The following is a 239,540-nucleotide window of genomic DNA, read 5'->3' as shown; positions in this document are numbered from 1 at the left end:
GTGCTAGCTAATTTGGATGGCATGCGATAATTTTTTATATTAAGAGTAAGTTTTTAAGCTACTCTTCAATGTGTAGAAATTTTTAGTTCTATTTAATTTTGTAATCTCTGTTTGCTGAATGTGCTTGTATCTCTGGGGTTGCATGGTACATCCTGTAGACTCAAACTGTAGAGAGTTGCAATGTTCATAGAGATTTTTATCTTGTGATGCAGAATGTGCCTCTCCTTGTTGAGTATTCCTCTTGCCAAATGGTACTGCACATATTGCCAGAACAAATTCCAAAAGGAAAGGCTTGTTGAGCACAATTCTAATGCTGTTGCGGCGGGAAGAGTTCTAGGTACTGATCCCATTGAGCAGATAACAAATTGGTGCATTCACAATGTCAAAAACCCAGAAGAAGCTGCGTTGCTAGCATGCCTTATCTGCAGGTTACACACGACTCATATATAGAGCAGTTTCATTGATGCTCATAATTTTTCATTGTGGATTTCCCTGACGTTAGATAGTAATTGTAGTTAATATTGTTTTTATTGTTATACGAAGTTACTATATATGTTTGCAGAGGCTACAATTTCAGTAAATCTGGTTTTCGTCTTTGATGTTGCTGAAATCCGGGAGGGTAGTTGCGAGGTCGGATCTTCACTTGGAGAGCTCGGATCGAACCTTCAAAATCTGGGAGCACAAACAAAAACGTTAGAAGGGGGTGGGAAATTTGTTCCGACGTATCCCGTTCGATGTTCAAGTTAGAGAATAAAAAACAGAAAGAATATTGTATGTGTAAAGTGAGAAAGTATATAAATGAATAAACAAGATTGTTGATTAGTGTCTTTCTTCTAGTTCTTAGTGAAAAATGAATCACAAATTGCATAAAAAAAGAAGAAGAAGAATTTCAATAATCGTCCCACTGAATTCTTGTTACGTTCTTATTTATGTTTGTTTCAAGTTTCATTATTAGTTTGAGATATTCACTCTAAATTTTTATACATTTTAGGATGATTTAATAGTATTCAAAATAAACTTTCGTGTAGTTTTAAAAAATTAAATGATATTCTACTTTAACCTTTAAAAATTCTATAAAAGCGTAAATGTGTTCAAATTTTAAATTGATTTTTAATTATTTCATCAAAATTGAATAAGTCCAAACATGAAAGCATAATATTTAATAATAAAATATCAAAAATTATCTTTGATAAAGATTTAAATAGATTTCTAATTAATCATAAATTATTAGGTTTAATTATTTACCCATTGGGATTCAGTGGACATATATCATATTTTATATGAGAAAAACTTGTGTGAGACGATCTCACAGGTTGTATTTTGTGATACGGATATCTTATTTGGGTCTTCCATGAAAAAATATTTTCCATGAAAAAATATTATTTTTTATGCTAAGAGTATTAGTTTTTATTATAAATATCGGTAGGATTGATCCGTCTCACATAAAAAAAATTCGCAAAACTATTTCACAATAAAATTTTACTACAACAAGGAACCATTTTTTGAAAATTGAATCAGCAATCACACACATCCATTTGATGGAAATAGAAAGGTGGAAAAGACTTGTTGTTTCAGGAATAGGTTGTGTACACTTGTAATATTCCCCTTTCCCTAACATCATCTTCGTATATACTTTTTTTCTTCTATTTATCTCCTAATTAAAGCATAGAGTGACACCTCTTCTTTCTTTATCCCAGAACCCAATTCTAACACAAACTTCGTGTAATTTCGGTGCACGGCAGAGAAATTTCCCAGCTTCACAATTCCGAGGATAAAATCTTACGATTGATTGACGACAAATGGTCTTACATTGTCCTAATGTTAACCTCGTTTTAGACGTAGACTTGTTTGTTTTCCAATTTACATTTATTATTATTGGGAAAAACAAAGTTCACAAAAAAATATTTGAAACAACTAAAATATGATTTTTCATGTGAGATAATACACTGTATCGCGGGATGGAATAAATGAAGACAACTCAATTTAATTCCTTCACGGTTTGTAACAAAGAATGGGTCAACGTGCATCACAGGAAAGCCACCTTTAAATGTAGATATATGACAGGAAAAGAAAACAAGAAGAAATCGTTGTAAATGGTTTCTTACGGGTTGTATTTGTGAGACATATCTCTTATTTGGGTCATCCATAAAAAAAGTATTACTTTTTAAGCTCAGAGTAGTACTTTTTATATTGAATATGGGTAGAGTTGATCCGTCTCACAGATTAAGATCCGTGAGACGGTCTCACATGAGACTCACTCTAAAAAAAATAGATCAGTTGTTCCATATCTATCATTATTTTCCACGCTATTAGGGCATCTGCATCCCTAGTAAATTAATGTATGTTATTAACTTTCTACCTCTTCAAAAAGTGTGATGTCCATGAGCCACATAATCATTATATTAACACTTTCTCATTATTAATACACACTCACATTCATTTAATATCACATTTCATTATTTATGGGTCTCATTGTCCACTTATTCATCTTTTTATATTTTATATTAATTAAATATATTTCTAATTTTGTTTAAAAATTTACAATAAATATTATTGAAAATATATATATATATATATATATATATATATATATATATATTAGTTTTGATGGATGAGTGATACTTCATCGGTGCTCACATAGATGTATATGATATCAAAACTAATATATATATATATATATATATATATATATATATATATATATTAGTTTTGATGGATGAGTGATACTTCATCGGTGCTCACATAGATGTATATGATATCTATATTAGTTTTGATATCATATACATCTATGTGAGCACCGATGAAGTATCACTCATTCATCAAAACTAATATATATATTTTGATATCATATACATCTATGTGAGCACCGATGAAGTATCACTCATCCATCAAAACTAATATATATATATATATATATATATATATATATATATATATATATATATATATATATATATATATATATATATATTAGTTTTGATGGATGAGTGATACTTCATCGGTGCTCACATAGATGTATGTGATATCTATATTAGTTTTGATATCATATACATCTATGTGAGCACCGATGAAGTATCACTCATCCATCAAAACTAATATATATATATATACATATATATATATATATATATATAATATAATATAATATATATATATATTCAAAAAATATGTTTGGCTTTTTTGTTTTATGTGAATTAATGAGACTAATTCTGATGCTGATATGACAGCCAAGATTTTTAATGTATATCTCCACATTGGTGCATTTGATGTTAATAATTACCTATTAATGCGTCAATATGGATGTTCTTAGTTAACTATATATGATCCGCAAAATTCTCTACTTTTTAGTTTTTCTGCAAAATATCCTAGTATTTTTAGGCGGAAATTTTAAAAATAAAGGAAACTCACACATTTTTTTCCAAGTGTTATGTTACCATATTTGTTTAGATTATGAAGTACAGAAAATCACACTTTAATAATTTTTTACCTCCCCTCAAAAAAAAAATTTTTTTACCAAAAAATTCAAAAATACGTCATCTCTCTAATTAATGCATTATTCATAATATCTAAATCAAAACTAATAAAATATATTATATAACGTACATATGCGTAATGCATGAAACACACGAACCATAGACTTAACTAGTGGTATACATTTGTCATTTTTAAATTAAAAAGAAAAGTAAAAAAACTACGGTAAAAATCTCCCTTTCATTCCAATGGCCCGATATCTTTCCATTTTGCCATTTTGGATAAACCTAAATTTGCGATATTGGTTTTTTTTTTTTTTATCAGAGACGACACCTCATATTAAATTTAAAATTTGATGTCAAATAAACTAAAATATCTCTCGTGTAAAACGATCTCACGAATTTTTATTTGTGAGATAATTCAACCATAGTAATATTTACAATAAAAAATAATACTATTAACATAAAAAATAATACTTTTCATGGATGACTCAAATAAGAAATTTATCTTACAAAATACGACTCATAAAACCGTCTCACACAAATTTTTACTATTAAACTATATTTGACTATAAGATATGGACAATGATATTGATTAATTTAATTTAAAATGCTATCAATTTTCATTATATTTAAAAATATATTTTTAAAAATATTTGAGAATAATGAAAATATTTATGTTATCTATATATATATATATATATATATATAAATCGATACATGTACTAAAAATTGACTTCATATTTATGTTAAGGCTTATCAACTCAAATCATTACTTTTTGTTTTGAAAAATATTGTTTTATGATTTCAAAATATTTCATGAATGCTGACCAGATAACATTTAATAACCCTTAATACAATATGCAAAAAATATATATATATTTTTATCGATAGTGTCAACCCTATATATAATTTTAAACAAGAAAATGCAGAGTTTTAAATTTTTAATATATATTTGCTAAAGATTAAAATTTAATGTAATTATATTGTTATATTATGAAAATCCAAAATAAATATAATTAAAAAAAACACTAATATATCAGCTGAAAATCAAATTAAGAAGATGATGGAGGAGGATATGGCTGTGTGGTCCACGGCGGCGCGGGAAAATTCTGGTCGCTCCTTTGATATTGTTGATCGCTCCCTGGTGGACGGAAACTTATAGTTTGGCCACTAGAGAACTGCAGGGGATACGAAGAAGAAGAGGAAGAGGTGGAAACCGATTGAGATATGAATGAAGGCTGCGAAGAAGATGAAGAATCCGATGCATCTGAGTATAAACCAGCTAATGATGGATTATACAGCATTTGCTCAAAAATATTCGTGGATTGCTGCGGCTGGAAATCGGCGGTGTTTTGAAGTAACTGCGAGTATTCCCAGTAGTCTCTGGCGGAGGATTGGAAGAACGCCGGAGGTAGAGTGGGAGCCGCGGCAGCGGATGGCTGAGTAGGAGTTAACATGGTGGGTTGTGTAGATGGAGGAGGTGGCATTAGTCTCACGTTTTCTGGAAAGTTGAGTTTGGCTCTGTTGCCTCTGAAACGCAGGGCGGCCTCGTCGTATGCTCTGGCCGCGGCTTCCGCCGTGTCGAAGGTGCCAAGCCAAACTCTGGCCGCTTTGTGTGGGTCACGTATTTCTGCCGCCCATTTCCCCCAGGGTCTCTGCCGTACTCCTCTGTATCTTTTTCTTTCTCCCGTCTCTTCTTGTGAAGTCGTGGTTGAGGATTCGGATTGTGTAGTTTGTTCTGCTGCGGTGGCGGTTGAAGCCGAGGAGGGAATGGGTGGCGGTGGTGCCGTGGCGGTAGTAGCTGGTGTCACACCTGAGCTTCTCTCTGCATCTGAAAGGAAAAACAATTAACAAATGGACAAATTTGGTAAAATGGTTGACAATGAATTGGATAAGCACAAAAATTCATTAAGAAAAATATGAAAAACAAATACACTAGAAACTCAGAATTTGTAGGATAACTCAAATACTTATTATAAAGGATAAGAATTCAGGTCAAAACACTAGAATAATAAAATCTTCGGACTGATTGTTTATTTTTTAACAAAAAAGGAAAGAAAGAAAAGAACTTTGAAGCAATCAAACCAAACATGGCGTGATAATAGAGATGCCACAATCCAAAGAATATCGAAAATTTTAAAAACATAATATAATATCAATAAAAACCCACCTGGAGGTTTAACCGAGGAAGACGACTCTTCAAACCCAGAATAAATCATCCGAACTTGCTCCGATACCTGAGCGGCGCTTCCTTCTTGATCACGTCTTCTCTTCTGGCCCGCCGCCCACGAGCCAGAGCTCGAAGACGAATAAACAGGGGAAAGAGTTTCAATAGCAGTGGTAGTAATGATGCTGCTAGTCTGTTCGGACTTTAACCCCATCTCGTCACCTTGCCTCTGTCCTGACACGATTCTGTATCCGGAAAGAGTAGACGGTGCCACCACTGCAGACAATAGGTAATCTGGCTGCTCCTGTTGTTGCATGGGGAAGTACGGCACCGCGGCGGAGCTGGTGGTTGTGCTCTCAACATCTTCTGTTGCCTGAAATCTGGCGAACTCGCTGATGTCTCGTCTGTTCGCCACCTTTACTACCCAACTCAACTCCAAGCAGCAAGAATCGACACAAACCAAACAATTTTCTGATAAAAATCAAGCAGACCCTTCTGACAATATGTCCAAAATCTCGCCCCAATAAAACAGAAAAACCAAACCACAAAATCAACTTTCGGTGATGCCTTTAATTACGCGCCGTCCCCGAAACTTCCGCAGCCGCCTTTTGAAGAACAAGCGCATGCAAATTTAAATATATATTGAGAACCTTGATCAACGAAGACGACCCTTTCTCTTAGAACTAAAATCAATTAATATAAGAATAAGCGAAAAGGGATATTGTTTCAAGCACTCTCAATGGAACAGTAAAAGTGCACCTCTCCTTCTTAAATGTTTTTCAACATATCACAATAGAAATAATGTCTCGAATTCGCTTTTTCGTAGGTTCTTTTAATGTGTTTTTAGCCGACTATAAATTATATGCGTTCCCATCATCAATTTGACCGGTTTATTAAGCTGCCTGTTCGAAGACCCGAGATTCTTGACGGTGCTGGACTTTTTGGTGTGCAAGTAAGCTTAATTGTGTGTAGTCATTCGCGGCACCACTTACCCATATTAAACCAAGTTGGAGACGGAAACAAGATTAAGAGGTTATAACCTCATTATAAGTGGTTTATATAATTAGTTTTTTTCCAAATAAGATTCTCAATTCCAATTTTCTGAATTAAAATTGGTGTACAAGAGAATATAATGTGGTTCCGAGATTCAGTCGTTCGGGTTCGGGTTCGGGTTCGGGTTCGGGTTCGGTACTCCAATGTTACTGAGAGGGCTAATTTGATGACAAAGTTCTAACCCAAATTTTTGATTGTGAATGACACAAGCCTCTCAAGAATATTAATTTTTTTGTAAGATGATATTACGGAGAAAAATTGACATAAAATATTGAAATCTTTGTTTTTTTCTTTAAACAACTTGGATTTGACATATTTTAATTTGAATTTAAAATTTGTAGTTGCAAGATTGACATCTAAAATAACCTATTTAAATAATTCAACTCATTGTTATTATCATAAAGAAAAAGATGTGGTTTGAGTAATCGGGTTTGAATGGTTTTTAAATATATATATATACGTACAAAAACTTGTGTGAGACGGTCTCACATATCGTTTTTTGTGAGACAGATATCTTATTTGGATAATCCATGAAAAATTATTACATTTTTATGCTGAGAGTATTATTTTTTATTGTGAATATCGGTAAGGTTGACATGTCTCACAGATAAAGATTCGTGAGACCGTCTAACAAGAGACCTAATATATATATATATATATATATATATATATATATATATATATATATATATATATATATTGACCAAATCAAAGGTTTTATAATTTGATTTTTCTATACTTTATTGATAAATAAATAATAATAGAGGACGCATAAATATAAATGGCTTTTCGCCTCTCCACTCTTTTGCACGAAAGATTTATATAAATTATACAAGGATGTCCTTAAATATAGTATATATTAATTTTTCAAAATTCAAATATTTTTTTAAAAATAATATGCGATTTGGTCAAAGCACGTTTCCTATTTGAATTTTGGACGATACCAATAATTTATAATCAAATAATTACACAAGGAAAATTAAAGGGCATTGAATGGGAGGCTTGAAGAATTCACAAGTCATATAAATACAAAATATATATGATTAAATTCTATATTTTAATAAATAATGCTTTATTATACAAAAATTGAGTATTTATGGTTTTGGTGTGCACATATCACATATTAATTTATTAAATATTTTTGTTTCATTCTCGAATTATATAAAAAATTATAGTTATAAATCATATGTTATTTTTATATATTGATTCTTATATTTATAATATACATCTCACGTAATCGCAAAAATAATAGTTCGGTGGATTTGGTCTGGATGAATAAACGATATGGACGAGATTGGTAGGGATTAAATCATTAAATCACACGTGGATTCATTCGGTGAAAGCTAGTGGGTTTCATTAAAGAACCATAGGTTTCAGACAGGTCTATATAGGCACAAAAGAATGACCTAATTCTTCATTTACTTTAAATTAATGCAACTTTATTATTTTAAAAAATAACATTAATGATGATTTTTTTTAAAAATTTTTTTTTTAAGATGTATAAATAATTTTATAAAATTTAATGATTTAATCATGTATATATGTAATATAAAATAAACAATTTCACATTCGTTTCCTTAGAATAATGATTAAATGCATATGGCCATCATCATGCCACTGAAGAAAGAGTTGCCCATCTACCAAATTAGAAGATATCAGGCATGGGTACGAAGGAATCAAATTTGCTTTCGAAATTATTAAATTTTAGTAATTCTCGAATTTATTAGAACTTTTTTGGAATAAAACACGAATCAAATTTATTTTGTTCGATAATTCATAAAAAGTTCGCGAGTTTTAATATTTTATCAATATAATATAATTTGAAAATTTCGGACATTTCAATATAATATAATTTATAAATATTAGAAATATAGTTCGAATAATTTGAATATATATATATATATATATATATATATATATATATATATATATATATATATATATATATATATATATTTAAAATCTTTCGGACATTTCGAGCTTTCGACCAAAGTTCTTGAACCCTAATATCCAAACAATAATTCGATTCATGAATATATTCTAATATTTCAAGCTGAGCTCGACCAAAATATTTGCAAATTTCAAATTTCTAACAAACTCGAATATGTTTAATTCGATCTGAACTCGAGCCTTAATTTTTACCTATTATTAACCTTAATTCGACTCGTTTGTATCTCTAATGTCGAGGTGTCGACTCCATAAAAAGAAATATGTTAAATTAATTAATAAAAACAAATCTCAAATACAATTTATTAAACGTGCCATTGTCAATTTGCCACTACTTACTATATTAAAACTAATAAAAATTAGCTTATAAACTCAAAGATGACAATAGTTCATATCTAAACTCGACCTCACATAAAACCGTACTCTGTCCGGATGAGTCTAGATCAACGGGTTTGGACAGTTTTGGTGTGGGTCTCGAGTTTGCAAAGACCCGACCCGACCCGACCCGACCCGACCCATATATAATATATATGTATAATTATTTAGGTGATCTTTTTATGTTTGGCGAGCTTCGAGTTTTAGGTCGGTTTGAAGAGACCGGATCGCAGATCTAGTTTTTTTGGCGGGGCGGGTTCCAGGTTTAACGAAGAAACAATTACCATGGAAAAAAATTTACAGTATACGCTTCATTCAATTTAACACTCGTATGAAGTTTCATACCTAATTAAAGTGTAATTTTACTTAAAAGTTAAAATGGTAAAGCAAATTCTTGAATCTAATTAAAAATAAAATAATAATTGATAATAAAATAACTTATATATTTGTGATAGACTTTAATAATGTGGACAAAACAAAGTATAATGTACGGTCTCAAAAGTTAGAACCAGGTTTATCGAACAATAATCTATTAATTAACCACGCGTGATTAAAGATTAATTTAGCTTAAGATCATAATTGTTAACTCAAACAATGCGATGGGACCCATAAATAAATAAATGGTAACATTCCATTTGCAGTGTACTTTAGAAATAATAATAAAAAAATGTAATACTAAGTTGTCTGGTCATGGTTTTTGGGATCTGATAGCAACGTTAATTAATGGGAATAAATCTTTTTTGTCCGCTGTATTTATTTTTTTTATATTATTTTAATAATTTAGTTATCATATTTCAATTTTACTATTTTGTTTTTGTATTATTATATTTTTTCAATTTATTTTTTTTAAAATGCTGTTAATATAATATCGAAGTGATATTCACATGCGCGATATCGTATCATCGTCACTCTCTATGGGAAAAAGAACTAAAGTTGAAGGGATACAAACTTTAAAAAATAAGAATTACAAAGACACATAAACACATGGCGAAAATTTTAATGTTTCCTTCACCAATTCCGACACTCCTCAAATTTCGACACATTATTGTTTTTATCTTTTCATGATATCGATCGAGTGAGAGCGGGGGATGGGATTCGTATCGAGTGAGAGCGGGGGATGGGATTCGTAATGGAAAGATGCACCGCCGAAAGCTTAATTTGACAAAAGGGAAGGTCTGCCGACTTGGTCAGGACAAACAAAAAAACGTGTACAAATACAAGGCATTAAAGTAACAAGAATATGTCTATTCATTTAATTTAAATAAAAAAATGTTGTAATAATATATTTTATAGATTGGGAAAGTACGAGACAAGTGCCTTGTGTGGAGTGGGTTATAGCTAGATGACTCAAATCATATTTTTTAAATTTCATTTGTTAGTTTTGATCGAGTATTGGTCACGAGATGTTAGCATAAAGATAATACTCTGGTACTACACTCAGTTGTCCAAATTTAATTTGACTACGTGAGATCTATATATTCGTATGGATTCACATATTCAAATCAATTTTGGACCTTTGGATTTTATATTAGCGTATTACTCTTATGCTAGTATAAATTCAACCCGAATATTGATAATCTGATTTCAACATCAGGACAACATCTACAAATGGTTCAGATTCAAACCTCATTTTGATCTCAAATAAAAAATAATAAAATATCTTATATGCTAGTGTCCTGAAATATGGGCTGGGCAGAAACGTAATAAAATTTTAATTTCAGAAGCACAAGTGGATTAGCCCACACGGACATAGTTCGAGTCCAGAAATAGGACTGTCGTGCAAGGCCTGCAATCCAAGGACCTAGACCAATGAGGCCTCGTCCGTCCAATTCAGTTTTGAAGTAAATTGAACGAGTTGGACTCGGGAACTCCAAATCAAAATGTAATCCAACCCAAAAATTGAAGTAAACTTTTGTTAATCCAACTGGACTGAAGGAAAAAAAATTGGCCCGATTCGGATTGTCGGGCCTTTTCGAGTTACCGAGAACGAATAAAACATGCAAGGGGATTAATCGGGTTATATACTCGTTCGAATGAATATTTTACTTGATAATACTTGATTTTTGCAGTTGTCTGTTATTTTTATATTTAGTTGGTCTACTGACATGGTCTCATATATCTGTATAGACGAGCTAATTCGATTCATATATATCATCAAAAAAAAAAAAAATACTTGTGCTATAAAAATAATAATGTTTAATGAGTTGAGCTGACTCAGCGATCCGTCTCACAAAATTGATTAGTCAGCCTCACCAATAGTTTTTGTATTTTATATAATGGAAGTAGTAAACAACTCATATAAATGAGATTCGAATTATTGGACTTATTTCTAAGGGATAATTACATCAACAAGTTGGGTAAAAAAATGCAAAGTTAATAATTACACAGAATTAGCATGACGACTGACGTTCAAAAATTCAACTTATAGAATGCAAAGGTTGTTACATGAGCTGAAACAATTTATAGAATTAAACAATTCAACTTATCCTTCGAGCTGTCGGGGGTAGTTTTTGCGAGGGGCCGCATGGAAGCTTTTGCCCTGATTCTCGCTCAATTTTACTCTTCAGTTGTCTAAGTATTTTTATTTGACCAAGCTTTTCTGGAGATAATTTGTCCCAGTAAATTCCTGTGAATTATTAGCTTTTGATGAGTGCCATGATAAGAACAAGGACACCGTAAAGTTGACAACCAGAGCAAGTTCCAAAAACTGACCTTGAGGCTTGGGAATTGATGTGTTAGTAAAAATCACTTGGCTTGGGGTGCATATAATGTCGACAGGGACGTCGTGAACCAACAGTTTCTCAATTGGTATGTCATCAACTAGTTGTTCGTCGTGCACTGTAAACGCATACATCATGTAATAATACGTACTTTAAACATTTTTTCAGAGATTCAGTAAAAAAAAAAAACCTATCAGATTCAAGAAAATCTTACCAGATGTGATCACCGGTGTCGAGTCATCTATCGCATCCATGTATCGTAGCATGCCATATTCAAGCTCTGCAAATCCCTGCATCGATATTTTTTTTACCATTAACATTCTACTGTAGTGGTTCCAACTTGAAGAACTAAAAGACTGATGGTTGACTTTATCAATAGAAGAAAGGAATATGCTACAACCTCACCCTTCCCAAGTCTTGCACCGGTCTTCGGATCAACAGCAACAGAACCAATGACAATCAAGTCTACTTTTATCTTCTCCTCCAGACCGATTGGTTTTCCATATTTAGCTACTCCCACCGATGTACATGCTTCCTTGATGGTGCTTGGGCTTAACATGGAGTATTCAAGAATGGAGAAAAACCCAGTCCGCAGACGTGGCTGTGGTGTTAACAGCTTCTTCCCACCTGGTTGAACATTGCAAGCATCAGAACTTCAGCACAATGGCCAGTAGCCAACCAAGACAGGGTTCAATTGCTTCATAATATCTCTTTGAAAATGTACATTCTTGTGTGTAGTAATGCCTTTACTGATATATCATTCGTGTGCAACAGGGGACGATCTAGTGGATCCAAGGAGAAGAATAGCTTGAAATCCATCTGTAATTTTTCCTTAAAATGTATGTTTTCCCTAGTAAATACACTAAATTGCTGATACAACTCCAGTTCGCTGCCCTTGATCTCACTCAAGCACGCGCATGGAATGAACATGATCTATATGTTCACACAAAATATTACCACGAAACCAAGTGGAACAGCACCGGAACTAAGATGTCAAAAGAGCCCGAGGAGGGGGCAAGACTGAAAAAGGACTCCTCAATTGACTTATAAATGCGAAACTTGAAATTAAACAAAAGGTCTGCATAAAAATAAATTTTTTTTCTGCTGGACTCCCTCCACCGCTATTGGATCAGCCATTGCCGGATACATATGGTACAACAAATGAATTAGTTGCAATTTTAACTCAACTCCAGCTAAACTATAAATGAAAAAAAATTACCAGTGACAAGGACTAACCATTAAGTGTAAGGAATCTCACTTGCTTTTGTGGTGTATCTGGATTAACTTTTACGCATGTAGCCTCCTTAAACACCTCCAGTTCACTTAACTGCAACACCTCTTTGAACAAAAATCACAAAATCGTACAAAATTTTCAAACTCAATAATTTGAACTTCAGTAAATAATAAGTTACTTTTCCAGCGGCAATGTGGGATCCAATGAAATTGGGAATCCGATGATGAACTGGCCTGGGGAACTGGGCAATGTTCCGTGCCTCCATCAAGTCCCATATCCGTTTCCTAATGATCCATTTCCACGCCTTCGGATCTTCCGGATCTTGTGCCTCCTTATCGGAACTTTCCGCCATCAACTTCCGTGCGGCGGCGTCCAGGCTCAGCCTCTCCGCCTCGTACGCCTCCTCGTTGAAAGTGGGTTCGTTTCGGCGGACGGCGTTGGAGTAATTACGTGATTTCTCCAGGTTGAACAGCAGAGGAAAACGGAGGGCTTTGGTTCGGGGAATCGAAGAGAATTTAAAGGCGTGTTTGGATGCGATAGGGAATGAAGAACAATGTTTCGGCAATAGGGCGTCCATTTAAGGCGGCGGTGCAGTGATTGGCTTGTGGTAGAAAGATTTGCGGTGGTTAAGACAGTTATCTTCTACTGTTTACTATTCCATGTCTAGGCAAGTTGCGTATCAGAAAAACCACGGAAAGTCGCATTTGTCGTAAAGATCCAATTTCTAGTTTCAATTTCAATAATATAAATAAATTTATAAATTCTTTTTCGATATTTATCCTTTAAAAAATAATTACTACTTTAGATTTTCAACAAAAGGACAATAGCATTTTAAAAATAAGCAAAAACTTGTGAGACGGTTTCACATGTCGTATTTTGTAAGACGGATCTCTTATTTGAATCATCCATTAAAAAATATTACTTTTTATTATAAAAGTATTACTTTTTATTGTAAATATCTGTAGGGTTGACTCGTCTCACATATAAAGATTTGTGAGACCGTCTTACAAGAGACCTACTCTTAAAAATATTAAACTTTTTTTTAAAAATAGTTAAATAAATTTTCAATGAAAAATGTTATTTTACTTATAAAAAAATGCCGGATTTAAGTATTTTCTGTAACGACAATCCAAAAGGTCTAATAAACAACATATCTCCGTTGAAATGGATTCAAGTTAAATGGGCCAGAAATTTAAGTAATGAATTGTCAAAGGATTAGTACAAGAAGATCCGGCCCAAGTACAAATGGAATTAGAGGCTTTAGAGCCCACATTAGACATATTCTTTTGTTTCTATCACGGTCCTTGTTTCTTAAATTTCCATGGTTTAAATAAATTTATATTAGGAATAAATAAACAAAATTCTCGGCCAACACCATGACTCTCATAAGTTGTCTGTCACTTTTTAGTACTTTGATTTTGTAGTCTTTTTGATAAATTTCAAACATAACACAATTTCTCTCACCGATTTCCTCGATCTATTTTTAGAGTAGTTCTCTTGTTAGACTGGTTTCACGAATTTTTATTTGTGAAAGAAGTCAACCTACTGATATTCAAAATAAAAAGTAATACTCTTAACATAAAAAATAATATTTTTTCATAGATGACCCAAATAACATATCCGTCTCACAAAATACGACCTGTCAGACATTCTCACACAAGTTTTTGTCTTTTTTTTTAATTCAACTGTGTTATGATATCATTTGAATTGTCATAGTTAATCAATATTCACATTGTTTTTGTTTTATAATTACTTATAATAAATTTTATTTAAATTGATTCGGTGTTTTTTTTTCTGTATTTTTTTAATTAACCCCAATATTTAAAGTATAAAATTGTGTGATATGCAACACGTGTCCTTTCAGTGCTAATATAAATTAAAAATGATAATGGATCCTGTATATCCAAACCCGACCTAAACGGTTTTCTGAAGAGAACATTCATTAACTTGGACACCCTCTGGTCCAAACTTTATCCCATTCCATATCCGCCCTTTCTTTCTCTTTCTCTTTTAGATTTTCAATTAGGCTCCTTTGGAAACCTACGCGCCGGTGCTGTTCACTCTCCATGTCTTACAGCCACGTCACTAGAAAAAGAGCGGCGAGTACAGATCACGCATCACTGAAATCTAAACACCCGTAAAAGGCGGGAAAACCGTTGTTTCAAAAATTCAAAACCATTCAGCATTATATAATCAAGAAGATACCAGCGGGTAAAAGGAACAGCAAACAAATTCAAGTCTGAAATCATGCAGTTTGTCCTTCACGGTTTTTTATTTTGCGTAGTTTTTAGATTATGTTAATTTTTTTCCTAACGTAGCAAATCTTAACTTGATTTGTGCTCCATCGGATTTTTTGAGATGGATTTTCGAAGTATGACACGCAGAGAACTGCAGGTTCTCTGCAAGAAGAATAAGATTCCAGCCAATTTGTCAAATCTGGAGATGGCAAGCAAGCTTACTGAACTTTTCCAGGTAATTTAATCGAATTTCTCTTGCGTGGTTGTTTTTCTAGGTGGTGAAAGGAAATTTTATTATCCAAACTGAGTGTGTGAATCATTTGTTTCGCTTTCATTCTTTATTTTTTTTGGTTGTCTGGAATGTGATAATCCCTGTACTTGGATTTAGGAAACGGAAAAACCTTCTTCTCGAGGTGGGATAAAGTGGCAAAATGACAATAAGAGTGGAACTGAATCTAACGTGGTATTGCCTAGGGAGGCTAAGAAAGTGAGATTTAGTCCGGAAGATGAAATGATAGAGTTCACTAGATCTAGAGAAACGAAGAGAAGAAGCAAAAGGGCTTCTGCTTTAGGTGACAACAGTTTATCTGCCGAAAATGCGGATAAAGCCGCTTGGAAGAATGGGAAGGCAGACTGCTCTGTCAGGGTAACTAGGCTAAGAGAAAAATTATCAGCAAATGATCTTTTAAATGGAAACAAGAGAGGTAGAAACAAGGTCAACGGCAACAATGATAGAGATGAAGAAGTTGTTGACAGCGTGGGCATTGAGAGGATGTCCGAAGAAATTTTAGATGGCCCTGGGAGGTTTACCAGGTCTAGAGGGAAGAAGTTGGTGGAAAGTTTGGTGAGGGAGAAGAGTAGAGGTGAAGATAACGTAATTGCAGTGCGAACAAGAAAGTCTCTTAGGAACAGAGGGGTTGCTGACGAAGGGAAATTGTATAGGGATTTCAGTGTAATGGTGAAGAATAATGTGAAAAGGCAGGAAAAGGTAACAGCAAAAGAAAATCTGATATCAAGGAGACCTAATAAGAATTCTAAGATTGTTGATTATTCTGAAGTCTGTAAACATGATATAGAGAAACACGAGAATGCTTCAAGTATGTGTTTGAGAAACATAAAGAAGTCATTGGCGGTTGAAGGTTTGGAGGCTGAAGCGAAAAATAATGGAGCAAAAGTTGACTTCCATGGAAAAATTGAAGCAGATTTTCCCGTTGACGAACCTACTTCCAAAGCGAAAAATAATGGAGCAAAAGTTAACGTCCATGGAAAAATTGAAGCAGATTTTCCCGTTGACGAACCTATGAAAATGGAATTGAGAAGAAGTAGCAGGAGAAAGGTGGAGATATCGTTGAATGATGAGTCGGGAAAGCATAATTTTACAGTTGCAAATGATAAGTATCCATCGAAGACTTCAGTATTGCACTTGGAAACTAGTGGAGTTTCTGAGAATATTGAGAAGGTTATCCAACCTACTGGGGTAAGGACAAGGTCAAGAGAAGCCAATTTGAGTCAGAAAGCAGTTTCTACCAATGGAAAATTTCTTGCTGAGGCAACACGTGAGAATACTTTTAAGAATAAATCTCTAGAAGTAATCAATGTTTTGGGCGAAGATGTTGTAATACAACAAAATAATCAAGCAAGAAAGCGAATAAGGGGTCACATTACAGGGGAAAGTTTTGTGAAGCCCAACAATGACACAAGACCTCTAACACGGTCAAAAAGGAAGACTGTTGGAAATGAGAAAACTGTGTCTGCAGGTGTATTAGACAACTTCGCTGACCAAACTAAGCTATCAAATAACTTGAAGGAACCAAATTCATTGGAAGATTCATCAGATAAGGGTTGGATAACAATTGGAGAATCATTATGTATGGAAGCCCAGCTGTCCATTTTAGATGCTGCCGAAGGCTCCAATGATAGAAATACCAAAAAATTGATTTGTAACAAGAGACTGGCATCTATCAGAAAGCATCACAGAAAGGACAAAGAAACTTCTGCTCCAGTTGGGGCCAGTATGAAATCAATGGATGTTAGTGAATCAATCTACATGGCAGAAGATCCAGTATCTGAAATTTCAGATTCGCAGACAGATTTTTCACAAAGTCAAATTGGAATTTCTGCCAGCAAGTTGATGGATGCAGTAGCAGTTCCCTTATCGCTGAGAGTTTCTGAACATGAAATTGTTCGAGAAACCATGTCAGATGATTTTAACAGCAAGCCTGTGCTTCAGGTTTTTGACGAACCAGAGACTTTTGACAATGTAATCATCGCAGGTAATCTACAAATCCTAGAAGCCTCTAATATTCCTGGAAATTTGGTTCTGGACACCAGCTTTTCTGATTGCCTGGTACTTGGTAATCAATTGATTTTCAGGAGTGTTTTCCTAGCTTTGATATATTATTAAACTTGTCCAACTTTATTATTTTAATGACCAATTTTCAGCTGATCTGGAAGTGACCGAGGAGGCTAAAGCAGACGATAAAGTTCAACAGAATTCCCCTGTTCTTGATCATTGTCAAATGAAAGATATTTCTTCTGAAGAGAATCTGGAAAATTTTGAAATCATCAACGAGACAAATTTGCTGACTGGTTGCCTTGAAGCATGCAATAATGCGGATATGGACCAAAAAATGGGAGAAGCTGGTGGTTTTGAACCTTGTGGTGGTAAGTACTCTTTGAGTAAGAGAATCGTTTAGATTACTTTCCATTTAATACCTGTTCACATATTTTACTTTGGCAGAGGGACTGATTAATTTTACAGACTCAACGAGTGCATTGGAAATGAAGGTGTCTTCATCAGGAGATCTAAGAATCAGTCACGAGTCTGTTAATATGACTGATGAAACCAACTTTCTTGTTACTAATGATACACATTCTGAATCAGATGAATCTGGTGAATCTAGGAAAATAAAGGACCTCAAGCTCACAAGTGATGAAAATATGGAATTTGGAGTATCTATTCCATGTGATGGTGAAAGAAATGCCAGGACCAATTCACAGGATAGTGAAATGTGTTACGAATATTTCATTAATTTTAATTTTACAGACTCAACGAGTGCATTGGAAATGAAGAAGCCTTCATCAGGCAAGCTAAGAATCAGTCACGAGTCTGATAATATGACTGAAGGAGTCAATTTTATTGTTACTAAAGATACACATTGTGAAACAGATGAAGCTGGTGAATCTTGGAAGATAGAGGATCTCAAGCTCACAAGTGATGAGAATATGGAATTTGGAGTATCTATTCCATTTGATGGTGAAAGGAGTTCTAGGACCAATTCGCAGGATAGTGGAATGTGTTCTGAATATTTCATTAATGATTCTGCTAAGGATGGAATATTTCACGATCCCCCGGTTGAGGTCTCTGCCAGCATGTCAGCAAACCCTATTGGAAATGAGAGAGGTAGAAGCACTGAGGTTTGTCAAGTTGGTGAGGGATACAGAACTAGTGTTCGTAATCATTGCGCATTTGGGATTAGCTGAAAATAAAGAGGGCAGATGCTCAAAGGATTACGTGAGGGTTACAAGCGAAGATAGATTGAGCGCATCTGTACAGTTTGATTGTCAAAGAGGTGCTTGTATCACGCCACAAGATCGTGTAAGCTGTTCTGGTGAATGCTCTATCAAGGAATTTGGTGGGCAAGGAACATTTCACGACTCCAGAGATGCAGCCTCTCCGGTCATGCCATCAAATTGTACGGAGTGTAAATTTACCACAGGAAGTTCAGGTTTACAGGAAGTAAATTGGTCTAGATCAGAAACTTCTAAATCTGAAGGTGAAACCTAATTTTTAGGCTAATTATTTCTCATATTACTGCAGCATTTTACTTAGGTGTTCTGGTTGATTTTGCTCAGTTTGTACTCAATGAATTATCTACACTCTGTAGCTACATATAATTAGGGAGTGATATCTTATCAGAAAGTAATTTTCAGGTTCACACGCTACAGTTTTTGCCAAATGTGAAATTATTGAAGCAGACGCTGGTGTTTCTAACACTATTGAAGGGAAAGAGGCTAATAGATCTGGAAATGAAATAAACGGAGATCAAAACTCCTTGATTGATCAAATTAACGAGGGAGAACATAAAATGTTTGATCAAGCCTTTGAAAGTTTCAGTGAAGCCAAATATGATCCAGGTACTTTTAGAACCCTCTATAGCTTCTTAAGAAGAACCATCAACAGCTTCTCAAGACTGATGTTTGCTAGAATAATATTGATTTGTTCACCATTATTTTGCTTCAGAGCAACTAAATAGTCCTCTGGCAGAACCTATTGCGACCCCAAACACCCAGGAAGCTGCTTTGAGCAGTGTAAGTGAAACAGTAGAACACACAATGCCCTTATTCAAGATTGATAGTCAGGCTGGAGTTTCAAATCAGCTAGTTGATGAGAATGGTAATTCAGTTGGAACTTTTGCATTTTTCACTGTGTTGGCTGTTTTTATATATTTCCTCCTGAAAAGCTCAAAACTTTGTTTTTATTGCAGCCAATGGTGCTGAGAGCAAAAAAGAAAAAGTTGATTTTGCTGATGCACAAACTTTGGATGTACCAATGTCTATTGGTGGAGCTACCAACCAAGTGAATTTTGAAAACCAGGGTGAGGGGAAATTCCAATATATAGATGGAATTGAAAATCTAAGTTCAAACCTATTAGCACATGAATTGTCAAACCTAGATGAGTTTACTGATGTGGCATAATATTGTCTATTTTCTTATGCAGATTTTGTAATTTGATCTCAAGATAGTAATTATGATTTTTTTTGTAGAAATGGATTTCAACTGTCTCTCGGGGTCACCAGTGGATAGGGTTACTCCTAGCGGACCGAAGGAAGCTTTGACTCATGGAACTGACAAAACAAATATGACGTTTTTGAGTAAATCCAAGAACCAAGAGATGGAGAAGGTAAGTGAATGGGAAGATCATATACCCACAGATAAAAGTTTGTCTTGTCCAACTACCAGTAAACAGGAATATGATACTGGCTCTTGTGCAGGCAAAGAAGGTAAATTGATTGGTTTTATAATTTCATTTTGATGTCTTATCATTCTTGTGGAATTTTTATCACTCGAACATATATACAGGATATCAACTCCAGTTTCTCTTTGCAACACCAATCAAGTTTGCGGCTTCTTGCAAGGTTGATGAAATCTCGGTTTGTGAAAAAAATGCTGAAAGAGCTGATTTTTCGTTTGGGGAATGCTTTGGCACAACAAAGGAAAATGAGGTGACTAAAGCCAACTCTGATGAAAAGGTGGAAGTTTCTGGAAATGAACTTGATAACTACTCAGGCCTTGGAAATTTAATGCTAGCACATGAAAAAGATATAAAGATTCCAGAGATAAATGTTGTTGAAGTGGAAAATACCTGCTCATATGAAGTTGTTTCCAAGACTCTATATGATGCCAATGAAGAGTCTTGGACTAACAATACAGGTGAGAAAATGAGAGAATCTAACTCTCTAACAAAAGAAAATGTAGTAGATATCGAGAATGAAGAAGTAAATGAGGATATGGGCTCTAAGGTTGCAAAAACATACTCCGGTATTATCTTTTCTGAGGCTAAATATGATGGGAATGAAGACCAGGGGACTGAAAATACGAGTGAGTGCATAAAAGAATCTAACTCTATAGCTGAAAAAAATGAAGAAGATATCGGGGTTGAGAGAGTAAATGAGGCTGAGATGGAAAATAATCTCTCCAGTACAGTTCTTTCTGAAGCTACATTGGATTACAAAGAAAAGCACTGTATTGATAACGAAGGTGAGCACACGAAAAAATCTAACTCTGTAACTGAAGACATCGAGGAAGATATCAGGAATGAAGAGGTAAATGAGATTGAGAGTTTTGACGTGGAAAATATCTTCTCCAGCGCTGTTTTTTCTGAGGCTAAATTTGATGCCTGCGAAGATCAATGTACAGAAAACACATGTGAGAGCATAAAAGAATCTAATTCTGCAACTGAAAAACATAGGGAAGAAAATATGATTTCTTTGGGACAATCCCTTTTTGATGAGGAAGCAACAGAGAATGACAGTAAATCAAGTGAGGAAAATATTATTAGCCCGAGCTTGAAGAATTTACGTGCAGGCAAAGGAAGTGCTGAAATGTTATTAGATTTCAATCTGGTAGAGAACCACCGTTATGGGGATACAGATTATGTTAAATATGAAGGGGAAATAACACCAAGCAGTGGAGATTTACCTGGCATAACTGACAACGATTTTAAACAGGGTAATGATATGGAGGGTAGTTTTGAGAAAAATCTGAATCCCAAAGTAGCAAATATGGGCAGCTTCAACGGTGAGACAGATCTGGAGATACATAAAGGTAATTTGAGTTGTTCATTATTGCTGAATTAATTTTGAAGTTATCCATACGAGGGGTGGTATTTTTCCACCTTACCGTTTTGACATTTCTTCTTCCTTTCCTTTTTCTTTTGTATTTATATAAATGTATAATGTGATACGTTCACCAATAAAATACAAAATCATGATGATATTCACTTAACATGGGCTATGCTCCAAGAAAAAATCAAAGCAGATATCATATTTTAGTGACTTATTAATCAAACAGGGATGACAAGAAATCCGACCAAGTATAGGAAGCAGTTAGAATTTTTTTTCTTGGAGACTCACAAGTCTATAAAATGAGTATATGAGGTTTTGTGGTTGATTGTAAACGTTCAATTAATTTATGGTTAGCCGTTAGTATGGTAATCATCACAATTGCCTAACTTGTTTCCTTTCTTTAGACAATCATGGATTTTTTTCCTTTTTTTAGATTCTCCTCCCTGTATTTTGTCGAAGGCCTCCCATGAAAATGACAAAGTTACAGAAAAAGAAGATATGGAAATGGCCTCATCGAAAAACCATTATATTGGTTACACTCTTGATAATAACATGCTTTCAACCATTGATGGGATTCAGAAGACGTGCGAGGAGAGAGTCTTACAGCATTATAGTGTACATAACATGGTTACCACTGCAGGTTAAACAAGTTTCCTTGTGTATTGTTTCCGCCAACGATTTTTAAGGCTTTTTATTCTGTTGTCATTTATCATAACCTGCATTTAATAGCAACTCAGATATGACTTAACGACTTTAGTTTTCTTTGTCATAGAACGTGTATCCACTTTCTGGGGTGACAAACCTGATATGCTTCAGAGTTTAGCAACACATCTATTTGTTGAAGAGAGTGAATGCAGCAATACTGAAATAACCAATGTGGAAACCTCAAATTTCAATATGAAAGACAATCAGGAGGTTGATGGTGGAGGGGTTCCGCAACAATTTTCCACGTCTGAATTTCATCCGATAGAAGACCTCAAAACTGATATCCGAACTTTCTCAGATTCATCTGCCTATGAGTGTAGTCATCTGGCCAATACCATAAAAGAGTGCCTTGAATCTGAATATTCTGTAGCAGTTCTCAATGACTCTGGTGCCAACCTTCACAATAATTTAGATGAGTCTCAAAGGGTTACTGATGCAAGAGTTGCTTGCTTTGATGATAAAAATGATAAACCATCAATCGGTGAAGAAAGTGAAGAACCAGATGAATCAATACTATTTCTGGAACCTGACGAAGGTATTAAATTAAAACATCTTTTTGTTAGTATTACAGTCTAAATCTGTTTTGATTGCACGCGATGATTTACAGAACCTTCAATGTTTGTCTATTACACAGCTACGAATGAGACTTTGGGAGGACGGAAGGAGCTCGATATCAAGGATGACCGTTCTGCTGCGAAGAAGAACGCTAGAACCATTTTGATACATGGAACGCCTAATAAGCTTTTCCTGGCAGACAACATGAAGGAGAATGCACCTAATACTAAAAGATCACAGATTGGTGATAATACAACAGTTAGACCAACGAAAAGACGGGCCTTGCAGGATGTTATATGGAAATAGTTGTTTTCTCTTTGGCACTAGTCTTTCGATTCTTGATTTGGGTAATTTTGCTGTGTTAGTTCTGTGTTTTTCTGCTGTAAGATGAGGATAACTGAGTGGATATTATACTGTCTGTGTTTGCTTACCTCATGCCAATATTTAAGAACATATCACTTCTAAACTCTCCGCGAACTTTTAGAGTCTGTTTGAAATTATTGACTAGGGCTTGGATGATTGTTCATTGTTATTTTTGGTTATCTAATGTTTGGGTTGCATTTTTTTCTGACCAATTAGAGATCAAACTTGGATGATTGAGCATCTGTTGCGCTAGTTGTCTCATGTTTATTTCTAAATCAATTTACATTTATATCCATTTTTATTCATTTTTTATTGTTGCCTAAATGAAAATCAACTATCTTTTTCTTTAAAGTTCACAGGAGATACAATATGCACATATATATAACGTTATCGTATTTTCTTGTTTTTAATTCAGATAAATATTTTATTTGATCACATGACAATTAAATTGTTATTTTACCTAAAGATCTTAAAGACAATATAACAGTGAGAAGTGATATTTTTTTAACTTTGATATAACTATTTTTAAAAAAATTTATTACAATTCAACCCACAATCATCTAGTAGGGACCACATTAACGTTAAAATAGAAGCCAGAAGTATCGACCATACAAGAATAATGGTGGGAAGCTTTTCTTTTTCCCCATGCAACCTTTGAGAAATGGATATAAATGAACAATCAATCACCCATAATGCAAATAAAAGTCTGCCAAAAAAAGGTCCCCACGATTCGACCAACATAATTCCAATGGGCAAAAAACTTTGTTTGGAGACGGTCTCACGGGTCATATTTTGTGAGACGGATCTTTATTGGTTAATCAATGAAAAAGTATTGCTTTTCTGGCTAAGGTATACTTGTATGGTGAATATGGGAGGGGTGACCCGTCTCACTGTGATTGAGATAAGTGAGACTGTTCACTGGAGACTACTCATTCCAATGTGTTGATGATCAACAAAATCATAGGAAGAATCAACAAATATGTCCATTTGAAGACTGTAATGTCGAAAAATCTCCAAACATCAGCACTTGCAGATGAAATATGCTACTTATAGTATGTAAGAAAACTCAATTCCAATCTCATCAGCATTGATGATTACACTTTAGTCTTGATGTGTGGACCATCCACAATTTTAGGATGAGCATCTATTCCCTCGCAACCCCCTACTCTTCTCACGCTCACCAAATGGAATGTTAATCTTTTCATAGACCCTACTCTTCTTTCACGCTCACAAAAATAGAATCGTAATCTTTTCATAGAATTTTTGTGAAAAAATCACATTTAAAGAACTTATATATGCTACAAAATTATGGTTTTGTACAAATATTTGTAAGCAACATAAATGGAGGAAATGAATACGTCACAAGCTGAGTCCCAAAAAACTCTGGACGAATGTTCGTGTTTTGAATTTGTGATGTGGGCGAAATATTTTGAATAAATGCTCAGAGAAATGGTTTTAGTATGTTGGACTTCTTTTCCAATAAGATATCTTTTATTATTTAGCTTAAACTATATTGGATTTTGTTTAATAAATTTTATAGTGTTTGCGGTGATAATTAAAGTTAGACATTCTAAAATATAACGTATTAGATTAAAATATAGAATACTTTTAGAATAACGAAAATTCGAATTAAATATAATGATTTTGCTATGAAGTATAGAAATTGATGTAAATGTATTTCAGGAAAACATCATGACTAAAATTATTGAGGTAAATGATATTTGATTTTGTATTAGGAAAAAAATATCGATTTCAGGAACAAAGAACACACATTGCTTTAATATTTAATTTCACTTTGTAATCGATCACTGCATTTCCTAAAAAAGTGTAAAATTTATTTATCTTGACATTTTTCATGAGCTTAAACTTTTGAAATAAGAGCAAGTTACATCACAACCCCGTGAAATATAAAAAAAAAACCCTCAAATCAATGGATATTTAAAGACAATGTTTTAAAATTAGGTATAAAAATCCTTACGAGTAAGATATGTTAGTTTTTAAAAAAACTTATGATGCATTGTAAAAAACTATTAATTTTTAACTTAGGGCGATTGCAATCTCCGTCTTAAAAAATAACCAAAAACAAAGGGAACTAAAACGTAGGCAACATTTCATGTTACATTAACAATTGATGTCAAATATATCAAATTGCAACTTTTTTTTTTTTTTTCAATTTCATTGTATTTATAAATTTGCCACACCAATAAAAAGATTAAATCGTGTTTTCCAAATTTAGTCATGTTATGAGTCCATATGCAGTCGTATTGTACGTTCCGAGTTTAATAAATTATATAAAATCTGTAGCTGAAATCACATCAATACAATTTTCCGGATTTCTGATAAGTCAAGTGTAAGGAATGAAGAAAATAACTTGGAATATCTGATGGTTTTCTTATGGATATAAAAAAGTTTCTGTGTACAAATACACACATCCCATTGCATAACCAGGGAGGAAGAAAGAAACCAACTAAAAATTTGACACAGCAATGAATTTGTAATGCTGTTGCAACAAATTTTGGTGGTCGTCCATCAGCCGATCCAACAATAAGGAGAATGCTTCTGTAATTGAGTTGCAAAATAAAAACATATCCATAGCAGTAGAGGTAACTCACTTGAAGCCATACCATTTTCTTGTGCGCGTGTGTGTGTGTTTGTTTGACTACTATTTATATGCACTAGATCTCACCTTTGCCACTACTGCTTGACTTGGAGTGAAGTCTCGATGCGTTCAATGAGCTTCTGCGCAGCCATCGCACCCTCCTGAAATTTGACATATATAAATATATTTTATAATAATGGATTTAATTGAAAACAGTTCCTAAAAAAGGTATCAGATATTAAATCATTAATGTGAACAGCATACGTTTCTTGTTTCTAGCCATCTCACACTATTTCGCAACTCAGGTTTTCTCAAGCGCGGTAGTTAATATTTAAAGATAGCACCAACTTTGTAGATGCTAAGCAAGCATTCAAGAAGTTCAATGAAATGAAAATAACACTTACAAATCGATCACATGGTTTCCCATCCATAAACAAAATGAAAGTTGGTAAAGCCTCAATTTTGTACTCGTTTGCAATTGTGGGATACTTTTCGGTATCGATTTTCACCACTTGGATCTTATCTTTCATTAAAGAGCTCACTTCTTCCAGAACGGGAACCATGAACTGGCAAGGACCACACCTAGAAAGATCAAAAACTGAATCAAGCTCGATATAAATTTAAGTAAGAAGTTGACAGCAGTCAGCATCCGTACTAACTACACGAGTTGAGCACAGTATTCCTAGTATTCTAGCATGGTGATTTGTGGTTGAAACTTGATCGTTTTGCTATCATAATGAATAACCGTAAAAACCAAAACAGGTAATCGGGGCAATGGCTGTCTGATAGAGAAACTACAAGAGATGAAAGAAGCGAAAGAGACATACCAAGTTGCATAGAAATCGACGAACACTGGTTTATCAGATTTTTCCAACAACTCGTCAAAAGAAGAAAATATCTCCTTCTTTGATGCAACCTGATGCAATAACACTCAAAACTGTTAAATATCCAAGATTTTTAAATCCAACCTTTTCTACATCAAAGTATGGAGACAAATGAAGCTAGGATAGCTCAAAGAAATGACAAAGATAAACAACCTAGTTACCGTCAACTATTCGTGTACAGAACTTTATTTTTCCTGGATTATCTTCAGGTTTCCTTTCTTTTGGATGAAAAATAAAGACTGCTTTAAAATGCTTCATGCCCACAATTTCCTATAAATAGAAGTACAAGCCTCATCCTTGTAAACTACAACAAAGTGCAATGTTCCTCTTTATTGTTTTTCACGACCTTTATGGCTTGTGAATCAATCAGCTACTTTACTTTCACGAGTCACTTGACTCGAAAGAATATGAAGTCTTAGCATTATAATTCAACATTATCTACATCGATGTTGAGAGAAAAATCAACCTAATTTAATCCAACTGCATCATAAGAAATCCATTTTTTTTTAAAAAAGAACACAACATTTTGCATTTTCAGAATCTCTCTTTAACTGAAATATCAAGAAATAAAAATGGCTCTCATCTCCAGGAAAATCACAGCGTTCTCAATTTCAGGGAAATCAAGGAACAACACGAACAACATAAGAAAGAATTCCACCTAACATCACGCACAGCGCAATCCATTCGTACAACATAAAGTTTTTTTCGAACTAAGAATCCATCACATAAAAGCAAAGAAAGAAAATGAAAGGTGCCATCAGCCCATAATAAAAATAAATTCCAAAAGACCTTCAAATGAATTTCTAACCAAAACCCAAAGCAAATTAAATAAAAAAAAGGTCCAAAATTTGTTCTTTAACATATACCAGCGTGAGGCTTCGGGTTCTAGATTCATATTTCAGGGGCTTGCTCCGATCATTCAACATACGGAGCTCCTTTGGAAATTGAAGAGAAGAGAATAGCGGAAGCTTCACATTCGCCGATGTAGCATACTGCGGCGATTTAACCGCGGTTCTGGTTACTGCGGGCGAGACTGAAACGGCCATTTCCGGCGCTCTCTATGGAAATATATATGAAGAGTCGAGTCGGGAGAGCTAAACTGCTATTTCAGTATCACCGAGAAAGAGGACTTAATATGAAAAGCGTGTGAATTGGAAATATATAGAGGGGAATACGACTTTGGCGTGTGGGAAATGGGATACCGGGATGGAACAAACTTGGTGCTTTAATAATTACGAAAAATAACTATACTAAAAACTTGAATAAATTTCAAAAAAAATTGTATTAGATATTTATAATTTTTTAAAGATATATTGTATTAAGCTAATGTAAGATATAATTACTAAATATTTCTGGGAAGCTTAGAATTTGAATAAAAGTGGTGATTCCGCGAGAAGGAGTAAATTTTTTTCAGGAAAAATGGAGTATTAATTCGAAAAGTAGAGAGAATATATATATATATTTTAAATGTAGACAAACAAAAAGCTTAACTTCAAAACGATAAAGCAATCAGCCTTGTGAAGCAACCAAACCTGGAGTGCTCGTTAAGGCAAGGCACCGTCAGTTTACACCTGTATCCTAGATTAAAGTAATAAATATGTGTTGATAAAAAAACAGGAAAAGAAATAGATTCGCAAATGGATAAAACTTGAAATTTGCTGGTAAGGATGAAATTTTTATCCGAAAAATGAAAACATAAATTTGTGTTTTAGTTACAAAAAAAACTTGGGATTTCAAGGAAGCGGAAAGCTAATGCTTTTATAGTAAAGAGGTCAGTACAATACTTGCATCGGTTTATAGAAAAGTTCGAAAATAGTAGAAAATGACATACAAACCGGAAACCTCTCATCTCTTGGTAAAATCGAATGGACAAACCAAATCAGCCATCACTTGTCAATGTGAAGCCAAGAAATACTATTACAAGCGTGAAGAAAATGGTTGCACCCGAAAACAGCCACATAGCCTTGCTTTTCGGTTTCCGGCTAACTTGGCTGCTCAACTCTACCTCTTTAAGAAGTTCCCTCACTTCATCCATATCCGAGTCTTTGGCCGCTTGTGGCAATCTGTTCTGTATTTCCGCGAGTTTGTTTAGCCTCCTATCTCTAGCAGTGTTCTTCGTCGGCCAGAAAAAACTGGTTATTTTCCACAAAAATATGCCCATGTAGATGGCTACGATACAATCCACACTGTAATGGTGGCGCTCCCGGATTTCTCGTTGGGCACTATGTAACACGAGGATCCAGATAAGTGTTGAGCTGAACCCTCCAAAGCTTCCTGCGATAATTTTTCAAGAAACGAGGCGAAGGGGATTGATCAATAATGAAAATTCACACAAATTCTGGGGCTTTTCAGTGAAAGCTATCGGTTTGTATACGTACTGTCCAGGCCATAGCTGTCAAGACTGCAACAAGCATATGGCCACTGTATAGTAGGTCGTTGCATCCACCTCCAGCTTTTTTGCCAAAGATTGAGCCATGACGAAGATGCCTCAGAAGCTGTAGGGCGAAGAAAATCAGCAAGAAAGTTCATCGACCCCCACTGAGGTTGGAAATCCTGGCCATGCTCTCCTGCAACAGCTGGGAAGTAGGATGGACAGAATTATCCAGATTTCCACGAAGTGTTGAAATTTTCGAATTACGTACACCATTAGCTATCATTTTTGCTATAATGGCAGACTCTCATTCCTATACTACTGACCTATTTTTCTAGTAGATGCTCCATCCTTAAAACCAAATCATGTAATGCAAAACACTTAAAAAATTTCTTATTAAAGAACCAGAAAAATGTCATACAAACTACGAAACTGTTACTAAACATTCCAATTAAGAACAAATTATTATAAACCTCACTCTCATGAGGGTGAACTTGGTTCATTCAATATACTTGGGACTGAAATTATCAATATGCAAACAAAACCATATTTGCTGTCACTCCAAACTACACAAAAGAACGTGAAGAAGACCAAATTGTAGGGCACCTATGATGGTGGACCGTAGACTGGATGAACTAAAGATTCAGGACGTATAAACAAGTTTCCGAAACAGTAGAGTACATATGATCCTGAAGAGAATAATAAAGATGAGATACCATAAGCGAAATCATATTGAATGATGTGTCGTATAGCATTAGAATCTGTAGCATATGGAGTATAATACTTCTCAGCCCACCGATGAGGTTGTGGAGCGACTTTAAACCTAGCAGAGGCACACCACGGGCGCGGTGAAGGCAATATTGTAGACACAAAAGCTATCGCCCGAAGAAGCCGCCCAATACCCATGGTGAACATGTATCTTGCACCTAGGCCTAGACCAGGCGCTTCGATGGAGTTAAATAATACCGAGAATGCAAGCATTATAAACAACATCAAGAAATGGTGCAATCCAATGATACGAGCTCTCAAAATATCAACCAACATTGGCGGCAGTTTGTCATTCAATGCAAGAAACAACCACTGGCCGACATCAGGAAGAGGTGCCTAAGCACTATCAAAAATTAGGAAGCCCGTTATACAATCAATTTTCATAATCATTTCGTGCTATATTTGAACAAAGTTTAAGGAGACATAGTTTACCCATTTTATGTGTGATCTAAAATGTAGAGTCTTGATTAGGGGATATATTGCTTCCTACGGTCACACAATATTCTCCAGAACTTAATATAAACTAATGAAACCACAAATCCAAGATAAAAAGCCATAGAAAAGAAGGTTTTTTGAAGCAACATTAAAAACTCCGAGCTGAAAAATGGAAGTTTTACATTTAATGCACTCTCAAAATCTAACTGTGGGATCTCAGTGCAGACATAAACCACTAACCATATATAACAAACCCCTTTTGAAAACACCAACTACACCCACATCTAGAATAAAAAGGTAATATGACGAAACACAATTAAAATTGTTCCATTCACGTCACTTACATTTTAAGATCCCAAAACTCAATCAAAAGCTTAAAGGTAAAATTTTGAACTTTTAAAAAAAAAAATCACACGGATCACAGTCATGGTGAGAAAGTCGCAACAGTATGCAGCAACCAAATAAACCATAAAATTCAAAGAGCCTTTTCCCAAAACATAGAAAATGGCAAGAAAAATAGCTGAAGTCCTAGGGCTTTCCACAGACAAACTCAAATTTATAATCTTCTTTTGGTAGACATACTTATGCCATTCGAGCCCAAGAACAGCTGTAACAGATCGAACAGAAATAGCTTCAAAGAGAAGAGCTGAGAGCATAAGAATCATCGAGAGGATAAAGGGAATGGCGGCGCGTAGCTCCAAAGACCAGTGCTTGTAAACCACGACGCGCATAACGGCGGCAATAGCAAACGCGGCCCAAAGAACGGGCTGCAGCCGCTCGTGCCAGGGCGGCGATAGGTGGCGTAGGTAATCTATGCCCACATATGAAATTGCAGTGAGGCCCAGGCCGCCGATACTAAGCTGACGGAGTAGTGCCGGACGCATTATACATTCGGCGATTCGATGGAAGAATATCGGTGCTTTGCAACAATTCTCTGTACCAGCCCTATTATATTATATATATTTTTTAGTATATATATTTCACACACGCAAATTTCATACCTTTACACACTATTTTTCATTATTCATTTAAATTACACTTTAATTTTGTGTCAAAGTACCCTATGAAAACGTAGTAGTAACTCAAAAATGTGCCGTAACAGAAGATAACTTCGAAATACAGAGGCCTTAGGGTGCGCCGGTGGAGGAGAGGTGTGGGTTTCTGCAGACGACAAGCCCCATGATCCCAATAGGCGCTGCGACGCACCGAAATTCGAATAAGAGTAACCACAGCTCTCTCATCATTCACTATATATATTGTTATTAATTTCCTGCCTTGTCCTTTTTCTTTCGGTCATAACAAAAAGAAAGATTTTACAGACACAACATGCATCGATCATGCATGCTAAAAACTTGCAATTTATATTCTTCATTTGATTATTCATAAATCTCACAATATTTGTCTAAATGAGACAAAGCTCTCCATCCCCAAACTAAAAAGAGAGAAGTAAGCCATATACAATGAATTCTCTTGATTGCCGTCTCCTCCCTTTACTTATTTCTTCTTCTTCTTTTCTTGTGTTATTTAGGAGTACTGACTTGAACTAGCCATCCTATCACATATCCACGTGGATATATTACAATAAATATGGAAATGTGGATGTATATATTGTGCGATATCGGTAATTACGGTAAAAAAAAAATTTATATTGATAATCTATCAAAAATCTCGTTACATATAAATAAAAGGTAAAAATTTGTGTGAGACGGTCTCACGGGTCGTATTTGTGAGACGGATCTCTTATTTGGGTCATATATGAAAAAGTATTACTATTTATGCTAAGAGTATTATTTTTTATTGTGAATGTGAGTAAGGTTGACCCGTCTCACAGATTAAGATCCTGAGACGGTCTAATATGAGACCTACTTTAAATAATATACCGATAATGTATCTAAAATTTTGGTACATATAAATAACATATTTATAAATATATAATAAAATACTTTTATTTATTTATCAATATTATAACATAATAGTTATATATTAATAAAATTATAAGCCAATAATACATCATGTATACAAATGAAATATAACAAAATTAATATATTTTTGGAGAATGGAGATATTGCGATCTAAACAACTCTAGTCATCATTTTAGTTTTTTAAAATTTGATATTGATCCGTTGAAAAATCGAAAAAGTATTCAACGTGAATTTGTGATACGGATTTCTTATTTGGATCATTCATGAAAAAACATTATTTTTTATGCTAAGAATATTACTTTTTATTGTGAATATGAGTAGGGTTGACCCGTCTCACAGATTAGAATCCATGAGACGGTCTCACATGAGATTCACTCAAAAAAAAAAAAAAATGTTCAACGTGAAAGTTGTAAACCATACCAAAAAAAAAAATCTCCTGAAAAAAGAACGAATTGATGTGATGAATGAATTTGGAACACCGACAGTATAACAGATGAATCTCACTTGTTATCCCAATATTTGTGTGATTTCAACTATTCAAAAGGGTCAATATTTGATTTAAGAATTTTGTGTAAGTTTCTTAGTTATTCGACTTGTACTTTAATTCAAATATAAAAAATATACTTATTTATTATAATTAATTTTATCAATATATTAAAATGTTTTTAGTTGTATATATGATTTATTTATCGAGTTTTACTTTTATTGATATGTAATCATAATATTATAATATAGATTGAGAAAAAAATATCATTTTATTATATACTTATAAATATTTTGAAAAAAAAAATATAATTGAATAGTTAATAATTATAACATTTTGTATACAGAGTATGATCCTTATTTAACATAATATAATTTAAATTTTTTTATAATCTTAATCAATAAAATAATAGTGAAAAATAAAATGTATATCTAATTGAATTTAATAGAATTAATTGTACTTAAAAGTAATTTAAAATTAAATGCAAAATTGATTTTTTAGTTGAATCATGTATCAATTAAATTATTTACAATAGTTTATGTATCAATTTGTCAATTTTTTAATAATCTGTGTATCAAAAATATTATTTACTGAATTATAATTATTATACACGTTCAAAGTCAACGTAACAAACAATAAATTTCCTAGCAAGGTAGAAAATAAATCACATTTTTTCACATCTGTAAATATTAAAGAATAACCCTAAAAAAATAAATAAAAAATAAACTATATATATTTACATATATGAAAAAAAAATCAAAGAATTGATTTTGGAAGGCTTTTCAATATACATGCCTATGGCATCAACTTTCTGAATGATCTTGAGAAATTTCCTTGATCACCAATGCTCTAGCCCGATTGATCGTAACAAGGCAGAGGTACACGTGCTCTTCAAGCTCCTCCACCTGTTTCTTGAATCCCAATTCATTTTTTTTAAGCTCCTTCAACACTTCTAAAGAAAGCCTGTCTCCCCTCTTCTCCAAACAGAACTGAATCATTCTCTTTTTGTGTTCGATCTCATCTTGAAGTCGACCGACGAGTCGACTCATCGTGTCGAAATCCCGGTTCAGGATGTATGCACCCTTTGCTGCTACGTCAAGCAGCCCCAAAGTTCTTCTCAAAGATCCATACTTCAAGAACCGGAAATTTACGATCTTTTTCTTTAGCGGTTTTATAGGCAAGCTCAAGAGAGCAGGCCCCATTAGTAAAGCTGTGAGAGTGTGTATTACTAAAAACATGGCTGCTGCAGCGACTAAGCCACAGGCTACTGTTGTACAAGCCCCCGAAGCCTTGTTAAAAAATTTAATCAGTTTGATTTTTCTTGCTACCCTTTTCCTCTTAAACTTCAAATGTTGTGCAACAGATGAATGTTTCTCATGAATGAGGTTAAAATCTTGTTTGCTCATATAGGAGAAGGGGTTTTTTAGAATAGTACAAGAATGCAGCTCGGATACTATGAAGCTCAACTGCTCGGAGGAGTAGTGAATAATTGAATCCATAACTTGATTGATGAATATTCTATAATCAGCTCGAATTTCGCTCAAGATTTCGAGAAGTTGGCTGCAGAATTTTGAGGCTTGGGCACTTGTATCAAAGTAATTTAACAGAATGGATTTAAGATCACTTGATGATTTGGTCGAAACAAGCTGGTCTGATTCAAGAACTTGAGTAATAGTTTCTTGGCCAGGTTGAAGGATTTCCGTGAGCCCTCCATGGAGGATACTATCCGGTGATGAAGATGGATTGTTTACGATCAACTGAACTTTTAAAAAGAAATCAGCGTAGGATTTGGTTCTTACCGCACAAAGATATTCATCGTTGACATTGAGTGTTCTACCAGATTCTTTCATTTTCTTCTTTTCTTCAAAAAATGATAATAAATTGTCAATCAGATGTATATTTAAGAGATATTAAACATCATAGCCTACAAAATCTCCCTTTTATATTTGAAGTTTGTTAATAAGGAAAGATACTTGAGCAGACAAAAATGAAGGGTGCACACAAAAAGATACAGGTATCCGGACGATTAAAACAACTATTGCCATCAAGAAATTGAACTCCATTAACTTGTAGCATCGAAGAAAAATAAACTTTATGTAACTCCGAAAAGCTGACCTTTCATCCCGATCACTGAATTTTGGAATTTTTGCCACATCCTGTGTGATTAATCTTGGTTGCAGAATATGAAGAAGCAGCTTCAATTCCAACGAAGAAAAGAGTAAAATAGGTACCAAGAACCGTAATCATGCAACAATAATCATCTGGAAACAAAATTTATATATATCCTAAGTTGCCTGTAAAATCAGCCAACATTTAAAGCCAGATAAAAGGGCAGTTTAAAGTTTGTATTTCACGTCATCTATTTTGGATATATCAAGCTGCATCTCATCTATTTATGTATAGTTCTGAAAGAGAGAGAGAGAGAGAGAATCTTGTGGAAGATGTTTGGCAAGGATAATGGCTGCTGCTTATGTCTATCCTTGTCTCTTCATGCACAATATATGCATGACTTTAGTTAAGTGGTTGTCCTATTTTAGAGTTTATTGTAGAGAGTCACCATTCACAAAAGAGCTCAAAAACAATGGCAAAAAATCTACATAATCTAGTGACGCCTCGGACGATAAGCCAAATATGCGATTAGCGGATCGCCTACAATGTGGCACAACAAAAGAAAAGGCCTAGCACGATAACAAAGGATGATATCAACAATAGGAGTAAGTCTCTTGTGAGACGGCCGGTCTTACGAATCTTAATCGGTAAGACGTGTCAACCTTACCGATATTCACAATAAAAATAATATTCTTAGCATAAAAAATAATATTTTTTCATAATGACTCAAATAAAAGATCTGTCTCACAAAATACGACCTATAAAACTATCTCACACAAATTTTTGCACAACGATAGAAACTTCAGTTGCAAACTGAGATTTTGGATTGGGTAAGGATCTTGATCATGACTAAGAAAATAATGAAAAGTCTTCCAACAAATCCCGTGACAACCCACGTAAATAATTGCCATGCATTTTGATTATTATACGTTTATTTTCCACGTGGAGTCTTAATATCCAGACATGTATATAATATTACTTCATTCAAGAAACCCTCGACCTCTTATTACAAGCTACCGAAAGCGTTGTCCTAACGTAGAGGCTTCTTTTTTGGGGTTGATGATATTAACAATTACAAAATCCATGCATATCTCATCTTTAATTCATTCACAAATTATGCATGCTTAGTTTAAACCTTTAAGCCACTTTTATAACTAATTACTTATACTCATTTTTTTTCAAGGTAATTAGGAGAAAATAAATTAGAAATGGGGTGACTCAAATATCGAGATTTAACACTTTTTATAAAAAAAAATTATGATGGATTTTGATTCTTCACTTTAATTTCTGTATCAAACCACGGGCACATACTGACATACATATAGATGAGAGGTGTTCATCGATTTTTACATCAAGTTACCAAATCTAATGTGACAAAATACAAATAATATGACTTTCCCAACAAATGACAACTATTATTAGTATTTTTTTTTTAAAAAAAATTAAGCACTTCATTAAGCAAGATTTTGTATGTGATTTTTAAAATATACATTCTATTTGTTTCATTTTTTTAATTATGATGGAACTCACAGCCACTATTTTCAGTGTATATTGGATAAATCATCGAGACTAACGTAGTAACCTATAAATCATGCTATCTAGGAAAACCACATTAGACAAAATTTGTGTGACAGTTTCGTCCGAAAAAGTATTAGGACGAGGAATTGGACTCTTAAAAATAGTCAAAAACTCATATATTTTATTAACTCGCATACTCTCTTAAGAGACATTGGTTCCTATTTTTTAATTACATGTTCGGATGTTCCCAATATTTATACCTTTTAAACTTCTATTGGATTTGTGAGCCCAAAGCTAAAGCCCACTTCACCAATAAGATGGGCTGAGCTGAGCTGGGCTGGGCTCGAGAAAAAACAGCTCAGCTTCTTCTCTAATTTAGAGGAACAGAATCTTGTTCGTACTGTCAGTTCAAAGAAACCGAATGTCCTTCACTGCATATAATCCCCAAATATTCGCAAAGCCCTAGGTCGTCTGCAAAATTACACAATCATTAGAAATTTTATCCGCTACTGTGCCATGCATTTTAAGCTGACGAGGATTTTGGGAAACAAATTGGGATCAAGCTCAAATATGTAATTTTCCGTTTGTTCGATTATTGAAATGGCGTCGTCGAAGCTTATGGCTTCTCGGAAATCTGATCTTAAGCGGAAGCTGTCCGCGTGCTCCTCTACTTCTGTTGCTATAGATCTACTTAGAAGTGACAGCACCAGCAATGCTCACGATAATTTAATTTCATTGGATGGGTTTTTGAGAAATGCATATGGTGAAAGGAATTCGAGCCCTGATCAAGACCGTCGCCGTTCTGTTGGTGAGGCGGAGAGTTTTACTGGTACTTTGTTGAATGCAAAGATCACTCTTTTGGATGCTGCTGGATCTGTGTCTCGAAGTAGCTATGGAGAAGAGGAACCGCGGAAGTTGGTGAGGAAAACAGCTGAGGAAGTTTGGAGAGAGATCGTGGATGGGAAAAAGAGTGGGCAGCAGCCGAAGAAGGAGATGATGACTTTGGAGGATTTTTTGGTGAAAGCTGCGGCAAAGGAGGAGGAGGAAGCGGTGGATACGGTGGCCGTTAAGGAGGAGAAGCTGAGCGGGGGAATTTATTCTTACAAGAATTCTGGAGTTGTGGGAATAGGTATTGGGGTAGGATTGGATGTTGGGGGGTTGGGAAGCGGAAGAGGGAGACGGAGCCTGAGTTTGTTGGAGCCCTTGGAAAAGTCGGCACAGCAAAGGCAAAGAAGGATGATTAAGAATAGGGAAAGTGCCGCCAGATCAAGAGAGCGGAAGCAGGTGGGATTTCCTTCTTTTAGATTGCTGCTCGTTTTGATTGATTTGGGTTCTGTGTTGTTTTTATTTTTTAATTATTTTGAAGTGTTGGGTTTTGCGTATATTCAGGCTTATCAAGTTGAATTGGAGTTAATGGAAATGAAGCTAGAGGAAGAAAATGAGCGGCTACTTATAGAAAAGGTAACTCAACGAGCTTTTCTTGCATAAATTTCCAGCCTCTGGAGGAGTATAATGATGGTTTTTTTGTGTCTGTAACTCTTCTTTTTTTTTTTTGGCTAACAAATTAATTTTCTTCGCATTTATGATTGCCTACTGTATTTACTGTCCAGCGTGGTTTGCTTAGTTTTTATTTGGTCGCTGAAAAACTAAAGCTGCAAAGTTCATTAGTCTGCACATCCCCATATTTTAGGACCAACCTTCGACACTAAGGATCTCGAGTATCTGCCAGAATTTCTTATTTAGTATCACGTGAAAAGGCATAACTCGCCATCAATCTCGAACAATGTCGTACTACGATATTATTCTGAAGAAAACTGTCAACCATATTAGGCTCTAACTTGGTGGAGTGATTCATCTTGTCTTTTTTATTTAAAATTTTAGAACAATCCACGTTTATTTGGTATCCACGTACTGTGAAAAGATCATCCTTGCCCTTTAAAGTACCCGGTTAACTTGTTTTAAAAGAGCTAGTAAGTTTCCTGATCAAATGTATTTCCTGATATGCGTAAATATGCTTCGAGGACTTGATTCTAATCAAAACATTCCTGGGATTATGAATGTTCATTACCCAACCTATATTTGAAGATAATCGACTTTTTTTAGTTTTCTTTTATATTTAATGCTCTTTCAGGGAATCATGGTGTATCATTTCACTATTTTTTAGTTCACTGTTACTTGGATTTAAGATAGGTTGGTTAGAAAAGGCTTATTAAACATACTATTTTCTGCATCTCCTTGATCTTTTGCACACTGCTGAATATTTTCATGTTAGTGATTGTCCTTTTATATCTCTCTCTGTTATTTAAAAGTAGCAAGGCTCTGTCATTGGAGCACCATGTGTCTTGGGATGTTTAGCGTCAATGGCATTTATTTTTCATTTCTTTGTGTAAAATTTAGAAATTTTTGTTTATGAATTTCCCTATACCAGGAGAAGCTGACAATGAAGCGGCTCAAGCAGGTACCGACTTTCTTCTGTAAATATTTCATAAGATACAAGTACCTTGGTGCATGCGTTGCATGCTTCTACAATCTGTTTTTGTAACAAAGTTATCTTTCAATTGAAATTGCCAAGGGTCAAATGATAAGTATAAAAATATGAATAGGGGATTAGGGGTGATTATGCAGTTAAAAAAAGAAGCTCAAATCAAATCTACCATATTTGTCTTTATTCTCCCCATTTAAGATAGTATAGAGAAATATAGCATATGGATAGAGATATATATGCTTTCTTATAATTTCTTTTACTGAGGTCCACGAGATTTATTCTAGACGACAAACAGATATATACTCTCTTGTATTTACATGTAATTTCAGAGTGGCTGTCAGATATGTTTTAAATGTGATATAATACTACATTAAATAGTTTCTCTTGCTTTACCGCCATCTCAGGAAAATCCAAGTTAAGGTGTAGGGTAAGCTTTTTGCATATGGATATTTTGTTTTCTCACTTGGGATTCATATGCAACAGGCACTCATTTTTTAAGCTTATAATAATTGTCTTTCTTTCAGCTTATGGAGAATGTGATCCCTACAGTAGAGAAGCAAAAACCACCACGTGTTTTGCGGAGATTTCGGTCCATGCTGTGGTAATGATCCATTTCCAGCGCTGGACATAAATTGGAGCTTGGATACTGCCTTCCTGAGGTCACTATCATATTAGCAATTTTTAGTACCATTTGATAGTTCTGGATATTGTTAAACTGCAAAAGCAGTATAGTTCTTGCTGTAAAGTGAAATAGCTATAAAATTATATATCTGATATGTGTGAAAAATAAGTAGAGACGAAGAACTCTCTTAAATATATGTGTATACATACAACGTAAATTCCTTAATCACTGTGCTAATATGTTGGAGGGGAAGGATTTCAGAGACTGACCATCTGATGTATTATTCTTGTACTGTTTTATAAAATGTTTTTTTGTGTCTATATCAAGGTTCTAAAAAACGTGAAACGTCCCGAAGCGCGGATGTCGAGCTCCAAGCTTTTCAAGCTTAAGCGAGATTAGCACAGGTTTTAGGGTGAAAAAGCGTTTTTTATCTTTAATGTAATTGTAATTATCTCAAACCAATAAATATATAAAATAATACATAAATATGATAAATTTAAGTCTGATACATTAATTCTCATATTTATAAAAACATAAAAATCTCAAAATTACAATATTTATTTTTTTTTGTAATTAGACAACATTGAAAAATGCTAAATATTTTTAAAATCATTATCAGACATGGTTAATTATAAATTAAAAAATAAATATTTAAATTGTAAACTTAATTTATTATTTGAAAATAAAAAGACATACATTCAAAATAAAAAAAATTAATAATAAATAGATGCGATTAATTGTGCTTAAGCACACTTAATTAAATGTCTTAATTATATTTAATTCGGTCAAACTATAGTTTAACTGCTTTTTTCCGCGTTTCTCCGAAGCGAGGCGTTTTTGTAGAGCCTCGAGCTTAAGCGGGCTTTTTAGAACACTTGTCTATATTCACTAATTATCATTAACATATCATGTTTTGCTTTGAAATGAAACCACACAATTTTTAAGGTGGCAAGGGATACACAAACATCAGCCCCTCCAGCATGGATATGAAATCTGATCATCTATATCTATATAAATATATGGATTGAATTGTGAATTTCCTCTATTGTCCCCATTAAAATTGTATTCTAATGACACTTTGTCTTCCTTTTATGTAATTAGTTAATTATTATTATTAATCCATTAACTAATTATTATTTATTACTCTTTTACTTACTTTTTCAAGAAAATCACTATTATAAATAAATACATGTTTATTTATTTTTTCATCTACTCATTTAACAATAATCATTAATATATTTTTATTGTTAATTTTAAAATTATTTACTTTAATATTTACATTGACATCAAATTAACAAAAAATCACTATCATAATGTTAAAAATTTAAATAAATTGTTAATCTATACTAATTCACAAAAAATCACTATCATAATATTATAATCTATATCTATCTATATCTATATCTATATCTATATAAATATACGGATTGAATTGTGAATTTCCTCTATTATCCTTATTAAAATTGTACTCTAATAATATTTTTTCTTCCTTTTATGTAATTAGTTAATTATCATTAGTCCGTTGACTAATTATTATTTATTACTCTTTCACTCACTTTCATGGCATGACTACAAATAATATCAAAGTATTTATTCAACAACTAATGATTCGAATCAATATGTAATAATATTATTTATAAAATTAATTGATTTTGTGAAAATACCTTACAAATAATAGTAATAGTGTTAATTTCCTCTATTATCCTTATTAAAATTGTACTCTAATGATATTTTTTCTTCCTTTTATGTAATTAGTTAATTATTATTAATCCATTGACTAATTATTATTTATTACTCTTTCACTCACTTTCATGGCATGACTACAAATAATATCAAAGTATTTATTCAACAACTAATGATTCGAATCAATATGTAATAATATTATTTATAAAATTAATTGATTTTGTGAAAATACCTTACAAATAATAGTAATAGTGTTATACATTCTTTTATTAAAATAAATAATACAAAAAATTATGCTAACAGAGGTTTCGAACTTATTTTTAATTATGTATTGATTATATTTTTTATAATCTTAGTTTTTTTTACAAATAATACAAAAAAAAATTATATTTAACAAAACAGAAAATAAGAAATTATAAATTTATATGTCGATGTTTAATCTATATTTATATCTATATGCTAATACTAATCTAAATATAAGAATATGAATTGTGAATTTACATAAATATCCGTACCTTCATTTAATAATAATAATTTACATAAATATCCTTACTTTCATTTAATAATAATCATTAATACACGTTTTCTTTTTCATATATTATTTTAATAATAATCATTTCATTAATACATTTTTATTTTTAAATTTAAAATTAAATACTTTAATATTTACATTGACATCAAATTCACAGAAAATCACTATCATAAATACATGTTTATTTTTTTGTTTGTTTATCATCTATTCATTTTATAATAATCATTAATATATTTTTATTTTTAAATTTAAAATTAATTACTACATATTTTCTTTTTCATATATTTTTTTAATAATAATCATTAATAATTTTTATTTTTAAATTTAAAATTAATTACTTTAATATTTACATTGACATCAAATTCACATAAAATCACTATCATAATTATATATATATTTTTTGTTTTTTTTAATCTATTCATTTAATAATAATCATTAATATGTTTTTATTTTTAAATTTAATTATTTACTTTAATATTTACATTGATATCAAATTCACAGAAAATCACTATCATAATGTTATAAATTTAAATAAATTGTTAATGTTACGAACATTAATGTAATAATGGGAAAACAAATAGAGATGAGTGTGATTGAATAAAATTAAATTATTAATAAATATTAAGTTCATATAAAACATTTTTTTTTCATTTAGAAGGTAGATATATATAGATTACTTATGTATCAACAAAATACGTGATTGAGAGAAATGTTTGTATGTAAGTGATTTCAAACACTGTTTTTAAGTTATTTAGTCAATTTTTTTATAAATGCTGCTAAATAAATATTACTAAATAATATGCTCCATTTGATCATTTTGTGTTCTTGCAATGAAGAGTTTTTTTTACCATAGCGTTAACATGTTTGATTGTTATATGTCATTTGTATTGATCATGTAATTGTTTTTGAATTGTTTATGTGATTTGTTTGTTTGCACGAAGAAAAGAGAAACAAAATCAAATATCCAACAAAAATGGTTATTTTTCAATTTTTTATTGTTGAGATATTTTGTTAATTTTTAAACACATAATGCATGTTTTCTGTTTGCTTAGATTACTTAGTTTGAAGTGACTTATAAAATATTAAAAAAATTGAAATATTTTTTCGTTTTTACGTTATGTCTCAGAATATCAAGAGATAATATTTTTTATTTATTGGGACAATTGTATTTCCAAACTTCTGTCCATAAATCAATATTTAATTTTTTTACGACATTATTATATTCTCTAATCAATTTTTTTACTTAGATTGATAGAAGACATTTTAATTTGAGTTTTTATGTTCTTGCATATATTATTTTTGTAATATTATTTATTATGAAAATAATAGGTGAACTACAAAATTTGGTAGGTCTAAGAGTCCTCTGATGAACGACAAATATGAATAAATTATTAAAATATATAATATCCAGTAGATTTTTGGCATGCGATTTTGTTCTAATTCAATGATTATGCATGATTCTAAGTTTTAATTATATCACAAGTTAACACATGCTTTGTTGTTGCTAGATATATTTTGTCAATAGTATAATATTTTTCTATGGTTTAAGAAAAATTGTGTGACTTTGTATTATATTTTTACGGCTGCTTTTCTAAATGGTTTTCTTATGATTTCAAGGCACTATTTTTCATTTGTGTTTTTTTTAAAGAAGTGGAATGAATATCTATAAAATGATGACATTAATAAGGCGTCTTCTCTTTATTTGAAAAAAATATTGGAAAATTTATACAAATTATGAATAATACGAGTTAATATTTAATTTGAGAGTGATTTATGCTTTTTATTGCTCGTAAATACTTCAATTTCTTTGTTATTGTACTAAATAAATTATTCTTAAACTTTGAGTTATCATTTTTTTCTTATCGAGGTTGTTTGTGTTATGATTTTTTTATTCGTTTTGGTTAGTATTGTTGGCGGTAATTGATTTTTCTGATATTATATGATGTGTCTTGTTGTTTATAAAAATAAGTATGAGAGTATACCAATCAAAGCCACGTATTTTGGGTCTTCTGTTCTACGAAGAGAATAATAAATGGTTTCTGTGAATTATATAAATTTTTGGTTTTTCATACATATAGTCTACGAAATACGTCAAATTTTGAATAAAAAAGTTAAGACAAACATAGTGAATGAAAAAAAAATAGACATGTTAAATAAAAAAAATAATGTTGTGTATTACTATGTTGGGTGCAATATTTGTCCCTGCTTGGTAAAGCGGTCGAACCGTGGTGCTTGAGCTACTGTGCGGTTTAAAAGATTTGAGTTGCACCATTACTACTAGCTATAGCTTTTGGTAAAGCGGCAAGCGCTCGGCCCTACAATTGGTATCAGAGCCAAAGTCACGGATTCGATTCCCATTGATTGCGAATAATGCAATTATTGAGAGGGAGATTGTTGGGTGCAATAATTATTCCTGCTTGGTAGAGCGGTCGAACCGTGGTGCTTGAGCTGCTGTGCAGTTTAAAAGATTTGAGTTGCACTATTACTACTGACTATAGATTTTGGTAAAACGGCAAACGCTCGGTCCTACATACATGTCCTAATTTCTGTATGATATAATTCAAGCACATTTTTTATAGATATTTGAAATTAGGTTCAACTAAGTAACATAAAACATATACATATATATTAAATCATATTTAAAGCAAAATATTAAGATCAAGAATGATTCAGATTTAAATTAAACGAAGCACAATGAAGAAGAAATTGAAGAATTGTATTTGTACATTAAGTGTTATATAATGATTATGTTGTTACTTCATGGTTGTCCGACATATGAATGTCATATAAAATGTCAATATTTCTCAATAAAATAGTTTTTCATAAAGAAAAAAATTCTTCATTCAGAAAAAAAAATACATAAAAAACAAATTGTGCATAATTCTCATTCTATTTATAATGGTATGAGAACAATTCTAAAACTTTGTTGACACAATATAATAGATCAATTTTGTGCATTTTATTGAGACATTAAGCCAGTTTCACTTTATTTCCTCCAATATTATCTCGCTATATTTCGATGTGACTACGAGATTGTTTTTGTCTTTTTTTTTTAGTCAAAGTGTCTAACCACTAATTCATAACATATATGATGGTAGCATAGAAAACTCCTCGTCCATGAAATCTAAATGGTTATATTATTAGATGAGATATTGAATAAGACAAATACTTTGACATATATTTGAATGATATCTCATATGCATATCTTAATTGCATTATTCGTATCTCTTCTCAAGATTTTTAAAATACAATAATTAAGTTTGTATATCGTTCCACGAGATATAAAATATTATAAAACAAAATATAAACTCGATAGAAGAAAATTTATTTTGTTTCAATGAATAATATAATATTACGTTCTAAACGCAACAACTGAGATTGAAACTATATCATCCTCATGACATGATGCACGCAATCATTATTTCAAAGATTCCAAAAAATGACGATGAAGATGACTTTCTTGAATTGCGTCAAATTAAATGAGGACACAATTCAAAGATTTAACCATTTGAAGAGATTTCAAGTATTTTTCTCACAGTGATTGAGAAATAGTTGTTAAAAATTTATTAACCTTATAGCTATATATTTATAATATTGATACTAAATATATAAAAATGATATCACAAATATCACAATATTTGAAGAAGGTGCAACACCATTCATTGGTTATGTTGTTGAAGAATATATAAGTTATACATACTTTTAGTCACAGTGAAAACTTATCGCGAATAAAAGCATTTTTTCTTAGGAGTTATAGTTGATGATTGTCAAAAGCTGAAAAATCATTTAACAACAAAAAAATAGCCAGAAAAATAAGATTATCAGATAAAAACAATGTAGAAAACCAAAAAAATGTCGTGATAAAGAAGCAAACTACGAGGATGTCAGATCCCGGATAAGAATTGTAAATAACATAATAGATGTTAAAGACGATCAGAAACTTGTTGAGCATACCAAAATAATTATATGTATATTATAACAAACTACGACAAAGAGTTGTTGAGTTGTCAAAATCAACCAAGAAGCATATTGGAAAAAGTGTCAAGTAGATAAGATAATTTCTCTGATTCATATACCGTCTATGGTCATATTTTTTATTTTTTATAGCTTAGTTTGTTTCGGTTGATAAATGTTATTAACCATGTTTTAATTCATTAAAATATTATCAAAATTTCGAACATATATTTTCAGCAGTTTAGGTTTTTACGTGCAACGCACGTACATTTTTCTAGTTCTTAAAAATTTAGGACATATGTTTCACTGGGAAAATATGGTGTGATCAGTCTTATTTCTTCATGAGCATGAAACAACAGCGGCACTAATCCAACATCAAGAGTTGTAGTTATTCTAATTACCAAAAGCAAGCACAGCAAGAAAATTCGAGCATTGATAAATGAAAACTTGCCACGTCAAGAGATGTAGGTAGTCTGGGTAAGTTAGCTCGCGGCGGCAATGTTGTTTCTGTATTCGAAGGAAACCAAGAATCGTAGAAAGTCTACAAATTCAACAAACCGCAGGGATGGTTACACTGACTTGTATATCAGTTACGATTATTGTATGAGAAAATTACAATTCTTTGTTCAGAAAAGTCTAATCACGGAGTTGAGATTTATGTCCTTTAACGTAGGATTTGGAAACAAAGGTTGTAATAATTAATCAGTTACGAAAAGAAGGGGAAGAATTTCTCTCGTCATATCCTATGGATTAAATGAAGCCACAACATTCATGAAGTTCCTCCCAGAATTAAATGATTCAAAATATTCAGGTTCAAGTGAGTGACACGGAAACAAAAATCTAAAATGCTTTTAAACATGCGAACTTTAGTCATAGGTAAATGACATGGTAAGAAAAATGGTTGGCCAATGTAAAACTTGCCTTGTGGTATGTCAAACTCTTCCTTTAGCACGACTCTTCATGTCACAAAATCACACTTCAGTTCCGACATGCTATCACCCCTCAGACCTTCAGGATCACGACAGCATGTTATGGCATCATCGATAAGTTCCCATAAAGCTAGTCCCAAATCATCTACCACCGGAATATTAAATGTTTACGATCAATGGCCGCAACACCAAGAACAACAATAAAGATACCGGAGGAGGAGGAGGAGGAGGAGGAGGAGGAGGTATTCAACAAAGCCCTCAGTTCATATACTTGTGATCAAACAAGTTTTAAGGCCACCAACATTTGCCAAAACACCTTCAGCACCACCATGAATAGATAATATACAGATAAATAGATAGATAGATAGATAGAAGGCGATTAGATATTGCCAGAGCAATTCTTAGAATAGACCATTTCCGGACAATTTCTTACTGCCTGAACGCAACAGTGGTACCGTAGATCCGAAAGGGAAAATTGCATTTCGATCCCATGGTCGATGGGGTACAAAGGGCAATAACAAATGGCAGCCAATTAAACTGCTCAATTCACAAATTTTCATTTACATCCTTGGGCTATCAAAACCTCCGATATATAGAAAAAAAAGTGAGATCAAGCAAAGCATCTCCAGAAATGGAATGCCACTCCATGTCCGTTGACAAAATTCCAACAGCATATATTCTGATGTGGATTTAGTTTTCAGCTTAAATCCAACTAAACATATGTACATAAACTATGTGTGAAAATTTGTGAGTTGTCCCAGCGGAACCTACAAGGAAAGAAGACTTCACCTCGTCGAGAGATGCCTAATCCTGAAACACGCGTACACAGCAGCAGTAGAAAATTTCACTTGTCCGAGTGGCTTCTAGCAACCCAGGTCAGCATATCCACGTTAATTCGCAGCACCACTCGGGACAGCCGGTTGAGCGGGAGATCCTCAGCTCTGGTTGGTTGTATGACACCGCGCAAGGACGGAGACACCCCCAAAAAAGTTTCAAAAAGTTTTATTATTAATTTTAGACCGATTTGTAAATAGTTCGGTGGTCTGATTTTGAAAAGAACAGGATTCTAGCTCAAGCCATAAGAAAATTGGACTTGAAAAACAGAGGGCTCGACCCCTAAATTTAGAAAAGTAACATATAAAAATCAGTTTTTTTTTGTTTTCTAAGCTTACAAGTTCCATAGAAAAAATCATTTAGTTCTTTAATTGCAGATGATTTTGGAATAAATTTTCTTATTGTGGAGTTGGAAATTTTAAATTTTCGCACTCAATCACCTATAAAATTTGTAAAATTACCGGTGAAAAATTCTCCATAAAAGCTTCGATTTTTCTTTTGCGGTGTGATTTAGGCGAATCCATAAAATCTCAGCTAACCTTGAAGAAAAATTCCAATTTATCCGGTTTTTTGTTTTTTTTTTTTTCACTTAATCTGTTTTAAATAATTTCTAAAATCAAGCTGCCTGCACTTTGAGAGCTTTATCTGATTATAATTCGTAATAATGCAACACTAATGAAGCTATTCCGGAGTTTAAGGTAAAAATGTGAGCACGTTATTCCTCGATTCGATTCACTGCCATTCATTGTTCCCCATGAGAGTTGCTCCAAACGACGATGATGACGTATGTAATATGATAAATCTTCGTATGTGTTTGAAGCTAAACATGATTCATTTGTGGACGACAAATGAATTTGAACAAAGTCTGGGTAGAAAAAATGTTGAGAGGTAAAATTATTCTATGATAGGATCGGTGGAGGACAAACATTGAGCTATTATAGTTCATTTCTAGAAATATTGAATATCGATAAATTAAATTGAGTTTGATTTTCAAATTAAACGGAATCACTCAAAATAATGTCTTTAAAACTTATGAAAAAATTTGTAATTATATAAAGCCTTCAATGAACAGGTAGCTCTAAAACTGATGAATTTTTTTTTAAAACATTTAAAACATGTGCTAGTTGAATGTATAAAGAGTTTGGTGGAGATATTTTTTTAAACATTTTGTTTGCATCATTTTAATAGTTGAGATTTCCCATAAAATTCTTCAACAAAACATATCACCATATCAAAACAACAAAAATAAGAAAATGTGACAGAGTAAAGACACCACGACTTGTTTATGTATGTTAGGATATTACAACTCCTACCTCACCTGTTCTTCCGTCGTCAAAATCCGGAATAATCCACTAGAAGACTTTGACATTGAATAAGTACAATGCTCCAAACCCAATCCCGTTAGCACCCTCAAGGAAAACTCCTAACACATGGTTAAACTCTAATGTGTTTTATATTAGAATCAATAAGAACCCTAGCCACATGTTGTCTTGTTGGACACCGTTAGCACCCTCAAGGAAAACTCCTAACACATGGTTAAACTCTAATGTGTTTTATATTAGAATCAATAAGAACCCTAGCCACATGTTGTCTTGTTGGACACCTACTCTAACAAAAATATCTTCATCAATATGTAAAAGAGAGTTATCGAAGAGATTTAATTTTAATTAAAAGTACATACTTATTGTGCAGATCTCTTATTAGGTATATCTTTGTGAGACAGGTTGATTTGATCAACATTTGCCGTAAAAAATAATATTTTTGACAAAAAAATATCATGAATTGAGTCAAATCGAAACTTCGTTTCACAAAATTGATGCTTACAGGAGTTTTTGTGATATTGAAATATTTGGAAAGATCGAATTTATATGGTTCTTGGCTTGAAACTTATTTGATTAAACAATATCACCAATTGACATGTAAACACTATACAACATCGTTTGAAAACAGTATAAAATGGAATAAAAAAAAAAACTAATTAAAAATAACGACGATGTAAAATAAAAACCCCAAAAACTAAAATAAAACTGGGAATGACGCTAAGTTAAAGTGGACAACTTTCTCAGTATACAACTACACATGCTTTCACTAAAACTGGGAAGAAGGTGAATAAGAACCTTCTTTTCTCTGGCCAGCCTGGCCGGAAACTGATGACTTATCGGACGACACGCGAATGTTATATCGCTCGTAAACTTTTTCTCGGTTCTCCGACCACCACAGTTCCGCTTGGTGTTCACCAAATCTCCTCCGGCTGACGAGCAAAAGTTGAAAGGAAATTATTTTAAGACAAGTTCATCAACATGGTTCCTTAAAAACAAGAAAGGACGACTCCACGCACCTGAATCGCACACGTTTGAGATCTCTAGTTCCATCTCGAAGGGTTACAAGTGTCGTATAAACACCAGGTTCATATTGTTCGATCCATTCAGCTTCAACTTGATGACTAACATTACCAGGAGTCTCTGAGTTCGTAGGTTTCAAGCCATTTTCACCATACTTGTAATGCCCGGATTCTTCTGAGCGGTCAGTTGTCTCCTTGGAGGTGGTGAGTCCTAGTCCAGGAGTGGCCGAGCAATGATTTTCATTCGTTTCAACAGTGTTCCCCGAAAATTCCGGATATCCCAGAATGCTGTTTGGTAAATTCGATTCATTCCCGGGGTAAGAGACTGAGTGAGAACCGTTGATTGAATCCGATCGAGAAATTCTCTCCCCATTTGCACCCCGATAGTGTAGACCATTCGGTAGGTAAACCAGCTTGAGACTTTCGGGGTCGTATGTGCCAGGTGGCAATCTCTCTGCCATATCTTTTAGCTGGAAAACGAAACATCACGAGTCCACAATCACGTCTCTTTCCGATTATAAAACAAGCAAGAACGATTTTGAGGGTGAGCTGAATACAGAAATAACCATATCGAACACTTTCTTGAGCCAATGGACATCAAATGCACACATTAATATGCGAAATTAAACCTGACCTGTGCAGCAAGTGACTTGATAACTTCTTTGGCAGCGTTGCATTTGGCAGACTCCTCGGCAGCTAATATCATTGCTTCCTGAGCTTTCCTAGCTGAATTCTGAATCTCCAATTCTTGCTTCTCACATCGGTTTCTAAGGTTCTCCACCTAGTCAAAAAGCTCAAGATCAAGAAATGATCAAAACAATAACAAAATAAGAGCATTTTTTTAAAAATGTAAAGCCAAGAAATGTACCTGCGCCCGCAATCTATGCACTTCTTGATTCAGAAGTTCATTGGTCTTCTTTAAGCTCTCAGTGATACTTTTTGAAAAAGAAAGACCTGATGTTGTAGGAACTGGTGTTGCAGATCGTGGGGGGCTTGCCTTTCTCGAGAAAGGGGACACAGACCTAGAACTAACATTGGAAGGTGAAAGAACTGATTTTTGAACTGATCGATGCACAGCAAAGTTCGTGGACATGACAGCATCTCTCAACTGCGATAAAGATACTTGAGAAGAGCCACCTAAAGAGAATGTGTCGGATTTCTTCCCTTGTTTGGCTGCTTTTGTATCCAACTGTTTAATCAAATCAAAGTTCAACGATGGCATCGACGACTTTGTCAACCACAGATCAGTCTTGTCCAATCGGTCCTTGTTCTCACCAGAAACTCGGGAAATGCCATTTTTCAAGCTGTTCGGTCCCGATTCTTCCAACTTACTTAGTTTTGTAAAACAAGAATCACATACACGGTGAGGTTTGCTTGGATTAGGCGCCAATACAGCTCGTATAGCTTTTCTTGAACTGCAAGAATGGCAGTGTACTAATCCACAATTGTAGCAATTATGCCTTTTTCTTGTAAACCCAAAAGCCTGCCTACAAGCCGAACATTGGGACTGCTCGGCACCTGAAACCCACTTGTGAAGACATATAGCAGCACTGTAATTCAAACCACAGGCAATAAATTTAACATGCCGATCTTTTAGAGCTTCGAGTACAGTTGGTGTCTTTCTGTCTTCCACATCGCCATGGCCCAACCTCCCATTAGCTCCTTTACCCCACGTGAAGACCTCATTTTTAGATGTCAATACAGCCACATGATAAGCGCCACAAGAGATTTCTTCAACACATTCACCATTAATATTGTCTTCTACCAAGCAAGGAATTTTTCCATCAGATTGAGGATTTCCAAGCTGGCCGTAGACTGTACTTCCCATTGTGAAAACAAGACCAGTTGTGGTCAATGCGACAGTCAGACTATGCCCACAGCCTATCTTGTTAAGATTGTAGTCTATTAGCCCGGACACACAAGTGGGGCTCAGTCTGGGTTCCTTGTCGCCATGTCCAAGTCGATTCTTATCACCATCACCCCACGTGAACAATTTCCCAGATGTAACACTTGCACTAGACTGGGTTACGATAACCTCAACAACAGCAGCAGTATGCCAAACTCCACATGCAACAGCGATTGTCCTTAACCCTGACAGAGACTCGACCTCCCTTGGATACAAGATGTTTTCTCTATTTCCATGGCCTAGAGCTCCAAAAGTTCCATCCCCAAATGTAAACAGCTGTCCGGTAGATGTGATCAACGCTGTATGCCATGTACCACAAGTAACCTTCGCAACTCGAAGTCCCTCCAGCGGGCCTGAAATTCTTTTCGGTATCCAGTGACAGATATCTGTGCCAAGACCCAAGAGCCCGGCATTGTGTGTACCATCACCCCATGTGTAAAGTTCACCGGACATTGTAACAGCACACGAGTGAAACTCTCCACATGCAACTAAGTCAACATTGCAGAAGGATAAGGATTCAATCAGACGAGGTTGAGATACGTTTTTCCCAACTCCATGACCGAGCCGTCCTCCAGATTCTTCACCCCAACTGAAGACTTCACCTTGCCTCGTGACCAGAGCTGCGTGCCTGACCCCACAAGCTATATGATGAACATCAAGAACAATGCAACATTCCAATGGTTTCGGGAGAAGAACATCGGCCCTTGTGCTAATGGCGGTAGCATTCTTCTGTGGCCCAACCTTGACGACATTATCACATAAAACCTCACCCCATATATACATCACCTGAAGCATCACAATCATCAGGTGCCGAACCATGACTGGAAGTGCTGGGGATACTAGATATGCTAACCCGCAAAACATCTGAACCAGATCCTTTCACTTGCATATTTGTTTCATCCAATGCTACGTATGACCTATCTGAACGAAACGAATTATCTGGATGATAGCTTGTCAGAGAATTAGTAGTTGGACAATTTAATGTCAAGTCTCTGTTTTCCTGTAATATAGATGATAGGTCAAAACATTAAAATACCTTTCTATGACAAATGAACTAGAAGAATGATGTCTGAGCTCACAATTAAGAGCATTCTGAATATTTGTAGTGTTCGGGAACTTAATGAAGTACACATCAGCATGTTATTTTACTAGAACAGTGGTAGTTCTGGAACAAAAACAACAATAAAAAAATAATTATTAATATTATAAAACTCACATCAAAATAGAGACCTTCATCACCCCATCCGTCAATTTTTGAACGCCCAGCTTGTTGAGATGAAATCAATGTCTCAAGACCTTCTGTCCAGATTTCTGCATCAACTTTGTCCTTGCAGATCTGGTACCAAAACAAGAAAAAGGTACGTATAAATAATAAACAAGCAAAAAGTATAAAGAAAAATTGTTAAAAGGAAACTTTTGGTCCCATTAACCAGGTCAAGGGACTGTTTTCCGTCGTTATATATGATGGAGAAGGCCAAATTTTCCTTGTCGATGTGCAAATTTCGATTGGAACACAGCCTGGCACAAGTTCAAAAGAATCATTAGAAAGAACTCGGGATATTAGATGCGCTGCAGATGATGAAACTGAAGGTAACATATATTTTGAGCCAATTCATGAAAAATCATATTATTAACATAACATAGCAATTCAAAAATTTCACAGTTCTTTGTCCAGAAATAATTCTTGAAACTGAAGCTAACTTCAAACGTCTTTCACCACTACTAGAATTTACTTTCCCACGATAGCAACCGTGATGGAATTCAAAATGTATGTTTTTTTTTCCGATTCAGTACACGAGACAAGTTCCTCAGAGCACTCGAAATTGGAAAGTTGCAACAGGTTATTTTCTATGGATACAGGGATGACCTACTGGCAACTAGTTCTTATCTTCTACTACGCATGACGCTTGTTGTCAGCGTAAGCAGATGGAATGTTTGTCATATCTTTCATACATTCAATGCTTGAATTGGTCACTGCTGGAAATATACTACGCCAAGTGAAGCATTCTTTTATGGAATTTTCTTAATCTCAGCTACAAAATGTACGCAATTGTTCAATTTACACAGGTTAACGAGTAACTACGCGTCTAAATAATTTTTTTTATCAAATTAATTGTTTGAACATACGAGTCTGACAAAATAGCTGGTTAATTAAAGGTAACAAAGCTAAAAAATAAAATGAAAAAAAAAAGAAAAAAAAGAAACTAAATTAACAAGGCAATTGATTCCTCAAATTACCATCCGAATCAAAACACTCGCACATCATAGAATAATCAAATCAACATAATGAAGAGAATTATGCAAGGAAAAAATGGCATTAGGTAGTCATCACCCAGGGGGTCAAGAAACTAAAACCTCTGAAAAATCTCATACTATGAGCTTGCAAAAGGCATGAAAAATATGTAAATTTTAGCCACATGAACAATGGATTGTTTTCCTAAAAGAAAACAAATTAGCCACAAAAATCACACTTCGAAGAAACATAATATACCCGCTCGATGTCACGGTCGGCAAGATCTTCCATTCCATGTGAAACGCTCACCTCCGCCCCACCTCCGCCGCCACCCTCTCACACTCATTATCACGGCGGCTCACTGCCACCATCCACAGCAACACCCAGCTCCGCTCCCTCCCCTCTCAATCACCAAAACCTCCACATACAACAACAAAATCACGCCTTTAACCCCCCACAGATCTGTAACACTCAACCCAAAAACACAAGTCTGGAAGCTCTCTCCTTTTTCCCAGAAGTAAGAATGTTTAAACAAAACTCCCCCGTCTTGCAAAAGACCGAGATCGACAGTGTCCCATTTCGAAAAAAGGCTGCTTCCAGCGCCGGAAGAACCAGTTTCCGCACCAAACAGACTCCGGCTATGGTATAAAAAATAGCTATAAAAATATGGGAAAATGGAGAACAAAACAAGGCGGTGTTCACGTGTTCGAAAAAGACGGACTACATAATCAAATTTGAAGACAAATAATAGAGAAACATGATCAGCAGAAGCGGCAGAAATTCCGAAATCTTGCCTGAGAACCCCACAAGTATCAAGCAGTGAAGTGATGTAGGAGAGTCATACCTTTGCTTCCACTCAACACATTGCTCGGTTTTCAATTATCTCTCTGTCTGTCTCTCTCTCTCTTTTTTTTTTCTTTTTCTTTTGATTTGATTGAATTATTACTCGTGAAATAGTAAACAGTCACTGCTCCATTAATCTTGAACGAAGTATGAGAGATTTATCACATGCTTGTTTTTAATGTGAATAATGATAGCCTAATCTTATTTGTTGAAATTCTTGAATCAAACTTTCGAAGAAGATGATTGGATTAGTACACTATAATATGTATATATATATATATATATACACATATATATAAACATTTTTTGAAGATAAATAAATAAACAATCCTAGTCTAGAAGCCTAACAGTCTAGGACTACCTTTTTTCCTGGTTCAGTTTCAGACAATTGTTTGTGGATTAATCATAAGTTTGATTGGCTATCGGATGAGTCTTCCAAGGTTATTATTTGTTATATTTTCTTATGGTATATTTGATTGATGTGATTAAATAAAGATAGATGAATAATCACGTATTTATCTAATGTTTGATTGAAATTTTAAGATATATTAATAATCATTTTGATTTGATTTAAGACATAATTTTATAATTAGTTATTTGATTATCAATCTAACAAATTAAGTGGGATAAGTTATCAACACACCACAAATTACATTTTTATCCTCTTATTTCTTATAAAAATAAATATTTATTAAATTGTAATTTATTGTGTTTAATGATTACCATCATATTTTCAAATATTTTTTAATAAATATCTATTTAATTATTTTAAGAATATTTATAATTATTTAAAAAAACAATAATATTATAATATAACTAAACTCTATTTTACATTAAAATTAATATTCAAAATATTACTACTATTTTATTATTAATTATAAATATTTAATTATCTATCAAATTATTTTAAGAATTTATAATTATATTAAGAAAAAACAATAATATTATAATTAGTACTAAAATTTTATTTAACATTAACATTCAAAATATTATTACTATTTTAATTATTAAAGTAAATATATATTTACAAATTTATTTAATTATCTATCTAATTATTTTAAGAATATATATTTAATTAACGTTTAGGGCATTTTGGTCATTACAATAAAATTTACAAAATTAATCCATCATTTTAAAATCATACCAAACACCATGTTATTTATCCAACTATACTATTAATCCATATATCTCATTTTTTAATCACTCTAATTATTAATCATTTACTTATCATATCACACGTGCCAAACGGAGCTTTATAATATTGAATAAAAATCACTATTTGTTAAGTTTGTGTATTAAAACATAATAATATTTTTTTAAATAATTTTCTCAATAATATTATTAATCTTATGCCGTTGTTAAAAAATAAAGGTTTTTAGTACTATTATCATCAATCAATTGTCCATTTGTAAGGATAATTTTTTAAAAAATATTATTTTTGCTTTATTTTTTTCTCGTCTGTTTTTGGATAAATATTTGTTTTCAATTGTTGAAACGACTGAAAAAATGTCAGTAATTAATTTTTTTGGTATTTATGTTATTGTTTAAAATTAAATAAATGTGTCCAAATTTATCATTAAATTTCCATATATAACAACATAGAAATATACACGGGTCGTATTTTGTGAGACGGATCTCTTATTTGGGTCATCCATAAAAAAAATTATTTTTTATTGTGAATATCGGTAGAGTTGACCGGTCTCACTACAAATAAAGATTCGTTAGATTGTCTCATAAGAGACAACCACTAATATTATAAAATAACATAGTCTTTGTTTCAATAAAATTGATAAATATGATATATGGAGGATAAATTAGGAGCTGAAGCAATAAGTATAAACAAAATAGAAGCAGAAATAGGTAACATTTTTTTGCTTATTGTTTCTCTAAAATAGATAGCTTGAAGTCTAAAGATATGACTTTTCACCTATTTATTTATTGTCTCTGATTAATAAACAAAAATAGGTTGAAAAAACAGTTTCTGAAATGGGATCACAATTTATTTATTTATAATTATTATTTTTGAATATAGATCACAATTCCTATAATTTTTTGGGTGTATGCTTCTATATTTTGTAAAATATCCTCCTTGTGATAGTTATATAAAGTAGTAATTTCATAACACGTTACATCTACTAATAATGCTTATTGAAATCTTTATATAATTTCTATATAAATTAATTTTTCAAAAAAATATACATATATACCACTTGCTCTAATAATGATTGAATAGGTCTCATGTGAGATCATCTCACGGATCATAATCTGTGAGATTGGTCAACCATACCCATATTCACAATAAAAAATAATACTCTCAGCATAAAAAGTAATACTTTTTCATGGATGACCCAAATAAGATATCCGTCTCACAAATACGACCCGTGAGACCGTCTCACACAAGTTTTGCCATAATGATTTATTACATTATATTTGGTTTCAAATATTTCTATTATACATACAATAAGTTATTTGTAACATAAGTAGATTGAAATGGTATGTGCACTCATTAATCTCTTCTCTTTTTCTTTTTTTTTTCTTCCTATTTTCAATATAAAATAAATTTGGATTTGAACACAATTTCACCTAAAAAAACTAGCTTATGAAAAGAAGATGGTCAAATCCAAATATATAATTCTCAATAACATTATTTAGCCTATGTAAATCTAACAAAACTCTCTCGTACCAAAGCGTGAAGTTTATAAGATATTTGTAGGTAATGAACAACACTCAGAAATTCACAAGTAATGGTAAGATTGAGTTCTGATACTATGTTAAGATTATAAATTTTGATTTAACTCAATTTTAAAAGTTAACTCAAAGAAAAATAATTATCTAAATTTATATATACATCTTTCGAAAAAAATAATTTAACTGATGTAAGATATCTGACAATATTGACAATAAAAAAGTGATTAATCTTGCCGTGAGTTTGAGTTGGAAACATAAATGAGATTCATTACGATAAATAACAAAATTCTTGCTGTCAGTATGAGTTGGTGGTAATTAGCCTTCGTGGAGTACAATGATAGCAAATATCTGGCAAGACGGAGAGCACGTAGATTCAACAAATGCCACGCATATACCTCCAACCCATTTACCAGCATCGCTCATGTCAAAGTATCCTATGAAAATTTATATATGTGGATTGATTTGACTTTAAGTTTTCTTCCAATAATGATACTCACGAGAAATTTAGGATCTGATTCTAACAAATGTCATTAGTCCAGACGCATGTTTTGAAATTACTCTGAGCTTGAAATCACAAATAAGATCATTAGGAGTAGGTCAGGAGGGTGTCCTGGCGTAGTCCTTCCGACGCTCAAGTCAGAGACTGAGGATATATGAGGGGAGCAGCTAAAGGTGCTGCTGAAAACGATATAGTGACCGAATGAATTAACGCTCAAACCTGATATTTATAAGAGAATACATGGGTCCTTGATGGACTTGTTTTCCATTTGAGCTAGGGATGTGCCAAAGGTAATGAGCTCATACATGAGGTATCAAAAAATATATATGAAATATACATATCAACGGTGATAACATATTTACGTATCATTCAGACGACATCTATTGAATATATAATTTCAATATGCATCATCATATTCAATATATAGACGTCAAGAACTGAAATTTTGATGAGTTCAAAAAAGGCTAAAAGATATTCATGCACCTTTAACCAATCAATTGGAACAACAGAGCTGCATGCAATGATAGGAGAACATTTTCCACAAATTTAACATTACTCCATATTATTTGTGACACGTGAACAGACACATACACACACGAAAAAAATAAAATAAAAATATGATTAGAAATACTTAGACCACAAATTGAAAAATTCAGGCCAAGCTCATCATTCTGCTTCATAAATAAATATCACTTTCTGGGCAACTCCATGAAAGGACTCCTCGACAAAATAGCTTCACAGAAAAACTGAATGTTAATATTAACCACTCTTTCTTGAAACACAATTTTATGTCAGACGGTTTTACATATCAGTTTTATGAAAATGATATCCAGCTCGATCTGATTCATGAAAAAAAATTATTTTTTATATTAATTTTTTTTTTATTATATGGATAAAACACGTTGACTCGTCTCATATAAAATAATCAGTAAGATCGTCTCCAAAAAACTTATATAAAACAATACATTTTTAAAAATAAATAATAATATTTCTATATATTTATATATATATATATATATATATATATATATATATATATATATATATATATATATATATATATAAGGATAAAATTAGATTAATTCTGTAAAAGTTTTTATTTTAAAATAACAGATTTAGACTTTTCAGCATATATACAACGATAACAAAGGACTTCAATCGTCTATAATATTTAATTTTGAAAGCAGAATTCCTATCTTTGTCATAATTATTAAAGGGGCCGGATGGAACATTTAGCATTTCCCCTAGTTAAAATTATATTAGGTTTATTAGAAAACATTATTAGTTATTGTTTAGATTTATTGATACATATGTACTTATATCAATTTTTTTGATTGTCTTCTATATACGAGGGTTATTGCATTCATATGGTTTAAATAGTGCTAAAATTTTATAAATGGAAAACATAGTATTAACTATTTAATCATCAACGAATAAATTAAAACGAGATCAGATTTATAATTATAAAATATAATTTCATTATGTATGTGAGTAGATGTTTCGATTGTACATACAATCGACCTGACCAAACCGGTGAAAAGCATTACTTTTTATGTCGAAATATTATTTTTCGTTGTACGGATCAGATCAATGCCTCTTACAAATATATGCAGAGCAAAATTGTCTCACGGTGAACCTATTAGCATAATATTAAATATATAGCGCAGTTAAATTTTTTTTAAAAAAATAAATAAGTTATGTTTGACAATTTTTTTTATAAATTTAATATGATGTTATTTTGTTTTTATTTAAATTAATTTTCTCCACAGATTTGCCATTCATGCTTGGGTCATTGCTGGGCGTCAGTGGGGATATTTTATTTTTTAACATCGGTCAACTATTTTTTTAAGAAAATGACATCCTCAAGTATAATTCAAATACACTTGAGGATGTCATTTTCTTAAATAAGAGTTGACTGAATTTATTTAACCAATTACCCCGGCGTCGTCAGTGTTACCACTTACCACCTTCCATGTCTTTAATAAATTGCAAAAGAGCCCTCTTGTATATGACGTGATTAGTGTTGTTAACATAAGATGATGATTATTTCTGTTTCGGTCGTCCAAGAAAAATATTTTCGAGCTATTGTAATTGAGCTTTAAAGTAATTTTAAGTTATAGTAGCGTTTTTTACTTTATGTATCAATTAAGTCATTTACAATAGTTAATGTATAAATTTGACAATTTATAAATAGTTCATGTATCAATTAAGTCATTTGCAATAGCTCATGCACAAATTTACTGATTTATCAATAATTCGTGTGTGGCAAAATGAATTTTACTCATTTATTTTATGTAATTTAATTAGGGTAACTTGGTCTTTTTCCTTTTAACCCTAAATATATGTAACTTATTTTTCTCTTTTTTGGCTAGTAATGTTGAATGATTATTGGTGGAGATTGTCACTACTTCAAACCGTTGTCGTTCTTTTCTTCATCTTGTTTTCCTGATTGGCGATTGCTATGGCTTTGTACGGTACTGTTGGTCATATCAAGCGTCGGATCCTCAAACTTATGTGAACATCGATGAGATGTCATTCATCTATTGGATGTACAATTTGTTTTTATGTTTCATCACATATTATATGTAAGTGACATCTCATCAGTGCTCACATAAGTGTGCACGATATGTGTACATAATATAAATACATACATATTAATTTTTTCCTAAATACTGAATATAACAAGTTGACATTGTGTTGAGAAAAAGTCATAAACAGCTCTAAATAAAGAAATATTGTAGTTGATTTGATCAGTCAAATAAAAAGCAAGCCAAAAGGAAAGTTATTGAAAAGAAAGCAGAAACGAAAGCAAAACAACAGACTAATACAAAGAGGATTTTCCAATACAAAAACTAAATTTGGAGAGAAGAAAGCTAAATTTGAAAGAGTCGAGGGGTTTTGATATGACATTACCGACAAGTTTGGTTGGTGCTAAAATATTGAAATATATATATATATATATAAGTTTGGTTGGTGCTAAAATATTGAAATATATATTTATGCACGAGCCACGCATTTCCCACATTTTAGGTTTATTATAACAATATAACGTGTCTTTAAAAAAACTATGGAGTAAATATTAATTCAATTATTTATTATACTAACTACATATACATGGAGTCCGTGTGTAATTTTGAATTTGCCTAAAATATTGTTCATCATATCAAACTTTACTATATTATAATAAATTTTGTTTATATTTAATTTTATCTTATATCATGTCAATTTAAAAAATTATTAACTTTTATTTAAAATTTAAAAACTGATTTTTTCGAGTATATCTCTTGTGAGACGGTCTCACAAATCTTTATATGTGAGAAGATTTGTGAGACGGGTCAACCCTACTGATATTCACAATAAAAATAATACTCGTAGCATAAAAAATAATATTTTTTCATGAATGACCTAAATAAGATATTTGTCTCACAATATACGACCTGTGAGATCGTGTAACACAAGTTTTTACCATTTTTTTTCCCTAGAATCCACTAGTTTATATAACTTAAGTGTCTCCTTTTGCAACAATTTTTATTTGATTTTATCGAGGGGAATATATAATTGCTAATATTCCCAAACAATATCATGTGAACATCTATATTAATCATAATTGGTAGGTAAAATATCTCGTGAGGCCATATGGTGAGAAAATTATGTTGTAAAATGGCAATAATTTAAAGATTTTTTTTTTGTATTTTTAAAATCTAAATTATCTTAAAGATTATAATGATATCCATTATTTTTGTTACTTTATATCGTCAAATTGCGGCTAATTTAATATAAAGATAAATAATTATTTATATATGTGGGGACCCGGACGCTAATCATCTTCTTAATCATCTTTGGGGTTTAATTATCAGTTAAGATAAACAGGGTCTAAAAATTTTTCTTTTAAAATGCGGAAGGTAATGGTATCTACATAATATACATATCTGTATAAAAGTACAATAATATACAACAGTCTTTCAATTAATCTAAGGTTCAACTACTAAAGTTCTAGTAATGAAACATATCTACATCCAAGTCCGGAATCACCACTCTAATCTTGATCTCTCATCTTCTTCTGGACCCCGATCTTTGCCCCACCTGTTGTCATGCACACATACAAAACAAGACAACAGCCGGATAACTCCGGTGAGATATAAATATCCCAGTATAAACAATGTATACATGCAGTTAACTGAATTAACATAAGAGCATGAATTATATCTTGTCACATGTAACATACTCAGTAACATGTATCAATACAAGTCTGTACATAAACATGAATCGTAATCTACGAAACATAAATTAATGGATCTGTAAATCAATTCTAGTCTCAATATCTAAGACTTGACTCATCTCTCATTCTAATCTAGGGATCCCGATCTAATTTAGACTTCTGTATGCTGTATCGAATGTGTCTGAGATAGACGTCGATCTACATCTGAAGCTCTTCGATACACCGTAAGTCTAGAGTCTTATCGGTTCTGAGAAAGACTCGGCGGTTCTGCCCTAGCTAGGCTGTCTGCCCTAGACTCGGACTCTGACTCTGTTCTAAGTTAATACATTAACATATCAATCTGATAATCTGCAAATATCAATGCAATAAAATAAAGTATGTGATTTAGGGAAACTCAAGTCAAACATAACTCGAGTTGTGCAATCCCGAATCAACATTTATTTATACCTTTGTCTTCCCGCTCTGACGAAGACAAAGTCTTGTATTCTGATCTGTCCATACCCGATCTGGCAATGACAATCACATAAATACGATATCAGTCTATATCTTGATTCAAAACCTGTTCTGATCAATACTCAACTCAGTATATAATCTGATCCATATCTGAACAAGATACAATTCAATTCATGTCATCGATATCACAATACGATCTGAATCAATACTGAATCTGATCAATCTAAATCAACTGATGTTTCGACGGCATAATAATACAATCTGAATAACCCCGTCAATCTGAACATCACAATTATAATACTGGAACTCATAATCTGTGTCAACATAATTCATACTCTGAATATTAACACAATTCTGATATAGAATCTCAGTCAATCTCTTTCAAAAATCATAACAATTACAGAAACAGTCTGTTCTTTAATCTGACTTCAATTCTATAATGTCTACGGTAGCAGAAACACCATATCTGAATCATATTCAATTATGACAATATCATAATTTCAAATCTTGTCTAAACGTAATAAAACTTACGTCCACGCGTAGCCTACAACGATAGGAACACGGTACCGAAGTTGGATTTCAAATCTGACAGACAGATTAAAAGATGCAGGCGTAAGGATTTCAAAAGCTCTCTCGTAGCTTTTTCTTTTGTTTCCTTCTCATTCTGAGAAAGGAATTCGTTTATATATATCACCTTATTGCATGCTTAAGAAACGTGGCTCACTCTTGCCAAATCTCGCTGGCGCTCGGGCGGTCGAATCTTACCGCCCGGGCGCGAGCTCGGCGCTCGGGCGGTTAAGTTCTACCGCCCGGGCGCGGAAGGTTCTGCCCGCGATGTTTGGTTCTGGCGCTCGGGCGGTCATAAATGACCGCCCGAGCGCCACACATTCTGCCCGAACATAATTCCATTGAACATTGGCGCTCGGGCGGTCACTTCTTACCGCTCGGGTGCCACTAGTTCTGCCCGAAACTTGAGTAATTTAAATGCTTTGCCCAATTCAGTCTCGGTATGGTTCGGCTATAATCACAGCAATTAAAATTCCATAATTCCGGATTAACAGAGTCGAAATCTTGGCATTTCATAGTGCTTCTAATGACATAACATGCATTCTCATATCTTCGAATATCGTGTTAATGAAGATTAGGAATTCTCAGGATTTACATTTCTCGGGCCTTACAATATATATTAAATAATAAATAAATTAGATAAATTAAAAATCTTTCAATCGATTTCGCAATAAATTTGGCTTGAGACAGATGGTATGCATCGTGCCTGCTAATTTGGACATAAATCACTTTCTCGAACATTTATAATTTGATGATATTGATGCCCAAATCCGAATCCTCCAAGATTTTCATTCTTTAATTTTTGAAAAATAATAGAAAAACTAGTTAGCTAGGCTGGCAAGAAATGATCTCACTGTCTCTCTACTTTATGTCATTATCTTCAATAATTATTTATCACTTTGCATGTTCGAATCCTGAAGACTAATCACAAGATGATAATCTGCATAGGTTTTCTAGATAAATATTTGGTACAGAAATTAATAGATAAATAATTGGTACAGAAATTAATAGATAAATTATCTCACTGGAAGAAAATTTAAAATATTAAATTTTCGATAATTTCTGTACCAATTAATTATATAGAAAACCTATGCAGATTATATACGCGCATAATCCCCTCGAAGGCCTAGTTCGGAGATTGGTTTTTAATTCTTTTTTTTTTTTCTTCAAAAATTAAAAAATAAATAAAGGCCGATTAGTCATTTAGCTGAGACTTATAATTTAAAAAATTTAATTCGTGGATCTGTTTAAAATTCGATTTGCTACTTGGTGTGAATCGAATTCAAATAACAAATAAGATTGCAAATAGTAAATATTATAAATAAAGTATTAAAAAAAACTCTTGCTTGATTGATTGAGATTCAAAAAAATCTGAGTCCATCAAGCTAATTTAAGTTGTGTTTATTATATTTTATTATCATTTTATCGATCAATTCATGGTATTAAATATTAATCCACTCACTTGTAATTTTTTTTCAATTTTACTCTATTTTCATCGAAGTGTTGGCGTGACATCAGACACGTTAGCAATTTTCGTCGTTAATTTCGGCGACACATTTCATCATTTTTCGGCTCCACGTCACTAATTTGATAGAAAATTGAACAAAGGGTAAATTAATGGAGACTGTAAATTATGTGATAACATGACAAAAAACGAAAAACATGCATGTTACTTACTGAAATTTACTACTTTCCCTCACATTTTTCTTCCCAGCATCAACTACAATTTTGTAATATATTTTTCCTTTTTCTTGTTCGATTAACAAAACGTGAATATATTCCTTATATTGTAGATACTAAGTACGTATATTTGGCCAACATATGAGATTACATAACAATTAAATATTATAACATATAGTTTAATGACAAAAATACTTAATAAATTTAATTAATATGTGACTGATCGGAATCTAACACTGGTCACGAATATACTCGTTGTGTCTATATGTCAAATATATGCTATAAGTCTTCGTATGAATAAAATTTTATAGTGCATATATAATATTGATATTTATTTAATACGCATACAAAGAAGTATATACCCCGCCATGCACCTCCAATCTATCACTACAATCTCCACCACCACCTCCAATCTATAGACACAAATCCCCGCCGCCGCGGCTCCGCCACGGGTTTATAACTTCTACTTGAAAATCAGTGAAGTTGGTAAAATAGCCCATTGACGTGAAACCGTTGGTTGCATGCATGCATGCAAATGTGTTGTTTAATTTACAGATTCACATATAAGATCGAGTTTGAGTGCTGGTTGACTTTTCCACCATGTTACGTGAATGATATCGCTTGAATCATGAACAATCGATAGTTGTTAGTAAAATAATCTTGGTTAATATTTTTTTTAAATGATAACTCAAATATATTTAGAGAGTTATTTTTCAAAAATAAAGTTCGATCAAGATTATTTCTCGAAATTTTCCTAAATAACCTTTGTTCTTGGTGTATTTTCAGCATATTTTTATATTAATTATATTTTGATTATTGTTAATAGTGTAAAGTGTGATTGACTGAAGTGAAAGCAATTAGTAGGTATTATTTTAAGAGTAGATCTTTTATGAGACAGTCTCGCGAATCTTTTTCTGTGAGACAGATGAATCCTACCGATATTCACAATAAAAAGTAATACTCTTATTATAAAAAATATTATTTTTTCACGAGTGACCCAAATAAGAGATTTGTCTCACAAAATACGACTCGTGAAAAGTTATATTTAGAAAGAGTAGGGGTCTGAGGGATGGACCACTATCAGACTGATATCGAGAGCAAAGAGACCGGAGCTGCGGTTATAGGACTTGATCTTTTAGAACCTAACCACTGTCTCAAGGGTAGATCTTTCGCCCCCTTCCCATTCATCTTTCCCTTGGGATGATAAAATTTTGCTTTCTATGGAGGGGGAAATGTGATGTTTTTTTAATGACCGAGAGAGCAAAAAGATTTTCCATATTCTTTATCATAGGCTACGAAATCCTATTTGCAGAAAAGTAAATTTAACCATCAATCAATTTTTTTTAAAAATTATGATTTTGCTCAAGCTAAAAATATATGCATAATGAGGTATTTTAAAAAATATATATTTTTTGAGCAAGTCAATTTTCAGATTCTTCGTATTCCCTATTGCGGGCTCCAGTTTATAGAACTTTTTTATATCGTAGATTTCTAAATGTTCATCTATACAAGACTTGCATATTTGTTAATAGATAAAAATTACTTTTTTAACAATAACAAATTAAATATTGATTATATTTGGTCTCTTCGAACAAGAAATCCAAACAAAAAGAGCCCAAATAAAAGAATACTCTCCATTAAATAAAAATAAGAATCTCAAATATCTTGTTTAATTTTATAAAAATCTAAAATTTACCAATTGACACTTTTATTCTGAAAAGAGGAAACATGAAACAAAATATATTACGACCCACCAATTACCATTTTGACGCATTAGTTGTTTTTACGATCAGACTCATGGTTTTTATGCATATCCATGTACAAGCATGGACCCTCGGCTAACGAAGGCAGAGGCGGAGCCAGAAATATGGCTCCGCCCGGGCTAGAATTTTAACTTTAGAATTTTTAATATTTAAATTAATATATCCGGACTAATATCATATTATTCTAAAATTATAAAAAATTTACCTATAATTTTTTCAAAAAAATTTGGACCACCAGGGCTAAAGCCCGGGTACAAGCTTACATAGCTCCGCCCCTGCTCGGAAGGTCATCAACATCGAGTCTGGTTTAGAGTGGTTTAATTGTGTGTTGTATATCGTGACTTTTTACAGGGGTCTTAATGGATGGTTTTTATCTCGAACGAAAAAAAAGTATACACCCTCGTGTCAATAGTGTCCCAATACATACACCAACAAAACGATTCCTATGACTGAGTTATATAGGTTCATATCAATCAGGAGTCGAGCCAAGTAAGACCAAATAAGTTGGAAAGACTCTCAGTGCCCATCACCACTTACTATAGAAACATGCCGAGATTGTGTGATCTATACTCTTAACAGCCATTAGGTACATCTCGAGCATCCTGGAAATATGTGTATTTTAATGTGTGGCTTCAATAAATAACGACGGTGAAAGTTGTTTGCAAGAAAAGGTGAAGTTCTCTACCTCCACTTCTTGTAGGAGTTGCTCAAGTTCAACTCGAATACTGCTGAATGAGGGTCGATCAGTAGGAAGAGCTTGCCAGCATCTCTGCATTAGGTCTAACAGCTTGGGATGAGCATCTTTGGGGAGTTCAGGTCGAAGTCCCTAGAATTTGGACAAAAGTAGTTAACATCTCAGCCTAGGCATTCATGTGCATAATTGATATTCCAACTTTGTTCCCTTCAAACTTAGACAAGCAGATGTGTACAGGTCAATCCAATCAAGCATCACGTTACGTTTATTACTACAGTTTTTTATTTCAAAATACTGTTCTTGTCTTTGAGCACTGGGGCTATACCTTGTTAATTCAAAACGTCATTATATCAAACATCAATATTAGAAGGCATGGAACGTAGAGCAATTGCCAGCGCAATAAGTATGTAATCGTGTTACATATCAGCTCATCATACAAGCGAGAAAAACTGAAGGAGCATTTTCAAAACAAGAGTTCTATAAAATAAAGGATCTCTTTAAGTGCAAGTCTGGATGTTGAACCACTAATAAAAAAAAACTAGTGCGTATTATGCTTAAGAGATTACTGAGTTTTAGATATTATTACAATGACATTGCATTGGTAATACTAATACTCTAACCTGGCAAATGATATTTTTGTTCTATTTTGAATTAGACTTTTAAATTTCGAGTTATATCATCTGGGCACTCATGTCTGTTCACAGTGGACATATGCAACTCCACATCTGCTTGCAGGAAATTAATCAGCTCAATCTCTTTATCTTCTCCATAAACCGTAGAAAATTACTTGATGCAGAAACTGATTTATAAAGTATATGATTCATCGACTGCTGTGTGTGTCTAGTCGTTTGGTTCTCTTAGTGCAAGATGCAATCTAAGATAGGGATTAACTGTATCCCAGAAGGCCCACTCGCTCCCAATAGCATAACAGATTTGGTAGCGGCGAAATAAGCCTTCAGAAATTGGCAAAACCAACATGTCTTGTAGCCATTTCTGCAATTTCGGCCATCTTTCATCTATAAACTAACAAACTTAACATGTCACGAAAAGTGCGCAAACCTGTCTCACTCCCAGGGCAGCTTGTACAGGGGTCATGGTATCATAAGGAACCTGAAAGGTAAAAAACGTAGAAATCATCATGTCTACATGGTTCTGACATTACTTTGTTGCAAGCACTAACTAATATTTATAAAGATTAGGAACTTCAGAACAACCTTGGCTGTCATTATCTCCCATAGAACAATACCAAAACTGAACACATCTGCCTTTTGGTCATAAGGTAGATGATTTATCACCTGTAAATTAGACGATGAGTAAAAACCACGAATTAGATAGCCCATGGGATGGGATATTCAGAATCAAGAATTTTTGGCTATAGATACATTTTACAACCTAAGTCACCCCAAACTAACAGAACAAAGATTTAAATGCTGGACTAAGAAATTTGGATCCCTCTTTTTCTATGAAAAATTTACTTGTCACAATATAAGAAAATCTAAAAACATCACCTCAGGTGCCATCCATCTATATGTTCCAGTCTCTGCCGTCATCACCCCACCATTGTTCTGGAACCGAGCAATTCCAAAATCTGCTACCTTAACAACCTTGAAACAAATTATCGAACTGATCAATACACGTACGCACCAATAAGTTATAAAAGACGCAAAACAAGCTCAAGCAACTGATAAAGAATCTCGTGAATAAGAAATCCGACACCATAGCCAACAATATGGAGGCAAGAGGCAGCATCATAGAATATTAAGAATAAGTATGCAATCCAGCTAGAAATTCAAGCAAGAAAATATTATTTCTTAAGAACTTACATTGTGAGTATCCATAAGCAAATTTGCTGTCTTCAAGTCCCTGTGTATGACGTTCTTTTGGTGAAGGTACTCCATCCCTTTGCAGATGTCAATTGCAAACTTCAGCAGTTGTGGGAGTTTCAAGACAAGAAGATTCTTATGCAAATATTCATACAGGCTCCCACCAGGCATGTACTCTAAACACAAAAATCAGTAGCGACATGAATAAATTAGTAAACTTTAGACATAGTTACAATCAAAACACTGAAGAAGAAACAACTATGGGACTTTCAGATAATTTAAAGTTTTCTCCTATTACATAAATATTTTACTTTAGGTTGAGAATGGAAGAACACAGAATTAGTTTGACAGTTCAAAACAACAACAGCCATACACCTATAGCTAAGTTGCATGCATGGTACTTATAATATGTTGCAATCAAAAGTAGCTAAGTCACACCAAGCATTGCACATTACAAAAGTTGAAAGACAATTACTCTCATAGTAAGCACGATACCTGTTACTATGCATACATGTGGCAGCTTTGTGCAAGCGCCTATGAAATGTACGACATTTTCATGTTGTACCTGTCTGCATTGAACAAAGGAAATATTAGAAAATTCAATGAACCGAGTTGGAATTGGTGGTGACAAGATCAAACTTTTTTCAATGCCAAATTTCAAAAATTTCGAGACAAATAAAAAAAACATGAGGTGAATCGGGAAAAAACGCATGACCATCTATTCTAGAAAGCTGTAATGATAGTTACCTTAAAATAGCAATTTCCTGTTTAAACTCTACTTCCAGAGAATTATTCAAATGCTCAGATCTAAGGACCTTGACAGCAACATTCTGGCCAGAATATATTCCGCGATACCTGGTAAAAAACACTCAAAATGTTAGCAATGGTAACACAGGACAGAGTATTTCATAAAACTAATCATCAAGCTATAAACTAACAAATCTCCACAAGATCCAGCAGCAATTTTATCCCCTATCTTCAATAATCTCCAATCTATTTCCCAATCTTCATATTTTGCTTGCATGGCATTAGCTTTCTCCAGTAACATTGGCCGTGACGGCAAAGAACCAGACCACGATCCCTAAACAAATTTTAAGCCGTTCAAGATGTGAGATGTTGAATATGATGGCCTCTAACACAGTCCCCACATTCATGAGGTATTATTTTCAAAAGCTTAGCACATGGAATTCTTTTTCATTAATGGATTACAGTATTTCAACCAATTACCTTCCCTAGGCCTGGTTCAGCTATCATGTCAAGTAATGACCTCACCAAAAATATAAAGTTGTTTGAGATGCAAAACCTTTGATACCTTTAGTAACCTTATGGAATATAACTCAACTCAAAAGCCCTCGAGATGACTGAAACAACACCAAGCTACTTGCAATTCACCAGTATTGAGCTACATTAAAGCTCATTTAATATTTTATTTATCTGCTGAGAATCAAACACACATGACATAGTTTTAACCTTCACTAGTCATTCAAGGCTCAAGCAAAACTTAAATGAATAGTTTTGCTTGATCGAACTGGACTGCGCTTCTGATTTATTGTTCTATGGTAAATTGTCCACTTTGATTATCTATGAAGAAGCATGGCTTCTTTACTTGTCTTTGAACAATATATGCTCTTTCAATCAAATAAGAGTTTTTTTATCGGATATGAGCCAGATTTAACCAAACAGAATAAAGTGTTATAAACAAACTCCTTTACATTAGAATGTATCCTTAGTACAACAAATACATAATAACGAATTAGCCGAATTCTCGAATTACGAAAACAAAATGAAGGAATTTAAGAAGGTGAAAGATAAACACAAAACAATATGAAGTATATCAATGTCAATTACCTCACTTCTAGCAATTGCTTGTGTCATCGCTTCATATAAACCCTCTGTATCCTAGCCACAACATATAAAAGTCAACAACATTTCGACATAGCAACATCCTCGATCATAGACTTAAAAATTATTTCAATGCTCTACAGATAAAATTTCACACACTACTGCACAGACATCTTGAAATACAGGAACCACCAATAGTCCAATGAGAGTCTCAGTCAATGTACATGAAAAGAAAATGCAGTCCTTGTCAGAGGCATGTCAAAATAAAAAGGTTCCACTGGTGAACTAAAATGATGTTATTTTTCGCAATTAAGATACTGTGGATGAAATAATGGTTATCTGAAAGTTTGTGGACAACATGATAAGAAACAAGTCAGCAAATTACAATTGGATGTGATGAAAGTTGCCTCAAATTTGGAATGCAGGAATTTCATGTTCTACCTAACTTAAAACAACAACCTCTGATTGCCCCCCACCCCCACTAGATACTGAGATTGAGAATGATACTGAACTTGGTAAACTACACCACAGTTACCTCAACAAGCCATCCATCAACAACAAATACATCTAAAGAGTAGCCATCCATCGTTGAAAATACATGAGCTTCCCGTATGTTAAGTCCTATGTCTGAGAGCAAAGCAGAAAGCTGCATAAGAGAAATAAGAGTCAAAGACTTCAATAATACAAAACTCAGTAATGCACAATTGTCAAATCTAAATACCACTAACATGAAACCTCAAATGATGGAAGAGGAGAGGAAGAATAATTTAAAAGGAAAACAGAGAAAAGAAAGGAAGAATCAAAACCAAAAGACTAGTAGATACTTAAGAAACTATGCAATTGAGCATATCCGACAGGTAATATTGAAGCTTCTCATTTTTCTCGGAGAAGAATGAGGCACCATCATTTTGAAACGTGACATGACTTACATAACATATTCTGATTGGTGCTGAATGAGAACGTATACAAATCATCAGCCTAACTCCATAAAAATGACCAAGTCACAGAAGTTCACAAAAAAAATTGCATGGTAAAGACCAGATATCTATTTAAAAATGCAGAAAATACACTTTGTAATTTACCTGACTAAGAAGCTTAGGTTTGTCAATGGTACAAAATACTACTTCATGAATTGGTGTGTGCAAAGCTTCCTGCCTGCACTATTCATGCTTATAGTAAATTTATTTTTATACAAGAAGCACTAATGAAGAAAAAATTGAAAGAGTTCGCAGGTCACGTGCATTCAAGTGAGAGACAGAGTCTTGGGCCAAGTGAGCTTCAAGCTTGGATGATCTATAGACATGGTGCAACAAAGAGAACAGAGTATCTACAGTAGTTTCTAGATGGGAAAGAGAGTTACTAAGTTACGCTATAAGTTACACAAAATCCCTCCATATGATAGTCAGAAAGTGCTGGGTTGAGGAAGTAAAATGGCTCGAGAGAAGCATAAAAGGCACTGAAGTCCACTGAAGAGGACTTGATCAGAGAATTTATCAGGCATGACATTTGTAGCTGACTATCTTAACACCTAACAGGCCGGAAATTTTAATGAATACTCGGGAGCAAAGAATAGGTGGATTTTTCTTATCCCTCAAATATTAAATAACACACTGTTATCCTTAATAAGATAAATAATAACACAAAGCATATAAAGCGGCCCAAAAATTACCTTCTGGGAGAATATTCTGCTGGAGTTTCCTTGTCTTTATCATTAGAATTCTTCTTGATATCTAAATTTAGACCCTCTAGCTTAGAACAAGTCTCCAAGCCACCCACAAAGTTCCTGTTTCAAGTCACAGTCAGACTAGAATATTGTAAGAACTAGATAAAAACATAATACGACAGCAACAAGCACCCGGCAGGCGTAAGAATGTTATATGGCGTGGTGAAAAATAAATTAGACAACTAAACATTTAAAATCATAAGCACCTACGACTTGATGATTTGGCTTCTTTGTCATCAACAGTACCACGTCGATTCGAGGCGAGAGGAAAACTTGAAACTTGTTCATCATCAATGCCATTGGTTCTAGTGCAAATATCCTGTGGCAGATGAAAAATTATAGAGCAGGAGAGTAAACATGAGTCACATATAGAAAGAAAAATGAGATGTACAATACAGTAAGCAGCAAAAATAATACGCAAAAAAAAAAGGGTGCAGAACGACCATCTGCTCTCATATGGAACAAACAGCCGATACAATAAAAGCAATAGCCAGCGGTAAAGCAAAATAATCTTCTGATTCCAGTATTTCACATGGAAGGTACATGGGGGACCAACGAGATCTTTCTGCTACACGGGAATCATTTAAACCGTTCCAGGAAAGGTTTTACAAATACTTGGGACATCAAAAAAATATTTAGTTGTCTTTGAATGATCACATGTACACGGCACTAGCAAGAGCGGTACAATCGCTAAATTCAGTCTGCTTTATTAACCTTTTACCTCAGGAGTCGACTGAAATGGGGATTGTAAGATGGATTTCTCATACTTTTCATGCTTCGCTTGCGAAAAATTATTATGATGATTAAAAAACAAGTTTAGTGAGTCACATTAATAGCATCACCTAAAGGAGAGAGAACTTCGAAATGGTATCAAGATTACTCAACGACTATAAAATTAACAACAGAGTTTATTCTTTTGACATTGCCATTAATAACATAATCAAATCCATATAATTTTTGGCAGCAAATCTCTGCCTTTTGTATTTTGTCTACTTTCACACACAATCTTCAGATCCTGTAAAGTTACTAAAATGTAGATAAACGAATCAAAAGATTCAAGAGTTTTGAGTAATGGTAAATTCCTAGAAAATATGGGAAATTTTCAATTGAGCTAGTCAGCAAAGGGTCTAAAATGCCAATGAATATATATCCATACCTCTAGACAACGAATATGGAAAACGGGTCGATTAGCAGGGTCCTTAGCCCTAGAAAGAAGCTTTTGATGCAACAACACATCTTCCACTCTATCCATATTTACATCCAACATATAACTGAAAAACACACCACGATGGATTAAATGGCAGCACCGAAGGTCCATACTAAGTTCAAATAGACAAAAATTCAAAACAAGAATATTGTAAAATAAGTCGAAAAGAAATCATAGATTTCCTGGAAAGATTCCGGTTATCCTCTGGTTTAAGAGATCAAATTCTAATAAATGTGAATCTTTGAATCTCAAGCCCAATGAATGTGACTCGAAACAAATAACATGCATGCTAACTGTATTCCAGCATCGTACACAAAGAGCGATACGTTTTCAAACACAAGCAATTCAGGAAAACAATCACAAGCAATTCAACGGCAAAAGCGCACTCCAAATCTAAAGCAAAACAAAAAACACACAAACCCAAATGATTCAACGCATACACGCACAAAGAATTCCTATTTCATCGCACTTCGCGCACAAAAAAATTAAAAAAAAATTGCACCTTTGAGGAAGGCGGTTGAAATGAGCTTCCAACTGTTCACGAAAATGAGGATTTCCAACCACCTCTCCATTTCCATTCTCTATCAAACGGGTAAAAACATCATTCCTGATCACATCGTGTCCTCCTCCGCAACTTCCGCCGACGATGCTGTAGGTCCGCGGCGGGGATGAACTCTCCCCCACCTCCTCCACGAAATCCATATAGATTATTATAAATAAATGCGTATATTTTCTCAATGAGTAAGTTATATTACAAAATTTGAAAATAAAACGTATATGGATCGAGTTAGTTGACTTTCACTGGAACTGTAACTCTTCTCAATGGATTTTTCCCCTATGCAACGACCGAGGGGTTAATTGGTCCGCCAGTACTGTGCCAATCACAGCTTCTCGAGCACAAAAACCGTACAGGGAGGAAATTTTTGCTTCAAAATTGTCAGTCTTTTGTCTTGCAGGAGACCCCTGCACGACCGTGTACTTTAGTTACACGTTTGTTTTCCTGCGACTGTGTGTGAGAGAGGATAAGGAAAAAGTTGACTGGTGGAAATGGATAGGGGTTCCGGGGACATGTAATAATTACGAAAGGTCGGGTCGTCTTTGGTAGATAACCTCAATAAAGGTTGTGTGAGCCGATATCATATTAAAATTTAAATTTGGATTAGCAATCTCACGAATCTTTATCTTTGAGATATGTCAACTCTATTGATATTCACAATAAAAAATAATATTTTTTTATGGATGACCCAAATAAGAAATCTGTCTCACAAAATAAGATCTGTGAGACCGTTCACACAAGTTTTTGCTTTAAATTTGATATTAAATTTCAAGTTCGTTTCGAGACTCGATCATAACTAAATAGTTTATAAATCTAATTTGAAAAAAGATTAAATTGGTTTTAGATTTGTGATGATGAAATCGAAGTAATCATGTATAATATCGAATCAAAAGTATAACCGAAAATGAATTAAGATGTATTGAAATAGAATTGAAACCAAATTGAAATTAATTTTTGTAAAAATAATATGTATCTGATAAAGTTAGAAAACATAATGATGTATGATTCTAAAAATTCGCAAAATTTGAACAAAATATTGAATAAAATAAGGATATTTAATAATTTAATTTATTATCGTTCACATCATATAGTAGCTCAATAAAAGACCATTTTTTTAATAAAAAAATAGTTTATAAAATTTTAAGAATAAGCGTAAGGTTTTTTTTGTTCGGAAGCACATAATTTCCAATTAATGTTTGAGGAAAGATTTGATTGAAACGAAAGGTAAAGTGAATAGTGCAGATAAGCAACGTCACCATCCACCATTTTGGGCTAGAAAAGCCCACTTGAGATAACATGGCCCATATCTATGGGTACGTAGATCGAATAATGGGCTGGTCCAGCCGAAACGGAAACGTGTGTCAGCACGGGGGGGCCCACTTGATTCTGTTTGGGAAAGGACAACACCACGTAGTGGGGTGGGTTCGATTGTAATAATGGGCCTGACGTAGTATGTTTTTTTAAACTTATCTTCTATTTTTCTCCTGTTTATTTTATTTTGGCAAAATATAATAAAAAATAAAATACTGGAAATTGGCTGGTATGATTTATTATCCGACAAGTAATCCCATAAAATTGGCTCAATGATTAATTATACAAACACGAAGTTTTATATCATTATTTTATGTAGGTTGATGAACTGAGTCATCCTTGCTCTAATCTTTGTCAAGAAATACATGTTTTATTTTTATTATAATGACACATTAGTCATCCACGTTTATCCAAATATCAGTTCAAGTTTGTCATACACTTGATGATTTGTGATTCATTGAATTATTTATCAGACTCTGGGAGGTGACAATAATGATTAATGAGATAATAAATCGAGATATCGGACTGATTTTAATTCTAAATATCGTATAATTCGAGCTAAATATAGTAAAATTTCTATGAATTAAGAGTGTTGAGATTGTTGAAAATAAGAGATTGAATCTTGAAAATAAGAGTAGTAAATATTGAAACTTTGTGTGTGATGATGTATGTAATTCTGTATTTATTTTTGGATTATTTCTAATCAAATTCTATAAATAAGTCTCTCAATTTGTGAAGAAAACCACAATTGAGTGAAATTATTTTTATAAAGTAGATAGTTTAATATATTTTATGAGTTTGAGATTTTTATTTTTTATCGTAAATGTATATTTTTAACAGAGATAATGATGTTTTATTCATTTAAAGAGTATTTTCTGACTCAACGAACATAGATTTTATTGCATGACAAAATAATGTGTTTCATTAATATCTCTGTCATCTTTGTCGAATTAATATAAAAAATAAAATTTATTATAATATTTTATTGATTGATTATCAAATAAATAATAATATGCTTACGTGATAATGTTAATTTTAAAATAATTAATAGAAAATTATTAATTACTATTTTTGTTATATTAACAATAATAACAGTAAAAATAATAATAAAAAATTGGCAAAAACTTATGTGAGACATTCTCACGGGTATTATTTGTGAGACGGATCTCTAATTTGGGTCACCCATAAAAGAGTATTACTTTTTATGCTAAGAGTACTATCTTTTATTGTGAATATGGGTATTGTTGACCCGTCTCACAGATTATGATCCGTGAGATGGTCTCACATGAGACCCACTCTAAAAAATTTGGGCAAATTATTTTTATTTTTATTTTTTGGAAACCATCAAAATTAATTTTATTCGTGATTGTCTTAGAAATATATATTTATATTTGGATAGATTTTTATAAACATATAAATTAAAATAATACATTTCCTCCTATTCACCAGCTTCAGTTTCGCCCGATTCTTCAGTTTCTCCTGTAATTAATTATCCACAACTGTCTTTACCAGGCAACACATTTTTATAGCCATTTGTGTATTTATTTATTCTTGTTTTATAGGGGAAGAATTGCTGGATTGATGTATTCCCCCATTTTTTACTGATCTAGAGCAGCATGGTTGGGACTGGCGTAGAGATTGAAGCACCAATGGCGTCTAACGGAGCTTTGAGGCACGAAAAATCTGCGGATCTCTTGACGGAGTTGTCGGGCGTGGAATCGTTTGATCCGTCGGCGGTGGTGGCAGAGCAAGTGCCGCCAGTGGTGGATTCGAGTACCGAAGATGATTGGGAGAAGAGAGAGATGGTTTTGGGGAAGAACGTGCACACCACGAGCTTGGAGGTGACGGAGCCAGACGCTGACGATGAATCGACGGGGGATAAGGAGGCCTATATGGCCAGCATATTGGCTAGATACCGCAGAACGCTCGTCGAAAGGACCAAGCACCATTTAGGTATTTGAGAAGCCTGCATTTCTTTGGAAATTTTCGCAACTATCTCGCGGGTCTTTACATGAGTTACGTACGGAGAGATTTTGATTGAAACTGCAGAAGCCGAAGCAATTACCTCTGCAACTAGTGGTTGACAGAGAGTTTTGACGCTTATATTAAACCGAATGAATATAGCATGGACTGTTGTCTCATTTGGGATGACTGTACCGAAACACCAGAGAGATTTATTGCACATTGGTTCTTGGTTTTTCTTGGAGTTATGGAAAAGTTTTCACATTTTTTGTTTTATGTTTTTTGCTGCTGCTTAATTTGTCTTTACTGCTGGTAATATGTTAGACATTATCATAATCCATGGTTCTCATCGTTTCGTAATTTTTTTTTTTCTTGTTTCGCACAGGGTATCCTTATAATTTGGACTTCGATTATGGTGCACTTAGTCAGTTGCAGCACTTCTCTATTAACAACCTTGGAGATCCATTCATTGAAAGCAACTATGGTGTGCACTCAAGACAGTTCGAAATTGGTGTTTTGGATTGGTTCGCCCGTCTATGGGAGATTGAAAAGGATGATTATTGGGGATATATCACAAATTGTGGAACTGAGGGCAATCTTCATGGCATCCTTCTAGGGTAGGTATCTTTTGGTCTATGTCTATGAGGTTCTAACTACAAATACAGAGGTTCCTCTATGGATTTGGTTCAATTATCATTCTGGTTATTCACTTGGTTCAAGACATCAAGAAACTAGTTTTACCATAGTTCTCACTATGAGCGATGATATTATTAAATTTAAATCGACATGTTAATGCTTGCGTTAATTAAAAGTTTCATCTACTATTCTGAAAAAGTTTTTGAGAGAAAAATTGCTCAAAAAGCTAAACTAATATATGCCTATGAAAAATGTTTGTTTTTCCCTGCTATTAGTTTCACATCCGAGGTAAATAATTTTCCATTTCTTTCAGTTGGTTCAATCTTAATTGTAAATATTAATTTTTTTTTTGTAATTACAAAAAAAATATTGTTAAAATAGAAGTTTGTTTGATTCAGATTATAATTCTACACCATTATTCTCAAGAATCTGGTCTCATTTTGAGTTTTGAACAAAACATTATCAACAGTGTTTGTTTTAGTGTAAATTTGCGTGACTTTCTACGTTGGCAATAACTTGAACATGGTGGTCTTTCCCAATTGTGTCCAAGTGGTGTTTGCGAGGAAAACTTTAAAGTTCATACTTCATAATAAGTAAATGATTCTTTATTCCACTGTACAGGAGGGAAGTGTTTCCTGATGGAATTCTCTATGCATCAAAAGAGTCCCACTATTCTGTGTTCAAAGCAGCAAGAATGTACAGAATGGAATCTGTGAAAGTCGGGACTCTGTTAACGGGGGAGATAGACTGTAATGATTTTAAAACTAAGCTACTTCCAAACAAGGACAAACCAGCAATCATTAATGTCAACATAGGTGATTTCTTCTCTCTCTTTTCTGCCTCCAAGTCTGATACTAGCTACTGTTTGTCCGCTGTGTGGAGTGAGATTGAGTTTCCTTAAACTGCAAATATGGCTATACATTGTTGAGTTTATCCCTATATTGGTAACAATATCTGCATTGCAGGAACTACTGTTAAGGGAGCTGTTGACGACCTTGATCTGGTTATACAGACTCTTGAAGACTGTGGGTTTTCACATGATAGATTCTATATCCATTGTGATGGTGCTCTTTTTGGGCTCATGATGCCATTTGTCAAAAAGGTTTTCTAACTGTGCTTGCTGAGCTTCATTGTTATCTGTTTATGTTACTCATCATTTCCTACATTGATCCTCCAAAAGCATGCAGCTGTAGGATCAAATATCTACTCTGATGAGTGTTTTGGGACCAATTTTTGCTATTGAATCTAGCCCTGTAATATAGTTATTGGAGAATTAAAACATAGTGTTTAGTTTAAGAAACTGTAGGAGTTGGAGCTGAAAATATCACATCACCGACTGTGAAAATTTCGAATTTTAGTAAAAGAAGAGTGGAGATAACCTAAGTGCCGACTTCTTGTCACATCTGAGTTCCACGGGGGTGCAATTTTTTAGGGTTCTCCAGCATTTTACTTTATTTTGTTCATTTCATTCAAGTTTGTTTAGGAATTCGGTTTGCCACTCTTCTTTCTCTCAGTTCTTCGGGTCCTATTGCAGGCACCCAAGGTTACATTCAAGAAGCCCATTGGCAGTGTCAGTGTATCTGGCCACAAGTTTGTGGGATGCCCCATGCCTTGTGGTGTGCAGCTCACGAGGCTTCGGCACATAAACGCCCTTTCAAGGAATGTAGAGTATCTCGCCTCAAGAGATGCAACAATCATGGGAAGCCGAAACGGCCATGCGCCAATCTTTCTCTGGTACACCCTGAATAGAAAAGGCTACAAAGGGTTCCAAAAAGAAGTACAAAAATGCCTGAGAAACGCTCATTATTTGAAAGACCGTCTCATTGGAGCTGGCATTAGTGCAATGCTCAATGAACTGAGCAGCACTGTCGTGTTTGAACGACCTCGAGACGAGGAGTTTGTCCGTCGTTGGCAACTTGCCTGCGAGGGAAATATGGCCCACGCTATTGTGATGCCCAATGTCACTCTTGAGAAGCTGGATTACTTTTTGGATGAATTAATTCAAGGTCGATCGCTTTGGTACAGTGACGAGAAAGTTCAGCCCCCGTGTCTTGCGGCGGATATAGGAAGTGAGAACTGTTGCTGCGTTCTTCACAAATAATATGTTTTCTAGGTCTTCTAGATTATTTTCTATTTTTCTTCTGGGAGAACTCTTTTTGTTTTGTATGACACTATTGTTCGCTACAACTAAATTCCGAAATCATTCGATGAAGTGCCTAACTTTCCGATATACTTATATATTTATTATATGTATTTTGGGTGTTTTTGGTGGAGGGATCAAAAAAATTCTAATTTTTTACCAAATTAAATTCTTTTATCAATATAAAATCTATCAATCCAAATCTAACTTAGTTTTTGTGGTTTAAGTAGTTTCTATCAAGGTTTTAAAAAGCGTGAAGCGTTCCGAAGCGCAGATATCGAGCTCCAAGCTTTTCAAGCTTAAGAGAGATTAGCACATACTGAAGCGGGAAAAATTGTTTTTTTTTTATCATTAGTATAATTATAATTATCTCAAACCAATAAATATATCAAATAATACATAAATATGATAAATTTAAGTCTGATGTAATAATTCTCATATTTATAAAAACATAAAAATTACAATCTTTATTTATTTGTTGTTGCAACTAAACCATATTAAAAAATGCTAAATATTTGTCAAATCATTATCAGACATACTTAATCATAATTAAAATTTAAAAACAAACATCTAAATTATAAACCTAATTTATTATTTTAAAATAAAAAGACATACCTCCACAATGAAAAAAATTAAAAATAAATAGATTTGATTAATTGTTCTTAAACACGCTTAATTAAACGCTTTAATTACGCTTAATTCGTCAAACTATCATTTAAACATTTTTTTCCGATTTTCTCCGAAGTGGAGCGTTTTTGTCGAGTTTCAAACTTAAAATAAGTCTTTATTAATATCTATCACTAGAAAGTAAATTTATCATTTATTGGAGGGCTTGTCAACATTTACCAACATGTATGGAGTTGTTCTAACTTAATCTCCCTTGAACAAAAGAAAAACGAGGCCACAAACCTCTTATAAGCCAAGGTTTATAAAAAATTTGAACTCATTTTAGACCGCCCTCTGATTGCTAGGACAAAACTATCCTATCTTTAGTCTTTACTCAGTCTAATACTCGAGCTCGATTAAGTAGGGGTATCCGAACTCGAGTTTGGGGTTTATTATTAAAAGTTTATTTATAAAAACGTTTTTTTAAAGTTGCATATTAAAATATATTATTTATGTACAAATTTAATAATAAGACTGTAATTCATTAATGTTTTTACAAATTCAAAAAATAATTTTTGGACATCGAGTACTTGATCAGAACATGTAGGTTTGATATATGAAAATACGGAGTTCTGCTGTGAATAATCTTTGATATAATATAAGATCCAGTTACACGATCTTCATATTTTCAATATGTGCTGCATTAGTTTCTGGAGTAAAGATTCGTCTTTTTTCATTCTATTTTAAGCTCGGTCACCTCACTCCTCTTGGCTCTATACAGCATAACACAGTGTGGCTGATGGAGAGTATATTCAACCCCTTGTTGTTGATAATGGTACTGGAATGGTCAAGGTAAGCTGTTGATTATTGAGAATCTGGTTTTCTATGTGGGATGAGCAATGGTATTGATGTTCATGTTGTGCGATGTATCTCCTGGTATTTTTTTCTTTATAGGCTGGATTTGCTGGTGTGATGCTCCAAGGGCTGTTTTCCATAGCATAGTGGGTCGTCCCCGACACACTGGTGTCATGGTTGTATGGGGCAAAAGACGTTTATGTTGGGGATGAAGCTCAATCTAAAGGTATTCTCACCATGAAGTATCCCATGGAGCATGGTGAAGAATCCTGTTGAGCATGGTATAGTCAGCAATTGGACATGGAAAAGATTTGTCACCATACGTTCTACCGTGTTGCTCCTGAAGAGCACCATGTTCTGTTCACAGAGGCACCCCGCAATCCAGGCTGTTCTTTCACTGTATGCTAGTGGCGGTACAACAATGTGACTACGTGAAGGGTGCCAAATTTGATCATATAATCAAAGTTACTTTCTCATGAACAGGCATAATACTTGATTCTTGTGATGGGGTGAGCCACTGTTCCCATTTATGAGGGGTATGCACTCTCAAATGCTATTCTGCAGTTGGATCTTGCTGGTCGTGATCTCACCGACTATCTCATGAAGATTCTAACTGAAAAAGGGTATATGTTCACCACAACTGCCGAACGGGTAAATTGTTGGTGATGTTAAAGAGAAGCTTGCATACGTTGGCACTTGATTTCGAACAAGAACTGGAGACTTCAAAAAACTGCTCATCTATTGAGAAGAATTATGAGCTGCCCGATGGACAAGTTATCACCATTGCCGCTGAGAGGTTCCGTTGCCCAGAGGCCAGAAGTCTTGTTCCAGCCATCATTGATAGGAATGGAAGCTGCAGGAATTCATGAAACAAGATACAATTCCATGATGAAATGTGATGTGGATATCAAGAAGGATCTCTATGGCAACATCGTTCTCAGTGGTGGGTCGACATGTTCCCTGGTATTGCAGATCGTATGAGCAAGGAAATAACGGCACTTGCCCCAAGAGGCGTGAAGATTAAGGTGGTTGCACCACCTGAGAGGAAGTACAGTGTCTGAATTGGAGGATCAATCCTGGCATCCCCGGTACATTCCAACAGCTGACTCTTTATTATTTTCTTAAAGCGCATCATATTCACGTACTCCATCAGCATTTCAACTTGCGTTGCCTTCAATCAGCCTAAGATATCCAAAAATGTGAAAACACGGATGGTGGCAAGTTTGTATAGATGCATGTGTGTGCATTGTTGGTGATATGATATTAGTTATAGTGCAAGCTAATATTTTTTATTTTGTGCATGAGTGGATCTCAAAGGGGGAGTATGATGAATCTGGTCCTGCAGTTGTTCACAAGAAGTGTTTTTAAGCTGGTGAGTCATTTCGTTAGCATATTATCTATCACTTCATGTCTTTGGCGGCAGAAAATTAAAACGATGGCATTCTTTAAACTTATTCGCAGTGTTCGTTTTATTTTCATTGCAGGGACTGCAGTTCTCAGTAGATACATATGGTATTGGATCAAAGTTTGTTCATAGTGTGGGTTGGCTTGCAGTTTTGAGAATGACCGTGGAAGTTATTTGCGAGGTCTTTGTGCTGGCTTTGAGAATGACCATGAAAGTTATATGCGAGGTCTTTGTGCTGGTTCCGTGTGGCAGTCGTGCTATTTATTTTTTTTATGTTTCTATTAATTCTTTCTTTTAAAAAAATAAAATAAAAATTGGTGTAACCCAGAGCCCATGTTATATTTGTCGGGCACGGAACTCTTAATGTAGAGATTTAGTTATCTATGCTATACTAATATTGGAATGGAATGGACTAGTGGCAGTTGCTCTGTTATTCACCACGCATTGCATCATGAGTTAACATCTATTCTTAGTTATTCGTATAATTTTGATAGGGGCTTTCTGGAATAAGAAATTAAGTACACATACATTTAGATAAAAGAGAACCAAAATTGTCCTGCAACTACAGAACATTTAAGTGAACTTTTCCAAAAGTAAACAAAAATTGAATAGGAAAAAAACAGTTTAATATCAAAAGCAGAGGTAGGAAACTATAAGTCCTGACCTTTAAAATATGTATCAACGTCCTCACCAGTTCTTGAAATAACTTCCTAATCAATGGCCATCGATAACCAAAGATCTGTATGTTACACTCATTTTGGAAGTTTAAATAATAAATTCAACACAATCTGTTTTCTCAAATCCTAAATGCTACAACACCACAGAACAAACAATCTATAGTTTGCATCTCACATGTAAAGCCGCCAGTGGACCAATAAACAATGACTCATGAGATCATAATATAAAAACTAATGGACATAGCTCAGACAATACTAGGCGCATCCCCGTCCCAGTTGCAAACAGCACGTCTCCAACGTGTTCTGATGCAATCCACCAAGGGAGCATGTTGAGGCTTGGATACTTCAATTGAGATTTCGACCCCACCTGGTTCATTTTTCAATGATTCAGAGGACACTGGCACATCCGCCAAGAATTCCTCTGGTGTCCACCTTGGAGGAACTGAGACGCTCAATTTCGTTAGTCTTGGTCTTTGAATAGGATTCTCACTTCCAAGTGATGCTAGGGAACCATTACCAATTGATTTTGCAATCCCATTAAAATGGTAGAGATCAAAGACTTTCTTACCCATCAAACCAGTTGAATCCTTGACCCCTCCTAAACTCTTGTCTAAGTCTAGAAGTGCCTGCCAGAATTCACTCCATACGATAAAACCAGTGCTACAGAGATGCTCAACCTTATCAGGCGGAAGGTTAATGCTGGTTTCTTCAATGACACGATGAAAGCCTTCAACACTAATGAATCCACCACCTCCACTTTGATCTTGGGCATCAAAAGCCCTCCGGATCTGTGTTTCTCTATGCTCGAATTCATTCTCGTCCTGGACTTTCGTGTCGAGAGCAAACAAGACTGTGTAGTGAGATTCACTTCCAACGACCCATATCGGCCACTTGGGGCATTTCAGATACTGGCCAACCTTGCAAAAATTAAGGGACTCTAGCAGGGTGAGGAACCCGACTTCCACAGTTGTTGAGATACCTTTCACAAACATGCCACCGCCCAAGTCCATCTTCCCATCAAACACATTAGCAGCGGCACTTCCAGAAAGTAAAAGGTTGACGATTTCCTATTTGAGAAATAACATGTTAAATGCAAACTATTCCGGTAACCATGCCAAACCATCACGATTATCCAACAGAAATGAAATTATCAATCTGTGGTCACCTGAGATGCATGCCCAAATGGGGCAGTGACTAATGGTTGACTGGGGTCATCCCTGTCTTCTTGAACATTGTCCTGATGAAAAAACAGGTACTGAATACATTAACTTGCACCATCAACAAATTAGAAGGCAAACAACGCATACATGCAGTGATTTGGATAGGAATATTAAGGCACATGAAGTGTTAATTTTGAAATCTAGTTCAGATTAGTATACAAGATATCAGAAGCCCTCATTTCTTCCACGATCAATGGATGGAGATGATTTTGAGCCGCCAAATAGAGTTCAACATAAAGACAAAGTACACAGTGTCTTGGTAAAAACTAAACCTGCCTGCTTCACGTTGAGAAGCACATGTCCTTTTATTAATAGTTGTTACCGAGTAATGTGGTGTCCCACTTTCTGAGAAATATCGAAAATTAAAAAGTACAATTGCATGGAAGGATTTCAAATCAAAATATACCAATATGTTGTTAATATTTAGCAAAGTTACCTCTAACTGGAAAAGCTATTGAAAAGAAAGGGGCAATGTCCCCAAAAAGAAAGAAGAAAAAGAAAGAAAGGGGCAAAATAATAGTTACTTCCTTAAGTTGTGGTTTCAGCTAGCATCCAATTATTGTTCGTCAGTTTAGAACAGTTTCAGCACATTATTTATCTATAATGTGAAATATTTACCACTTGTCAATGAGATACCACTATTCCTCTGTCAGACTTTGTGAAAAAGCATGATTTAAAATGAGAGAATAGCATACCAGTCCTCTGGAGAGCAAGGCAGCTATTAAAAAGAGCAATGCTCCCATACGACTTCGAAAAATAGGAAGCATTGCTTCAAGTTTTTGAAATGCACTCAACTGAGAAGTGCAGTGGTATATTCTCAAAACTTTCTGCAAATCAGAACCAGATTCAAAAGAAAGACCTTCAAGTGCTTTTGCCAATACCTGTGCAGCAAGTTACAAATAAATTTGAGAGAAAGAAACCACGTTCAATGGTAAATACCCTACAACATTCTCACCAAGTGCACCACTTAATTAACTTAAATGGCAACTTCGTAATCAATAAAAAATTTCACATAAAGGAGCAGTAACAAGGTAATAATGCCATAAAATGGCATAAAAAGTGCGACAAAAATTAATTAAGTCTGGACTTACCTCATCCTTAGACACATCGATGGAATCAATAGAATCACCATCAAGAACATCCAGAGATGCTACCACCACTCTTTCATTACTTCCACACAGAAAGAGTATCTCACTCATACTCCTCACCAGAGCTCTGTCCAAATATAGAAAAACTTATTTTACTAACAAGTAACAACGATGATTTATAAACAGTTAAAGGAATCAAAATCCAAAATTTAATTAGCATTGATTTCTACAAAAAAAATAAAAGAGCAAAAAAATAATAATAGATGTCCCACTTCTTCTCAATCAGAGTATGGTGATTTAATTTTACAACTAGCGGTTAGTATCATATGTAAAGATTGAATTCAGGGTTCCATGACCAAACACTGTATAATAATCTAATTTTCAGGAAAAAAAAAACAATACTTAATTCTCTACTTGTAACCTTCTCGAAGCCAGTGGTTTATTTGGTTATTTTATGCATAGACATGAATTCATGAACTCTTCATCTTTTCTTTCCTCCTACCTAATAGTTTCAGTAATTGAGAATAAAGCAGCACCAAGCAACACCGTTAAGAAATAATTTAGAGGATTTCATTACCTCGATCTGTTTTCCTCTGTGAGATGATGGGAAATATCTGCGGCAACAGAGTCATTATGTGTAACTCTTCTCACAGACATATCCGCATGGATGTTTGGAAAATTATCTGATTCCTCGAGAGAAAATAGAAGATATTTGAGTACAAAAGCCTGCAGAGAAAATAGATTATATTGTGAGGAGAGCATCACACTGTGAGATGCAGACATGCACTGAATCAGGTAAAAACTGGCATTTTTCTTCCAGGTGTGGCACAAATGTAATGACCATTGATATACAACAACAATAACAAACCGAATTTGAATTTCACTACTTTTCTATCCCAAACTCAGAAGATTTGGAGGCACTCTAAAACCCAAACCAGTAACTAGTCAGTCAATTAATGATAAAGACTAATAAAGAGTTGATAGTAGAAACCAATGTTGGTGATTCAGTCATCCATCTCTCTAATGATTTTGCTGTCTTTACGCTTGGATTATATTTGATCTGATTTCCCAATTTCCACCCATACATACTGCACTTTGTCAAAGATGGACACTTTTTCTATGTTTATGACCAATTTACTGTGAGAAACTTTTAGCACCACTCCGAGGCCTAGACACACATAAACACACAGAAAAGGAAAACTATCCTATAACCTCAACTTTTGACACCATATAGAGTTAGTTAGTCAATTTTTCTACAGCATTTGCTCCATATAAACAACCCATGTAATGAAGTTCCATTGATATTCAATACTTAAACTACTAGTAGCATTGCTACTCATTTCTAAGGAATTTAGCTCACACATAACTCAACTTTTTTACTAACAGCTTAAAAAAGAAGAAATAATGTAAAAAAAAGAACTAGCACCCATTATGAACCGCGAGAACCCAGGCAAGAGAAGACCATAATGTTTAATGAAACATCTTGTGATAAATTACATAAGAAAATGGAATTAACATTTTAATTTCAAGAGGACTTCATGCTAAAGCTAAGATAATGACTATGGGTAAAGAACAAGAAAATCATGTATATGTTATTCCGGATAATAATATCTTTTCCTTGTGAATCCATTCGGTAAAATGAAAAATAGAGGAAAAAGAAAATTTTATTAAACTATGAATTTCTTGGAAAACTAGTCGTAAATACTAAATGACGTTTTCAGGTTTTCACATGTGTTTAACCGACTAGTAGGCTGAGTCTTAATTCCTTCCATGAGTCCATTACGCCAAAAGAGATGGCATTACAAAGACTTAAAAAAAGAAGGTTATGCGAACAACCTAAAGTAAAGGTGCTATATAATTTTTTAAGTTACTGCTTGAGGACATATGAAATGGTGGTGCGGAACATCAGTACAGAAAAAGAGAGCAAACTACGTTTCCACATCAAGTTAGACAGATCAAACTGACCGATTTACTTAAAGCTGGCAAGATATATGAAAGGAGCTAATAATTTCACTCTAAGAAGCTCATAAGATGAATAGTCTCATTAAGAAAAATGATAACATATTTTAGCCGGTCAAGTTATCAAGCCCGACCAATGTAAGGTGTTGAGAATTAACAAAACATAGTTAAAGTAGAAAGTTGCTTCATTTTTCTCTAAAGGAAAATTTAAGTTACTTTCTATGCTATATGTTTAGCACAACGTAAATTCTAAATATTAACATCAACCAGCAGAAAGTTAAACTCAAGCTAACCATAAGATAAAAGGAATTTTTTAAGGTAGAACAACCGCCACACACTTTTGTTCCTGCTTTTCCAAGACTGGTAATTATCTATGCGTATACAAATTCAATCAGGAAATACTGTAAGGGATAACATCAAGAGGAGCTATGAATAATAAAATTTGGTTAAGAGCTTGCCAATGAAAAGAGAATTATGAGCTTTTACCCAAAAGAATAATTTCTAAGTAAAGTCGATGATCCTAAAATGCCATATCGGCATCTGAAATACATAGATCTTAACATAAAACAAAAATCTGCTATCTTTCTTTAGTTGTAACATAATTAAATAAAAAAAAGGAGCTAGCAAAGTAAATAAATATAACATCGAGCTACAATAAATCCCCCAAAGTTTAGTTACTAGAGTTTTTTTTTCTCTTCATATATTTTTTATCTACAAATAAATCAAGAAAAACAAGGCAGGACAGAATTGCTGACAAAAAATTCTAAAACTTAATTACATAAAGAACCTTCTAGGTTCAAGTCCTACTAGCAATATCAAAATTCAAAGTAGAAATAGCATTGTTACTTGTATAGCTGCTAACACGCCACACGGCCCACCCTCATGCTGCACTAACCCCATAGATGTTTCTGGATCAGGACTAAACCTGCAGAAGAAGTTTTTGCTCCAAAGTATAAGAAACATTATATGGACAAGCTCATTTTTTTGCCAATGAGCAATCAAATTACTAAGGTCAATTCCACAGGAGAACTCTCTGCTTTAAAAATTAGTAAAATTCATCAAAAATGCATTCCAATGTAGGTATGCACATGAAATTGAATTAGCAAAATATTTGATACCAAAAGACAATGATGCTAACATGGCCATCAAAGATATGCTATATGTGCAGTACTAACGTTTACATTTTCCAAGTTCCTGATATTTATATATTTAGATTAGATTCTGAAAATTTCTTTGAGCTTTAAGTATGGTGTATCATGTATGGCTCCAAAGATAATGTTGATTCAAGACTGAACATCAATAAAAAATCTGAATGGCCTTGAGGAAAATCAGGAATTTTGCAACATTATTTTATTTTCAAGTGAAAGATGTGAATTGTTGGATAAGGTGTTCAAAATTCCAATTCTTCAGCTGTAAACAAACCTCTATATTATTTTAATCTATCATCACACGAAAGATATCTAAGGAAGTACAAATTTCATGTCAATAAATGGCTTTATTAGATTGCTAGTCTATAAAATTTTGATTTATACCATGTCTCCCACATCAATATAAGAAAAAAACTTTTCACAAAATTTTCCAGATCAAAATAATAAAACTACCATACCATCTTTCAGACTAGGGTGTAAAAACAAGCTTGAAATTGACTACAAAAAAGTGACCTTGAACTCGTCGAGCTCGAGCTAGAGGTTTTTAGAGCTTAGCTCACAAGTTGGCTCATGAATACAAATTGTATTTACAAATTTTTTTTAGAGCATTTTCGCAAATTAATATCATTCAAGCTTGAGCTCATAATGGCTAATGAGGCTTAAAAATTCTTGGCTCGATGAATTTGAATCAAGCCAACTACGCTCATCTTATACCCCGTTTCAAACATAATAAAAAATTTTATGAGAAGAACTTCCCACAAAAGTTCTATTTTGAACATATTCTACTGTGTAACATAGCAAAAACCAAAAACACTAGTGGAAGATTAAAAAAAAGGATGTCATCAACACTAATTTTTTATGTCATCATTTATCGAAAAAAAATCAAAAAGCTTCCAACTACGTTTTTATTTATGACTCACAGGCTAAATGCTCTTACCCCTTTAGATTCAAGACAAATCGTAGGATTCCAGCATTACCATCTTAAATACAGTTGTGAGATACAAAATGCTAACAGTAAACTACGGCACCAATTGTTGAAAACCCAAAAAAACATATAATACCCATCATAATCAACTGAGTGACCAAGATACACACTAAATGTCACTGAGAGACAACTGAGTGACCAAGATACACAATAAAGGACACTGAGAGACAACTTCCTCATATTTTCATAGCGATGTTTCCAATAATTCAAACGAGCAAGGGAATAATAGCATTATAAATGCTTTCCATCAACCTCTAAAACCTCATTCAAAATCAATATACGGTTTCTACAATATCTAATAACATAAAGTTTAAATCTTTTATTCAAACTGTTTTACCTAATACCCTGATTGCTCCACTGCGCAAGCACATCTTTACTAACGCTGTTACCAAAAATCATCGAGAAGAGCTTATTAGCCTGATCTCCTGATAATGAAACCCCAAGACTTCCCCTTTTTACCTCAGCATTCTCCAAGTTCACACCCTTTCCTTTTTTCTCAACTTCTAAACCCGTAATTTCCGCATCCGTCACCTTCTCCTTCTCCACATTCTTCACAGCATTCTTAGCTGCCACCATCTGCTTCTCCGCAGCATTCTTAGCTGCTCCCATCCGCTTCTCCGCAGCAGCAGCCATCAATTCCCGCTGCAACCTCCGATTCTTTACCTCCGGTGATTTATCCTCAGGAGTCGCCTCTCCACCAACAGGTGTATTCTCCATCGGCTTGCTCCTCTTTGGCTCCGGCGACTCATTCTGTTGCATGCTCAGTCTCAATGCCATCTTCAGATCCTCCTCTTCTTGATCCGCCATTTACATATATACAGATCGAATTACAAAAATCAATCTCCAAATAGAAAATCAGATTTCTATTCGAGATCAAATTTAAAAAATGGAGCCCATAGCGAGCAACTAGGGTTTCAAATTCAAGATAAGGAACTTAAGTCCAATAGCATACTACAACTGTATATGAAAGAACATCTGCACTAAAATTGATCCAATCACCAGAAAATTATTCTGGAAAATTAATCAAATGGCAAAGTAATTAAGATATTAAGATATATATAAAAATCTGACACACAGAATCGGAAATAGGGATAGGGCTTTAAAACCGAAACGAGTAACGGAAAATTTTCCAGGTAGACGATGAAATACTAAACGATGACGTTTGGTCCAATCTTGACGCTTTATGGATTCGCTTTTAGTGATGACAAATAAATCTTCCGGAACATCGGAGAGTCGAATTGTATATTAACTTTTTTTTTTAAATAACTAATATCAAATTAGTATTTATATATTTGTATATTTTTATTATTAATATTAATATTTAGTTTTTATATTGAAGACTGAATTTTTGGTAAATGTCTTTAAATAACACAAAAAAAATTTCGTGAACCGGTTATCCAAATCGACATAACGCATGAAAATTATTATTTTTTTTGCTAAGAGTATTATTTTTCATGATAAATATAAAACGCGTCGACACATTTCACATGTACATATTTGAGAGACCGTCTCACAGAAAACGGATTAACTCAGAAAAAAATTTCTAAAATAACCCATGAGAAAGTGATCAAAGGATAATCGAACATACAACATATACTATCTATATTATTAATTAAACTTCAACATGATAAAAATTGTTTTGAAATTTATATAAAAATAATCTTCCGATAAAAACGTAATGATGCATCACACATTTATACACTAAAGTGCACCAGACACCATACCTCAAGGGGCCCTGAATTTTTTTAAAAAAATTCATAGTAGTGTGATATTTCATTCTTTTAGCTTTAAACAGATGTCAAACACAATTTTATTCTACAATATAATCCCAATTTATTTATATAAAAAAAGTTTTACTTTTAAAAAATTTAATCTTATATTGACATCTGGCTAAGTTCGTTTCTTTTTTCTTTTTCTCGTTATATTTGATCTTGTAATAACATATGATTTAAGTAATTGAATTTATAAATTATATTTTATTTTAAATTATTAAATTTTGGTATTTAGAATTTCTAAAGAAACTTTTTGTATATAAATTTCAGCATGTCTATGTTATTCTGATTTATGTAACAAAAATTATTTTTTTTTCTCGCTTTTTGCTTGTTTTGATAAGACAATTAGTAGCTGTGTTTGGAATTTTCTTTTTTTTTTTCTGTTGTACAAAATACGAATTACGAATTCATTACTTCTAATTCCATTTTATATGTTTTTTTTATTAAATGAATATCAAAACCATACAAATAAAATATATATAAATTACGAATTGATTACTTCTAATTCCATTTTATATGTTTTTTTTATTAAATGAATATCAAAATCATACAATATATATATATATACATACATACAAACATATTAATTTCCAAATGATTTCCAAATTCCAAGTTATATAACTTATAATTATAATAGATTTTTTAAAAAATCGTGGATATGATATATTTGGTATGACACACCGCGTTTGTGTAGATATTGGGGAAAAAAAACAATTAACTAAAATTTAGATCGAAGATGTGGAGTAATATTTTAGGAACAAGTCTTTTGTGAGACAGTTTCACAAATCTTTATTTGTGAGACGAGTCAAACATACCGATATTCATAATAAAAAGTAACACTCTTAGCATAAAAAGTAATATTTTTTCATGGATGACCCAAATAAAATATATTTTTCACAAAATACGACCTGTGAGACCGTTTCACACAAGTTTTTGCCATACTTTAGTGATAATAATAAAATAACTTAAAAAGAAACAATTTTTAATTTGAAGGATATGTAAAAAAAAAAAAAAAAAAAAAACCAAAATAACAGTAATTTTGGAAAAACTGATTAATTTATGGACGATAATAATAATAATAATAAAAAAAAGATTACTCAAGCTTCTGATGTGAAGAGACTGGATAAATTATGATGTTAAAATTGTTGAAAATGATTACATGTAAATATGAATAAAGGAATTTTGTTTTCTCCGAAATTGATAATCCAGATAATTGAGATAAAATTCATAAAAATATTGAGGACTTATTAGTGGAAAATTATATAGATAAAAATTATTCTCATATATTTTGACAAACTTTTATTAGAAAAAAACAATGACTTATTATTTAAGGGGTCCAACTTTTGTTTTCGACTCAGACTCTCGAAATATCAAGTACCACACCATAATAGAAAGTGATGATAAATTTACTTTGAGTTGTATATCTAAGATACGAAAATACAAAGATACATGGACCGAAAGAAAAATGAATTTGTATGCGAAATAATGCACAAACTTTTTCATGCAAAATACGTAGATGGTTTTCATAAATATTGTCTAATTGCTTATTTACATGTAATATTTTATAGTATTGATTAAATATTAATAAAACAAATACATATACCATTTTGTAATCAATAAAAGGTGGATGGTGCCCAATAATTTAGCTAAAGGGTGCCATCAATCTTTCAATCTCATTTATATCGGACATATAACAATAAGTATCAATTCGACAATTTATATTAATATAAGTGAGAGTAAATGATTTATTTAAAAATTAATTTCGAAATAATAATTTTTACATCCCATATTAGGATTAAGTTGTAGTTTTAATTTTCATGGATATCAATATATATTTGGGATCAAGATCCTCTACTGTGGGTTCCCCACAGTAGAGAATGCTGTACATTATTAAAAAAAACTTATTTTTTAAAAAATTAATATTTTTATATTTTAATTCTTTCAATATCAAAATTATATTTTTTATATTAAAATATGTGGTTAATAATCTAATTTAAAGTTATAATTTTATTTTTGATTATAAATATATATTGTGGGGGTAAAATCATATCTCTCTTATTATTTTTTCTTTTATAAAATTTGCAACTTTTTTTTTAATAAAAAATGTCAATAAAAATTTAATTTTGTTGTTACAAATATATGAATACGAACTTTTCAATTTTTTTTTTCAACATTATTGTTCTTAAAAAAAAAACTCTTTTTTCCTTTTTTTATGTTGTTATTTTTTTATTTAGAAGTTAAAATTTTATTAATTACATATCTATAAAATTAACATCTAAATATATATATATATATATATATATATATATATATATATATATATTTATTTAGGGATATAAGAAATAATCCAATTAAAAAATTGTACAAAAAATTTAAAAAGATTGAACTTATCGAACAATTAAAAATAATATCAAAAAACTGACACGATATAAAAAAAAAATAACTTGTATAATTTTGTTGTTCAAACGCTTAAGTCTTTTATAAATTTTTTAATTTTTTATTTTTTAAATTGGATTATTTCTTAAATATCTAAGAAAGCGAAAAAATATTTTTTATATTTAAAACTTAAAAAAGAATGAGAAAAATTAACAATGCAAAATAAAGATAAAATAGTATTTTCAAAGAATTAGAATATAAAAAGCCAATAAGATTATTATTTTTGTTACAAATATCTGATTGATAAAATTTTAACTTCTAAATAAAAAATTAACAAAATAAAAAAAAAAGATAAAATAAATTTTGTAAAAAGAACTATAATATTAAAAAAATTGAATGTACCGTCGTTTTTTTTTGTTCGTTCAAAATTACATATTTGTAACAAAAATTTAATTTTTTATTAATATTTTTTAAAAAAAGAGTTGAAAAAATTATAAAAAAAAAGTAATAAAAAATACATCATTTTACTCCCACAATAATCAAAAATAAAATTGCAACTTTAAATTATATTATTAATCACATATTTTAATTAAAAAATATAATTTTGGTTTTGAAATAATTAAATTATAAAAATATCAATTTTTTAAAAAATATTTTTTTTTAAATAGTGGACAGCACCCTCTACTGTGGGGTTCCCCACAGTAGAGGATCTTGATCCATATATTTGAGTAGGTCTCTTGTGAGATGATCTCACGAATCTTTATCTATGAGACAGATCAATCATACCGATATTCACAATAAAAAGTAATACTCTTAGCATAAAAAATAAAAAAAATTATGGATAAACCAAATAAGATATCTGTATCACAAAATACGACCCGTGAGACTGTTTCACACCAGTTTTTGCCTACATTTATTTTTAGTTACTTCATTCATGTAAAGCAAAGTTATATCTTTTTTTTATAAATATTTTTCTACACAGAAAATGAAAATATTCACGATATTTTCAGATTACACACAAGAGACCTAAATTTAAATACTTAAATAATTTCACAGTATTATTAGTGTCATCATTATTTTTTTATTATCCATTAAAATGTGAATGAATCAACACCAATTAATATCAGGTCGATTCATGATTAATCCTAAAAGCCACTTTTATTTTTGAATGCATTCCATCGTTTTCAGGATTAAAATAATCTAATCAATTACATGGGTGACCCCCCTCGATTGTAACCAAAAAAAAATATCCATTTTTTTTCTTAAAAAAAAAAACAACTTGCTGAAAAAAAACCATGAATTCAAATGCTAGTTTCTTCCCTAGGATCATCGAGAAACTCAGAAATTTGACAAACTTACATGAATCTGAACTTATTAGAAACACATCCTCTATTTGGTCTAACAATCCGCTCAGATTAGCTTGCGCACCTAGTTCGATTCATTTTTTCCATGTATGAAATAATAAGAAGCCGGAGGTGGAAACAATGGCAAAAACTTGTGTGGAACGGTATCACATGTCGTATTTTGTGATACAGACGAATCTCTTAGTTGGGTCATCCATGAAAAAGTATTATTTTTTTATGTTAAGAGTATTACTTTTTATTGTGGATATGAGTAGCATTAACCCGTCTCACATAAGACTCACTCGAAAACAATAATCAAGAAGATTAAAATCTTAAGTTTTTGCTGTATTTCTAGCGCCATAACTATTATAGATGCATTGTAACAGAATATCTCGGTTGTGGACTTTGTTACGATAGTGTAGTTGCTCGTATTATCTTTTCATATTTATTAATGAAAATAAAAAAAATAAAATAAAATAAAAACAACTCCACAAACAAAAAAAGATATTGTTTTTTTTAATGAAGGTGCCAATCATATTCCTTCCAAGTTGCAAAAACTCTGTACAAATTACAATGGTTGCGCAAAACTAGAACTTTGTACAAGACTTTCGATGCTGAAGATTTAAGCTTTTTAGCCTCTTCTGCAGGAGGTGCGTGTGTCTTTAGTGTGTGTAACATGAAAAAATATGCGTTGTGGACCCTCAGTATCTTCCCATACATTGCACCTCCAACAACCCTTGATAGCTCACTCATTGGCTCTACCAATTTTTCTGTTCGTTTTTACATATAAAAATATATACTCCGCTTGGGAAGAAAAAAAGAGAGGTTTTATTTATTTTATTCTCTCGAATCTTGAGGTTTGAGATGTACTGTTACCCAATTTGAATCGACTCTTTCAGTTTTAATTGGTGCGAGGTCCAATCTTGATTTGGGGTTCATATGTCTCATGTAAGTTCTTGACTAAAAGCATTTTTTCCCGGTTTGTTTTGGATTAAAGATTGTTACTTTATATGGGTTTTGGTGAAAATGGATCTCTTTGACTTATTGGTTTGTTTATTTTTGAATTATTGGTGTCTGGTGTTGATGGGTTCTTTCCATGAGTAGAAATTCGCAGAATAAAGGAGTGTAGTAATAATATATTTTAAATATTTTTATGCTGTTTGCAGCAAGATTGTTCAAAGTAATTTGAGATTTTAGCTTAGCCCTACAAAAATTTGGATTCTGCTTTAGGGATAAGGATAGACAAGTGTACGAGATTCTTAAGAGGTGTAGATGTTGAAACCTTGTTGACGGGAAAGACATCTGTGATTCAAGGTTTTTCAACAAGGTTTTGAGGATGTCGCAGATTAACATCTTCAAAGCTGGGAGATTTTAGGGACTTTGTGGTGAATTTGATTGGTGGGTGGATGTGATTTCTAGTTTATTTAAAGGGATCATGGAGGGGAATTCTTCATCAGGAAATACGATGCAAGGTGGTTCTGGTTCCTATGGAGGTTTCGATTTGCACGGACCCATGAGAGTTAATCCTCAGCAGCAACATTTATTTGCACTTCATCATCAACAAAGCTCGAATCCGAGACAAGGATCATCAATCGTTCAACCAACTATTCATGAAAATTTCCCTCTCACAATTCGAAGCACCCAAGATTGTGACCAGACCATATCCTTGGCTGATTTTAATAAACTGGATCGGGGAAAATCTGCGAGTGATGAAGATGAGCCAAGCTTTACGGAAGATGCTGCTGATTCGAGCAAAGGAAAGAAGTGTTCCGCTTGGCAACGAGTGAAATGGACTGATGCTATGGTAAGGCTGTTAATTACTGCTGTTTCTTACATTAGTGAAGAGGCATCTACTGAGTTTGGGGGCGGTTCCAGAAGAAAATGTGCTAACTTACAAAAAAAGGGGAAGTGGAAATCGGTTTCAAAAGTCATGGCAGAAAGGGGCCATTTTGTTTCACCTCAGCAGTGTGAGGATAAATTCAATGACCTCAACAAACGATACAAGAGGCTTAATGAGATTCTAGGGAAAGGAACTTCTTGCGAGGTTGTTGAGAATCCAGCACTTTTAGATGTGATGGATCATATTTCTGAGAAGGCAAAAGAGGAAGTTCGAAAAATTTTGAGTTCAAAGCATTTGCACTATGAAGAGATGTGTTCTTACCGTAATGGGAATCGATTGCATCTTCCCCCTGATCCTGAATTGCAGCATTCTTTGTGGTTAGCACTCAGGAGTAGAGATGATCATGATGAGAATGACATGAAACGGCATCCACATCATGATAATGATGATTTGGATCGTGAAATGGAATTTGATGATCGGGATGGATGCGAGGATGTTCAATGGAACATTGCTAAGCGGGCTAAGCAATGTCAGAGTCATGGAGATTTTAAACTCAAGAATTCTTTAGATTGTAATAAAAGTTTCAATTTTCAGGCAGAAAATACCGACACTGATGTGAATCAAGTGCCATCTGAAGGCACAAAAACAAATATGTCGCAGAAAGAGTGGATAAATAATCGGAACCTTCAACTTGAAGAACAAAGGCTACACATACAAACGCAAATGTTGGAACTGGAAAAAGAGAGGTTCAAGTGGCAGAGGTTTTGCAGGAAAAAGGACCGAGAATTAGAGATGATGAAGATTGAAATTGAGAGGATGAAACTTGAGAATGAGCATATGGCATTGGAACTAAAACGAAAAGAAATGAGCATTGAATCAACCTATGCAAGCAAAGGGCTGCTAGAATCCGAGCATTAGAAACACCTGTTTCTTTTATTTATCTGTTTTGAATCTGGCTTAGGCGTCTCCTGGTACAAGCTTCGGTTTTCACTGGTTTGGTTTAGATGTCAGAATCTACATTTTATTTCAACATGTATCGTATGAATATCTTTATGCTTTTTTCGCCCCTGTTAATGGATTTGTGTCCATTTATGGCTGTAACTTTTATATATAATTTAATAGATATAGGGCTTTAGTTTTTTATACTATTCATTACCTTTTTTCCATCTAATCTTTCCTGAAGCCGTTCATCTGCATTTTATCGAGTCCTAAGTTAAAACCAGTCACCATGGGTTCAAATAGCTGCAGGGAAGAAATGACTCCTGAACTAGAGTTTGTGCTCAGTCTTTGTAGGAGTTGTATGTAAATGCCGACCTTTTCTTGATAACGCTCACTGTATATTGTAGTGCATTTACCCGAACCATTACTAAACAGATTAATAAACATGCAACATCAAACTTAATAATAACAATTATACAGATGAAACCAAATAACTTAATAATCTTACGGCTCAAACGAAAACAGAACAATAACAGCGATCTTAAACATTAATGCAATCATATCGAAAATATATTCTGAACGAGAAAATGAAAAACCACAAAAATCACCACTGGATCACCACCGAAAACCCAACTGCTCTAGCCACTGCCATGGTCGTACGAACCGTCTAACCTAAGACTTGTCCTGTATAAATGGGTTGAACAAGATGAAAACAAGGACGTGAGCGACATGCGCCCAAAATGAGAATGTACGGGTATACACACTGATATGATGCATGCAAAATGCAACATGATCGGATATTAAAGATCAAGTCAAAAATCTCATGCTCATTCTAGAGGCGCCTGAGTGTGTGTCTCTGATCTGTCCTAGGCATGTTGTGGCTCCCACACTCATTATCAAGAGGTGGACCTACAATGTCCAGGTCATCAGAGCCCGCGGGTCCCGTCGGACACTGTAGCTCTCGATGCTCCATCGTCTACAATACAAAATAGGGCTGAGCGTCCCCAATAAACGAGGTATATCTCAAAAGATATCTGGCTCAATATGATATGTCATTCATAATATGCCAAAAGCAGTAAAACATGTATCATGCAACAGATAAATATGCAGCATATAAGTGTGTATACTACGCTTGGATATCTCAATCAGTAAATCATGAACCTCACTGAACCAATTTGACAGAAAGCTCTGAACCTGACAATACCAACAATATGAAATCACTATCAAATCAGATCATGAATTATCAAACATGCTTCAAAGTTCTTCCTCAAAGCTTTAGGATTATACCTGCGTCCGTCGTCAGCCCGTTAATGATATCTCGATCGACACTAGCTCTGAAACTTTCCGATACCAAAGTGCCCTAGAAACTAACTAGAAAACCTAAAGTATATGGCTAGAACTCTCGAAAGAAGCGGTGGAGGAAACAAAAGAATTCAGCTTCTATTTATAGGCTGCATCCGGACTATTTCAGAAAATCCGAATCAATCTTATCAGCCACGTGTCAGAATCTCATTCGTCTAGTTGGACTTCTCGGGATAATGAAATCTGAAGTAAGTTGGGTTGTCCATTTTAAATTCGGTGGAACCCAATAGATTGATCTCGAATTATCAATTTCTTAATAATGTTTAATTGGCAAACTTTTAATCATCTCTTAATTAATACTTCATTCAAAATAAGGATTCAGGTCATTACATATATTCTGTTGTATCTCATTTTACTATCCTTCAGAATTATTGCTGAGCCATCAACATCCGTGGTTCGCAGTAGTCAAAACGTATATGTGCATGCTTATGATCTGGTAGGAAACGTCTAAGGGGTGAGTTTTCAAGTGTTCGAGTTCCTAAAACTCAACTTGACTCGTAATTTTACCTCACATTCGTCGTGAAAACTTGAGAATCGTAATGGAATTCTTTCATTAATAACCCAAATTTCTACCACTGGATCAGATGCTCACCATTACTCGGTCTTCCATATATAGTCCTGTTTTTCACACAATATCCATGACTTGGGCTTGCGCAATAAACCTGTTTTTTGGCGAATGTTTGGTTGTGCCCTTAATTTTTAGTTTATTTATTTATGTTCTCTGATGGGGGCAGATTAGCTACTTTTATAGTTCTTGCTCCGAGTTCTAATTTGCGGGAGTCAATTTTTAAGCCAAAATCCAAATTCCGATTTATAAAGATACCATGGTTTAAATTCATATAAATTTTATTATAACATAAGTTTTATCTTCGAATTGAATCTTGTTATATGGGCATATGAGTATATTATATTTAGAGAAAATTACATTTTTGGTTTTTCATATTTGTCACTTTACGATTTTAGTCTTCTAGATTATCGACCAAATGAGTGTCTGGTCTTTTACCAACCGGACAACTCATTTGGTATACAGGTCACAGTACTATAAAATTAAGTCTTTCAATTCGTCTACATTCGTTGTTTTTTTTTTTTACAATTTTAATCTTTATCTGCATGACACCAAAGTATATGTTATTGATATGCGCAGTATCACATGAATATTCTCACGATAAAAAAATTAAAATTGCAAAACAAAGAAATTTCACGATATAGACGACCAAAATCACAAATACATAGGCAAGTGGGAAGCACCTCTGACCATAAAAATAATAAAAATAAAAATAATAGCCCCACATCCTGCAAAGCATATAAAAAATTAAATAACAAGTAATTAAAATATGTTTTTTATATATAACATATAAAAATTGGTTAGATCAGCAGCCACGAATAAATCTATATTAATATACACATCAATATACTAGCAACTATTATAAATATTGTAGGTCTCGCTTTAAGTAAAGTGCGATCAATTTTTTATATATAATGAACAGCTTAAACGTTATGTTTTGATTGATTTTTCAATAAATATAATTATTGTTCTCGACAACACTCAAACAATTCATGATAAATGAACATGTGACATTAAATATGATTCCAAAGTATAATATCAAATACTTGTTGATTTACCAAAAATTATATATAATAATTAGTGATATCTATGTAATTTCAATATTTTATACTGAATAGTAATATATACGTCATGTTTCGATTATTCACATTATTCTTTTGACAGAGACATCATCTATTAAGTTAAGATCTGTCCTATTTTTTGGATTTCTAGTACCACTAGGCCAAGAAGCTCGAGAAAACAAGAGCGGGTGAAGGAGTACTTAGAAATTTGTGCCTAAAACTTGAAGTCATTTTCGGAATTATCTTGCTTTGGGTTGAGAAATGCTTCTATTTTTAGTAAAATTTTAAAGTATTGAAAAGACAAGCACTCCAAGCTAAAGAAGTCAAGCTTGAGGCCAAGAAAAGTGAGCTCAAGATCAGGAGCCAAAGTAGACCAAATCCACTCTTTCACATCAAATCCAACCAATAGTCTGAATTGAAACTTTCTTTGAATTTTTACTTTCACAAATTTTATGAAGAAACTCTTATTCTTATATTTATCATTTTTTATCTTAATTCTGAACCTGCTTTTTGATAGAAATAAATTTCTTTAATTTTTTCATCATGAATCTCGTTGAATAAAAACCACCTAATCTTTCGAATCCTTGTTTCGGAGTCGATAAATTATAGTAGAATTTTCAACTTCAATCTTTATATATATTGTAATTTATTTTAATGATACAAATTATCTCAATCAATAAAATATCATCGGATCATGTTAACAAGTAAATTTAGATGTTAGTCAAGACACAACTTTATTTTCTTATATTTGTGGCAGTGTATAGTACACCTACTTGAGTGCTAAAGAGTCTAGCTGTTAGGCTCGTGAGTTCAATGAGTTTTGTGTTTATCTGACGGCGATGTCTTAACCTTATCATTCCTCAAATGTCGGTCATATCCCAAGTAGAAACAATATTATTAGTTAAGATCTGACGTCATTTTTTTTCGGTCCATCTAACCAACCAGATTAAGCGACGCAATGTCAGCAGCTTGACACACGAAAACTTATAAAGAATTACCCATATCAGTATTACTATCATTCGTGCAATTTTAACCCAACATTAGTACCATCAGAAGTTAACTAAATTGGCATGAAGCTCCAATTCCATCAATGTATCGGTCATCATATTTTTTTTTTTTTGAGAAGGATAATATGATTGATTGTTTTGTAATTCACCACAAGTGTGAGCTAGCTAGGATAAGGCCACTGGTTCCAAAACGCCAAAAAGATCAAGGTGACCCCACACGGGCCTGCTTTTGACTATTTTTAGCTGTCGAGACAATAACAATTTTGTAGCATAACATCAATCCCCACTAAGATAAAAATAGTATATCTTTATCTGTGAGACTGGTTAACCTTATCGATAGTCACAATAAAAATTAACACTCTTAGCATAAAAAGAAATACTTTTTCATTGATGACTCAAATAAGAGATCCGTCTAACAAAATATGACTCGTGAGACAGTCTCACACAAATTTTTGTTCTAAGATAATATCTTATAACCAATCCCGCTACATTAATTATATATATATATATATATATATCAATTTTTTATCATAATACACACACACACACACACACACACACATATATATATATATATTATCTCATACAACGTATCAAGCAATATATAAATATCTCAAGACAATATTGTTAGGATCATGCACTCATCACTATGTCAAAAACTATATTTGTTAGCCAAATCGCAACTTTATTTCCTTATACTTGTGACAGCACAGAGTACACCTACTTAGGTGCTAATAGGTCGGGCTGTTATGCCCATGAGTCCGGGGAGGTACATGTCTATCTGTTGGGATAATAGATCAATTTTACCATTTTCCTACCGTTGGTACTGTCTCTAGCAGAGACTGTATTACCCGTTAAGATTTAGTGTCACTTTTTTACAGTCCAATTAGCCAACTAGATCAAGCGACGTAACGTCAACAGCTTGACGTATGAGAACTTCTCAGAAGATCACTCATATCAGTGCTACTCTCACTCATACGCGTTTAATTCAACACATTTGATGCACATATTTACATTAATATTGTTTTATGTAGCAAATATTTAATATTCATTAGGTTTTTTGTGTGTTTTTAATTTGTTTTTTTAAGATAATTGATTTTTATGATTTGATATGAATATTTTTGTAAAAGCAAACTGATCGATGAATTCATAGTTTCTATTTATTTTTATTTTTTCAGAGATAGTGTGTTCAGTAGATTATGGGGCCTATTTGTAAAATATGCTTCTTTTTTGTTAAGAAATCACGTGGTTTTTGTAATCCGAGAAGGGTATATTATTTATTATAATAGTAATATATGTATATATCTGCATATTTGTTTTTGTATGTATACATATATATATATATATATATATATATATATATATATACACACACACATAAATATGAAGTGCAGAGGATCAAACTCATAAATTCCTATATTATATTAAAATATTATGAGAAAACAGTTTTTTTCGGTCGTGGTCTATTCAGTTTTAAAAGTTTGATTTTGATAAATCAACTTTTAATTTTAAACTATGTTGGTCTAATTGCTTACGTGACATTAGAAAATGATTACGTGATATCGAAAAATTTCAACAGGACATTGAAAATTATTGACTTGTCAGTATATCACATCAACAATTGAATCAAAATATTTGAAAATTAAAAATTAATATATCAAAATCAAATTTTAAAAATTCAATGGACAAAAACTCAAAATTACAAAAATTAATGAATTAAAAAGATCTTTTTCCCAAAAATTATAACAAGAGTTATGTTATTTACATACCAATTTTTCAAATCATATTCCAATGCATGTATACAATTTATTTATACAATGAAATGTTACTAATAAAAATTGGAGTATAAATAATATTTGGTTTAATGATAAAGAAAGATATAAAATGTACATAAATACACACCTGTACATACCGGATGAGTGTCTGCATGGGGACATCGTTGCCAAGGGCAACTTGCGGAGTCGCTCTCTATCTAGGTTTCATCATCTCTCTGTAGAAACAACTTTTTACACTAGAGAAGATCAGATTGCAAGAAAAAGAAATGCTGACTTCATAAGTTCAAAAAATACATTTTTTTTAATTGACGATCCAACCGAAATAAATTAATAAATTCACCGCATCTCATTTTCATAAACGCACAAAGTTCAGCAACTTTTTGTGCTTTATTTTATTATTTTTGTCAGCTGGTAATCACCAGAGGGGCTGCCTGGCTAGCTGGAAAAAGGCTCCTCCGCATGATGCTTAATACTGTTTCTGGGCTCATGATGAGTAGCGAAAGTGGCGGCGCTAGCGGTGGCAGCAGTGAGGTTGGCGCATCAAGCGCTGTTCGCGGCGGAGGTGTGGAAGAAAGCGAGAGAATTGGCGGCGGTGGAAACCGGTGGCTGAAGCATGAGACTTTGGCTTTGCTCAAAATTCGATTTGATATGGATGTTGCTTTTAGGGGCTCGAATTTCAAAGGTCCGTTGTGGGAAGAAGTTTCCAGGTAAATTAATCGAAAAGATTTCGTTTAATGCCATCTGATACTCGCTTACAATGAATTGAATCAGTAATTTTTCTTGATTTTTCGGTGAAAGGTTATGTGAACACTCGATCGTCAGTCGTTTCATTGAATTATCGCTTTTTGATGAAAGGGTCCGGTCTTTGTTTTCACACGAATTCAGCAGCTTTCATGCATATATTCCGGTTTGTTTTTGGCAGTTTTGTTGATTATACGTTCACTTGCATTTGACTACAAAAATTTAGAATTAAAGATGAAATGTAACTCCAAGAATTGGAATTTCTTAGGAAAATTGCTCAGTTGGTCATATGTTTTTGAATTGGATCCGCGGAGTGTTGTGGCTTAGTTATTGTTGTATTGAATCGGTGTAGCTAATTCTCTCATCCTTATATTGTATATTGAATTAATTTGTTTCTAATAAAAACTTTGGTTTTACTTAATAGTTAATACAATTCAAGATTGGATAGTAATAATTATAAGAGAGAACTAACGGAAGATTCACAAACTTCTTTTTTTTACAGGAAAATGACGGAGCTTGGTTTTCAACGAAGTGGCAAGAAATGCAGAGAGAAATTCGAAAACGTAAACAAGTACCACAAGAGAACAAAAGATGGCCGCGAATCAAACACCGTCGGCAAGACGTATCGATTTTTCGATCAATTACATGCGTGGGAAAGCACTAGGGTGCAGTGCTTTCCTTCAGCAGTACTCATCAGCCACGGCCTCCACCAGCCGTCACGACAATGCCGGCGGCGCCAATGCAGACTAATGCGGTTACTTTCCCAATTCAATCACATGTTGGCACTGTTTCATCAATTAGCCCAGATCCTTTGAATATAGTACACCCAAACAATTCGATGAATGCTATGATATTACCTCCTCCATTACATGCAATGAATACCTCAAATCATCCTCAGATTCAACTTTTTAAACCCTTGAATTGTCTTGGCAATTCCGCGAGTTTGTTATCAAATCCAACATCTTCATCCACCTATTCTGATGAGGGCATAAAAAGGCAACGGGGGAAGAAGAGAAAATGGAAGGATTTTTTCGGAAGTTTGATAAAAAACGTGTTCGGGAAGCAGGAAGAATTGCATAAAAAGTTCTTAGATACGCTGGATAAACGGGAGCGGGATCAAATGGCGAGAGAGGAAGAGTGGAGGAATCAAGAAATGGAGAGAACGAATCGAGAACATGAACTCTTAGTACAGGAGAGATCGATCTCGGCAGCCAAAGACGCTGCGGTGGTAGCATTTTTGCAGAAGCTAACAGAGCAATTAAACTTGGGAATCACAAAGAGCAGTAAAGCACCATCGCTCCAAGACGAGGTACCAGCACCGGAAATTACACAGCCTCAGCAGCAAACTGCCAGCATCTCCGCCTCAACAATCCACTCTCCAACCACCAACAGTGGTGACCGCGACACCTGAAAATTTCTTGAATACTCGAAAAACAGACGTCTTCGGTGATAGCCGCATCAACCTCACAAGCTCCTTGCGATGGCCAAAAGCAGAAGTCTAAGCCCTGATCAATCTGCGAACTAGTCTTGATCTCAAGTACCAAGAAAGCGTGCCAAAGGGACCCCTTTGGGAGGATATCTCCGCCGCCATGGGCAAGCTAGGATACAACCGAAGCTCTAAGCGATGCAAAGAGAAATGGGAGAACATCAACAAGTACTTTAAGAAAGCGAATGAAAGCAACAAGAAGAGAACCGAAGACTCGAAGACGTGTCCATATTTTCACCGGCTCGACACCTTACACAAAAAGAGCGCGAAGAGAACAGATATTCCCCCATCCAATCACGAGCACTTAGTGAAAACCAATAACCCAATGGTGCCGATAGTGGCTCGACATGAGCAGCCAAGGGCATGGCCGGTACTTGAGCAACAGCAGCAGGACTCCACGTTGCATGGCAGAGATCAAGATGAGGAAATTGAGAACATGGATCAAGAAGAGGAAGAAAACGGAGGAGGCGATGAAATAATCGAAAACAAGCAGCAATCTTCAATGGAAGACGCCGCAGAATGAAGAGAAAAGGAGATCTAAATGAAGGCTAGTTGTCTGAGGAAAACGGAGGTGGCGGCGAAGGACTGTGACATTTCAGACGCATCACATGGGATGATTCGTGGTTGGTTTATTAGAAGGGTTATAGTCACTTGAGTTGATTTTAATATATATTTATAATTTTATTTATTATTTTGAAAATAAATAAATTAAAACTGGAAAAGGGAGAAAAAAATGATTTGTTCATTCGAAAAAAAATATATCGAGGGGACAGTTGTAGGATATTGTCTTTCTTTATTAATTTTTTTACATTTTTTGGTTCATGGAATGTATATGACGTGGCTATTTTAAATATTGTTATCTACTCTATCATTAAGAGTGTATCTAGAGGAGATAATTTGAAATGTACAGCTTTCGATTAATTTTATTGATTACAATGAAAAAATAAATCGAATCTTAAATTTATATCTTATTATTTACACATTAATAATATAAAATAAAATGAATTTCAAACAATACTATTAATGAGTGAAATCAAAATTCATCACTATTAACATGAAATATTATTTAAACACGTATAAGATGAATTTAAAGTTTATGATCTTATTTTTTTAAACAACAAAAATATATTTGAATTTCATGTATTTGAAAGTTATCAATCCAAGTGCAACCTAAGAGTTTGCATATTATTCGTCCGAAAATTCTATTAGCTCGTGCATAAATAAATGATGAGTAGATTTGAATTAAAGATTTTGATTCGAAAAATGATTTAAAAATAAATGAATTTCTAGTGATTTGAATGTAATTGAAATTTATCATAATTATTGTTAAAAAATGTTCAAGCTGATATTGATTGAATGTGATTAATCAAAACAAATTAAGAAAATTTGAAATTACAGATTTGAAATATTTCCATCGATCCAAATACACATTCATTGGATCATATTTTAGAACATGATTTGCTAGTGGAGATTGTCGAATAATGTAAAGAAAACCATATATCTAACATAATGAGAATGATATTTACACTTCATTATTTTATAAATACACTATATCTTTACTTTTGTTGTATAAATTGATAATGTTAACTTTTGTTGTTTCTGCTCAGAATAGTTCATGTAGGACCTAATGTTTGTCGCTTTACCAAAATCTATAGCTAGTGGTAATGGTGCAACTCAAATATTTTAAACAACACAACAACTCAAGCGCCACTGTTCGATCGCTCTTCCAAACAGGGATAATTATTGCACCTAACAATCTCCCTCTCAATAATTGCACTCCTTGCCATCAATAGAAATCGAACCCGTGATCTTGGCTCTGATACCAATTGTAAGACCGAGCGTTTTCCGCTTTACCAAAAGCTATAGCTAGTGGTAATGGTGCAACTCAAATCTTTTAAACAACACAACAGTTCAAGCACCATGGTTCGATCGCTCTACCAAACAAGGACAATTATTGCGCCCAACAATCTCTCTTCCAATAATTGCACTTCTCGCGATCAATGAGAATCGAATTATTGTTCGGTCCTACATATTTAATTTTTAATTATTGTTGTTAGTTGCATATTTGTAAGATACATGTTTAATAATATTCGATATTATGGTTTTACAATATAATATCACTATAAATATAAATATATAATATTATATGATAAAATGATGATCGAAAATAATTTGTTATGTGTGTTAAGTTATTTTACATTGATGTGATTCAACTATTCGATAAATATTTTAATGTGTGTCTGATTTATGGACTGTTTCACGCTTTAAATTTGTATCTCAATGTGAAATTAAAATTTAATGTAAAGAGAACATTATGAACAATTTGCTAGGTGCACAAACACGTCTATTAAGGAATGTATGTTACTGTGAAGCAGATCATGACTTCTCTCCATGAGTATGATGTAAAGATGATTGGGCTCAATGAAAGTTAGTGGATCTGGACTTTGTCATTCAACTCAACTCATTGAGGGTAACATAAGTATTGCATTATGTAATATTGTTGAGATAGTTATGAGTTAAATTTGACAACTGTAGTTTGATGTAGATAAAAAAAGATTGTTAATAAATGAATGTATAAGTTGATTCTATGTAATTAGTCGTGGAAGTTAACTTAACTACTAATTAAGTGAAGAGAGTAAAACTGTATGTTTTATTGAAAGAGTTCACAAAACTAGTAACTGTAAAAAATGGATCGATGAAAATTCTTTCGAAATTTTTATTTTTCATATATGAGCGAAATTTCTACCCTTGATACATCAGCGCTATCTGATTATCGATCGATGTTATAATGAGTTCACAATTATTTATTTAATAAATTTAAAATATATTAATTAAATAGTAAATTAGTAGTGACTATTAAGTGCAAAATTCTTATGAAACATTCTAAAAGAGTATATAATAAATTAATTAATTGAGTAATTAAATAAAAGTTATTTAATTTAAACATATATAAAAATATATATATATATATATATATATATGCGTGTCTATATATGTGTGTGTATATATATATATTATTAAAAGTTGATAATTATTTAATTATGCATGATATTTTCAAGAGTGAGAAATACACACACGAGAGTTTTTTAACGAGGGAAAAAAAAACTAAATCAAGAAGAGTTTTGATTCGATCAAAAATTAAAATTTATAAATATTTCATTAAAAATATATGAAAGAATATAACTTTTACATGCTAATTTTTTTCTCTCTTTTCCCTCACACAAAAATCGGCCACCTCCTTGTAGGGACTCGATCGGCCGACCACCTTCCACCGCATCATTGCGGTCATCCTGTTAGGTTTCTAAAATTGCGGCGATCAACTCTCAACGCAAATTTCGTGTAGTTCTCTAGTGCGATCTATGCGAGAGACACAATTTCTGATCGTTGAATTGATATGACAGGGGAAAATCCAATAGATCAGTTCGTAGAGAATTATAAAAAATACTTAAAATTCGGAACTAGTTGGAGTCGACATTAAATATGCAAAAATAAATTATTCTACACATCCTATTGACGATTTAAATTATACGATACCCAAGGAAGTTTCGAAATTTTAAAGCTCCGCTGTGCACGATGGGAGCAACGAGAAGAAACCAAGCATTGTACACTGGGACGGAACCAACAACGAGCAAGATGCAAACCGAAAAATTCAGCCACGATTGCGAACATTCTTTAATTACAGAACCTTGAATTTGGCTTTTACTTTCTCCCAAAATCCCAGTGTTTAGGGTTATAATAATATCATAAATTTTTTTCACAAAGCTCGAAATCTGGTGCTCTGAAACCGAGAGACACCTTTTGGACATTGCTCTGGCAGCTCAAATCACAAGCTTTCTGAAGGCAGTACAGTGGTCCTGCGATTTAGAGGATCGAAACCCATGATTGAACAGCATTTCGAAGATGAAAGAGAAGAGCCAAAAACTCTGTTCGCGGCTGACGTACGCGGTACGCGGGAGCGTGAGCAGTGACATGGCGACAGTTAAGGCACCCGCCTTGGCTATGGGGAAATTGTGACGAGACGCTGCAAAAGTCGGTGCTTGTTGGAAACTAATATTGGGCCATTATCATCTAAGTAGCCCGGCCCATCTAACTTAACATCTGAATTTGGGCCAGAACCAATATTCAAAGACAACGATACGGGTCTATGATGAGTTTCGAAAAACAAGGACCCGTCCGAATACCCGACATGTCCTATTTGATTCGACCCACCAAATATTATATAATTCTCATTTTAGTTACTATACAATAAAAAAATTAAAAATTAATAGATCGTCATAGTTTTTTTCAGTTTTATCTTAATAACATTTGAATAAAAATTATTTTGGTACACAAAATATCGATATATTAAAAAATTGGTACATCAACTATTGTAAACGACTGAATTATTACATAATCCAACTAAAAAGTAAATTTTACTATAATCTATTTTGTCTTTAAGTTATATCATCGTCGTCGTCGTCATCATCATCATCTTTAAATTCAATTATATACACATTTTTACTGATTAAGCTATTTACAATAATATTAAACCCACCCAGATCCATTTAACAAGGTCTAGACAGATAATCGTGATTTTTAATTATATTAATTGTACAATTTCTAAAGTTTAAACTATTGAATTAAATATGTTTAATAATAAATTTCTTTGTATTAAGAATATTTGTATGAAATAAACTTAGTCAATATATATTATAATTTGAGTTAAATATTTCCTTTCAACTTTGGAATAATATGCATTCCCTATCTTTTCAACCTCGTCATGTATTAAAATATTTTATAAACTTAGGCGACGCTAAAAATATTTCTTGTTATTTAGTATAATTGATACTTGTCACAATTATTGCCACAGAGAAATATTTATGGTTCAATCAAGCTTATTCAAAGATCCTCCCAAATCAAATAAACAAATATATTTGTACAGTATTAATACATTTGATTATTATAAGCAATATATATACCTTAATAAATTACATTTGTTACAACAATTCCTTTTTTCCCCTTATTGTGACTATTTGAAGATAAATAATACTAGTTTTTAATTGGCTGATATTCAGTGATGTTGATTTTTTTTTTAGTTGAGAAAGAATTATTATAATCGAGTCTCGAATTTAATTCCAAAGTTATTATCTTGATGTCATATAGATTACAAACAATTGATTTAATGTAAGATTTAAGTAAATGAAGTAGTGTTTTAATCCATCAATTCAAACGCTGCCTTACCTCATAATTCCGCTTTTAACATAGTAGAGTTGTAAATTGACCTTTTCCTTACAAAATCGTTACCGTGGTTATTGGAACCATAAAATCTCTTTAATTTGGCAAATATTTCATTTAGTTAAACCGCATCTCATCAAATTCCATCGAACATCAATTTTGTCTTGCAATCCCATATTTTTTGTCACGCCCCAAAATATAGATGTGCCATCGTCGTTGTTCAACAATTAAAATCGTATAACAACAAGCCACATAGTTAATGAAATAGCCAAAAGCCAGTTTTTTTACATACTTTTTACAATGCATATGACAATTGCGGAAGCCATAACATAAAGAAAATAAAACTAAAACTGATGCTTAAAAATTCATGTTTCTAACTTGATCACCAACCCCAAAACATGTGTTGTTCATCTTCTTCCAATTGATCTCCGCCCTTATCTGGGCAGTGAAGTAAGGGGATGGGTGTTTGGAGGAAACACTCAGCATATATGAGCCAATTGCACACAAGAATATCGAAATATACATATAATATGAGTTCAAAGATGAAACATAGCATAACATATAGCAACATGAATCAAGCAGACATAAGACACAGAATTCGAAACAAGACATCAAAATATATCAAAACAAAACACTTTTATTCATCTCTGTATCCATGGTATATTCATGACAAGTCCCTAATTGTTACTCCTTTAAGGGGACGATGCATATATCAGTTATTATAACTCACCGTATCATGTGTTTATCTTATCTTGTCATGTTTCGGAACTTTCCTTATCATTTTTAATTCGAATGATAACATTGTATTTTCAAGTTTTCATGGAATAATAGAAGAATCATGCGGAACGAATATATATGGAATCAAAAAATATGAAATGAGTAGTGTATGATCAAGTTTTCAAAAACAAAAACATCATTATTTTAACACATATATAAGCCCAATTACCTGATTATCATCTTCAAAAAATGAGGGAAGAACAACTAAAAAGTCGAATACGAAAGCTACTCGATTGCTTCGAACTTGGCTGTTTGCAAAGTTTCGAGATGGCAGAAACTTGGCTTCAAGATGCCACTGAAATACCGTAATTCTCGCAACACTTCTCGTTTGAAATATAACACACTTTGATGCTCGGAAATTGCAGGGATTTGGTGTTGCTTTTTTTTTTTTTTGTTTTCCCCTCAACCTTTGGCCACTTTTTACAAGTGAAAATGATCAGCTTTATATATAGGCAGTTGTTACCACTCAATAATGACTGTTAATAGACCTTAAAATCAGCTGTTACAACTCCTCCAAACCAGCTGTATGTGTCCCATTTAAATTTTCGAATTTGAAGGTGCATGCTTTATTTTTTTTTCTTCTGTTTAAGGCTGCTAACAATGGGTCAAATGACCTTTAATTCTCTTTTATTGTACTTTACAATTTGACCAATTCAATTTAAAATAATGGTGACTAATTGGAGAGAGCACATTTTGCATGGAATATCGAAAGTTTGAATTGATTTGAGTTTTCACATTTCCAAACGATTCAAATGAAATTTCTAATTCCAAGAAATCCTTTCAAAACACTCTCCTTTAATTAACATGAATATATTATTCATATAATTTTTCTCCTAACAAAACAAATCAGAATATTCGATAATGTTAAAAAAAAACTAAGAGCTTTGATTTTATATTTAAAATATCCATCAATTTCTTTTTAAAGGGAATATTATATCCATTCACTTAGATAAAACCTTAACATAATGTTGGCACTTTTTCCTTTTTTGGAAAAAAAATATCTATCATTGATCTCAACTACCCATTGCTGGGAATTAATTTCCTGATTTTAATGCAACGTACGACCAATATTTGAATTAAGTTGGAAGAACAAGACGAGACGAATCTCCTGAGTTCACACAGTAAAGTTACGTCATACAATTTTAATTTCTTAACCGGCTCTTACCATGCATGCGACATACAAGAGATTAATTCGATACATATTTTGCTGATAATTACAATACAATTAAGGTTAGAAATTTGAACAGTAGGAAACGGTGTGCGAGAATTTAGGTGGCAAGATTAAATATTACGGTTAAAGATTATAAGCTGTCGGCATGAGTTGTGACATTACGGTAATCATCTCCAACGGTGTGCCATATTATGATTATTATTATTATATTATATAAATAAATTATCGATGAAGTATGCCGAATCTTATTAAAAAAAGTAAGAAAAAATTGTCATACGTTCGAGTTGACGGGATAGATAAGCGTTTGAATCATCGGGAGTTTGATTCTTCTTACCAATATTCATTCGGATGAGTATGTCGCATATGTTTGTCCAGTGCAGTTTACCTGACTAATGTAGTTTGCAGTTTACTATATTAGTCCGTGAGTTTATTCAGTGTGAAATATGATAACTGTATATTCCATCGTCGTAGAAAGAAAAACACGACAAAATGCTATCATCGTCCAACACAATTGAATACATGCCATGTAGTATTTCCCAAAATTTTAGAGAAATATGAAATTGAACATGTTGTCCATTTTGAACGAGAATGTTAAAATTTTCGGACACGTTTTGGGTATGGTGAGATTTTCGTTTGTTTGTTTTTTTAATATTTCTCAAACTTTTTGGGTTAAAAGTTTATGAAATAGTTATTTTTAACTAAACCCCATAGATTTATCGTACGTATAAGATAAGTTTAATTAAAAACCGAATTTCTGTATAATTTCTAATTCAATGTATGTTTCACCTACGATACTAAAAAAGATAAATTATTAATATATACCATTTTAACCACAAAAGTTGAGACTCCTATAACTACTCCCTAATTTGTTTCTAATATCATATAAAATTTTCTTCCACAAAACTTCACTTTCCTATATTATATATACCATTGTATTTAAACAAATTAAACATTATAGCATGACAAAATAGAAACTCAAATATCAAATTTGAATAAAAGATTACTCTAAAATCCTTATATTTCACACTAAAATTTACTACAGATAAAATTTATATTTTATATTTAAGTTTAATCTAGGTGTCAAATTTTACTAATTATTAACCGTGATTCATCAAATATCTTATGATTTGAACAAATAATTAAAATAAAATAAGTGTTTGGAGATAGTTCATAATTATTTAGCCAGTAAAGATTTTCTTCTTCTTCTTCTTCTTCTTTTTTTAATTTTAAAAAAAAGGTCGCATAATCTTAAGGTCAGATTTAAGTGTCGCAATCTAAATAATGTCTGCTAATAACTTCAAATAATACTGTTAAACAAAGCTAAATCCGTAAACAAATATTTTATGGTGAAGCATCTTGAGAATTCAGACATGAGATGTATATTAGTTTAAGCTTAATAAACTAAATATTATACTCTACGGAGTTCATTGCATTCATCCGGTTGATGTAAACATATTCTATATTAAAGAATTCTGCGTAGTATAAATTTGTGGGGGAGGCCACGGAATCTTGGAAGAGATATAGAAATTAAATGAAGCGCAGGAGAGAGGCGGAGATGGTGGCATCAGAGATGAGGTCCGCCATTGAGCAGCTGTCCCAGATGGAGGCTCACCGCAGAACCACCCTGGACACATCTGGATCCGCCGGAGGAGCCGACTGCGATCAACTCACCGCCACTGCTCAAGTTCCCATCAAGCCTTTTCTTTCCCTTTGCAATCTGCTCATTCAAGTTCTTGGTTGCCCTCTCTTTCTATATCTCTCTTTGTTCATATTTATGTCACATCTGCAGTACTAATTATCTGTTTTATTAATTATTCTCTGTAATCGCAGACATTTTTAACATATGCTTTATATTTATTACATAAATTCCTTGTCTGTTATAATATCTTCCCTAGTATTTGTTTTGCAGATAAGATAGGGCCAACAATGGCTGTTTTGAGACTAGACATTCATCAGAATATACAGGTATTATTAAACTCATAACATCGTACTATTACTGCACACATACACATACATATATACTATAAAGTTTTGATATATCGTTAATCTATATATTATATCTATTAATAAAGTGACATTCATATATTGGATGTATAATTTGATGAGATTCATCACATCCAATAAATGAATGTCATCTGATGGATGAACACATAGATAGAGATGACAAACATATATACAAAATTATATATATACCTCAATTAATTATATACATGATCGATCATATGATTATAAACATTTTTTTTTGTAAAAAATAGTCAGTAAATTTAATATATTTGTATTTAAAATGAATTACTGTTCAATTTAAAGACATGCATATGAATTTGTATTGTTTAAAATTATAATAATTGATTTCTATATTACTTTTGTCTCGACCTGATGCATAAAATTGTGCAAATATGCCACTCCACTGCTAAGAAACAGACAAACCATTATTTTGACTTTAGCACATTACTATCGTTAACTTCACCGAATGCGCTTTTACATTTTTGCCCATTGTCTTAATATTTATTCTTCGAGTCAACGAGCCAGCTAGAGTGCTCACGCATACATACACTCCCCTAGTTAAACTCCGCTTAAGATAAGTTTAAAAATAGATTTTTAAACGGTATAATTGATTTATTTATATGAGACAGATCAATCTGGTCTATATTTAATTAAGACGATAAGTAATATTTTTAGCATAAAAATAATATATTTTTAGATCGGATTGGATAAGATATCTGTGAGTTTTTGTATTAGTTTGAATATATTTACAGGAGTCAGTCAAGATGGAGGCCAATTAATCAAAAATGTCATGGGTGTTTCTGTCATGTTATCGTGAAATTGTCAGATTAATAGAATATTGAATAGGTTTTATTTACTTATTATTCGTGCCAGTTCTGTGTATTTATCCAATGCGGATAATTAATTAATGTTTGTTCTAATTAATTAATAATTTGATTTATACAGAGATTAGAGAAGTTCCATGACTCCGATCCTTCGACATATCGGGATGTGGTGGAGATTTTAAAGAAAGAGGTCGCAGACAAAGCAAAACAGGGTCCCACTTGTAGTAAATCCTTTGTCTGGCTTACTAGGTAATTAATTCTTTTTTTATTTCTACTAGGTTAACATTTTTAATTGCTCGAGTCATAATTTAAAAAAGAGTCTCACATATCTTAATCTTTGAGACGGATCAACTCTACTCATATTCACAATAAAAAATAATACTCTTAGTATAAAAAGTAATATTTTTTCATGGATGACCCAAATAAGATATCCGCCTCAAAAATACGACCCGTGAGACCGTCTCACACAAGTTTTTGCCTTTAAAAAAATGTCCGTTTGAAAAAATTATATTTTTGATTATCGCTTTGTGATTTTGATTTTCTATCGTTAAATTTCAGTCGTAATATGATTTTTGTTTTGTCTTTTTTTTTTGTAATTTAATTGTTTTTCGACGTGATTCTGATATGATATTAATACAGAGTTGGCGTGTCTAGTATCATATAACACTCTCAATAGAAAAAAGACCAAAAATTTAGAAATCGAAAAATATAGGACTAAACAACAATATTCATTCCATTTCCAGAATTAGGTTAGATTTTTAAATGTTTTGTGTAGAAAACAATTAATAGATAACAATAGTTTGCTCCTAATATGGCCTCCTGTATTGCGACTTTTTGCTTGCAGGTCTCTTGATTTCACCTTAGCTTTGTTAGAATTTATAGTGAAGGACAGTGGCAGGCCGATGCAGCAAGCAGTGGAAGAGTCATATAACAAGACTTTGAAGCCTTGGCATGGATGGATTTCTTCTGCAGCATATAAAGTACTAATTTTTTTAAAAAAAATTCTTTTTATATATAAAAAAAATGTCGATGATAAATTAAATAATATTAATAAGATAACTGACATTTTATTCATTTTGATTTTAAAACTTTTATGTATGTGTTTGTTTATGTTTTGTAGGTAGCTCTAAAATTGTTGCCTGATATCCAAACATTTACTTCTGTTCTCAAGGCCAATGACCAAGACTGTGACATGCTCAAGGAAGAAATGCAAACGATGATTTCCTTGCTCATCCCTGTGATCCAGCAAAACCAAGATATTATGGTATATAATAATATTTCTATTATTCAGTGATCTATGTCGGGAGGTCAAAACACACAATTCTTTGAAAAGTTGTGCGACAAATTCAGATTTTACATCTGTCTGGATCAAGTTCAGTTGCTGATTTACCTTCTTTTTTTTTTTTTGGCCTCTCCTATGTAAATGCAGAGAACATATGGGTTGGATACGTTGAAGGCTACATAGAGGAGACATCTGAGGAAAAAATAAATAAATGAAGTTCAATTTTGCTGGTTCAATACCATGTCTTATGACCATTATTTAGGTGCTACACTTACATAGAACTATATGTTGTACAGTAGAATGTTTGTCGTTTTCGTCGAATAATCTGACTTTCATGAGCTTATTTGATCAACATCACGATTTTTTACACCCTCGGCATGTAATATTCTTCGAAACTGCTGCACGAATATCTCAGTTATTTTATTAAGATGGCTTTTTGTTAGTTTGTTCAATGAAAGATATTTTGTATCTTAAGATTTTTGATGTTGAGCGATCTATTTCATCCATGAGTTTCCAGTACTTGGTTTGGAGTTTAATGAACATTTTGAAAGATTCCCATTTTGTCTGTGCCTAAATTATGGCCATCGGAATAAGCAGAAATATTATTGCTTGTTAGGCTAGGCTCTGTACACCACGGCTTGGCTCTATAATTCAAGAAACCATCCTTTCTATCAGGCCCTTCCACCATTGCTCCAAAAAGAATATCGGGATTTGTCTTTCGAATTCAAGAATCCGTTTCCTTCTGCGGATGAGTGCTATTTTCCATCCCGCGGAATTGATGCAGCTCTACATGCATCGAGTAACGCTCCCCGTATCCTATCATGTAGCTCATTTCATTTTTTTTTATTGGGATTCTTGTCGGACCATCAATTTATAATCCCAAAAATTGCAGCTTCTTTTTTGGGCCCAAAATTGCAATTTTAGTCCTAAACTGTCTATATAGAACAATATCAAATGTAAAAGGACAAATATGTAGGACTTATATTACAATTTCACATAGTAAATTTTACACGATAATTTTTACAAAAATTCCTATAGATATTTTTCAACCGTTGGTTTTTCTTTTGGTCAATCTTGAGGCCGATTTAGTGTTTTTAGAATAAATATTTGAGCTGAATATTATTTTTTGGCTTTTCCGAAAATAAATCTTGAAACCGAATTTCATTGCATACCAATTGAGATTGTTTATTTAAATATCCATTATTATGCCAAATACGTTAGATAGCATGTCTAAAAAAATTAGACATAATTCCAAATACAAATACAAATTCATTATTGGCAAAAAATTGTGTAAAAACTAAAAACGGTCTTATTTGAATCATCAATAGAAAAATATTACTTTAAATGATAATGGTATTACTTTTTATTGTGAATATTGGTAGGGTTGACTGTCTCACAGATAACGATTCGTAAGACCATCTCACAAGAGACCTGATCTCCATTATTATGACAAAGAAAAAGAAGACAGCAGGAAATTACGGTAAAATTTTGGCCAATTCTATCCTAATCCGGGAGATTTACTCCCTGTCACTAAATAATATATATGTCTAGCATTTAAAAATAGCTACAATAATTTTATTAGCGTTTATAAATGGGTAGAACATAGAATTTCTTATAATAATTAAATTTTAAAATATTGATTTTTTACAATTTATATGATTCTAACACAAAAATAAAAATAATAGAAATAAAAATCTCAAACCTCAAACATAAAAATTTTACTATCAAATAAAAATTTCACGTAATTTTTAAATATAAATATTAAGTTTTAAAATTTGAGAATAATAATAATAATAATATTATAACACATGTTATATACATGAAACGAAATTAGTTTGGTTGATTTTTGGTTAAAATAGTGTGAAATTTAATAATAATAATTAAAAAAAAGACATGTGTAAGAAAAAAAAAAGTAAAGGGAGTAAATCTCCCGGAGGAGGATAGAATTGGCCTAAAATTTTCAACTCATCCTTTATAAAGATCCACTGTGAAATATTAATCAAGCTGTAATATGATCAGTTTGTTTTAAACACAACTAGAAGTTGAAGCACTATTGGCTCGCTCACATTTTTCATATTTCAGTCAAATATCCGGAGTGTCTATACTAAATATAGAAGATTCACACGTCTAGAGTAATCCCAAAAATCACGTACTATTTTCTCAACAGAATTCAAGATTTATAGCGACGCAAAGACTTCTTTTCTTTTGCTTGGATATTCTCATGTAAGTATATTAGTCAAGGGAATTCCTCAAAACTTTAATCTTCACTTGCTTTTCTGAGATGGGATTGTCATGGAATTGCACCACAATGGTGGCAATGGGGATTGTGGTGATGGGATTTCTATTTCATGGCTGTTTCGCCTTTCCGCCGGAGGATCTGGTGGTGATATTGCCTGGTCAGCCAGTGGTAAAGTTCAAGCAATATGCAGGGTATGTGGATTTGGATTTGAAGAAAGGTAGAAGTTTGTTTTACTACTTTGTGGAAGCTCAGGGATGATCCTGATCACAAGCCTCTCACTCTTTGGCTCAATGGAGGTGATATTTAAAACATTTTCTTGGTGAATATTTAATGTTTTTATTTCGGTCCATGTATATATTTATATTTGATAATCAACCGCGTAAGTTAGAAAAGAAGAAGGTTTCATTTTTGTGTTGCTTGAATGGAGTGATCTGCTCATATTGCAACATTTTCCCTTGTCCCTTGTTTAAATAATTGCTCTTGTTTTTAATTAGTTTCATCTTAATCTTTGAAAGCGTAAGGCATCTGTGTTCTGCTCGTGTTTTCAGGCCCTGGTTGTTCATCCATCGGAGGAGGTGCCTTCACAGAATTAGGCCCTTTCTTTCCTACAGGGGATGGCCGAGGCCTTCGAATAAATTCAAAATCTTGGAATAAAGGTTAATACCACACTTTTTTCTCATCCTAACATGTGGAAATCAGGCAAGTTTCATTTTCTTACAAGTTTTCTTTCTTCCTATGTAGCATCAAATCTTCTGTTCGTGGAGTCTCCAGCCGGCGTGGGATGGTCTTATTCAAATACAAGCTCGGACTATATCTGTGGAGATGCATCCACAGGTAAATTTCTGATACAAAAGAGAGCATACAAACACGATACATGCCTGCACGTTGTAGAATTTCGTGTTTACTATTGATGAGTTTGTTTGTTTGGGGGAATGAAAATCCCATTTTCTTGATTTATGACAGCTTCGGATATGCGTACTTTCATGCTGGGATGGTACGAGAAGTTTCCGACGTTTAAAACCCGAGATTTGTTCCTCACCGGAGAAAGTTATGCTGGTACAAAAATTGCATTCTGTATATTATAAGGCATATTTTGAGAATGATACAGATAATCTGTTTTTTCTGCATAGGGCATTACATTCCTCAATTAGCCGTCGCCCTTCTCGACTACAATGAACATTCTACCGAGTACAAGTTCCCCATTAAAGGGGTTGCAGTAATGAAATCATATCTCGATCTTAATACCATTTTAGTACAAATTGTTTTTAGCTTGAGGATTATTGAACTTTTTCCAGATTGGCAATCCACTTCTTAAAATTGATCGTGATATATCATCAACGTACGAATTCCTCTGGTCACACGGATTGATCTCTGATGAAACCAGTCTTACCATCACAAATGCCTGTGATTTTGAAGACTACACACTCGATGATCCGCACAATGTATCCAAATCCTGCAACATTGCCATATCTAAAGCCTTCGAGTCTGTTAGTGAATACACAGACAACTACGATGTCATTCTTGATGTGTGCTATCCATCTATTGTAGAGCAAGAACTACGGCTACGAAAAATGGTAACTTAATCTTATTATTTTGGTTAAAATTTTATTATAGGGGTTGACAAATACATGGACGAATGATTGTTTGTGCTATTTGTAGGCTACAAAGATTAGTGTTGGAGTAGATGTGTGCATGAGTTATGAAAGGTTTTTCTACTTTAACCTTCCTGAAGTTCAGAAGGCTCTACATGCAAATCGAACCAATTTACCATATGGATGGTCTATGTGCAGTGAGTAAGTTCACAAAACCTCAATGATCAATGTTAAATTATGGAGGAATCTATATGCACAGTTCAAGCTATTTCTTCGCCTCTGCAGTTTTTTGATACTGTTTTAGCATTACATAGACTTAAAGCTAGAACAATTAACAGGACTACTGAAATTTTTTATTCAAAACAGAAACTATGTATGAACTTAATCATTCTTTTCCCTGGAAAGGATTCTGAACTACAATTACGAAGATGGAAGCATCAACATGCTACCTTTGCTCAAGAGGATAATTCAGAATCAGATTCCAGTTTGGGTTTACAGGTAAAAAAAAGCATTCATTCGCGTGAAACCGTTATGACATTATTTTCCTTAACTTTGTCATAACTTTCAAAATTTTCAGTGGAGATCAAGATTCGGTTATATCTTTAATTGGCTCCCGGACACTTGTACGTGAACTCGCCGACGAACTGCAGTTCAACATTACAGTCCCATACGGCGCTTGGTTCCATAAAAAACAGGTAAACATCTCATACCTTCTCATATGTTTAGTGCTAAAGGATAAAAAGGGATGTGAGAGGAGAGCTGAACAGCTCGATCAAAACATAAGTTATCGTGCAACTTGCCAAACATATGTATGAACGAAGCTCGGGATTGTTCACAGTAGCCATTAATTCTTGAATGACTATCTACTTAAAAATCACAATGTCAACAAAATTACCACATATCACTCTCTTTCTCAATCAATCTTAAAAAGATTCGGACGAAAGAGTCGTTTCCAACCTTTTGATCTCAAAAAAGTCCTATTCTGTTCACAGGTGGGAGGTTGGGCAACTGAGTATGGAAATTTGTTAACATTTGCCACTGTAAGAGGAGCAGCACATATGGTACCCTACGCGCAGCCTTCAAGGGCTCTGCATCTCTTCAGTTCGTTCGTGCATGGCCGGAGATTGCCTAACAACACACGTCCTTCCATTGACGATTGAATGATCTCACGTACTGGATTCATTATCTTCTTTCATGTTAATTTTTTTTCTTGTAGTTTTGATTCAAGTAGAAAACTAGCCGTGAAATTTGATTCATATGTGCCAAATATTGACTTGAGATATAATTTCAAATTCGATCAAAAAAGAAGCGCGTTTAAGAGTTCAAACGCTTTACATATCAAGTGCTGTTTAATTGGGCCCGATAAGTGGGAGTTTCATAGGCCCAATAATATGTAATATAGTAGGGTCATTGGCAAAGAAATCAACATGCCGAATATAACCCTGCAAAAATCAGTCGAACAAAAGTTTAAAAAATATATAAAACAAATAACAATTTTACTCTTCGAAGTTTAGGCGACTTACCCGGTGCTTAATATGTCCGGATGCAACCCATATTCTCTAGCAAACACAAATGGTACAATCCCTTGGGGAAGAGCTGCCTACAGTACACACAAATGACCCAAATAAGATATATGTCTCACAAAATACGAGTCGTACGTGAGACTGTCTCACACAAGTTTTTGCATGTATATATAGATATCATAAACTTATAAAAAAAATTTTGATACCTGAACTATGGCGGCATGAAGGTGAATTCCTTTAAGCCCGACGGCTACAGAGGAGGCGGACATAAGGAGTGGGCCGCCGATAAATCGGACCACCATGGATATAGCTCCCATCTTTAAGCCACAAGCGATTATTCGAGGCTGGAGTGCCATGAACAACCCTGATATAGTAAAATTTAAATTTTTATCTGTTTTTTTTTAAAAAAAAAATTATTATAAAATATATGGATAGACAACATACCCAAACTAAACATGGCCATCCCAAGCCCTGCATCCGATATGATTTTGATCGAGTATTTCACCACACTCGGCATTCCCACATTCCATCTGTTTGTGTCAACTCCAACAAGATTAGCCATTTCATTAAGAACTTCTCAAATTTCTTTTTTTGATTCGCAAAATAAGTAACCTAAAAATTTTGGTGAAAAAAGCCATAAAATTCCGAATCAAATGTGAGAGTTTTTGGTATAAGAGCATTATCATACTATACAGCTAATCAATGATGCTGTGTGTGTATTCGATTTCATGATATTAAATAAGAAGAGTTTTGATACGGTGAGTATTCGTCATGAACACTTATGTGAGTGAGGTGACGTCCATTTATTTGATGTACAAAACGCCACTTGGTGTGTGCATGGATTGGGATTTTCGGGTACTCACCTTAAAAAAACAAAAAACTTGAGTTTTCTTATTTTGTGGCTAAAAAAACTATCAACAAAAAATGGGTTTATCAAAATAATCATGTTTAATTTCCACAACAAATTAAACAAAAAAGTTTCATATTTGAAAATATTTAAAATAACTAGTAATAATTAACAAATATTTTTTTCAGAAAAAACTATAAATCGAGACATCGAGCAGACTAATTAGAAACATATATATTTCTCCGACCCCGCTTCATTCGAATCTCTATTTAAATTGAATCTGACTTTGTGGGTTTTGTCTATTTGATCAGTGCTTCAATTCGATTATAGTTAATGAAAGAAGACATAATGCATTGTCATCTATCTTTAATGAGCTTACAAAATCACTTATGATTTAAAACAATTAAACAAGCTATCTTTCTATGTTATCCAAGAACAAGTTTATAGATTTTTTTTTGAAAAAAAAAATCTATAAACTTGTTCTTGGATATCCGATAGGGTCGTTCTATCCAAACCCGACGAATAACTCGATTTACCCAAAATAATGCACCCGGTTTGGTAACCCGATTCGGTTGTCCACTCTTAAACATCGATATTCTCATAGATGTTCATGATGAATGCTCACCGTATCAAGAACTCGGAATACAGAGGGCCAACCAAACTTGATTTCGTTGTTTTTGGGATGGATTGAATGGATGCAAATGCATGGTATTTATAGGGAAAAATTTTTGGGGTTGGTGAAGTGTGAATGGAGGATGTGTGTTCAAAGTTTGGTAGCCAACTTTGAACCAACCTTTAAAAAAAATGGTTTGAATAAAAAAAAATGTGCTTGAAATGTCAACAATTCTCCCCCTCAAGCTTCATTTTGTAGATTCAAACAGACCTGCAATATTTCTACAGTTTTCCAGCTTTTCTTTGGACAATGACTTCGTAAACATATCGGAACCATTATCATCGGTATGTATCTTCTCAAGATGTAACAATTTCTCGTTCAACGCATCCCGGATCCAATGATACCTTACATCGATATGCTTTGACCTTGAGTGTAAACTAGAGTTCTTACTCAAATGAATTGCACTCTGACTATCACAGTAGAGCGTAAATTTGTCTTGTCTCAAACCTAACTCTTGTAGAAACTTCTTCAACCATAGTAGTTCTTTACATGCTTCAGTTGTGGCTATATACTCGGCTTCTGTTGTAGACAATGCCACGCACTTTTGAAGTTTTGATTGCCATGATACTGCTCCCCCTGCAAATGTCATCAAGTATCCGGATGTGGACTTTCTAGAATCAACATCACCAGCCATATCTGCATCAGTATAACCTTCTAACACAGTTTGACTAGTTCCGAATCTCAAACAAAGCTTAGAAGTACCTCTCAGATATCGGAATATCCATTTCACTGCTGACCAGTGATCTTTGCCAGGATTCGAGAGAAATCGACTTACCATGCCAACTGCGTGAGCAATGTCAGGTCTCGTACATACCATTGCATACATCAAACTGCCGACTGCTGAAGCATAAGGAACCCTCTCCATTTCTTTCTTTTCTTCTTCACTTGTGGGACATTGAATGGAACTTAATTTGAAATGACCTGCAAGTGGAGTACCAACAGCCTTTGCTTTATCCATTTTGAATCTTTCAAGAACTTTCTCAATGTATTGTTCTTGAGATAACCATAGTTTCTTATTGGCCATATCCCTAGAGATCTTCATTCCAAGAATCTGTTTTGCTGATCCTAAGTCTTTCATTGCAAAAGACTTGTTAAGCTCCTCCTTAAGCTTTTCTATCTTGCTTGGATCATGACCAATGATCAACATATCATCAACATATAACAATAATATGATGATATCATTCTGATCATATCTCTTAACAAATACACAATGATCAGAATTGGTTCTGCTGTACCCATGATTCATCATGAATGTATCAAACTTCTTGTACCACTGTCTTGGAGCTTGTTTCAACCCATACAAACTTTTGTTTAGTCGACACACCATATCCTCTTTGCCTTTAACTATGAATCCTTCAGGTTGGTCCATATATATTTCTTCATCTAGATCACCATGAAGAAATGCAGTCTTAACATCGAGTTGTTCTATTTCCAGATCCATACTAGCTGCAAGTCCCAGAACAACTCTGATAGAGGACATCTTCACCACTGGTGAGAAAATTTCATCAAAATCAACACCTTTCTTCTGGCTGAAACCTTTCACAACTAACCTCGCTTTGTACCTTAGCCGTGATTTATTTTCTTCAGTCTTCAACCTGTAAACCCATTTATTTTTGAGTGATTTCTTACCTTTTGGTAGCTTTACTAAGTTGTAGGTGTGATTTTCATGAAGCGATTGCATCTCTTCTTTCATTGCTTCGATCCACTTATCTTTTTGTGTACTTGATACAGCTTCTTTGAAACTCTCTGGTTCTCCGTCATCAGTGATCATCACATACTCATGTGGGTTGTATCTCATAGAAGGTACTCTTTGTCTGGTGGACCTTCTGATCTCTGTTTCTGAAGGTGGAGTTGAAGAGTTGTCTTGAGCATCTATTGGCTCAATTATCTCATCATGCTCAGTTTGTGTTTCTCCCCCGTGATCCTGAATTGTGGGGAAATAAACTGGATCTAAATTTACAGGAAATTCTGAATTGGATGATTGTGATTGTTTGTTGTGTTCCGCATCAGAACCAACTTCATCTTCGAGGAATACAACATCTCGGCTTCTAACAATCTTTTGATTCAATGGATCCCATAATCTGTATCCGAACTCTTCATGGCCATAACCCAAAAATATGCACTTTTTGGATTTGTCATCAAGCTTGGATCTTTCATCTTTTGGTATATGAACAAAAGTTTTGCAACCAAACACTCTCAAGTGTTTGTATGAGACATCTTTCCCTGTCCAAACTTTGTTAGGAACATCACCATCTAACGCGGCTGATGGAGAAAGGTTGATCAAATCAATTGCAGTTCTCATAGCTTCGCCCCAAAAGGAATTGGGCAATTTGGAGTGTGATAACATACACTTTATCCTTTCACAAATTGTCCTGTTCATTCTTTCAGCTAGACCATTGTGCTGAGGGGTTTTTTGGAACACTTTTCTCAAGCCTGATACCATGAGTTATACAGTATTGCTCAAACGGACCCCTGTATTCACCACCATTGTCAGAACGAATACACTTCAGTTTCTTTCCTGTTTCTCTTTCAACTTTTGCGTGAAAATGCTTAAAGACCTCAAGGACATGATCTTTAGATTTCAACGCAAAGCACCAGACCTTTCGTGAGAAATCATCAATAAAGGTCACAAAATACAGTGCACCACCGAGAGTTCTGTCTTTCATGTAACACAAATCTGTGTGTACTAACTCCAAGCGTTGAGTTTTTCTTGATGAAGAAAAACTTTGAAATGCAACTCTGTGTTGTTTTCCGGCCAAACAATCAACACAAGTTTCCAAATGCATACCAGATACTTCAGGAAGGAGTTTTCTCTTAGCCAAAGTTTCCATTCCCTTCTGGCTAATATGTCCAAGTCTCTTGTGCCACAACTCAATGGATGAGGTTTTTGTAGATGCATGAACCTCTCCATTTGATATTTTTGCTTGCATGAGGTAAAGAGAATTTTGCTTCATACCTCTAGCAATAATAAGAGATCCTTTGGTGAGTTTCCATTTTCCTCCACCAAAGTGACTGGAACAACCATCATCATCAAGCTTGCCTGTAGAGATGATGTTAAATCGAATATCTGGAACATGTCGAACATCTCTGAGAACGAGATGACACCCTGTATCTGTCTCCAAGACAATGCTCCCCATACCAACGACCTCAGTCAAACCTTGATTGGCCATTCTAACTTTGCCAAAGTTTCCACTTGAGTAGGACGCAAACATATCTCTGTGTGGAGTAATATGATATGAAGCTCCCGAGTCAATCATCCAATCAGTTTGCTGGTATGATATACTGACACATGCATCATCACCAAGGATGATAATATCTCCATCGGATGTAACTGCAGTCGTGTCTTTCTCTTCCGACTTTGTCCCATTCCTTTGATCTCTCTTCTTTTTTCTGCATTCTCTTTCATAGTGATTTGGACCTCCACAATAATGACACTTGAATTCTTTTCTGGTTTTGGACTTTCCTCTGGATTTGTCTCTTCCTTTATGAGGTCCTCTGGTGTAATTTCTTCCTCGATTATCAGCTATTTCTGTAACTAATGCCTTAGTTTCAGAGTTGGCTACTTGCTCCTTTCTTCTGGACTCTTCATTTAGAAGACAATCTTTGACTGTTTGTAATGTCAGTTTTCCATCAGGAGCAGAATTACTGAGCGACACCACAAGAGTATCCCAACTATCTGGCAAGGAGCTCAGTAATAATAGTGCCGTAACTTCGTCATCCAGGGTAATCTTCATGGTGATAGATTGGTTGATTAGACCCTGGTAAGCATTCAGATGCTCTGTCATATTTGCATTTTCTTTGTATCTCAGTCGTGCAAGATTTCTGATAATCGAAGCTTTGTTCAAGGCATTCTTTCTCTCAAACATAGCTTCAATTTTGGTCCACAGAGCATCAGCTTTATTCTCGTTCGCGAAGTGATGAAATATACTGTGTTCGATAAAACGTCGTATGAAACCGACAGCTTTTCGATGCAGTATAGTCCATTCTTCGTTTGATATGTTTTCTGGCTTGGCACTATCTCCACTCAATGGCAAATACAGATCTTTGCAATATAGTAGGTCCAACATGCTTGCCTTCCATATGGAATAATTTGATCCGTTGAGTTTAAACATTCCTCCAATGGATTCTTCCATGTATCCTAACACGGCTCTGATACCACTTGTTGGGAAAGATAGCCAAATTAAATAACTTTTCGTACAGCGGAAGTGTTGAATCTTTTCCCTTTAGCGATAATATTAGATCAAAGTATTTCCACGATATCAACAATGATAATAATTATGAAGAAAACGACACAAGGATTTTTACGTGGAAAACCCAAATTAGGGAAAAACCACGAGACCGAAGTCCAACAAAAGAAATCTCCACTATATCAATAATGGGTACAAATCGTTCCTACAAAAATAGGAGATAACAACAACTCTCCCTAGAACAACTTAGGGGACACCAAGAACTTCAAGAATAATTATTCTTGGATGAAACACACACAATCTCACTTTCAAAGTGGAACTAACACAACTCTAATCACATAGAAAATTCTTTCTGATGTGGAAGATCGGACATTGCCGCAACCACAGAGCATACTAAAATTTATCTAAATGACTAGGCTACACAACACTCAAATGCTTGTGCTTTTGGGATGTTTTTGGGATGGATTGAATGGATGCAAATGCATGGTATTTATAGGAAAAATTTTTGGGGTTGGTGAAGTGTGAATGGAGGATGTGTGTTCAAAGTTTGGTAGCCAACTTTGAACCAACCTTTAAAAAAAATGGTTTGAATAAAAAAAAATGTGCTTGAAATGTCAACACTTTCATTAGATATCATACCAACGTTATTCCTTTTGTATGAAATCATACAAGAATAATAGAAATTAAATAGACTTACTTAAATGAGATGAGAGACCACAGAAGGCCTAAAACACTGGAATAGGTATTTGGGTTACGCGACAGCTTCCTTCCCACCACGATCAATATAAGTCTTAGCATAACCACAGCACGTGGCAGCTCCTGATTGGCCGGCTCACCTTTCATATCAGATCCCTCTTCCACTGGAATCTTTATGCAGTCTCTAAAGCTAAGATCTTTATCTGAAAATAAACAATAATAATAATTATTATAATAATTATTATTATTATTCCAATTTTTTTTTATTTTGATATAATTAAAAATTTGTAAATAATCATATGTGGGCCAAACCATAAAGATGGAGTGGGAATATTATTACTATTACGACCATTAAAACATAAATTCAAATGATTAATGATAAATTAACATATAAAGTATCAAATCTTAATTCGAACTCACGTGCTTCCTTGTAATAATAATGTCATCCATTACCAAATGTACAATGTTCATCCCCAACAACAACATAAAACACTAGGAAAGCCGATAAATATAAATATAGACATTCCCACGAATTTTTATTGACGGTATTTTCGATGTTTATTTATACTTTTTTTCCTAAAAGCGAGAAAATTCCAACTTTGGGTCGGTTTTATTCAGACGGACTATTTCATTTTTTTATGAATTTATGGGTTTATTATTTTCCAGATATAAGTGAAAAGGTAACACAAGTGAAAGTGAAACATAAGTTGGATGTTGAAAGATGAGAAAAGATCAATGATTGCTACCAAAATTCAAAAAGCATTTTTATTATTATTTTCTAAAATAATTGTTTTTTTAAAAAATGTGTCCCTTAATTAAGTAATAATTACTAATCTTCCTTATTCCCTTCCTATATTAGTCTTTATACACTTAAGGAGACTCAACACATATCAAATTAGCATATGTCGTTGTGATTTTCACTTTTTTGCATCATACCGGTTTTTTTTTTTTTTTGAAACTTCGACCTCGTAAATTTGAATTTTTTGCGGTTTTCGCATTTTTGTGCTAAAATAACTTACTTTCTCATCTTATAATTAAAATTATAGCTGCGTAATTATAAAAGAAATTAGGTCATGATGGTTGGATTTTTTTTAGAATATGTTGATTGGAATTTAAGATATTAATTTGGTCATCAACATTGTCAGGTCAATTTTCTGTATGTATGTGAAATCTACATGCAAGACCCTACAGAAGCCTGCCATGCATCTGCATGCATTGTCTCACGCCTATGTTTTCCGATTCTTTTTCGTAATTTTCGGTAAAAACAGAATCCAATTCAAGATATCGGTAAATCCAAACGAAATCTTGCAAGAAATATACACTGACAGGCGCAATAATTGACATAAACATTCAGACGTACCTCCGATGTTAACATCACCTCTGGACCCCTCTGATGGTGACTCCAACAGGATTTTCACCACCGGTGATGGCTGCCGGGAAACCTTCCCCGATGCGGGGCTCGTGGCGGTGGAATCCATTTCGTTGAAGCTCGAGGCTCTGGGGGTGGGATGGAGGGAATATGCATCAGAAGAAGCGTAACCCGAGACCCTCGGGCTGAAGGGTCGGAACCCGAGACCGAACTCGTGGGGTGTGTTGATGGAGAATATCTCGGCGTTGGAGAGATTGGAGGCACGTGGGGTGGCCCCCATAGAGGATGATGGTGGTGCGGAGGATGTGGACCGTCTGATGCGGACACGGATAATGCGTCCGGCGTCGTCGATCTCGGAGTCGGTGAGGAGTGGGTTCCGGCCGTCGAGGGAGATGACGTCATTGTCGACGTCGAATTTGGTTACGGCGGCGGCGATTCCGCCGGGGTACTGGGTGTGTATTAGTATAATTGCGGCTCGGTACTCAAAGAGGAAGAGTAGTAGTGTGTACCTGCAAATTTCATTTTTTAATTTGCAAACATTTGGAAGAAATTAAAATATGTCATCAATTAAGATACCCAAATTGATTTAGTTTCAGGTTTTAAGAAATAATCCAAACTTAAATTTAAAAGTGAAATGCATTTAATTTTCACAATTAAATTTTGGGTAGCTCTATTGTGAGACGGTCTCACGAATTTTTAAATGTGAAACGAATTAACCATATCGATATTAACAATAAAAAGTAATATCTTTAACACAAAAAATAATATTTTTTGCATTGATGACCATAGTAAAAGATCTGTCTCACAAAATATCATCCATGAGGTAGTCTCACACAAGTTTTTGTCTTTAACTTTTAGCAAAATATTTAAATTCACTTTCAACCTTTCCAGGGTTGCGCAAATGCTTCCAAACAAAAGGGAATTGGCTCTTTATCTATATTCTCGAAGACACAAAAACACATTTCGAATTTTCGATATATATAAATTCATGGATTTTATCAAGACTAAGGTTTCTTTTTATTCAGATAATAAATACTTCATCAAGAGTGTTGAATAATTTAGCACTGTATTGATGTCACATCAACATCACATCAAAAAAAACTAAAATTGCAAACAAGTAAAGAAAATAGTGGATTTAAACTGAAATTTCACCAATACAGAAAATCAAAATCGCTAAAAACAAAAATACTAAACCAAAAAATAAAAATACAATTTTGCCCCTACTATATATATATATATATATATATATATATATATATATATATATATATATATATATATATTTCTTGTAAATCTCGAGTCATACAATTCCAAGAATAAAATATGATATGAAAATATAAATCGACATTTAAAACAATATACGTACCAAATAATACATTGAAGCACAACCAATTGAACCATGATGCTCTGTGTGAACTCCCCGTACATGGCTCTAAGCAAAGGTATCCCCATAACCAATGTATTTGGCAAAGTTGAAACCGAGAAAATAGTAATCAGCCAATCCAGTTTCCCTCTAAAAATGCACCAAACTGACAGCAAAACAAGCACAGAAAACTTAGAAATGGTGTCCGCCAATATGAACTTGGTGTCCATTTCATAAGGGTTGTTCTGTGATATGAAATGAAACGATAGAACAGGAACCGCGAAAATCGCGACGAATCGGTTGATGCCGGAGCATTGCTCCGGTGAGAATATGTTGCAAAATTTTACTGATATATAGGCCACAAGCATTGCGAAGTAGAGAGGCACCATGGCACATATCACCTTGTAGAAATCATCTGTTCTAATCATTTTACATGTATATATATATATATATATATATATATATATATTTGCCTGGTGTAGTGAATGTGTGTGTGTTCTTAGGCTTCTTATATAGAAAGTTGTGTGGTGAAGGAAGAGTAAAATTGTGAATTTGGGAGTATTAGGAAATAGGAACCCTTTTCCAATATGATGTTTTTTTAATAATTAAATAAATAATGGGATTATTTCTCCCAAAAAAGTGTATAGGTGGATAAAACAAGGTTTGATAATCAATTTTATACCTGATTATATCCTTGACAACAACTTCGTACACTGGTAAATGAAGGGCAGAAGTATTTTTCTCGGATGATTGAAAATTAGTTTTGCTGGTTATGTTGTCCGTTGCTTAGTGCTTAGTGGTATCATTTTTAATACTAGTAATTGGTAACTAGCTAGTGGTTTAAAAAGTGATTGATTGCAATCCATTGAAAGATTAAAAATTATGATTGAAAATTTCGTTGTTGGGTCAGTGTCTCTATGAAGCACAGTGTTCTGTTTCACGAGAATTGTATAACAGATGGGTAATGTGCTTACACATTAATAATGGAGCAAAAATGTACGTCACACATTGGTGTAACGCCTTAATTTGCTCGTGCACATGTGTTGGAAAAGTCCATTTCTCCGCCTCTTATCATGTGTGGGAGCCGACCAGCTGGGGTCGCTCTAAATCAATTGATTCGCACAAACTCGTCTCGCATATGCATGTACTGAAACGAAAGACATATCGACCATTAGAAAAAACATGGAAATGGTAATTGAAAATACAATTTGAAAGAAAATATTTATAGATTTGGAACCATGATGGGTTTTTTACATTCACTTCCTCTGTATTTAGTGTGTCAACATTTACCTCTCTTATATGTACCACTTTTGCACTTAATACGAGAACTAAAAGTCAAATACATAAATATTAAGGGCCGTAAATGCAAAAATCTCAATAACCCGGTGGAAATAACTTTCAGGAAAAGGATGTTTTTTTTTTTTAAACAAAAAAAAGGTAAAAATTGTGGAGATGAATGAATTAGGTCGAGTGTTGGGAAATAAGGGGCAAGAAATGTCCATACATGGTAAATAGACAATATGAAAGTGAAAGGACAATCAATGTAGGCGTGCAATGGGCCCATCTCCACGCATGCGCCGGCCCATCACTTTTCTGTTTTGTCCCATTCTCCTGCGCCTTTTGTCTTCCTACTTGCATTTCTTCACTTCAAACACCTAATTAATGTTAGGTTTTGATACAAGGATTGGATTTGTGGAGGATAAAAAATAATATTGAACCAAAACCAGATCGAACCAATTTTCGAGAAACTCTTCCAATGACCATTTTGCAGACCACACAGAGGAAAAAAATGAGCGAGCTACCTTTATTGTTGTTGGCTTGTGAAATTGAAGCATGTCAAAACGGAACAAATTAAATAGTAGTTTGCAGGCCAACTTTATAGTTACTGAAAAGCAAGACTGTAAATGCCATCAAACGTTTAGGGTGTCACGTGTAAAATACACAAAATACTATAAAGTATAACCACCAGAAAAATAATAAAACGAGAATGTAATGAAATGATTTGATTTGATAATGAAGTGCACAAAGGATTGGGGTTTGTGTTACAGGAAAAGGACGCAAAACACCAAAATTAATGCTACAAACGTATGAATTATCAAATAAAATACAAATGAAGTATAAGGGCCACCCTATGGAATACCAATCCGAACTGCTGCAAGCTTAACTGGTTATTCTTGTTCAGCTACATTCCTACGACATAAGTGTACCAAGTAAGAGAAAAATAATCACTGAAACCTGGCCAAGTCATCTTACATAAAGGCATTTCTCTTGGTTGCTTATACATTCCAATCCAATGCTCTTCACAATAGCTTCGACAATCGGATAGTAACTGTGAAAGTACCAGTGTTACTGCCCAAATTCATGCTTCGAGATTATTATACTTACTGTCACGTCTGAACAAGCTTTGCCAAAATGGCCATATCTAGAATTTTGACATCAAGCGTGTCGTCAATTTTTACGATTCCATCCGTGCCATCAATACCGATGAGCTTCCCAGTGGCTCCACGATGTGCGCCACCCATGATCCTTATCTTCTCAGCCTTCCTTGGTGCCACAATCTCTATTTCATTAGGAAAAGCATTGATAGATTCCCCATTGCTGTTTGATCCGAGAGCCACTCTACATGAGCCATCCTGAAAGACAATAAGATGGACAATTACAAAATGGATTCAATTTTCGTTCTTGAAAGATATCCATTAACATACCCTTCACATAAAAGATATATATATACATGTATATGTTCTAGCAAGTACCACACGCTGATGATCTATCACATGATTTAAAAAATGGTACTACTTGATACCTGACTTGAATTTTTTTTTTTGGTCAAGTCAATAAAATATATTACTCAATCAAAGTCTATATAAATACAGTCGGCATACCCAGAAAAATAACATGGAAGCCGATACAGAATAATCTGCTAACATCTACAAGGTTTTGGACAAAAGACAAATCTTGAATGAAATAGAGACAGTATTAGTGGTTTCAAAATCTAAGCGCAAATTGTCGTTCAAGTATGTCAAGCAATAGGTTTTATCACACAGATCTTGGGGGAATATAATAAGATAGTCACATCCAATTCATCATCTAACCCTTTTCGATCGATTACACATGATATTTGATCATTTAAGGAAGCGACTTGTCGGCAAATAACAGAATGGCCTGAAAAATACATTATTAATGAAAAGAGTCCAGGTAGCCTACTTAAAATTGGTGGGTAATATGTATTTTTGGGTAGTTGGTGGGTAGTAAGTATTTTTGGGTATATAAGTGGTCAGGGCCTCATGCTCACATCCAGTTAGCCCATGCTGCAGAAACAGCCCATGGCTACTTTGGATAATAACAAAATCGCCATTCTCATGTACCTTAGATTTCTTTTCTCAAACCAACAATTTCCAATGTAGATTGTCAGTCATGAACATGTAGAGAAAAGAAACTACAAATTTACGATTAAGAACGAAAGAAATATACCGGAAGCACATCTCTTATAACTCCCACGACAGCATCATCACCAGGTCTGCGGATGTTGACCAGAATATCTGGCAAGAACCAAGGACCTTCATTGTCAGCACCTGCAACAAGAAAATATTGCAAAATAAAACATCATGTCATAACGAACTAGTAGAGAATCTTAACCAGAGTTCTAATAAGGAATACCATATGGATGTGTGCAGATGATCTAAGAAGATGGGGAGACAAACCTACTACTGGCGACATCATATCCAACCCACCACTGCCAGGTGTCATTGGTTGTCCACCCGGTGTACCCGGTAAATATGCCGAACTCGGTGTCATCGGTGGCTGTCCACCAGGGGTAGACGGCAAGTATGGACTTGGAGCATTTGCTGAAAATTTTGTGCATTTTTTCGTAATTAAAATCTGACGCATGTAAAACCCAAAGGAATGTAAAAGAATTATAGATACCGTAGGCAGAACTGTTCTCCCTAGGAGTGCCAGCATCATTATAACTGCCACTTTGATTCGTCCACCCTGATCCAGGTGTTGGAGCTTCATAAGCTCGTGATGGAGGGCTACCCGGCTGAATAATAGCAAGTTCATTGATACCATATAACACGATGAAACTATTTAGAAATAATAATTATAACTTGAGAAAGTTACCTGATATTGTGGACTAGTTCCCCAAGATCCAGGATTTCCATCTTCCCAGTTGTCCCTAAATTTTGTCATTAAAATTCTATGAACTTCACATCAATAGCATCAAAGCTTCTAATTATCACTGAGAGGTGCAAGGCATTGGTGCAATGACCGGGGAGATTGTATTGGTTCCAGACTTTTAATGACTTTTATGGAGTTTAAAAATTTAAAAATATTCAATCTATATTTTCATATACTCTATAAAAGTTTATTGATATTCCATGAAATTTTTTGTAGATTTTGAAAAGGTATTGTATTATTCAAACTTGACTTTTAAAAACTCTAAAAAAGTCCATACTCCATAGATAATCAATATGTCAATAGGCTTTTAACGACTTCATGATATTTTATTAAGTACAAGAATTAAAATGTAAGTCACAACAATAAAATATCAAATAATGTCTTTGATTCAAGCTAAAGAGTTAGATGTACATTTAATTGGGAAATATCCTAAGCTCAAATACTCATTTTCATTTCTATTAAAAATAATATCAACACAAACATTAAATTTTCATTTTTTTCGCCACCATATATTTTTCCTTTTATTAAAGAACTAAATGTACATTTAATTAGGAAATCTCCTAAGCTCAAATAATTATTTTATTTCTATTAAAAATAATATAAACACAAACATTAAATTTTTATTTTTTCCTCCATATATTTTTCCTTTTATTTGGACTTTTTAAAAACAAATTTTTTATTCCTAACAAGCGATAAAATCAAAATTATTAACATCTTTCATTTTTTTTGAGTTTCAGTCAAAAAATCTCGTAAAAATTAAAATTATATTTATTAAAAAATATAATAAAAATTTATTGCAATGCAAAACAAAAAAAATTATAATTTTTTTGGGCTATAAATTTAAAATATTATTATTTTTAATAGGTTAAATTTAAATTTTTATTAATTATCATATAACATTTGATGTTCAGTCTATATCTTAAATTTGATTATAAGTAAAAAATGTTGCAAATGATGGTGAATAAAAATTTTTATTATACTTGAATGAATATATATACACACACACACACAGATGTACGTGTGATTTATAAATAATTTAAAGTTTATCAACACATATATAGAAGAATAACTATAATAAAATTTTATAAAATTACACTAATTGCAAATATTTAACATACTTATTATTTATTTTCAGCTACAAATAATTGTCTTGTTAATTTTTTTTGTTAGACATATTGTCAAAAACAAAATTGATATATTTTTTATACAAAACTTTATTTAAAATGAATGAATTATTTTAATTTTGTTTATTTACTAATATTGAAAATTATTGTTATGTATTTTAAAAATATTAATTAATTACATAAACATGTTGAATTGACTTGAATAATTGAAATTTAATTGTAATAAATTTAGTACCGACTTATTTATTGTTTTTCGTAAATTAAATCAATAAATAAAAAAATATTGATATTGAGAGATAAAAATGTTTTAAATAAATAAAATTTATTCATGACCAACTGTTAAATCAAAAAAATTAAAAAAAATGTCACAATTATAAATTACCAATCCATGAGATTCTATGAAAAAGTTTACAAATAGCAATAAAAATTATGCAAAATAAAGCTATAAGATTAAATGAAAATCTTTAGAAATCTGTGAGATGCAAAAGTAAGTAGAAATCTATAACCCTACAAAAATCTGTTATTTTAAAAAAAAAAATCAGTTAATCTATCAACTCTACAAAAATCTGTTATTTAAAAAAAGTCGACAAATCTCTGCAGCGAATACACACACCTAAATATCATTAAATCAGAAGGAGCGCACATGTTGATTTCAATTTAAAATAGGACCAATCCAAGCATCGTAGCAGATAAATGATATCATTCAACAATCAGATTCGGACGTAGACCACAACACAATCGTAGGAGTTGCCTTATTCGATCGATTCAGAACATATTTTCTTTAAGAAAAAACAAATCTATGGCCAGACATTTCTATTGTATGTTAAGTGATTCAATAAACTCGCAGAAAATTCCAAGTACATAGCTAATTATACAAATATAATTGGATCTTGAATCAGATACATACCTTGGTGGACTCATAGGTGTATAAGGATTCCATGCTCTGTCACGCATAGGTGTCCTCATACCGTCATGGATGGGAGTTGCTGCATAAAGTTAAAAAGACCAAAAGGTATCAGGTAATCTCTTCCATACACCAAAATAGTAAGAGTCCTGAGATAAACAAAACAGCAAATCTTACCTCCAGAATCTCTCATTGGAGTCATATAAGGATGAAGTGGAGTTCGAGAAGGATGCATTGGGGTTTCACTACCCATTCCATACCTAGATGTTTCCCTGCTAAATGACAACAGAAGAAATGACACAATAATGAAGATCAACAACATTACCAACAATAGAAATAATCATAATGCAAGTAAATGAGACCTATAAGGTGTTGAAACATTCACGTTGTCAGAAATATAACTTCGATCAACTGCATAAGAATTTGATATCAGTAATAATCAAACATAATCAGATTTACAGAAATATTCTTTCAGATAATGGGAAACTTGCCTGTGACAACCTTCATTTGTGATTCTAATTCAACCCGAACCATGGAACCTTTAACTTCTACGACACGGCCTTTGCATCCCTTATAATGGCCCAAACGAATTTTAATTACAGCTCCTGCCAAGGAATCATGACCCCTTCCACCTCCATGGCGTCCTCCAACTGTATAATTCAAATTATTGAAAATGAAACACATAATTTAAAAGATTAACGCAATACCCTCACCCAACTAAATAAACAAAAACCCGAAGCCTATTTTTGGTAAGTAGGATAAGAGGTCAATCGCATAGTAATCCCACCCCATCCTCCTATGTTTGGGGGAGAGTGGCTGTCTGGCTGCTCCTGGAGCTTTACTTCCCCAACCTTTTCCACAATTAGATCGGGATGGGGCCCACATGTTTTGAGAATTAACCAATCCAAATGTGGCGGCATAGGCACTCCCTACGTTTGGTTAGCACAATTCGGCCTTCTCCATATCAATAGGCCCAGTTCAAAGTATTGTTTCATTGTGACATCGAACCTACTGACATGGTGAGTTGACTTGTCATCCCCTGTAAATTCACAGTTAAAGACCTAAAAAGCCCTCTTGTCCCCATTATGTATCTTCAATTTCCTCTCCCCTCTTACTCTAAAATCCATCAACAACTCTGCCGCACGACTCGTCTGCAAGACATTGCCCATCAGGGAACCTCCATTGGCATTTCTATCATTAGTGATTATATAAGTGATTCTTATTTAATGGAGATAAAAAAAGAGATAAATCCCATGATTTTCTCAAAATTACTACCATATATTTCTCTACTTTTGAATGAAACATCGCTTCATGGAGCCTGCCTGAAAAGTGCCGAAAGTACGATGGTTGGGTGGCAGCTACAAGATCTGAGCAGCGGGTTTGCAAATCTTGGTTGCAAAAATTGCTTGAAAAACTCACCATTGTGTAGATGTTGTTACATCAAACCAACAATTTAAACAAAGAAAGCTGCTTTGGGACTTAACTAATGAAACCCTAGTTTTCAATATTGAAGAAGAGTCGGATGCAGAAAAATCAAAACAAATTTTGATTAGAAAGAATAATAAAAATAGAAAATAAGCTAACAAGGGTAAAACTGTACAATCCTATAAAAATAAAATTATTTGTTCATTCATCCGATCAACCAAACAATTTAACAATAATCCCATGTCGTTTCTTAACTTATGAAAACTGTATATACTCACTTCATTATCCTATCAACCAACTAAATGTAGCCAAAGAGGTCCACAGCAGTTGAAAAGTTAGCTGTGAGAACTATATCAGTAGAAAACTAATTGGTCTAAAATGGGGAATCGCATAGAATAGGTAAAAAAAGTTCTTCGATCACACCACTTACAATTCATGGGACCACCTCTAGGTGTTCTCATCGGAGATTGGGGAGCACGAGGTGGAGTTCTGAGATGGGAAAATCTCGACGTCAATGCATTACCCTACACCAAGAGCAATTTAGAATGCAGATAACCACAAAGAAAACACCTCAAATGAAACAAGAACTTGAGGTCAGATTGAGATCCTTACACTCCTATCTCCATTTGCCCGTGATCCACCAACCATCATGCAAGATTCAGATTTAACACAAATAAAACCAGCATGCTCCAGGTGATGCCGATCATAAACAAACAGGATTCCTTTGTAGATATGTTCAACAGGACCCTGTTTCCCCTGGTATGAGAAAAATTAATTGGCATTGGGAAAAAAAACCAGGTGAATGACGTTCAAATAAACAATTAAATCCACCGTCAAAAGCTAAACAATATGAGTTGTAACATACTCTGCATGGACCCTCCAAAATTTTTACAACATCTTTCACAGACAAAGTGTTCTTGTATCGATCTTTCGCAAAAAGTTTCTTGTCAATCTTGTATTTAATCTCTCTTAACCTCACAAGTGCAACATCAGGCCTCTCTGGGACACCCTTAAGGACCTGACCAGTTGTAAACCAGGTTCAGTATGACCATTTTTATAAACTTACAGATTAATAATAAAAGCTGCTTACCTGAAAAGCCTCGCTCTCAACACGTATAACGACGCCGAAACTATTATCACTGCATGGCCATAATTTTATTAACACCACGAAAGGAAAAATCCAGCAAATGAAATATGCACAGAAGAAAAAAGCTTACTCAAGCAGAACAAGGTCATGAAGCTCATAATTACCAATCCTGGTAATGCCAGAGGTGACTTCAGAGCTTTCCACAACATTATCCGCAAACACGCGGAGCTGAAGTCAGATAAAACAATAGCTGAAAAAACAGTGTCAACATAATAGAAATAAAAAATTTTAAAGATGGTTGACTCACAAGTTCTTTGGTCGTATCTGAAACTATATTCACCACATGGCCTTCAACAGAAACAACCATCCCAGTCGCGCCTTCTGTAGAGCCAGATACAACCTTCACATGATTTCCAGGTTCAAAATACTTGCACAGTTCTTTGTCACTGATAGCAAGAGTTGTCTGAAAAAGAAAATGGAAAAAAGCACAAGCTTCTTTAATAAACAGGATCCACATCCAAACATAACATTTAGAGATATATAAGGTGGGTAAAAATCTATCAATTTTACTCACATTAAGGCCTTCTTCACTAGGCTTAATATGAACAGTATCTTCTTCAACTTTTTCCACGCATCCTTTTAGGTTTCTCAGATCCCCCTTGACAATTATAACTCTATCGCCTTTCATGAAATGACCTTTTCTTCTATTGGCAAAAAGCATTGACAAACTTGATGCGTCACCATCCCCAGTTTCACTAGGCTGTCTAAATTTCTCGAGCTCATCAAATGTGGGTTGCACATTAAGAGTGCTGAGCGACTTTAATGACACATTCTTATACAGGAAACCATCTTTAAACATCATTCCTTCAATTTTTTCATAATAGTCTCCAGTAGCAGGATCTCTCTTACGCTCAACACGTATATGCAGTTCTCTGGATTGAAACCAAAATTCAAAATTCCTATTACAAAAAGAAAATATAACCACTGACTGGGAAAAAAATAGAACAAAGTAGATTACCGAGCTTCATCAATATTCATAAAACGTGCAGGTGGAGTAAAGGCCTTCTTCTTTGGAACTTCCCTCCCTTCCTAGAAAAAGGCCAACAGGGCTCGTTACACAGATTACATATAAAAACAGTTTTGTTAACAGCACGCAACTCTTGTGAATGATATATCAGTGGAAAAAATAAAAACAATTACATGTCGATAATAACAATCTACAATAAATTTTAAAAAAACAAGAGGGAACACAGACGATTTTATTGGCCAGAGCTTGCAAGTCAATCCTCGGAATTAATTTCACAGTTGCTCTCTGCCGGACGTTGTCAACATCAACAACCTTCCAATTAAAGAAACAAAAGTTTCACATCAAATTCTAAAATAACGATGAAAAAGATTGACAAAGAGGGAAAAAGGAAAAAAGAAAAAAAAGAGTCTGGCATACAACATACCTTAGCGATATCACCCTTGTAACTTCCTATCTTCATTCTAACCCATTTATCTCTAGATATATCAATTGCTTTAGTCTCCACAGAAAGCACATCGGTCATCTCTTTAATAGGGACAAGCATTATTCTACTAGGATAAATATTACGCATCCCTTTAACCGCCTATAGCATAATCAAACAGAGAAATTCAAATAAGTAAAATCAGATGAAAATAATCATACCCCACCATGTCAATCAACAATTTAAATCGTGCAAAATTACATGCATCCAAATTCCAAAACAATAAGCAGTTGCATACCTCCCTCACATGGGCTTCCTTGTCTGCCTCGATGTATATATAATTTTTTAGATGATCGAGGGCTATGGCAGATCTAATCTGCAATTCGGACCCTTTGTCAATGCACTTCTGCATTAGGCAAACCGCCACCTCCCTTTCACGACCAATCTATGTTGCATAAAAATGATACATAATACATTACTGACTGCCGGTAAAAACAGAAAGCCAGCTTACTCATTTAGCTGTTTGAACTGAAATGAATCATCCATTATCATACCGCACATTTCAACATCCAGAGTTTCGGGTCACGAACAGAAGGCAGTATAGATTGCTGTTCTACATCCGATGCCTCCTCTACATATTCCACATTAAGGCTCTTAGCATACCTCTCCTGAATTATTCTCTCCATTTCCTCGACATCCACTTGCTCATCCTCACGTGAAAGCAGTGGACGCCGATGACTTCGCCTCTCATCTTCATCAGGTATATCAGCTCCAGTGTCGATGAAGTCTATATCATCAGAACAGCACATAATGATAAAAAAGCGAGTCAGAACATGTTCCTCGATAAAATGTCAAACTCACCGCAAAAAATTTAAGCTATTCAACAAGTTATTAAAGGTGCAATGTAAATGGGCAAAAGCATAGGCATAACGAGTCTACCATTTTAGTTCCAAATATTACGAATTACGCATACTGGAAAAAGGAAGCAGAAAAAATATAAACAAAAATTCCTAACCGTCTTCGCCTTCCTCTTCCTCCTCTTCATCATCGCTGTCCACAGCAGCCTCCTCGTCAAAGAACCCCGACGCCGCCTTCCTGTGCCGCTTCCCTCCACGACTACCCGCAGAAACTCCATACTCCTCGTCGTCATCTTCGTCTTCCTCGTCGTCTTCTTCGGCGTAATCATCTATAAAATCCGATCTGCTTCTTTTTCTTTTGTCCTTCCCACCGCCTCCACCGTAATCATCAGCTTCATCGTACTCCTCGTCCCCATCTTCATATTCCTCCTCATCCTCCAGCTCGTCATCGTAATCGTTTCTAGGCATCTCAATTGAATTTGTGTGTGAAGAAGTGAATGAATTTGATCGGATGGCACCCTAGCCTAATTGGGGTGAGAGACAAGACAAATAGGGGTGGAATAAAGAAGCAGTCGGGCCTTCCTTCGGATTGGGCCATCAAACTACACTCTCAATTATATTATAATTGAGGAGGTCTTATATGAGATCGTCTCACGAATACTAATTTGTGAGACGGGTCAACCCTATCTATATTCACAATAAAAAGTAATAATCTTAGCTTAAAAAATAATATTTTTTCATAAATGACCCAAATAAGAGATCCGTCTCACAAATTCGACCTGTGAGACCGTCTCACACAAATTTTTACCATTATAATTTATGTTGTTAAGATTATAATTAATATTAATATCCTTTTAAATGAGAAATAAAAAAACAAATTAACTTGAATTTCTCATTTAAAAAACTGGGGTACAGTTGTGGTTATTTTATCGACTTAATTATATGACTGCATTAATTTGAAAGAATATGTCGATAAGCATACGGATCGAGCGTCTTTGCATAAATTTATTGTTGCCGGCAATAATTACTTCTAGTGTGAATGAAAACGATTTATGAACACACGAGTCCACAACTTGCTTATGCGATCATCGCTGCCCCATTCTTGATATTGAGCAAAATCTAATCGTCTAACTTGTTATTCGTCACTGCGTCCAGATTGTTTACACTTTCATTTTGGGGATATTGAGTTTGAGTTTTTGTAGAAAAATAAGATTGATTTTAGGATCAGAATCGTTGAGGTTATTTTTACTCGTAAATTCGTGTAATCTATGTTTCATGAAGGACCATCATTCAAGAACATGATGACCATGCATGCTCCCTCAAAAAACTAATTATGCAACGAGAGTGGCAATCGAGTCATCAACTTTCAGTCTTATCAAGGGCAAGTTTTGCATTGGAAAGTACTCTACCATCTCTTCTCCCAGTCTCGACCTCACAAGTTTTTAAGTATCTATTTATCTAAAAAAAATATAGAAATATTAATTAAAATAAATGGGTTTCAAAATTCACATTCATATACTATACATTTTTCATCACTCCGTCCTTCAATATTCAAAAGTTGCTGAAAATTCCATGGCAAAAAATCCATTAAATCAAAGCATTTGAAATCCATGAATATGGAAGCCCACTCTCGGAAAATTATCGTATGACTTGTATTAAATTAAATCAAATGAACAAGCTTTTCTAACACAAGTAGCATATATCATATTTATTTTCCTTTTTTCATATTTAAAGAGTTGTGGATTGCTATTTTTACCTTCGTGCCTGTTTAAAATTAGAGAAGCGAAAGCAATTGAAAATTATTTGAAAAGAATAACGGTTGTGATTTAATCTTACAGTCTCCACATGCAAAAAATATTTCTCAAATCGCTAATAGCGAATATTATCAACTTTAGACATTTATATATGGTTCAATGTGTTATCAAAAGTTATACTTAATGATATTAGTATAACTTAAATTAATCTTTTTTGTATGAGAGTGGTTCATTTTAGTTTGAAGGACGGAATAATTAAAGACATGTATACGGGGGCGGGATATTGGAAAGAAGATGCATTATTCATGAGGGAAAGTTTGGATGAAGACGCGACCTCGCTCGACGTTATATCTATTGAATCGAAACCTAGCTAGCTAGGATTCTTTTGGTTCTATTTAATGTCCCCTCATCTATTGACACTTGCGCAACAAACCAGACTCTATAATTTATAATAAAATAATTTGATTACGTTGAACATATCTTATAAAACATGCATCCTGATCATCTTAATCCCGTCTACCCTGCCAAAAAGAATATATGGTCATGGATTTGATTTATTAAAATGCATGCATGTATGCATGCAGGAGAAGAAGGAGAAGGCCGATATCTAGCGTTTTTGCCGAAGAAGGAGAAGGCCAATATCTCGGGGCTTCTCTTATGCATTCTTGCTGTTTTTTTAACGGTTGCATTGGTCTCCTCTTTCGCCTTCGATCGCCGACCCAAAACAAGGAAGAATCTGTGTGGATTTGTTGGCACTTGGCACCATATTCTCCATAGCTATTATGTATATATGCTCACCTTTATCTGTCATGGTAAGAGTGCTTTAGTCATATGATCTAAGCTCGAGTGTTCTCGAAAATGCATCTCATCTTAATCATTTAATTTGTACAGAGGAAGGTGATCAAGACCAAGAGTGTGGAGTACATGCCCTTCCTATTATCACTATTCGTCTTCCTTAGTGGTACCTCTTGGTTCATCTACGGTCTACTTGGAAAGGACATTTTCATAACAGTAGGTTGCTTCAATCAACACTCAGTGTTATGTTCTTTAGATCTTAAACCCGACATCTCTCGTCTCGTCTCGTCCTCTAACACATATTTGGAAAACTTTTATTGATTCATGATAAGTTATAACAACTTTTGAATTCTACCAAAGAAGAGAAAATAGAAGGGAAAGATAGATATATGGTGATTTTGTAAAATCTTTAAATGTACAGTTATCACTTATCAGAGTCGAGCGATTCTAATTAATTAATTTCCAACATAATTTTGTGGAAGTTGTTACCATTTTTTTTGCAGGTGCCGAATGGATTTGGGTGTTTATTAGGAACAATGCAGCTAATTTTATATGCAATTTATTGCAATAAAAAAATCATGAAGACAAGAAATCTACCGTTAATGTTTCACTTGAAACGTGACTTTCCTATTAAGGGCATTAATCGGCAGAAGCTATCATATAATTTTTAACTACTTATAAAGATGTGAACGTAAGAAACTAATAATTAAATGAATATCTATAAACTTAAAGTGGTTTTTTCTTATTTCTGTTTCCCCTTGATGATATAATATAATTTTACGATTATGAAAGTATCTCTGTGACTCTGTCTGGTTTATTTATTTCTTGCCACATATTTATTTTATTTCGTTTAAATTTTTTTACATAAAAATAACTTATGACATCAGAATATAGGTGGCCCGTTGGTTCGAACCACAGTACCCGAATCATGCTAAGAACAATTTCTAATTTCGAGACTCTAATATTGGAACGACGCCGCAAGAAAAAAGACATGAAAATTGAGACGGAAAAAGAGAGTTAAATAGTCTTACATATCTTTTTTACAGGCGCTTGCACGTTGTTCTACGACTAGATTAATTGGTTTGCTACTACATTACACAGTCAAAAGTAAATTAAATTCAAGCTTCCCCATTAACAATTTTTGCATTTACCTCCAGGCTGAACTAAATATTAGCATTTTGTCTTCCCATCCAAAATGGAGAGCACCAATCTCCTCTTTCACTTTGTATCTATCTGAGTAATGCTTTATGAGTTCACGGATTTCGTCACTCACGTTTCGACTAATAGGACACGAGGTGAAACCAGCCATGCTCATCCTGGATCTCCATTTTCCTGCAACCTCGTAACGCTCAATCCTTTCTGCTCCTTCACAGGCGACAACGTTAATGATATCACGTGCAAGACACTGTTTCTCTACGTTCATTCGGTCTTGGCTGTTTCTACTGAGAGCTGCATCGAGTGATTCAAACACTGCTGCGTAGTAACTGTATGCTTCTGCAAATCTTGTTAAGAATGGAGCAGTGTTTGTGTTCACGTCTTGCTCCACAACTGTGACAAGTTTTGGGTTCAACCCTTTAACCATTCGAAGAAGTTGGTCTCGAATATTTATTGTTGATACACTCTCGTCAGGCATGTGGTGGAGTTGGAAAGCAAAGTTTACAATTAACGCTCCTCCAGGCTGGCAATCTAGCATTGACGGAGAGACCAAAGCTGTTTCAGAAGCAACAATATGAAACTCGAATGAGAGCTTCAGATCCTCGGCCAGTAACTCGAGTCGCTGCCCAATGGTTTTTAAGCCTCCCACTGTCCGTTGAACCGATTCGGGGTCATCCACTCCAGTTAACCTCAAGTGGGGACGTTTCCCAGGGACTTTAGCCAGGGATGTCAGCAACGTGTAATACTGACTACCTTGATTTATGTCGAAGTCTACAATATGAACCCTATTTTCGTCTTTAAATGCCTCTAAGATTGCGCCATTTGCCACCATGAAACCAAATCTAAAACATGGACACCCTTCAAAGAGGACCTGCATGGCAGAAAGTCTTTCCGAGGATGGTGCCTCTTTGCATTTCAGTGCCTTGTAAAGACCTTTACCAGAAGTAGCCATTCTAGCCGCCAAAGCTTCTACCATGTAAGCTGCAATTCGTTCAGAAGGTTCTCCCTGGATCGAGACCCTCTGCCGGAGCACGTTGATTATGCATGATGCTTTCTCCAGATTTCCACCGTGGATGGCATCAGCACATATAAATAGCAAGGATTTGGTATCCTGCGGGGTAGAAACTGAGATTTCCTTACAGCAGCTTATTCTACTAAGATTAGAATTTGAAGATGATTCTTTCGGTGAGTCATCAAGCATCTCATACGGACAAGTAGGGTCAGTCTGTTCAAAATCAATTTCCATGCTATGATCTCGATCTTCATTGTTATCATCACGAAGTGCCTTCTCAAATTCTTGTAACTTCAATCTCATCTTATCTTCATCTATAGCACCAGGACTTGGACAATTCAAATATTTTGTGTCGTAATCGAACTCATAATTATCATGTCTCGCGGCCACCAAAGTGGAGATGAATGGATTATTAGTACTGGCAATTTCTTCCGATGGCGAGTGGATAAAATAAGTTGGATCACAACAGTCGCTGCTATATGATTCAGCAGGGTATATCATGCCCCGATCGTCTGAGTCAAAAGTGGACGTTGATAAACCAGAGCTTTGATTGCCATCCTTCAGTGTGTAAAGTTCATGGCTTCCGAACAATGCAGCAGATCTGACTAAAGACATGGTTCACTCCTAACAATTTAAAAACTTTCCCAATGAAATACTTATGTGGTTTCCCAATATAGTAAAACAGCAAGTTGATGTGGGACTCCCTGTATCAGAACAAATCAAAGAACGTATAAGGAGAAGTTATAGAAACATGAACTTATGAATATGCATGAAACATCAAACACCATATTCCCATAACTAATCCATACACTTGAAAAGGTGTACAAGGTATACTTTTTTTAAAAAAATTCCTGCCTCACATTTTGTTCAACCCCGAAGAGTGAGTCGACTAAGTCCACTAAAGGAGACTCCGTTTACTAGTGAACTTGAAACTCCATCTCAAATAAAACTCAACTTCTGTTTCAACTTCCACCACGTTTCTTGAACTTACGACTTAAGGACGTTTTAAAGGATAAATTAAGAATCCAAACATTGCAACAAACATACTGCCACACAACTTTCATGATCCGAATTCTTTATCTGTTTCTCTTCAAAACATAACTCAATTCCAGTTTCTTAATTATTCAAAACGTCATGGAAACAAACTGTACTGGTGTTCCTATATTGTTTTATTCAGTAGAAAAATCGCCGGGGACTTATTTTTTTGTCCACTGAATCTGAAAGATCATCCTTAAACTACCACAGAATCTTTATTCAAATCCGAATATTGATACATACGTAGATGATACGTCACCCAAAAGATGTACAAAATGCTTCACATACATTTAAAACGCTATAAATCTTCCTAAATGAGATGCTATCTGACAGTTCTTGGGATGAAACAATAATTAGATTGTTCAGAGTCACAATCTGCAGAAAAATCAACTCTCAAACATCAAGAAACGTAAAAACAGGGGACAAAAACACGTACCTGAAGATCCAAAACAGAGCCGAGGGAAAATCAAAACAAACCCAGAAATATCAAATCAGAGACAGCAAATCTGCAAATTGCACAGCAACAAGAAACATATGCATACCAAGCTCAGAATAGGGTTTGCGGAGAAAACAATACTAGGGTTTTGACTACCAACAAAAAGTAAAGAAAGAAGGGTTGGTTTAGTGAATTAATTTAATTAACAACAAAGGGACACAAACGAAAAAACAAATCAGCAACCCTTGAGTTGGTCTGTCGAATTAACAACAAAGGGACACAAACGAAAAAACAAATCAGAATCCAAAAGGACTTCACTTTACTTAGCCTTAAAACTTAATTCAAAACAAAAGATTCACAGCAAAGTTTGAATGAAAAATAAATAAGCAAACTTGGCGGTGGGATTTGTTTTCTACCTGATTCCTCCATTCAATATAGTGTGAGTTAAGATGAACATCCAAGACAAGAAAAAGCAGAGAAACTTCCAAGAAAATAAAAAGTGGTGACAACTTTCCCATTTCACATTACGATATTCTCTCTTTAAAATAAGAGTGAGTCTCATGTGAGAGGGAGGAGTTAGGTCCAAGTTTCAATCTTAACATGGTATCAGAGTCAGGTTCTACCGTTATGTGTTGGACTGTCTATAATTAGGTCACCCGTTCTGCCCATAATTGGGTCATTTGTAAACTCCACGCTCCAGATGTTCATTCCTGGGCGTGAGAGGGGTGTGTTAATTGTCCCACATCGGTTGGATAAATAACTTGGGAGTTGTATATATTGGCTTGGACAATCCTCCCCCCTTGAGCTAGCTTTTGGGGTTGAGTTAGGTCCAAGTTTCAATCTTAACATGTCTCACGGGTCATAATCCGTGAGACGGGTCAACCTTACCCATATTCACAATAAAAAGTAATACTCTTTGCATAAAAAGTAATATTTTTTCATGGGTGACCCAAATAAAAGATCCGTCTCACAAATACGACCCGTGAGACCGTCTCACACAAATTTTTGTCTTAAAATAAACAGTACGCTCACGCAACGCACCATGTATTTATATAAATTAGTTAAATTTATATTAATAGAGATATATCATAATTGTAAAAATAATAAGATGCTGAATTGTAATTTTAAATATAAAAAACAAAAACCATAGAGCGATCATGGGACCCTCTCTTTCTTATTATTAATAGATAAAAAAATTTATGAGACGATGTCACGGGTCGTATTTTATGAGACAGATATCTTATTTGGGTCATACATAAAATGTAAGTATGATAAGAATATTACTTTTTACTATGAATATCGGTAGGATTGATCCGTCTCAAAGATAAAGATTGATGAAACCATCTCACAAAAGACATATTCTTAGTAATAATACTTCTTTTCTTTGCGCGTTTGCGAGTCAACCAACGAAGTAATGGAGAAATGCCTGTTTTGCATCATCTAGTGGAGGGGACAACTGCGTGATGTTCTTTCAACTCGAGACGCACTCCAGAAGTTTGTCGAATAATCCCATTAAATAATCAGCTATTGACAAAATAAACATAAATTTGGATAAATGAGATTCGAACCTTCTCAACGTGTTAAGAAAAAAAAACAAAAAATAAAATTTGTGATAGTTTTTATTAAAGTGTGTAAATAACTTTTTCATTCGGGAATTCACACGAACTCTTATGAGATTGTTTCATAGAACAATTTTGAGCGATGGATCTCTAACCTGATCCGACTCATAAAAAATATTACTTTTTATTTCAAAAATATTAGTTTTCATTGTATGTATATATCGAATTGATGCATCTCACGATATTTGAGAAGTTTTGGTTTATTGTCTTCAATTAATTGTATTGAGGTCATCAAACACGATCTAGAAACAATTACCAAGTCAACTTCACCCTATTTTCTTTGAAATATTCTATTATTATATATAAAATCGGGTTAATTTATTTGGTTATATTAATACATGACATGTTGTCACCACTAATATATGACAAAAAGTGTTCTGGATAAGAACTTAATAGTACAAATCATTAACATTTATTTAATTTAAAAATTATCGGGATTCTAGAATACAACTTGTGATCATATTCTAATTAATTAAAATGATAATCTGGATAAGATCTATAATTTAATTAGTTGCTACACATTTAGAAGAGTGTCTATGAAAACCAACATCTTTTTAATCGTGCTCAAATTATAAATATTTATCAATGATTGATGTTGAATATATTCTAAAAAATGTCCATATAATGAATTCGTCGGCCTTCAGTTGAAAATTTGTCACATCGTCGAGCTGGACGATTATGTTATATCCATGTTCTAGTCGTTTATGTGTGACGTCCATGTTATTTCTCGTATCGATTTAAGATTTTATCTTGACCTATAAATTTGTTTAACTAGTTATTTTCGTGTGTTATTCAATCGATTTTTTACTCAACGAAATCCAAAAGTTTGCACTTGATTCCTTTATTTTCAGAGAGAGAAAAAAAATGAAGAAGATGGTTTGAAATGGGCCAGCGCCTAATAACTTAGATGCCCTTACCAGGTGGCCCATCTGAAATTAAGTAATCCACAAATGCCAAAAGTAGTTGAGATCCAACCCACTATGGGTTGAAAGCCCATCGATTAACTTCTCAAGTTTCCAAATCTTACTTTGTTCAAAGTTTTGTCCTATTTTTTGTATTTTCCTTCAAAAAAATAAAAAGAAAAGGTTTTATCCCATTTATTTAATTTTTTTTGTTTATCGATAAATAAAAAATTCATTTTGGAAAAAAAATACAAAAAATCCATTTTGGGAAATATTTTTATCTTTTAAAATTAGAAGTAAGTGACAGACATTTATATATACATATATATATATATATATATATATATATATATATATATATCACTTTTTTTTTTCCTTTCCCGGAACTCAATAAAAAGTAGAAACGGGTCTAAATTAGTAATCAATTAAAAAAAAAAGTTACTGAAACAAAGTTTTAGTCTTTGTTTTAGTCAATTGTTAAATAATGAATTCAAACCTTTAATTTCAAAGATGCACACCATAATTCATTGAATAAATTATTTTTTGTCTAAACGAGTTAATCAACCATAACTTTGATTAGTACGCAGGATACATATCTATTAATGGTTGGCTAGATGTTACGATATCAACCCATTCAATTTCTAGAAATATAAATGTGCAGGTGCACACACATATATTGTATAATCGAGTATTTATCGTTTTATCAAAATTTATATTTTGTGGTAGAAACTTCAATATTATAAATTTCAAGCACCATATGTCTTAATCGTTCTGCCAACAAAGATAATTATTGTATCTCAACAATATAAAAGACTTCGATTTCAAATAAATGACAAAAACTTGTGTGAGGCGGTCTCACGAGTCGTATTTGTGAGACGGATCTCTTATTTGGATCACTCATGCAAAAAGTATTACTTTTTATTGTGAATATGGGTAGGACTGACACGTCTTATATATTATAATCCGTGAGACGGTCTCACATGAGAACCACTCTAAAAATTATATACGTGCACAATAACATTATAAGTATATTCATAATTCTCAAATCTTGATTACTTCTTTAAATAGATTTGTATAAAATAAAATAACACGTGAGTCAAGGGTGGACTCTATTGTCATTTTCCAAATACTCCATTCGATGTCTTTCAATTTTCAACTGTCCATGCATTAGAACAGTTATACTGCAAATAAAACTATCACCAATTAGGCAAACATATACGGAGTAAGTACTTTGTGAGACGGTCTTACGAATTTTTATCTTTGAGCGGTTCAACTTTACCAATATTTACAATAAAAAGTAATATTCTTAGTATAAAAAGTGATTTTTTTTTCATGGATGATCTAATATGACACGTGAGACCGTCTCATGCAAGTTTTTGTCATATATATGAATTAAATTTGTTTACGTTTTTTTTTTTAAAAAAAAAAACAACAAAAGTTTAGCTGCGCTGTCACAATATTAATTTGCATACTTCACCTTAATTAATTGAGAATTAGTGGCAATTTGTTGACTGAAAATGAGTTGCAATCTCTCGATCGTTATAATGTATATAATATTACAATCAAACAGTAGTTTAGAAAGATTAGTTATCGAAGGAAAATAATAAATTGGGGGTTGGTATTAACTAAATTTCTTCAATAAAAGTCTAAACCATATTTATTTACGTAATTTTCAAGATTATTCCATTTGAAATTTTATTTCCACCCTAATATATATTCATGGTGTACGTACAATAAACATTTTAAAATTAATATTCGATAAATTGGTACCTCTCGAAACAAATATTTTTCTCGGCCTTGACTTGATCGGATTTCGTTGAATTAATAATTTCGTAAATTAATAAGACTATAAATTTTTGAAAACTCTTGAATAAATATATTGTCACGCCAATTTCATATATTAGTAACGCTCTATCCTTATTTATAAACATAACTATGACAAATATACATATAAATATATATATATATATATTTATATTTATATTTGTATCAAAAAGCTCTAATATTTTGTTCTCGATCTGCAACAAAAAAATTTTATATGAGTGCTTGATGCTTCCTCTCGCATAATTAAATTTACGTTTGTAGAATCGAAAAATGACTCTTAAAATAATATAATGCAGATGGCAAGTCAAATACAAACGTTGCAAGGTACAACGCAATAACCATTTTAGTTTTTAAAAAATGATTTCTTAACAGACTGATTAATGCACATTCCACGAAATATATACCATATATCCATGCAGATGACAAGTCAAAAACAAGGTACAACGCAGTAACCATTTTAATTTTTAAAAAATGATTTCTTAACAGACTGATTAATGCACATTCCACGAAATGAATGACTTCCAATTTGGACTTGTCTATATTAACGTCACCAATATTTGTATGTAAAAGCATACAAGCTATATATATATATATATATATCCAGTGGTGGGTATAAAATCGGTATCTATATATTAATTAATGTGTGGTGATATGTCTTTCCATCATTAGTTTTTATTTGCCTAATCAAGTTATTACGATCTTCCATCTCACTATTAATTCGTTCAAGTTATTCTTACATCTAGGTGAGCTACACGTGTGTGTGTGTATATATATATAATTTTATTATGTTGATATGGAGCACACAACATGCAACAGAAAATAATTATTTAACACACAAGTATAACTTGAATAAATAAATACCATATTTAAATTATGGACAAGTACAAATACTTGTGTAATGCCTCGTGATAAAAATTCACTAGAAAAATGTGTTATCTATTACACCAAAATAATACTAGTGAGGATAACAAAATCAAATTTCTTAACACTCCAAGAAAATAAAATGCATAAAAAAAAACAAAAATTAAAACTAGATGCATAAACAAAAGTTGCTTAAAAAAACAATTGAAGAACACTCTTCGATTAAAACTATGTGTCAGTGTTGTTCTGCACGTATCTTCAACACCAATCAGCAACACGACATAAACGTGAGTCGATCACTCAAATTCTTCAGCACTAAAATTATCTCCAACTCTGACCGTCGTGTATGTTCAAAGAAAAACTCTAGCAGCAGCATAAACTTCCCTACCAAAGTCTTTTGTTCTTCCTTCAATATTCCACATATATATATATATATATATATATATATATATATATATATATATATATATATATATATATATATATTCAAATCTTGATGACTTAATTATCTTTCTATAAGAACAAAATCATACAAACATAGAAAAAAAGAGTTTATTAAGAATAAAACTATATTCAAATCTAAGCTATTATATCTTATGGGTAAATACCAAATCATGTAGGATAAATATCAAAATTGAATTATCTAAATCTCATTATCAAGTCAAATTAGTCAAAACTCTTGTTTTTCAATTTAAACAAAGGATAAAAATTAATTATGAATAAAATATTCCTTTCACCTAATATAGCAAAACCGCACACACACACAGTTTTGATATATTGCATACCCAATATGCACATCTATGTGAATACCGTTGAAGTGTCACTCGCCTATTAAATATGATGAAATATTTCATAATTGTACATTCATTAAGTGGATTCGCGCGCGCACACACACACACACATATATATACCCGAACACGAATCCGACTAACTCAATCAACCTGACGAACCCAATTTTTTTTTAAAAAATTTAAATAAAATTGTAAATAATAATAATATTTTAATTTAAACACACAATAACAAAATCTCTCTTATATATGTGTGATTTAAATTTAAAAATCTAATTGTAGAAAAATAAAGTATATTTACCTAAATTAAATAAACAATTGTTTTAAAAATAAAAAATTGTACAAGATAAATATTAAATTATAAAAATTTATTATATAAATATATAATAATTATTTTTCAGACATACAATATATAAAAATATAAATAATATTTGTTAATTATTATTTTTTAAAATTAAAATTTTCATGTCAATTCGAACCCAACCCAACTCGATCATTTTTTTTCTAGTCAGCTATCGGGTCCAACACGATCTAACCCGAATCCAAAAATTTCAAACCCAAACCTGATTATTTTCTGGTTGAACTGTGTCGCATTGGTGGGACGGCTCTGATTTTGACATTCTTAGCTTGGATGAGTGTCTGAGTTATTAGAGTATGTAAACATTTATGATGGATCCGGTTTTCTACACGCCCAAACGCAGCGGAAGTTTTTAAATTTTTATTTATTTTGACAATCAAAATTTGTTTGGACGCTCGTATGATTTTAACAAAACATTCATAGGGAGTTGAAAATTATACCTTTGTGAATTAAATCACTTGGCTCCAACTGATCCGGTATGAACGGATTAGCTCTTGATGATTCCCTACGAACTTTCTTCGATTCTTCTAATTAGGTCCACGACTAGAAGATTTGTTCCTCTTCTAAATTGCACTAGAAATTTAGAAGAACTTTTGCATAGGAGAGAAAAATTGAGAGACGGCTCAAACCCTAACCATAAATCAAGGTGGCCGAATTTCTCACTTTGGACGTGAGGTTGTGAGGTGGGTGGGCTAGGGTTTTGTCTTTATATGTATTATTTATAATTAATTAAACCCTAATTACATAATTAACATTAATGGGTTTGATTTAATTAATTGAGCTAGTCCAACTAGTTTAATTAATTTAATCAAAGCCCATTAAAACTTTAATTATTTATTATGTTGGACTTGTACTCCTACAAGCCCATTAAACATAATACCCACCATATTTAATTTATTAATTAATCAACTCAACTTTTGAGCTTAATAAATTAAATACAGTATAAATTCAACATTTGAATTTATTATTTAAATTATAAATTCAACTATTTGAATTTTTATCACCTCCAAAATTTAATATTTAATAAACCCAACATTTGAGTTTAATAAATTAAATTATCACATTTTATAAATTCAACTACTTGAATTTATTCTCTCAAAATTTATTTATCATAAATTCAACTCCTTGAATTTACTATATAATATAAATTCAACTTCTTGAATTTATTCTCTCTACGGGAACAAACAATCCAGTACTTGTGTGACCCTCAATGGTTCAGGGATACAGCTAGCCGTGGGTTCACAACTCCTTGTGATTCAGAATAACATTTATTCTTATTCGGGCTTACCCTAGTTAGCCCCATTCTATTCATCAACACCTTGATCAAGAATGTCAGAACTCATTTCTGATTGCACCCATCGGATCATGGTAGGAGCGTCTAGTAGCATCGCCCCATGATCCCCTAGGTATCACTGATAGTGCCTGCAAGAACCAGTCGATTATGATTAACGTACAGTACGGTCCCTTCATCTCATATATCCCGATCGAATCTGCAACCATTGGTTCATCGAGGGTTGCATATTAATTCGATAACTATGTGTTACATATAATAGTGGCATCGCGTATACTATTGGAGAACTCCTTCTCCAACGTACATCTCATACTCTGGCCAGAGATTCCATGCACTATTATTACATCAGATCACATAGGATATCCACACCCGTAGGTGAGCGGTGAATCCCCGACTACAATGCACTGGCTCCTATATGTGTCGCGACTGTACCCAACCTCGCCACCTGATGACTCTCCTGGAGCCGGTAAACGAGTCAAAGCACAGCCCTAGCATATAGAGCCTCAGAGTTGTCTCGGGTCATAAGGACTAATGGTATACAATCATAACCACGGACTTATCCTCTCGATGTATGAGAACCACTTGGAAAGTCCGAGGGAGGGTTGTTCGGTATAATCATCATATGACTACCCATCTGCATGTTTGGACATCTCCATGCCCTTACCAAGAAACGCAGTACACAACATCACAGATGCTAGTCTCAAGCTCAAGCGACCTTTATCCATGTTTTAGGCGGCTGAATCGACTAGGAACGAATTTAGATCATACAGTATTTACAAACGAGTTTCAACATCGAATTACGATTCATTTGTATTAAAGTATGATCAAGGTCTTTATCTATGTTTGATAACATGAGTATACAGATAAAGATTTAACAAACCATGAAATAATGAATTATATTAAAATAAAGATTGTTTATTACACTTGAGTCAATAAAATCCCTAGTCAACAGTTGACTTGTAGGGCATCTACTCTAACAATCTCCCACTTGCCCTAGAGCCAACTACCCATAAACTTTAATCCCATTGCTTCGCGATGCTTCTCAAACAATGGTCCTGGCAAGGGCTTCGTAAGTGGATCGGCAACGTTATCTGCAGAGGGGACTCTTTCGACTGATATGTCTCCCCTTCCCACAATCTCCCGGATGATGTGGAATTTCCTCAGTACATGTTTGGATCGCTGATGAGACCTTGGTTCCTTTGCTTGCGCAACGGCACCAGTGTTGTCGCAGTACACCGGGACTGGATCAACTCCATTAGGAATAACGCCCAACTCTTGGACAAAATTCCTCATCCAAACTGCCTCTTTCGCTGCAGCAGATGCAGCAATGTACTCAGCTTCAGTGGTGGAATCCGCAACGGTGTCTTGCTTGGAACTTTTCCAAGAGACAGCCGCACCAATAAGCATGAATACAAAACCAGAGGTCGATTTCGAATCATCTACATCACATTGGAAGCTAGAATCAGTGTAGCCTTCCAATTTTAATTCTCCACCCCCATAGACCATGAACAAGTTCTTAGTCCTTCTCAAGTACTTAAGAATATCTTTCACGGCCTTCCAATGCATTGGACCAGGGTTCGCCTGATATCTGCTTGTAACACTCAAAGAGTAAGCAACATCAGGACGTGTCGATATCATACCATACATGATACTACCAATGGCTGACGCATATGGAATACGTGTCATCATCTCTATCTCTTCATCAGTTTTGGGACACATAGCTTTAGATAGAGTAATACCATGACACATTGGTAAGTATCTTCTCTTGGACTCTTCCATAGAGAATCGTTTAATAATGGTATCGATATAGGTGGCTTGGGTGAGTCCGAGTATCCTCTTTGATCTATCTCTATAGATTTGTATTCCCAATACGTAGGATGTTTCACCCATGTCTTTCATGGAGAATTTTACTTGCTAACCATACTTTAGTTGATTGCAGTAATCCTACATCATTCCCAATGAGCTGGATGTCATCAACATAAAGTACTAGGAATGTCACTACACTCCCACTAATTTTCTTGTACAGACGGTTCCTCAGGATTCTTAGCAAAATCAAACCCTTTGATAGTGCTATCAAATCTGAGGTTCCAACTCCTTGACTCCTGCTTGAGACCATATATTGATCTCTGAAGTTTGCATACCTTATGCTCACTTCCTACTGATGTGTATCCCTCAGGTTGAGACATATAAATTTCCTTTTTGATGTCTCCATTGAGGAATGCAGTCTTTACATCCATTTGCCATATCTCATAGTCATACCATGATGCTATGGCTAGTAGTAATCTAATGGACTTAAACATAGCAATTGGTGAAAAATTTTCTCATAGTCAACTCCTTGCCTTTGAGTATATCTTTTGCAACCAGCCTTGCTTTGAAGGTCTCTACCTTCCCATCCGCCCCAAGCTTTCTTTTGTAGATCCATTTGAACCATATAGGAACGATTCCCTCAGGTTGATCCACCAATGTCCAGACTTGGTTTGAATATATAGAGTCCATTTTTGACTGCATGGCTTCAAGCCATTTGGTTGAATCAGTATCAGATATTACTTCCTTAAAGTTCATTGGATCATATCCAACAAAAGACTCATCATGGTCTTATTCATGAAGAAGCATATATCTAGCAGGTGGTCTAATAACACTATAAGACCTCCTAGGAGCTTGTACTTCAACTACTGGTTGTTGGAGATTAGGTTCAACTACTATAGTTGAGGGAGTATCTTGAATTTATTCAAGTTCTATCATCTTGCCTTTTTCTATCTAATAGAAATTCCTTTTCCAAAAAGGTGGCATTTCTTGAAACAAACACTTTTGCTTCATTGGGATGATATAATTAATACCCAACAGAATTCTTTGGATATCCTACAAAGTAACACAAAGTGGATCTACTATCCAATTTGTCTCCCACTGTCTGGTTCACGTAAGCAAGACATCTCCATATTATCTCATAAGAATATTTGGGAGTTTTTCCCATCCATATCTCATATGGTGTTTTATCCACTGCTCTAGTATAGGCATTATTCAACAACATTGCCGCAGTTTCAAGCGCAAAGCCCCAAAACGATATAGGCAATTCAGTGAATCTCATCATTGATCGAACCATGTCAAACAAGGTTTGCTTACAATATTCAGAAACACCGTTCAATTGTGGTGTTGCTGGTGGAGTCCACTGTGAGAATCACATTCTCTTTTAGATAACCCAAAAATTCAGCACTCAAGTATTCTTCACTTCGATCAGATCGAAATGCCTTAATACTTCTTTCTAGCTGATTTTTCTACTTCAGATCTGAATTCTTTGAACCATTCAAATGCTTCAGATTTGTGTTTCATAAACATATCCATACTTCGAATGGTCATCAGAAAGGATAACGAAGTAGGATTGCCCATATTTTGTGCTAACACTTAGCATGCCACAAATGTCTGTTTGGATCAAATCCAGTAGACCATGCGCACGTTCCACATTTCCATCGAATGGAGTCTTGGTCAATTTTCCTTTTAGACAGGACTTACAAGCAGGTAGAGAATTTATGTCTGACAAGTCAAACATGCCTTCTCCCACTAGTTTGTGCATCTTTCTTTGAGAAATGTGACATAGTCTAGCGTGCCATATTTGTGTGGGATTTGGATCATCTAACTTTCTTTTGTTTGTTGTTGAAATTATGTTTACTTGGACATTCACTTATCATTTCCAGAACATTTCTGGCGCATATAATTTCTTATGTCCGGACTTCTTGCAGTGAAATAAATATGTTCTAACTTATCGGGCTTTGTAGGCCTTTTAAGTGTCTTTCAGAGTTTGCTTCTTATTGGGATTGTTTTTCTTGTGAGGGGCAGAACATTTCTTTCCCTTACCTTGTGGGCCATTTTCGTCTGACGAGAGGGCCATAAGAAAAACAACAATTCCATGTTTTATGGTGATCTCATAAGTTATAAGTGTATTGACTAGCTCTTCAAGGCTATCATCTATCTTATTCAAATTAAAGTTCACCATAACCCCGTCAAATGAGGAAGATAAAGACAACAAATTGATGTTATCTAGTAACTCATTAGGAATCACATATTCCATGCCCACCACATACTTAATAAGCTCAGTCACATGTACACAAAGCTCATGGGCCAAAGCCCAGTCTTGCATTCGTGTAGTCATGAGCTTTTAAAAGTGGTGTGCATCACTATACGAGTTTCATGCACCATGCAACTCTTGCACATGCATTCGAATGTCAGCAGCATTCAACATTTCCTCTAACTTTCCCTACAGTTCATTTGACACAGAAGCGAGCATGTTACACTTTAGCTTGCATACTATGGTCCTACCATCTTGCATGCTTTGTCAGTTCAACAAGACTGACATTAGTGTGTATGCTATTTTCTCTGAATTCAGAACAATTTTCCCAACCAGTCTTGAAAATTAGATTCGATTAGCTTGTTAATAAAAAAATTGATTATGTGACGAAATCGAAAATATACTGATACGGAAACAGAATAATGGTTGCTGATTATTTTAAAATAATTTTAAGATATAAAATATGGATTTTATTTTATAAATCTCCCTCCCACTATTTTGACATTTCCACCACCCTCTGATGAAAAAGGGAAATCGTATTTCCTTAGTAGGCACGTAGAGTCCAATTAGCCAATTATAATCCCGAATAATATCAGCCAATTATAATTTCTAAAAGGTAGAGTCCAATTGCATCCCTATGCAACCTCCGCGTGTTTTGCCTCACGTTTAATAAGGACCCAATAATATGACGCCGTTTATTTTCACGTGTCAAACCAACCCATCAATATTGAATTGTAGTGGACGGTCGCCATGAGTTCCCCCAATAATATGAGCCGAAGTCATGGGAGTTCCACTCAATTCACATCATATGTCCGGTGGAAGTCACAGCTTTCCGGCGTACAGGCCTCCCCAATAATATGAGCCAGACACTGTCCGCGGGTAGCGATCAACATGCAACCACGGTTGATGGAAGGCAAGGAAAAATTAAACTCTTTTAATTTTTACTTATTCGGTTTGATATAAATTTTGAATCATATTCAAAATGAGGGATTTTAATTAAAAAAATTTGTCTCATCATTTTATTTGAAAATCGCGTGCCACGAGTTTGTATGTTTGCCGGATTCATGCAACTATATTATATAATAATATACATACATGCATACTACTATATATCACATATATCATAATATGACATTCAACAATAAATAAGGATGATCGATTGCCAACACTAATAGATCCATGTGAGCCATACATGGATCCAGGTCCAAACCTAGGTGAATGCAGGGATGCAAATGCAACTTATTACAAAAGCTTCCAATATTTTACATGTCTTCATCTTGATCATCGGGCCCACCATCTTCCAGTCTTGATCTCCCACTATCTCTAATTATTACATTTGAATAGCCATGGCACATAAGGGATACATCTCATGGGGGTGGGAACGGGCCATAAACCAGGCCCACTTTAATAATATCAAATATTATAAAATTGAATAAAAACAGTAAAATATCCTAACATACACCTAACACATTGGTCAAGGCTCTCGATCATCCTTCATGCATTTAATATCAAATATTAACATCAATTTAATTAAACAATTTAATTAATTGATAAATCATATATCTAATAATTTTATCACTAACCACCACAATTATTAAAGAATTTAATAAATTAAATAAACTCTTTTATTTAATTTCCAATTAAATCAATAATAATTGATTTCTTATAAAACTCATTTTTACCATAAATAATTAAAATCATATTCTAATTATTTATTTTACAAGAAAATTATTAATTTTCCAAAAATTAATTTTCCAAAATAAAAAATTGAATCAATTTCAAAAATATCAATTTTCCCCATAATTTTGAAAAATCAGAAAATTGCACCCCGGGCCCAAACAATTCAAGCCCATCAATTTTGCACGCTTCCCGAGACGATCCCGGGTCGTCGCCCCCGCTGCCCGCCCGCTGCCCGAACGTTTCGGGCAGTGGCAGCAACCTGTGCGCGCAGGCGCGCACAGGTGCGCGCAACGCCGCGCGCAGCGTGCGGACGCTCCGCACGCTGCGCCGCGTTGTGCGCCGCGCGGGGCGGCGCACAGCGTGCGGACGTTCCGCACGCTGCGCCGCTCTGCGCGCGCACGCTGCGCGCGCGCGCTGCGCGTTCCTGCGCGCAGGGCGCTGCGCGCTGCGCGCGCAGCCCTGCGCGGGGTCTGCCCGGAACAGTTCCGGGCAGATCGCGAAATTTTTTTTTTTTTTTTTTTTTTTTGTTTTTCCGAAAAATTTAATTTTTATGGTGCATCAATATTTCTGAAAATTTTCTTGTGTGGTTAAAAACAAATTATTCAATATGATTTAAAACCATACGATTCAGAAAACCTGGCTCTGATACCACTGATGGATCCGGTTTTCTACACGCCCAAACGCAGCGGAAGTTTTTAAATTTTTATTTATTTTGACAATCAAAATTTGTTTGGACGCTCGTATGATTTTAACAAAACATTCATAGGGAGTTGAAAATTATACCTTTGTGAATTAAATCACTTGGCTCCAACTGATCCGGTATGAACGGATTAGCTCTTGATGATTCCCTACGAACTTTCTTCGATTCTTCTAATTAGGTCCACGACTAGAAGATTTGTTCCTCTTCTAAATTGCACTAGAAATTTAGAAGAACTTTTGCATAGGAGAGAAAAATTGAGAGACGGCTCAAACCCTAACCATAAATCAAGGTGGCCGAATTTCTCACTTTGGACGTGAGGTTGTGAGGTGGGTGGGCTAGGGTTTTGTCTTTATATGTATTATTTATAATTAATTAAACCCTAATTACATAATTAACATTAATGGGTTTGATTTAATTAATTGAGCTAGTCCAACTAGTTTAATTAATTTAATCAAAGTCCATTAAAACTTTAATTATTTATTATGTTGGACTTGTACTCCTACAAGCCCATTAAACATAATACCCACCATATTTAATTTATTAATTAATCAACTCAACTTTTGAGCTTAATAAATTAAATACAGTATAAATTCAACATTTGAATTTATTATTTAAATTATAAATTCAACTATTTGAATTTTTATCACCTCCAAAATTTAATATTTAATAAACCCAACATTTGAGTTTAATAAATTAAATTATCACATTTTATAAATTCAACTACTTGAATTTATTCTCTCAAAATTTATTTATCATAAATTCAACTCCTTGAATTTACTATATAATATAAATTCAACTTCTTGAATTTATTCTCTCTACGGGAACAAACAATCCAGTACTTGTGTGACCCTCAATGGTTCAGGGATACAGCTAGCCGTGGGTTCACAACTCCTTGTGATTCAGAATAACATTTATTCTTATTCGGGCTTACCCTAGTTAGCCCCATTCTATTCATCAACACCTTGATCAAGAATGTCAGAACTCATTTCTGATTGCACCCATCGGATCATGGTAGGAGCGTCTAGTAGCATCGCCCCATGATCCCCTAGGTATCACTGATAGTGCCTGCAAGAACCAGTCGATTATGATTAACGTACAGTACGGTCCCTTCATCTCATATATCCCGATCGAATCTGCAACCATTGGTTCATCGAGGGTTGCATATTAATTCGATAACTATGTGTTACATATAATAGTGGCATCGCGTGTACTATTGGAGAACTCCTTCTCCAACGTACATCTCATACTCTGGCCAGAGATTCCATGCACTATTATTACATCAGATCACATAGGATATCCACACCCGTAGGTGAGCGGTGAATCCCCGACTACAATGCACTGGCTCCTATATGTGTCGCGACTGTACCCAACCTCGCCACCTGATGACTCTCCTGGAGCCGGTAAACGAGTCAAAGCACAGCCCTAGCATATAGAGCCTCAGAGTTGTCTCGGGTCATAAGGACTAATGGTATACAATCATAACCACGGACTTATCCTCTCGATGTATGAGAACCACTTGGAAAGTCCGAGGGAGGGTTGTTCGGTATAATCATCATATGACTACCCATCTGCATGTTTGGACATCTCCATGCCCTTACCAAGAAACGCAGTACACAACATCACAGATGCTAGTCTCAAGCTCAAGCGACCTTTATCCATGTTTTAGGCGGCTGAATCGACTAGGAACGAATTTAGATCATACAGTATTTACAAACGAGTTTCAACATCGAATTACGATTCATTTGTATTAAAGTATGATCAAGGTCTTTATCTATGTTTGATAACATGAGTATACAGATAAAGATTTAACAAACCATGAAATAATGAATTATATTAAAATAAAGATTGTTTATTACACTTGAGTCAATAAAATCCCTAGTTAACAGTTGACTTGTAGGACATCTACTCTAACAATTTAATCATTGATCATGTATTCAATTTTTTCTACAACATATTTTCGAACGAATATATGATTTTTCCAGTATAATGAGTTACAGTTAATGGATTAATTAGAAAGTTTATAATGTTGATATATTCATAATGACAAAATAATCTAATATAAGTAAAACCAGTACAACTAAAATACATGTGAAAAATCCCAAAAATAATCTTGTATAGATTAAACACGTGTATAAAATTATCACCACCTTCTGAACCACGTATCAACAATATCGATCTAGACATAACGTACATCACTATAATCATTATCTAGACGCCACTTATACTAATACACGCGTAGTCAAAATATACGTGTAAAAATTTAACCATAAATTCAATGTGTAGAGATATGAGGTGTTATTATAAATTAGAAAAATATACGAGAGACATTGAGAAAATTGTAATTTAAATTATACAAGCTGATAAACTTTTGGGCTTTAGTAATATAATTTATCAAAATTTTATTTTCATCGTATAATTTGATATGATTCTCCGAAAACCACTAAATCTATTGAATATGATTTATTTTACACTGATTATCTTCTACGTGATACATTTGACGAGAATAAATATACATTATGCACATTAATTCACTTAAAAATCTAAAAATAAAACAAAATGACATCGATACTTATATATATATATATATTTAACACCTTACTAGAATGAACCCGTCTAAGCAACACATCAACAAACGATGATAAACCCTAAGCAAACAAACTTTGACTAAAGTGAAGCTTAGCGACATAAACTATATATATATATATATATATATATATATATATATATATATATATATATATATATATATATATATATATATTTCTTTTAAATGATAAAATTCATTAATATATATATATAAGCGAAATCTGTCGTGTTAAAATTAATAAAGAGACATGACTGATCAAACTTATCAATTATATATATTTATATATAAATGGAAAGGCCACCAACCATCATACACAATACATATAAATAAAAGATTTATTGATTAGAAAATTTACTTACATAAAATTATAAAGAGGAAAGCCTCTCATCTCTGATATCGATCCTTCTGTATTCTGGAGCAACGATCTCCCTACTGTGCAAGGGGGCACATGCATGCTTTAGCTTCAAATAAATTTCTTCACACACAGTTTATTCTCGTCTCTCTTTCTGAATTCAAGGTGAATTAACCCCAGTTTTTACTTTGAATTTTAATTTATCCTTAGTCCTCAATGTTTTTCTAAAAGTTTAAAACTATATATTAATAAATTATGTAATGTTGAGGTAAATGATACATTAATCAAGTTAAATTAGAGTATATATATCCATGCTTGACTTACGATTCAGTATAATAATTATGACTTATGAGGACTGCTAAATTTGTTGACACGAAACTCGGCCGCCACTACATATCCACCACACCTCTAATATATGCTAATTTTTTTCCTTTCTAACATTGTATAATCTTACAGACCCTTCGGATCCATGGATGAAACTAATTATTGTGGGGGATCAAGTGATGATACAAGGAGTACTACTGCCTGTCCAGCGTTTCGGGGGCATTGGAGACCTGCGGAAGATGATAAACTACGACAACTGGTTCATCAGTACGGACCTCAAAACTGGAATTCCATAGCAGAAAAGCTTCGAGGAAGATCAGGTACGAAGTTCTAGTGGTGAATATATAGAGAGAACCCCTTTTTTTTTTATTTCTTTCGAACTTGAGCCCCTATGGGTATATCTAGCCCCCTTATATATCTCGAGTTATAAAGGTTGAAGGGGTTATATTTTCCCTAGTAGAATACTTTGGACTCTCAAATTTTAAGCTTCTATCTTTTTGTACTACAAGTAGGTCTTTATATAAAGATCCACGACATTTTTCTACAATCATTTCTCATTAATTTATATCATAACCCTAAAAAACTCTGCCCTTGTCCGCATTACATTAATGATTAATCTACCAATTGAAGTTAATTAGAGTGTGTAGATCATGTATTAATCTGTCAAAAGTAATCAAACTCAAATTCTATTTATATCTTATAAATTTTGCACCTTAAATTAAAGCTTATATGATATATCGATCGAATATATGCAGGGAAGAGTTGCAGATTAAGATGGTTTAATCAACTCGATCCAAGAATAAACAGACGGCCTTTTTCGGAAGAAGAAGAAGAAAGGCTACTTGCAGCACACAAATTGCATGGCAACAAATGGGCACTTATATCAAGACTTTTCCCAGGTAGAACCGATAATGCTGTGAAGAATCATTGGCATGTTATCATGGCTAGAAAGCAAAGAGAAAATTCCAAGATTTGTAATAAGGGAAGCTTTCAAGTTCAACATGATGCAGCTACCAGCGACTCCAAGTCCTCCTCTGATTATCACTATGATTTTCGAAGGAAAAATTCTAGGCTCCAAAGTGAACATGGCTCAAGAATCAGCTTTGAAAATGGTGGGATTTTTGAACTACATGGCCGAAACACAGATAAGATATTCTCCGTTGCATCATCTGGTTCATCAGCCTCGCTGGCTAATAATTCATTTTCTGCTTATAAAAATCTTGATTTTTGGGCGAGAAAAGGTGTACTAAATAGTTCTACCTCCAACAGCTCGGATCATCGAATGAATTTTGTCGTATTTGGCGACCACAGGGATTTAAGAACATTTGATACCCTTAATAAGAGAACGGTCATTCCAAGTTCCTTAACTTATCTTGAATATGGAAAAAAAGATAGAGGGCATATCAACGCCCGAGAGTATGTTAGCCGTTTCAGCGAAACGGGAATGAGTATCAAGCAGCAAGTTGAAGAACTAAACCCCATTCAAAAGAAGGATGTTCCCTTCATAGATTTTCTTGGTGTGGGGATCTCTTCCTGATCATATATTACATACAACATAGCTCAGTTTATGGATAAAGATATGAATATGTGCTGCTAGCTAGTCTAATTTGTAGTTTATGTATAAGGTTTTGATTTCTTATGTAATCATAGATAGATTCTATAGAAGTATAATGTATTTCTGATACTTCCGGAACAAATTTTAAATATTGTGTGAAATTAAGACATTTTACAATGCAAACATGTGCTATTTTGTATTTTGACAAGCTTCCTGAAGCAATATTTCTCCTGTTTCATCAACTGCATGCTGCCTATATATTTCATTTTCTGTATTTAAGTCTGTTAATTAGTGTGAGACAATATGATACATATATTCTCCACTTTGAACTATTCCGAGGCTTGAAAAAAAGGGAAAATTGCAATTTCAATCTGCATGTTTTCTTATTTGCAATCTTGATGTTCTAACAAGTAACAACTTTTATTTTTGGCAATTTTAATCATTTTTTTTTGCGGAAAAATGTTGCGCTGTAACCGCCAATGACATTTAACATAATCTCAATTAAAAATGTAAGTTACATAAAAGTTCTTAAAGACAAAAATATTTTCTAGTTGTAAGTTATGACATTAACAATCAATACTTCTTAATCAGAAGCAAAAATTATATAAAACATGTTAAAAATATATTATTAAGCAACTTTTATAAATTGAGTTTGAAATGAATTTTTTTTAAGCAATTGAAACGAGGTTTTTGTTGCAACTACATTGGTTTAAAAATCTACGCACACTAATGGGCCAGGTCCAGATCGATAGGCTTCATCGTTTGTGGACTCACAAGTAAAGCCCGCTATATAATCCAAAAAGACCCAAGACATATTGGGCTTTGGTTTGTTCTCCGTAAAACCCCTAAAACCATCATGCTTCTCTGAATCATCGTGGCTGGACAAGAAAAAACGTGCGCCGCAGCACCACCGTGATCCCATGGCGAAAATTCTCGCGGCCTCAAAATCAGAGTTCAAGAAGAAGCAAAAACAGTCGAAGAAATCGAAATCCGGAGGATTTGAGTCTCTCGGATTGAGCTCTAAAGTCTACAATGGTGTCAAGAAGAAGGGATACAGGGTGCCGACACCTATCCAGCGCAAAACCATGCCTTTGATTCTATCCGGATGCGACGTTGTGGCCATGGCCCGCACTGGTTCCGGGAAAACGGCGGCTTTCCTGATCCCTATGCTGCAAAAGCTCCAGCACCACGTCCCACAGGCCGGAGTTCGGGCACTCATCCTCTCTCCCACACGCGATTTGGCTCTCCAGACTTTTAAGTTTATGAAAGAACTCGGCCGATTTACAGGTGAATGCTTTATCCTTTGGTGTCAATTCACATTTGTGTAACGATGTAATGTAATAAAGGAGCGTTTTGTCAATTGCTTGAGCTGATTTTTTCGTTTTTGAAGCACGTAAATAGCTACAATATTTATTTTCCTAGTCTAGTACTGGTTCTTTTAGAAGTTTTGATTGATTTTGTTCTCATGTTACTGGCATAGCTGAAACTTTTACTTTAAAACTGCTGTATCGTCGTCTTTTTCTAATCGTGGGAGAAGTTGGCGTTTTTGTTCTTTCAAAATTTCATTTGTTGTTTTGTTTCTCGTTTGGTTTAATTTGCTGAGGCATGAATGCCTCCTGGAATGAGTATTATAAAAAAAGCTCCTACCTTTGGTGCCTAATACTTGGTTTTTTTTTTAATCCCGCTGAAGATCTGATTTCTTTTTTTTCTCAGTATGTGTCAATAAATTGGAATGCAGCTTTAGAGATGATTTCACTTCTATCAACACACAAAATTTCACTTTTTTTGTTAAATTTTAGATCTACGGGCTAGTTTACTGGTTGGGGGCGATAGTATGCAAAGCCAATTTGAGGAGTTGGCACAAAGTCCAGATTGCATTGTTGCTACCCCTGGTAGGCTTATGCACCACTTGGAAGAGGTAGATGACATGTCATTGCGAACAGTGGAGTATGTGGTTTTTGATGAAGCTGACTGCCTCTTTAGCATGGGATTTGCGGAGCAGCTTCACAAAATCCTTGCACAGCTGGGTGAGAACCGTCAGACTTTGCTTTTTAGTGCAACTTTACCCAGTGCCCTCGCTGAGTTCGCCAAGGCTGGCCTTCGAGACCCACAACTAGTGAGGCTTGATCTGGAGACAAAAATTAGCCCTGACCTGAAAACTACTTTTTTCACATTACGCTACGAAGAAAAGTATGCTGCACTGTTGTATTTGATTAGAGAACATATAGGTTCTGATCAGCAGACTTTGATTTTTGTTTCCACTAAATATCATGTTGAATTTCTTTATGCTCTCCTTAGAGAAGAAGGTATTGTGGCTTCTGTTTGCTATGGGGATATGGATCAAGATGCCCGTAACATCAATGTATCAAAATTTAGAGCTAGGAAAACTATGCTGCTGATTGTCACTGATGTGGCTGCTCGGGGAATTGACATCCCTTTACTTGATAATGTAGTCAACTTTGACTTCCCTCCTAAGCCTAAACTATTTGTCCATCGTGTTGGGCGAGCTGCAAGGGCTGGTCGTACGGGTACTTCTTTTTCTTTTGTTACTTCGGAAGACATGCCTTACGTGTTAGATCTTCATCTCTTTCTTTCAAAACCACTTAGGGCCGCTCCTACTGAGGAAGAGGTCCTGCAAGATATGGATGGTGTCATGGCTAAAATAGATCAAGCGGTCTCAAATGGAGAAACTGTCTATGGCCGATTTCCACAAAGGGTTATAGATCTGATTGCAGACAGAGTTCGAGAGATAATTGATTCATCTACAGAACTGTCTGCTTTGGTTAAACCTTCTTCGAACGCATTTGTCTTGTATTCAAAGACAAAAGCAAAACCATCTAAAGAGTCTATTAGAAGAGTCAAAACCTTGCCTCGTGAAGGTCTGCATCCAATGTTCAAAAATATTCTTGGTGGTGATGAATTAACAGCTTTAGCCTTTTCCGAACGCCTGAAAGCATTTAGGTGACTCCTGAATCAGCTTTTATTCTTGTTCTTTAAAAGTGTATTATTTCTTATTACTTGTATTATTAATATAACCTTTACACTATGTTTATTGCTAGGCCTAAGCAAACTATTATTGAAGCTGAAGGTGAGGCTGCCAAGTCAAAAAATCATCAGGTAATGTCTAGGTTCATTTTTTGCCAATTCAATAGCTATTGGTTTTTTACTGTATTAATACAGTATCTAGATACAATTTGACGAGGAGAAATTTTTAGGGAAAGTCTGGTCAATGGGTTGATGTGATGAAGATGAAAAGAGCCGTTCATGAGGAGGTCATAAATAAAGTCCAACAGCAGCACTCTAAAAATATAGCGGAGAAGGTAATTCTTTTGATGAAAATTTCATTGATGGATTTGAATAGGTTATCTGGCAATCGGATCAACTTTATGTGAGCAATACTATAATTTATTATTACTAATTTATTATTACTTAGGCTGTTCGTTACTCAGGAATCGTGGGCTTAAACAATTTAGATAATATAATATACTTTTATTGAAATTCGGGGTATATACTGAAGCTGTGGCATGTTAAAAAACCAATTTGGTGGTATGGATGTAAGAGTTCCGATCAACAATTAAACCGGCCTTAAATATGTTCGTAATTTATTGGTTGAAATCTTTGATCGTGTAATGATTTGCTAGTGCTGAAAACTCCACCTTGTTCCATTTCTCAAAGGCATTTAATAAAGATCGATTCCATTTTGTTTTTTTCCTTCCACCATGTATGAGATCCCCAATTGCTTTCTTTCGAGAGACACCCAAGCCACTAGAATTGAACAGCCTGAATCCCTTCATAATTTTGATTACTTTTACACGCCTCTTTGCTCCTACCCTCTAGGACCATTTTCAAGTTGTAAAATTCGACGTGTTGTGCTGTCATTTACGTTATATTGATGTCTGTGATTCTTTCCTTGATGTTTTTCCTGTTTACTTTCTACTATTTTTCTCCTGTAGGAAATTGATTCTGAACAGACTCTTCCAAATTACAAGCACAAACAAGGTGCTTGTCATAACTCTTAATTTTTTAATCACCTTTACCCGTACCTTTCTGTGACATTTGGAATTTTATATCATCCTTTTTTAGATGTTAAATAAATCTTTGATTAGAAGTCCACTCTAGAACCATGAGCTTCAGTTCTAGGATCCTGCAGGCTTTTTGACCGATCCTTTTGACAGATGTACATTTACATATTTTGATCAGTTGTAATGTTGTTTACTTGATCTTGGTAGTTTTTGGCTCTAAAAGAAAAGCATGCAGCTTCAAAGACGATGAGAATTTTATTAGTTCAGTGCCAACAAATCAGGTAGATTACCTTCTTCTTGTTCTTTGTTACTTTTTCGTTCACTTTCAGTAGTTTGACTGCTAATCTATGAGAAGAGCTTTTTTTTACCTTGATGGCCTGGGGTTGTGTAAAACATACCATAACATTTTTGTGATGTCAATTTCAGCATTTCGAAGCAGGTCTTTCTGTGAGAGCTAACCAAGGGTTTGAATCAAATAGGTGAGGATAACATCAGTTAAAAATAAATTTCTGCCCACGGGTCTTATGCTCCTGCCTATCCCAGTGTGAATGAGAAGTTGTCACACTAGCAGTACATGCCTATTATCTGCTTTAAAGCGCTTCTCTCTGGACTTCAAATGCGTCGAGCATTGACTTGTTCAAGTATGCAGGTTGGAAGCTGCCATTCTTGATCTGAATGCTGATGATAATACAGGGTTGAAGAAGCAGAATTCTTCTTATCACTGGGACAAGGTACTCAAACTGTTGATTTTACGCTGCTGACACACTCAACCCAATGTGTGTGTGGTATGGACAGTGAGAGACGAACACAGTAAAAAGACAGTGAAATATGAGCCCAACTTAAACACACACCTTAAACTGATATACTTGCTTGTTCTAATCGTCCTACAATTTCTTGCAGAGGAGCAAAAAGTACATCAAGTTAAACAATGGAGAGCGTGTGACTGCTAGCGGAAAGGTATTTTCTTTGGCAAATAGTCATTTAATCAAAAGATGTACATTTGATTTAATTTACCTGGTAATGATGAAAGTTATAGCTTGTTAAATTTGTTAAAATGATGACTGCTTGGTTGGTCGTATATTTAACACAATGGTCAAAGAGCACCTACCGGTAGCTTTTGCGTTTAGCCTGCAATGTCTGAGGTCTCTCTTACTTATTTTCTTAATCCCTTAGAAGTAATGATTTTTTAAGGTAATAGTCTGTTGGCAGTTGCTGAATATCTCCATTTAAGTTCCTGAGAACATCACCCATACATGATAGGTATCCCATGTGATAATGTTGATCAGTGAGTTTAACCACATTAATTTTGACAGACTTGAAATTTTTTACATTAATTGTATGCATCAGAAACAATATGATTATGGAGAACAACCCTCTTTAATCTAAGATGATTGGTCCCCCCACTTCTATCTGCCAAAAATATGCAATGCTTTAAGATGCATTTGCAATTAACCATTTTATATGAAGTAATCTTTCTACAATAGATGCAAATTATATTTGTAGCCACATGCATGCATGGAGATGAAAGTTTCAATTTTTTAATTTTTCTTATGTCAAAGGCTCTTTGTCTTGGTTATCTAAACTGGTATTGCGTTTCTATTTATTTTGCAATCTTTTCCTGCCAGATAAAAGCAGAAAGTGGTGCAAAAGTGAAAGCAAATAAAACTGGGATATACAAGAGGTGGAAAGAACAGTCACATAAGAAAGTATCACTTAAAGGAACAAATGATGGCACTGTTGAAGGAGCTACTACTTCAGCAGGTAAATTTCGATGTGAGCCGTTGCATTGTGTACATGTGTGTTATATCCAAGAAATTAAACTTTCAATCAATATTATCCCATGTAAATAGGATATGATCCCACTGAAATATTGACTTGTTAATTAATTATAGTTGAGCCTACCGGTGAGACATTCATTAACAATTCATGGTAACCATTAGAATGGAAAGAATTTTTGTTGCCTAAATTTAAATGGTTGCGCAAATATGTGTCATCTTCAATCATATTTTTTTGTCCAAATACGTGGTCTTCAAGTTATTTTTAAGTTCAAAACATTTTCGATGCTTTGTCTTCAATTACATTCACCTAATGTTGAAACTTTTTTCTTCCACTACTTCCGTATTGGAGCATGCGTTTACCTCCCCCTCCCCAGCATCTCCTTATTTCACCATTTCAGTTTTCAATGTTCTGGCACTTGGTCCTTATTTCTTTGAGTTTACTGTCATTTCCAATGAAAGGTAATCCTGGTTTCCGAGGGGACTATCGAAGGTTCAAAGGTAGAAATAATCTCAATTCCGTACCAAATGCTCATATTCGTTCAGAAATCAAAGATATTGAACAAGTTAGGAAGGAAAGGCAAAAGAAAGCAGACCGTGTTTCTTATCTCAAGGGCAAGTCTAAGAAAGGGAAGAAGAAATTTGGTGGAAAAGGGAAACGGGGAAAAGCAAAATAAGTTATCCCTAGACACCGGGTCTCTTTTAGTTGGCTTCGAAAATCGAGTCTGGTTCAAATGAAGTTGGTGCAAGATATATTCCCAGATTTCTAGAACATGCGCTCTCTGACTAAAGATGCAAGGACGCTAATATGCTATTGTCTTTATATTTGCCTCCTCGAGACTAGATATGTCATGTTTCAGTCTCGGGGATGTATAAATTGCCATACATAGGTACAGGGCTGGTGCTCTTATGTTTCTATAAAGTGGGCTTTTATACATTTGCGCTGTTTTGTAGCCCTTTTCTCTTCTTGAGTTTTGTCTAGTAAAGTTGTTTTTAGATTTGGCATTGTTCTTGCAGCCGTTTTTCTGAGTTATGATTATGATAAACGAACATTCGAGGGGTGAAATTGATGTAGACGTCGACAAAGATAACCCAAGTAATTTGCTCGAAATAATGCTATCCCTTCCCCTGTTTTGTAGCACAGAGAGGACGACATTAAATAGTTAATTGTATATTTAAATCATGGGTGTGTGGCACATCATATTTACATTATCCAACTTGTATTTGACCACCCTTTTCAAGCACGCGGAAAATCCTGATTACTGCCACATTTCATTTCGAAGAATTCATGAAAGTAGCAGATTAACAAAAAGGGTCCCTAAGATAACATAATAGCCCCCATTTCACCCATTGCTCCATCTGCAAAAAGGTAAATATACAACAAAAAGGAAAATATACAACCAAATGTTCTAAAACGATGTACTCACAACTACTTATATACACAAGGTTGGCTTCTTTCACCCATAGGGATTAAGATTTTCCTTCAGAAGCCTTCAGTGAGCTAGATGAGCCATTGCATGTGTGGCACGGTGAGCTTGGACAGCACATGCACAATGCACTGACGTCAAGCTCAGGCATCCACTGATTATAAGGGAATGGCGACCGGAACATGTATGAAGAGCTGGAAATGAGTCACATAGTACCTGCACTGCGTGAGGAGTAAGGGCAGTGCATTGGCTGATGTTCAGGTTCGTAAGACCTTCCTCCTCGTATCTGTTCTTCTTCATAGATGCCCATATATCATGCTTGTTTTTCACTCGGCTATGTGCCAGAGAATACATGGCTCTGTCGGTGATATTCTTGCAGTAGTATAAACCGAGGGATCGCAGATGAAGGCAGTTGTTTGCCAAGGCGACAACACTCTCATCTGCTCGATTTGCACCATTGAATATAGCAAGTACAGAAATAATTGCTCAGTATCAAATTAGGATTCTTTCCATGGGGTTCGAAACTAAAATGATGTAAGTATTATTTTATTTTCAAAAAAACAAACGATGTAATTATTTACACCCAATTATTTTGCAACTATAAAGAACGTATTGTAAAAAGGGATAAACCTGTTATAAGAACACATCCACACAAGTCGAGAGCTCGGAGATCAGGACAACCATAGGCTAAACTCTTAACCCCTTCATCACCAACTCGGTCACACCATCCAATGTTTATCGACTGCAATTGATGACAATTGTAACCTATGGCCTGCGAAAATCAGCGAAGTCATAAATCTCAAGAACCGCCTTAAATGTAATGATCTTAAAACAGAGACCAGGCCACAAGATTCATACCTTCAATGCCCTATCTGAGGCAGCCTTGACACATCCACAAAGATTCAAGATTTTCAATTTTCGGCAAAACCCAGACAAATACGCCACAGCAGTATCACTGAAAGCCGAACAGCCACTTATGTTCAGCTTCATGAGATTAGGGCAGCCACGTGCTAAGGCGTACAAGGATCGATCAGTAAGCCTGAAACTCTTGCTCAGATCCAACTCTTGGAGGTCACTACAATGATTTGTGATTGTTTCAACAGCAACGTCCTGAAGTTGAGGCGAGTCTTGTCGCAGAATAAGGACCTGAAGTTTTGTGAATTTTGGAACCAGTGATAGCACCAGATCATTCATGTTCTTCTTGCACCTGAGGCAGAACAAATCAAGTAAAAGGTCGCTTATTTGAATGAAAACTACCGCAATTTGCATATTATTACTCCCTTAACAAAGTGGCTATGAAAAACTAAAAGGTTGCTCTCCCTTTCAATATCACAATAACGCACATGTAAACAACAATATGTCCCCACAACTTCAAACAACACTTCCAAACTGAAAATTATACTAAAAATAATAATTTGCTAAACCCATGTCGATCCCCCGGAGGCATACATAAGCTTGGGTGGACAATAGGCAGCGGGTTCTTTCCATGCTTTATAACCCTCACCAATCACAATAACAAACCAGCAAAAACCCAATGAAATCCAATATTCAATGCTACAAAAAATTGGTGATAAACATAAAACAGAATCAGCACAACACAAAAATAAAAAAAAAAAGCATACCAAGAGAGTGAGAGATGAGTGAGGCCCCAAGAAATGGCATCCCTCCATCCATGACAAACACCAGATGCCACAATCACCGTGGGATCATCCACCAAAGAAAGAATCCTCAACAAAAGCTCCACTGGAATATCTTTCCACTCACTCATCTTCGATCCTCCACAAAGACCTCCTCCAACTTGACAAACCACAATTTCATTTTCATTCACACACCCCACATCACCAAAAACCATCAGCTTCTCAAAATCCAAGCCCAGACCCTCCCTTTTTTCTCTCATTTCTCAATCTCCCCTGTGTCAACTTTACACAAAAATCATATTAAAAAAACCAAAAGCCAAGAAAGATGCCGCCTGTATGCCCCTTCCTGTCAAACAAACACAAAAAAAAAAAAACATGAACTTGGAATGATCAAGAAACACAAAACAGTCGCCCTTTTTCTTCAACCCAATACCTCCAACTAGAGTATTAGGCTATTAGCAATAACCAAAGGCTAGGAGATAATAAGTTTCAACAGGGGTCAAGTTTCGACAACAAAATGGAGTCAGAAATTTTAAAAAAATAAAAACTAAACGAACTATCTTTTTTCTCTATCACGTATATTTCAGAAAATTTTATTAAAGAAATTCGAATGTACAAGATAAACAGAGCTGTGTACCTATGAGTCCACGAACGAGTCAAGAGCTCTGTAATCTGTGGCTTTGTGGCGAAGTTCTCCTATTCTTATACACACACGAACGCATTGGGCAACGAGGCGACCGATTAAAAGCCACGTGTCAAATTCACATGGAAGATGTGTCTAAACAGTGATTAATTAATTAATACATTTTTTTGACACGATTAATGTAGTCTTTTCATAATTTATACTTTTTTTTGTCTCTTTCTAATCTTTCCTATATCCCAAATATAAAATCTATTCATTTGTCCAAATTATACATCAAATATCTATATTTAATCATTTATTAGTACTATTAATATATTGATTATATTATTGACAAAAATTTGTGTGAGACGATCTCACATGTCGTATTTTGTGAGACGAATCTCTTATTTGGGTCATCTATGAAATGAAAAAGTATTATTTTTTATGCTAAGATTATTAATTTTTACTGTTAATATCGGTAGGGTTGACATGTCTCACAGATAAAGATTCGTTAGTCCATCTCACAAAAAACTTACTCTATATTATTTTACTAATATATCTTCATTTAATATATTACCTATTTCCAATCATTAAATAAATTGAAAATTAGTTTATATAATTGGATTTTCCAACTATATTTTAAAAGGTGAATAAATAAGTTTATATATTGGAGAAGGAGGTCTATAAAATTTGTATCAAATTTCAATTTAATCTACATTAGCAATTTGAAACTTTTTACAAACTTAATGTATATCATATATTTATTATTGTATGATATATAATATTATTTATTAGACTTAAAATAAAAAAAAATAGTTATTCAAAATCATATTTTAAAGATTGATCAAGCGGACCGGTTAATGTTTTATGGAATGGAAGACACATAAACGGGATTTAATTAATTATATAGTTAATCATATGTGACAATTTTATTCTAACAGTATGATAATGACATCTGTAATAATACATCCAAATATTCAAAATTAATAATACAAATAGTTCTTCTTTCCACACTTTCTATTTTGCGATTTACCTTGCTAGTTTGATTTACAAATTATCGTGTTAGTCTCAAAATTTACCTGATACACATCGAATAGTGGTGTTCATTAGGAGCAAACCAAATTTCTACACAAATCCGAATAAAAAACCGAATCGAATTCAAAACTGAAATATGTCAGATTTTATCGGTTTATCTGAAATTATATTTTTTTTATTTATTTATTAATAAAAATTAAAAAATGATTTAAAAACAAAAAAAAAGATTTTAAAAAATAAAAAAATCATTTTTTTTGGCTCTTGTTCTGTTAACTAACATCTAAAAAAAACCGAATTGAAATCCAGAAAACTAAAAACCAAAACAAAACTGAATTAATGGTTTGATTTTTGTTTCAAATTGAAATTTTGGTTTCGGTTCGTGCTATTAAACGAACCGTGAGCACTTCTAATTCGTTAATGGAGCACATACATATAACATTGCAGGTGTGAATTAAGTGTAAACCTCTCTGCTTTTAATGATTTCCACAAAAATATCAGCAATGTTAACGTGTGAAACTTTTCAATGTTTTTTGAGTGGTCAACCCTACCGATATTCATAATAAAAAGTAATACTCTTAGTATAAAAAGTAATATGTTTTCATGGATGACCCAAATAAAATATCTATCTCATAAAATATGATCCGTGAGACTGTCTCATACATATTTTTGCCTAAATATTGCTATTTGATGGGGTTGAAAGGTATTTAGATCGCATACAATTGTTGACTTTTCTCTACGCCCGAAGTTGACATTTAATTAATTTTTTTAGCGACAAATACTCGGATAATTTTTTTAAAAAATATCCTCTTAAAAAAAGAAAAAAAAGAGTGGTGATAAAATATTCGATATATATCGCAATTAAAAAGAATGAACCACAATCGAACTCTTAGATACGAAACCGCGGTTTAAAGTTGGGGAATTAATTATTGCTTTTTTGACCCCTTCACATATTTATTTATCAGTCACTATTAATTATCAGTCACTCCACCTTTATTTATTTTTTGGAGTCGATAAACTTATAAAATTCAAGACAAAAACTTTTGTTAGATGGTTTCACAGATTGTATTTATGAGAAAGATTTCTTATTTGGGTCATTTAAGAAAAAATATTACTTTTTATGCTAAGAGTATTATTTTTTATTGTGAATATCAGTATGACTTATCCGTCTCACAGATTAAAATCCGTTCGACGGTCTCTCATGAGATCCACTCAAAATTATATGCTATAAAACTGAATAATATGACGTGTTTTGCTTTAAATTAACTTTAATTTGCTTCAAAAGTTTCCTTGATTTCCATTAACACAATCCTTTTGGTAAAATCCTTTCTTCGATCTCAATTCAATCTCATTCTTTTTACTCCATGCATCTTAGTTGAATTTCAGATGCAAAATATCACTCTAATATATATATATATATATATATAAATTCATATATTTTCGAAAATCTGAAAAATGAAAAAATTAATAATTTAATTGGAACAGCAGATTGGAGATGTATACTATACTTTGCATCTTGGCTTTGTTCTCGTCCAAATGCATTTTCGAGATCAATAATGATCGATTATCATATATACTTTAATGAAAATAATATATATAAAATAAATAATTTTTTCACACACTAAAAAAACAAAGAGATTCCCAGATTATTAAAAACTAGTTAAGTGATTTCAAAAAAAAAAAAAAAACTAGTTAAGTATGTATAAAATATATTATATGTATGATTTTTGAAAATATTTTGATTCTAAACTTTTTGTAATATTTACATCCAGAGGCTCTTCTTTTGTGCAAGCTGGTCTACAAACATTTTTAAATTTTTTTTCAAGATATTTTGCTCGAGTCACATGAAAAACTTGTGCAAAATACTCGAATATTTGTGAACCAACTTTCACAATCATTTTCTTTGAGCCATCTTGGATTTTACTCTTTTTTGGTTTATTTATAATATGGAATTTTCAAGTTAATTATATAATATCATCGTTGTTTTAGGTATCGTGTGTACAATCGATAAATATTCAATCTATCTGATCATATATTTAAGTTTGTGTGTGTTTTTATACGAATTAAAATTATTATTGAAAAAGTAAATTTTACAAAGAATTTCTCAATTTACCTTTATTTAATTAATGATTGTTTTAATCAGATAAAAATTTGTTGAGAGTAGTTAATGTATTAAAGGATGAGAGCAAATTGGTGAAATAATAGATGTTAGGTGTAATAATTGTCCATGTTCGGTAGAGCGATCGAACCGTGATGCTTGAACTGCTGTGCGGTTTAAAAGATTTGAGTTGCACCATTACCACTAGTTATATAGCTTTTGGTAAAGCGGTAAACACTCGGTCCTACAATAGATAAAATAATATTAAATATGGAAATTGATTTATATATTTGGGATGAATGAAAAAAACGTGATCTTTATATTTGAGATTAAGAGAGTTTATATAAAATCTCATGTTTTTTTAAAAGCTCAGTAATTTTAGTTGAAAATTGTTTTTTTATGTTTGTTTTTGTTTAATATTTTGATATTTTATGTTATCTAACATCAAACTTGATCATGTTTCTTATTTACGTCAATTTTAGCAATTTTTTATCGAAAATGTTGATGTGATATTACACATGTGCAATTGTTGATGTGATATTACACATGTGCATTGCACATCAACAAAAAGAATAAAATTGCAAAAAAAAAAAAAAAAAGAAAAGAAAAAGCAGTGAACTTTATATAGTCGGATTCCGAGCTTTTATTACAATATTTTCCTAGTATGTGTACAGTTAACACATAGAAACTAGCCCAGAAGTTGTCTCATTATGGTACAAATCAAGAAAGTCAAATTTATGTACATAAATATTTATAACTAGCTGCGGAATTTTTTCAACAAACTTCCGAAGAAGAAGCTAGTGTTAGCCCATCCATCTGCTTCAGCTGCTTTAATATCTAGTGGAGCCTTTTTCACATTAACTCTCATTGTGCGCCCGATTTCTTTTCGTAATGCTTCGATGATCTTGGCGTCGACCGGATTCCCAGACGCATCGTTCACGTAGAAAACGTTCATGGCCTCCTCTCCGACAGTCGAGACACCTGCTCTTGTGACGGAAAGCCCGTTTTCTCGGAGCACTCGAGTCACTTCAGACAGAAGTCCTACTCGGTCTTTTGCGCATATTTCCAAACTTAGGCCCTGATATAACGACGTTCCAAAACATGTAATCAATCATGTTTCAAGATATGTAAAAAGTTTAGGTTGACTTATTCAGGAGGGTGATTGTTGAGGTTACCTCGCTTGTTCGTCGTCGGATTGCGGCCTCGAGACATTTGATGACCTTTTCTTTCTCTTCTTCGGTATCTAACGTGCGACCATCCATGTGACGAATGAAATATTCCTACAAGTTTAGTATCCTCAATAGAATGGTCAAAACTCAGCTTGAACTCGAGTACTCGCCTACCTGCTCGAGTTCTAGTACTAATGATATTTTTTATTTATTTTTCTGCGTGTAACTTTATTTAATCACGATGTTATCCATATTTATTTTCACAGCTAATTTTATTGAGATTGAAGGGCATTTTTCTCATTGCTACGTAGCTTTACAGTGTCATATGCATTCAAGTCGATCTCGATCTCGAGTTCAGGTAACTATTTTTTCGCGTTCGGACCCTCCTTAACTGAAAATACTTTCCAAGTCTTTTTAAACGCAGTTTCAAACCCCAAACCTTAGGTACCCCCCGGCTTCCCACTCACTGTTGTGAAATACGTAGAGAGTTCTATCCTAAAGCTTAGGTCTCTAGCTTCTCATCTTCCCAAAATGATCAATGGATCATTATGTACGTCAATTCAAGAAAAGAAACCAAGCAAATACCTGTGAAGCGTGTGGGCCATCTGATGAAATAGTGGCATGGAAAACAACGTACTGCATATCCGTAAGAGTGCACACAATATCAAACATAAGCTTCGGTCGATCTCTGCACCTGACAGACACCACCAAGTAATCTTTTTCTTCACACCTCTCGATCACAACCTTTGGTTTGAATGACGGAGGCGAATCCTCTTTAGTTTCCAAGAAAGTACACTCGTAGTCCCTGTCAGCAAATAATAGTTGGTGGAGTCGTCTGTCAATATGTGTGGAACCAATCGAGAAACTCGTGTGAGCAACATTTTCTTCGTTCCCACAGCCTCGAAGAATATTTTTGAGCTGCTCCTCCATAGATGATAATCGAGATGCGTCATTCACTGCACGGCATGTCGTGTCATCATTTACATATAGAACACAAGCTATGCGACTGTTATGAGTCCAAACTTCGGCAGCAGCAACATTGAGGTGGAGATTGGCAAGCACCGCAGAAATCTCTGATAAGAGACCGGGGCGGTCCCGGCCTATAAGCTCGATGGCGGTGTAATCTCCCATTGACTTCACTCCCACTCTCTTTTCAGGAGAAGCCTTCAATATGCCTGAGGTGTAGCCCTTGGGTCCCAAAGCCTATCGTTTATGAACAACAAAAATTATAGATTACATGAAAGTGTTCCCGATTGTATATATGCTAGTTAGTGCCTATGAGCCTCGTATAGTTGAGACATATCGAAATCTTTCCCCCATTCAGACTCCAAATAAAACTATTTCACAGGATTTCAGCATGACCCTGTTAGCTCCTCTGCTCGGTAACGGATTAATGTGAAAACAATGAACAGTTTAGATAAAATCAAACCTTCTCTATGTACTCAATAGTCTGAGTGTCCCTAATCTTGCGCCCTTGTTCATCGGTGACATGAAACACTGTTGAAGGAGGACAGAAAATAAAACGAGTATTTTAGTCATGAAAGGAGCTTCTGACTCACACTCGAGTTCTTAATATACATGCACGAGTAAAAGATAAACAAAATGGACAGCTGACTGAAGAAACACAATCGTGCACCTTTAGTTTCATAACATTATTGACATTTCATTTTGATCACTTGAGTCAATAAATATTCACAATGAAATGTATCGTACCATCCATAAACCAGCCGCCGTCGGAGGAGATGTAGGCCTTAGTAATAATAAGATCAAGATCAGTAAGAATTTGCACCACTTCAAGCAGAATCCCTGGTTTGTTCATGCTGTCAACCTGAGGAACACATAAACATTAATATTATCGAACTAGCAAATTCACAATTTCAACCCTTTAGAACACGAGTAAGAAGTTACCTTGACCAGAGTACAGTCCTTGCAACTAGAGTTGTCCACGGAAACCCTGAAACATGTAAACTGAGATGATTTAAAACCACAAAACCAGATGATCATGATTCAACGATCAATACTTCACTTGTAGAAAATAAGAAAATAGTAGCACATAGTAGGGAGTTCATTTGGAGTTAGGAAAAAGAACAGAAACATGTACAAGATGTGTCAAAGTGAAAGAAGAAAAGGTTTTGAAACTGAACTGGGGAGGATTTATTCTGATATTTAATGTCTCGTATTCAGGATCAAAGTATGCCCACGAACCCATTATCTTGTCTGCATCAAACACCAAAGATGGTTAACCAAGAAGCCAAATGGTATCATCACACCGACACTTCTATGGGTAAGGTAATCCTTGAAAACTAAATCAAAACAATGAAGAAATGCTGAATTTTTTTATCAGAGACGGCTACCTTAATTGGACCCACGGTAATGAGTTTCAGTGGTTAATTAAAAAGTGATCATTCCTTGGATTCTCTGGACAAAAGATTTACATATTACAAACGATCCGACTGCAGTAAGAAGATGCAATAAGTTGTGGTCTAAACAGTAACAAATTACCTAAAATAATAACCAGTAAGACCAATTTGAACCAATATTTATACACAACTAGCTACGAAAACAAAACAAATTTCGATTTTCATGCACGAACACAATGAGAAGACAACATAAACACATTGACATGGAACATGAAATTATGATATCATGCCATGTATTAATAGACTCTGGCCAGAGATAATAGATAGACACCTCTTAAAATTTGAATTATCTCATAAAAAATCTATATTTTCAAAATAAAGACAACCAAATAAAGCTTCTCCCCCTGAATTGAATTCCTTTTAGACTTCAGTTTGGCACCAAACCAAAGCCAATATAAATTCCCACGTCGTCTGACAGAAAAACAAAGGCAGCTAAATACATATAACGAACATTACAGAGCTGCCTGATTTTCCACCAATATCAAACTAATATTGCTTCGCAAAGAAAATCAATAAAACCAACAAAGCCAACCGACACAAAAGTGATGATGAAAATCTTCTTCAGTGGAGCAGGAAATAGAGCTCAAATATACCAAGATAAACAAATTTTAAACGATAAGGCAACCCCAGAAAACAATTTGAAGTCATGAATTAAACATATAAAATAGTTAAGATTCGTTCAACTATCCCTCAAGGAGAATCCTTGATTTACATCTGAAGCATACAAAAAACCATGCGTATATATATTCTTCAAACCCACATCAGATATCAAGAGCATGAAATCACCTGAGTTCTGAAACTGAAGGATGAATCTCGCGCAGGTGGCAATGGGCTAGCTTCAGAAATAAACACTCTTGAGTGCGTGATAAATTAATTAAGCAGAATAATGAATTTTAGCAGAGATTTAATATTGTTTCGGACACAGAGTACGGTGGTAACTAACATAATGATGTGGCAATCAAACCATGGATTCCTGTGACATTTGACGTGTCCAATCCACTCTCCTTCTTGGGCTTCACCGCTACGCTCATCAATGAATTTGGATTTCACGTATTCATACATATTATTTAAATAATTTATTGATATTATATATTCGTAATAATATCCGTCAATATATATTAAAAATAGATCAAAACGATCCAACAGTCATATTTGATGTTTAATTCAATCATTTATTTATTTTTAATGAACCGGGAACTCAACCGGTATTTTTTTTGTTTGCATCGTGTAAGTCTTCTGACGAACATTATAACATGTAATCACGTTAGTCGAATAAACTGTATTGACAAACTTCATTCAACATGTTCGTTTGAAAAAAAAGTTCGTGAAGAAAATTTAATTCATTGGTATTAATCAAGCGGTCAATTACTCGATCGACATAAAACTCACGCAATCGTTTATTCTTGATATTTAATAGGACTAGCTCGAATGAATCTGGCATAGCTGACCAAGCAAATCAATCAAACTCTCAACAAATTACAATAATTGATTAACTAATATTTAATTAAGTACGTAATTATTGCTAGTTTGGCACAGTTTGGAACCATAATTAATATATAAACCTACACCACGAATGACTGGTGGATAATTGCTATCGTCTCAAATTTGGCATATTTTTTTTGAACCAATAGAAATAGAATCTTATTCCACTTAAAACAAAATTAATTGTAACCAATTGGATATGCATGCGTTGATTCTATATCATAAAGAATAATGAATCAGACTCTTCGCCTTTTCATATTTAAACTCTCTAAATACTCGTTCATATTAAGTGTATTCGAGTTCGGCTCCGTTTACTAGTATTAAAATGGAGAGGGAAAAAAGATTCGGAAGGAAAAGTGGGAACCAAAATTATTTGAGTGTTTTTCGAGTTTGAGCTCAGCTCGAAGATTTTGAATATGTTTGTGAGTTGTATGTATATGTAATGTATGTATTTTCCCCAAAGATTTCTTAGTAGTAACGACAAGAGCGAGATCTCAAAACCTGTGTAGTCTTGGGTTCAAATCTCATTTGTGAGTAATGTTCTTCGTATTAAGGAGTATATATATATAAGTTTTTTTAGATTATAACTATATTCTTAAATGCAATCTCAAATTGTTAAAATTATGTAAATTGTATCTACGTCGTGTCAAATCTTTATTACGCATCGATTCCACATTATCCCGCATTTTAGCATTAGTGATGGTGGACCTCAACCACAAATTGAAACACCACTATGAAGCCAATGGGGCTCACAAAAAGGCATGGACTTTATTTGGAATCTCATCTGTTCATGTCTTCAATCGTGTTACTTCCATTATTTGTAAAAGTCAATTCTGTATCAGATAGGAAAAACACATTTTTCTCTTATATTTCACATAATTTTATCTTTTTTTTTTTCAATCGCTATTAATAGGTACACACTCAGCAGGCCTAGGAGGCCTAGATATCCCATCAAGTGAAAGCACCGCTAAAAGCTTTTGGATAAACTATTGGACTAAACACCGATTATCTGCAAACAACGTCAATGAGATAAACAATAATAAATAAACAATGTGTGACAAACTCATTCAATAAGACTAAACAAAATAGTCTGAAAACCACATCAACCAGATAAATAATACTAAATAAACAATGTGTGACAAACTCGTCCAATAAATTGTTGAACACGTAACCAATTGGTCATAAGTTCATAATTTTCATTTTTGATTTTATTATAAGTTAATTTACGGTCTAAATCCACCAACTTACAATTTTTTTTTTCATTTTTTGTCATTTTTCTTCATAGTGATGACGTGATATCAGACATAACAATAATATCTGTCGCCACGTCAGCACTCAATGAATAAATTGAATTGGGCAAATTAGTTTAATACACCGATAGATTGATAACATGACCAAATAAAAAACATACGAGTTATTAGATAAAAACAAAATATAATTTACTTTATCAATCCATGGTTCTATATATATTATTACTATAGTTGTATACTTCATAATAACCGTTTTCATATGTCAAATCATACCAAAATTTATTTCAAATTTGCCCCAAAATCTAAATCACATCTTCTTTAAATTGCATATCAAACCCCCTAAATTATCACTTATATAAATTATAATCATCATTTTATATATGTAACTAGGGATGTAAACGAATCAAACTGTTTGTGAGCTATTCGAAGCTCGATTCGATAAAAGCTCGTTTGAGCTCGTTTAATGAGGCTCGTTAAGATAAACAAACCAAACTCAAGCTTTACAGTATTCGGCTCGTTAGCTCGTGAACATGTTCGTTGGTAAGTTCATGAGTAATCTTTTAGATTAAAAATAATATATTTGTTATTTGATTTATTGATTTTGCATATTATTTATGAAAATATATAGAAAAATCTATTAATAATAAATTTACAAATTTTAATAAGAATAATATATTTTTCTTTAAATATATAATTTATTTTTTAATTAATTTAATGAAAATTTAAATGTATAATTCATATTTATTAAGTTTGTTTAAACTCGATAAAGACTTGAATAAACTTGTGATCCATGGATATATTCGTTAAATAAAGCTCGACCTCAGCTTGATTATAAACGAATCAAGCTCAAACATTCAAGAGTTCGGCTCGGCTCGACTCGATTACATCCCTATATGTAACGCATGTGCGTGGTTCATTAGTTAATTAATTAAAATTTGGAATATTTATACTAACTAACTTATAATTGATTTGGTGAAGTTTAATTTAATTTACAATTACTCTTACTATATAACTTTACTGATGATTTTTTTCCCTAAATTAACATTTATTTTTAGTTCTTCAATTACATTTATACTTCTAATTTTAAATTATACAGTTATCTATTTTTTTGAATTTTTAGATATTCTATCACTCTTTATAAAAAATATGAAAAAAAATATTATTTTTAAAATAAAAAATTATATACATATGTAATCTATATATGCTTGGAAAAGCACTAGTATATTATTATGTAATAGCAATAAATATGTTAGTATTTATTCTAAAATCATAAAATTCAAGATAACTATAATATACAATACTCTGATCTCAGGCATAAATATATGCTTAGAATCACTTGAAAATCATACATTACTCCATTTTAGAATATGCAATTTCTTGAAGATCCCTCGAAATAGAGTTCATTTTTACCAAGATTCTGCATCAAAAAAATAAAAATAAATAAACATTATTTTATACATACATTCATTCAGTTGATCATAGTTGGCTCCTCCAGTTGACCACATTAATCTTCAGTGCTGTAGTGCTCTATTAAAAATTATCCATGTAGCTCCACATGCAGCCCTCAATTTCTTGTCTCCCATTCTCATATATCTATCTATTTTATATATATATATATATATATATATATATATATATATATATATATATATATATATATATATATATTTATTTATATTTATATATATATGTATATATATATATTTATATAAATAAATAAATATATATATATGTGTGTGTGTGTGTGCATTTCCGTTCATCTCCTTATTAATTACTTGTTTTACATTAATTTCTTAATTTAAATGTGTCTTTTTTTTATCTCCTTATTAATAACTTGTTTTACATTAATTTCTTACTTTAAACGTGTCTTTTTTATATAAATATGTGACTTTATATGTGAATTTTCATTTATCTCCTTATTACTTGTTAATTGCTTACTTTAAAGACAAAAAGTTGTGTGAGACGATCTCACAGGTAGTATTTGTGAGACGGATCTCTTATTTGGGTCACCCATAAAAAAATATTACTTTTTATGCTAAGAATATTACTTTTTATTGTGAATATGAGTAGGGTTGACCCGTCTCACAGATTATGATCCGTGAGACAATCTCACATGAGACCCACTGTACTTTAAATGTGTCTTTTTTCCTCCTTATTCATATTTTAAATATATGTGACTTTTTATGTGAATTTTCATTTATGGAGTTATTAATTGCTTATTTTACATTAATTTCTTACTTTAAATGTCTCTTTTTTCATCTTTATTCATGTTTTAAATAAGTGTGATTATTAGTATTTAATTTTTTTATGTCTACACACATTCTAATATGTTATTTTTTTAATCCAATGATATCTTTTCATTATGTAAATTAATATTTGGTTTTTTTGTGCCTACCCACATTATAATATGTTATTTTTAATCCAATGATTTAGATTTTTTATTTATCTTTTCAATAAGTAAATTAAATTAATTAAAGTTTAGAAATAACCCATTATCGACTTGTGAATTTTTTTTGGTGTCTTATTAATTTTTTTTCATGTCCTCGTTAATTTATCTTTGTGACATGGACTATAACTTATGCGTTTAAAAAATATTTTTTCCAATGGTTTATATTAAAAAAATACTTTAATAAAATATGGTCAAAAAATTTATTGTGAAATAATTTTTTTACAAAAATATTTTTAAAGTTTTAAATCTATTTACTTGTAACCGTTTGTTAGAATTTATATGTTTAAATTAAAGTTTTTTGCAATCGAATTTTTTTTGCGATTTATATTTATAAATTATTCAAATAAAACACGGTAAAAGATCGTTGTAATTTGAGCCGTCGATTTGGGTTTTGGGTCCGTCGGCTTGGTCTGCACTGCCAAACAGTATAAGTAAGTTGGGTTGAAATTTTGTCGACTCATTTAAAGGTGGGCTAAATGAGCTCGCACGAGTTTATATTAAATATCTATATATCTGATATTATCGATTTTCAATCAAGAATTCTTGGTATAAAATGAAAAATATCATTTTGATTTTAAAATTGTGATGTAACTGTGTTGTCCAAAAATTGTGGGTCGTTGAGACATTTGGCAATCACTCAAAATTGAGTGTCAAAGTTAACATCTGAATTGTATTTTTGGATTCCTGACAATATGTTCGTCAACATATTATTTTTAAGTTAGTGTTATCAGTAAGAGGGATAAATTTGTTTATTACAATATATTAATATTATCATCTCTTTAAATTAATATTAACTTTCATGTTTGGCATGTTATGAGTTTTGGTAAAATGAGGAACAATAAATTCAAGCAAACGAATACACAAAAGTCTGGGCGAAACCAGAATTATATGGTAGCGTGAATTAATATATAAATTTTTTGTGAATTTATCGATGGTAAGATGCATAACAAATCTTATATCATAATATTTAAAAATTCAACCTTATAAATGAAATAAATCGAACATATATGAAATATACAAAATTTCATTACATATATAATCAAGTAATTTATTATAATTGTATTTTATTCTACAAAAATTGTTGTCAAACTCAGTGATTGTGGATCTAACATCAATTAAACTAATTAAGTAACCATATATTCTTGAATTTCTCAATTAATTTTTTATCTTGTTTCATTTAATATTTTGAATTATAAGAAACAGAAAGACACATTTTTTTAAATGTTCGTAAGGACTCAATCACTAATTCATATAGAAAAACATTTATATACATACTATATTGAAAATATTCTAATTAATTCGGCACATGTGCTGAAAATTTTATACTTAATTAAGAAAAATTCATTTACAATAATCATATTTAATATTTTTGAACTAAAATAATTTATTTTATAATATATTAATCGCAATTATTTATTTATATATTAATCTTTAAATGTGAATTAAGATGTATATTGTTTTTTCTAAAAATTCTTAAATAATGATGTAATACATCTATTCGACACTTCAATATTAACATTTTAAAATATATTAATTTTACAAGATTTATAAGATTATTTATAATAATTTTAAATTTTAAAATATATTAATTTTACAAAATTTATAAGATATAATCCTAATTTTTATTATTAAAATATATTCTAAATCATATGAATCCTAATTTTTATTATTTTGAGTTGGCCTTTGTTATGAAAAATCTTTGTGAATAAATTGAATTTGAAAATTCTTATATCTATGTATATCACATATTACATATTAATAAATCAACCCAAGTCCAGATAATAAAAAACGACAAAATGAACTTATTCATCTTCAATGTACACAAATTATATAGTAAATATATATGACAATTAAGACAATGAAGTGGAATATATGTTCACATATAACAAAATATATAGACAAGAAAAACAATAAATAAAAATAATTTTCTAGATATAAATATTTTTTTAATAAATTTTAACAGTGAGTTGGAGAAGATAAAAGAGAAAAAATATTAACTCTTTTGGGTTACACAAAAAATAGAAATAGAAGAAGTGTTTGTTATACAATGAATTTCATTTTCCAAATTAAATGTATACTACAAAGTTATATTTACTATTCAAACTTTATAAATGAAATGAATTTTTCTCAAGATAAGTGTACACAAATGATCCCGTGAAGATATTTAAACAATTAAAAAAATTAAATATATTATTTTTCTGGAGCTAATACCAATATGACATTATTAATTTAATTGTGCTAATTATACCTATGAGTTAATATGAAATATTAAAATAGATATAATAAGAATCAGTAAGAAGATGATTTATTGTCAAAAATATTATTATTATAAATTACAAATAAATGACAACATTTAATCAATATTTTTTTAAATCAGTCCATCAATACTTTTTATGTGATGATAGATTGTTATAATAATGTGTAGTTTATATGTTATCAAGTATAAGTGTCTAATAAATTAAAGGTAACCAGGAAAGTAAAAGCATCTGGTTAAAATTGTTGTCAATTTATATGAAAGAGAATGATAATCAAATAACATTGTAAATAAAAAGTTGCAAATCATTTATTGTCAAAAAAGATTGTAATAATTGAATATTGTAATAAAATATATGCGAGAATATGACAAATAACAAAAATAAACAATATGAGAAAAATTTTAGTAGTCAAAATCTTTTTTTAAAATTAAAAAATATGTTTTTTTTCCTAATTAGTTACATATGCTAATTAAATCGTCAAAATTTACAATACTATTATCATTATCTTTTGTTGAGTTAACTATAATTTTATTTCAAATTCTAATTATTTCAACATATGTTTCCTACGTGCAACGCATGTACATTATTTTTAGTATATATTATATTTTGCACTTAACTTTGTACACATAAATGATATATTCTGATACCATGTTAATTATCTCACATTGTTTAGATAAAATATCTGGGAGTCCTCCCTTGAACTAACTTTTGGGGTTGAGTCAAGACAAAGTTCCAATATTAACCTGATATCAGAGCTCATGTTCCACTGTTATGTGTTAGATTGATTATAGTTGGGTCACTCGTTCTGCCCATAGTTGAGTTATTCGTAACTTCAAGTTTCAAATGTTCATTCTTGGGCGTGAAGTGAATGTATTAATTGTAACACGTCGATTGGACAAAATCCCTGGGAATTTCATATAAGGATTTAGATAATCTTTTTTTTATGAGCAAACTTTTAGGGTTGAGTTTAAAGATAAAGAAACACAAATTTAAGGAAAAAGAAATTTGCACTGAACTTTGTCCTGATAAATGATATGTTCGGATCCCATTTGTCACAATCAGAGTTAAATTATTGTGAACAATTTATTCAACAAATGGAATAATTATCTGATGATGAGATGGAAGAATTAGAATGATAGAGGGACAGCCTCGCCACAACTTCCTTCCTAGAAGTGGATATTCATTTGATAGGTTTTATTCTGAAAAATATATGCACAGAATGATTACGAGGCATCAGCTTCTAAACATTAGTGTTTTCATGTAATTTTTGCTAGAAAGATGGTCAGAACTTGTGATTGTATGCTTGTACCGGACATCGACATCTAAGCCTTGAATCTGGGCAGAATTAGATCATGTCAAGCAGACAACCGTTGGTAAAGAAATGTAGGAAATCTAGCTTAAGGGGTCTCCAGCTATTCTTTATCATGTGATGTGGAGTCATATTCAAAATCCAAGCAACGACGAGACCGAAAATGGAAGCTCGAAAGAGAGAATTGAATATACACTATCACTGGGCCTCAGCTAAGTCGGTCTCTCTGTATGTGGTCAAGATGAAGCATCAGCTGCTCGGTAAAGTGGCGTAGACGATCACTTTCCCCTTCAAGAAGGTGCAACACCTGGAGCAAGTGAAGGGAAACGTTAATGTAGCATGATATATCAAGTTAACAATTCCCAACCAGCCATACATTTTATCGCATCACAACAAAAAAGCATCCTGTTTAAATATAAACACAATTGTCAAAGAATATAAAGAATTTTTTGTACAGAGAGAGTCACACAAAAATACCTCTCCCATTGTTGGCCGCATTGCAGGTTTGGTTTGAACACATAAGTATGCTACAGCAGCCATTTGGCAGAGTTCGTGTGTGCTGTACGAGCTTCCAAGACGAGGATCAACTAGCTCTGCTAATGCCAGTTTCCGAATTAATGGCAAAGCCTGGAATTCCACCATAGCAGATCTTCATTGGTATCTTATTATATAATCAATGTCAGCTTATTTTGAATAAGATCAAGTCACAATTATTTCATTTGATAGCTTGCATATCAATCTTGAAACATACTACGTCAGTCAAATTTAAGGAAAAAAATTAATGATCAATCGAACACATTAGCTTTAGCAATTAAGAGGTGAAAGGAAGAGCATACCCACTGTTTAAGAGAACTTTGTTGGTTGTCTCTCGTCGGAACCACATCTCTACGTCCCGATATCATTTGTATCAGAATAATTCCAAAAGCATAGACATCTATGCTCGTAGAACAAATCCCATTTTCCCTATACTCTGGTGCTAGATATCTGCTTTAGGTGAGAAGAAACCTTCATCTCGAGTTGGCAAAAGGGACAGTTGTCCCATAAAAGGAACCTTTTTCATCTCAAAGTATAAAATCAATGCTTACATAAGACTGTGAAAATGTATAGTCTTCGTTTTCCACTTCGCTATGTTGCAGTCTCCCAGCTGTGCGTGAATAAAATGAATATGTTATAAGATGTAAAGCATAATTTCACCACCAGACAACTCAAAGCAAAAAGGATGGTTAAATTTCTGCCATTGCACCATTTGGTGTGAAGGATAGGACTCCACGTCCATGTCTCATCCGTAGTTTTGTTTGAGTATTAAAACAATTGGAGTTGAAAATAGTTACATATCAATGATCTATCAATTTATTATCCCTATATCATAGATCCTTATCATCCCATTCCATGAGCCAAGAGGTGTCTTAAAGAGAACATCTAAAGAAGATACTAAAAGATCTTGAACTCGTATTTATCTTCCATTAGAGACTTCTTCGATAGTGCGAGTATTGAGCAACGTGATGCCACTATTCTACCAAGTTCAGGCATGAAAACTTATATAAGAAGGCAACAGCCACAAAGATTTACCAAGGGAACAAAATCCTGGTTGAGTAATATATTGCTTGGCCTCACATCCCGATGAATGATAGGAGAACCTCGACACTCTTCATGCAGAAAACGCAGCCCTTTTGCAGTTCCAATGGCGATAGATTGTCTGTGTTTCCATTCAAGAACGTGCTCTGTATTATCTATCACAAGAAAACAAAACCATTAAACACGAAGGTGAGGTTGCAAGGAGGTCTATTTAAGATGGAAAATTTTTCTTACCAAATAAGTGCCACTGCAGCGATTTATTGGTGACGTATTCATAAACCAATATGCTAAGGTTTTCCTCGTAACAATGACCGAGAAGCATCACGATGTTCTTGTGACGTGCAGAGATGAGGACATCTATTTCAGACTGAAATTCTGCAAAACTTTCAGTCCTTGCTTCAGTTTTCACCTTCGCAACCATGAGCTGCCCATTTTGATGCTGCCCTTTATACACTACTCCATATCCACCTTCTCCAAGTAAATTCTCTTTGGAAAAATTATCTGTTGCCTCCTGTATTTCAGAATAATTACATCCCATTGAATTGCGCCTCATTTTCGACTTGCTAGCAGTGGCAAAAGCAGGGGCTTCAGAATGATTCTCAAGACTTCTTTGCTCTACTATCACTTGTGGAGAGTCGTATCCATTTTCATGTTCATAGGAGCTGCCTATTAAAAGTATATGTTACATGCAAGAACAAGAAAGAGGCAGAGATCATAAGTTTCAGCATGGTAAGCGTTTCATAACTTGATAATCCTTGCTGAGAATTTGAGGCAAAATTCACCTTGCAAGAAAGATTTTTTATCCTTGAAGTGCGACATGGATGACGATGCTGAACCATATTCTGGAGCATTGGAGCTCCTGGGGGAATCCATGGATAGAGAAACAACGGAGTTCTTGTCACTCTCGTTGTCTTGAGAGGGTTGGAGTAGAACAGGCTTTGACAGCGAGTAAAGCAGCTTGTGCTTGATAATTTCCTTAAAATTGTCTGATTCATATGGTCTCACAACCTCCAAAGATAAGTTATCAAGGACCATAGCGACCTTGCAAGGTATGTGCTTAAGATAAAACCTCAATTCCATTCTTAGCTGCCTGGCACGCTAAACTATCAATTATCCTTGTGACATTAAGTTTTAGGTGTGCTTTTAAGGGGAAACTAGAGCATATATTACTGATTGATGATTAATTGTGCTTCTTACTTTGCCATGAATAAAGATAGGAAATCTAGTATGGAGATCAGACAAGCAATGATAAAAAAAAAATTGAGAAAAATGTATAGTAAACGAGAAATTTTTTTAATTCAGCTCATTGAGGATAAAAAAGTTGACAGAAAAGACAACAATGAATGATACCTGTCAAGTATAGCCCATGTTGCATTTGAAGATACGATTTCTTGCACGACAACCTTTTCTATTGGAGCACCAACAGCAATTTTGACTTCAATTTCAACCTGCGAGGAACATAACGGTGAAAACGAATGAAAAATACACATTCATTGGGAAATATCAGAACGATCACGATATTTTTACCAGTAATCTAGAGGGCATGCTACAGATTTGGATCTAAGTAACATAATAAAGAACCGAGTAAATAGTGCAGAAAGAAAGAAAGTGTACCAAACTTGTTTAGATTGAATAAGAATTTGAAAGTAAAATATATTACCCCTTCACTTTCAAATTCTACTACACTGCGCTGGAGCATGCCAACATATGCATCAACATTTCTTGATGCATCTTCTTTGATCGCACGAGCATGAGTTCCGACAAAAGAATTGGAGCCAATTTGAATTTGAAAACCCACTGCACAAACATTCGTTTCAAAACGCTAATCAAATTTTTTTAAAAAATAAAATAAAATTTATGCTTAAGTTCTCGTTCTCTCTCCCTCCCTGGCCACTAATCAGATTAATGCACAGACTTACTGGGGTGCAGTACTTTATGCAACACTCCAAACACGGTAATGCTATCCGCTTCTTGAATCATGTCACGCCGCATACGAATATGAGCAATAATATCTTTCAACTGCTGAAAATTGCGATTTTTTGTGGCATCGAAGGCGATAACTATCCGCCCTGGCATGAAAGTGGTGGTACTAATAATACTACTACTGCCACTGCTACTCCTGTCCGTGTATGATGCCATTATGAGCAATTATATCTTAAATTAAAATCCCGCAAAATTATTAAAGTGGTGTTTGGAAAGATGGATTTGATTTGGCAGTAGTAGAGATTTGATATACATCAAAATCTTCCGAATTAAATGGACTGATTCTCGAATGTAAGAAATATCCCCTGTTCAAAAAGCTGTATGACATCAAGGGATATCAAGAAATTAAATGGGCACTTTTTTGCTTGAGAATCTTGGAGGTTAAAAGTTCGTGTCCTGCCTCGAATCAAATTTCTGCATCACATCAACAAACAGGCAGTTCCCATTTCAAGGATCTTGAAAGTGAAAACTTATTGGCCTGTCATTCTTCATGTCTGGATCTTGTAGGCTCCATGTATGTGGAAAACGTAGTATTTTTTCTGGGGTATGTAGTTGATTGCTATATACTGTGGATATTCGAGATTGTTTTCGCGGAGAATCAGAGAAACCACCTATGTTACTCGACATAGATATTTGAGAAGCAGTCGAAGAAAACAAGAATTGTCAGTAGTCTTTTAGCTCCTGGTATTTATATACGTTCGGTTATGGAGTATGGGATCGTTCTATGCGATTAGGCGAACATTTGAATTCAACAAAAAACATTTGAGGGTTCATCAATAATATTTTTATTCTTCAATGAGATTTCTGCGTGAACATCTTTTACAAAACACACTGGAGATAATATTCCCGGTAACTAGGTTAGCAAACGAACCGAATCGAGCCGAATAATAGTAAAAAAGTCAGGCTCGAATTCGGCTCGAAATAGGTATATTCGAGTTTGAGCTCGATTCGAAGTTCGATAATTTCAAATATTTGGGCTCGAGCTCGGCTCGAAATGAAGTTCGAGTTCGAGTTCGGCTCGAAATATTCGAATATATTCGTGAACTATTCGAATTATTGCTCGGATATTAAGGTTTGAAAGCTCGAAATGCTCGAAATATTCGAAATATATATATATATATATATATATATATATATATATATAATTATATTATATTAATAAAATATTAAGGCTCGCGAACTATTCGCGAGCTATCGAACAAAATAATTTGGGCTCGAGTTCGGCTCGAAAAAAAGTTCGAACGTGTTCGAGTTCGGCTCAAATTCGATAAGTTCGAATACGAATCGAATATTTATCGAGCCGGCTCGAAAAACTCGCGAACATGTTCGATTCGTTTGCAGCCCTACCGGTAACCTGGATCCTGTGCTCGCTTTAGTTTACAAATGTTGAGGTGCAATAATTGTCAATATTTGTTAGAGCAATCGAAACGTGATGTTTAAGTTATTGTACAGTTTAAAATATTTAAGTTGCACAATTATTATCATCTATAGTTTTTGATAGCATCGTGAGCTCAGTTCTAGTGTAATTATTGAGAGATAGTTTGTTGAAGTGTAATAATTCTTCATGCTTGTTAGAATAATTGAAACATAGGCTTGGACTGATGTACGATTTAAAAAATTTTAATTGCATCATTACCATTAACTATAACTTTTGATAAATCCACAAAAATTCAGTAAGACAAAAAATTTGCTGTCAAATTTGCCCCCTAAATTATATCATAATAACCCTTTTAATAGGTCTCTATCTTAACTCAAGATTTAGTTTTATTGATATGTTACACCTTATCCTTGAATTGATTCAATAGCATATAACACAAATGATTGATAAATAATAACGTAATATTTTTTAACTAAAAAAACTTTATTTGATTGATTAGGTAGGTTATAACCAAGCGTGTAAATGAATTGTATCGGTTCGAAAAATATTCGATTCATATTCAAACCGAACTCTAACACATTCGAATTTTTTGGAGTCAAACTCGAGCACAATTATATTGTATGCGCTCGCAAATCTTGGTATTTTATTAATACTAGTTTTCACCGATGTGATGCACAAAGTATTATTTTATGTAATTTATGATTAAAATTAGTAAGTATTAGTGTTTGAATAATCATTTACAATTGTTGATATAATAAATGAATAAATTTAAATTTTAAATATTATTATAAAAATTTATTCTAAAAAATATTTATTTATGTAATTTGATATGACACTCAAATGATGATAAAAATAGTTTGTAGTTAAATTGACTTATTTATCTTTGTTAAGTGAAAATGTTATTAATTAAAAAATCATATATTTTCTTGTTATCGAAATTTTAAACAATAAATAAATATTTTTCAAAAATTAATTTTTTTGTCAGTTATTAAATGAATAAATTTTGATTAAAATATAATTATTTTTGGATATTTAAAAAAATTTATATTAAATCTTAATTAAGATATATATTTTAAAGTTTTATTAAGATACATAATAATAATAATAATAATAATAGTTTATGGACACTCTTTTGGAAAATTGAAAAATGTAATATCGTATAAAAACTTTTATATTTTATTTAGTATGATAGAGAGTATTAAACATTAAATATATAAAAAAAGTAATTTAAGTATTTCGATTATGATTTTAAGTTGTGATAGAGAGTATTAAATTTTAAATATATAAAAAAATAACACACAATTTAAAATCATAATCGAAATACTTAAATGTAATTGATATTTTCAAGGAACATCAAACTTAAATTAGAATTTTAAAAATAATTTGAAAAAATTCACATATAATTACGTATTTATTTACTATGCGGGTATATAATATCAACGAAATAATCAGAGTTTAAGCGTCAAATGTATTTTTGAATGATTTAGCTCACATGTGATACTAAACATTGTACTCATTATTTTTTATTTTGATGGAAAATTGATCGTCTGAACGTGATGCAGAAAGCAAACTAAATTATTTATACAGTTTATAATAACAACTAAATATATCATTATAACGCAAAAATATATCTCAAATTAAATGAATTGATATAATCAATGCAAATAATAATTGAAATTTATGTTTTTAAATGTCTTCAATTCATATTTGATTTTTTAAAAAAGAAAATAGAGAAGTTTTTCTAAAAAAAATTCCATAAAATTTAATGTTTTCAATAATTTATTACAATACATTTTATTTCGACATTCATGATATATCTTTCTTGTTTTAGAATTGTCATTTTTGCGAAAACTTACTTTTTTAAGACAAATGCAAACAATAAATATATATTAAATAAATAGATTTCAAACATTTTGAATATTTATTTTCGAATAATAATTTTAGCGGTTCACGAACATTTTCAAATCTTTCGAACCAAATACAAACAAATGTTCTTTTTTAATTTTCCTAACTTCGAATCAAACTCCAATATATCTATTTTGAGCCGAATTTAAGTCTTAATTATTCCTCATATTAAGCCCGATTCGATTCATTTACAAAATTGGATTTATAACAAAAAAACATGACTAACCTTGTATCAATTGTTCAATATATTTCTTTTTTCTTAACTGCTTATATTCGGAGGACTTGTGACTGATATCGTAACTATTGAAACATTTCTAAATATATATATTTTTCTTAAGAAAAGCACATCCCCTTGGGACCGAGATTGGCCCATTGATCACATTGGCCTTCGGCCGTATTTGATCATGACATTGGTCTTTTCCACTGCTGAAGATAATCTCAAGAACCTTGATATATTCCTCGGGACGAAACCTAACTATCCGTACTTGGACATTCTCTCCCTTTTCATAAAATCTTTCCAAACAAAGGTAGTGTCAGTTTTTGGATGATCGTAGTTACTTGAAAGAATTCACTCGACAGTCATCTTCTTATCGAGAATCTTACGTAGAATCACTTACAGTCCTTGCACTATGCTAATAATTGGTTTAGAATACACTTTTTTGAAATCCAAGAAGTTGCCAACCCGAAAAATTTTGGTACCATCCACCATCGTTCTCAATTCTATATTTTCAGTCTCTCTGAGCTCCTTTGCCATTTTCTTGTAGATTTAATAAGCAGTTGATCAGATAGTTGAGGCAAAGCAAACCACGTTGATTCCATGCCTCTAGGCTATACCACAATGTTAATTTCCACGTCTCCCTTAGGTTCATTGATTTTTGGAGCATCAAAAGTCACAGATCGAACCAAATGGAAACGACCATTATTGCCTTCATCACTCCGATTCATCCAAGCATTTAGTTTGACTTAAGCAAACCAAGTTATTTCTTCCAACATGATGGTTCATCTAGGTGCTTGGAACAATGGTTCCTCCCATAAATTATTTTCCTTTCGAGGCACCAGATTCTATTATATTATTCAGGAATAGCGTATAACATTACTCGCTAGAAGATAGCACGGCCATTCCATGTCCACCAGCCAAGTCTCTTATCTCATGGCATTTTCTGAATTTCGCTCTTAGACATTACACCAGCTTCTGCCTGGATTTTTTTGGATTTTAATGTCTTTCATCACCCGTCTCACCAGTTCCGATTTTTCCCAGTCTCCTCCTGAAGCTAATAGGCCCGATAACTGTACAAGAGCACCTGAATTCTGAGGATCTAGTTCAATAATTCTCTCGGCTACTTTGTTGGAAAGAGACTTATCTCCATTTGTTATGCACCCTCTTAAAATCGCTGACCACATATCTGAGTCAGAATGAAATGGCATCTCATCAATAAGATTAATAGCTTCTTCAAGAAAACCTGCCCTTGCAAAAAGATCAACCATGCAGGAGTAATGTTCGATCCCAGGATCGATATGATACTCGAATTTCATTCTGCGGAACCAGTTCTTTCCTTCTTTCACGAGTCCACAATGATCGCAAGCAGATAAAACTGCAGTAAATGTGACTTCGGTGGGGGAAACACCTTCTCGTCTCATTTCACGAAATAGATTTAGTGCTTCAACTCCATGACCGTTTGTAGCATAACCCATCAACAAAGAATTCCATAGAACTGCATCAAATTTCATTATTCCATCAAAAAATTTTCGACCAGAGTCAACAAGACCACACTTGCAATAGAAGTCAACGAGGGAGGTAGCTATGACCTGATGAAGATCGACACCAATGATGGTAGCTCTAGCAAAAACCTGTTCACCAAGTTCAAGAGATGGAATACTGGCACATGCACTAATGGCACCAGAGAGGGTGAAACTATCCATTCTCCAGTTGGTCTCATTCATCTTACAAAAGAGACTTAATGCTTCAATTGGACGGCCATTTTGACTCAAACCAATGATAATGGAATTCCATGAGATCAAGCTTTTCGATTTAATATCAACGAAAATGCACTTTGCTTCCTCGATTCTATCGCAATTACAGTATATAGTGATCATAGAATTCAGTAAAACAGTATCATGAGTTTCAAGTTCACCAAATAGCTTGCAAGAATCGCTATGACTCCCACACTTTGCATAAGCATCAACGAGAGAACTCGCAACAACAAGGTCATATAAAGTTCCTAACTTATGAGCATGAGCATGTAATTGCATTCCATTTTTAAGAATACCTACACTACCACAGGCCCTTAGAACACAAGACACGGTAGACAAGTCTCCCAAAATACCCTTTTTGTGCATCGTGTTGAATAATAACAAAGCCTCCATGGACTCGTCATTAGCAATATATCCTGAAATCAAAGAATTCCATAACACAGCACAAGGACTAAACTTAAGTTCAAATATCCTTCTTGCATCGTTCATCCTACCACAATTTGCATATACTGCTATTAAAGATGACAGGGAATAATCATCTGGATCCTCCATGGCATTCAAAAGATGACTCGCGCTATCTAAGTCACCACATTTTGCATACATGTTCACTAGAGAACTCTCCATGACCGAATCAAATTCGATGTAATCAACTATCATTCTAGCATGAATCTGCTTCCCTAAATCAAGGCCTCCCAACTCTGTGCAGGCTCCAACTACAGTTGCCAAAACAAATGGATCTAAGCTCAAAACACCACCCGTTTTGCGTGCTTCCCACTTTAAAAAATCTTTAAAAAACCCCAAAGCCATGTTTGGTTGTCCATTCCTCGCATACCCGTGAATCATTGTATTCCATGCAATGCCATTTTTCCACGGCATTTCATGAAACAACCGCCGCACAACATCCAACTCACCAACTTTTGCCAAACCCGAAATGACTGCGTTCCAAGAGAACTCATTTTTCTCAGGCATTGAGGAAAAAACGTCCAGCATCCCAGTTTTATGCCCGTCCTTCGCATAACCTTCGAGAAGGGTATTCCAAGAGAACAAATTCCTCTGGGCCATTTCATCAAACAACCGCCGAGCATAATCTATTCCTCCACACCTGCCGTACATTTGCAGGAGGCGATTGGCGATGGAGAGAGTGGAAGACAGAACACCCTTTTTGATGAAGAGAAGGTGAAGCTGCTGCCCGCGCGTAATGGAATCGTGGGTGTTCAAAGAATTGAGTAAACGGGCACAAGACTGCAAATCTTGAACGCTCATGGTTCAAGTAAACAATTTTTTTGACAAATGACGCACGATGACATTTGCAAACAACCATCTATATTCTAGAACACCACCAAAATCAAGAATATGGGGAAGTGGACGTCAATACAGCTGCCATAATCAAGGACGTCATATTCATTATTCAGGATTATTTCTTTTTTGAAAAAAAAAAGAAAATAAATCATAAAGCCACCTCCCAAGTCAGGGTTGGATTCTTTATCACCCCTAGTTTCTAGAAACAAATAATACTAAACTATCATTTTAATTGTTATTTTTATTAATTTCTTAAACTATAAATATTCCTCAAATAATTAATAAAAATAAGTTCTCAATTTTATTTAGTGGCAAAAACTTACGTGAGACAATTTCATAGATCGTATTTTGTAAAAAATATCTCTTTTTTAAGTAATTCACAAAAAAATATTATTTTTTTATGTTAAGAGTATTACTTTTTATTATGAAAATCGGATATTTGAGTCATTCATGAAAAAGTATTCGTTTTTATGCTAAAAGTATTGTTTTTTATGCTAAAAGTATTATTTTTTATTGTGTATATCAGTAAGATTGATCTGTCTCACAGATAAAGATTCGTGAGACCGTCTCACAAGAGACATACTCTTATTTGTTTAATCATCACACATATACCTTTCATGTCATTAATCAAACAAGAGAAAACTAAAATATAAAAAATCTTATTTTTTTAAATAAAATCTTTCTTAATTCCAATTTCATGAACACCAAAACATTTAAATTCATCCTCATGAAACAAATGATAAAAAATAAAACAATTTTGTAAACTATGTTATAGGTTGACCAATAATACAATTTCACAACGCCATTCAAATAAGGGAGTTTCTAAAATATTCTAGAGTCACATTTTAATTCATCCATTTTTGTTTATCAATATCCCCAATACATTGACTATAAAGGAAGCATATTTTGTGACGAGTAATACGTGGCCACTATTATTAGGTCGACCTCGAATCATCTGCGATGGCTATTAAATCACGTATATCTAGTAAATCAAGAGAAAAACTGCAGATAAATTCAACTATCATTGAGTTATAAGGAGGTTGAAACGATTTTTTATATAAAAATCTTAAATTTTGTGGAACGTCCATTTAACTCCTTTTAATTTTTGTCCAATATTTAAATTATTATTATTATTAAAAAAAAGACCAAATATATGTCCTAATCCTAACTTTTAATTAATGCCCAAATCCTAGAGTTTGTATCTTCCCTAACATGACACTTTTCTTTAATTACTAACGAATATTTTATATTATATGGCTAGAAACTGCCCTGATGTTATCTCATTATATAGATAGCTAGGTTATTATATTGTAGAGAGAAATTATGTTCAATATATGTGGATTTTATAGTCATGAGATATTAATTAACATGTAATTAATATTATATAATCTATACTATTATATTAAGTACAAGACCCTAATAATAATCGTTCTATGAGGACATCAACTTTCTTTCCTGTTTTACCATTTTTAATTTTTTATATTTACTATTTACTATTTTATTATAGTTGAGTCTCTAACAATAACCGCTCTATGAGGACACCGACTTTCTTTCCTATTTTACCCTTTCTCATTTTTTATATTATATTTTTTCTTAACAAATAATATTATATTCACCGTCATAAGGAAACTGATCACGTGAAAAATAATATTATTTCTTCTCCAAACTAGCCACCGTGAAAAATAAACTCTCTTTTTATGTTGTGACGTCATTATGTTGTAATATCATGAATATTTAATATATTAGCCACATGTATTCAGGACACACGCGTTGCGTGTGCAACGATTACTAGTATCAATTAAACATCAATCAATTTTACCTTTTGCTGTTTATTATTTATTATTTTATTGTATCATTTTTTTTTATTGGTTGATTTTAATACCAACCGAGCCGATCTATTCATAATTACATTCATTAACAACCGGCCCTTGTGTAATCCACTATATATATAAACTTTATTTATCATTAATATAAAAGCAAAAACTCGCGTCAGACGGTCTTACGGGTCGTATTTTGTGAAACAGATCTTTTATTTGGGTCATTCATGAAAAATTATTACTTTTTTATGCTAAGAGTATTACTTTTTATTGTGAATATCGGGAGGGTTGATCCGTCACATATATAAAGATTCGTGAGACCGTCTAACAAAAGACCTACCTTAATATAAAAGTCATTTTTGTGACATAAATAATCCCCTTAAAATCAGGATATCGTTGTTATACTTATTGATAAAATTTGGGCTAAGGACCCACCTTTTTTCTAGTCCGAGATTAAAATATGTAATGTAATGCATATCATTATACATGTACATGTTTTTCTAAAATAACAATAATAATAAAACCATGACTAATTTAGATAGACAGTTGTGCAAATATATAGACACACACATAATTTTCTTAGGGAAAGTATGACTTTATATTAGAAACCAAAATAAGACGATATACTGTCAAAAAAAAAAAAAACATACACGTGTTTTTCATTCAACTCCTTGTAGTAGATGAACGTTTAATTAATTTGGAAGAAGTTTGATTTCCTTTATCAACAATTTATAGTATGAAAAAAATCGTACAAAGTTTGTCTAACGTAGTTTGCATACTAATGTGCTAGACTTTTGTTAGCCCAGAGATTTACTTTACCTAATGTTGTATCATAAAAAATGTAAATCTTATTTAAACTAGTGTACTCACACACACAACACAATATTTTTTATAATTTCATTTGATTTATATTAAATAAAGATCAAAATATAACTATAAAAAATAACGAGAGACTACAATGTAATATTGATATATGAGAGAAAAAAATTAAGAATTTAACCAGCAAAATTTTAGTATTTTATTAATATGTATAAGGCAAAAACTTGTGTGGGACGGTCTCACGGGTCGTATTTGTGAGACGGATCTCTTATTTGGGTTATCCGTGAAAAAGTATAAATTTTTATGCTAAAAGTATTACTTTTTATTGTGAATATGGGTATGGTTGACCCGTCTCACAGATTAAGATCCGTGAAACGGTCTCACGTGAGACTCACTGTATATATAATTATTAAAACATATTGTGACATCAAAAATAGTTAATTTAAATATCTCAAATTTAATAATATAATATTGATAATTATTAGGGTGAATAGCATATGGAAAGCGAGAAAAAAAAAAGAGGATATTAAATCTGACAAATAAGTGTTTCCCATTAAATTTCAAAATGAAAGCCAACATAAAAGTAAAAAAAATAAATAAAATGGAGAGAGACAAAACCGAGGAAATTTGGGGAGAAAGATATACCCTACGCCCCCACATCTAGAAATTCTTGACTTTTTAAACATAATATTAATAAATAAAAAAACAAAAAAACCAATAAAACACTTTATATTTAATTTATTTTCTATCATCAAATTAAAAGCTAATTACAGTGTACCTAAACTCATTGATAACAATCCAACCACAACCCAACTTGTCCATATCCTCCAACTTTTGCCTCATTTTCACTCCAAGAACAAATCATGTGCGATCCAAGAACAGACGATCGCCCAGGTCACTTTTATCCCAATCCGGGCTCGGACAGTTTCATAGGAGGTGTCAGAAAATCATCGCAATATAATGACGGTAATCATAGCAACACGTGCCGCGAAAAAATAGTTATGTTACGACCCGAAAATCACCAGGAATCCATGGAAGGTGATGATTCAGGTGTTTGCTCCCCGCCCTTATGGAAGAACAATCCAAGCCCACCAAAAAGTCCCTCAGAACCCCTTTTAGGAGACCATAATCACAGGTCTTTGTCGCCAAATTCAAGAACACAAGCCATTGTTAGAGGGCAGTGGGAGCTCATGGAAATGGTGAAGAACATGCCTGAGTCATCCTACGAACTCACCTTAAGAGACCTTGTCGAGAATCCCACCACAGATCAAACGGAAACAACATCGCCGAAATACGAAAGATCGTCGATAATTCTGCAGCAAAGGGGAGAGACGAAGGTTACGAAGCAGGAGAGTTATAAGAAACATGAAAAGCATGTGACGAGAAGCGGGAGTTTTGACAACAAGGGGCTGTTTCTGAACATGGTGTTTCCGTTTTCTTTCAAGTCCAAGAAAAAGAAGGGCTTCGCGAGTAATAATAGCGGTAAGGTTTCTCCCAAGCCTGAGATAGTAAAGGGTGTTGCTGAAAAAGATTGGTGGAAGAAGAAATTTACGGGTTCTAGCGATAGTGATAGTAGCAGAACGAGTGATAATAGTGGCAGCAGCGGTAGCAGCGGCAGTAGTGGTGGTCGGAGCACCAGGAATACACGGTATGTCAATTTCTGGTGTTATTTTGCTTTTCTTTGTGTGGGATACATTTTGTTTTTTATTTTTGGTTTTTAACTTGATCAAGAATCTGAAACTGTCTAGAAATTTTGTTGTCGGTCTTTTTCTCTGTTCATTCACTTCCTTAAACAGAGAATAAAATAAATCTTCCCCCACCATCGAAAAGATAAGTTTCGTTGATTTCATGGCAAAATCAAGTTCTAAAATTCTACGCAGAATTAAGTTTCTTTTCTCGATACTAAACAAACTACAGTTCTATACTGGCCTCACAAGAAGTATACAGAATATTAATGAAGAATATTTTTTTCTGATGCAGAACAAGATATGGCTTCCTATCTGGTTGCTGTTCCTGTTTCTTCAATGGCAAAAGAGAAAAGAACCCGTAGATCGGAGGAATAACCCCTTTATGTTTCTTTAATGGTATGTATATTGATTGATATACTAGTTTTATTTTCAGTGAATTAAGCGCTTTGAATAATCAAAGGTTTTGAATATATAGAGAAATATTCAAAAGGATAATTTGAATGAAGCATTTGTATATTCTTTGATGACAAGTTTAAGAAAATTTTATTTGTTTGGCAAGAATATGATCAGCCTGCAGATTCTGCTGGATATTGTTCTACAAATTGCCAATATAAAACGTAACCTTGGGACCCAATGTAAGAAAACAGCCGACTTTGCTTGGGGGATTAGGAATTCAATATTTATGGTTAATTGCTCTTCTTGTATAGTTCGCAATAAATTTAGGCCATTTACTTATTTGAAGTTTGAAAAATGCATCATCCATTTGTCCCGCTTGAAGTTTCAAGAAAAAAAAAAATGATTATTTTACTAATTTAAAGATATTATTTTCCATTTTTACCTCTTCTGAAGATCGACCTCAATGCCAACTATCTTCATATAAGATATTTGTTTGAATGCTAGGACGATTATTGACATTTATGGTGCAAATGTGAATGGTGACAATTTGCTTACATCTATTAAAAGCCGATGATATCAAATATTCGTCCATATCTTTATATCAAAGATAGCATTGATTTGGAGCCATCCGGCATCAGAGCGATGCAGCACATGCAACATAATAAATTAACTTGTGCATTCACATTTCATGTTTTGTGCAAATACACCAGAATAAAATTTGACATCCCAACCATATATTAAAATAAATTTTAAATATATATGCAATTGTCTTCAAATCATTCATATCTGTAATTTATACTTTGATGTCGATTGATACCCAAAAAATGACAAATCATGTGAATTGATGGTCATCTTGGATCTAAAAAGATCTAAAAAGTAAGATATTTATGTAAAAAATAATAACCCCTGATATTACAAAACAAATTTGAAAAATTAAGAAGAAGCTCTCCCTACATTTATACATGGTTTCACAAGATTCAAACCATACATATCTTGCTCAAGAGCAACGAGATAGCTCATAATCACCGCGACCAAAGAGACGCTGGTATCTAAACTTCTGTACTTCAATTACACAATTAGATAGACTCGAATCACAAAATCTTGATCGAGGAAATCGAACTGTTTATCATTGACACCAGGAGATCGATGCCGGTTATCTAATATTACAATATGTTAGATGCAGTATATTATGTGCACGAAGTAATGTCAATGCATACCATAATATCAAACTCAATGCGTGACGTGTTTGGACTTATAGCAGCCCACCATGTAACCATAGGATTCATTTATTTCAATTTGGGACTCTTGAGGTCAAATAATCAATAAAGCCACACTAGTGTGTGGTGCTAGGCTGATAAATATGAACCATAACCTATGAAGTAGAAACATTTAATGAATCCTGGACCACTTTTCTCACAAGGGAGCCATCAAACTCAAGTTAGAAAATTTACCTGCGTGCCAAAATGGTAGGCATAAACCTAAACAAAGCGGCTACCAAAGTATTCGAAATGTGAAAATTTAATGAAACACATTATATCTCATGCCAGACATATACTGTCCGTTAAAAGTATCATTGAGTATGCTTGGAGCAGGTGTAAAGTGCATTAGAATTTCATACATCAAATGTAGTCCATGTTATACAATATTCAATTCTGCAGTGGCCCGAGGGGAGGGGGTTGGTGTGGGATTATATAAAGGGGCCCAGACTATGATCCAAAGATTCAAGGGAGTCAAAATCATGTCACATATGTGTGTGTATACGTATAAATATAATTAAACTAATGCATATTTATAATTTATATTTATAAAACATAAATGTAACAATCGAACAATGTTAATTCCAACTACTACAATGCAAAATTTTTTCAAGAGCTAAATAGGCTAGCCACTTGTTTGCAAATGAGGTTCTAATTAATTACCTGTTCTTCTTGGCTTTGGCCAACTTCTTTTTCTTCTTCTTCACCGCTTTTGGAATCTTATTCTTTCTTGCCTCCCTTTTCTCTTCTTTCACTTTCTTCTTGTTCTCTTTCCGAGCTGCTTTCCTGTCTAACGGCATTGCCTCTGTATCACTACCTGAAGAAGAACCCTCCTCTGAGTCACTTGATTCAGTTTCTGATTCGGCCTCCAGCAAGTCAGTTGAGCAGGGGGTCGATGCAAGATTTTCCTTTACAACCTCCACATTTGGATTTTGCTGCTCGTTTTCTGATATGGAAGAACTGGCGAGAGAAAGAGCTTTATTAAGACCTGTAATCGTCTGATAATACATATTTCTTGTGTCTTTCCCACTGATGATTTGTTGAACATCCTCCTCTGCATTCTTCACGTGATCCAAAGTCTTTGGAATGTATGACTAAAAGGGAAAAGAGGGATTTTGAATAGCGTGTTTCAAATAAGTCATGAAGAAATTGATCCATTTCAAAGCTTTCAAACCTGCACGAATACGGAGTCTGCAATTTCTTCCTCGGCAGAGATTTTGTCACCTCTGACTAAAATTTTTTCTTGCGCCTGCAAATGATTTGAAAATGTAAAGAATGAATATTTCCCAAGTCATTAAAAGATGCGATTAGAATTTATGATGACTCCGGGAATGAGCGCATGTGAAATAATTTGTACCTCTTCAAGATAACTGTCCACGGAATCATCATCTATAGTAGGATCCACTATAAAATCAAACAATTCCCGAATTGTCATGACAGCTACCCCATTCTTCTTAAAGAAATCCTGCGCCAAATGAGAAGGCAAATGTAAGTTTTCTGCTAGAGGATACAAGAAAGGAAGTAGTAGAAGAAATACTTACGGAAACATGAACACAATCCTCTCGAAGGAAATCAAGGGCATGGGGATGGTCAAGATCAACTGATTGAGAGACATCAATTATGTACAAGTGACCCTGCATTACACAAGAAGTTAATTATACAAGGTTCTGCATGTAATTCTTTCAAAACAGAAAATAAATGCTTACCTCAAAATAGAGTATGTTATACTCGCTAAGATCTCCATGCACAAGCTTGCACTTTTGATACAATGTTCGCATCACCATGATCATCTGCAACACAACACAAAACAGAAAATAATAAAGAAAGGATTCTAACTGGCATCGGTTTGAAGAGGAGTTTCAGCACTGTAATATTGGATGCCCTCCCTCAAGGATCATGTGGACAACAAAAGTCACACCATCTTATTTACGTTTTCCTTACCATGTATAGTTATATTTTTTTCCGTATGATACTACAGAAAATAACACTATCTCAATGAGGAACGAAAAATAATTTTTATCCAGAATTGAAGATACAGCTACCATAAGTGCAAACCAAAAACATATTGAAAATGACATCCAACCACACCTCCATATAGCCTTCACGTAACTTGTCGAGAGATAAAGAAGCATCCTTGAGCCGAGGTGCAGCCCAACCTGCCGTTCCTGTCATTCAAAGAGATCACGTATACCACTGAATGAAATAAAGGTTTTGTCGATCATTAGCTGATATTTTGAGACAAATCACAATTTAAAAATTTTCAGCTTATTTGCAATTTGTGGGTATCCAAATTCAACAAAGTTGATTTTAATTGGAAGAAAAAAATTAACAAAGCTACAAGAAAATATATAAAGTGTTAACACAATGATAGATTGATAGTACCTATGAATTCCATGACCAGGACATGAAGCCTCAGAAGAAGTGGAGCTGGACACCTAATTCCTGCTGCCCTTAGCCTTCAATTTATCACGACCATATAGAAAATGGAACAGGAATCAATACACACACAGGGTAAACATAGGAATCAAATGCTAAAGGATGCATTGGAGAGCAAAATCCTATTCTAATCATTTAAACAAATGATTTCAGTTTACAATCTCTAACTCGAGTATTTGGAAAGTCATAAGGAAACACTTTTTACCTCGACAGGTTTTAAAGGATTCATTAATTGTTTGAATGGAAAAAAGGAATTCCATGTAAAGTTCTCTGTTTCATTTAACAACGAAATGGCTTACCTCATAAGATTTCTCATTTCTTTCTCAGCCCATGTTTTAACCATTTTTCTAGGATTGTGCTTGCAGTATCCATATCTGAACCTGTAATCACCCTGTACATATCGATCTCTATCCCTGTTTGTTAATGCAGATGTAGATGGATCATTTCAGCATAGGTTCAGTGATAATTCAAAATGGCCACCAGCAAATTCTAGAACCACAAAACTCGAAAAATGAACATTAGCGATAAAACACAGCCACCACTTAAATCCTCAAACAAAAAGGGGAAAGACAACTGACTGGGAAGGCTAGCAGGATATTAACTGTATGAAGTTGGTTTATTTTCGAATATAAAGGACAAAAAAGGCAAGATGTTTTGTTATATCAGGCTAAGCTAATATTCTACATATTTGCATAAGAACATATCCCTTGAGACAAGAAGACTAAATAAGTAGATTTTATTTTTTATATATGCAAGAATTTCACAAAATAATCATATTCTAAGTTGACTAGATTCATCAGCTACAACTCGGTAAAATACATCACAATATGAATGGTGGAGACAAAGAATAGGTTATCGGGCCATACTTGAATACGAGAACTGAAGTTTTGTAAACCTTGATCGCCAGTTCTTGACCATCAGATTTTGTGGCATGATAGACATTTGCCTGTTTAAAAGAAAGATAAAGCAGACTGAATTTAACAATGTTGTATCTGAAACAGATAATAAAAAGATCGAGAAAGTATGAACTTCCCAGATAACACACAACTGGGAGAAAATCAGAAAAGTGGGAGGAGAGACGGAGTAAAATGAGGAAATGTAAACATTTTAAACATAAGATCACAAACATACTTCTTTTCCAGTTGAAATGCAGCCGTTTATATCATGAAATACACCACGGTTCAGCATTTTGAATAAAACCATACGGGTTCTTGGGTCGATAGCCTGATAGCAAGGAGAGATTGTTAAGCAAAATAGTAGGATTGCAGGCTGATAGCACTCCAAAGCATAGTATCATGCAATTCAAAAACTTCTTCCTAATAACAAGGATAGAGAGAAGATTTAAGTCTAGTTGCCATAAGCACATTCAAAATTGGTCCTGACATATGATTAACTGAAAAGGTATAAAATCTGATCGGCGAGTATCCTGCATCTGCAAGCCAATGCACTCACATACCATGTAACAAGGAAATGCGCCAAATAATGTAATGAAAAAAATTGAACTATTTTTGTCAAAATTGTAATTACCGCACCATCAATTTGATGGATGAATGTAACAGCAGAAACATCATGATGTCAGGAGAAGAAGAGATACATAGGTTGGCAAGCAAAGAATCGTTTTCCCGCAGATCAAATGAAACAAAGAAAGATGTAGGGCTTCCATGAAAATTCAAGAATGCAAAAATTACCTGTTCAACAGTGGCACGGTCAGCTTTCTCAGTTGTCTTAGTCTTACCAATGGCCATATCACGAACACTTTCACGAATTGCAGTTGTCACAGAATTTGACATGCCAACTTTAAACCTGCCTTCCCACTCCTGCATATTTTAAATAGCATGTAAAAAACTATTCGACATACCACACAGGTTAAACACTGCCAATCACAACATATCTGATCAATGTCTCATCAAGAAGGATTTCAAAAAATCACCTACGTAGCTACCACATTCACACTCCGCATTGGATTAAACTATGCAAAATTGTTGATAAAAAATTCGAACACCACCTTGCTTCTTAAAAATCTAAATCTTTTTTAATTGCTACAAAGGGAGGACCTAAGAATTGTGTGGGGGGCGGTGGACCAATATTTGGGGGTGAAACTAACTATTTTATATAAAACTAAGCAAATAATTTCAAATCGGGTTCGATCGCCCCTTCGCCCCATACCAGGTCTCCCTGAATACCACTGCAATTTTTTTTTTAAAAAAAAACCAAAATTCTAATCCCTTGATGTCTCAAGAATAGCTTAATAGGTCGTTATCCAAGAAACCACAAAATACATTCCAGAAATTCAGAAATCCAAGGAGCGAACACCTAAATTTCAGAAAAAAACCAGTCTTTAAAACTAACAGACAAAACCCGCAAACATCATTTTTTGCACCTCCAAAGGTGACGCCCTGATATGACTCGAAAGTTTCTGGGATTTATTGGATACAGGCTGGAGCGACGAGGTGTTAGGCCGGGAATGGAACCCGCCATGAGCATTGGGCCGCCTTGTATGTAGCAAAGTGAACGAACCGTCTAGCGTCCCACCTTCTGCATCATCTATCGAATCCAAGTAATCCAACGCCTCCCCAATTTCTGAATCCGATGAAAGCGAGAACTCCTCTTCATCCTCGTACTCCTCCTTCACTTGCTCGTTTTCATCTTCCTTCTGCACTAATATAGTCGGCATCTTCGCACCGTGGGTATGCTTGACACTCTGTTTCGTAGTTCAGGGGTAGAATCAGGGGGTAGAATCAGGGACTGTTGGTTGGAAGCGGCGCGTGGAATATGAGCGACTTGAGGTTTCCTGATTGAACAAGAAGTCCAAATCCAAGGCCCAACCGATAATTCAGAGTTGGAGTTACGACCCGATTACGAGGGTAGAAATCTTGATGTTATATTTCGATTCGGATTCTATCAGATCTTTACTCATTCCGGATTCGGATCCAGATCCATCAGGCTACCATGTCCGAGTAGCTTGAACTAATGTTATCTTTGATTCTTGAATCTGGAATCTAAACTAATAAATATTGCATTTATTTCTCATTGGAAAATTATTTTTTTATGTGGGAGATTTATAAAAGAAAATGATATTCACGAGTTTACTTTTTCTGATGGTTGTTGTCTTGAATGTGTTATATATGATCATGTGATCGCTCGACTTGAGAGTTCAGATAAGTCGAGATTGACTACGTTAAATATGAATCAGAAATATGCTCCGACATATCGTATGATCTCATCCGACAATAAATATACTGAAAATCAAAGTGAATACAAGAAAATACTTTTTATTTATAGAGAATAAATGATACCAAATGAAAGAAAACCTAACGATCATCGCCCTTGATCAGAAATTGAGCTCCCTAATTCAAATAAGTCAATCAACCTACGAGATCTTCTCGTACTTCGTCTTGTCCCTCCAATGAGGTCGATAACCACTGTGCTTAGCTAGATAGCCTACTTCGAGAACTTTAATAATCTTTCAGAAATCACTCTTTTTGTGTGCTTAATATAGATGATCAAAGAGTCGCTATTACAAAAATGCAAATAGTTCAAAACCAAAATAGGTCACATCATTCCTTACTCCTAAATTGACACACCATTGTTTTTAGTGTGATATATTTGATTAAAAAGACAAATCGAATCTTTTATTTTTACATTGTTTGAGTCAGTCTCGTACGTGGCTAATCTCCATAGACCTAGACTTTTTGTACTAAAACGACCTCACCTCGGGATCAGAAAACATTTTCCTTTCCTTGTGCATCACATTTAAATGGAATGAAAAGTATCATGTTATTGAATAATTTGAATTCATTCTAGAAGGGTATTTAAATGAAAAGTATTAAGTTATTGAATAATTTGAATTCATTCTGGAAGGATAGCTCATACAGGGCCACTTTCACAACGTACCGAACGCAGCCTAGATCAAATTTCATATAAAAAGCGTTGAAGGTTGGAAAGTTGACATCATCCTCGAACCAAAAATTTCACAAAGTATTTTTTTATCAAGAAATCTTTTAAATTCTTCCTCATAATCTCTCGCTACAAATTTGGTTATACGAGCAATATAGAATTCAGATTCATTTCTCTCTCTCTCTCTCTCTCTCTCTCTCTTTCTCTGTGGACTCAAACAAGACTCGAGGGTTTCTGAGGGTTAATCTTCTCAAGATCCTGATTGTATGTTCATTTTCATTCTATTTTGGTTTGATTCTCACGATTATCGATCTTTGTGGTTGTATTTCCTATCGGGTTTTTGTGTTTCCAGAGAAGGCTCGATCTTTTGGTCTTTTTTCGGCTGATTTTGTTTTAACTATGCACTGGCGGATGGTGTTGGATTCTGGTTGCCCCTTTTTTGTTGGATGTTGTTCTGATTACTTGATTTATCCTTTCAGTTACTCACGTGTGCGAACTTTTATAACATTTATTGATCTTGTTTTTTCCCCCTAATTTACTCAATTACTTGTGGATTTAGAGTTTTTCGCTTCTGGTTAGTTTATAACTTGGGATGTTTCTCTTTGAGTATTTATTTACTACGGTGTACTTTTTTTGCACCTCGTAATGTGAAGTTAGTCACGATACAGCTGAACGCGCAAAAATGGTCTTGTTTATATTTTTGTCTTAGTTGACTTTGTGTTTTCAATTTTCCAATTATCTGAAGTATATTCTTTGAATAAATCGCGCAATTGTGTATCTGTGTTGGTCGATATTGTCTCGTGTTACTGTAAGGAGGTGGGTCGGGTCATATCCTCTTCACCGGACTGAATTAGCTTCATTATGTGCAGACAAGTGCAAACCTGATGTTCATCGTGATTGTTTTTACATTGATGATTTGTTTTGACTTGTTTCTCTTAGGAAAGTGAATTGATTGTTCAAAATAGGCAAGTATGGCTAATGCGGCGTCTATTGCTGAGAGGGCCACCAGTGATATGCTGATTGGTCCAGACTGGGCAATTAACATAGAGCTGTGTGACATGATAAATATGGATCCCAGGTGTGTTTTCTTTCACTTTCCAAGTGCTTGTGTTTGTGTTTTTATATCTGCTTTCTCTTCTAATACTTGATTCTTTTTCTGTCCTTTTTTCCTGGTTTTTCCACTTTTATGTGTTATTGCTACTTATTGTGTACAGCGTAATAATCTCACTTTTCATAATCTAATCGCAGTCAAGCGAAGGATGCACTGAAGATACTAAAGAAAAGGCTAGGGAACAAAAGCCCTAAAATACAGCTCCTTGCGCTCTTTGTAAGTAATTATTCTGCTATCTTCTTTGTTCTGTAATGTCCACACACAATCCTTTGAATATTTTAACTTGACCAGCTTGACAAATCTGTTACCACTTCTGCTAACTTGCAACTTGCATTTGTAATTAACATATATGCGACCTGCCGTATTACAAAAAATCACATCAGCCATACAGCATGCCTTCCGATTGTTTGTTGAATTCCTAATTGTTTCAGTTTTTTTTTTGTTTTTTTCTGGTAGATCAAAGACTATAACTATGTTATCTAAAACTTTGCTATCTACTTCATGTGATTGTTGGATCTGCGTGCTGGTACAAACAACATTTAGCATCGTGCTTTTTATTCAACATAATCGAAATTTAGAAAAATTAGATCCAATATCTGCTTCAGAATAATAGAAAAATAGCGCACAGAGTCAGGACCTTGGAGTTACCTCTGAATTCTTCTTGTTCCTGCTTTCCATGAAGTCCATAAACCTTCCCTGTTATCAAGGCATTAAATCTCTGGATAAGACTGCAGAATTTTAAACTGCAAAGCCAGCCTCTCCAGTTTCAATTGTAATGGAGAAGAAACTTATAATTACTGGAATAATAATCTTAGCATTTAATGATAGACTATTTGCGTGATGTTCTAAATATGCCCCGTATCTATTATTATCTTACTTGCATATGTTTTGCAAGTGTTTCTGTAGCGTTGAATATAGTTGGGCTATTTATGATGGTAAAAACTGTTCATTTGCTTAAATTTATGACTAGGTGCTAGAGACGCTTAGCAAAAATTGTGGGGAGAACGTGTTTCAGCAGATAGCTGAACGGGATATTTTGCATGAGATGGTCAAAATTGTAAAGAAGAAGGTGATATTTCTCTCTCTCATGTTTCTCTTTCTTTATCAGTTATTTGAATCTCTGCATATCTATTCATCTGCCTCTCATGCGTATTGCAGCCTGATTTAAATGTGAGGGAGAAGATTTTAGTGTTGATAGATACTTGGCAGGAAGCTTTAGGGGGATCCAGGGGAAGGTTTCCCCAGTATTATGCTGCTTACAATGAACTGAAGGTGATTTGATTTTGTTTTCCTCTTTTCTTTGATGAGTAAAGTAAGATACTAAGATCTACGAACAAGCTCTTAGTTAAGCTTTGAGCTGATTATCTGATTTTGTTTGCTTCACATCTCCTTTTATGTTAAAGCTTTTGTTGGCTAGGTATTCTTTAATTTGGCCATCAATCCCAGCCTTTGAATGTTGACTGAGCTCAAATTCATTCTATTATCAATAGCACAAATGCGTAATCATGAAATCTTGGGTAGACTGCGCAGTTAAACAGTTAGATTGATGACTATTCCTTGACCAGGCTTTTTGGTTTTTTAGCTAAGTTGGATAAGATAAGAATAAAGAAATGAGCTGGAAAACTTTTGGGTAAAATCTTCTAGTTAGAGTGGTGTTTATTTTTCTCTTTCTGGTAAGTTGGGGAGGCCAGATGGAAGGTTTTGCACTTGGAATTGTTCTGGTCATAACTAATCGGGTCACTGGCATATTGAAATTCTCAGTCTGCTGGAGTTGAATTTCCACCTCGAGGGGAAAATAGTGTGCCATTGTTCACTCCACCACAAACCCATCCAGTAGTTCACCCTACTGTCTATGAAGAAGCTGTTGTTCAAGCCTCGTTTGAGTCTGATGCTTCTGTACTCAGGTATGTTTTGATTTATTTGTTGTATCCTTCTACTAAAATCATTATTCTGGATGGCAATAGGACTGTGGAGGTAGGGACCCCGTGGTGTATTATTTTTTGGGAGGGGTTCAATTTTGAATCATTTTTAAAACAGTGACCTAAACTATTTGTTTTTTGGGATTTGGTGGGGCCCAAATATTATATTTTCCGTTTTACCGTCAAAATATCAACCGGGTTTCAATTTTAATTATTTTAAATATCAACCCAGCACAAGGTACAACACAATTGACAGAGGTCTACCCCTTTCCCCTTTCGCTTTTTTCTAGCTGCCTCCTCCCATGAATGGCAGTATCACTGTTTGCTCATTTTGTATGCAGAGTGGACTTTGCAGTTTTAGTCGTTTAAGCTCTATAATCTAGATAAAAGGAACACATTCTTGGAGTCTATATATTCTATAAACACGATTTTCACTCCATCCTCTATAGCTTAGCATACTGTTAATGGCACGTCATTTTTCTTTAATTTAGTTGATCTTTTCACTATGTCTATTATATTTATATTTTTTCCTGCATTTACTTCTGTTGGAACATTTGTTGCATGCTTAAAATTGGCAAATCTTGAACAAATATAGCAAGTTTGATTGAGAGGAGATGATCTAACTTACCCGATTTGAAAATAACATTTTAGGGCATCCTGTTCTTCCTTTTCCATTTTATACCCTGAATTTCTTTTGGCCACAGGAATTGTACCTCTTGAATTTCATATATTTCTTTTGAAAAACAGCTTGCCCGAAATTCTGAGTGCTGAGGGACTTGCAGATGTTTTATTGGAAATGCTAGTTGCCCTGGATCCAAAAAATCCTCAGGTTGAACTTCTTGTTTTATTTCATCTGCTTCTTTATAATCGTGCTTTTTTACTTATTTTATTTGTTGTCGCATGTTGCTCTTTTACAAGTAAATTACTAATGGTGACAATCCTTCAATATCTCTCTGTGTTTCTTTGCACGGGGAGATGGGGTCTCCTCAATTTTAAATAGATATTATGCATTTGGTAGAAAAATATTAATGTTCCCCCTCATTAGCAATACAATTTATATATGCATTAATTTTGCATATATAATTTTAATAATAATTTAGGTTAATTTTTCTTATTAAATGTATTCTAATCCTAATCATAAGTCAAATTTTGATAAAAAACTTATTTTATCTTATAATTATCTAGCTAAAAATATTAAATTACATGGATGCTTAAATTTATGAATATTGAGATAAAAAAAATTTAAATTTTTCATTCAAAGCATTTGTACAAGATTCGGTATAAGGTACTATTTGGTATTATTGATAAGATAAGTACGAAATGTTCAACCAACGATCAACTCACACACCAAATATTATATAACAAACACAACATAACCTTCTTATATCTATCAAGTTTTGTGTGGCTCATGTTATATATCCATATCTGTTCATCATCTTATCCTACAAGCAAAGCGGGCCTAATACCATCTATTCTTTGCTCAAAATAAAATCTTTAAATGTTTTAACCACCGATCCATTGTTCCTGCTCCACCCCTGTATAAATTCTTGATCTGTGTAATTCTATGTTACTTACAATGACTTAATGGGGTTCAAATTTGAAACCTCTGTGCTATTACTGCGGTAGAAAACTGAAAAGTTATCTTTCAGTGCTTTATTGTTTTGTGACCTGTCAAATTATATCAAGGACATAGCGTAGCAGTATTTTTGGGAATGTCTGGTTTATTATTTGATTCCTGATCTGTTTGTTAAGGTAGATGCCGCCTGATGTTCCTCTAAACATAATAAATTCTTAGTATTCCTTATGAAAGCCTTAAAGGAATGTTGAAAATTGTGAATCACTTGTACTTGAATTGTTTTTTTGGGTCTTATTATAGGGTATCGAGGATGAGGTTATTGTTGATTTGGTTGAGCAGTGCCGTACTTACCAAAACCGAGTCATGGTTCTTGTGAATAATACCACGTAAGCTTATATTTTACTTTCTTTTCAAGTCTTTCCATTGTAAGTCTATAGGTTAATATTTGCCACTGCTTTTTGCAGAGATGAGGATAATCTGTGCAGAGGGTTGGCCTTATATGATAATTTGCAGCGAGCTCTTAGCCGATACGATGATATTACCAATGGAAAACATGCTGTTTCAGTGGCAAATAGAGAGCCTCCTGTTGCACCTCTTATGAATGTGAATCACGAGGATGATGAAGCTGAAGATGATTTTGCTCAGTTAGCGCATAGGTACCCCCTTGATATAGCTATATTGTTTTGTCCTCTGTTGTTCTATTCTAATATTTAACGGAAATGATTGGAGTGTGATTCTGCTTGTCAAAAAAGTATCTTGGACTCCTCTACGAGATCTTAAAACTAGCGTAGCTGGAAGGAACTGTTGATTCAGTTCATTTTGATGGTAGACAATGAGAATAATTTTCTGGTTCATTTTCATTGCCATTCTTTATTTTTGTTGGAATGCTGTGTTTAGCAAGCTTATTAAAGTATTTTACATAATTGTAGATCATCAAGGGATACATCTCAAGGGTTAGGACGAAAGTCAGCACTTGCCAAAGAGCCTGTGCAGATCATCCCCATTCTCCCGCCTCCACGGTCCTCGAGAAAACCAACCAGTGCAGATTCTGGCATGGTCGACTATCTCAGTGGAGATGTTTACGAGACACAAAATTCCTCAAAAACAACTGGATCTTCTTCCTCTCCTATCCCTACTCAATCAAACAACCGAGGCTCGATACCGCATGAAAGTCAGAAGCAATCGTCCTCACCTCCCGACGATTTCGTGAATCCCACAGCATCGATGTTTGCTCCAAAACCGACAGATGATGAAATTGCTCCATCGAGCAAATCTGCTGATCATTTGCCACCTGCTCCTTGGGATGTTCCATCTTCAGGCAACCTACCACCTCCACCTTCTAGGTATAACCAGAGGCAACAATTTTTCGATCAACACCAAGCTCATGGTGGTGGCCGCTCTGTTTCGAGCAGTGGTGGATCTGGTTCTTCTTATGATAGCTTAGTGGGGCAGACGCATAATCTCTCCATTAACTCACCTGTACACACCAATCAAGAAAAATCCAACGACGCACTTTTCAAGGACCTGGTGGATTTTGCTAAATCCAAGTCAGCATCACCTAAATCTAACCGCTCGTTCTGAGTTGGAGAGAATTTCTGGAGCGGTACAAATTTTAAATTGATTTGTTTTTAATTACATCATTGAGAGTATTGAATAAACATGAATGGACCTCTTTCAATTATACTATTGACTTGAAAATGTAGCAGCTTTTGTATATCTGGATTATTTGTAGTCGAGATGAACACTTTCAGGGTTGAGCCTGTTGATGTATATCGATTTGTTTCTTTCTTGTACCCCATGGAACATTTAGCTATGTGTATTATTCTGTTCTTTTCTACTTTTATGTCTGACAGTCCATTGTTAACTACAACAGCAAGGCAGATATAGCTTGAAAGATTGATTTTGGAGTATCAGATTTTTCCTTGCTTGCAGATACGAATCCATTTATCTTCTCCATTCCTTTGCCCTGACAAAACATCATATTCGGCAGCAATTGTTACATAAATTTAATATGAACACGACTGAAATAGCATCCTTTAAAATTCAATGGAAACAAATGAGAGGTGTCAGTGGGATATAAAAGAATTGTGAAGTAGTTGACACAGAATCCGTTGTATATATGTACCACTAGTGTGTTTGCCATAGCCAGGGATGTGACTACGCGCGTGCACTTACCAGAACTGCATCCCTGAGGGGTCCCCGACATTCCATACGATTGTTCTCACAGCCACATTCCTTCTCGAACCCTTGGATGTCCACTGCTAATTCTCCAACACCACCATCCGGCGTAGATCCCTTTGATGAAGAGAGAAGGGAAGAATGTGTACGTGGGGAAGAAGAAAACACAGAAAAAATTTGAAGTGGGACCATAGTTTTCCAGGTTATCTGGGACCACAAAATCCACCACCAACCAATGGCACAAGTCCATTGACGCAACATAAAAATGTAAGAGAAAGGAGGCTTGAGCCAACTCTTTGGTCCAGTAGCTATTAAAATTTGGCCCACCACTGAGGGGAAAGGTGCGATACTCCACCTAGGTCCAACTCCTCCTTACCTTTTTTTTAATCAAATGGTTAAATTACTAATGCATACATTCTAAAATCTGTGACAGCTTCCCAAACCCAGAGACAATATTAAGATAATGTTTGTAAATATTAAAAAAAATTATTACGAACTTTTTCTTTACAAAATTTTATAAATACTACCTATTTTGGTCTTAATATGTGTTTTTTCAATGATACAAGGAAGATCTATTATTTCCATATATTGCGATAGTAATAATATTTCTATTTTTTAAAATTTCACTAAAACGGACGACCGCAGCAATCTGAGGAGTTGCTTAATGCACTTTTTACATGAAATATTTAAATTCTTGAGCATAGTACTACTGGTATTAATTATCTTTAATTTTCTTTTCTTTTTTTCCGTGTCGATACAAGGAATGGACAAAAAGTGAGAAGCTTCACCCTTTTGAACTGTGGGTTGTCCCCTAATCCAAGGCCTACTGCTATTATCATAAGCCTTTCCTCCCTCATGATTGAATTTCAAGAATCACGAGTGTGATCTACTTATGTCTTCTAGATCTGTTTTATGGGAGCCATAAAATGGAGGCACGGTTGTCTTGGGTATACCAATCTCGGCTTTTGCATATGTATGTATGTATTTGGTTGGACATGTTCGGGTTCGTTTCATGGGTGTAAAAAACATATGATAAAATTGCGACATCCATCAACGTCGCAATGAATCCAATTCTAAGTCTTAAAAACTGAAGAACATCTAACTTAAAGATGTACAGGGAGACTTGCTAGATACAAGTCTGCCCTTCAACATAAAAAAGGTCCACCTGAGCTGTTCCATGCTTGAAGGGAGGATAAACTTGGACTCTTGTCGGGTCTAACCCAGTGAGATAAGACCTCAAGCAGCATTATTAACTAAGGAAACATCATAGTTTTTTTTTTTATTTTACTGGTTAGGTAAGATGACAAAAGCAACAAACAAGGAGCTGCTAGAATCTTTGAAGTATTATTATATTACATTTGTCTCCCAACTGTTTCACCTTTTCTGGAACAAACAAGTTGGCAGCACTTCTAAGATTTCATGTCTGCTGCCTCAACCTGCCTAAGAAAGCATCCTCAGAGAAATAAAAGAGGCTCTGAAGAACTTTTGGATTATTCATCATGTCAGTTTCTTGGAGGAACAAGTGCATACTCTTGAGTTTTCTTGCTCTTGTTCTGGTCGCGGAATCATCAAGATTGTCTAATGCACATATTTGGGGGCAAATGCTGCCTAAGAAGCTGCCGTCTCCGTCTTCAGCTCCATCGAGAGGCACAAATTCTGAAACCACATCTTTGAAAACGGAGGAAAGTGATCAGAGACTCCCATCTGAAGGTGGAAAAGTTTAGTGTACAATAGATAGGTAGGTTAACACATATTTCTGAAAATTGGTTGGAAGACATTTTCTAGTTTGTACGTAGTGTAAATTGAAGGTCTAATGACAACGCAAGCGATAGACATACATTGTAAATTTAGGAACTAGCTTCTGCAATTCCAAAGCTTCTAACTCTCAGAATGAATAAATCAACTTGTTTATTTGAACAAGCGCCAGAGATTGATGAAAATATTCACTTCTATGACCAATAATTAGTTCCTACAAGCTTCTATTTTGGCATTGTCTATATTCTCTTGCTTATAAATGCATTCCGGAGCCATTTCACAGTAGGCCTCTCCACTACTTAATATGTTTGAGCATTTTTTTGGGTAGCCAACCAACTTCTGTTGGGTGCTCAACGTTATAATCGATTGGCAAATGATGGTCAAGAATAATAAATACTATGGAAGTCATCTCCATAATCACAACTCATGAAATTCACCACACTCGTCCTAGTCAGAAGAGCTGAAAGGATGACTCCAAAAAAAACTCGATCGCTCTATATAATTAAAATAATTATTTCACTTCAACAAAAGCATTACGTATCAGATACGAGTTTGAAAAGGAAGTAACATTTTCTTTGGACCACAAAGTGCTCGTGTTCGTATTGTATGTAAGCAAACAAAGGATACTTTACTAGCTACTGTGTGTTCATAATAATTTTTATTTTATAAAGGAAACAAAGGATACTTTGTATAAGACTATGGTAGATAACTAGAGTAGACAGATCTTCCTAGCTTTAGACAAGTAAACAACAAACTTTGTGTGTCGTCATTTGTGTCACGAACAAGCATTAGAGATGCCGGAAGTTACTCGATGTATACACTCTGACGATGCGCTCAGTAAAAAGTTCACAGATATTATCTTAAAATTGGAAGCTCAAAATGAGATAATGTTGATAAAGAGGATAATCCTCTATTTATAGATTTTTTAAGAGTGTTTATTAGACTTTTTTTAGGCAAAATAAGCTAAATAATTAAATTATACTTATAACCCATCAAATCAAACTTTGTTACGATATGGTCCCTTGATCAAAAGTCACCAATATCACAAGAAATCAGAATTCACAGTCAAACTTCCGAAACAAGGGAAAAGAAAAAGCTCGACAAAATGATAGTGCATGATGCAAGAAAAAGTAACAAACGTGATTGCTTTGTCCATGTAACCGTTAACCCAACGGGTTAATTATTGCCCGGGAACGAATTTCAAAATCAGAAAAAAGCACACACAAAGTAAAAGCCCCATTTGCCCCATTTCTTTAAGCATTTTCTATGTCTCACTGACATAATATATAACATTAACCACTTTTTTTTTTGTCAGCACGAGATTTCCAAATCCAAAACAATGGGTTCTTGCATTAGCAAATGTACGAGAAAGAAAAAATTCAAGGAAGATTGTAGCTGCAGCCATGTTCACGACAAGCTTGTCATCTCCCAAGATCATCCCAAATCTTCAAGTAACCCAACACCACCAACAATGTTAAAGCCCATAGTTACACCATCACAATCTTCTTCATTTTCTTGTTCAAATAATAGCAATAATCATATGCTACGATGGCTTCATCCATATCATCTTCATCGTCTTGTAATTCTTCTTCGATTTTGATCGGTGCGAAAGATCGGTCTTTTTCGAACGAGTTCTTGTGGTCTTGTGTCAAGGAGAATCCACATATTACAGGAGTGAAGCAAAGCCTTGAAAATCCCAAGAGAACCCCACTCCAAAATCTTGAGCACTCGATAGAATTCTCACCATTTGTCACGAGAACGAAACATTCGGTTCACGAAAACCTTACCGCTTCGACTCCTAAGAAAAGAGCTCGTGCAAATTCACCAACTCTGGTTCGGCAAAAGAGCTTCAGGAAAGAACAGAACAGAGGACTCAGTTCTCCTTCTCCAAACCGACAATTCATAGGAGAAAACAACAGAAGTTTTTTGGCAGATGCAAACTCGTGCAAAAGCTCCATTTTTCCCAAGGCTAGTGCCACTAATTCTTTATCATATGGTGTGAAAAAGGAAAGTTTTCGGCCTCCAGCCGCAAGTCCAAACCGCAATTTCGCAATCAAGCGTGATGTTTCTGTCCAGAAAATGGATGCTTTTTCTCAACAGGGTAGTAAAAAGATTGGCGGCAATCATATTGTTGGAGAAGATATTCAAAGCAGGCAAGGGTTGGATATTGTGATGGAGGAGGATATAAACAATCCACTTATTGCATTAGATTGTTTTATTTTTTTGTGATGCTCTATAAAAATTTTATTACATTTTTTGGTGCTTGTATTTTGTGTGAATATAGGTTGATTAATTTGTGGTTATAGTGTGTATCTTGGAAGTTCTACAGTCGGGAACAGTGTTATAATTTGTAGCAGAAACAGATAGATGCAAATGCAAACGTTTGTAATTTGCTCATTTGGACAAGTGTTGTACTTTTTTGTTGGATGCTGTATTTTGGACAGATGGTTGTTGGTCTTGTTAGTATTAGCAAATAAAGATCGTAAAAAACTGATTTAAAAATAATTACCAATACAATTAAAGCCTCAAAATTATTTATATATGATGTTATTCAGATAAATCGGGCGAGCAAAGTCAGGACAATATACCGAATGATGATGTAAGTGTTGTGTTTTAGGAAAATGAGGAAAATATATATATCTGTGAGGAAGGTATATATTCGTAATCTGTGGCTTCTACCGTGATCTACAGAAAATGAAATGAACTCTTGAATGGGCGTTGGAGGAGTGTCAGGCATAACCACTCCGATACTTAAGTCAGCAAGTGAAGAAGAAGAGTAAAATGGATGTATATGTGTGAATATACGTGGATGTTTGAGGGTTAAAAATTTCGGAATCTGTAAACATCCTGGAGCTTGCATGATAGCTAGGGCTCCTGAATGCTCGGGGAAGAAATATCCTGGACATCCCATGCTCGGTTTTGAGGGAAGTACTCTGCATATTGACTCTGATTTTGACTATCCATTTAGTTTCTCGGATCATAGAATGATCCGAGATCTTTCAGGGATATCACTATACTTCCTGGGTTTTAAAATTTAGTCCTAAAAAAATGGTCATAGTTTAGATCTTGTATTTTATATTTAAACAAAGTGGGTTGTGTTGGAACCTTAAACCAACTCCAGTTTCCTCGCTTGGTTTGATCAACATACATGATGTTGAATATTACACTTTTCTGTTTTCCTTTTTGCAGTAATGCTAAATTTGTTACTCATAGAATAGTAAAACTTTTTGCAGGGAAGCTTTTAAAAAAAAATTATGGGGCCAATTATATACATTTCCCTCAATTTTAAATTCTTCGAGATATAGATTTGATATAAAAATAATGATTATATTTAGAAAGCTTGTGAAAGCAAAACTTAAAAAAAAAACTTACGATTACATTTCCCAAAAGAAAAAAAAATCAACGCTTATTTTACATCCCGAAATTAATACATTCTTCCAAATATACAATATTTCATATGATTGAATATCTACATAATGATTCGATTTCCATAAAAGTAAAATCAAAAGTGTATTTTATTTCTATAAACTATTCTTAAAAAATATTTTGCATTTCCTAAATTCTTGCCGTGATATGAATTTACGAAAAGTTTGAAGCCACATGAAAGAGAAGCAGCAACATATTTATGAAAAAGGGAACACTGCGGATACTATGGCTGAAGATGATGAAATTCCGGTGCAACATGCAACGCTAAATCCACACCAGAAAGGCAAAAGCAAAATCGACGCTATTCCTGTTGGAGATGATCGACGGGTAATGGATATTTATTCCCAAGATTATTCATTTCCAGTTGAAGATGATCGTTGGGTAGTGGATTCATCCCTGGATTATTCATATTATTATGCCATTAATGTTGACGATGAAGTTAAAATGACTGATTCATTACCCAAAACCCGAAAAGTTTATGAAGGGCAAACCTCCAAACGTGTGAAGTCTATCGTTTTTTCATTGACCATGTGTGAAATTTGTGCCGATGAGAAATTCACTAGTGATATGTTCCGAGTTTTGGGGTGTGATCATTCCTTGTGTTGTGTATGTGCGGCCAAATATGTGGCTTCCAAATTACAAGACAATATTACTGGTATTAAGTGCCCCTTCACTGGCTGTAAAGGGTTCTTGGAGCCTGAGCATTGTCATTCTATCTTGCCAAAGCAAGTTTTCGACAGGTGGGTCGACGCCTTGTGTGAGGCTGTGGTTTTGGAGTCGGAGAAATTTTATTGCCCGTTTAAGGATTGCTCCGCCTTGCTAGTCGACGAGCGGCATGGGCCAAAGGAGGTTATAATGGAATCTGAATGTCCACATTGTAACAGGCTATTCTGTGCCGAGTGTAAGGTTCCTTGGCATTCGGGGGCTACGTGTGCGGAGTTTCAGAAGTTGACAACTGACGAAAGGAGTCATGAGGATATAATGTTGGTGAATCTGGCCAAGAAAAAGCAATGGAAAAGGTGCCCAAAGTGCAGGTTCTATGTTGATAAGAGAGATGGTTGCTCAATCATTAGATGCAGGTTGTCCCCTTCTTTTTTTCATTCACTTTTTTGTTGTGGAATTTCTTCATAAGATGTCTAAGAAGTTGCTAGCTAGTCTGATTGTACATTGAGCTTTCTCCAATCCCAATTGCATTGAATGAGAGTAAGTATTTATTCAAATGATATATATTTCACACACAAATTTAAGGTAGTCTATGCTGATGAATAAATTATTGTTCTACTTTGTATTTTGATACGTTGGAGTAAATAGATCCTAACTTATGTTCTCTATTGTTTTTTTTTTCGAGTTTAGGTGTCGCTATTCCTTCTGTTACACGTGCGGAGCTCGAGTGAGAGGTGGCCTTGGCGAATTTTGTAGGCGTTGTTTTAGCTACCGTACTTGAGAATACGAAAAGTTTCTGGATGATGTTTAATAATTCATTCATGTTTTCTAAGTTCTTGAATTTCGTTTCTATTACGTACAAATAAAAAATTCCTTTCTTTTCACATTCCCCAGTCAGTGTATACGAGCAAATTGCAGCTTTACATTGTATATATAACATTTGAACTCAAACTATGTTTCAGAGCCTACCGACATCAACTGTAAGCGAAAGACGGGTTCGGAAACACTAACTCAATCCTCGACAACCCCCATAGACCTAAACACCTCTAATAAAATGAACGCATTATATCTAATTAGAGAATATGATATTCATAAGCAAAAGGAAAGAGCATGGGATCAAATCGAAACGTTAACAAATCCTGAAAAGATATCTACCTTCTGAACTCAAATCAGTATCACAATTGAACTCAAATTTGATGACATCTAACTGAAGACAAAAATCTGCAATCATCCAAGAAGCATCCTAAGACACAAGCAAATAAAGGGTAAGAAGAAGTTCAATTCATCTTAATTTGTATATTCAAGCAATAATATATAGCAACTAATCAACCTACACTCATCTTATCTTAATTCATGGAAAAGGAAAACTAAAAGTTTTTGTATATGTTCCAAAAAAAGAGACAATAAGTAATTTCTTACCTTAACATCATGAATGTAATATAAACACAACCACAAAACAACATATAGTACTCATATTCCTAGTTCATGAAGGGGGATTAAGCAGTCTCACTCTCTAGAGAAGAACATCAATATAATTTTTATAAAATAAATCACATGTTCATGCCTAAGTTGAGAGTTGATATCACATACTTAATCATATCATGTTCTACAAGTTCAATCCATTCTCTTTTTTCCCCCAAATACATCTTGAATTGTGATCTCTTGGACTTGGAAAATCAAGAACAATGACTCAAATAACATTCATGACATATGTGGTTCCATCCCGAGTCAAAATATTAATATCATACATGACACTCTATTTCTTGGTACTTAGAGGTAGGGTGTTTGTGTTAAAAGAGTCGAGATTAAATAATGCATTATAATATTCAATAAAATTCAGCATCAACTGAAATTCAAAATGCACAATCTATCCGCGTTTTCGTACAACCGAAAAATAAAAGTTAAATACAAACTTGACTGAGAATCATCGAGATGATATGAATTTGAGTGCAACTATCCTATTAATTAATAAAGGGAAAACGAGTTAAAACAAGTCTTATCTAAGCTACATGTCACCTTTAATCTTGATTTTATTATTAAACTAACATGAAACAAGATTTTCAGAGTTCATATGAAAAAAATAGAAGAAATTAAACAAGTCAATGTTTCATCCACATCAAAATTTAAACAGTTAATCCAATAGCATAAATAATGATTTTAATTTCAATAACAACAAGATCCAAAAGTCTAAAGAGAAGAAAACTGCACCTCAGCTCATCTAAGGGCACCAAACATTGTCTCAATGAAGTAACAAGAGTAGACATCGGCGGTCGCATACTTCACCTATGCGTGACTCAACATCCGGCCGTCCCAAGGGCTGTTAGCCACCCAAATCGGCATGTTCAAATCACACTGCATCACTAACCGAGATAGACGGTTGATCGAGGCGTGCCTCAGCTCCAGTCGGTGGTAAGTCTCAGCAACTACATCCATCATATCAATGGCTACGAAATGTAAACTCATTCCATACTGCTCCAGTAACTTTTCTAGATTGTAGTGGATGTTGACGCGCCCACAAATGTGTAGTAGCTCATAGCAAAAATCGTAGTAGACGGGAGGATACTCTAGATTTATGAACCAGTAGATAAATGAGACAACTCTCATTAAAACAAAGCTCAAGTGTTGCGGGATTGTTTTCAGATTGATCGTATTGGACACTGAGGCCAATTACGAGGTTATGGCATTTAGCATAATGTTGCTTTCTGATCTCTCGAATTCAGGAGATGCCAACATGGTTATCGGCAGTGACGGTGGTGTGAATCACTGCATTGGCTACTTCAACCATCCAACTTCCACTCAAAGAGACCGGATAAAGAAACCGCAGGGCATGAAACTACATCGAAGAGAATGATTTCTGACCGCATGAAATCTCCATAGCCAATTTCCCTTTTTTTGTAGAAGGTGTTGCCTTTGGTATTACTCTTATTTTACCTTTATTAAAATCTCAGTAGAATACGAGGAATGTGGTGATGAGAAGTGCCCTTGTTTGCTCTTATAACAAAGATATTGAGTGTCATTATGTTGATATTTTCTGTCTATTCTTCAGGTTTATGGGAAAAAGAGCCTGATAAAAAGTAATATAGCAAAAAATCAAATGAAACTGAATAAAATCTTTAACTTTCAAATCCAACAAATTAACAGCCTACATGTCACTCCATTTCTTGGTACTTAGAGGCAAAATGTTTGCATTAAAAGAGTCAAGATGAAATAATGCACAATAATATGCCATAAAATTCAGACTCAAATGAAATTCAGAGATATTATCAAAAAAATTTCAAATGCACAATCCATCTGCGTTTTCGTACAACCGGAAAATAAAATTTAAATACAAACTCGACTGAGAATCATCAAGATAATATGAATTCCAGTCTATCCCATTATTGAATCAAGGAAAAAACGAGTTAAAACAAGCCTTCTCTAAGCTACATGCCACCATTTAATCTTGATTTTCTTTTTAAACTAACATGAAACAAAATTTTCAGAGTTCATATGAAACAAGAAATAGAATAAACAATTCAATATTTCAACCACACCAAATTTTTACGGTCAATCCAAGAGCATGAATAATGATTCTAATTTCCAATAACAACAAGATCCAAAAGTTTAAAGGGAAGAAAAATTCACCTCACCTCATCTTGAAGCACCAAACCTTGTCCCAATGAAATAACAATAGTAGACATCGGCGGTCTCATACTTTTCATGTTAGTGACTCAACATCCGGCCGTCCCAAGGGCTATTAGCCACCCAAATCGGCATGTTCAAATCACGCTACATCACTAAACGAGATAGACGGGTGATCGGGCGTGCCTCAGCTCCATTCGGTGCTAAGTCTCTGCAACTACATCCCTCATATCCATGACTACGGAATGGAAACTCATTCCATACTGCTCCAACAACTTCTCTAGATTGTAATGGATGTTGACGCCCACAAAGGTGTAGTAGTTCATGGCCAAAAATCACAGTAGACGGGAGGATACTCTCTATGCAGTAATGTCTTCAAATTGATCGTAATGGACACTGAGGCCAATTTCAAGGTTATGGGGTTGAGCATAATGTTGCTTTCTGATCTCTCAAATCAAGGCGATGCCGACATGGTTATAGGCAGTGACGGTGGGGTGAATCACTGCATTGGCTACTTGAACGTGGTAATGAGAGGTTCCCTGGTTTGCTCCGACAAAAAGATATTGAATGTCATTATGCTGATATTTTGTGTCTGTCCTTCAGGTTTATGGGGAAGAGAGCCTGATAAAAAGTAATATAGCAACAAATTTAATGAAACTGAATAAAATATTTAACTTTCAAATCCAGTAAATTAACAACATACATGTCACTCCATTTCTTGGTACTTATAGGCAAAGTGTTTGCATTAAAAGAGTCAAGATGAAATAATGCACCATAATATTCCATAAAATTCAGCCTCAAGTGAATTTCAAAGACATTTTTTAAAAAATATTCAAATGCACAATCTATCCGCATTTTCGTGCAACAGAAAAATAAAGTTTGAATACAAACTCGACTTGAAAATCATCGAGATAATATGAATTCCAGTCAATCCTATTAATGAATCAAGGAAAAAACGAGTTAAAACAAGCCTTCCCTAAGCTACATGCCGCCATTTAATCTTAATTTTCTTTTTAAACTAACATGAAACAAAATTTTCAGAGTTCATATAAAACAAAAATAGAATAAACAATTCAATGTTTCCACCACATCAAATTTTTACGGTCAATCCAAGAGCATGAATAATGATTCTAGTTTCCAATAACAACAAGATCCAAAAGTTTAAAGGGAAGAAAAATTCACCTCACCTCATCTTGAAGCACCAAACCTTGTCCCAATGAAGTAACAATAGTAGACATCGGCGGTCGCATACTTCACATGTGAGTGACTCAACATCCGGCCGTCCCAAGGGCTGTTAGCCACCCAAATCGGCATGTTCAAATCACACTACATCACTAAACGAGATAGACGGGTGATCGGGCGTGCCTCAGCTCCATTCGGTGCTAAGTCTCTGCAACTACATCCCTCATATCAATGACTACGGAATGGAAACTCATTCCATACTGCTCCAACAACTTCTCTAGATTGTAATGGATGTTGACACCCACAAAGGTGTAGTAGTTCATGGCCAAAAATCACAGTAGACGGTAGGATACTCTCGATGTATGAACCAGTAGATAAATGAGACAAATCTCATTAAAACAAAGCTCAAGTGTTGCAGTAATGTCTTCAAATTGATCGTAGTGGACACCGAGGCCAATTTCGAGGTTATGGCGTTGAGCATAATGTTGCTTTCTGATCTCTCGAATCCAGGCGATGCCAACATGGTTATCGGCAGTGACGATGGGGTGAATCACTGCACCGAATATTTCAACGTGGTAATGAGAGGTGCCCTGGTTTGCTCCGACAACAAAGATATTGAATGTCATTATGCTGGTATTTTCTGTCTGTCCTTCAGGTTTATGGGGAAGAGAGTCTGATAAAAAGTAATATAGCAACAAATCAAATTAAACTGAATAAAATTTTTTACTTTCAAATCTAGCAAATTAACAGCATACATGTCACTCCATTTCTTGGTACTTACGGGCATAGTGTTTGCATTAAAAGACTCAAGATGAAATAATTCACCATAATATTCGATAAAATTCAGCCTCAAGTGAAATTCAAAGACATTTAAAAAAAAAATAATCAAATGCACAATCTATCTGCATTTTCGTACAACAAAAAAATAAATTTTAAATACAAACTCGACTGAAAATCATCGAGATAATATGAATTTCAGTGTAGCTATTCTATTAATGAATCAAGGAAAAACGAGTTAAAACAAGACTTCTCTAAGCTACATGCCATCATTTAATCTTGATTTTCTAATTAAACCAACATGAAACAAAATTTTCAAAGTTCATATGAAACAAGAAATTGGAGAAACAATTCAATGTTTCAACCACATCAAAATTTATATGGTTAATCTAAGAGCATGAATAATGATTCTAATTTCCAATAACAATAAGATCCAAAAGTCTAAAGAGAAGAAAACTACACCTCGCCTCATCCAAAAACACCAAACATTGTCCCAATGAAGTCACAATAGTAGACATCGGTGGTCGCATACTTCACATGTGCGTGACTCAACATCCAGCCATCCCAAGGGCTGTTAGCCACCCAAATCGGCATGTTCAAATCACACTGCATCACTAACCGAGATAAACGGTTGATGGAGGCGTGCCTCAGCTCCGATCAACGGTAAGTCTGAAAAGCTAAATCCCTCGTATCAATAGCTACAGATTGAAAACCCATTCCATACCGCTCCAGTAACATATCTAGACTGCAGTAGATGTTGACACTCACAAAGGTGTAGTAGCTCATGACCAAAAATCGTAGTAAACGGGAGGTTACTCTCGATGTATGAACCGGTAAATAAATGAGACAACTCTCATCTACGCAAAGCTCTAGTGGTGCGGGAACGTTATCAGATTGGTCGTAATTGACATTGAGGCCAATGACGAGGTTATGGTGTTGAGCATAATGTTGTTCTTTGATATCTCGTATCTAGTCAGTGACAACATGTTTATCGACAATGACGACAGTCTGAATCATTGTACCAGCTACTTCAAAGTGGTAATGAGAGGTGACCTGGTTTGCTCCGACAACAAAGATATTGAGTGTCATTATGCCGGTCTTTTATGTCTGTTCTTCAGGTTTATGGAGAAGAGAGCTTGGTAAAAAGTAGCAGACTCCTATCTTTTTTAGACTTTATTTATTTAGAGTAAACGCACCACCTGTTATGAGTTAGAAGTTTCTTGACCTCTTTCCAAATTTTTTTTTTAAAAATGTTAAAAACTACTTTATGTTATATTTCTTATTTATCTATTGCATTTAGAAATTAAAACGTAAGATATATATAAATATATATTATTGTGTCAATCATTAATCACGAATAACAATTAAATTAATGCACAAACTTTTATCAGATAATCTCACACATTTATTTTATAGTATAAATCTCCTACTTAATCCTACTAATGCAAAATACTCTTAAATTAATTGATACTTTAAGACTTAAAAAAAACAGAATACTTGATCAATTATGTTTAAAAACATATTACTGATAATAAGCTAAATAATTATCTTGTAGGTGCAATTAATTACAAGTATCAACTAAGAATTATATTCTTAACTAGTATTTAACCCGTGCGATGCACGAGATAATATTATTAAAAATTAGTGAAAAATAAATGGACATTTAAATTGAAAAATAATATAATTATAAAAAATATTTTTTCGCTAATTTTAAATGTCGATTAAATTTTTTGGCTAATAATCACTGTCATATATCAAAATTTTAGATTGTGTTTATAACGCCCCGATTCGATGACTTTCCTCACTGTATCAAGACGGGTCTTACCAGCGTGCTTATGTCCTCACTCACACGCACCCTGGGAAACTTCCCCGGAGGTCACCCATCCCAAAATTGCCCCAAGTCAAGCACGCTTAGATTTGAAGTTCTTATGTGATGAGCTACCGAAAAAAAGATGCACCTTCATGATATGAGTAGTACAAATCAAATCTTTTTAAGCCCTCTTCAACTATACAGTCTATTACATTGAACAATCTCAGAATCCCTCTCCTTCCAGTGTAAGAACGGTTCATTCATATTCCCTCCACCTAGAAGCCTGCCAGGAGCCGTTCATTGTCCGTGCCACCTCATGGCACCGGCGATCACCCCCCGCCCTCTTCGGCCCCAGGCCTCACATGCCCACCAGCTTCCGCTTGGTTCGTCCCCGAACCACAACGTATTCGGAGAGAACCTGGCTCTGATACCACTTGTAACGCCCAAATTCGATGACTGTCCTCACTGTATCAAGACGGGTCTTTCCAGCGTGCTTATGTCCTCACTCACATGCACCTGAGAAACTTCCCAGGTGGTTACCCATCCCAAAATTGCCCCAAGTCAAGCACGCTTAACTTTGTAATTCTTATGTGATGAGCTACCGAAAAGAAGATGCACCTTCGTGATATGAGTAGTACAAATCAAATCTTTTTAAGCCCTCTTCAACTGTACAGTCCATTACATTGAACAGTCTCGGAATCCCTCTCCTTTCGGTGTAAGAACGGTTCATTCATGTTCCCTCTACCTAGAAGCCTGCCAGGAGTCGCTCATTGTCCGTGCCACCTCATGGCACCGACGATCACCCCCCGCCCTCTTCGGCCCCGGGCCTCACATGCCCACTAGCTTCCGCTTGGTTCGTCCCCGAACCACACCGTACTCGGAGAGAACCTGGCTCTGATACCACTTGTAACGCCCCAGATTCGATGACTGTCCTCACTATATCAAGACGGGTCTTTCCAGCGTGCTTATGTCCTCACTCACACGCACCCTGAGAAACTTCCCAGGAGGTCACCCATCTCAAAATTGCCCCAAGTCAAGCACGCTTAACTTTGGAGTTCTTATGTGATGAGCTACCGAAAAGAAGATGCACCTTCGTGATATGAGTAGTACAAATCAAATCTTTTTAAGCCCTCTTCAACTATACAGTCCATTACATTGAACAGTCTTGGAATCCCTCTCCTTCCGGTGTAAGAACGGTTCATTCATGTTCCCTCCACCCAGAAGTCTGCCAGGAGCCGCTCATTGTCCGTGCCACCTCATGGCACCGACGATCACCCCTCGTCTTCTTCTGCCCTGGGCCTCACAGTGTTAGCCTATGACAATGATATGATGCTTATTGTGTTTATGTGTATTGATGTTGACTACCAACCTTAATACATATTTAATTATTTAATTTTTGAGAACCTATATATTATTATTTTTTAACATGTGATAAAAATATTTTAAATCAAATTCAATAAAATTAATTAGAAATATTTTTTTATAATTCAATAATTTCATTGAAATCCACATTCACAAAAAAATTTGTGACATGTCACGTGTTTGACACATTTGAATGATAGAAATAATTGTTTCATCAATATTTTTATCCAAATGGGTTGTGATTTTATATACAAAATCTCTTCATAATATACACAACAGCCTATTATTTCTAAAAAAATGAAATATGCGATTATAAATAAATTATGTATAAACCAGAAAAATTATTTTATTAACATTTACTATGTGTATTCCAAAACAATTCCAATAAATTTATAATATGTCTCATAATAAGATGTGTACTTTCTTTATAATTGGTTTAATCATTTCCATTACGAGACATTTTATAATATCGTATATCTGTGAACTCTGTATAATATAATAATATTATCACATCAGTAAATACGTAATAATTAAAATTTTGTACAAATAAAATAATAATATTTTTTACTTCTCGATCATGAAAGTCAGATTTCAAACTTAATGTATCGTTGTTTCCATATGCAGGTAGTTCATAACAATGAACAAATCTAAATTTAAACGAACATTACATCTTGGAAGAATTCAACTCAGATATGATGCTGAAAAGATGAGTAATTTCAGAATTCACTTTTGGAGTAGATAAATTTAATAAGATAAATAGAATAAATTTTTTTAACATAATATGCAATATTGCATTATTTATAATTTAAAAATCAAATAAGATATCACAAGGGACGAAATTATACATTGGATGTTTTTGACAGAATTATATCATACATTAATTCTTTGAAATTATGGAAATCTCGAATGGCATGCATTGGGTGTCAACATTTCTGATTATGATGGTAATATATATGTTTATTGAGGGTAATTTAATGTCCATTTGAAACTATTTTGAATCTATCTCTTTTAATTTTCGGGGGCCCTCTTATTTGATTTTTTAAGTAAACAATTCAAGATATACAATATACATATGGTTTTGGAAGAAAACCATAATATATTAATTCCTTCTGTTTGTCACGAAAATTGCGGGCGTGCCAGGCACGTGTTCGTGCCAAAATTGTTAAATAATCTGACTTCTATTCAAACGTTGTGAATCTCGATTCGATCGTTTGTTATAATTCCCTCGAAATGGCTCCAAAAATAAGAACGTGAAACTAGGAAAATAATGAACTAAAGGAGGAATTCATAAGCAACATCAACATTAGTTATGTTTTTATAAATTCGAACGAAGTTTTTACAATAAACTTGAATGAACATGCTGAAATCTATGAAAATTGATTACTGGAAATAAAAAATAGCGACAAAGGAAATGTGAGAATTTTTGCAGAGAAGTTGCTGAAGATTTGTTGTGTTGATTTGTCGAGAGCCTTTTTCTGATCGTCTTCATCCACTTTTGTTCCACTCTGCACGACAGTTTTTCCTTCCCCCGTCACTCCACGTTCTTCCACTTCCTTCCACATCGGGCCGTGGCAGCGAACTGCTATCACGTTTCTTCATTGGGCCATTGGGCTTTTTCTCTGTTTGGGCTTTATCTCTTGGGCTTCTCTAAAAAATTAATTTTAGGCACAACAATTGCCCCCCTAGCCAATTTGGGCCAATGGCCAATTTGGCCCAATTTGGCTATTTTTAATAATTCAAATATATGTGGCCTATTTACAAGTTGGCCCATTTACATAATACGATATATATGAGGAGGAAGAGGAGGAAGAAAAAGAAAGATAGCAGTGTGGTTTACAGCACCATTCCTCCTAGACTTCTTCATTGCCTTCTTCCCCAAAATCATCAAATTCTTCATTGCTTTTCACAACCGATCCTCTTTCACTTTGAGAAAACTAATCAACCCCTAATGGAGATCCCATATCCCATATCAACCAAGTTTCTGAAAATTGCCATCATCAACATCATTCCCATCAAGCCATACTATCTCAAGGTGAGTATATTTCACCATTTTTCTCAATCCTCCATCATAAAAATATTGTAGAATATGTCACATTTCATATTGCACTCAAGGTGTTTGTGCATATGTCTGAGTGAGATTTTTATGAGAAATACCTTGCAACAGCCACTGCATGATATCTCAAACAATCTGTTTTTCATGTTTTCAACTTTTCAGGATTCAAGCCTCACTTGTTCGGAGATGTTAATTGAAGTGGGAGATTTCAAAGCACAAAAGAAAAGTTGGACAGCATGCTCTCAAAGAGAAAGGTCGCCATGTCCAC

At 33.8% G+C, this 239,540-nt stretch overlaps 27 protein-coding genes, 2 long non-coding RNA genes and 3 pseudogenes across 42 annotated transcripts; 14 read left to right on the top strand and 18 right to left on the bottom strand.

The window, feature by feature from the left end:
- Positions 1-4,435: 4,435 nt before the first annotated feature.
- Positions 4,436-6,442, bottom strand: LOC140832605 (uncharacterized). Its single transcript, XM_073196705.1, has 2 exons — positions 5,644-6,442; positions 4,436-5,304 (listed from the first exon to the last, which is right to left on the bottom strand). The coding sequence occupies exons 1-2, from the start codon at positions 5,954-5,956 to the stop codon at positions 4,526-4,528; spliced, it is 1,092 nt and encodes a 363-aa protein (XP_073052806.1). The 5' UTR covers positions 5,957-6,442; the 3' UTR covers positions 4,436-4,525.
- A 4,235-nt stretch (positions 6,443-10,677) lies between these two features.
- LOC140832603 (5-formyltetrahydrofolate cyclo-ligase-like protein COG0212) lies at positions 10,678-13,647 on the bottom strand. 2 transcript variants are annotated; one of them, XM_073196704.1, is made up of 7 exons: positions 13,148-13,647; positions 12,972-13,062; positions 12,136-12,362; positions 11,950-12,025; positions 11,728-11,853; positions 11,461-11,641; positions 10,678-10,831 (listed from the first exon to the last, which is right to left on the bottom strand). In XM_073196704.1, exons 1-6 carry the CDS (start codon positions 13,544-13,546, stop codon positions 11,493-11,495), a joined length of 1,068 nt encoding a protein of 355 aa, XP_073052805.1. In that variant the 5' UTR covers positions 13,547-13,647; the 3' UTR covers positions 10,678-10,831; positions 11,461-11,492. The 2 variants fall into 2 exon arrangements, with proteins under 2 accessions (XP_073052805.1, XP_073052804.1); XM_073196703.1 differs by lacking the exon at positions 10,678-10,831 and having other exon boundaries at positions 11,319-11,641.
- A 4,547-nt stretch (positions 13,648-18,194) lies between these two features.
- LOC140832602 (uncharacterized) lies at positions 18,195-23,487 on the top strand. Its single transcript, XM_073196702.1, has 9 exons — positions 18,195-18,982; positions 19,140-19,343; positions 19,450-19,602; positions 19,694-19,804; positions 19,974-20,210; positions 20,290-21,534; positions 21,988-22,194; positions 22,327-22,794; positions 22,894-23,487. The coding sequence occupies exons 1-9, from the start codon at positions 18,424-18,426 to the stop codon at positions 23,118-23,120; spliced, it is 3,411 nt and encodes a 1,136-aa protein (XP_073052803.1). The 5' UTR covers positions 18,195-18,423; the 3' UTR covers positions 23,121-23,487.
- A 1,954-nt stretch (positions 23,488-25,441) lies between these two features.
- Positions 25,442-27,850, bottom strand: LOC140832601 (uncharacterized). Of its 2 annotated transcripts, XM_073196700.1 has the most exons (5): positions 27,527-27,849; positions 26,604-26,692; positions 26,181-26,358; positions 25,864-25,937; positions 25,442-25,736 (listed from the first exon to the last, which is right to left on the bottom strand). In XM_073196700.1, exons 1-4 carry the CDS (start codon positions 27,704-27,706, stop codon positions 25,872-25,874), a joined length of 513 nt encoding a protein of 170 aa, XP_073052801.1. In that variant the 5' UTR covers positions 27,707-27,849; the 3' UTR covers positions 25,442-25,736; positions 25,864-25,871. The 2 variants fall into 2 exon arrangements, with proteins under 2 accessions (XP_073052801.1, XP_073052802.1); XM_073196701.1 differs by having other exon boundaries at positions 25,442-25,937; positions 27,527-27,850.
- Positions 27,851-28,391: 541 nt separating this feature from the next.
- Positions 28,392-31,273, bottom strand: LOC140832600 (protein PHLOEM UNLOADING MODULATOR-like). 2 transcript variants are annotated; one of them, XM_073196699.1, is made up of 5 exons: positions 30,817-31,273; positions 30,232-30,285; positions 29,748-30,142; positions 29,039-29,236; positions 28,392-28,934 (listed from the first exon to the last, which is right to left on the bottom strand). In XM_073196699.1, the coding sequence occupies exons 3-5, from the start codon at positions 30,073-30,075 to the stop codon at positions 28,540-28,542; spliced, it is 921 nt and encodes a 306-aa protein (XP_073052800.1). In that variant the 5' UTR covers positions 30,076-30,142; positions 30,232-30,285; positions 30,817-31,273; the 3' UTR covers positions 28,392-28,539. The 2 variants fall into 2 exon arrangements, with proteins under 2 accessions (XP_073052800.1, XP_073052799.1); XM_073196698.1 differs by lacking the exon at positions 30,232-30,285 and having other exon boundaries at positions 30,817-31,272.
- A 2,080-nt stretch (positions 31,274-33,353) lies between these two features.
- Positions 33,354-35,259, bottom strand: LOC140831660 (UPF0496 protein At1g20180-like). The gene is made up of 2 exons (XM_073195404.1): positions 34,756-35,259; positions 33,354-34,501 (listed from the first exon to the last, which is right to left on the bottom strand). The coding sequence occupies exons 1-2, from the start codon at positions 34,793-34,795 to the stop codon at positions 33,444-33,446; spliced, it is 1,098 nt and encodes a 365-aa protein (XP_073051505.1). The 5' UTR covers positions 34,796-35,259; the 3' UTR covers positions 33,354-33,443.
- A 1,405-nt stretch (positions 35,260-36,664) lies between these two features.
- Positions 36,665-39,682, top strand: LOC140832598 (G-box-binding factor 4-like). The gene is made up of 4 exons (XM_073196696.1): positions 36,665-37,551; positions 37,657-37,728; positions 38,696-38,725; positions 39,277-39,682. Exons 1-4 carry the CDS (start codon positions 36,868-36,870, stop codon positions 39,355-39,357), a joined length of 867 nt encoding a protein of 288 aa, XP_073052797.1. The 5' UTR covers positions 36,665-36,867; the 3' UTR covers positions 39,358-39,682.
- Positions 37,807-38,689, bottom strand: LOC140832599 (uncharacterized). The gene is made up of 2 exons (XR_012118139.1): positions 38,090-38,689; positions 37,807-38,001 (listed from the first exon to the last, which is right to left on the bottom strand). It is a non-coding gene; the product is annotated as an uncharacterized lncRNA (long non-coding RNA).
- Positions 39,683-46,293: 6,611 nt separating the features above from the next.
- Positions 46,294-47,819, bottom strand: LOC140832597 (uncharacterized). Its single transcript, XR_012118138.1, has 2 exons — positions 47,262-47,819; positions 46,294-46,617 (listed from the first exon to the last, which is right to left on the bottom strand). It is a non-coding gene; the product is annotated as an uncharacterized lncRNA (long non-coding RNA).
- A 1,370-nt stretch (positions 47,820-49,189) lies between these two features.
- On the bottom strand, positions 49,190-54,859 carry LOC140832596 (PH, RCC1 and FYVE domains-containing protein 1-like). The gene is given in 8 exon segments (XM_073196695.1): positions 49,190-49,557; positions 49,645-50,117; positions 50,282-50,428; positions 50,516-52,334; positions 52,336-52,553; positions 52,770-52,889; positions 52,984-53,071; positions 54,045-54,859. Coding segments are annotated over 8 exon segments (3,066 nt in total). The 5' UTR covers positions 54,083-54,859; the 3' UTR covers positions 49,190-49,394.
- An 11,971-nt stretch (positions 54,860-66,830) lies between these two features.
- LOC140832594 (serine/threonine-protein kinase STY17-like) lies at positions 66,831-74,852 on the bottom strand. Its single transcript, XM_073196694.1, has 16 exons — positions 74,290-74,852; positions 73,737-73,851; positions 72,787-72,899; positions 72,527-72,640; positions 71,940-72,012; positions 71,393-71,503; positions 70,864-70,914; positions 69,954-70,096; positions 69,763-69,870; positions 69,511-69,584; positions 69,016-69,191; positions 68,701-68,796; positions 68,407-68,487; positions 68,252-68,302; positions 67,184-67,324; positions 66,831-67,100 (listed from the first exon to the last, which is right to left on the bottom strand). Exons 1-16 carry the CDS (start codon positions 74,487-74,489, stop codon positions 67,071-67,073), a joined length of 1,677 nt encoding a protein of 558 aa, XP_073052795.1. The 5' UTR covers positions 74,490-74,852; the 3' UTR covers positions 66,831-67,070.
- Positions 74,853-77,186: 2,334 nt separating this feature from the next.
- Positions 77,187-80,464, top strand: LOC140832593 (serine decarboxylase-like). Its single transcript, XM_073196693.1, has 5 exons — positions 77,187-77,607; positions 78,002-78,233; positions 78,874-79,067; positions 79,218-79,354; positions 79,787-80,464. The coding sequence occupies exons 1-5, from the start codon at positions 77,271-77,273 to the stop codon at positions 80,351-80,353; spliced, it is 1,467 nt and encodes a 488-aa protein (XP_073052794.1). The 5' UTR covers positions 77,187-77,270; the 3' UTR covers positions 80,354-80,464.
- A 1,362-nt stretch (positions 80,465-81,826) lies between these two features.
- Positions 81,827-83,670, top strand: LOC140832592 (actin-7-like; annotated as a pseudogene).
- A 262-nt stretch (positions 83,671-83,932) lies between these two features.
- Positions 83,933-91,548, bottom strand: LOC140832591 (uncharacterized). Its single transcript, XM_073196692.1, has 7 exons — positions 90,673-91,548; positions 89,049-89,127; positions 86,821-86,969; positions 86,247-86,370; positions 85,851-86,036; positions 85,101-85,172; positions 83,933-85,002 (listed from the first exon to the last, which is right to left on the bottom strand). The coding sequence occupies exons 1-7, from the start codon at positions 91,140-91,142 to the stop codon at positions 84,181-84,183; spliced, it is 1,902 nt and encodes a 633-aa protein (XP_073052793.1). The 5' UTR covers positions 91,143-91,548; the 3' UTR covers positions 83,933-84,180.
- Positions 91,549-96,394: 4,846 nt separating this feature from the next.
- Positions 96,395-98,814, top strand: LOC140832590 (uncharacterized). Its single transcript, XM_073196691.1, has 2 exons — positions 96,395-96,774; positions 96,993-98,814. The coding sequence occupies exon 2, from the start codon at positions 97,262-97,264 to the stop codon at positions 98,582-98,584; it is 1,323 nt and encodes a 440-aa protein (XP_073052792.1). The 5' UTR covers positions 96,395-96,774; positions 96,993-97,261; the 3' UTR covers positions 98,585-98,814.
- A 5,716-nt stretch (positions 98,815-104,530) lies between these two features.
- On the top strand, positions 104,531-107,438 carry LOC140832589 (trihelix transcription factor DF1-like; annotated as a pseudogene).
- A 7,691-nt stretch (positions 107,439-115,129) lies between these two features.
- LOC140832588 (glycolipid transfer protein 3-like) lies at positions 115,130-118,301 on the top strand. Of its 2 annotated transcripts, none has more exons than XM_073196690.1 (6): positions 115,130-115,500; positions 115,674-115,729; positions 116,714-116,841; positions 117,437-117,572; positions 117,764-117,856; positions 118,022-118,301. In XM_073196690.1, the coding sequence occupies exons 1-6, from the start codon at positions 115,296-115,298 to the stop codon at positions 118,055-118,057; spliced, it is 654 nt and encodes a 217-aa protein (XP_073052791.1). In that variant the 5' UTR covers positions 115,130-115,295; the 3' UTR covers positions 118,058-118,301. The 2 variants fall into 2 exon arrangements, with proteins under 2 accessions (XP_073052791.1, XP_073052790.1); XM_073196689.1 differs by having other exon boundaries at positions 117,713-117,856.
- A 1,787-nt stretch (positions 118,302-120,088) lies between these two features.
- Positions 120,089-122,925, top strand: LOC140832587 (serine carboxypeptidase-like 42). The gene is given in 11 exon segments (XM_073196687.1): positions 120,089-120,365; positions 120,367-120,409; positions 120,662-120,769; positions 120,855-120,947; positions 121,077-121,169; positions 121,244-121,329; positions 121,409-121,687; positions 121,773-121,906; positions 122,111-122,203; positions 122,283-122,400; positions 122,698-122,925. Coding segments are annotated over 11 exon segments (1,425 nt in total). The 5' UTR covers positions 120,089-120,155; the 3' UTR covers positions 122,866-122,925.
- LOC140832586 (auxin efflux carrier component 6-like) lies at positions 122,685-132,813 on the bottom strand. 3 transcript variants are annotated; one of them, XM_073196686.1, is made up of 7 exons: positions 132,367-132,813; positions 130,992-131,509; positions 129,633-129,834; positions 123,673-123,758; positions 123,435-123,592; positions 123,229-123,305; positions 122,685-122,878 (listed from the first exon to the last, which is right to left on the bottom strand). In XM_073196686.1, the coding sequence occupies exons 1-7, from the start codon at positions 132,789-132,791 to the stop codon at positions 122,872-122,874; spliced, it is 1,473 nt and encodes a 490-aa protein (XP_073052787.1). In that variant the 5' UTR covers positions 132,792-132,813; the 3' UTR covers positions 122,685-122,871. The 3 variants fall into 3 exon arrangements, 2 of the variants coding, with proteins under 2 accessions (XP_073052787.1, XP_073052786.1); XM_073196685.1 differs by lacking the exon at positions 122,685-122,878 and adding an exon at positions 122,974-123,147; XR_012118137.1 differs by lacking the exon at positions 123,673-123,758 and having other exon boundaries at positions 122,819-122,878.
- Positions 132,814-134,349: 1,536 nt separating this feature from the next.
- Positions 134,350-143,944, bottom strand: LOC140832584 (putative transcription elongation factor SPT5 homolog 1). Its single transcript, XM_073196684.1, has 22 exons — positions 143,543-143,944; positions 143,082-143,314; positions 142,826-142,972; positions 142,531-142,689; positions 142,335-142,418; positions 142,098-142,168; positions 141,654-142,011; positions 141,387-141,542; positions 141,210-141,307; positions 141,083-141,131; positions 140,858-141,010; positions 140,605-140,748; positions 140,423-140,516; positions 139,059-139,217; positions 138,930-138,978; positions 138,745-138,839; positions 138,571-138,649; positions 136,483-136,537; positions 136,288-136,402; positions 136,065-136,208; positions 135,835-135,935; positions 134,350-134,996 (listed from the first exon to the last, which is right to left on the bottom strand). Exons 1-22 carry the CDS (start codon positions 143,850-143,852, stop codon positions 134,751-134,753), a joined length of 3,099 nt encoding a protein of 1,032 aa, XP_073052785.1. The 5' UTR covers positions 143,853-143,944; the 3' UTR covers positions 134,350-134,750.
- A 2,987-nt stretch (positions 143,945-146,931) lies between these two features.
- Positions 146,932-150,120, bottom strand: LOC140832583 (scarecrow-like protein 1). 2 transcript variants are annotated; one of them, XM_073196682.1, is made up of 3 exons: positions 149,988-150,120; positions 149,572-149,641; positions 146,932-148,804 (listed from the first exon to the last, which is right to left on the bottom strand). In XM_073196682.1, the coding sequence occupies exon 3, from the start codon at positions 148,713-148,715 to the stop codon at positions 147,081-147,083; it is 1,635 nt and encodes a 544-aa protein (XP_073052783.1). In that variant the 5' UTR covers positions 148,716-148,804; positions 149,572-149,641; positions 149,988-150,120; the 3' UTR covers positions 146,932-147,080. The 2 variants fall into 2 exon arrangements, with proteins under 2 accessions (XP_073052783.1, XP_073052784.1); XM_073196683.1 differs by having other exon boundaries at positions 146,932-148,724.
- Positions 150,121-166,618: 16,498 nt separating this feature from the next.
- Positions 166,619-168,656, top strand: LOC140831659 (uncharacterized). 2 transcript variants are annotated; one of them, XM_073195402.1, is made up of 3 exons: positions 166,619-166,758; positions 167,050-167,237; positions 167,673-168,656. In XM_073195402.1, exons 2-3 carry the CDS (start codon positions 167,063-167,065, stop codon positions 168,452-168,454), a joined length of 957 nt encoding a protein of 318 aa, XP_073051503.1. In that variant the 5' UTR covers positions 166,619-166,758; positions 167,050-167,062; the 3' UTR covers positions 168,455-168,656. The 2 variants fall into 2 exon arrangements, with proteins under 2 accessions (XP_073051503.1, XP_073051504.1); XM_073195403.1 differs by lacking the exon at positions 166,619-166,758 and having other exon boundaries at positions 166,952-167,237.
- Positions 168,657-169,328: 672 nt separating this feature from the next.
- On the top strand, positions 169,329-175,279 carry LOC140832581 (putative DEAD-box ATP-dependent RNA helicase 29). The gene is made up of 11 exons (XM_073196678.1): positions 169,329-169,759; positions 170,272-171,433; positions 171,532-171,589; positions 171,688-171,792; positions 172,426-172,471; positions 172,702-172,775; positions 172,921-172,973; positions 173,144-173,225; positions 173,395-173,451; positions 174,120-174,255; positions 174,732-175,279. The coding sequence occupies exons 1-11, from the start codon at positions 169,393-169,395 to the stop codon at positions 174,944-174,946; spliced, it is 2,355 nt and encodes a 784-aa protein (XP_073052779.1). The 5' UTR covers positions 169,329-169,392; the 3' UTR covers positions 174,947-175,279.
- Positions 175,280-175,519: 240 nt separating this feature from the next.
- LOC140832582 (F-box protein SKP2A-like) lies at positions 175,520-177,988 on the bottom strand. 3 transcript variants are annotated; one of them, XM_073196681.1, is made up of 5 exons: positions 177,971-177,988; positions 177,319-177,679; positions 176,555-176,903; positions 176,327-176,468; positions 175,520-176,136 (listed from the first exon to the last, which is right to left on the bottom strand). In XM_073196681.1, exons 2-5 carry the CDS (start codon positions 177,591-177,593, stop codon positions 175,763-175,765), a joined length of 1,140 nt encoding a protein of 379 aa, XP_073052782.1. In that variant the 5' UTR covers positions 177,594-177,679; positions 177,971-177,988; the 3' UTR covers positions 175,520-175,762. The 3 variants fall into 3 exon arrangements, with proteins under 3 accessions (XP_073052782.1, XP_073052781.1, XP_073052780.1); XM_073196680.1 differs by lacking the exon at positions 177,971-177,988 and adding an exon at positions 177,767-177,952; XM_073196679.1 differs by lacking the exon at positions 177,971-177,988 and having other exon boundaries at positions 177,319-177,952.
- Positions 177,989-181,691: 3,703 nt separating this feature from the next.
- On the bottom strand, positions 181,692-185,708 carry LOC140832579 (ACT domain-containing protein ACR3). 2 transcript variants are annotated; one of them, XM_073196674.1, is made up of 9 exons: positions 185,461-185,708; positions 184,609-184,707; positions 184,399-184,471; positions 184,163-184,208; positions 183,968-184,082; positions 183,684-183,751; positions 182,840-183,457; positions 182,261-182,365; positions 181,692-182,163 (listed from the first exon to the last, which is right to left on the bottom strand). In XM_073196674.1, the coding sequence occupies exons 3-9, from the start codon at positions 184,461-184,463 to the stop codon at positions 181,843-181,845; spliced, it is 1,338 nt and encodes a 445-aa protein (XP_073052775.1). In that variant the 5' UTR covers positions 184,464-184,471; positions 184,609-184,707; positions 185,461-185,708; the 3' UTR covers positions 181,692-181,842. The 2 variants fall into 2 exon arrangements, with proteins under 2 accessions (XP_073052775.1, XP_073052776.1); XM_073196675.1 differs by having other exon boundaries at positions 184,609-184,672; positions 185,461-185,679.
- A 7,919-nt stretch (positions 185,709-193,627) lies between these two features.
- On the bottom strand, positions 193,628-197,673 carry LOC140831900 (proline-rich receptor-like protein kinase PERK8). Its single transcript, XM_073195612.1, has 10 exons — positions 196,914-197,673; positions 196,655-196,791; positions 196,345-196,442; positions 195,777-196,084; positions 195,229-195,660; positions 194,989-195,149; positions 194,505-194,563; positions 194,256-194,403; positions 193,897-194,046; positions 193,628-193,726 (listed from the first exon to the last, which is right to left on the bottom strand). The coding sequence occupies exons 1-10, from the start codon at positions 197,131-197,133 to the stop codon at positions 193,628-193,630; spliced, it is 1,812 nt and encodes a 603-aa protein (XP_073051713.1). The 5' UTR covers positions 197,134-197,673.
- A 2,788-nt stretch (positions 197,674-200,461) lies between these two features.
- LOC140832578 (putative pentatricopeptide repeat-containing protein At1g77010, mitochondrial) lies at positions 200,462-203,684 on the bottom strand. Its single transcript, XM_073196673.1, has one exon. It carries the CDS (start codon positions 203,492-203,494, stop codon positions 201,434-201,436), a length of 2,061 nt encoding a protein of 686 aa, XP_073052774.1. The 5' UTR covers positions 203,495-203,684; the 3' UTR covers positions 200,462-201,433.
- A 3,257-nt stretch (positions 203,685-206,941) lies between these two features.
- On the top strand, positions 206,942-208,609 carry LOC140832576 (uncharacterized). 2 transcript variants are annotated; one of them, XM_073196672.1, is made up of 3 exons: positions 206,942-207,814; positions 208,147-208,250; positions 208,414-208,609. In XM_073196672.1, the coding sequence occupies exons 1-2, from the start codon at positions 207,030-207,032 to the stop codon at positions 208,214-208,216; spliced, it is 855 nt and encodes a 284-aa protein (XP_073052773.1). In that variant the 5' UTR covers positions 206,942-207,029; the 3' UTR covers positions 208,217-208,250; positions 208,414-208,609. The 2 variants fall into 2 exon arrangements, with proteins under 2 accessions (XP_073052773.1, XP_073052772.1); XM_073196671.1 differs by lacking the exon at positions 208,414-208,609 and having other exon boundaries at positions 208,147-208,349.
- A 1,414-nt stretch (positions 208,610-210,023) lies between these two features.
- On the bottom strand, positions 210,024-214,802 carry LOC140832575 (uncharacterized). The gene is made up of 12 exons (XM_073196670.1): positions 214,323-214,802; positions 213,631-213,759; positions 213,074-213,166; positions 212,809-212,888; positions 212,242-212,355; positions 211,889-211,962; positions 211,595-211,671; positions 211,213-211,296; positions 211,048-211,140; positions 210,864-210,971; positions 210,681-210,755; positions 210,024-210,600 (listed from the first exon to the last, which is right to left on the bottom strand). Exons 1-12 carry the CDS (start codon positions 214,614-214,616, stop codon positions 210,166-210,168), a joined length of 1,656 nt encoding a protein of 551 aa, XP_073052771.1. The 5' UTR covers positions 214,617-214,802; the 3' UTR covers positions 210,024-210,165.
- A 956-nt stretch (positions 214,803-215,758) lies between these two features.
- LOC140832574 (TOM1-like protein 3) lies at positions 215,759-222,288 on the top strand. 2 transcript variants are annotated; one of them, XM_073196669.1, is made up of 10 exons: positions 215,759-215,878; positions 216,779-216,917; positions 217,088-217,166; positions 217,921-218,019; positions 218,109-218,222; positions 218,712-218,854; positions 219,617-219,698; positions 220,746-220,831; positions 220,910-221,101; positions 221,375-222,288. In XM_073196669.1, the coding sequence occupies exons 2-10, from the start codon at positions 216,811-216,813 to the stop codon at positions 222,024-222,026; spliced, it is 1,554 nt and encodes a 517-aa protein (XP_073052770.1). In that variant the 5' UTR covers positions 215,759-215,878; positions 216,779-216,810; the 3' UTR covers positions 222,027-222,288. The 2 variants fall into 2 exon arrangements, with proteins under 2 accessions (XP_073052770.1, XP_073052769.1); XM_073196668.1 differs by lacking the exon at positions 215,759-215,878 and adding an exon at positions 215,903-216,103.
- Positions 222,289-225,670: 3,382 nt separating this feature from the next.
- LOC140831658 (uncharacterized) lies at positions 225,671-226,793 on the top strand (annotated as a pseudogene).
- Positions 226,794-227,978: 1,185 nt separating this feature from the next.
- On the top strand, positions 227,979-229,267 carry LOC140831899 (E3 ubiquitin-protein ligase RSL1-like). The gene is made up of 2 exons (XM_073195611.1): positions 227,979-228,883; positions 229,158-229,267. Exons 1-2 carry the CDS (start codon positions 227,979-227,981, stop codon positions 229,246-229,248), a joined length of 996 nt encoding a protein of 331 aa, XP_073051712.1. The 3' UTR covers positions 229,249-229,267.
- Positions 229,268-239,540: the final 10,273 nt, after the last annotated feature.

Source organism: Primulina eburnea, chromosome 5, assembly GCF_022965805.1.
Source record: "Primulina eburnea isolate SZY01 chromosome 5, ASM2296580v1, whole genome shotgun sequence".
NCBI classification, from domain to species: domain Eukaryota; kingdom Viridiplantae; phylum Streptophyta; class Magnoliopsida; order Lamiales; family Gesneriaceae; genus Primulina; species Primulina eburnea.
The sequence above is the reverse complement of the archived record's forward strand: the minus strand, read 5'-3'. Positions and strand labels throughout refer to the sequence as shown.

Coding starts and splice junctions, on each gene's coding strand:
- LOC140832593 (XM_073196693.1), top strand. CDS start 77,271: ATGGTTGGGACTGGCGTAGAGATTGAAGCACCAATGGCGTCTAACGGA. Junction 78,234..78,873: donor CTTCATGGCATCCTTCTAGG/GTAGGTATCTTT, acceptor TCCACTGTACAG/GAGGGAAGTGTTTCCTGATG. Junction 79,068..79,217: donor AATCATTAATGTCAACATAG/GTGATTTCTTCT, acceptor TCTGCATTGCAG/GAACTACTGTTAAGGGAGCT.
- LOC140832584 (XM_073196684.1), bottom strand. CDS start 143,852: ATGCCTAGAAACGATTACGATGACGAGCTGGAGGATGAGGAGGAATAT. Junction 142,419..142,530: donor ACAAGGGTGATATCGCTAAG/GTATGTTGTATG, acceptor TTTAATTGGAAG/GTTGTTGATGTTGACAACGT. Junction 134,997..135,834: donor TTATAAGAGATGTGCTTCCG/GTATATTTCTTT, acceptor ATTGTCTTTCAG/GATGGCTCATGTAGAGTGGC.
- LOC140832578 (XM_073196673.1), bottom strand. CDS start 203,494: ATGAGCGTTCAAGATTTGCAGTCTTGTGCCCGTTTACTCAATTCTTTG.
- LOC140832605 (XM_073196705.1), bottom strand. CDS start 5,956: ATGCAACAACAGGAGCAGCCAGATTACCTATTGTCTGCAGTGGTGGCA. Junction 5,305..5,643: donor TTCCTCGGTTAAACCTCCAG/GTGGGTTTTTAT, acceptor TTTTCCTTTCAG/ATGCAGAGAGAAGCTCAGGT.
- LOC140832575 (XM_073196670.1), bottom strand. CDS start 214,616: ATGCCGACTATATTAGTGCAGAAGGAAGATGAAAACGAGCAAGTGAAG. Junction 212,889..213,073: donor GCATTTCAACTGGAAAAGAA/GTATGTTTGTGA, acceptor TCTTTTAAACAG/GCAAATGTCTATCATGCCAC. Junction 211,672..211,888: donor CCTGGTCATGGAATTCATAG/GTACTATCAATC, acceptor TTTGAATGACAG/GAACGGCAGGTTGGGCTGCA.
- LOC140832591 (XM_073196692.1), bottom strand. CDS start 91,142: ATGGCGGATCAAGAAGAGGAGGATCTGAAGATGGCATTGAGACTGAGC. Junction 86,371..86,820: donor ACAGAGGAAAACAGATCGAG/GTAATGAAATCC, acceptor ATATTTGGACAG/AGCTCTGGTGAGGAGTATGA. Junction 86,037..86,246: donor TCGATGTGTCTAAGGATGAG/GTAAGTCCAGAC, acceptor CTTGCTGCACAG/GTATTGGCAAAAGCACTTGA.
- LOC140832574 (XM_073196669.1), top strand. CDS start 216,811: ATGGCTAATGCGGCGTCTATTGCTGAGAGGGCCACCAGTGATATGCTG. Junction 216,918..217,087: donor ATGATAAATATGGATCCCAG/GTGTGTTTTCTT, acceptor ATCTAATCGCAG/TCAAGCGAAGGATGCACTGA. Junction 221,102..221,374: donor TTTGCTCAGTTAGCGCATAG/GTACCCCCTTGA, acceptor ACATAATTGTAG/ATCATCAAGGGATACATCTC.
- LOC140832594 (XM_073196694.1), bottom strand. CDS start 74,489: ATGGATTTCGTGGAGGAGGTGGGGGAGAGTTCATCCCCGCCGCGGACC. Junction 72,900..73,736: donor TCCATATTCGTTGTCTAGAG/GTATGGATATAT, acceptor CATCTGCCACAG/GATATTTGCACTAGAACCAA. Junction 72,013..72,526: donor GCAGAATATTCTCCCAGAAG/GTAATTTTTGGG, acceptor TGAATAGTGCAG/GCAGGAAGCTTTGCACACAC.
- LOC140832590 (XM_073196691.1), top strand. CDS start 97,262: ATGGAGGGGAATTCTTCATCAGGAAATACGATGCAAGGTGGTTCTGGT.
- LOC140832601 (XM_073196701.1), bottom strand. CDS start 27,706: ATGGCCGTTTCAGTCTCGCCCGCAGTAACCAGAACCGCGGTTAAATCG. Junction 26,693..27,526: donor GAACCCGAAGCCTCACGCTG/GTATATGTTAAA, acceptor TTATTGCATCAG/GTTGCATCAAAGAAGGAGAT. Junction 26,359..26,603: donor GTCGATTTCTATGCAACTTG/GTATGTCTCTTT, acceptor TGATCTTTCTAG/GTGTGGTCCTTGCCAGTTCA.
- LOC140832603 (XM_073196704.1), bottom strand. CDS start 13,546: ATGGACGCCCTATTGCCGAAACATTGTTCTTCATTCCCTATCGCATCC. Junction 12,026..12,135: donor CAAGACTTGGGAAGGGTGAG/GTTGTAGCATAT, acceptor ATATCGATGCAG/GGATTTGCAGAGCTTGAATA. Junction 11,642..11,727: donor ATCAATTCCCAAGCCTCAAG/GTCAGTTTTTGG, acceptor AATAATTCACAG/GAATTTACTGGGACAAATTA.
- LOC140832581 (XM_073196678.1), top strand. CDS start 169,393: ATGGCGAAAATTCTCGCGGCCTCAAAATCAGAGTTCAAGAAGAAGCAA. Junction 171,590..171,687: donor CCAAGTCAAAAAATCATCAG/GTAATGTCTAGG, acceptor AGAAATTTTTAG/GGAAAGTCTGGTCAATGGGT. Junction 172,776..172,920: donor GTTCAGTGCCAACAAATCAG/GTAGATTACCTT, acceptor TGTCAATTTCAG/CATTTCGAAGCAGGTCTTTC.
- LOC140832582 (XM_073196681.1), bottom strand. CDS start 177,593: ATGAGAGAAAAAAGGGAGGGTCTGGGCTTGGATTTTGAGAAGCTGATG. Junction 176,904..177,318: donor ACTCATCTCTCACTCTCTTG/GTATGCTTTTTT, acceptor GTTCTGCCTCAG/GTGCAAGAAGAACATGAATG. Junction 176,137..176,326: donor TGGATGTGTTCTTATAACAG/GTTTATCCCTTT, acceptor CAAATCGAGCAG/ATGAGAGTGTTGTCGCCTTG.
- LOC140831660 (XM_073195404.1), bottom strand. CDS start 34,795: ATGTGGCAAAAATTCCAAAATTCAGTGATCGGGATGAAAG. Junction 34,502..34,755: donor TTCAGTGATCGGGATGAAAG/GTCAGCTTTTCG, acceptor CATTTTTTGAAG/AAAAGAAGAAAATGAAAGAA.
- LOC140832586 (XM_073196685.1), bottom strand. CDS start 132,791: ATGATTAGAACAGATGATTTCTACAAGGTGATATGTGCCATGGTGCCT. Junction 131,510..132,366: donor GTGCTTCAATGTATTATTTG/GTACGTATATTG, acceptor TGAAATTTGCAG/GTACACACTACTACTCTTCC. Junction 123,593..123,672: donor GATGGCCATGTTTAGTTTGG/GTATGTTGTCTA, acceptor TTACTATATCAG/GGTTGTTCATGGCACTCCAG.
- LOC140832583 (XM_073196682.1), bottom strand. CDS start 148,715: ATGTCTTTAGTCAGATCTGCTGCATTGTTCGGAAGCCATGAACTTTAC.
- LOC140832579 (XM_073196674.1), bottom strand. CDS start 184,463: ATGGGTTCGTGGGCATACTTTGATCCTGAATACGAGACATTAAATATC. Junction 183,458..183,683: donor CTATTGAGTACATAGAGAAG/GTTTGATTTTAT, acceptor CATAAACGATAG/GCTTTGGGACCCAAGGGCTA. Junction 182,164..182,260: donor TCCGACGACGAACAAGCGAG/GTAACCTCAACA, acceptor TCGTTATATCAG/GGCCTAAGTTTGGAAATATG.
- LOC140832588 (XM_073196689.1), top strand. CDS start 115,296: ATGAAGCGCAGGAGAGAGGCGGAGATGGTGGCATCAGAGATGAGGTCC. Junction 115,501..115,673: donor TCTGCTCATTCAAGTTCTTG/GTTGCCCTCTCT, acceptor TTTGTTTTGCAG/ATAAGATAGGGCCAACAATG. Junction 115,730..116,713: donor ACATTCATCAGAATATACAG/GTATTATTAAAC, acceptor TGATTTATACAG/AGATTAGAGAAGTTCCATGA.
- LOC140832576 (XM_073196672.1), top strand. CDS start 207,030: ATGTGCGATCCAAGAACAGACGATCGCCCAGGTCACTTTTATCCCAAT. Junction 207,815..208,146: donor CGGAGCACCAGGAATACACG/GTATGTCAATTT, acceptor TTTCTGATGCAG/AACAAGATATGGCTTCCTAT.
- LOC140832602 (XM_073196702.1), top strand. CDS start 18,424: ATGAGAATATGGAATTTGGAGTATCTATTCCATTTGATGGTGAAAGGA. Junction 21,535..21,987: donor AGATCTGGAGATACATAAAG/GTAATTTGAGTT, acceptor TCCTTTTTTTAG/ATTCTCCTCCCTGTATTTTG. Junction 22,795..22,893: donor ATTTCTGGAACCTGACGAAG/GTATTAAATTAA, acceptor TCTATTACACAG/CTACGAATGAGACTTTGGGA.
- LOC140831659 (XM_073195402.1), top strand. CDS start 167,063: ATGGATGAAACTAATTATTGTGGGGGATCAAGTGATGATACAAGGAGT. Junction 167,238..167,672: donor AAAGCTTCGAGGAAGATCAG/GTACGAAGTTCT, acceptor GAATATATGCAG/GGAAGAGTTGCAGATTAAGA.
- LOC140832600 (XM_073196699.1), bottom strand. CDS start 30,075: ATGTTGGTTGATATTTTGAGAGCTCGTATCATTGGATTGCACCATTTC. Junction 29,237..29,747: donor TCAATATGATTTCGCTTATG/GTATCTCATCTT, acceptor CCTACTTCCCAG/CTGTTGCAGGAGAGCATGGC. Junction 28,935..29,038: donor TGACAGCTATGGCCTGGACA/GTACGTATACAA, acceptor AAATTATCGCAG/GAAGCTTTGGAGGGTTCAGC.
- LOC140831899 (XM_073195611.1), top strand. CDS start 227,979: ATGAAAGAGAAGCAGCAACATATTTATGAAAAAGGGAACACTGCGGAT. Junction 228,884..229,157: donor TGCTCAATCATTAGATGCAG/GTTGTCCCCTTC, acceptor TTTCGAGTTTAG/GTGTCGCTATTCCTTCTGTT.
- LOC140831900 (XM_073195612.1), bottom strand. CDS start 197,133: ATGGCATCATACACGGACAGGAGTAGCAGTGGCAGTAGTAGTATTATT. Junction 195,150..195,228: donor GCTGCAGTGGCACTTATTTG/GTAAGAAAAATT, acceptor TTCTTGTGATAG/ATAATACAGAGCACGTTCTT. Junction 194,404..194,504: donor ATACATTTTCACAGTCTTAT/GTAAGCATTGAT, acceptor CACCTAAAGCAG/ATATCTAGCACCAGAGTATA.
- LOC140832598 (XM_073196696.1), top strand. CDS start 36,868: ATGGCGTCGTCGAAGCTTATGGCTTCTCGGAAATCTGATCTTAAGCGG. Junction 37,729..38,695: donor AGCGGCTACTTATAGAAAAG/GTAACTCAACGA, acceptor TCCCTATACCAG/GAGAAGCTGACAATGAAGCG. Junction 38,726..39,276: donor CAATGAAGCGGCTCAAGCAG/GTACCGACTTTC, acceptor TCTTTCTTTCAG/CTTATGGAGAATGTGATCCC.